Source organism: Dermochelys coriacea, chromosome 16 (genome assembly GCF_009764565.3).
Source record: "Dermochelys coriacea isolate rDerCor1 chromosome 16, rDerCor1.pri.v4, whole genome shotgun sequence".
NCBI lineage: Eukaryota > Metazoa > Chordata > Testudines > Dermochelyidae > Dermochelys > Dermochelys coriacea.
In genome coordinates, this window is record NC_050083.1 from 2,314,802 (window position 1) to 2,574,179 (window position 259,378).

At 48.0% G+C, this 259,378-nt stretch overlaps 3 protein-coding genes and 2 long non-coding RNA genes across 9 annotated transcripts; 4 read left to right on the plus strand and 1 right to left on the minus strand.

Moving 5' to 3' along the window:
* Positions 1–14,829: 14,829 nt before the first annotated feature.
* On the minus strand, positions 14,830–40,259 carry LOC119844233. Its single transcript, XR_005289204.2, has 3 exons — positions 39,617–40,259; positions 17,500–17,578; positions 14,830–15,126 (listed from the first exon to the last, which is right to left on the minus strand). It is a non-coding gene; the product is annotated as an uncharacterized LOC119844233 (long non-coding RNA).
* CCDC183 (coiled-coil domain containing 183) lies at positions 34,668–60,577 on the plus strand. Its single transcript, XM_038374819.2, has 14 exons — positions 34,668–34,737; positions 35,516–35,637; positions 36,936–37,013; positions 38,355–38,522; positions 39,545–39,649; positions 47,499–47,621; positions 48,204–48,332; positions 49,813–49,873; positions 51,199–51,299; positions 52,383–52,543; positions 53,389–53,554; positions 58,404–58,532; positions 59,240–59,336; positions 60,334–60,577. The coding sequence occupies exons 1-14, from the start codon at positions 34,668–34,670 to the stop codon at positions 60,468–60,470; spliced, it is 1,647 nt and encodes a 548-aa protein (XP_038230747.1). The 3' UTR covers positions 60,471–60,577.
* A 1,389-nt stretch (positions 60,578–61,966) lies between these two features.
* Positions 61,967–182,090, plus strand: RABL6 (RAB, member RAS oncogene family like 6). Of its 5 annotated transcripts, XM_038374518.2 has the most exons (15): positions 61,967–62,722; positions 78,902–79,036; positions 93,601–93,648; positions 102,639–102,691; positions 104,559–104,650; positions 107,330–107,470; positions 108,850–108,955; positions 114,918–115,021; positions 144,945–145,312; positions 148,212–148,368; positions 161,319–161,525; positions 165,003–165,357; positions 169,254–169,425; positions 179,225–179,280; positions 180,048–182,090. In XM_038374518.2, exons 1-15 carry the CDS (start codon positions 62,593–62,595, stop codon positions 180,240–180,242), a joined length of 2,319 nt encoding a protein of 772 aa, XP_038230446.1. In that variant the 5' UTR covers positions 61,967–62,592; the 3' UTR covers positions 180,243–182,090. The 5 variants fall into 5 exon arrangements, with proteins under 5 accessions (XP_038230446.1, XP_038230450.1, XP_038230448.1 ...); XM_038374522.2 differs by lacking the exon at positions 161,319–161,525 and having other exon boundaries at positions 62,055–62,722; XM_038374520.2 differs by lacking the exon at positions 78,902–79,036 and having other exon boundaries at positions 62,063–62,722.
* A 1,124-nt stretch (positions 182,091–183,214) lies between these two features.
* LOC122456854 lies at positions 183,215–198,680 on the plus strand. The gene is made up of 3 exons (XR_006275961.1): positions 183,215–183,226; positions 194,394–194,397; positions 198,549–198,680. It is a non-coding gene; the product is annotated as an uncharacterized LOC122456854 (long non-coding RNA).
* Positions 198,681–232,377: 33,697 nt separating this feature from the next.
* AJM1 (apical junction component 1 homolog) lies at positions 232,378–259,363 on the plus strand. Its single transcript, XM_038374936.2, is given in 4 exon segments — positions 232,378–232,571; positions 245,146–245,231; positions 248,793–250,334; positions 250,337–259,363. Coding segments are annotated over 2 exon segments (3,294 nt in total). The 5' UTR covers positions 232,378–232,571; positions 245,146–245,231; positions 248,793–248,854; the 3' UTR covers positions 252,151–259,363.
* Positions 259,364–259,378: the final 15 nt, after the last annotated feature.

The following is a 259,378-nucleotide window of genomic DNA, read 5'->3' on the forward strand; positions in this document are numbered from 1 at the left end:
ACGGGGCACACTTGGGGGAGGGGATGGAAAGAGGTGGGGAAGAGGGAGGGTGGGGTCTGGGGGGAAGGGGTGGAGCCGGTGTGGAGCTGAGGGTGGAGTGGGGGCAGGAAGAGGCAGAGCAGGGTGGGAGGAAGGGGTGGAGTGGGGCTAAGGGTGGAGTGGGGACAGGAAGAGGTGGGGCAGGGCAGGATGGGGGCTGGAGGAAGGGGTGGAGTGGGGGCAGGGCCTGAGGCTGAGTGAAGGTTGAGCACCTCTGGGGAAAATTAGAAGCCGGTGTCTCTGCAGCGCTTTGTGCTCTTGACATTCGATTACCAAGGGTGTTTGTGGAATCGCCATCTAGAGAAGTTTCTAAGAACTGGTTTGACAAACACCCGTCAGGGATGGGCTAGGCCGGAGGTTCTCAAAGTTCATTCCACTGCAACCTGCTTTGGACAACAAAAATTACTACACGACCCAAGAGGGTGGCCTGAGCCTACCTAAGCTCCACTGCCCCAGGAGAGGGGCCAAAGTCAAAAGCCTGAGCCCCATCATCCAGGGCTGAAGCCTTTGGGCTTTGGCCTCGGGTGGTGGTCTCAGGTTTTGGTTTCCAGGCTCAAGGTTCAACCCTGGGCCCCAGCAAGTCTAATGCCAGCCCTGATAACTCCATTACAATGGGGTCCCAACCCACAGTTTGAGAACTGCTGGGCTAAGTTAACTTGGTCCTGCTGCAGCATGCGGGGGATGGACCTGATGAACTCTCAAGGTCCCTTCCAGCCCGTTTCTGTGATTCTCCAAACCACCTCTCAGCTGTCGCATGACCCTGTAGTCCACTGAGTTTCCCCTGGTGACGTGCCCAATGTGCTGAGTCCTGGCACTGCCCCCCACTGGCAAAAGGCTAGCTGCCCGAGGACTGGCTGATAGGGCCCCAAAGCAGGATTCTTACGCTAGGTGTGGGAATGCAGCTTTTGCCAGCAGGGCCCAGGGCTGCAGAGGAGTCAGGGGAGCAACAGACCTGTCAACTCTCAGACCTTGCAGAGGTTCGAGGTGGTTCCACCTTGTGGGCCAGGACTATGAAATCCAGCAGTGAGGGCCAGGCTCTCAAAGCATTGCTACCGGTGGAGCCAGGACAATCCACTCACCTGGGTTAGGAGCAAACCTTCCCAGGGGCATGTGAAGACTTGGGCTTGTGCACTGCAACTGAAGTGTGGCCTGCAGAGCTAGCCCACACCAGTTGTTCTCAGGACTCACCGGTGGCTTTTCACCCAGATCCCCACCATGCTTTCCAGGGAGGAGTGGGCATTGTTACCCATGTCCCAGCTGGGAAAGCGAGGCACAGCGAGGGAAAGTGACTGGCCCAGCATCACACATGAGCAAGTAACAGGCAGGGTTGGAGCCCAGGGTCCCTCCATACCCCCTCCCAGAGCTGGGAATAGAATCCAGGAGTCTTGACTCCCAGCCCATGGAGTCGGGGTGGATTGGGGATGGGGATGGAGCCAAGGGTTGGGGTTGGAGGTGGCAAAAGGACCAGAAGGGCTTGAGGATGGTGATGGCCATGGGGTGGGTGATGGATATGGGGGAGTGGGGAGGGCAGTGTGATAGGGATTGGGGATGTCTGGTGGGTAGTTCCTGGTTTTCAGAGGGTCAAGTTGAGGTGCACTAATGCTCTGGCGGGGTGCAAGGTGCTGCCACTCAAGTTGATCTCTGCATTAACGAAGTATTGGGCAGTGAATTTTAGCTCTGGCCCTCCAGCCCCTGCTTCCTGGCTCCTTGGAACTGGGCAGGGAGTATACATTGTGAACCTGTTTAATACTCCTTGGTGGCGAAAGCTGGAGAGGCAGCTGCAGGCAGGTCCTGGCTGGGTAGGGAGCCAGGAAACCAAACCCAGGCACCTGGCTTTCACCGAGTGGCAAATTCTGTAGCAAAAAGGTTAATTTTTTTGTGGCATCTTGGAATAATCCCCACGCCAATGGCTGCAGAATCCCAGAGTCCCAGGGCCCAGAACAGGGCAGATGACACCACAGAGCTATTGCACAGGTGCTGTGCACACACAGACAGGCCTTGCACATGGTTCACCTTATCAAGGTTATCACCACAAGAATCATCTCATTTGTACGAAGGAAAGCTGAGAATCTACTGAAGAACCCCCCCCTCCCCCGGAGGGGTAGGGGAAGGGAGGGCAGGTCTGAGGCAAGGAGGTAGCTGAGGTATGCAGTGGGGGCCCTACCCAAGGGCAGGGTGTTGGGGACTGAGTGGCAGCAGTGTGTGTGGACACAGTTGAATCAGTTTAAGAGTGCTGTGTAGCAATCTAGCTCCAGAGGCCCAAAAAGCAGGAGGTGTGCTGGGGTGCAGCGCTCCTTCCTCACATTAAATGGGGTCTGTTCTTTTCAGCAAGCAGCCTGCTGGACCGTGTGCTAATCATCTCCCAGCAGAGAAAGCAGAGATTTCACGGCAGGACTCCTTGCTGGTTTCACGCTGGCCATGCTCTCCTCTGTCTTTCCATTATTTGACTCATCAGCAGCAGGTCGTTACCATTCAAAGGGCTCTTGTCTCGGGCCGTGAGGGTCGCTCTCCAGGCCTGTCAAGCCAATGCCTTTCGCCAGCAGATGGATGTGCATTGCAAAGTGGGACCACTGCCATTGCCAGGCCAACAAGAGCACTCATGGGAGGAGGTATCACTGTGGTATGTTGGGTACTAGGCACAGCTGTTTCCTGTCAGTCAAAATGGCAGTTCTAGTGCTTCATCCAAGAAAGGCACAGTGGGAAATTAAAACTTGGGGAATGATCTGCAGCAACCCCGAGGTTTTCAGCTAGCAACTGGCTCCTCTCCCTGTTGGGGCATTTCATTCCAGCTGAGCCCTGTCCCACCCCCGACTCTGGATGCCTGGGTCATCCTGCAGACTCCTGCTAGAGTCTCTGATAAAACCCTGCCGCCATGAGGGGCTGTGTGTCCCCAGCCCCAGAGCAACATGAGCCAGATGCTCCTCCAACAGTAGAAGTGAGCGTTTTAAAGGGCCGAGGCAGCTGTTTTATTTTTTCCAAAGCCAACCCAGAGCTGCTTTGGAGACAGGTTCCCTTGCATAAGAACCATCTGGGTTTGTAGCTGCAGGGACAGGAGGGTGGATAAAAGGTTTGGTTTGGGGCTGTCTCTGTCATGGCAAATGGGATGATTCAGGCTGAGGTTGTTTTTAACCCAATACTAATATTTCTGAAGCTCTTTCCATGGGAGAATCTCAAAGAGCTGTATAAAGGATGGAGTTAGCCTGCCACCCTCTTGTGAGCATGGGAAGTATTCTTCCCATCTCACAAATGGGGAAACTGAGGCACGGCACAATGGAATTATTTTTCCAAGGTCACAGAGTGAGTCATGGCAGAAATGGGAATAGAAATGGTCCCAATCCCCAGTCCTATGCATCAGCTACCAAACCACCTGTCCTGCCTCTTCCCCCGCAAATCTCATCTCTCTGATTTTGCAAAATTGCTGGCTGCTGTTTTATCCAGACCCCCATCATATGGAGCTGAGAGGGGGCTAGGCTAAAAGGTTTGGGGTTTGACCCATTTCATGGTGGTTCTCAGATTGGCTGGATGAGTCCTTCCAGGGGGCTGCAGAAGGAAACCTGTGGCTCCCCAAGCAGTGAGACAGTGAGACGATGATCTCTCTCTCTTGTCTGCAGAATTAAAGAGCTGGAGGCCCCTTGATTTGCAGGACACTGGCAGGGCACTCAGCAGTCCAGAGGCCTGCAGCCACATTGCCCTGCAGATTCAAGGTGCAGGCCAATGGCACCAGTGCAAGGCGGCTCAGCAGGATAAAAGTATTTCTGGGGAGGAGCTCTGGGTAGGATGGCCCCATCAAAGCAGTAGAGGAAAGGAGCATATAGGTGTGGGGGGGGGCTGTTCCAAGGGCATGCACAAAGCCTCCAAGCACGAGGCGGAAGGATCAGAGGAGTGCATAGGAAGAGCTAACTCTGAGGGATCGGAGCTGCTCGCTGAGCCAGACAAGACGGAATGTGCCAGGGCCGAGTCACCAAGGGCCCTTCTCCCAGAATCTGAGACCAAATCCATACAGGCCCTTCACCATCTGCCAGAATTCTGCAGCTTGGGATTTACACTGGAGGGTGTGAGCGCTGAGAGCCATGTGTTGTGAGCATATCGCACTCCCCACTTATCACTGGTGTGCAAGGAAACCTGTAGTAGGTAACAGAGTAATAACAATACCACCTAGATCTTATCCAGGGCTTTTCATCCATACATCTCAAAGGGCTTTACACAAGAGGGCAGTATCATGATCCCCATTGGACAGCTGGGGAAACTGAGGCACACAGTAAATCAGTGGCAGAACCAGGAATAGTGCCAGTGCACTGCTTTATCCACTAGAAACTTAGGAAGGTAGTAGGAAAAAGGCTCCAGGAGATGAAAGAATCTGGATGAGGGCAGGCAAGGGCTTCCCAGGGGGACAGGCATAAGAACATAAAAATGGGTCAGACCAAAGGTCCAAAGGTCTATCTAGCTCAGTATCCTGTCTTCTGACAGTGGCCAGGGCCAAGTGCTTCAGAGGGAATTAACAGAGCAGGCAATCATTGAGTGACATCCCCTGTTGTCCACTCCCAGCTTCTGGCAAATAGAGGCTAGGGACACTCAGAGCATGGGGTTGTGTCCCTGACCATCCTGGCTAATAACCATTGATGGACCTGTCCCCAGGAACTTACCTAGTTCTTTTTTGAATCCCCTTATACTTTTGGCCTTCACAACATCCCCTGGCACCAAGTTCCACAGGGTGACTGTGCGCTGTGTGAAGAAATACTTCCTTTTGTTTGTTTTAAACCCGCTGACCATTAATTTCCTTTGGTGACCCCCAGTTCTTGTGTTATGAGAAGGAGTAAATAACACTTCCCTATTCACTTTCTCCACACCAGTCATGATTTTACAGACCTCAATCATATCCCCCCTTAGTCATCTCTTTTCCAAGATGAAAAGTCACAGTCTTCTTAATCTCTCCTCATCTGGAAGCCGTTCCATCCCCCCCATCATTTTTTTCCCTTTTCTGAACCTTTTCCAATTCCAATAGATCTTTTCTGAGATGGGGAGACTAGCATTGCATGCAGTATTCAAGGTGTGAGCCTACCATGCATTTATATAGTGGCATTATGATATTTTCTGTCTTACTAACTATCCCTTTCCCAATGCTGTAGTTCCTAACATTCGGTTAGCTTTTTTCACAACCACTGCTCACTGAGTGGATGTTTTCAGAGAATTATCCACAGTGACTCCAAGATCTTTTTCTTGAGTGGTAACAGCTATTTTAGACCCCATCATTTTGTGTGTATAGTTGTGATTATGTTCTCCAATATATATTACTTTGCATTTATCAATATTGAATTTATCAATATTGTCCAGTCACCCAGTCTTGTGAGATCCCTTTTTAACTCTTTGCAGTCTGCTTTGGACCTAACTATCTTGAGCAATTTAGTATCATCTGCAATTTTGCCACTTCACCGTTTACCCCTTTTTCCAGATCATTTATGAATATGTTGAACAGCACAGGGTCTAGTACAGACCCTTGGGGGAGCCTGCTATTTACCTCTCTCCATTCTGAAAACTGATCATTTAGTCCTACCCTTGTTTCCTGTCTTTTAACCAGTTACTGATCCAGCAGAGGTCTTTCTATCTTATCCCTTAACAGCTTCCTTTGTTTAAGAGCCTCTGGTGAGAGACCTTGTCAAAGTCTTTCTGAAAGTCAAAGTACACTATAGCCACTTGAATCACCCTTGTCCGCATGCCTGTTGACCCTATTAGGCAAGAGGTAAAAATTCAGTTAGCAGCTGAGGCAGAAACCCACATAACTAACAAGCAGGAATACCAGAGGCCCAAGGACAATGGCAGCTGTAAACACTTGATAACTTACATGGTCAGATGTCCGCCCAGTAACTTGGCCTCTCAGTAAGAAAGAACAGTACAACCCCTCCAGAGCTCTCCGGATATCTGTAAACACTCACCCCCACCCCACCCCACCCCCTTGCCTTAAGGGCAGTCATAGATAATTGATGTAATCAGAATGTGTATGTTCTGCTCTTGTCATTATCAGTTAAGTGATCTGTCTCTCTCTCTCTGAAACAATGTTTGTCTCTGTAAGTACAAGATAAATGCAGATGGATTGATAAGAAAAAGTATATAATCGGTCACTGTAACACCATATTTTTGAAGCTGTTTATCAGTCTTTCCGGTGCCGTAAATAAACCTCTTCAGTATTGTCTGTGCCTGCCTGATTCTTGGGGAAAAGAATCTCCTTGCTTCACAACTCCCTCAGCGAATTCTAATAGACTCATAGACACTAAGGTCAGAAGGGATCATTATGATCATCTAGTCTGACCTCCTGCACAATGCAGGCCACAGAATCTCACCCACCCAATCCTGCAATAAACCTCTCACTTATATCTGAGCTACTGAAGTCCTCAAATCATGGTTTAAAGACTTCAAGGTGTAGAGAATCCTCCAGCAAGTGACCCGTGCCCCATGCTGCAGCGGAAGGTGAAAAACTCCCAGGGCCTCTTCTAATGTGCCCTGGAGGAAAATTCCTTCCCGACCCCAAATATGGTGATCAGCTAAACTCTTAGCATGTGGGCAAGATTCACCAGCCAGATACCCAGGAAAGAATTCTCTGTAGTAACTCAGATCCCACCCCATCTAATATCCCATCACAGGCCACTGGGCACACCTACCGCTAATAGTCGAAGATCAATTAATTGCCAAAATTAGGCTATCCCATCATATCATCCCCTCCATAAATTTATCAAGCTTAGTCTTGAAGCCATATATCTTTTGCCCCCACTGCTTCCCTTGGAAGGATGTTCCAGAACTTCACTCCTCTGATGGTTAGAAACCTTGGTCTAATTTCAAGTCTAAACTTCCTGATGGCTAGTTTATATCCATTTGTTCTTGTGTCCACATTGGTATGAGCTTAAATAATTCCTATCCCTCTGATATATTTATAGAGAGCAATCATATCTCCCCTCAGCCTTCTTTTGGTTAGGCTAAACAAGCCAAGCTCCTTGAATCTCCTTTCATAAGGCAGGTTTTCCATTCCTCGGATCATCCAAGTAGCCCTTCTCTGTACCTGTTCCAGTTTGAATTCATCCTTCTTAAACATGGGAGACCAGAACTGTACACAGAATTCCAGATGAGGTCTCACCAGTGCCTCGTATAACGGTGCTAACACCTCCTTATCTTTACTGGAAATACCTCGCCTGATGCATCCCAAGATCGCATTAGCTTTTTTCATGGTCATATCACATTTGCGGCTCATAATCATCCTGTGATCAACCAATACTCCAAGGTCCTTCTCCTCCTCCGTTACTTCTAATTGATGCATCCCCAGCTTATAACTAAAATTCTTGTCATTAATCCCTAAATGCATAACCTTACACTTCTCACTATTAAATTTCATCCTATTACTATTACTCCAGTTTACAAGGTCATCCAGATCCTCCTGTATGATATCCCGGTCCTTCTCTGTATTGGCAATACCTCCCACCTTCGTGTCATCTGCAAACTTTATTAGCACACTCCCACTTTTTGTGCTGAGATCAGTAATAAAAAGATTAAATAAGATTGGTCCCAAAACTGATTCCTGAGGAACTCCACTGGTAACCTCCCTCCAGTTCACCTTTCAGTATGACCCGCTGTAGTCTCCCCTTTAACCAGTTCCTTATCCACCTTTCAATTTTCATATTGATCCCCATCTTTTCCAATTTAACTAATAATTCCTCATGTGGCACTGTATCAGATGCCTTACTGAAATGAGGTAAATTAGATCCACTGCATTTCCTTTGTCTAAAAAATCTGTTACTTTCTCAAAGAAGGAGATCAGGTTGGTTTGGCATGATCTACCTTTTGTAAAACCATGTTGTATTTTGTCCCATTTACCATTGACCTCAATGTCCTTAACTACTTTCTTCTTCAGAATTTATCCAAGACCTTGCATACTACAGATGTCCAACTAACAGGCCTGTAGTTACCCGGATCACGTTTTTTTCCCTTTCTTAAAAATAGGAAGTATGTTAGCAATTCTCCAGTCATACGGTACAACTCCTGAGTTTACAGATTCATTAAAAATTCTTGCTAATGGGCTTGCAATTTCATGTGCCAATCCTTTAATATTCTTGGATGAAGATTATCTGGGCCCCCCAATTTAGACCCATTAAGCTGTTTGAGTTTTGCTTCTACCTCCGATATGGTAATATCTACCTCCATATCCTCATTCCCATTTGTTATGCTACCATTATCCCTAAAATCCTCATTAGCCTCATTAAAGACTGAGGCAAAGTATTTGTTTAGATATTGGGCCATGCCTAGATTATCCTTAACCTCCACTCCATCCTCAATGTTTAGCGGACCCACTTCTTCTTTCTTTGTTTTCTTCTTATTTATATGGCTATAGAACCTTTTACTGTTGGTTTTAATTCCCTTTGCAAGGTCCAACTCTACTCGACTTTTAGCCTTTCTCACTTTATCCCTACATGTTCTGACCTCAATAAGGTAGCTTTCCTTGCTGATCCCTCCCATCTTCCACTCCCTGTAGGCTTTCTGCTTTTTCTTAATCACCTCTCTGAGATGCTTGCTCATCCAGCATGGTCTACAACTCCTGCCTATGAATTTTTTCCCCTTTCTTGGGATGCAGGCTTCTGATAGCTTCTGCAGCTGTGACTTGAAGTAATCCCAGGCCTCCTCTACCTTTAGATCCACAAATTCTTCAATCCAATCCACTTCCCTAACTAATTTCCTTAATTTTTAAAAGTCAGCCCTTTTGAAATCAAAAACCCTAGTCGCAGATTTATTTTTGTTTATCCTTCCGTTCAGTTTGAACTGAATTAGCTCATGATCACTTGAACCAAGGTTGTCTCCTACAACCATTTCTTCTATGAGGTCCTCACTACTCACCAAAACCAAATCTAAAATGGCATCCCCTCTTGTTGGCTCAGCAACTATTTGATGAAGGAATCCATCAGCTATCGCATCTAGGAAAATCTGAGCCCTATTATTAATAGATTCATAGATTCATAGATACTAAGGTCAGAAGGGACCATTCTGATCATCTAGTCTGACCTCCTGCACAACGCAGGCCACAGAATCTCACCCACCCACTCCTGCGAAATACTAGCACTTGTCCTCCAGTCTATATCTGGAAGTTAAAGTCTCTCATGATCACACAGTTTCCATTAGTATTTACTTAATTAAAAACATTAAAGAAGGCTCTATCCATATCCAAATTAGATTCTGGTGGTCTATAGCACACCCCAAGCACTATTCCAGGGGAGGCTCTAGTAGTTTTCTTCCCCAATGTGATTTTTGGACAGACAGACTCTGTCTTATCCATTCCATCGCTTCTTATTTCTTTACATTCTACCTCATCATTGATATACAATGCTACTCCACCACCTTTATCTTTATTTCTGTCTTTCCCAAACAGCACATAGCCTTCAATAGCTGTAGTCCAGTCATGACTATTATTCCACCATGTTTATGTTATCCCTAGAATATCTGGTTTCATTTCCTGCACCAGTAACTCTAGTTACTCCATTTTGTTACCTAGGTTCCTCGCATTGGTGTACAAACATCTTAATTTTTGCTGTTTGGCTTCACTCACATTCTGTACCTGATTAGGCACGGACATTCTACCGCCAGTATCACCTATTAGACTGATACCCACACTGCCCTTCCTCCTTATGTCCATTCTCCTACCCATGGCTGTACCCTTTCTTCCTTTGTTTTCTTCCCTCTTAATGTTAAAATCCGGCTTGGAGATTACCTGGACATCTCACAACATCTCCCCCAAATTCCTAGTTTAAAGCTCTCTTAATCAGTTGTGCCAGCCTCCATCCTAGAAGTCTATTTCCCTCCCTACTCAGATGAAGTCCATCCCGAGAGAACAGTCCTCTGTCCACGAATGCCTCCCAGTGGCCATACCTCCCAAAGCCCTCCTTATAGCACCACTGCCTGAGCCATCTGTTGATAGTCATAATCTTGTCACACCTTTGTTGCCCTTCTCTAGGAACAGGCAGATTCCCACTGAAGATCACCTGAGCCTCGATTTCCTTAAGTGTCTTCCCTAGCCTGGCATAGTCTCCCTTGATACGTTCCAGCGAGAATCTACCGGTATCATTTGTTCCCACATGAAGGATGATCAGTGGATTCTTTCCCGCTCCCTTTAGGATCCTCTTCAACCTCAGGTCCACATCCCGTATTTTAGCACCTGGTAGACAGCATACTCTTCTATTCTCTGGATCAGCTCTGGTTACAGGCCTGTCCATTCTTCTCAGTAAGGAGTCCCCAATCATGTAGACCTGCCTTTTCCTGGGGACGGTGTGATTCTCCCATCTATCCCTGGTTCCCTGTGGCTGCAAGTTCTTTCCATTCCTATTCTCCCTTGTAATTCTCTTCGACCCATCCTGTATCCACATGGGGCTCATATTTGGTGTTGTCTCCATTGACTCTTCCCCTTTTCCTATAGGACTAGCTGCTCTTCTTTTCTTCCTTGCCCTTCCACCTTCACTGACCACCTGCTGAGACCCTTCTTCATTTTCCAACTCTGCAAACCTGTTCTTGAGCTTTATTTCTCCTTCACTAGCCCGTCTTTTCCTCTGCCTGGTTCTCTTAGTCACATGCTTCCACTGTCCATTTTCTTCACCCAGCAGTCTCCCCTCAGAATTCTTCAGTCCGGCTTCCATCTGCAAGTCTGAGATTTTCCCTTCAGCCGCCTCATGTCTTTGCTCCATAATCTGCTTGAACCCCCTTCTAAACTCAAGCAGACTTTCCACCTGCATTTCCAATCCTCGGATCTTTTCTTCCATCAGCTCTATCAGGCGGCATTTCATGCAGACAAAATTATTTCCAGGTCCCCCCTCCAGGATCACGTACATACCGCAGCTTCCACATCCAGTCATCCTCATTGTATCTTCCACTACTTGGGTCACTCCCACAGCTGCCTCTGTATCTGTCACAGCCCTCCCACCTAAACCTTGTTAATCTGGGAAACACAAACCACACCAAAACCCACCACCCACAGCAAAACCAAACCCCAAACAAGCACCACAATACAAACGCCCCTTACAAACTCCCCTGTTTACAGCTCTGTTTGCTAGCCCGTGCCACTACAGCTGTCTGATTGGTGAGGCATGATTTCTCTTTAGCGAAGCCAGGTTAACTCTTCCCCCTCAAATTGTTTTCCTTTATGTGTCTGAGAATTCTGTTCTTCTCTGTAGCTTCAGCCAATTGCCTGGGACTGACATTAGGCTACCGGCCTGTCATTGTCAGCTCGCCTGTGGAGGCAGGGAGTTTTGATGTCAGGCAGGGGGTGCTGAGACAGCAGAAACAGCTGAAGCGCATAGAGAGAGAGAGAGCTTGGAGCACTGGGCCTGGTGCAGGACCTGAGGCCTGAACCAAATGCAGCAAAAGCCAGGATGTGAGCCAGTCCGGCCCTATCATAAAGCTTTAGTCTTCTCAATATTGAGTTACAGCTCACTTCATCGGATGCATTCAGTGGAAAATACAGTGGGGAGATTTATATACACACACAGAGAACAAGAAACAATGGGTGTTACCATACACACTGTAACGAGAGTGATCAGGTAAGGTGAGTTATTACCAGCAGGAGAGTGGGGGGACCTTTTGTAGTGATAATCAAGGTGAGTGATTTCCAGCTGTTGACAAGAATGTCTGAGGAGCAGTGTGTGTGTGGGAGGGGGGGTTGGGGGGGGAGGAATGAACATGGGGAAATAGTTTTACTTTGTGTAATGACCCATCCACTCCCAGTCTTTATTCAAGCCTAAATTCATTGTATCCAATTTGCAAATTAATTCCAATTCAGCAGTCTCTCCTTGGGGTCTGTTTTTGAAGTTTTTTTGTTGAAGAATTGCCACTTTTAGGTCTCAGAGTAGCAGCCGTGTTAGTCTGTATTCGCAAAAAGAAAAGGAGTACTTGTGGCACCTTAGAGACTAACAAATTTATTAGAGCATAAGCTTTCGTGAGCTACAGCTCACTTCATCGGATGCATCCGATGAAGTGAGCTGTAGCTCACGAAAGCTTATGCTCTAATAAATTTGTTAGTCTCTAAGGTGCCACAAGTACTCCTTCACTTTTGGGTCTGTAATCAAGTGACCAAAGAGATTGAAGTGTTCTCCGACTGGTTTTTGAATGTTATAATTCTTGACGTCTGATTTGTGCCCATTGATTCTTTTACGTAGAGACTGTCCAGTTTGACCAATGTACATGGCAGAGGGCCATTGCTGGCACATGATGGCATATATCACATTGGTAGATGTGCAGATGAACGAGCCTCTGATAGTGTGGCTGATGTGATTAGGCCCTATGATGGTGTCCCCTGAATAAATATGTGGACAGAGTTGGCAACGGGCTTTGTTGCAAGGATAGGTTCCTGGGTTAGTGGTTCTGTTGTGTGGTGTGTGGTTGTTGGTGAGTATTTGCTTCAGATTGGGAGGCGTCTGTAAGCAAGGACTGGCCTGTCTCCCAAGATCTCTGAGAGTGATGGGTCGTCCTTCAGGATAGGTTGTTGATCCTTGATGATGCATTGGAGCGGTTTTAGTTGGGGGCTGAAGGTGCTGGCTAGTGGCGTTCTGTTATTTTCTTTGTTGGGCCTGTCCTGTAGTAGGTGACTTCTGGGTACTCTTCTGGCTCTGTCAATCTGTTTCTTCACTTCAGCAGGTGGGTATTGTAGTTGTAGGAATGCATGATAGAGATCTTGGAGGTGTTTGTCTCTGTCTGAGGAGTTGGAGCAAATGCGGTTATATCGTAGAGCTTGGCTGTAGACAATGGATCGTGTGGTATGATCTGGATGAAAGCTGGAGGCATGTAGGTAGGAATAGCGGTCAGTAGGTTTCCAATATAGGGTGGTGTTTATGTGACCATCGCTTATTAGCACCGTAGTGTCCAGGAAGTGGATCTCTTGTGTGGACTGGTCCAGGCTGAGGTTGATGATGGGATGGAAATTGTTGAAATCCTGGTGGAATTCCTCAAGGGCTTCTTTTCCATGGGTCCAGATGATGAAGATGTCATCAATGTAGTGCAAGTAGAGTAGGGGCATTAGGGGACCAGAGCTGAGGAAGCGTTGTTCTAAGTCCGCCATAAAAATGTTGGCATACTGTGGGGCCATGCGGGTACCCATGGCAGTGCCGCTGATTTGAAGGTATACATTGTCCCCAAATGTGAAATAGTTATGGGTGAGGACAAAGTCACAAAGTTCAGCCACCAGGTTAGCCGTGACATTATCGGGGATACTGTCCCTGACGGCTTGTAGCCCATCTTTGTGTGGAATGTTGGTGTAGAGGCTTCTACATCCATAGTGGCTAGGATGGTGTTTTTAGGAAGATCACCAATGGATTGTAGTTTCCTCAGGAAGTCAGTCTTGAAGGAACCCTTCAAATCAGTGGCACTGCGATGGGTACCCGCATGGCCCCACAGTATGCCAACATTTTTATGGCTGACTTAGAACAACGCTGCCTCAGCTCTCGTCCCCTAATGCCCCTACTCTACTTGCGCATGGCCCACCTTGCTTGTCACCATGAAAGGTTTTCCTCCTTCCCCGCCCCTCCTGCTGGTGATGGCTCATCTTAAGTGATCACTCTCCTTACAGTGTGTGTGATAAAACCCATTGTTTCATGTTCTTTGTGTGTGTATATACATCTCCCCACTGTATTTTCCACCGAATGCATCCGATGAAGTGAGCTGTAGCTCATGAAAGCTTATGCTCAACTCAATTTGTTAGTCTCTAAGGTGCCACAAGTACTCCTTTTCTTTTTGCATAAAAATGTTGGCATACTATGGGACCATGCGAATACCCATAGCAGTGCCACTGATTTGGAGGTATACATTGTCCCCAAATGTGAAATAGTTATGGGTGAGGACAAAGTCACAAAGTTCAGCCACCAGGTGTGCCGTGACATTATCGGAGATACTGTTCCTGACGGCTTGTAGTCCATCTTTGTTTGGAATGTTGGTGTAGGCTTGAATAAAGACTGGGAGTGGATGGGTCATTACACAAAGTAAAACTATTTCCCCATGTTCATTCCACCCCCTGCCCCCGCCCCCACACTGTTCTTCAGACGTTCTTGTCAACAGCTGTAAATCACCCACCTTGATTATCACCACAAAAGGTTTTTTCCTCCCCGTTCTCCTGCTGGTAATAGCTCACCTCACCTGATCACTCTCGTTACAGTGTGTATGGTAACACCCATTGTTTCATGTTCTCTGTGTATATAAATCTCTCCACTGTGTTTTCCACTGAATGCATCCAATGAAGTGAGCTCTAGTTCACAAAAGCTTATGCTCAAATAAATGTATTAGTCTCTAAGGTGCCACAAGTACTCCTGTTCTTTTTGCGGATACAGACTAACACGGCTGCTACTCTGAAACCTGTCAATATTGAGTGAGAGTCCTAGGCTTCGGTAAGCTTTTGAAGAAAATCCAGTATGGGCTGAAGGTCATTCTCAGTGTGCGCAAGGATGACACAATCATTAGCATATTGTTAGACCCTCAATAGAGGTCTCCTTATGGGATGGGGAGCAAGCAGATATTAAACACAGTGTTGGTATATATTATTCTAAATGCTCTTTATTGATTACAAACCAAACCTTACTCACTCCACATGCACACCCGAAACACTATACCAGAGTCTAACGGTCAGAATGGTCCAGTTGGCCAGTCAAGGTTCCTTCCATCATGATAAGATCATAAGTTGCGGGGAGCCAGCGAAAACAACATCTATATCCATACCGGACTCCGAATCAATAAATGACTCCGATTTGCAGAAATCATAGGCACCCATTTATAGTCCATTCCGTCGCATCATCGGTTCTTTGCCTTTCTTTACTAGGCCTTCTACCCACACAATTCCAAAGAGACAATCCTGGGCGGGCTGCCATGATCCCAGGTGTGCCATTTCCTCCAATTCTTATACAATTTTATATCAGTCCAGCTGGTGTTATTTCCTTTTCTGATGATTTTCCATATTTTTCTCAGAACATAAGATTGTTTTTGCACTGAGTTCTACAAGTCCTTGACCTTAAGTCCTTGCTTTGGTTGCTAACTTGCAATGCATGCATTCATGTCAAGCACGCGTCATTCATACCAGGCTTCAATGACCTATAACATATTAAATGGATATAAGAATCACTATATATCCCAACATTCCCTTCCTTGATACATGATTAATGCCATTAATTATTGTATCACATTATAATTTCACAAGCAATTCAATTTTATATATCACTTGCTCCAAAACTTCTTGTCACTTTCTTATTTGGTAGTATAAACATAGCATAATAAAGGTTAACAAACTCATTAATGCAAATAATATCACAATAGGATGTAGCATTAAATTTAGAAGAGCTGTGACACTGGGAGACCATCCTTTAAAAACATCATACCAATGAGAAATTATCAATTCTTCTCCTTCTTTCCCCAATTTTAATATTTGACCATTGTGGATCAAAATGTTTTTTTTTTCCCCAGCTGAGCAGACTTGGATACATTTTTTGCATATTGCCTGATTTTTTTGCTTTCATCAATCAATTTTTTCCATTGTTCTCAATGTATCCCCAAATCAAAGGACCGGTTCACATCTTTTGGTTCCCAAACAATTTTCTTTTTTAAAAATAGAGCACCTCAGTAAATAATTCCATTAAAATGACCTCTGTTACATTATGTTTATGTGACTCAATTGGACCTTTTTCTGTCATACCTCCACAAAATACATGTTTTTCAGTAGTTACCACACAAATACACCCATTGCCTAAATCAAACACGCTTGTACCATTAGAGGCTAAATATTGCATGGTACATTGTCCGCTTGAATGGTTCAAATGACATCCCTCTAGGGACTAAGTTAGTTGTGAGCACGCCCATTTGCTTCATCCCCACTCTTCACAATGTTTCATTAATTCTACTAATTTATAATCCCCTTCTTCTTGAATCAAGTGTGTCCCACTTATTTCTATTTGCCATAACTCTCCATTAATAATTTTTGACAACACCCAGTCCATTGCTGCTTTTCGTTGCTTCCCTGTGTTGTGTAACAGCATTCTGCCTTTCTATTCTCCCCTCAGAGTGGCTTGATCCCAATTAAACTCCATATATTTCTTCCATCCTGTAATTCGTTGATTCTATGTATGGGAATCTTTGAACCATTCAAAAGGCCATTGCCCATTACTTAATAGATTAACCATTCTTTCTATGTATTGTATCCCATAAGTGTCCATCTGTACACATTGTATTGCTGCTATAGTTTTATTGTCAATCCCAGACACACCTAATAGATTTATATTTAGAGACATTTTCAAGGCTTGGGCTTGTTTCAACCGGAGTTCCACACTTCTTATTCTTTTTTCCGATAATGCACCAATATTTTGTGTCACGTGTCTGTATAGCCCCCAAAATCTTACCCAAAGATGACATTTTCCCTTGTAAGTCTCAATATCAAACAAGTTTAAAACTCCAGCTCCAACACCAATACTACCTACGATCATTCCCCTATACCTCTCTTATTTTGTATAGTCCCGTCTCCCCATTGTTATTGCCATGCTCCTTCCAACCAGATTGTTTTATCCACAACAGTTGGGACTTCAATTACTTCTCCCCTCCTATATGAGTGCTCATCTGCCATGATTCTTGGTGCAATTTTGTTTACTGGTATCTGATTAATAAACAAAAAAACCCAACCATATCCCCAAAAATATATTCCCCCATTGATTTTCCTAAAACAACTTAATCTTATCATTATGGAAGGATTTGCTACTATACCATATTCCCATAATTTAAGAGCCGTTGACTCACTCCATCGCACATGAGTAATAGCCAATTCTTGTTCATTAGTCACATCTAGGGTGACTACATCAAATCCCAAACTCCAAAAGATACAGTTCAGAGTACTCATATTCAGATTGTTCTCATCATTACTAAATCTAAACCTTAGGTGACCTTCCCTCCTTAATATGTACAAATATCTCCATTGCTTTTCCAAATCTTTTGGCTTTAGATACTCCCATGTCACATTTTTGCCATCTTCACACAATATTTCAAATTTTACCTCAAAAGGTTTTTCTTTACATCTGGTTTTGTTTGGTCCTGTTTTCCCATTCTGTCCCACCAATAGTCAAATGTATAATTCCCTGTCATCCACACCTCCATCCTAGAGATGCTCCCATATGTATGTTCATGTACCCCTAAATGTCCCCAAATATTCAAAAAACATAAAAGCCAGAAACCATAGTTCCAGCCTTTTTGAATTATGAGGATCCTCAATATTGCACCCATGGCCATTATTCCATAGGAATAATGCCTGATGCTTCCAGCCATATTATTCTAAATACTTACACTAACCTCGTCTATCTTCGCTCAAGCTCTGGTATTATTTTTTTCTTCCTAAAATATAATGCATTTAACATAATTCTTCTACTAAGCACAAAATGCAAAGCAAAGCAAGCATAAGCAATAAACCAATTACAAAAATTGTAGCACCATATACAAACTCCAAATCCAAGGTCCATACAGGATAATCTCAGTGCAACTGGGCATTCCTTTTCCTCTGGAAGATAAACTAAAAGAAAAAGAAAGGAACATTATTTAATCCATAACTTTAATTGTGATATGTGGACCCACTTTCCCTTTCCCCCCTTGTTAATCTGCACTACAGTAGGTGAAATTTTATTCATGATGGAAAATGGTCCAACCCATTTAGACTCCAGGACATGATTTTTCGATGTTAATTTCAAATACATTACTGTATCTCTGATTTTCCATAATTTACTGTCCTGAGCCATATGAGAATCCACATAGCCCTGGTCTACACTATGCGTTGAGGTCGAATTTAGCAGCGTTAAATTGATTTAACCCTGCACCCGTCCACATGACGAAGCCCTTTTTTTCGACTTAAAGGGCTTTTAAAATAGATTTCCTTACTCCACCCCTGACAAGGGAATTAGCGCTGAAATCGTTTTTTCTGGGTTGAATTTGGGGTACTGTGGATGCAATTAGATGGTATTGGCCTCCGGGAGCTATCCCAGAGTGCTCCATTGTGACCACTCTGGACAGTATTCTCAACTCAGATGCACTGACCAGGTAGACAGGAAAAGGCCTGTGAACTTTTGAATTTCAATTTCCTGTTTGGCCAGTGTGGCAAGCTGCAGGTGACCATGCAGAGGTCATCAGCAGAGGTGACCGTGATGGAGTCCCAGAATCGCAAAAGAGCTCCAGCATGGACCGAACGGGAGGTACGGGATCTGATCGCTGTATGGGGAGAGGAATCCGTGCTATCAGAACTACGTTCCAGTTTTCGAAATGCCAAAACATTTGTGAAAATCTTCCAGGGCATGAAGGACAGAGGCCATAACAGGGACCCGAAGCAGTGCCGCGTGAAATTTAAGGCGCTGAGGCAAGCCTACCAGAAAACCAGAGAGGCGAATGGCTGCTCCGGGTCAGAGCCCCAAACATGCCATTTCTATGATGAGCTGCATGCCATTTTAGGGGGCTCAGCCACCACTACCCCAGATGTGTTGTTTGACTCCTTCAATGGAGATGGAGGCAACACGGAAGCAGGTTTTGGGGACGAGGAAGATGATGATGATGAGGTTGTAGATAGCTCACAGCAAACAAGCAGAGAAACCAGTTTTCCCGACAGCTAGGAACTGTTTCTCACCCTGGACCTGGAGCCAGTACCCCCGAACCCACCCAAGGCTGCCTCCCAGACCCGCCAGGCCTCCGCTCCCCTCCGGAGAAGGGACCTCTGGTGAGCGTAGCTTTTAAAATACTATACAAGGTTTAAAAGCCAGCATGTTTAATGATTAATTTGCCCTGGCATTTGTGGCTCTCCTGGATATACTCCCAAAGCCTTTGCAAAAGGTTTCTGGGGAGGCCAGCCTTATTCCATCCACCATGGGAGGACACTTTACCACTGCAGGCCAGTAGCACGTACTCAGGAATCATTGTAGAACAAAGCATTGCAGTGTATATTTGCTGGCGTTCAAACAACATCCGTTCTTTCTCTCTCTGTTATCCTCAGGAGAGTGATATCATTCATGGTCACCTGGTTGAAATAGGGTGCTTTTCTTAAGGGGACATTCAGATGTGCCTGTTCCTGCTGGGCTGTTTGTCTATGGCTGAACAGAAATGTTCCCCGCTGTTAGCCATGCGGTGGGGGGAGGCAAAATGTGACCTTGTAACGAAAGCACATGTGCTATGTATGTAATGTTAACAGCAAGGTTTACCCATGAAAGAGTGTTCTATAAAATGTGTCTTTTCAAATACCACTGTCCCTGTTTTTTTCTCCACCAGCTGCATGTGTTTCAAGGATCACAGGATCTTCTCCTTCCCAAAGGCTAGCGAAGATTAGAAGGCAAAAAAAATGCACTCACAATGAAATGTTCTCTGAGCTCATGCTGTCCTCCCACACTGACAGAGCACAGACAAATGCATGGAGGCAGACAATGTCAGAGTGCAGGAAAGCACAAAATGACTGAGAGGAGAGGTGGCGGGCTGAAGAGAGTAAGTGGCGGGCTGAAGAGAGGGCTGAAGCTGAAAGGTGGTGGCAGCGTGATGAGAGGAGCAGGATTCAATGCTGAGGCTGCTGGAGGATCAAATTAATATGCTCCAGAGTATGGGTGAGCTGCAGGAAAGGCATCAGGAGCACAGACCGCCGCTACAGCCCCTGTGTAACCAACTGCCCTCCTCCCCAAGTTCCATAGCCTTCTCACCCAGATGCCCAAGAACGCCGTGGGGGGGCCTCCGGCCACCCAGCCACTCCACCCCAGAGGATTGCCCAAGTAACAGAAGGCTGGCATTCAATAAGTTTTAAAGTTTTAAACTTTTAAAGTGCTGTGTGGCCTTGTCCTTCCCTCCTCCACCACCCCTCCTGAGCTACCTTGGTAATTATCCCCCTATTTGTGTGATGAATTAATAAAGAATGCATGAATGTGAAGCAACAATGACTTTATTGCCTCTGCAAGCGGTGATTGAAGGGAGGTGGGGAGGGTGGTTAGCTTACAGGGAGGTAGAGTGAACCAAGGGGCGGGGGATTTCATCAAGGAGAAACAAACAGAACTTTCACACCGTAGCCTGGCCAGTCATGAAACTGGTTTTCAAAGCTTCTCTGATGCGCACCGCACCCTCCTGTGCTCTTCTAACCGCCCTGGTGTCTGGCTGTGTGTAACCAGCAGCCAGGCAATTTGCCTCAACCTCCTACCCCGCCATAAACGTCTCCCCCTTACTCTCACAGATATTGTGGAGCGCACAGCAAGCTGTAATAACAGTGGGAATATTGGTTTTGCTGAGGTCTAACCGAGTCAGTAAACTGTGCCAGCATGCTTTTAAATGTCCAAATGCACATTCTACCATCATTCTGCACTTGCTCAGCCTGTAGTTGAACAGCTCCTGACTACTTTCCATGCTGCCTATGTATGGCTTCATGAGCCATGGCATTAAGGGGTAGGCTGGGTCCCCAAGGATAACTATTGGCATTTCAACATCCCCAATGGTTATTTTTCTGGTCTGGAAAGAAAGTCCCTTCCTGCAGCTTTTGAAACAGATCAGAGTTCCTGAAGATGCAAGCGCCATGTACCTTTCCCAGCCATCCCACGTTGATGTTGGTGAAACGTCCCTTGTGATCCACCAGTGCTTGCAGTACTATTGAAAAGTACCCCTTGCGGTTTATGTACTCACTGGCTTGGTGCTCCAGTGCCAAGATAGGGATATGGGTTCAGTCTATGGCCCCACCACAGTTAGGGAATCCCATTGCAGCAAAGCCATCCACTATGATCTGCACATTTCCCAGGGTCACTATCCTTGATATCAGCAGATCTTTGATTGCCTTGGCTACTTGCATCACAGCAGCCCCCACAGTAGATTTGCCCACTCCAAATTGATTCCTGACTGACTGGTAGCTGTCTGGCATTGCAAGCTTCCACAGGGCTATTGCCACTCGCTTCTCAACTGTGAGAGCTGCTCTCATCTTGGTATTCTTGCACCTCAGGGCAGGGGAAAGCAAGTCACAAAGTTCCATGAAAGTGCCTTTACGCATGTGAAAGTTTCGCAGCCACTGGGAATCGTCCCAGACCTGCAACATTAGGCAGTCCCACCAGTCTGTGCTTGTTTCCCGGGTCCAGAATTGGCGTTCCACTGCATGAGCCTGCCCCATTAGCACCATGACGCCCACATTGCCAGGGCACATGCTTTGAGAGAAGTCTGTGTCCATGTCCTCATCACTCTCGTAATCGCGCTGATGTCGCCTTTAATGCCCGGTTTCGCTTTGCCAGGTTCTGGTGCTGCATATACTGCTGGATAATGCTTGCGGTGTTTAATGAGCTCCTAATTGCCAAAGTGATCTGAGTGGGCTCCATGCTTGCCGAGGTATGGCGTCTGCACAGAAAAAAGGCGTGGAACAATTGTCTGCTGTTGCCCTGATGGAGGGAGGGGCGACTGACGATATGGCTTACAGGGTTGGCTTACAGGGAATTAAAATCAACAATCTTTGCGAGAAACTGAATGGCCGCCTCAAGGATAGAACTCAAAACCTCAAGGATAGAACTCAAAACTGTGTTTAGCAGGCCATTGATTTCACAGAGGGAGGGAGGAGAAAATGAATACAAAACAAATCTGGTCTATTTCTTGTTTTGAGCCACTTCATCTATCTTTATACATCTTCCTGGCAGCAGATTGTGCAGTACGACTGCTAGTCATTGTCACCTCCTGGGTGCTCGGCAGAAGACGGTGCAGTATGACTGCTAGCCATCATCTTCTGCTGGCTGCAAATTAAAAGACAGTGCACTGCCGGTAGACTCAATCGCCATGAGACAAAACAAGGGAAATGACCTGGCTGAGTCACTCCCATGTTTGCCCAGGCGCCCGGTTAAAAGAGCACCCAGGACTACGTCGACGACGGCTACCAGTCATACTGCACTGTCTGCTGTCAAAAGGCAATAAACTGCTGCTGTGTAGCAATGCAGTACCATGTCTGCCAGCACCCAGGAGACATACAGTAATGGTTAGCTGAGCGGGCTCCATGCTTGCCATGGTATGGCATCTGCACAGAAAGAAAAAAGGCGCAAAACGATTGTCTGCCCTTGCTTTTACGGACGGAGGGAGGGAACGGGGGCCTGACGATATGTACCCAGAACCACCCATGACAATGTTTTAGCCCCATCAGGCACTGGGATTTCTATCCAGAATTCAAATGAGTGGTGGAGACTGTGGGATAGCTACCCACAATGCAAAGCTCCGGAAGTCGATGGTTGCCTCAGTACTGTGGACACACTCTGCCGACTACATACACTTAGAACATTTGTGTGGGGACACACACACTCGACTGTATAAAAACGCTTTCTACAAAACCAACTTCTATAAATTCAACCTAATTTCATAGTGTAGACATACCTATAGTCTCTTGCTTTTTCAATGGTGTCAGTCAGTTTAAATTCCATTTTCTTAAGTTCTATTGGTAACTCCCTTGCCTATTTGGTAACTGATACCTCTGATACCTCTTCCTCTTCTTCTTCATACAGCAAAGGGCTCCACAATTTCATAGGCCTTCTAAAGAGAATTTGATAGACTGGTAGCCAGTACCCAGTCGATCACTACTTTGTATTCCCACCAACACCACTGGCAATTTATCGTCCCAATCTTTGCCAGTTTCTTGCATTACTTTGCATAGAGCTTGTTTAATAGTTTGATTCATCCTTTCTACTGTCCCTGGAGATTGAGGATGATAGCTAAGAATCATTTTATTCCTAAGGCTTTTAATAAACTTTTAATTACTCTTCCTACAAAATGTGGCCCATTATCTGAATCAATTACTTTTGGAGTAAAGTAAACACTAAACACTGCTAAAACACTACTTCTCACAACTTTTTGGCTGTGGTCTCTGCAGTATGATTTCTGGTGGGAATCGCCTCCACCCATGAGAAAAGAAATCTACTATCACTAATAAATACTGATTCCCCCTTTGGGTCTTAGGCAATTTATCAATATAATCAACCTGTATTCTACTCCATGGCCCCACAATTCTTTTGTGCAACAAGAGTCCCGAATTCGGTGGTCTATTCCCATCTGCTGCCCACCTTATGCAGTTTTTAACAAAGTTTTCTATGTCCTCTTGCACCTCAGGCCATATTCCAATTTGTTTTATCTTAAAGAGAATATTCTCTATTCCAGGGGCAGGCAACCTCTGGCACATGTGCCAAAGGCGGCACGTGAGCTGATTGTCAGTGGCACTCACGCTGCCCGGGTCCTGGCCATCGGTCCGGGGGGCTCTGCATTTTAATTTAATTTTAAATGAAGCTTCTTAAATATTTTTTAAAACAGTATTTATTTTACACACAACAATAGTTTAGTTATATATTATAGACATAGAAAGAGACCTTCTAAAAATGTTAAAATGTACTACTGACATGTGAAACCTTAAATTAGAGTGAATAAATGAAGACTGGGCACACCACTTCTGAAAAGCTGCCGACCCCTGCTCTATTCCTTGGTAGGCCATAGAGTGACATAGGTTAATAATCTCTTCTCTTTGAAGTTTGTCAGGTAGCCACTTTACCTCTCCTGTTTTCTTATTCACTGCATAGCCACCTTGTATATTCCAGTTTCTCCATCTTTCCTCAGGTTTAACCTCCTGTTTTATGGCTTGAGCTCTAGTAACTTCCATAACACCCAAAGGTTCCTTTGCTGCTAATTTAGCTAACACATTCACTTTATCATTTCAATATTTTTCATTCCCTTCCCATTTTTCATGACCTTTAATATTTCTTACTCTTAATTTTCCTGGGTGTTTTTTCAACCAATCATAGATAGATTTCCAATCCTACTTCTGGACCAAATTTTTCCCCTCAGCTGTTTCCCAATGATTCTTTTTCTAAATCCCAATCCAGTATAACAGTCCATGTACCACAAAGTCTGAATTCATATAGACATAAAGACAGTCAGCAACATTATTTTTCTGTTTAAGCTGATCACCAAAAGCTCTGACCTCTGCTCCCTGAGATGAAGTCAAACTCATAGAACCAGAAATAGTTTCCCCATCAATTTGAGTTCTCATGGTATGAACTACCATCTATAAACCAAACCTCTTTTTCTCTGCAGCTTAACACTTCATCTACCGGGGGTGCATCTTCAACTAACTTTGGTTCAGTTTCTGGAAGTGGGCATTCATGCTTCTCTCCTTCCATTAGGAGGGCATATGGTAACATCATTGCTTGCTTGTTATTCTCATAAGTAACATCTCTGCTAGTTAACATCAAGGTTCATTGGGCCATCCTGCTATTTAATACACCTTTCCCCTGCAGTTTCCCTGATAAAATATACTTCAGGGGAGAGTGAAGTGTTGTATTATAATAGCGGCTGTGCCAGCAGTCAAAGCAAAAGCTTCAATGGCCCACACAGCAGCTAAACATTCTCTTTCACAGATCCCAAACTGCTGCTCCATAGGAGTTAATCTTTTAGACTTGTATGCTACCGGTATTAACTTCCTGTCAATTTCCTGCATCAATACCACCACTAGACTTTGTTGAGTTGCTGCCAACTTAATCACAAATGGCTGGTTTATCTCTGGGAATTTCAAAGCTGGAGTTTGCATCAAGGCTTGTTTTAAATGACAAAAAGCTTTTTCTTGTTCAGGCCCCCAGTCCCATTCTACTTTCTTTTTTAGTAAACTCCACAAGGGTCCAGTTATAGCAGCAAAATTCCAGGTGTGTTTCCTTAAATAGTTAAACCCTCCTAACATCACCTTCAATGCATGAGAATCCTCTGGCCTTGGTAAATTTCTACCTGAATTCCTTGCTCCCCTAGGGTCACCCCCCAAATAATTCACTCTTCTCTGCACTAGTTGGGCTCTCTCTTTGTTAGCCTTGAAAACTGTTTCCTGGATTACTCTTAACACTTTTTTAGTCCACTCAGTCACCTCCTCTTCAGTGTCTCCCTCACTAATTTGTCGTCTACATATGAGGTGACATTCTCCCGAACCTCTTTGGATAATTGATCCAGCATTCACACCACATGTTGGTGTGCAATAGCCGGGGCACCATGCAGGCCCTGGGGAATTTTTTTAAATAAGTCCTGCCGTCCCTTGAAAGTAAACGCAAAGCAGGCCCAAAAATAGAGATGCAGTCGGTTGGTAAAAAAACAATTTGCCAAATCTGTGACAGAGAACCATTTAGGGCCCCCTGTATTCTTGCCATTACTTGAGGTAGATCTGCTACTATTGGTGCCTGGAGGGGTGTGGGAGGCGGGGTAGCTTTATTAATTTGTCTTAAATCCACTATCAATCTCCAATCTCCAGAGGCTTTTAATACAGGCCAAATTGGGCTATTGTATGCAGAATTCCCCTTTTCAATCACTCCCTATTTTTCTAACGATTCAATTATTTTCTCAATTCCTGCCTCTGCTTGCAGAGGATATTTATATTGTCTCTGTGAAAAAAAAAAGGAGTACTTGTGGCACCTTAGAGACTAACAAATTTATTAGAGCATAAGCTTTCGTGAGCTACAGCTCACTTCATCGCATGCATTTGGTGGAAAATACAGTGAGGAGATTTATATACACACACAGAGAACATGAAACAATGGGTTTATCATACACACTGTAAGGAGAGTGATCACTTAAGATAAGCCATCAAAAGCAGCAGGGGGGGGAAAGGAGGAAAACCTTTCATGGTGACAAGCAAGGTAGGCTATTTCCAGCAGTTAACAAGAATATCTGAGGAACGGTGGGGTGAGGTGGGGGAGAGAAATAACATGGGGAAATAGTTTTACTTTGTGTAATGACTCATCCATTCCCAGTCTCTATTCAAGTCTAAGTTAATTGTATCCAGTTTGCAAATTAATTCCAATTCAGCAGTCTCTTGTTGGAGTCTGTTTTTGAAGCTTTTTTGTTGAAGGACAGCCACTCTTAGGTCTGTAATCGAGTGACCAGAGAGATTGAAGTGTTCTCCAACTGGTTTTTGAATGTTCTAATTCTTGATGTCTGATTTGTGTCCATTCATTCTTTTACGTAGAGACTGTCCAGTTTGACCAATGTACATGGCAGCTGGCACATGATGGCATATATCACATTGGTAGATGCGCAGGTGAACAAGCCTCTGATAGTGTGGCTGATGTGATTAGGCCCTATGATGGTGTCCCCTGAATAGATATGTGGACAGAGTTGGCAACGGGCTTTGTTGCAAGGATAGGTTCCTGGGTTGGTGGTTCTGTTGTGTGGTGTGTGGTTGCTGGTGAGTATTTGCTTCAGGTTGGGAGGCGTCTGTAAGCAAGGACTGGCCTGTCTCCCAAGATCTGTGAGAGTGATGGGTCGTCCTTCAGGATAGGTTGTAGATCCTTGAGGATGCGTTGGAGAGGTTTTAGTTGGGGGCTGAAGGTGATGGCTAGTGGCGTTCTGTTATTTTCTTTGTTGGGCCTGTCCTGTAGTAGGTGACTTCTGGGTACTCTTCTGGCTCTGTCAATCTGTTTCTTCACTTCAGCAGGTGGGTATTGTAGTTGTAGGAATGCATGATAGAGATCTTGTAGGTGTTTGTCTCTGTCTGAGGGGTTGGAGCAAATGCGATTGTATCGTAGAGCTTGGCTGTAGACAATGGATCGTGTGGTATGATCTGGATGAAAGCTAGAGGCATGTAGGTAGGAATAGCGGTCAGTAGGTTTCCGATATAGGGTGGTGTTTATGTGACCATCGCTTATTAGCACCGTAGTGTCCAGGAAGTGGATCTCTTGTGTGGACTGGTCCAGGCTGAGGTTGATGGTGGGATGGAAATTGTTGAAATCCTGGTGGAATTCCTCAAGGGCTTCTCTTCCATGGATCCAGATGATGAAGATGTCATCAATATAGCGCAAGTAGAGATGGGGCATTAGGAGACGAGAGCTGAGGAAGCGTTGTTCTAAGTCAGCCATAAAAATGTTGGCATACTGTGGGGCCATGCGGGTACCCATGGCAGTGCCGCTGACTTGAAGGTATACATTGTCCCCAAATGTGAAATAGTTATGGGTGAGGACAAAGTCACAAAGTTCAGCCACCATGTTGGCCGTGACATTATCGGGGATACTGTTCCTGACGGCTTGTAGTCCATCTTTGTGTGGAATGTTGGTGTAGAGGGCTTCTACATCCAGAGTGGCTAGGATGGTGTTTTTAGGAAGATCACCAATGGACTGTAGTTTCCTCAGGAAGTCAGTGGTGTCTCGAAGATAGCTGGGAGTGCTGGTAACGTAGGGCCTGAGGAGGGAGTCTACATAGCCAGACAATCCTGCTGTCAGTGTGCCAATGCCTGAACACTTCAATCTCTCTGGTCACTCGATTACAGACCTAAGAGTGGCTATCCTTCAACAAAAAAGCTTCAAAAACAGACTCCAAGGAGAGACTGCTGAATTGGAATTAATTTGCAAACTGGATACAATTAACTTAGGCTTGAATAGAGACTGGGAATGGATGAGTCATTACACAAAGTAAAACTATTTCCCCATGTTATTTCTCCCCCCCACCTCACCCCACCCCCCCACTGTTCCTCAGATATTCTTGTTAACTGCTGGAAATAGCCTACCTTGCTTGTCACCATGAAAGGTTTTCCTCCTTTCCCCCCCCCCTGCTGCTGGTGATGGCTTATCTTAAGTGATCACTCTCCTTACAGTGTGTATGATAAACCCATTGTTTCATGTTCTCTGTGTGTGTATATCAATCTCCCTCTGTTTTTTCCACCAAATGCATCCAATGAAGTGAGCTGTAGCTCACGAAAGCTTATGCTCTAATAAATTTGTTAGTCTCTAAGGTGCCACAAGTACTCCTTTTCTTTTTGTGAATACAGACTAACACGGCTGCTACTCTGAAAATTGTCTCTGTGGTGGCACTTCGTCCCCCATGATTTTAATACATGCTTTGATTTTACCACATTCTGCTTTATTCTTAATCCATACGTTGAGAAACCCCTTTACCCACATCCTTTTGATCCAGTATAATCTCCTCCACTGCGTCTGCAGCACGTATTCCTGGAGTGCATCCTGCTGTCAGGACGCTTTCCATCCAGCTGGGCACACGCCACAGAACTCCATTTGTTAAATCCAAAATGACCCAATTCCTCTTCAAAAAAGGAGTCCCCAATATTACTGGCTCAGCCGCCTGATCTCTCTGAAACATTTATTCTTTACAACAAAAATCCCCCACTCTCTCTGGGTATAACTACTTCTACTGAATGATACATTTTTCCTGTCATTCCTTCCTCAATAAAGGAGGCTGCTGTAATGATCTCTGACACATATCGAGTCAAATCACAACTTCTATTTACAATATTTACACCAGCCCCTCTATCCAATAGGGCATCTTTGGGTCCATTATCTCCCACAGTGACAGTTGTCCTAGGCCTCCCGTTTGAACCCCATTGTACTCTAGTTACCGTCTCCCATTCCTCAGGACCCATTTCCAGGGGGAGCGACTGGTCATCCGGGCTTCCCTGTAGAACCGGTTTCTCTGAACCCTCAGCTTGCACAGATGCAACCTTTTTCTGCTCCTTAAACACTTCTCCTACCATCCTTTGCATTTCTTTGGTAAATTCATCAGTACGTCTCCCATCCCACGTCTCCATGTCTACTCCCCTCAATTTCAAATACCGCCAAGCGGTAGTCCGAATCACATCTACTCCCTTTTGGGGCTCATTTTGATTATTCCACCCTCTACCTCCTTGAGGTGGGATGTTTTGTCCTCTACCGTGGCCCCTTCCTCTCTCACGGTATCCTGATCTATCAGCACTCTCATTTGAATATGTTATTGCTTCAACAAAAGGTACTCTGGGTTTCAATCCTTCCACCTGGCTTCCCCCTTTAATTATTCATTGGCATACTATCCAGTGCTCCAGTGCATCCGTAACAGTTAACCTCTCATCCTGGGCTGCTTGGTTCACCAAATTAGTAGACAACGCTAAAAAATTTCTGTCTAATCCTTTAAACATATCATTCCAAAATTCCCTCTGATTCAAATTAACTGCCATCAAAGAACCATCTGTGACATGTCTGGCTACCTCCAATTTCTCCAGCCAATAACCTTGCAGCTCTGTGTTCTTGGGGAACCAGGGCGCAGTACCCAGCCTTTCTGACTTACGACCTTCCCCCCTGCAGCTTCTGCCTGAAGCAAAACTGATCAGAAGAAAGACTTACAAAAAGCAATGAAAAGGCAGTGGGAGACACACCTAAACCCCTGGGATAAGGGTGACAGGATTAAAGAAACTCCCCTACCTCATTTACATCAAAGATGGGACAAGGAGGCATCTCCATTAGCATATAGAATGGAGAAGAGAGATTCCAAGGCCAGAACTGCACGGAACTCTGGGACCAGAAAAGCAGGGAAGCACTGCATGATGGGGGATCTCTGCTCCAGATGTTAATGAACCCACGACTACACTAGTTCAGTAGTTATCAGACCAATTCTAGTAATAAATCCTTTACTGGTATCCAGAATAGTGAAGCTCCCTCATTACATTGTGAGCTCCCTCCAAGGAACACCACGCATAGCCAGGAACGATCAGCTCCCATTGTCTAACCTGAACAAAACAAGTTTGGCATACTCCCTTGAGCCATCGGTTTACACACACAATCAAGTGTTCTCCCTTGAACGACTGTTGTTTCTCTACAAAAACCCCTACCTATGCTCAAGTAAGTGCTCTGATGCCTGGATCCAAAATCTGAATCAGTTCCATTGGGACTTCATCTTCTCCTGACTGATCATCCTGGGAGCTCTGCCTGTCTCCAGCACTCTGGACCCTCAGCTACCACCACCACCTGGGACCCCTGATCGATTCCAGCTTCACGGAGTGGTGAGAACCCAGCTCTCTCTCTCTAGATATAGCCTTCTGACCCTGACTTGTGTGATCAGTTATAGTTTTCTAAACCTGACTTTCATAATCAAGTTTAAGTTAGATTTAATATTATAACTGTTTTGTTTGCTTGGCTCCCCTATGTTTATTACCTGGCAATAAATAACTTTCATGATTAAGCTGGTTGCTTCTCCCTCTCTCTCCCCCTCATTGGTATTTTTTGGTTTTCTCATTCACTCTGCAGCAATGGTCCTCGTACCTAAGCTAAAGATCCCTGCAGTGCCCAAAAATCCTGTGCGGTTTGCTCATCAAGTAGGTTACTACCAGAACAATTGTAATGTGAAAGTGGGGATAGAGATGTGCTGAACCAGGGACATATGAGGGTGGCAGCTTGGAGGTGCTGTTCGACCCAGCCTGCTGAATCCAAGGGCCTATGAGGGTTATAGCTTGGAAGTGCTGCTTGATCCAGCCTACTGAGTCCTGGGACATATAAGGGGTCAGCTTGGGAGTGCTGATTAACTTGGTCCTTTCAGATGTGCTCTGTTAGTGTGTGTGTGTGTGTGTGTGTGTGTGTGTGTTCATCTGATTCTTGGGCTGGAAGAACCCAGCTCTGGGGAATCTAGGTCCTCCAGGAGAGCTCCATTGGGAGGGAACTTGCAGCAGGGAGAAGTAGAGTTCTGTGTGAGAACACAAGTGACACAAGCAGCACATTGATAGAAGTACAGACACCTCCCCCCCGCCTCAGAGAGTAACCCTAATAAATAAGCATACCCAAAAGTAATGGGCAAAGCTGGTAACAAATCCCAATGTTATTCTCTTTAACAGGTAATCCCTGGGTGAATCTCCAGGCTTCATGTAATCTGCACTGGATAACACCTTCATGGGTCTTTGACCTGTCTCTTTCTCTAACAGCATAATAAATCATGGTATCAGATGTTGAGCTTCTGGCTGCCTGTCCAAAGCATTTTTCGCTCTATCTACCGCCTGTCTAATCTCTCCAGTGGTAGCTGCCCTGATTAACCTATAAAATTCACTCATATTTAAATTCTCTGTTCCTCCTAATTCTGCCCACTGTACTAGCCATGTGGCTAAATTTTTCATATTCACTGGGCCTAATTTACCATCAATTGTAAATCTGATGAACTCACAGGAATTATTTGTGTCTACTCTGACTGTATCTCCCCCGCTGCATCCTTAATAGTTGATCTCGGTTCTATCGCTACTACAGACTTTCCTGGCTTACAGTTTCTTATTTCTTCCCTCAACATAGTATAAAGCCCCTCTCAATGTTGGCCAAATTCCCTTTTCTCTTGACTCCCCTCACAAATCCTCTCCATACCAAATATCATTGGAATCCAAATCCAAATCTCTCTCTTTCTGACATACAGCCACAACTTGCAGCTCCTGTATTTTCTCTTTCTTTTTCAATGCTGCTATAATTTTCTGGCACCAACTGTGAGAAATGCTTGTGATCTCCTCTTCCTTTTCCTTAGACAAATCTCGAATTAACTGTTTCATTCCTATCACTTGATGGTCTAATTTATCTTTGTCTGCTTTAATCTTTTCCCAATCCATCATTCTTTTCTCCAATTCCCTATTTTGTTTCCCCATTTGTTCTGAGTTTGCATTATCTGTGCCTGCCTCACTACCCGTTCCATATTTTCCTGGCAAGTTTTAACATTCTCTTGTAATGTTTGTAACTCTTCACAGATTTCCCCCTTACATGCAATTACCATTTTTACAGGTTGCCACAACAGCGATAATACAGCCGTTTGCTTTTTACTAGCATTCAGCTTGTACAGCTGTACATATTTCTCAAACATGTTTTCTAAGGTATCAAATATTACATCTGGTTCCACCACACCTTCCATCCAAGGGCATGTCCCAAATGCAATAATCTCCTTCTCTAACAGAGAAGGGACTTTAACTTTAATCCACTGTGGTGCCTCTTCCACTCCTTTACTTCTCTTCTTAAACAGTGTTTTAAACATTATTACACTAACACCATGTGGTATCTCCCCATATGTTTTTTTTTCTCACACATTTCTCACAAATTTCACAAGTAAGGAAAAAGTCTTATTAGTCTTAAATAAGGACTCCCCCAACATTGTAAGACCACATCTCGAAATCTGGCATTCCTTAATATCTCTCTCGCCTCCGCATTCTCCACCACTTGTTAGACCCGCAATAGAGGTCTTCCTATGGGATATGGGAGCAGGCAGATACTGGACACAGTGTTAGTATATAATACTCTAAATCAGGGATCAGCAACCTTTCAGAAGTGGTGTGCCGAGTCTTCATTTATTCGTTTTAATTTAAGGTTTCGCGTGCCAGGGATACGTTTTAACATTTTTAGAAGATCTCTTTCTATAAGTCTATAATATATAACTAAACTATTGTTATATGTAAAGTAAATACTGTTTTAAAAATATTTAAGAAGCTTCATTGAAAATTAAATTAAAATGCAGAACCCCCCGGACCGATGGCCAGGATCCGGGCAGTGTGAGTGCCCCTGAAAATCCGCTCGCGTGCTGCCTTCAGCACGCGTGCCATAGGTTGCCTGCCCCTGCTCTAAATGGTCTTTATTGATTACAAAACAAACCTTACTCACTCCACATTCACAACCGAAACATACTATACCAGAGTCTAAAGGTCAGAATGGTCCCGATGGCCAGTTGAGATTCTTTCCATCAGGATAAGATCATAAGTTGCGGGGAGCTGGCGAAAACCACATCTATATCCACACCGGACTCTGAATCAATAAATGACTCCGATTTGCAGAAATCATAGGCACCCATTTATAGTCCATTCCGTCGCATCATCGGTTCTTTGCCTTTCTTTACTAGGCCTTCTACCCACACAATTCCAAAGAGACAATCCAGGGCGTGCTGCCATGATCCAAGGCATGCCATTTCCTCCAATTCTTATACAATTTTATAACAGTCCAGCTGGAGTTATTTCCTTTTCTGATGGTTTTCCATATTTTTCTCAGAACATAAGATTGGTTTTGCACAGAGTTCTACAAGTTCTTGACCTTAAGTCCTTGCTTTGGTTGCTAACTTGCAATGCACGCATTCATGTCAAGCACGCATCGTTCATACCAGGCCACAATGACCTATAACATATTACATGGATATATGAATCACAATGTATATAAACATATATATCCCAACACTCTGAAGACTTTAGACATCAAGAGGAGACAGTCTCACTCAATATAGGGAAGACTAAAGTGCTCTATCAACCTGCTTCAAGCCTTGCACATGGCCCACCACAAATCTCCATCGAGAGTCAGACTTTGGAGACAGTTGAGCACTTTTGCTACCTCTATAGCCAACTTTCTCAAAATGCAAAAATCGAGAACGAGATCCAGCACATGATCTAGTGCGCAAATGCTTCCTTTGGGAAATTGCTCCGATACGTTTTCATGGACTGTGACCTACGACAGAACACCAAGATCCAGGTCTATAAGACAATTGTTGTTCCTACACTCCTCTATGGATGCAAAACCTGGGTGACCTATCGACAGCACCACAAGAGTCTGGAGAGGTATCACCAATGATGCCTCCGGAAGATCCTTTTCATCAAGTGGCAAAATCGCCACACTAACGCCAGCATCCTTCACTGAAGCCAATGTCACCAGCAGTGAAGCAATGATTCTTATGCATGAACTTCGCTGGGCTGGACATTGTGTGCAGATGCCAGACTCTTGCCTCTCAAAACAAGTCCTCTACTCTCAGCTCACCCATAGTCAAAGATCCTGTGGTGGTCAGGGGAAATGCTACAAAGGCACACTGAAAGTGTATCTTAAGAAAACTGATGTGGACATCACAAGCTGGGAGGAGCAAGCTACCAACCGACCCCAATGGCCTATCAGGCAGTGGCCTGCTTTGTGGAGAAGCGTCTTGCTCTCAAAGCTGAAAAGAGAAAGAGGAGGAAGGAAAAAGAAATAATTTTCTCCCAGCAAGCTGCTGGCCTGCCACAAAATGTCTGTACCTACTGCAGGTGGATTTGCGGTTCCAGGATCAGACTCCTGAGTCATCTCAGGACCCATATGCAAATCTGGGTATAGATCATCCTCGAATCGAGGGATTGCCAATCATCATAAACCAGATGCTTGCTTAGAAGTTCATGTCCTGCACATGAACTTGGCAAAGGCATAGCTAGCGTTGCTGAAACACAGGCACTCCCAGGAAGTCCTAGGCCCCGGTATTCATGTAAACACATTCCGGAAGGCAAGCACAGGTCCACCCCAGCACACAGGTGCGATATAAGCACAATCCTGGGAGCTGGCACGGGAACCACGACCCCAAGTAAGACAAGGATGGGAGGACAGGCTGATGGATGAACTTGTTTGTATCGATGTGTGGAAGGAAAAGTCGCTGGAGGGGCACCGTATCCAGCTGAGGGGGCAGCAGACAGTCCCGCAGCTAGCTGATCTGGTCCATTGTCGTGTGCATACATGTGCTAGTGTCCCTGTAACCAGGGAGCCAGGGTCCTAGGGCCATGCTCTGTTGACGATAAACCTGGCAAAGGCCTTTGCCACTGAACCCAGTCTGCGGTCTTTCTAGGTAGTGTTAATGAGGCCTGTTGGACCAGCTCCCTGTGCAGGGTTGTGACAGCATGAAAAGAGAACACACACGCACCCAACTGCCACCACTGAGAACCCAGTGATGCATGACTGCGTCACAAAGATCCTCCTGATGTCACAGTACAAGGACAATAGAAAAGCTGATTCCAAAGGCAGATCTCTCTCCTCCTCAGCGGCTGGTGGGAGGAGAGGGCTAGAAGAGTCTCCAGGCAAAGACCCAAAGTCTGAGTGACTGTGACAGGATACTCTCTGCCTCATTCTGCCACCATGAAGTTCCAGAGAAAGAGGGACATCAAGCAGCAGATCCGGGTGCTGCGTGCCATCATCTCACTGCAAGGTGATGCTCTCTTTCTTGGCCAGGCTGTGACAGGCTGGAGTGAAAAGCCTTCCTCAGCCCATCGAGCTGCCGGGACCCAGGAGCCAAGTGCAATCCTAGGCAGCAGGGCCAATGAGGTTGTAGCTGGGTTTGCAGCAGGCTCTAGAGAGGGCTCAGATGAGATGGGGGAGAAGGAAACCCCACTGATACTGATGGGCTGGGAGATGGGGGTGGGCATGGAGGTCTAGTGACCAATAACCCTCAATGATGCCTGATGGGTCTAAATAGAAAATGAAATATGGGTCTAAATCCTGGCTGCCTAGCACTTATGGACACACACCAGAAATCCCCTGGGCAGAGGCAGGTCTGGGTCCTGCAAAAAAACGGAGAGAGGCTGCTGTGCTGGCCCTCGTGACAGGAGCTGTTGAGGGGCACCCCAGACAGGGAGTCACCTGCCCAAGGTCTGGGCGGGGGCTGCTGTAGGTCAGACCACAGGTGCATGGGGCTGTCTGGCTTCTGCAGCAGCAATGTGTGACTGGCTGAGGATGCAGAATTTGGCCTCTACAATGGAAATCTCAAGAGGTTTCCATAGAATATCCAGAAGGGGTGGGGGTTAAACGTGGAGCCAGATCCTCAGCTGGTCACCTCAGTGACGTGCCCTGGGCACCAATTATGTGACGGTGAGTTCCACCCACTCGCAGTGGAGCATGCAGTGCCAGGCCTGCCCTGTCAGAGCCTGGCGCATCATGGGGAGGGACCTGGGTCTGCCCTTTGACTGAAATCCTCAGTTTACCTCTAGAACAAGGGAAGAAGCTTTTTGCGCATTCGACGGAGGAGAAGCTCACTCAGAATAAAGGGCTCATCAGCTTCCTGCGCGGGAATGTGCACAACGAGATGTGCACCCTGGGCATGGCTCAGAAGGTACCTGCGTCCCCAGCCAGGGCATTGCTCTGCTAGTACCTGGCTCTGCCCCCACGCCAAGGGGCAAGCTTTCTAAGCCTAACCCGGAGAGCCATCAGGGTGTGTGCAATCCCTGAGCCGCAGCACCCCAAACTGCTTCCAGCTGAGGCTCTCCAGCATTGTGCAGGTCTAAGGGGATTCAGCTGCCTCCCCTGGGGCCAGGAGGAGACCAAGGGAAATACCATTCAGTACTGGTACTGCTGCCTGGATCCCCTCCTGCCCCCTTGGTCCCTGTTTCCTGCCCCACCACCCAACTTTGCAGCCCCCAGAGCCCCCTGCCCACCCCACCCTGCCCCGCTGCTCTCCATCCCCCCAAACCCTGCTCCCAGCCTTGGGCATCTCTCCCCTGGACTCCCTCAGCCACCTCACTGCCCAGCCAGGGCTGCTACTAACCCCCATCCTGCCCATGTCACTCATTTCCCCAGCTCCGGGCACTGCCCCCACTGTGCCCCCCAGCACAGTCAGGCTGCTTCTCTCAGGGAGGCCCTGCCCAGCTCTCCTCCTGCTCCCCTCCCTCCGTGCCCCCGTTCAATCCTTCTCCCCATCACCCTTGTGCTGCCTTCCAGGCTCCCCTGCCCACAATGCTGACCTCCCCCAGCAGTGACCCTTGTGTGCTCCCAAGGTCTGAGCTTCTCCCACTGGCTCTGCAGTGCATTGTGAGCTCCGTGGGGCAGGGCTATTTCTTCATGGGCCAGCTACAGCTGCCCCAAGCAGCTCTGCCACTTGAACACTGAAAGCTGGCCTGCTAGTCAGAACTGGGCTGGCTTCAGGGGGCAGTCTGGCCTAGCAGTCTGAGTAAAAACGGGGGCCCAGGAATTCCTGAGTATTAAGCCAAGCTCTGACAATCTCACTTGCTGTGAGATCTTGGGCAAGTCACTGTGGCATAGTTTGGGGCATCTGTGCTTTGGGCCCCAACGTGATCTATCCTGGGCCTGGTTTCCAGAGGCACTGAGCGCTGAGAGCACCCACACTAGTCAGCCGGGGGCGTGGAAGTTCAGCCCCTCTGAAAGGCAGTTCTAGCTGTCTCAGGAAGGAAAGCCAAAAATTGAGGCCCCTAAAATATGTAGACACTTTCGCCTCACCCTGCCTTGCTTTTAGCCATTGGCAGCTGAGGATGCTCCCATAGCTGGGGGTTGGGAGGGAGGTCAGCCCTTGACTGGGAATAATGCATTAACAATTACTGTGTGCAGATGCACTCACAGATTAGTAGTAGTAGAACTTTGATCCCAAGTTTCTCTCTGCTCCTCTCCTACCCACAGTATGACAAAGTGATGATTTCCCAGGCATGCTCGGAGCAAAAGCGCTTGAAGTTGCACTTAGCCAGGAGCACCATGGAGGTAATTGGCAGAGCACACACCCAGTCTCTCTGGCATTTACTGCCCAGTGACAGAGCAGAGAAAACGGGGGAAGGGGGACTGGAGGCGGCCCTAAAGAAAATTGTCCCTCAGTGATATGCCAGCAAACCTCTGCTCCAGGGGTCAGTACTGTAGTGAGTTGGGGAGTGTGTGTGTGTGTGTGTGTGTGCACACTCATGTGTGTCCCACCACCCTGTGCTGGATGGAATCAGAACTGCTCGGTTGTGTGCCATAGACTCTATACTGCTAACAGTTACTGGAGATTCTCCTCTAGCTCAGGTGGCAAGGCCTTTGTTTCTGGAGCAGGAGGGTCTGTGCTGTTGTCACAGAGAAGATCTGAACAGTGGCAGTGTGCAGCAGAGACCCCAGGGAAGATTCATGTGGCTCCCTTGTGTTATAATGTGTTCCTGCCAGTCACAGCAGCTACTGTCAGTTCAAAGGCTTGTCACTGTGACGTACTGCCTCCTCTGTTTTTTCCACCAAATGCATCCGATGAAGTGAGCTGTAGCTCACGAAAGCTTATGCTCTAATAAATTTGTTAGTCTCTAAGGTGTCACAAGTACTCCTTTTCTTTTTGCGAATACAGACTAACACGGCTGCTACTCTGAAACCTGTACTGCCCCAGTGTTGTCCTCACCCTAGCTAGGGACCTTCCCTTCCTGCTGGATTCAGGACATGCCAGAGGTTAACATGGGAGCAGCAGGGGCTACAGCATCAGTTCAGTTGGGGCCCTCACTGCTGGCAGATCAGGGGTCACTTCCAGCCCCAGTGGCCCTGTTTTCCCTTGGCAGGAGCAGCACCAGGGAAAGGAAAGGGATTCTGTGGGCACAGGCATGTGCTACTGATTTCCAGGCTTTGGTGGGATTAGAGCGTCAGACTTTTTCATTGACTTTTAGATCCAGATCTGCATTCTGCAAAGAGCTCCTGCATGGATTCTCACCTGGTATGTCAGCACAGCTTGCATGAACTCCAGTGATGGGTCCCATTCCTTACACTGGGCCAAACCCACACCCCAGAGCCCAGATCTCCCAGCCTGCACCCAACAGGACTCCAGCTCAAGGCTCTGTCTGACATCAATCTTAGGGTTTATCCTGCTGCCTGTCACTGTGGTATCTGGGCTCCTGCCATGCACAATCAGCAGCTATTGTGGCCATCACCTCATCCCTGGCTCTCCTCTCTTTGGGATCTCTGCCTATTGCAAGGCTGCCTTTGGGCTGGCTGAGAGTGAGGTGGTTCAGAAACTCACTTGGGGCCAAGCCTTCTGCAGGCTGCTTGTGGGTGAGCCCAGCCAGTGCCCCCTGAGTGCCACTGTGTCTCTTTCAGGCTGCCCGAGAGAAGCTGCAAAACTCCATCTTTGACAGAATGAACGTGCACAATGTGCTGCTGTACGAGGTGAAGAGGCGGGGTGGGATGCTGGAGGGGCTGCAGAGAAAGCTGCGACACCTGGCAGACATGGAAGGAGTGGACAGACAGGGCCAGATACAGCTGCAGGTGATAAGGGCTCAGCTCCAGTGGAAGACTGTGCATGCCAGAAGTCTGTGGTAATAGCAATGGGCCAGGTCCCGGGAAGAGCTGAGAACTTACAGGTCCAACTGACTTCAGCTGGACCTGCAGGGGCATAGGCATCTCTGGAACCAGCCCAAGATGTGGCTTTTTTGGATGATGGTTAGCTCTGGACAGTCCCCATGTCCTTCCCGGTTTGCATGGGCACTCATACCCATGCAAGCACACTCATGCTTGTGCACACTTAGGCCATACATGCACCTGTGTGCTCACTTGCACTTCTGCACCGTGAAGGCCCTACATCACAGGGATCTTGTTCCAGCTGCAGAGGCCTGCATGAGGAACCCCCTGGGGAGTCCATCTCCAATTCTAGTTCAGCCAGAAGGGTGGCCACAGAGTAACCCCAGACCTTCCCTGCCTGCAGAGACTGACCCCACTCCTTCCACTGCACCCCTAGTACCGCAAAGTCCGCAGCGGAAGAGAACCTGGGCCCAGTACAAACCAACCTACTAACGCTACTGGGCAGGAGCAGCAAAGAGAGGAGATGAGAGGCAGGCCTGAAACCCCATTTCCTGGGCTCATGCACCCAGAAGTTCCCAAGCTGGCTGCCCTGCTCTGTACACCAGCAGCACACAGCCTTCTCACTGTCACCCCGAGCTGGACTCCATTATCAGTATCCCTCCTGTCCCCGTAGCCGCCAGAAGAAAGGAGTTTACACAGTCAGTGGCCTCTCATGGGGAGGATGCTGGGCTTCAATCCATGGCTAAGGGCAATGGAGCCTGGAAGAATCCTAACCTACCCGAGGAGAGCCCCAGGGCTGTGTCAAAAAGAGATTTTAAATGAATACAAGTCTACTGGAGCACCAAACCAATTGGCCCTCCCCATTCCTGAGGGCTCTGCAGCCCTAACCAGCCAGCCCCAGGGCTCTGAGCTGGCCCATCTGGTCCCCAGGAGCAGTCTCATGTTCCAGGCAGCCCAGCAAAGCAACACAAGATCCTTCTCTCTTGCAGGTGATTCGTCAGCTGGAGACTAACACAGAGAAAATGCTTATGAAAATCAGGACTGGTGAAAAGATTTATTACCTGTATCTGAAGATGGTTGATTTCCTGAAGGATGTGAGCCTCCTCCCCTCCCCCATATGATCTCCTCAGGCTACTGTATCCCCCAAACAGGGTCATAATGCCACTTTAGGGCCCTACCCTTTGCCACTGGTGTGGGCAGGATCAAGCTCTAATTCGTTAATTTTGAGCAAAACAGTTGTGGGATGGGACTAGAACCCAACTCATGGACCATGGAATAGCATAAAGGAGCAGTTCCAGGCATTGGCCAGAGGGGACCACTCAAGACAATCCCTTGTCCATCTGGAAATCAGGTGCCAGGTGCATTGTTTAAGAGAAGCTGATTGCACTAATGATCTTGCTGTGCTGGGTCTGCTTTGGGGCTAGAGATAAACCAGTCATAGTGTTCAGCTGTAAATTGCAACTTCCCCACAGCTCCTGGGTGTTTGGATCCAGGGTCTTGGCTCAAGCCAGTCTCTACCTGGAATCATCTCACTGAGACCAGCTCCTGTCTCCTGGACCACAGCCTTATGCCTGGAGTTGGCTCTGGGATTTACAGGCCCAGTAATGTGAGATGGCTTCCCTTTCCAAGCCCTATGCTGGCCCTCTTTGGAGCGCTGCCACCTTTCTAATGGCTGGTAATCAGACACCTGAGGCCCCGCCTCCTGCCCTGACTCTTCCCTCCAAGGCCCTGCCCCTCTTCGTCTCTTCCCCCAAGGCTCTGCCCTGCTCCACCTCTTCCCTCAAGGCCCTGCCCCTTCTCTGCCTCTTTCCCCCAAAGCCCTGCCCCTGAGCACCATGTGCCGCTGCAAACCACATGAGGCAGCAGCGGCAGGTGCTGCTGAGCTGCCTCCTTCCTTCTACTTAGGGTTGCCACCTGTTTCACCGATCAAAAAAACCAGACATCAGGGCCTATCCAATGGCACTGAGACACACAAGCTGAAACCTGGATTGTCTGGGAGAAAACCGGACAGGTGGCAAACCTATCTCTTTGGAGAATCTGCCTATTGTCCTTACATGTCTCCACAGTAGGGTGCAAGCTGGGGCTGCTAAAACAATAACATAATTGGAGTGTGTTTGGAAAAGCCACAATCCTGCTGATGTGTTTTCATTCGGGATTGAGAGCTTTAGAATTGGGGAACATGGTGAAGTCAGTAGATCATAATAGGCTCATCTTGGGAAAGGCATTTTTGGTCTAAAAGGCAATCAGACATTCATGTCCTGGGAAGTCACCAATGCTGAATGTTGGTGTAAACAGTGTTTTGTTAAAAAATCCAAGCAATACATGTTACCAGTTTGTGTTGATAAATGCAGACATCTCTGAGATTCAGTGTGCTGAGAACAGTCCATGCAGTGGTGTGGAGACAAATCTGCAGTGTGTAATCTATGCAGTGCTGCGGTGAGGAATCTGCAGTGTGCAGTCCATGCAGGGCTATGGAGAGGAATCTGCAGTGTACAATCCATGCAGTTATGCAGTGAGGAATCTGCAGTGTGCAGTCCATGCAGTGATGTGGCGAGGAATCTGTAGCGCAGTGGTTCTCAAACTCTTTTTTTGCGGACCACTTGAACATTGCTGAGGGTCTTGGCAGACTACTTAATGATCTTTCCAAATGTTGTTCGTACTGTTAGCTAACTATTGTTAAGTGCTTTGGATAAAAGCGCTATATAAAAAAACCCTTAATAATTACCCTTTTTTGGTTCTACAAATAAAAGTACAAAACTCATATTTTAATACCAGTAGTCTTACCTTTCTAATGCAATGGATGTGCCCTCTCTCCCCCGCCGCAGCAGCCCCCGAGCTGGGGCTGGGAAGGAGGGGGTCTCTCCCTCCCTCCAGCAGCCCCTGAGCTGGGGCTGGAAAAGAAGGAGGAGAGTCTCTCCCTCTCTCCCCTGCCGTGGCAGCCCCCAAGCTGGGGCTGGGAAGGAGGGGGGTCTCTTCCCCGCCACAGAGCTGGGGCTGGGAAGGTGGGCTGTCTCTCCCCAGCAGCTGCAGCCCTGAAACTGGGGAAGGTCACCTTTTTCTATGGCCACCACAGAACTGCACTTCCCAAATTCCCACCACCCCTCTTCTCTCCCCCCTGCCCCCCATGGCCACCACCTCATCTTACATGTGCATCTTCCCCAGGGTCCAAGCACCTAATTAGTGGAGCCAGGCCTGCACGGCTCCACTAATTAGGTGGGTGGCCCTTCATTCTCTTGTGTGTGGCCACCCAGGCACGCACCTTAGAGGGAACTATCTGCGGACCAGCTGAATGGAGCTCGTGGACCACTGGTGGTCCGTGGACCACAGTTTGAGAACCTCTGCTGTAGTGTATGTTATTGCAAAGCATGGGCTGGGCAATGCTGCAATGAGAAAGCCAGGGGCTGTTGGGGGTGTGATTTGCAGTCTGGCGGGCATTGAGAAACCAGAAGCAGGTGGTGTGCAGCATTGCAGGGGGTAACACTTCAAGGAGAGGACACCAAAGCATGCTGTATGGAGCTGTTTGGAAAACACAACTGTATTTTGAAGATCCAGAGTCTCAGCTCCCATTCTGCCCCTTTGCACCGTCTGCAGGGGTAGACAAGGCCTATCTATTTGGAGGGGGAGGGGGCTAGAGTGAAAAATAATCAAATAACAGCTGCAGATTCTCATTCGGACATGATGTAATTATTGTAGTAGGCACAGTCTGCTGATAACTCTGTTCTTGTGAATCCAGGGGGGACTCTGAGGGTTGCTTCATGTCCCTTGGTATCAGCTGGCCCTTGGTCATCAGGGATGGGGAAGGTTTCTCCTGTGCCAGGCTCTGACTCCTTTCTTCCCTGGCTGGGAAATGGCTCAGCAAGCAGGGCCTCTTCTTCTTGTGAGGGGGAATTCTGAGTGCCTGGGTGAGACCCCCATCTGTGCTTCTCCCCTTCTTCCTGCAGCTCTCTTCTCTCTTCTTCGGTGCACAAGGACTTTGGAATCCAGATCCTCTCTCATGAAGGAGACCTGAGACAGGTCCAGCTAGTGGCCATTCCTCTGGAGCTAGCTCCCAGAGCCACCTGACTGGCTCTTCTGTTTTTCCTGCCCTGTGCCGAGTTGCATGTGCTCTTTTCACAAAAGGATAGTGGAGGCCAGGCCAGACATCTAAGCGCTAGGATCCTTCACCTGTTCTTGTGCAGCCTCTGGCCCAGTGCCATCATGCCTGGGGGGCAAAGGCCTCCAGCTTCCCTCTTCTTGTCAGAGTCGCTGGTTGAGAAGGCACCCGAGGGCCATGTAAAGAGAACAGAAGAGTGGCTTCCCAGCGTAAGACAGCCCCCACTAAGGGCAGAGGAGTGGGGGAGCAGTATTGGGCCAAGAAGGCCTTTCCCCCAACAGCTGCTGGGCATGGAGCCCCGGCAGTCTGGCAGGAGGGAGCGGGGAGCGTGCATGGAGGAAAGGAATGGGACTGTGAGTCAGACTCACCCGGGACCCCTTTCCTGCAACTAAGGGGGGACTACTGGACTCTGAGGGTGAGCTGGGAAACATTCCCCCACCTCAACTGAAGCCCTCAACTAGCGAGACTGTGTAGACATAAGGCTGGAGCCATGCCCCAAACTGAAGGGAAACAGAGAAGGTAGGAAGTGGCCCAGGGGAGGCTGAGCTGGAGTGGCAGCTGGAAGGGACTGAGTCACCCCTTGCCTCTCTCTGCTTGGGCTCTGGGCCAGACTTGGGGGACAAGGAGGGCCAGGTCCTCCTATGCTTCCTTCTCTCTTCCCCTGGCCTCCTGGGTGGCAGGTGACGAACTGTGGGTTGGCTGCTGGGCCCCCAGAGTGCCTGGAAGAACTGCCTCAAGGCTCGGAGAGACTGCCTGCAGATTGACCACTAGGTCTACTGGCCCCTGAGCAAAGCCTGCTACCTGTAAGCAGGGGAATGGTCCCACTACTGTGGGGAATTTCCCTGGCTTATACACTACCACAGTGAAGTGGACTAGCAAAAGGATCTGAGTCCTCGCTCCCACTCCCTTTACCCCGAGGCCTGCCTGACCTCGAGGGCTCCCTTCCACTCTCCCGTCCAGCTGAGTCCTTGTAACCCCAACAAGGCTGGGTCCAGGATTCCTGGGGGGCTCGACCCCCACCTTGTTGTGGTCACGCAGGACAGAGACTAGGGTGTCCCCACTCCGGGATGCTCTCTTTGCACTGGATGCTTCCCTGACCCACTGATTGTTCCATACAGTTCAAAGCAAATACAATTTATTAAACGGCAACCAGTTTTAAAAATAAGGAAAAAATGGGAAAGGTGAAAGGAAAACCCGTCACCCTGCTCTGTGGCCGGGGACATCACAACCAGCATCTCTGGAGCGTCCGGGCAGTTCACAGTCTGTCCCTCCCCCGACCCAGGCCTCTGCCCAGGCCCTGGTTGTGCTGCAGGGATGCTGCAGGTCGGACACTTGCTCTGGTGGTGGCCACATGCCCTCAGGCTCCAGGTGGCAGGACCCTTTTTCCCAGCGTCAGCCCCACTCCCCCATCGGGGTTACATTCCCCCTCCAAGTCTGGCCTGCAAAGCCTCTTGGCTGGGGGTGTCTCCCTGTGCTAGGCCCCCTGCCCAGGATCCCGCATCACTCTTCCCAGCTGCTCCCTGCACCCAGCTCCAGACTGCTCCAGCACCAACCCCAGCCCCACTATGCCACAGCCCTGATGCTGCTCTGCCTCCAACGCAGTTCCCTGGGCTGCTCCTCTGGCCCCTCTGCTTTGGTTGCTGTGGCTCTGCTCCCAGTGCAGGTCTGCTCCCTGGGCTGCTTCTCTGGCTGACACAGCCGTGCTCCCCAGCTCAGCTCGGGCCCCTGCTCTCCCCTTATCTTGGCCCACTGCTGTCCGACCCAGGCAATTCCAGCTCACCCGGAGGACAGGACCCCCTGGTCTTCTGATTCCCTCGTTAGCCCACCCACCTTGTCAATCAGGTTGACCTGGAGCATTGCTCCTGGGGACTGTCAGTCTCAGGGTCCTGATTTCCCACCTTCCCTTCCCCTTCTTTTTGGTACTGGGAGATGGCCAACCAAAAAAACCTCATGAGTTTTAGTAAGGGACCAACAGTCCCCTTACATTCAGTAACCAACGGATCAGGTATAGGCTGTTCCCTTTCTTCCTTCTGCCTCTTTCTAGACAGATCTCTAAAGTATACAATGACTCAGAAACCAAGAGGCCATCTAAATGTTTCAATTTACCAGGAGAGATTGTGTGTGTGTGTGTTTCAATTCTGCAATCCTATGCCATTCTCACTAAGTGAGCAGTGACTGCATGAAGTACAGAAACAAAGTGGATATTTTCAAGGCTGAAATGAAATCACTTAAAACAGGAGGAATCAACACTTCCAACCAAGGAGTGGATCAATCCCTGCTGGTTATAAAACTAAGCTGTCTCACTGTCATCTGTAACAGAAACCAAATGCCCGCTAGCATTTCTGAGACACCTCATCAGCCATGACATAAGTCTTTCCCTGCAGATCCCTTTGGGGGAAAAGGCTGTTCTCTCTGCTCATCTTGGTTTCATGGTTTTCAGCGGCTCAGTGGTTGATATTCTTCAGAAGACCCAGAGAATGTCAGGGTCATGCTAAGTTTTCAGTACTCTCAGAAGAAAGAATAAAACCAGAAGATCCTAATGGAAATACTAAGTCATATGTAGTATCTTGCCAGACAGGGACTTTCATTGGAAGACCATTATACTGAACAACCCAAAAATAGGCCTTACCTGGAGAGTTCAACTGCAGCTGAATTCAGCTGCTTTGTTTGCAGACAGAATGTGATTCTGGTATTTCAAAGGGGCTGAAAAAGAGTCAAGACAAATTCCCAAGCCCAGTTATTAAAAATGAGCTAATAGACATGGTGGCTCTTAAAGTGGGAAGGGAGATTTCTGAGAGGGTTTCTGGGCAGAGGTATACAGTGATGATGGATGAAACAATAGATTTCTCCAAGAAAGAGCAAGTGGTTTTACGCCTACAATATGTTGGTAATGAGACGAATGTGCATGAGGAGTTCATTGGCCTGCACATTGACAGAGGTAATGGTATCAGTTACTAAAGGTATTATTGTGCCTAAATCTGAGGATCAACAATTGTCATGGACAATGCCATTAATATGCCAAGTTGTATCAAGTGCAGCAACCAGATTTCAACAGGAGGAATCATAAGCATGTCAGGATGCTATTAAAAATAATACTTGTTGCAGTTTCAGGGGTAACTGCACCTGTATTCCCCCTGGAGGGCGTGCACTTAAAGTTTCTGGCTTCCAGCCATCACTTGTCTCTGGGCAGGGTCCTTTGTCCCACTTCATTCTGCCTGGGAGAGTGGGGGTTTAATTCTGCACAGCTCTCTGCCTTACACTGTGATATACTCAGCAAGCCAGTCTGCCTGCAGGCCAGTCCCTGTTCTTTGCTTTGTCTCTGAAGGTGATGACCAGTGTACTGTCAACACTTACAAGCTATAACCCAGCTCTTTCTAGGCAAGCACCTTTATTCTTGAGGTAAAAGCATCACAGAGAAAAAGTATAAAAACAGTAAACAGATGTAAACACCCACTAAACATACCAGGAGTCACCCTCAGTCTTTTGGGGCAAAGGTTGGGAACTAGGTTGAGAAGTCCTAAAAACAGTAGACAATGTATCATATTCTGCAAGGGTCAGACGTTTCAGCAATAGAAGGTCAATCCCATATGAAAATGACACTGAATTCACTTCAGTCCATCCAATCGGATGAAAACTTCAACTTACTCTGGGAGAAAATCTGCCGGAGAAGTTTGAATTGAAGATAGAAGGCACAAGCTTCCAAGAAAGAGAAAAATTCTGAAGAAAATGCAAATAGGAACAGGTGAATTCAGCTACCCAAATACAGCAAAGAAATTTGATAAGTACATCTACTTCAAAGTAATTTATTTTACAATGTTTAGTGTTCAATCAAGATTTGAATAGAGAGGCTACACATTATTAAAAATAATACTCTCATAACAACATAAAATGTAAAAGGAATGCAATTTCAAGATGTGCTACAGAGGTATGGTTCCGATTTCGACCATGATCAACTGGTTACTCAGCCTCATCTATTTCAAGCCAACTGTCATCTTACAGAAAGATTGGTGAAGGCTGTTCATAAATATCTCAGCTTGCTCTGCCAAACCAAACATTGGCTGTTTTCCAAAGTAGTGAAGTTGATATACCTGATTTTGCTGGAACAGCAACCAATGGTGTAAGTAAAGGTAGTTTCAGAACTCTTCAGCGTATTAAACCATGGCTTTGATCCACAATTGGACAATCACAGTTCAACGGTGTGTGATTTTTTACATGTACACAGGGACAAAGCTGATAATTTACAGATGTTGCGGAAGAATTCATTGCAAGCAATGCAGGGCAAAAATTGTTCGCAACTTTTTCACATTTGTAAATTGTTCTTTTTATTCCTGTTTTATGTTTTCGTGAGCAGTTTTGTGCCAGGACTAAATTTGTGAGCTAAACGAGCTCTGGTTCCAAACTCTGTGCCTCCTTGATTTATTAATGCAATCCCTAAATTCTGGGGAGCTAAAAGCACCCCAAGCCCCTGTTCTTTACAGCCATGATATGAGTGGTACTAGGTGGGGTATGATCTGGCCAGTTGGGAATTTCTTTGGAGCCAGCTCTGCCCCACCAACATAGGGGCTGTGTCAGGAGAGAGAGGAGATGTAATGGGAGTGAGGGGAAGCAGAGTAGAATGGGGTGAAACTTTGCTCCCTTACAGTTGTTCTTAGTTGGCCTGTGGTCCCTTAGCATCCAACGCCCCTTCCCTGTACCCGTATTGTACAGGTGAGAATCTGGCCCAGGAGTTTTGCCGTTGAGTTCCTTGTTGATTCCAGAGCTGGTTCCCCTATTCTCCATTATGCTGGGTGGGTGTACAGGGTTGTACTGGGTTGTAGGTGGTGACAATTGCTGTCTGTCTTTGTGCGTAGGAATTAGCCCAGCTCCCTTTGCAGCTGAATGTCCTTCAGCACATGGTAGAAGTCTGCCAGGTGGAGCTGAAGGGCATGAAACTGATGGCCGTGGATGCCACTGAAGTGACAGAAGCAGCCAAGGTGAGAACTGTGCTTGGGAAACAGGCACTGGGCATGTTGGGAGAGGTCCTGGCTCAAGGGCTGCAGTGTCTGTTGCATGCAGTGACCTTTCCAGGAATGACTTAGGCCCCTACTCTGGTTAATTTTCTTGCCATAAAGAGCAGAACAAACTGAGCGGGGGATTCCAGTGCCCACCAGGCTCCGCCTGCCCTAGAGCCACCCCACACCTGGGTGCTGGGGACAGCTTGCTGAAAGTACTAGGTATGAAATACCCAGACAGGTTCAAATCCTGGCTGCTTCAGCATCCCAGACAGTTTATTTTGTGGAGAATCTTTTGGAAAAAACCGTAAAAGCTGAGGCCCTGCCTGCCCTGCCCAGGCACTAAAGATCCCACGGCACATTGTACAGGATGTAGGGCTTGCCGAGGCATCCTTGGCCATGTTGTGCAGTGCACCATGGGCCAGTTGTCTGCCACCCTCTGCCCCAGAGGTGGCTGCATTGCAGCAGTGCTGTGGGGATGCAGCTTGTACAGTACTTTGGCATGGAAGGGGCTTTATTGATGTGATGATTGTTATTCCCTTCCCTGGCTGTGCCACACTCCAGGCGGACATGATCAATATGGAAACTGGGTTCATTGCAGAGAGAAAGTTCAGGGAGAATTCCCTAAACTTCCAGAAGAAACAGATCGACAGGATACGGGTCAAGGATGCGAGTGAGCGGCACAGGAGAGTGGTGAGTCCACGTGAGCTATGGGTGCAGAAGGGCGAGTGAGCTCATGCTGTGTGCCTGGCTTGGGGATCATGAATGGGAATTTGCCCCAGCAGGGGAATATTGACGGCCTTCTCGACCCTGACAGCCCCTAGCATGGGATGCCTTTGGGGTGAGCAGCTGCCCAGTGAACATCAGCTCCTGTGGCTTGACTTATGGAATCCAATGTGAAGTGCAGCCTTGGACTGGGGTCTCTTCAGCTCCCAGAAGCTAAGCACAGCCAGGGCTTGGGTGAGAGAGTGAACTCCACAAGGAGCAGTGTGGGTAATGTAGCCCTTGCCCTAACTCCAGCCGCTGCAGATGGACCTGTCCTAGGCGATTCTCTCCTTTGAGTCAGCAGGGCTACTGCTGGAAATGGTGCTCTTTGGATGAGCCAGAAACCCAAGGCCTGGCTCTTGGTTACAATCGTCCTTTGCCCTCATCACTCCTTCCAGTCATGGGTCTTCAAACAGAAAGAATGAAGCCTCTCAACCTCCTGTGAGGTAGATCAGTACCATTATCCCCACTTTACAGGTGTGGAAACTGAGGCACAGAGCGGGACAGTGACTTCTGCCAGGTCATAAAATGAGCCTGTGGCAGAGCTGGGACTAGGACCCAGGAGTCCTAGTGCTGTACTATAACTGCAGGACCATCCTCTTCCTCATACAAGAAATGAGTTGTTATCCCCAGTGCCGGGCAGGCCCTAGCTTGGGTAATGACATTCACCTACTTAAAGCTCCCCCTTCAGGGTCACTTGGAGAAATTGTCCTTCTCTCCCGAGCTAGAAAGCTGCAGGAGGTCGCTGGTGCAGAATGGGTGCATTGGCTCAATGAGTGATGGCCACATGTGCTGGGCCTGATCCCTGTGACCTTACACTTGTGTCAGGACTGACACCTTGGCAGAATGGGTATGAAACACAACAGTGGCATTTTACAGTTTCTCTTCCCTGGTGTCAGTGACAATGCAAGGTACAGGCCCGGGGACTCAGACTGGGAGGTGTCAGTGGATTTACTCTGGAGTTACACTGGGTGGACGTGAGATCAGAGGGGAAGGATCATCCAGTGGTTCAGGTGCTGACCTAGGAATTGGAAGACCTGCATTCACCTGCCTGCTCCTCCACAGATACCCTGGGTGACCATAGGCAAGTCCTTGGGCCTCAGCTGTACAATGGGGATAATACTCTTGCGCTGCCGCACAGGGTAAAAACATTAGCAATTGGGAGGCAGCCAGATACTGTGGTGATGGAGGCCAGATAAGCACCTAATCTAGCCAGAACCTGGCCCCTGTCTATAAAGTGCTTTGGGATCCGCCTGGCTGAGAGAAGCTACATATCTGGATCTTACCAGGGACCCAACCTCTTGGGTTGGCTCTGCCCTGAGGCCTGTTTGGCTTGGCATGATCCAGGTGCCTCATTTCCTCCCAGGCTTTTCTGTGAATCATTCGGTTGCTTCTAATTCCCTTGCAGCAAGCCAGGCGAGAGCTCAATGTGGATTTCCCAGGCCTGATATCGCGTGAGTCGCTGAAAGGTGAGGTTGCATTTTGGCCAGACCCGCTACTGGAAGCTTCCTCTGCTGTGCACATGCTGATGGAGAGGAGGGACTGGAGCCCAGTACCCTGATGGCTCAGTGTTCGTAACTCCGGGAGCTGCTCCAGGGTGCAGCCTGCTGAGGGCTCAGGCAGCATCCCAAGGCCACTGAAAACAGGTGTTGGTTGCTGCCTGAGGCAGGGTGTCAGGCAGGGGGTGTGAATGCCCAGCTTTGAGATGGGCAATCCTGGTTTCTGGGAGTGGCTATTTCTCTTCTGCCTGGGGTCTTTTCCCAGAGAACACACTCAATGAGTATTCATCACTGGCAGCTCTGGGTGGGAGATGTCTGCTCCCTTGCGACCTCATCCTGCTCTTGTTGAGGTCATTGGGGACAGCACTGACCCCAAGACTGGGTGAAATTCAGTGCAACCCAAGGCTCCCTGCATCACTTAAGCTTCTTGGTGGGGCACCACTGGGTGGGGAGTATTATGTTCATGGAACACACATAGAGAAGTTAGATAAAAACCATAAATACTCTTGCTAGAAGTTGTAACATCAAACAACTTTATTTCTTAGAATCCAGAACAGTAACACACAAGAACCAAAACCAGAGAGAGACAAAGCAGGCTGCTCCCTGTGGCAGAGAGACACAACTTACTCCACCTCACTCTAGACTGGCTGGCTGCAGACTGGCCACTCAAGGGCTAGATTGCACACTTCCCTTGCACAGAGCCCCCTTAGCCTAGCTAGTCTGCAAGCAGAACCAGGAAACCCCATACAAATTTAATAGTGATACTTGGTCCTTTTGACACAGTTGTCAATACACCTCGGGGAGCTACCTCTGGGCCCCTGCATACCAGGAAGTGTTTTTCGTCTTTGACCCTGCATGGGGACGGACAGACGGACCTGGCTCAAGGGTGGCATTAATCTGGGAGATAGACCTTGCTAGGAGCAGGGCATGATTAGCTAAAGAGATCCTGTCTTTGTATTGGAATGCTTAACCTAGTGTTTCATTGGTCAAGTGGGTTGTCCCCCGCCATGTTGCTGTAGATTTGTGTGTATTTGGTTGGGGGGAGTTCTGGGAGGTTTTAGGGAATGTCTCTCTAGCTCTTATCTAAACTCAGTTGTTATTTTATACCTTGCCCATAGATTCTTCATTCCTGCTGCTCCAACCCCTGGCCGTTGTTCGGATGTCATTCCGTGACCCCCTGCACACCTGCCCTGTTCCATCCCCTCTTCTGGCCACCAAGCCTGGGCTATAAATAGCCAACCAAGCTGGGGGATATAACTCTGGTATTCTCTCTGCTGCTTCCTCTCCATGCCTAGGTGCAAAGCTGGAGGCCTCCAAAGCCCAGATTGAGTATCAGGCCCAAGTCACATCTGAGGTAGACAAGATAAAGTGTGCAGTGCAGTGCTCACACCTCTGGGTAAGGCACTCAGGGATTGGGGGCTTTGCTACTAGGGAGGAAATGCTGGATTGTGAGCCCTGGAGCCAAAAGCTCCTGTCCTGTGTGGGCACAGGTGCTGGAACTCAGAGTTCAGGGGTTGCTGCTGCACCCCCTGGCTTGAAGTGGTTTCCATCATATAGCAGGTTTACAGTTTGTTTCAGTGGCTCTTAGCACCCCACCTGTACAAATTGTTCCAGCGCCCCTGGGTGTGGATAGCTTCCCCCATGCCCTGCCCATGTCCCTGTCCTGTCCTGGCTGCCAGGCCTGGGATCTGCTAGGAGCATGAGTGTTCCTGTGCTAAGGGGATGTAATATTTATACCAGCGTGACTATGCTTATGCCCGTGTTGACCCTCGGAAGTGTCTAGGGAGTGGTATCCCCAGAAGCCTGAGCAGACTCACCCAGAGCTGAGTGCTTGTCTCTCTCAACAGCCCTGACTGCTGAGAGCATCCTGGTGACTCCCTCAGGGCATCTTGTGTGCTGAGCCCCCTTCTGCCTTGGCACAGAGTGGCTGGACAGTGTGCTGCTCCTTTCCCTTCCCCATTTGCTCCAGCTCACTAGAGCAGTTTGATTTTCAGAGCTATGGTAGCAGCAGACACTGTGTCGTGAAGGGACAAGACTCTTGGGACGTGCGCAAAGGGGAAAAGAGGCATCAGAGTCAGCTCTGAATTGGAAATGTTGCCTGATTAAGGACTGAGGAGTGACTCCAATGCTCAGGATCTGGCTCACTGATGCCAGGCCCTAGTTGGTAGGGATGGCCTTAGAGAAGGGCTAAGAAGCCACCTGCAACATCTAAAGGGCTTTGCTGAGGTCTAATGTGGGACCCCAAAGCCACAGCCTGTTGCTGCACTGTTCCTACTGAGGAGTCCCTCCAATGATCCCCCAAAATAGTGGGAACTATCCCTGTAACTGGGCAGTGCTGATCTCACATGCTCCAGCGTGTGGCTTGCATGGCTGGCTGGCTGATGGAAGCCCTCATGCTCCGGGTGTGGAGCTGGGATATCATAGGTCCTGTATTCTTCCTGGTCTGATGCATTTTGTTTTGATGCCTCCTCCTGGCCAGGACATTGCAGGGAGGTTCCTGGCCCAGCAGAAGACTGGGGAGAACCTGCAACAGCAGATAGTGGAGTGTGAGCAGAAGTGTGAGGAGCTGGAGGCCAAGCTGAAGGAGCTGGAACTGGAACGTGCGGAGTTGAAATTCCATCAGACCCCAAGCTCCATAAGGTACGTATTTACCCCTGCACAGTACTGGCTGGGCTCTGTGCTGCCACCATCTGCTCCTGGGTCTTCACCCTGATGACTTAGCTTCTGACAGGAGGGCACATGTTGCAATTCAGGCTCATAGGGTGCATTTTCCACCATGGTTGGTGCCAGCCCCATATCTACTGGTGCTCTGGGTGTGAGGATGGGATCTGATCTCCTCTAAATCCTCACAGCCTGCTCCCTTCCCCCCACCACTGCACTTCGTCCTCTGCATTTCTGCAGGGCACATCTTTGATTCCCCTGAAATCCTGTGCAATGTTTGCAGCAGTGCTTCAAAAGAGATGACATGGCATCTGGGGCAAAGGATTCTAGTATGTGTCCGAGTCCCACAAATGCCACTGCACATAGCTGTGCAGAACCAGGGTCCCTCTTGGAGGGAGCAGAGCTTTCTCAGCAGCAGGCCTTCACTTCCAGAATTTGCCCCTCCTGGAAACACATGAAAGCCAGGCCTTGTAAGATGAACTTCATGGCCCAGGCTGCAACCAGCTGCAGGCTCCAGAATCTCGGTCAAGGTGCCCACTGATTAGATTTCCTCCATGCCTGCCATTTAACGTTGCTGTGGTGCAGGATTCGTGGCATGTGTGTTCCTGTACAGTGTCTGACAGCGCTTATCTAAGCCATGTAAAGAGCATCCAGATGCTGTGTGGATGGAGCTCCATAAATACAATCCGAATGAATAACAGCCTTCCTGGGCCCTGTGTGTGCGCGTGTGTATACATGTGTGCCTGTGTGTATATGCGTGTGTATGTGTGTGGGTGTGCCTCTGTGTGTGTGTGTGTGTGTGTGTGTGTGTGTGCACCCTCTAGCTCTAGGAAACTGGAGGAAGAATTGAAGAAGAATTTGGAGGAGGAAGAGGTCCGGCTACACCAGGTGCACACCCAAATGCAGAAGAATCAGGAGCTTCTGCTCAGCTTTGAAAATGGCGTTGACAACCTCCTCATTCGTCTGTGCGGGATCACTGTGCCTGGCCATGTATGTGTCCTAAATCCCCTTCTTCCTGCCCTTCCTGTCACGGTGCAGAGCTGGGCTGGGCAGGAGAGGGCTCTCTGTTTCTACCTCTTCAGCATCATGTCATTTGCTCTGGGAGCTTGTAACTAGGCTCACCCCCAACCCACTACATCACCATCGCCACCTTGCCATTCCCACGGAGAAGCGGTACTCTCCCTCACTCGTGGGCAGTGTATTGCAAGCTCGCTCTCCATGCTGCTACAGCAGCCTTCACAAAGCTGTTGCCACTTCTGGTACAGCTCTCAGTATCAGCCTGGTGTGCCCACCCTTGTGTCTCCCCCGCTTTTCTGGGCTACCAGTGTCCTTTTACATTGCTCCTCCACTGGGAATGTGCCCTGCACCTGCCTAGCCCAGCATTGCTCTGCTCCCAGACCTGGTTCAGTGTGGGGCCCGTAGATCACATCACATTCAGACACAGCAGATTGCATGCTCTTTCCATTTCCAAAGGCCAAAACTATAGCAGGGTTCAGAAAAGAATTAGCTAAGTTCATGGGGGAGAGGTCCATCGGTGGCTAATAGCTAGGATGGTCAGGGATGCAACCCCATGCTCTGAGTGCAGGGGTGACAGATTCTTCCTAAAAGTGTGGGGGGAAGCACAGCTGCCTGTTCAGCTCTTACCCCGACACAGCTCCAACTTCTGGCCTGGCCTGGGGGAAGGGCCTTGGGGGCCAAAGAGCTGCAGCTGGGCCATGGTAAGAGCCGCCTATGCCGCTGTGGGGAGCTGCAGAGTCTCCTCTGCCTGGAGTGGGGGGTCAGGGAGATGGGGACATAGGCTAGAAGCTGCTCTCAGGCCTCCCAACCTTGGGTAGATGGATGGTCTGCAGCTCCCCACAGCTGCCCAGGCTTCCTGGACACTCTTATTGGCCGGGTTCCAGCTGGCCGGGGGACGGGGCCTCATGGGGAAGAGAAGGGGCAGGGGGCCAGGGCCATGGCGAAAAGTGGACAAACCATGGCCTCTTGGCCTTCACAGTTCATTCCCTCTGGGGCACCTGGCATTGGCTCAGCCACTGCTACGTAGCTATTTGTATGTGTACTAGCTCGATGAGAGAATGGGTATGCAAGCAGTGCAGACATCACCTAAAAGGGCTCACTTCCCCTCCACTCAAACAGTAATTCCCCTCCTAAAGATTAATGGGGCAGTTCACTCCGCTTAGAGCTCCTGCTTCGTGCTGGCTGGCTGCTGACTCAGGCAGACCTCCCTGCATCAGTTTATGTCTGGGTCATATTTGGAAGGATTTTGTTAGACCGGCAATGAAGTCTCTCTACGGGATGGGAAGCAGGCAGATACTGGACACAGTGTTGTATATAATACTCTAAACACTCCTTACTGATTACAAAACAAACCTTACTCACTCCACTTTCACGCCCCAAACATACTATACCAGAGTCCAAAGGTCAGAATGGTCCCGCTGGCCAGTTGAGATTCCTTTCGATCATAAGATCATAAGATGCGTGGAGCCAGCAAAAACCACATCTATACTCACATGGGACTCTGGATCAATAAACGACTCCAATTTGCAGAAATCATAGGCAACCATTTATAATTCAGTCTGTCGTGTAATTGGTTCTTTGCCTTTGTTTACTAGGCCTTCTACCCACACAATTCCAAAGATATCTATCTATATCTTTGGAATTGTGTGGGTAGAAGGCCTAGTAAACAAAGGCAAAGAACCAATATATATATTAGGGCTGTCAAGTGATTAAAAAAATTCATTGCGATTAATTGTGAGATTAATCACATGGTTAAACAATAATAGAATATCATTTATTTAAATATTTGTGTGTTTTTACATTTTCAAATAGATTGATTTCAATTACAACACAGAATACAAAGTGTACAGTGCTCTCTTTATATTTATTTTTTATTACAAGTGTTTGCACTGTATAAAAACAAAAGAAATAGTATTTTTCAATTCACCTAATACAAGTACTGTAGTGCAATCTCTTTAGCATGAAAGTTGAACTTACAAATGTAGAATTATGTAAAAAAAACTACATTAAAAATAAAATATAAAATTTTAGAGCCTGCAAGTCCACTCAGTCGTACTTCTTGTTCAGCCAATTGCTCAGATAAACGAGTTTGTTTACATTTACAGGAGATAATGTTGCCCGCTTCTTGTTTACAATGTCACCTGAAAGTGAGAACAGGCATTCTCATGGCACTGTTGTAGTTGGTGTTGCAAGATATTTACGTGCCAGATGCGCTAAAGATTCATGTGTCCCTTCATGCTTCAACTACCATTCCAGAGACATGCGTCCATGCGGATGACGGATTCTGCTTGATAACGATCCAAAGCAGTGCGCACTGATGCATGTTCATTTTCATTATCTGAGTTAGATGCCACCAGCACAAGAATTGATTTTCTTTTTTTGGTGGTTCGGGTTCTGTAGTTTCTGTATTGGAGTGTTGCTCTTTAAGATTTCTGAAAGCATGCTCCACACCTCGTCCCTCTCAGATTTTGGAAGGCATTTCAAATTCTTAAACCTTGGGTCGAGTGCTGTAGTTATCTTTGGAAATCTCACATTGGTACCTTCTTTGCATGTTGTCAAATCTGCAGTGAAAGTGTTCTTAAAATGAACATGTGTTGGGTCATTATCCGAGACTGCTATAACATGAAATGTATGGCAGAATGCAGGTAAAATAGAGCAAGGGACATACAATTCTCCTCCAAGGAGTTCAGTCACAAATTTAATTAACGCATTATTTTTTTAACGAGCATCATCAGCATGGAAGCATGCCTTCTGGAATGGCGGCCTAAACATGGAAGGTGCATATGAATGTTTAGCATATTTGGCACATAAATACCTTGCAATGCCAGCTACAAAAGTCCCATGCAAGTGCCTATTTTCACTTTCTGGTGACATTGTAAATAAGAAGCAGGTAGCATGCTCTCCTGTAAATGTAAACAAACTTGTGTGTTTTAGCGATTGGCTGAACAAGAAGTAGGACTGAGTGGACTTGTAGGCTCTGAAATTTTACATTGTTTTGTTTTTGAGTGCAGTTATGTAACAAAACCCCCTACATTGTAAGTTGCACTTTCACGACAAAGAGATTGCACTACAATACTTGTATGATGTCAAGGTACCTTCCCCACTCTGAACTCTAGGGTACAGATGTGGGGACCTGCATGAAAGACCCCCTAAGCTTATTCTTACCAGCTTAGGTTAAAAACTTCCCCAAGGTACAAACTTTGCCTTGTCCTTGAACAGTATGCTGCCACCACCAAGCATTTTAAACAAAGAACAGGGAAAGAGACCACTTGGAGATGTCTTCCCCCAAAATATCCCCCCCATGCCCTACACCTCCTTTCCTGGGGAAGGCTTGATAATAATCCTCGCCAACTGGTACAGATGAACACAGATCCAAACCCTTGGCTCTTAAGAACAATGAAAAATCAGTCAGGTCCTTAAAAGAAGAATTTTAATTAAAGAAAAGGTTCAAGAATCACCTCTGTAAAATCAGGATGGTAAATACCTTACAGGGTAATCAGATTCAAAACATAGAGAATTCCTCTAGGCAAAACCTTAAGTTGCAAAAAGACACAAAAACAGGAATACACATTCCACCCAGCACAGCTTATTTTACAAGCCATTAAACAAAAAAAAATCTAACACATTTCTAGCTAGATTACTTACTAATTTTACAGGAGTTGTAAGGCTACATTCCTGCTCTGGTCCCGGCAAAAGCATCGCACAGACAGACAGACAGACCCTTTGTTCCTTCCACCCCACCCCCAGCTTTGGTCATTTTGGTCAGGTGCCAGCGAGGTTATCTTAGCTTCTTTACCCTTTACAGGTGAAAGGGTTTTGCCTCTGGCCAGGAGGGATTTTATAGCACTGTATACAGACAGGTGGTTACCCTTCCCTTTATATTTATGACATATGAGGTGAATTGAAAAAAGCTGTTTCTTTTGTTTATTATTTTTACAGTGCAAATATTTGTAATAAAAAATAATGTACCCTTTGATTTCAATTACAACACAGAATACAATGTATATGAAAATGTAGAAAAACATCCAAAATATTTAATAAATTTAAATTGGTATTCTATTGTTTAACATTGTGATTAAAACTGTGAATAATCATGATTAATTAATCGCAATTAATTTTTTTGAGTTAATCATGTGAATTAACTGAGATTAATCGACAGCCCTAATATCGATATCTTTGGAATTGTGTGGGTAGAAGGCCTAGTAAACAAAGGCAAAGAACCGAGATATATATATATATCCTAACAGTTTCTCTGCAGCAGGAAGGCTCCAGGCATCCTTTGCTTTCTCTGAGGCTGGGGTTCAGGTGTTCAGTAATGGGGCAGTTGCAGACAGAGAAGGCACTGCAGCCTCTGCATGACCAAGGAATCTCACTGGACACAACCATGGCAGAACGAGCTTTCGTTGCCCCTTGGAATGAACAGGAGAGGTTAAAGGTCATGGGGAGTTGAGGATCTCAGCAGAGCCTAGTGCTGAAGCTGGGTGGCCAAACTCAGCATGTGGCTCAGTATGTGGCTGAAGCTAGGTGGCAAATGTCCCATTCTTATTGTTTGGGCACAAATCCAACATGCTTTTCGGATGCTAATTTAAACACATCCCAGTTGGTGTGGCTGCAGCCATGTGGGGAAAGGCACTTTATAAATGTCCCTCTGCCCAGCACCCAGCCTGGGCAGGCAATTCCCCAATTGCCGAGGACTCTCATCCCGTCCTGAACCTCCTGGGTGTTTGTTCCCACTTGCTGGCTCCCTCTGCATCCCAGACACTGGCCCTGGAAGAATTTCTGGAGGCGGCATCATCTGTATCACTTTGTCTCCTTGCCCTAGGGTGACATTCGCGTGGACAACAGTGACACTTACGACAAGCTGCAGTTCTGTGAGACAAAGCTGCTACACTTGACAAAGGTCATGACCAACCTTCCATCCTACAACTTCAGCAAGGAGGAGAACAATGAGGTGTGCTATTCCTCCCGGGCAGGCATGGGGGCCTTCCCCTGAGAGGCTGGGCCCAGGCAGCAGGACAGCGGCACTGCTACTGAAGTCCCCAGGAAGTAGGTCTCCTCTCTCTAAAGCCTGGAGGAGGTCCCAGAACACAGTCGTGCTGACGGGCTGGAGTTGCCCAAACTTTGCCCAGCCAAAGGGGCTGCACTGGTAACTTGCCAGGAGCTCCCAGGCACATTGCAGCCGCCCTTATCTTTCACTTGTTTCATGTGTGTATAAGCCCCTGCCAAGCAGCATCTGAGCACTGTGCAGTAAAAATAGTGCAAATCAGGGATATCAAGAAGCAACATCTAGCAACCAGAGACTCTGTGTCCCAGCCATGAATTGCACCATTGTGATCCCAGCAGCTTCCAGAGTTTAGTGGTGCTTTACACACAGGTTGGCTGACCCCTCCTGGGCTATAGGCTAAGACTAGCCACACTGAGTACGTCTCATGTCTCTGATGGGATTGTACTCCGGTGGCTAGCCTCACTCACTGCTCGCACCTCCGCAGTTACACTCCATGTTTAGCATGTTAGCTTGCAAATAACTAACACGGGTATGTCTCCTTGACCTGGAAATTACCTCTTCTGCTGGAAATGTAGACATATCCTGTGTCCATTGCCCCCCTCTTGTCCCCCTCCCCACCTATGCAATATTTAAACTGAAGTGTTTTTTTACAGACCTATGTGAAAGTTAGGAATTTCCTGGAGGAAAGTACAAGGAATGAGCGTCAGAACCTAAAGATTTCTTTTGAGGATGAAGAAGATGCCGTTAGAGGTATGAAGATCTTGGAATTGGGAGAGCACTGAGGACCTGTAGTTAGAATGGAGATCCCAGCCAGCTGCTGGGGAGAGCTTTCAGCAACATTTGCAACGGCCTCTCCATCCTCTGTAACTTCAGAGTCCCATCAACTGCATTCCACTGAAGGATCAGACATGGACCCCCACTGACTAACACACAACTGGTGCTGCTCTAGAAATCTGGAGATGCCAGTCACTCCTGCGGCTCACATGGATTGTGTGTGTGGGGAGCCACATCCCTCCCTCCAAGGCCAAGGGTTCTCAGTACAGTCTAGGGGATTTCAAGATGATAGGAGAGTAAGAAATGGGTGAATCCTATGGGCTGCTCCTCTGCAACCTCCAGTCAAGGGTAAATATCTCTCACCTTTTATCTATGTACATCCTCGCCATTCTCCTGCCTAGTTATAGCATTGCTATCCCCATCAAAAACAAGGAGTCAGGCCTCCAACGGCATCAGATTGCCTTAAACCTCATGCAATTTTAAAGACTAATCCATGTTGAGGTCTGTTTATTCACCTTCTGCTGTTGGAGCCTCAAGTTTCTGAGCTTTACTCCGCAACCACTACAGCTAGAAACTTAGGTTTCTTTCAAATGAAAGCTGAGATTCACACATAATCACATGGCTCCAGGAGCTGGAGCTTTATAGAAAATATCATATGGCATGAGAGATGGCAACACTACAGTTATTTTAGTGAGCTGAGTCCTGACAGCTCAGAGTCTGAGGCACTGGGAATGGGAATGTAGCTTGCAACGAATGTACAGACAACTGTGCTTGGCTGGATAGCACCAGATTTCTTCAAGCTGATGTGATTGTGCTGCCCACTGCGAGCTTGAGGCCTACAAAGATGCCATAAGCCCTAATACTAGTGACCTCTGCTGGGGATTTAGCCCCACGTGTTACAGCTGGAAAGCAGCAGCTGCTCCAGAGCCACGTGCTTTCCCGGCCTGCTTCACTAGGCTTTGTCCTTTTACAGATGCCTTTGATTTTGCTGACATTGACCACAGCTACGTGCCCAACCGGGACGAGATCAAAAAGCAGGGTATGCGCCTGATTGAAACCATGACCAAGGCAGCCAAGAAGAAGCAGCGAGGAGGCCGGAAAGGCACCTAAGGCCCATCTCACACCAAAAAATTTATTTCAGACTTAATAAAGCTCTTCACTTTCCTCAGCTGGCCTCATGCTGCCCAGGCCCACTCAGCGCCATGAGAGGCTGTCAGCGCCAGGGCTGGGCTGGTGAGGGCCCAATCCTGTCAGGTGCTGAGTAGGGTTATCACCTTTGAAATGCAAAAAAAAAAAAAAAAAAGCCACCTCCCCAGGACCAGGCCACCGCAACCCCAACTCCCAGCACAAGGCAGTTCCACAGCCCTTCTCCCTTCAGCAGCCCTGGAGAATCTAGAGCGCTAACACCCACAGAGAAGCCTGAGCACGCGGCGTGCGCCCCAGGCCCTCTTGCGGCCCCACGCGGGGCGCTTGGCGCTGCGGGGCCGCTTTGATCTGTCCTCACCCACGCGGCGGCCGCGGGGACCCTGCCGCGCCTTTAGCCGGACACAGACGCTTTGAACAGGCGCCAGCCCAATGCGCTGCGATACCCGCAGTCCTGCAAATCTTTAGGCCCCCGTCAAAACCCGCCCAGCAGATTCCTTTATCTTTCTGAGAACTCGAAAAGCCATAAAAACCCAGCCAGGCCCTGGCCCGTGTGGAATCCCAGTGCCCAGCACCCGCAACCCCCGGGCCCGGCTCGCGGCGGGAGGCCCGCGCTGCCCTGCCCCCTGCCCGGCTGCTCCTGGGCGCCGCTCCAGGCAGGCTTGGCGCGGGGGCAGGTGGCTGGGCCAGTGCGGCGGGGGCGGGGCTGCGTGGGCAGAGCGGGGCGGGATGGTGGGGAAGGGCGGGGCAAAGCGGGGGCAGGGGGTGGGGCCAGTGCGGCGGGGGCGGGGCTGCGAGGGCAGAGCGGGGCGGGATGGTGGGGAGGGGCGGAGCAAAGCAGGGGCAGGGGGTGGGGCCAGTGCGGCGGGGGCGGGGCTGCGTGGGCAGAGCGGGGCTGGATGGTGGGGAACGGCGGGGCAAAGCAGGGGCAGGGGGCGGGGCCAGTACGGCAGGGGCGGGGCTGCGTGGGCAGAGCAGGGCGGGATGGTGGGGAAGGGCAGGGCAAAGCGGGGACAGGGGGCGGGGCCAGTGAGGCGGGGGCGGGGCTGCGTGGGCAGAGCGGGGCCGGATGGTGGGGAGGGGCGGGGCAAAGCGGGGGCAGGGGGCTGGGCCAGTGCGGCGGGGGCGGGGCTGCGTGGGCAGAGCGGGGCGGGATGGTGGGGAGGGGAGGGGCAAAGCGGGGGCAGGGGGCGGGGCCAGTGCGGCGGGGGCGGGGCTGCGTGGGCAGAGCGGGGCCGGATGGTGGGGAGGGGCGGAGCAAAGCGGGGGCAGGGGGCTGGGCCAGTGCGGCGGGGGCGGGGCTGCGTGGGCAGAGCGGGGCCGGATGGTGGGGAGGGGCGGGGCAAAGCGGGGGCAGGGGGCGGGGCCAGTGCGGCGGGGGCGGGGCTGCGTGGGCAGAGCGGGGCCGGATGGTGGGGAGGGGCGGGGCAAAGCGGGGGCCGGGGGCGGGGCCAGTGCGGCGGGGGCGGGATGCTGAGTCGGGACATGGCTGAGTGGGCGGGGCTGGATAGGACGGCGGGCTGGCGAGCAGCTGTGAGTGAGTTTCACTCTCTTGTCCCGCGCGCCGTTCCGTAGCTGCGCTTTCTGCGTGCGTCCCTCTCTCCGGAAAGCGGAAGGATCAAGATGGCGGCCACGTTGGGGGCCGAGCGATGTCTCTTATGTCAGCGGCCGGCGGCACCTGCGAGCGCTTGGCGGGGCTGAGCCCGACCCAGAGGAGCCCTGGTCAGCGTCGAGACTCGGCCACGCCGCTCTCTGCCCCAGGACTGGGGATGCCGCGTTAACCTCCCGACCCAGCGCCGGGACCTCCCTGCCCGCTCGGTCTGTGCGGGGCCAGCCCTGAGCTGCCGCCCCGCGTCCTGCCCAACAGCCCCGCAGGGGGGCAGGCCTGGGAGTGCAGCGGGGTGCTGGGGTTTGGGCGCATTCCTCGCCCGGGGCACAGAACTGTGTCTCCTTAGGCCCCCGATGGCCCCGTAAACCGCCCCCGCCCCGTGCGCTGCCCTGGACGGGCGGCTGCCGAGCTCCGGCGGGAGGCGCGTTTCTTACGCGCTGTTAAGGGTTCGTGCCCCTGGGAAGGCGGGGGACGAGGAAGATGTTCTCGGCCCTGAAGAAACTCGTGGGCTCGGACCAGGCTCCCGTCCGCGACAAGAACATCCCTGCAGGGCTGCAGTCCATGAACCAGGCTCTGCAGAGGAGGTTTGCCAAGGGGGTCCAGTATAACAGTGAGTAGCAGCTTGACAGTTTGGGGGTGCGGAAATACGAGGGCGGGGAATAATCTCTCGGATTGGAAAGGTCCATGCCCTGAGAGCTGCATCATTCCTGCTGTTGCGTGCAGAGGAATGAAACTGTAACCATACAATACTAGCCCTTTGTTTTGTGTGCTGCTGCTCTCACAAACTGTCCCCGAAACAGTTTGTGGCATTAAATAGTTCTACTAGATGTGGGAGATGGAGTGAAAGGAAAGGGAGAAAGATCTCTAGCTGAAAGACAGAAAACTCAGATCTTTAATGCTTGTTTCAAAAACTTTTCCTGTTTTAGGGGCTGGGTGGTTCTGAATGCCTACACCCCCCACCTGTACCTCTGCTGACTTCATCGGCAGTTATAGGAGCACAACATTTCTCAAGATTAGTCCATTAAAATGCTAGGAAATTTTTTCCCCTCCATTCCCCTCCTCCTCCCCCCGCCCCCATTTGGATGGTCTTTGCTACATCCCAGGAAAATGGTACTTTCCCTTCAGGTGTTAATGGCTGTTTGTTATTAAGTGAATATTGTGGAATTTTGCCTTTGTAAAAGTTAATGAAAGGTGAAGAAGGCACCATATCTAGTTTTATTAGGTCCATTCGTCTCTCATTGGGTATCAGTTTATGCAGGTACATTTTTTAGAATTCTTTTTCAATAGGCATTTAAATTTAAATGAATGTTTTCTCGTGGGCAATTGCAGCATCTCTTATTTCTGATAAAATATTTCTTGAGACCCAGAGGGGCACTAGGTGAAATACATGCACAAGTAATAATTGTGACACACAGGGCAGTGGTTCCAAAACACTTAAGCAATTTAGCAACTGCATTTTCTCTCTTTTTGTGACCCACCCAGGGGCCAAAAACCGTAAGTCAGCAGTGTCCTCGCTGCTGTTGCCTTCTCCTTGCCCCTCTGAGGCTGTGGTGCTGCCACCCATAGCAGTACCCTTTGCCCTGGCACTGCAACCCTAATTCCGGTGCAGAGGAGAGGTCCTGCAGGGGCATTGCAGATCAAGTCTGCTCCACACTCACCCCCACAGCAGCAGTCCCTGTCCCATGGAGCTGGACCTGGCTCTCCAGGCATTGTGACCTGCTGCACGGCATTGCAGCACCACTCGGGTTTGGCCTGATCACCCTTAGTGACGAAGGCTTGAGGTAGTGTAGGTAGTGAAGAGTGCAGAAGGCTTGAGAGGAGATCAGCAGTGTGGAATAATGTCTGATTTGTAAATGTTGGACTTGAATAGTTTTCTATGCATGTGTGCACAGCTGGGGAGATGTGAGTGGGATAGAAACCATAGTTCAGGGGAAGGGAGAGGCTAGCATTAGAAATGTAGAAAGGATGGTCAGCAGCACTTCTGAGCTGGGATGTGTATATGTTTCTTTGTTATACCAGAGGAAGCATTTGGTTCGCATCTGTTAGGCATACTAAGAATAATCTGTAATTTAGAATGTGTAGTAATTGTGTGGGGCTATATCCATTTTTAAGATTAATACAGCTGGTCAAAAATGCAGACTCTAAAGCCTCCAAGCATAGTCCCATTGATTCTTTAGCAAGTACATCCATTTTAACTTGGTTACATTGCTAAAAGCTTGTGGAAGGGTTTTGTTTGATGACTTGACAGTACTTGTGTTCTGATTACTGTTTTTAATATTGATGATAGAACTGAAGCTTTCTGTCACTGTCTTGGGGGAAGCTTTCCAATTGCCATAGTAACTCTTCTCTCACTGGTTTCAGAGTAGCAGCTGTGTTAGTCTGTATTCGCAAAAAGAAAAGGAGTACTTGTGGCCCCTTAGAGACTAACAAATTTATTAGAGCATAAGCTTTCGTGAGCTACAGCTCACTTCATCGGATGCATTTGATGGAAAAAACAGAGGAGAGATTTATATACACACACACAGAGAACATGAAACAATGGGTTTATCATACACACTGTAAGGAGAGTGATCACTTAAGATAAGCCATCACCAACAGCAGGGGGGGGAAAGGAGGAAAAGCTTTCATGGTGACAAGCAAGGTAGGCTAATTCCAGCAGTTAACAAGAATATCAGAGGAACAGTGGGGGGTGGGACGGGAGGGAGAAATACCATGGGGAAATAGTTTTACTTTGTGTAATGACTCATCCATTCCCAGTCTCTATTCAAGCCTAAGTTAATTGTATCCAGTTTGCAAATTAATTCCAATTCAGCAGTCTCTCCTTGGAGTCTGTTTTTTGAAGCTTTTTTGTTGAAGTATAGCCACTCTTAGGTCTGTGATCGAGTGACCAGAGAGATTGAAGTGTTCTCCAACTGGTTTTTGAATGTTATAATTCTTGACGTCTGATTTGTCTCCATTCATTCTTTTACGTAGAGACTGTCCAGTTTGGCCAATGTACATGGCAGAGGGACATTGCTGGCACATGATGGCATATATCACATTGGTAGATGCGCAGGTGAACGAGCCTCTGATAGTGTGGCTGATGTGATTAGGCCCTATGATGGTATCCCCTGAATAGATATGTGGACAGAGTTGGCAACGGGCTTTATTGCAAGGATAGGTTCCTGGGTTAGTGGTTCTGTTGTGTGGTGTGTGGTTGCTGGTGAGTATTTGCTTCAGATTGGGGGGCTGTCTGTAAGCAAGGACTGGTCTGTCTCCCAAGATCTGTGAGAGTGATGGGTCGTCCTTCAGGATAGGTTGTAGATCCTTGATGATGCGTTGGAGAGGTTTTAGTTGGAGGCTGAAGGTGATGGCTAGTGGCGTTCTGTTGTTTTCTTTGTTGGGCCTGTCCTGTAGTAGGTGACTTCTGGGTACTCTTCTGGCTCTGTCAATCTGTTTCTTCACTTCAGCAGGTGGGTATTGTAGTTGTAGGAATGCATGATAGAGATCTTGTAGGTGTTTGTCTCTGTCTGAGGGGTTGGAGCAAATGCGGTTATATCGTAGCGCTTGGCTGTAGACAATGGATCGAGTGGAATGGTAACCTGGAAATCCTGGACGCCCCATCATCTCAGGCATTGGCACCCTGACAGCAGGATTGTCTGGCTATGTAGACTCCCTCCTCAGGCCCTTGGTTACCAGCACTCCCAGCTATCTTCGAGACACCACTGACTTCCTGAGGAAACTACAGTCCATTGGTGATCTTCCTAAAAACACCATCCTAGCCACTATGGATGTAGAAGCCTTTACACCAACATTCCACACAAAGATGGACTACAAGCCGTCAGGAACAGTATCCCCGATAATGTCACGGCCAACATGGTGGCTGAACTTTGTGACTTTGTCCTCACCCATAACTATTTCACATTTGGGGACAATGTATACCTTCAAATCAGTAAAAAGAAAAGGAGTACGTGTGGCACCTTAGAGACTAACAAATTTATTAGAGCATAAGCTTTCGTGAGCTACAGCTCACTTCATCGGATGCATTTGGTGGAAAAAGCAGAGGAGAGATTTATATACACACACACACAGAGAACATGAAACAATGGGTTTATCATACACACTGTAAGGAGAGTGATCACTTAAGATGAGCCATCACCAGCAGCAGGGGGGGGAAGGAGGAAAACCTTTCATGGTGACAAGCAGGTAGGCTAATTCCAGCAGTTAACAAGAATATCAGAGGAACAGTGGGGGGTGGGGTGGGAGGGAGAAATACCATGGGGAAATAGTTTTACTTTGTGTAATGACTCATCCATTCCCAGTCTCTATTCAAGCCTAAGTTAATTGTATCCAGTTTGCAAATTAATTCCAATTCAGCAGTCTCTCGTTGGAGTCTGTTTTTGAAGCTTTTTTGTTGAAGTATAGCCACTCTTAGGTCTGTGATCGAGTGACCAGAGAGATTGAAGTGTTCTCCAACTGGTTTTTGAATGTTATAATTCTTGACGTCTGATTTGTGTCCATTCATTCTTTTACGTAGAGACTGTCCAGTTTGGCCAATGTACATGGCAGAGGGGCATTGCTGGCACATGATGGCATATATCACATTGGTAGATGCGCAGGTGAACGAGCCTCTGATGGTGTGGCTGATGTGATTAGGCCCTACACCATCAGAGGCTCGTTCACCTGCGCATCTACCAATGTGATATATGCCATCATGTGCCAGCAATGCCCCTCTGCCATGTACATTGGCCAAACTGGACAGTCTCTACGTAAAAGAATGAATGGAGACAAATCAGACGTCAAGAATTATAACATTCAAAAACCAGTTGGAGAACACTTCAATCTCTCTGGTCACTCGATCACAGACCTAAGAGTGGCTATACTTCAACAAAAAAGCTTCAAAAACAGACTCCAACGAGAGACTGCTGAATTGGAATTAATTTGCAAACTGGATACAATTAACTTAGGCTTGAATAGAGACTGGGAATGGATGAGTCATTACACAAAGTAAAACTATTTCCCCATGGTATTTCTCCCTCCCGCCCCACCCCCCACTGTTCCTCTGATATTCTTGTTAACTGCTGGAATTAGCCTACCTTGCTTGTCACCATGAAAGGTTTTCCTCCTTTTTCCCCCCCCCCGCTGCTGGTGGTGGCTTATCTTAAGTGATCACTCTCCTTACAGTGTGTATGATAAACCCATTGTTTCATGTTCTCTGTGTGTGTATATATCAATCTCCCTCTGTTTTTTCCACCAAATGCATCCAATGAAGTGAGCTGTAGCTCACGAAAGCTTATGCTCTAATAAATTTTAGTCTCTAAGGTGCCACAAGTACTCCTTTTCTTTCTTCTCTCACTGTTGCTCTTGTATAATAATTACAGAAGATGCAGGCCCGCTTGGGAAAGGGTTTGGGAGGTGGTCCCCTAAGACCCACATAGTGTATGTATTTTTGAATGCCATGCGTGTGTGGCCCTTACAGGTTGGACAGTCTTGGCATGAGGCGTTGTAACTAAGGCTACATGTGACTTCCAGAGACCTCTGTGACATTCTGTGCTTCAGCCTCAGGGGCTGTGGGACGCTGGAGCTGGCAGCCAGTGGGGTCCTGGAAGGGTTCCAGTGACAGGCGACAGCAGCCCCACTTCAGGGTTCCAGTGATAGGTGACAAACTCCTGAGGAGCCCTCAGGGTTCTAGCGATGGGCAACAGCCTCATGTTGGGGGGGGGGGCGGCAGCAGGACGCCTCAGGTGAGCGCCTGGGGGTGTCCCTTTTTCTCTTTGGCCAATATCGTCACCCTGCAGCTGCCATGGACAGAGGAGGAACCCCACAGCTCCCAGCCACCACGATGGCAGGGGAAACCATGGAGCTGTAGTAGCAAAAGTCAAACAGGTCAGGGCTTCTGTGAATTTTTGTTTATTGCCTATGACATGTCTGACTTTTATTAAAAATAACCATGATACAATCTTAGCCTTAGTTATAACATGAGTTGGATATAGGATAGTAAGGGATGTCAGGCAGAAAGGGTGTTGCTGTGGAGAAGACAAGGCTGTAGCTCTTACATTATTTCACCAATGCTCCTTTGTAAGTTTAAAAAAAAAATGAAATTCAAGGGGAAAAATGAAAATGCTTTTCATAGCCATTGTATACAAATAAATGTCATGCCTTTAACCCCCTTTTTTCCTACATTTGCACAAATCCAAATTTTTGGTTCGCTGTCATGGCTGTTACAAAAATGGTCACTCACTTTTTTTTTTTTAAATGATCCATTCAAAACATGAAACTGAACTCTGTTTCCTTAGCACACATTTATTTAGCTCATACACTGACTTGTTGAAGGATTGCTCATAAGAGCTATAGCTAATGGACTGGCAGCCAAGAATTCCTACATTCTAAATCTGGCTCAGATACTGACTTGTGTGGTTTTGGTTGTCTCATTTCACCTCTTTGTTGGGGATCGTTCCTGCTTTGAGCACTGAGTGGGACTAGATGACCTCCTGAGGTCCCTTCCAACCCTGATATTCTATGATTCTTTGTGCCAGTTTCCGTATCTGTGTAGAATGTTTAAGGTGGATAGTTTTTTAACTATATGAAGTGCTGAGTTATGCTTATGAGTTCTGGACAGCTGGCATTGGTTATAGGAAAAAATGCATCGAAGCACTTTGTTGAGGAAATCCCTTCCACTCCCTGCCCAATAATATAGACTTTTCAAATGAAGAGAAGAGGTTGGCATCTTTGTAGGGTATGATTTCAGAATAGGGCAAGGCCTAATAGCCTAAGCAGCAGCCACTAGTATTCAATGGAGAATCATATTTGAAAATATATTTTCATATTTGTATCGTACCACATGTGTATTTTCACATACTCCTCATCCACATTGTGCCTTGTGGGCATGCCACCATACTTGGCTTTTTAGTATCTGAGAAGAAAATAAGCTATAAGCACTGCCATACTACAAACTGGAAGTTTACATAAGGTGGTGATAGGCAGTCAGCCACATTTGTTCATTTCTTCATCTCCCAGCCTTTCTGGGATTATATGTCTGAGGATTCCCTTAGAACTACCCATTGATGGTAACTGATCAGAGCAAAAGATGTGAGGCAGTTTGAAAGATCTAGCTGTCATAGTCTCTTTCTTGCCTGGAGATGGGAGCCCGCTGGGCTACCTCCCGCAAACTGTTCTGTTTGACAGGGCAGGCACGTCACAAAACAAAAGGAAGAAGTCTGTGTTCTCCTTTCAGATAGATAGCTTTGGAAATAAATCAGTATAATACTGACAAACACATGCTGTGTAGGCACTACTTAAAAATCACCCACTAGTAGGAAATATTGAGGCCACTGGTTTTGGGAAATCAAATATTCTACCAGTCTTCTGCTTTTCTCCCCGTGTAAGTAGAAAAGTGGTCTCATGGATATATTGTATCCTTTTATGAAGTTTTGAAACCTGATTTTCTTTGTTATAGTTTTATTTGTATTATTGTAGCAACTGTGAACACACCTCAGTTTAACGTTCTGGAGGAGCAAGGACAGAGTTGGGAGTCAGAAGCTCCTGATGTCTAATTGTAGTTAGCCACAGACTCAATATGTGGCCTTGGGCCTTTGCCTCTTCCTCAGTTTCTCTAGATGTAATGATGAGTGGAATCTAATCATCTTTTGTAGAGCATGTTAATGATGATGAAAAGTGTACTATGTACTAAATGACTTGTTACTTTTTTCCTCACATTTTTCTGTCCCCCACAAATTACTTCTGATGCTTGTTACAAACCTGTGGGTGTTGCTTTAATTTAAACCACTATTTACGATCAAATTAAAGCTGCAAGCCTAACTTTATCATAAGTGGTAACACCTATATGTACCTTATTGATGCTCCTCATTTCAAATTTAGGAGGAGCATCCAAAGGGCTGTTGGCCAGGGACAATTGGGTAATCGTGAGTGTTGAGTTACTGGTGATGCTGTATGTCATTTTTTTTTTTTTTTAAATGATACTCAGGACCTTATCGTACATACATACATACAGCAGTGGCAAGAGTGTTTGACACATGATAAATGAAGTAATAGATAGCTTGGGCATATTACATTTTAAAAACCTACCCTATAATAAGGAGGGTGTGATTGTAATTAAAAAAAACAAAGGCAGTGTTAAATTCACCCTATTGTTATTTGAATGGTTATTCTGAGTGTCTTGGCACAAGTTGCACAGCATAAGAACGACCATACTGGGTCAGACCAATGGTCCATCTAGCTCAGTATCCTGTCTTCTGACAATAGTCAAGGCCAGCTACTTTAGAGGGAATGAATAGAACAGGGCAGTTTTTCAGTGATCCATCTCCTACTGTTATAAGCAGTAGGCACCCCAAGAGAGATAATAATGAGGTGGTTGCCTTACCTTAAAATACCATGCATTTGCTGCTTAACATAAAAATGTCCTCCTCAATTTAGTGGGGGTTTCAAATGTAGGTTTTTGTGTGGTGGTTAAAATGTTTCAGAAGACCTGACTTCTAAGCCTTTGGAACTAAACTTTTTCTGTTTTAACACACTGTTGAAGAGTTAACCCAAACACAACAGCACAATTCAAGAGAAGGAAAAATAGACACAAATTATAAGCAAACATTAAACTGGCCAATGTAATTACCTTTTTCAAACTGAAATGTGTGAACAGCATAAATGGTGAAAGATACATCTGAGTTCTAAGTCTTTCCCTTTTAATAACCTAAGCTGTAATTTAATATTGGACATAGATTTTAAAGGACTCTTGAGGGGAGGCAGTCTGATCCTTTGGGAAGGGCATAGCTCTGAGGCAGGAGACCTGGGCTCCTGTTCCAGCCCTACTGCTGACTTGCTGCATGATTTAAGGAAAATTGCTTACCAAAAAAATTAGCTTTTCACCTTTCTGTATGTATTTCTCTATCTGAAAATGGAGATAATAATGTTTACCTACCTCTATAGGTGCAAAACACTATAAGTACTACATATTATTTTAACTTTCTTTTTGGTCTTTTAAAGTTATGTATTATATAAACATAGTCCCAAAAAAGGGCAACTATAATTTTTAACTAACATTTTTAATGGCTGCTTATATATTGTACATTATTTAAAATATTTAAGTGCATGGTACAAACATCTTGAAAACAAGCAATAGTAGTCCTCCACTTGTACCTCTTTGCTTTAGATACAGTATGAACATTGGACGAAGGGCTGCCTTTTGTTATTAGGCTACTTTGGCAAAATGATGCAGAATTTAATATTAATTACTTGTTACAGTTTCAGGGGTGAGAAATCATTTAAGAGCAGTCCATTTCCTAAGGAGGAACAAATTCTTTGCCTCAAAGTGATGTGTGAAATCCTGGCTCCATTGAAGTTGATAGCAAAACTCCCATTGACTTCAGTGGTGCCAGGATTTCACCTAATGATTTCTGATTTAATCTGACAAGATAATCAAACTTGGAAAACTAGACCAATGTCTAAAAGAACTAGACCCTGATGTTGAATCATAGAAGACTGGTGTTGGAAGAGACCTCAGGAGGTCATCTAGTCCAACCCCGTGCTCAAAGTGGGACCAACCCCAACTAAATCATCCCAGCCAGGGCTTTGTCAAGCTGGGCCGTAAAAACCTCTAAGGATGGAGATTCCACCACCTCCCTGGGTAACCCATTCCAGTGCTTCACCACCCTCCTAGTGAAAACGAGAAGTCCTTGGAAGTGGGTTCTAGCCCACGAAAGTTTATGCCCAAATAAACTTCAGTCTCTAATGTGCCATAAGGATTCGTTGTTTTACAGACTAACACGGCTACCACTGTGAAACCTGCCTCATAGTGAAATAGTATTTCCTACTATCCAACCTAGACATCCCCCACTGCAACTTGTTCTGTCATCTGTCACCACTGAGAACAGCCTAGATCCATCCTCTTTGGAACCCCTTTTCAGGTAGTTGAAGGCTGCTATCAAATCCCCCTCTTTTCTTTTGCAGACCAAATAAGCCCAGTTCCCTCAGCCTCTCCTCATAAATCATGTGCCTCAGCCCCCAATCACTTTTGTTGCCCTCCGCTGAACTCTCTTCAATTTGTCCACATCCTTTCTGTAGTGGGGGCCCCAAAACTGGACACAATACTCACCAGTGCCGAATAGAGGGGAATAATCACTTCCCTTGATGTGCTGGCAGTGCTCCTACAAATGCAGCCCAATATGCCATTAGCCTTCTTGGCAACAAGGGAATGCTGTTGACTCATATCCAGCTTCTCATCCACTGTAATCCCCAGGTCCTTTTCTGCAGAACTACTGCTTAGCCAGTCGGTCCCCAGCCTGTAGCAGTGAATGGGATTCTTCTGTCCTAAGTGCAGGACTCTGCACTTGTCCTTGTTGAACCTCGTCAGATTTCTTTTGGCCCAATCCTCCGATTTGTTTAGGTTACTCTGGACCCTATCCCTACCCCTCAGTGTATCTACCTCTCCCCTCAGCTTAGTGTCATCCATGAACTTGCTGAGGGTGCAATCCATCTCATCATTCAGATCATTAATGAAGATGTTGAACAAAACTGGCCCCAGGACTGACCTGTGGGGCACTCCTCTTGATACCAGCTGCCAACTACACATTGAGCCGTTGATCACTACCTATTGAGCCTGACGATTTAGCCAGCTTTCTATCCACCTTCTTGTGCATTCATCCAATCTGTACTTTTGTAACTTGCTGGCAAGAATACTGTGTGAGATTGCTAAAGTCAAAGTATATCACATCCACTGCTTTCCCCATATCCACAGAGCCGGTTATCTCATTATAGAAGACAGTTGGGTTGGTCAGACATGACTTGCCCTTGGTGAATGCATGTTGACTGTTCCTGATCACCTTCCTCTCCTCCAAGTGCTTCTTAATGGATTCCTTGAGTTGCTCCATGACTTTTGGGAGACTGAGGTGAGGCTGACTGGTCTGTAGTTCCCGGATTCTCCTCCTTCCCTTTTTTAAAGATGGGCACTATATTTGTTTTTTTCCAATTGTCTTCAGCTTTTTTCCGGTTGTCTCGGACCTCCTCCGATTGCCATGAGTTTTCAAAGATAATGGCTAATGGCTCTGCAATCACATCAGTTAACTCCCTCAGCACCCTTGGATGCATTGCATCTGGCCACATGGACTTGTGCATGTCCAGCTTTTCTAAATAGTTCTTAACCTGCTCTTTCACCACTGAGGGTTGTTCACCTCCTCCCCATACTGTGCTGCCCAGTGCAGCAGTCTGGGAGCTGACCTTGTCTGTGAAGACTGAGGCAAAAAAAGCGTTGAGTACTTCAGGTTTTTTCCACATCATCTGTCACTAGGTTGCCTCCCCCGTTTAGTAAGGGTCCCACGCTTTTCCTGACCACCACCTTGTTGCTCACATATCTGTAGAAACCCTTCTTGTTATCCTTCACATCCCTTGCTAGCTGCAACTCCAGTTGTGCTTTGGCCTTCCTGATTACACCCCTGTATGCTTGAGCAATATTTTTATACTTGTCCATAGTCATCTGTCCAAGCTTCCACTTCTTGTAAGCTTCCTTTTTGTGTTTAAGCTCACTGAAGATTTCTCTGGTAAGCCAAGCTGGTCTCCTGCCATATTTGCTATACTTTCTGTACATTCTGAAGGTGAGAGCAGGCTTCTAGAAATAACACAATTCATTGCTTATCTTTGAGTTGTTAAGATCATGTGCTCGATGAAGCTGTGGTGAATTCCATTTATATTGTTAGTTTTTCAGCATGATGTTTTGGTAACTTCTTATCCTTAGAGTACGTGGGTTTTTTTTCTTCACACACAATTAGGTTCCTTGATTGAGTGGCTTTTCAGAGTGAGTGTGTGTGTGTGTGTGTGTGTGTACACAGAGTTTCTCAGTCTTTACTAGAGCAGACTGATGGCCTATGCCGTTGGTTTCCAGTCATTACAAATGCATTTGATTATAGTAGTATTTTCTGACTTTGCCTCAGGCACATATACCTTCCACAGTGAGTCCACACTGTCACAACTTTTCTGTATTACTTTGCTGAGAATCACTGCTGTGTTCTGCTTTTGGTAAGAGTATAATAGAAGATGTGGTCCCTGCTGCAAGGCACTTGCACTCTAAGGCTCTGGCAAGTTTCTGCACAGTAAAGTGGCTTTCTGCACTGTAATTCCTGAGGTGAACACACTGCCAAGCCACTTAGTGCACAGTTGTAGTGCTGTAAAAAAACATCCCAACGAGAGGCGTAGAGCTTTCTGCGCCAGGGCTACAGCGCTTTGTTGCCAGTATAGACACCATGGTGATTACAGCGCTCTGATTGGCCTCTGGGAGGTGTCCCACAATGCCTGTTCTCGCCTCTCTAGTCATCGGTTTGAACTCTACTGCCCTGCCCTCAGGTGACCAACTGTCATCCCCACCCCAAAAATTCCTTTGGAAATTTGAAAGTCCCCTTCCTGTTTGCTTGGTGATGCGTGCAGTGGTCTCAGCGCATCTTTCCAGGTGGCCATGCCTGCTCCATGCACCAGGCAATCCCCCACTTGGAGCAATGCTGAGCCGCTGGACCTCATCAGCATTTGGGAAGAGGAGGCTGTCCAGTCCCAGCTACGCTCCAGCTGTAGGAATTAGGATACCTATGGACAGTTTTCATGATGCATGACAGAAAGGGGCCATGACCGGGACACACTGCAGCACAGAGTCAAAGTGAAGGAGCTGCGAAACGCCTACCACAAGGTGCAGGAGGCAAACCACCGCTCCGGAGCTGCACCCACGAGCTGCTGGTTTTACAAAGAATTATACGTGAAACTTGGCAGTGACCCCACCTACACTGCAAAGGCCCTGAAGATACTTTGTTGGCTCACAGCCAGTCAAGAGTGGACCAAGCCAGGAGGAGGAAATCTTGGATGAGGATGTGAAGTGGGAGAGGGACTCAGAGACCAGAGATGCATGAAACCAGGAGCTCTTTTCTACCCTGGAGGAGCCTAGCCAGGCATAGCTGTCGGAGATTGGCGAAGTGCAAACAGGAGAGAAGGCCCCCGGTAAGTGGATCTGAGCTTGGGAATCGCTGAAGTGAGTTGTTGGGGGCAGAAGGGTTGCAGAAAGCAGGCTTGTCTCCCACCGCATGCCTAGTCTGAGCATCAGAACAGGTTGTTGATTGACCCCCTAACTTCACAGGAATCTCCCTTAGAGACCTCCAGGAAACTCTCATGGAGATACTGAGCAATCCGCTGCTGCAGTTTCTTCAGCAGAGCTGCTTTGTTTTTGCCCCATGAATGGTAACATTTCCGTGCCACTGTGCTGTTTAGGGGGGGACAGCATTGCTGCACAGAGGTGATCTGCATAGGGGCCCTCCCTTGATTCCCTGCTGACCCTCAGCAGTGAGATATCTTCCATAATGATCACGTCCTGTGGAAAGTATGGGGACAGGAATGATTATCAGCCCCTCTCCCCCCCGCAGTGCTGGCTTTCCCCAAGAGCCATGTACCCAGTGTACAGCAGGGTCCGGGAAGAGTGATTTACCCTCCCCTGTGGCTGCTCACCTTTTTGGGGTCTCGTGACTCATGTGTGCTTGCTTGGGGTCAGCCAGTTAGTGACAGGTGTGTGAGTACTGGCTGTGTTTAAAGCACTGAATCAGTGTTATCTGTGTTGCAAACAATACTGCTTCTGTAAAATGTTGCGTTTAAACTTCAGAGATGACCTTTGGAGCCCAGCCTCCCTCTTTGTTATCGACGGCAGAACGGCTGCGCAGAATTAGAAAGCAGCCAAGAAGAATTAAGGAGGACTTTCTGTGTGATGTTATGATGCACTCCGCTGCCGAGAAAAAGGCACTGAAGGAGTGGCGGGACAGCAAGAAGAGGAACCGAAAAGAGAACACGGCACGCCAGAATAAAGCCACAGAGTGCCGAGGTTATGGACTGCCAAGAGGACACGTTCCAGGTGACACTAGCTCTTCAAAACGAGCAGCTCCGCGCCCGCCCTCCCCTGTAGCTGCTGTCAAAGCTCTTTCCCATGCGCCCCCCCAGACACTGCCAACAATCTTATCAACCTCCTGGCTCCAGTGTCTACCTGCAGCATTCCATTCCTCCCTCAGTCCAGCACTGCAGACTCCCACTACCCATTGCGCTGAACACCCTTCCCTCTGCAGTTTGGCCCTGCTGAAGTACAGTACCTGCTGCATTGTACTCCAAAGGAGAAGGTTGGATATGATCCCTGGACATACAAAATCTTTAGCCATCCCGGGACCCCTCCTCCCCCTCTTGGGACCTTCCCTTCTCCCATCCCTTCACTGCTGATAGGTTGTTTTTTTGGGGGGGTTTGACACACTCCTCTAGTTGTTTTTTAATAAAAGAATTGTGTTGGTTTGAAAGCAATCTTTATTCTATTAACTGAAAGCAAAAAGAGCCCTGCGAAGCAACTTACGATTATGTTAAACTCCCATATTGCATCGTCTGCACCAATCACCTGCTAGCATTACAAGCACTGCACTCCCGAGCATAGCAACAAATACAAATGGCTTTCAGCTTCAAATTGCTGCCTCAAGGCATCCCTGATTCTTATGGCCCCACACTGAGCCCCTCTAATTGCCCTGGTCTCTGGCTGTTCAAATTCAGCCTCCAGGTGCTGAACCTCTGCGGTCCAGTCCTGAGTGAAGCTTTCACCCTTCCCATCACAAATATTGTGATACAGTACATGGCTACAAGCATAGGAATATTGTAATCAGCCAGGTCCAGCTTCCCACTGAGGCAGCACCAGCGGATTTTTAAATGGCCAAAAGCACACTCAACAGTCACTGTAGTTGCTCAGACTGTTAAACTGCTCCTTGCTGCTTTGAACTTGCCAAGTATATGGCTTCATAAGCCACAGCATTAAGGGGTTGGTGGGGTCTCCCAGGACCACAGTGGGCATTTTGATTTTCCCCTACGGTGATCTTCTGGTCTGGGAAGAAAGTCCTTGCTCGCAGCTTCCTGAACAGGTCAGTGTTCTGAAAGATGTGTGCATCCTGCACCTTTCCGGACTAGCCTGTGTTAATGTCTGTGAACCTCCTACGGTGATTCACAAGTGCCTGGAGAATCATTGAGAAATACCCCTTGCGATTAATGCACTCTGTGGCAAGGTGGTCTGGTGCTAGAATTGGAATATGTGTGCCATCTGTTGCCCCTCTGCCATTAGGGAATGCCAATGTCACGCATGTTACCCAGAATCACGGTCTTTCGGAGCACGATGCGATCAGTGGCCCTGCAGGCTTTTGTCAACATGAGTCCAATGGTCGACTTTCCCACTCTGAATTGGTTAGAGGCCGATCGGTAGCAGTCTAGAGTAGCCAGCTTCCACAGTGCAATTGCCGCACACTTCTTCAACAGCAGTTCTTTCTCCTGTCCTTGCACCACAGGACTGGGGCAAGCTCATCACACAGTCCCATGAATGTGGCTTTCCTCATCCAAAAGTTCTGCAGGCATTGCTCATCATCCCAGACGTGCATCAAGATGTGATCCCACCACTCAGTGCTTGTTTCCTGAGCCCAAAAGCGGCATTCTACTGTGGTCAGCACCTCTGTGAATGCCACAGGCAATCTTGTGTTGTAGCTACTATGCGTGGGGAGATCAATGTCTCGCTCCTCTTACCTTTGTAGTTTAAGGAATAACTCCACTGCCACTCGTGACGTGTTGGTCGGAGTGAGCAGCATATTGGTCAACAGTTTGGGATCCATTCCTGCAGCCCAAGGAGGAAGGGCGTGCAGCACAGACTGTTGAAAGATGGTCCCAAATGCTGATGGAGGCACAAGGATTTCTGGGATGCGAAGCAATGCATCATGGGTCATTGGGAAAGGACCCAGGATGCCCCGTGACCCCCTCAGTCTTCCCACAAGTCTTAGCGGCAGAAGAGAAAGAGGTGCTCTGTGGGATAGCTGCCCAGAGTGCACCACTCTGAATACTGCTGCAAGTGTGAACACGCTATTGTGCAGACAGCTGACCATGTGAACACAATGGTTTCTTTTCAGCGCTCTCTGAGCGCCGCTGTAACTGCCCGCGCTGTAACTTTGCCAGTGTAGATGTGCCCTAAATGAGAGATGAGAGGATTGCTCTACAGAAATAAGATGCGCTGATTTAATTTAAATTGGTGTTTACAGGGAAATAGTTAAACCAGTGCAAATCACTGTAAGCCGTGCTTGTTTTTAGCTTAAACTTGTTTCTAATCAACTTAAGTGAAATTAAAATAGGTCATGCTTAAACCAAAGGGTGTCCACACAGCCATTTGCACCAGTGTAATTCTATCAGTTTAAATTCATACCTTTTAAATAAAACTGGTACAACCTTCTCAAGGAGGCAAGCCCTCAGACAGAGCAGTTCATATATCCAAGCTGACCGGCCAGTTTCAAAGTTGTGCAGATAGCTTTAGGAGATCATTATTTTCTTGAGAATAAGAAAACTATTTAAGGAAAACTTGAAAATGAGGGGAGGGCATGTTGGGGGGAGGAGGAGGATGGTGCAAGCTCAAAGGTAAGTGTGGAAGAACTTGAGAAGGGGTTAAAGTTACCCAGGGTGGTGGTGGGGGGGGGGGGAAGGCAGCAGGATGGGAACTAGGCAGAAATGAGGGCAGAGACATAGAATGAAGTTATGCAAGGCCCCAAGGGTAAGGATAAGTGGTTTCATCTTGAAGTTTTCTTCCTGGTGAACTAAATTAGGCAGCTGAGTAAGCAGGAATTTAAATGGCTGTTACTCGTATCTTGTAATGAAATACCATGCATGTGTAACATGAAAGATCGAATTACATCAGAATAACATTTTCAAATTTAAGTTTTCCAAGCATTCCCAAGATTTGTTTTAATCAACTTTAATTTTGTACTTGCTCTTCTCCCCCCCCCAGTGAAAATTGTAATCCGAGGGGACAGGAACACAGGGAAAACCACACTCTGGCATCGACTCCAGGGGAAGAAGTTTGTTGAGGAATATATTCCTACTCAGGAGATCCAAGTCACCAGCATCCACTGGAACTATAAAAGTAAGAAGGGCGAGGGAATGGAGGGTGCCTGGGGAAGGAATAGTCTCTGCCTTGGAGGCAGGCATTCCTCTGTAGCCTCAGCTGCCTCTTGCGGCTTTATCCAGCTTGGATTTAAAATGGGTTCCCATCACTCTTACTTGATGATTCAAATAATCCTGTTTTTTAATCCTTTCACTCAGTAATTACATTACCAAGCATTTAAACAGACGTCCTCAGTAGTTAAAAATCACAGGAAGAAATTTATCAAAACGTGAATATGAATTGAAATGTTCATTGTATTTTTTTGCTCTTTCAATGAAAACAGATATTATTGAAATGTGTCCCTGGAAGGCTGGATTCTCAAGTACAAGAGTACTGCGTTAGTACATTTAGTACCAGCAGGTGAAAATGAGCAGTCTAGTCTCACTGTGCAATTGGAGTGTAAATCCATACTGGACAATGATGAAAAGTGAATTAGATTTTTTAAATGCTTGTAGTTCTAATAATCTTATGTAGAGATTTAATACAAGTAAGAAGTACTGAAAAACAGAATTACTGCATCTTGTCAATGATACTCAAAGATACTTGCTTGAGTTGCAGAGATGGGATAGAATTCTTCTTCCTGCTATGGCAGCATAAAGGAACTGGAATTTTTACAGTGTGAGCAGAACATTGCTGATGTAGAAAATAAAACAGCAGCAGATTATTTTAGGAGTCCCTTTCATAGCTCAACCATAGGAGGCAGGAGCGGGTAGGGGAAGAGGCAGCAGGGCCATGGTGCATGCCTGTAACTGTGTCAGCACCCACCCACCTCCCATATGTGCCCCCTTTTCTCTGGCCAATTGTGCCTGCAAACAGTCATTTCACAGGCCCCCTTTCTCTCAGTTAGGTGTGAGCCTGCTTTTGGTTTTTCATCAGGGTGGAGCCTGCCTCACGCAAGCACCCCCTTGGCTGCTGGTTCTCTCCGCTGACCTAGCCGCCCACGCTGTCCCCCCTTCCAGGGTATATAGTCCAAGTTCTTTCTCGGCCCTGGTATGGGGCTGTAGCTCTAAGGCTTCTTCCCTGAGGCACTGCCTTCTTCAGTCACCCATCTGGGGCCTATCTCAGTACCCTCAGCTGGTTTTCCAGCAGCTGTCCCTGGACTCAGTCTGCAACCAGACCAACAGTGCCCATCTCTGACGAGATCAAACTAGCTAGAGACAAAGGGTAATAAGAAAATATTCCACAAATACATTTGAAGCAAGAGGAAGACCAAGGAGAGGGTAGGCCCATTACTCAATGTGGGGGGGGGAGGGGAAGAAAAAGAACAGAAAATGTGGAATGGAAGAGGTGCTTAATGACTTATTTCGGTTTTCACCAAAAAGGTTGGCGGTGATTGGACGTCTAACATAGTGAATGTTAGTGAAAATGAGGTAGGATCAGAGGCTAAAATAGGAAAAGAACAAAGTTAAAAATTACTTAGACAAGTTAGATGTCTTCAAGTCACCAGGGCATGATGATGAAATGCATTGTAGAATACTTAAGGAGCTGACTGAGGAGATATCTGAGTCATTAGCGATTTATCTTTGAATAGTCATGGAAGATGGGAGAGATTCCAGACGACTGGAAAATGGCACCTATAAGAAGGGAAATAGGGACAACTCGGGGAATTACAGACCAGTCAGCTTAACTTCTGTACCTGGAAAGATAATGGAGCAAATAATTAAGCAATCAGTTTGCAAACATCTAGAAGATAAGGTGATAAGTGAGCATGGATTTGTCAAGAACAAATCATGTCAAACCAACCCGATAGCTTTTCTTGACAGGGTAACAAGCCTTGTGGATGGGGGGGGGGGGGAAGTGGTTGATGGAATATATCTTGACTTTAGTAGCACTTTTGAATGACCTCATAAACAAACTAGGGAAATGCAACCTAGATGGAGCTACTATAAGGTGGGTGCATAACTGGTTGTAAAACAGTTCCCAAGGTGTAGTTATCAGTGGTTCACAGTCATGCTGGAAGGTCATGATGAGTGGGGTCCCACAGGGATCATTCTGGGTCCGGTTCTGTTCAATATCTTCACCTGTGATTTAGATATTGGCATAGAGAGTAAACTTATAAAGTTTGCGGATGATACCAAGTGGGAGGGGTTGCAAGTGCTTTGGTGGATAGGATTAAAATTCAAAACGATCTGGAGAAACAGGATGAAATTCAATAAAGACAAATTGTGGTAAACCCAGGACAAACAGCTACAAAGCGGGGTCAGTCCCAGGTTAAAAGGCCCCTCCCTATTAACTGAGGAGAGGTAACCACGGGTTAATAAGGTTCACCTGAAAAAGGGTTGCTAGAGAACCAATTAGGTTCTGCTAACTAACTGCTTGAGACCTTTTAAAACCCTCCCCTGTAAGGAAAGGTGGGGGTAGGGGAGGAGTGAAAGAAGCAGGGAAGCTGCCAGTAGGCCGGGAGCAGCAAGACACCGAACCTTTCCAGGAAGGGAGGCTGCATTCCCTCCCCAGAGGGAAAGGAAAATGGGCACAAGGGACTGCTGAGTAAAGGTATAGCCTGACCTTGTGCCACCTAGAAGGACTGCCTTGCCCAAACATGTGTCTCCAAGGCTAAAAAGAACTGGGCCTGCTGAGGCGAACAAGGTACTTTGCCACAAAATGCAATCTGTTGCTTCCTAAATAATCAGTTCACATACAAAATAGGAAATGACTGCCTAGGAAGGAGTACTACTGAAAGGGATCTGGAGGTCATAGTGGACCACAAACTAAATGAGTCAGTGTGACACTGTTGCAAAAGAAGTGAACATCATTCTGGGATGTATTAGCAGGAGTGTTGTAAGAAAGACATGGAGAAGTAATTCTTCCACTCTACTCCGCGCTGATTAGGCCTCAGCTGGAGTAGCATGTCCAATTCTGGGTGCCACATTTCAGGAAAGATGTGGACAAATTGGAGAAAGTCCAGAGAAGAGCAACAAAAATGATTAAAGGTCTAGAAAACATGACCTATGAGGGAAGATGGAAAAAAACTGAGTTTTTTTTAGTCTGGAAAAGACTGATGGGGGACATAAACGGTTGTTACAAAGAGGGAGAAAAATTTTCTCCTTAACCTGTGAGGATAGGACAAGAAGCAACGAGCTTAAATTGCAACAAGAGATGTCTAGGTTGGACATTAGGAACAACTTCCTAACTGTCAGAATGGTTAAGTACTGGAATAAATTGCCTAGGGAGGTTGTGGGATCTCCATCATTGGAGATTTTTAAGAGCAGGTCAGACAAACTCCTGTCAGGAATGGTCTAGATAATATAATCCTTCCATGAGTGAGACCTCTCGGTCTCTTCCAGTTCTATGATTCTATGACCTCTGTACCCTTCCCTGGTTTGGATTGGTCCTGGGCTCAGCCTGCCCGCACTGATCTTTTCATGGTCTTGCTGCTACTCTTGCCTGCCCGCCAGCCAGCCAGCCAGCCATCCGGTCTTTGGCAGCCTTCCCTGGGCTCAGTTCTGCCTGGTGAGCTCTCTGCAGTGAGCTGTCTGTGGCCTGCTGCTCATCTAGCCAACCAGACACCCAGTCCTCCCTCCCTCATACTCTATGCAGCAACTAAACTTCTCTGCTCTGCTGCTTGTCTTATGTAGGGCTCTTCTGGCCTCGGATTGGCTGCTCCATCTGCCTCCTGATTGGCTGCTTCTCTGCAGCCACTCTAGGTTGCGTGGAGGACTTCTCTCTGCTCTATCTGGGGCAGGGTGTTGCAGGACCGCAAGGCCTCCAGAAGGAGGCCTCGGACCTGGTCCACCCTGGCATACTGCAATGCCTGCAGTTCTGGGTTGCACTGCCACTTGTAGGCAGCTGATCTTGGGCTGCAATAACTTAAGCAGACACCTTTCATTGAGGGCTGCTTTGCACCCTCCCAATTCTAAGCTATTATAGGGGGGTCAGAGGTGGTTTAAAGCCCCATTAGCTGCACCCTCCCAATTCCAGACTGTGGGTTTTGTGCTTTGCCTCCCAGAGTTGCACCCCAAAATCATCCCCTTGGAGCTAAATAGCATATTAAATAATTTGGTCTGCAAAGGCGTAAGTAGACTTTTCTGTTACTAAACCGATTCTGTGGCTGCCTTCTATTGCTTCCGCTCTGCCAATGGCTCTGGCTGATCTACCCTGACTAGAATTTAAAAGGTTTGGTCTTCCCAGCTGTTACTCCTGGGGGAATTCTGCACCACTGCGCAATGCAGAATTTTCACAGAATTAATGCTCTGCACAGAATTTCATTTTTTTCCTGCAAAATTGGCGCTGTAGAGCGGCTGGCCTCTGCTAGGGGCAGCTGGACCTCCAGAGCCTGGCTTCCCAACTCGCAGTGTGCCAGCGCAGGCAGACTGCGGTTCCAAGTTTTGCCAGGCCCACTCGGTCACATGGTGTGGCCAGGCTGGGGAGCTGCGCTTGGGGAGAGGCAGGAGCAACAGCTGGGAGCTGCAGGGAGGGACCACTGGTTTCCAGAAGGGGAGATTGAAGGTAAGTGGGAGGTCTGCTTGGGAGAGGTGTGTGTGTGTGTGTGTGGGGGGGGGGGGCTCGAGCTTTTCTGGGGATGGCCAAACCTTTAAATTGTGCCCCCCATTAACAGCAGGCATGCGTCTCTGCCTGGCAGGACAGTAGCAAAACTGTGTGGAGCAGGTCCAGTGGCAGGGCTCTGGAGGGAGGGGTTGCTGGAACCTGGGCAGTCTGCTGTTGGGGATTCAGGGGGAGGGGGGGAGATGGGACAGGGGACTCCTTGCTCTGGACAGCATGCCCTGAGGGGAATCGTGCTACTCTGAGTCCTGTCTGTCGTCATAAAGAGAAGTTCCAGAGCATCAGATCTGGACTCTGTCACACCCCTATGTACCTTTACTTTAGGAGCACCTCTTTCTGTTTGTCTCACATCAGCTGGCATAAGGCACTTACTCGGCTGCGCAACTTAGACATGGTCTTGCAGCATCTGCAGTGCATAAAGGCTCTGCTGGTACTTCCTTGTGTAAGGCAGAGACCGGTCACTCAGCTCTCTTCCCCCTCTGGCTTCTTGGAATGTCAGTCTTATTGTAAAAAGAAAAGGAGTATTTGTGGCACCTTAGAGACTAACAAATTTGTTTGAGCATAAGCTTTCGTGAGCTACAGCTCACTTCATGGAATACAAGAAAGACTTTGAAAATAGTTTGGAGTATGTTCCAGACTATTTTACTAGCAGAGCTGTAAGAGATCAAAATAAGAAACGGGGAAATTCTTTTTTCCATGGTAGTGGGCAAACCTAAAGGCATTTAACATCCAAATGGTGGCTACATCTGTAGAAGCAATATTTTTTCATGTTGTAGGTAAACAGTGTGTGGTGATTTCCCCCGCCCCCTGCCTTTACTCTAAGCAAAAGGGATAATGCACATACTTTTCATAAATACTGCAATGGAAACTGAGGTCTGATTTTAAAAACAAATACTTCCCCCGCCCCCGCCACCCCAACTTACAGCACCAATTACTTGCTTTGTGCATGCACTCGCACTAATTAGGCAATCAAATTACATGCACAAAATATTTGAAAACTGTGCTCCATAAGTAGAGGGAAGTCAAGCAATTTGTTTCCAAACACTGGATTGCATCTGTACTTGTTGGATCCCAGGTTCCATTTTTTCTAGTATAGAGGCAGGCCATTTAGCAGGCTGGTTTTGCTGGGAATCCAATAACTGAAGGCAATTTTTGTGTAAGGCCAAAGTTAATGTAATGCTCTGTTATAACAGAACTTGGTGTTTGGAAATGACAGCCATGTGTATTGCAAAGTGAAGGGCTTTTCTCAAGGTGAAATATGCGGTGGGGAGAGAGGAGTCTGATGGACACTTGAGAGATTACAGAGCCTACATTTTGTCTCTTGCTGTCAGTTTGTTTCACTTTAAGGAAAATAATTGTTTTGTACTTTTAGAGATAATTAATGGGAAAGAATTTCACTTGCTGATCTTATTAAAAATTACTCAGTGCAGTAAAAAAAATAAACCTCACAGCTTTTAACAAACATAATAAGAGATGTTTCCTGCTGTGAAAAACTTCCCACTGAAGATAGACAAGATGTGGGCATTTTGAGAAGTCAGCCCAGACCTAATTACTGTCTTGCTGGCTGACTTCTTCTGTTAGGGGGAAGACTACAATTTCTGTTGCCTGTGCCACACTCATGCTGTGTGAATAACGATCCTGAGGAAGACCATGTCAGTCATTTCCCAAGACTAATTAAATTTCAATCAACTATTCTGAGATCCTTAAGTTGTTCTTTGTGATTATTCTGAAATCTTAGACTGCTGGCAAAGAATTCAGTTTATTAGAGGGATGTGGATTTTTTCTTCTGAGGACAAACCAAACTGTTTTGCTTATCCATTGGTCTCTTGTCTGTGGAATTTGGTAAGCTTTAGGCCTTGTCTATACTGGCAAGTTCCTGTGCAGTAAAGCAGCATTCTGCGCTGTAACTCCCAAGGTGTACGCACTGCCAAGCCATTGAGTGCGCAGAAACTGCACAGTTGTCACGTTGTAAAAAAACCACCCCGATGAGCAGCATCGAGCTTTCTGTCCAGGGCTACTGCGTTGTGGTGCCAGTGACGACACCGTGGTCGATGACAGTGCTGCGATTGGCCTCTGGGAGGTACCCCACAGTGCCTGTTCTCACCTCTCTGGTCATTGGTTTGAACTCTACTGCCTTGCCCTCAGGTGACCAACCATCATCCCACCGCTTAAATTCCTTGGGAATTTTGAAAGTTCCCTTCCTGTTTGCTCGGTGACGCGTGCAGTGGTCTCAGCGCATCTTTTCAGGTGGCCAGGCTTGCTCCACGCATCAGGCGATCCCCCGCTTGGAGCAGTGATGAGGTGCTGGACCTCATCAGCATTTGGGGAGAGGAGGCTGTCCAGTCCCAGCTGCTCTCCAGCCGTAGGAATTAGGATACTTAAGGACAGATTTCACGATGCATGACAGAAAGGGGTCATGACCGGGACACACTGCAGCACAGGGTCAAAGTGAAGGAGCTGTGGAATGCCTACCACAAGGTGCAGGAGGCAAACGGCCACTACGGTGCTGCGCCCACGTGGAGCTGCCGGCTCTACAAAGAGCTGGATGTGATACGTGGCGGCAACCCCAACTTCACTGCAAAGGCCCCTGTGGATACGTTGGTGGCTCGCATGCCAGTTGATAGTGGACCAAGCCAGGAGTAGGAAATCTTGAACGAGGGTGAGGAGACGCAGAGGCAAAGGATGACTTGGAGGTCAGAGATGCATGCAGCCAGGAACTCTTTTCTATCCTGGAGGTGGCTAGTCAGGCACAGCTGTCGATGTTTGTGAAGTGCAAACAAGAAAGGAGGCCCTTGGTAAGTGGATTAGATTGAGAATCACTGAAGCGAGTTGTTAAGACCCTCCCTTGATTCCGTGCTGACCCTCAGCAGCGAGATATCTTCCATAATGATCACATCCTGTGGAAAGTGTGGGGATAGGAATGATTATCAGCCTTCCCCCCCCCCTTACAGTGCTGGCTTTCCCCAAGAACCATGTGCCCAGTGTACAGCAGGGTCCAGGAAGAGTGATTTACCCTCCCCTGTGGCTGCTCACCTTTTTGGGGTCTCGTGACTCATGTGTGCTTGCTTGGGGTCAGCCAGTTAGTGACAGGTGTGTGAGTACTGGCTGTGTTTTAAAGCACTGAATCAGTGTTGTCTGTATTGCAAACAATACTGCTTCTGTAAAATGTGTTTAAACTTCACAGAGATGACCTTTGGAGCCCAGCCTCCCTCTTCGTTATCAGCGGCAGAACGGCTGCGCAGAATTAGAAAGCAACCAAGAAGAACTAAAGAGGACTTTCTGTATGATGTTATGATGCACTCCGCTGCTGAGAAACAGGAATTGAAGGAGTGGTGGGACAGCAAGAAGAGGGACTGAAAGGAGAATGTAGCATGCCAGAATGAAGCCATGGAGTGGCTCTTAAAGGTTATGGAGGGCCAAGAGGACATGCTCCACGCTATACTAGCTCTTCAAGCTGAGCAGCTCCGTGCCTGACCGCCGCTGTTGCAAAACTTTCTCATCCTCCTCCCAGACACTGCCAATACTCTTATCAACCTCCTGGCTCCAGTCTCTACCTGCAGCATTCCACTCGTCCTTCCTCACAGTCCAGCACTGCGGACTCCCACTGCACTGAACACCCATCCCTCTGCAGTTTGGCCCTGCTGAAGTACAGTACCAGCTACATTGTACTCCAAAGAGGAAGGTTGGATATGATCCCTGGACATACAAAATCTTTAGCCATCCCGGGACCCCTCCTCTTCCTGGGACCATCCCTTCCACCATCCCGTCACTGTTGATGGGTTTTTGGTTTGACATACTCCTCTAGTTGTTGTTTTTTAATAAAAGAATTGTTGGTTTGAAAGCAATCTTTATTCTATTAATTGAAAGCAAAAAGAGCCCTGCAAAGCAACATACAATTATATTAAACTTCCATATTGTGTCGCTAGCAGGTGATTGGTGCAGACATTACAAGCACTGCACTCCGGAGCATAGCAACAAAATATTAGTGGCTTTCAGCTTCAAGTTGCTGCCTCAAGGCATCGCTGATCCTTATGGCCCCACAGTGCGCCCCTCTAATTGCCCTGGTCTCTGGCTGTTCAAACTCAGCCTCCAGGTTCTGAATCTCTGCGGTCCAGTCCTGAGTCAAGCGTTCACCCTTCCCATCACAAATATTATGGAGCGTACAGCATGTGCCTATAAGTATAGGAATATTGTCATCAGCCAGGTCCAGCTTCCCATGGAGGCCGTGCCAGCGGGCTTTTAAACGGCCAAAAGCACACTCCATAGTCATTCTGCACTTGCTCAGCCTGTTGTTGAACCTCTCCTTGCTGCTGTCATGTTGCCCTGTGTATTGCTTAATAAGCCACGGCATTAAGGGGTAGGCAGGGTCTCCCAGGATCACAGTGGGCATTTCGACTTCCCCTTCAGTGATCTTCTGGTCTGGGAAGAAAGTCCTTGCTTGCAGCTTCCTGAACAGGTCAGTGTTCTGAAAGATGCGTGCGTCCTGCATCTTTCCGGACTAGCCTGTGTTAATGTCTGTGAAATGCCCACAGTGATCGGTGATCCACAAGTGCCTGGAGAATCATTGAGAAATACCCCTTGCGATTAATGTACTCGGTGGCCTGGTGCAAGAATTGGAATATGTGTGCCATCTGTTGCCCCTCCGCAGTTAGGGAAGGCCATTTGTGAAAAGCCATCCACAGTGTCACGCACCTTGCCTAGAGTCACGGCTTTTCAAAGCAGGGTACGATTAATGGCACTGCGGACTTCCGTCAATACGAGTCCAACGGTCGACTTTCCCACTCCGAACTGGTTAGTGACTGATCGGTAGCAGCCTGGAGTAGCCAGCTTTCACGGTGCAATTGCCACGTGCTTCTCCAACGACAGGGCAGCTCTCATTCTCCTGTCCTTGCGCTGCAGGGCTGGGGCGAGCTCATCACACAGTCCCATAAATGTGGATTTCCTCATATGAAAGTTCTACAGCCACTGCTCGTCATTCCAGACGTGCATCACAATGTGATCCCCACCACTCAGTGCTTGTTTCCCGAGCCCAAAAGTGCTGTTCCTCTGTGGTCAGCACCTCCGTGAATGCCACAGGTAATCTTGTGTTGTAGCTACTATGTGTGGGGAGATCAGTGTCTCGCTGCTCTTACCTTTGTAGTTTAAGGAATAACTCCACTGCCACTCGTGACGTGTTGGTTGGAGCGAGCAGCATACTGGTCAACAGTTTGGGATCCATTCTTGCAGCCCGAGGAGGCAGGGAGCGCAATACAGAAACCATAGAAATATGGTGCCAAATTGATTGAAGCACAGGGATTTCTGGGATGTGAAGCAATGCATCATTAAGGGGCACTGGGACAGGACCCAGGATGCCCCATGACCCTCTCTGCCATCCCACGTCTTAGTGGCAGAAGAGAAAGAGATGCTCTGTGGGATAGCTGCCCAGAGTGCAGTGCTCCGAATACCACTGTAAGTGCCGCAAGTACTATTGCTCAGACAGCTGATAGTGTGAACGCACAACAGTGGTTTCCCTTCAGTTCTCTCTGAGCAGTGCTGTAACTCTCCCAGTGTAGATACTTGCTTCAGAAGCAACTTAGGTGGAATCCTGCCCATAATGTCTTCTGTGTCAAAGGCTAACCCAGCAGCACTAAGAGCTGCTAATCTGCTTGTACGTTCATGATATAGTCAGGAATGCAGTGGCTAATTAAAAACTAGACTGTGTGTTGGGTGTAACAATTGGTATAACTACTGTTCATTTTTAGCATAGAAAAATAACATTTAACCCAGTTTCAGTGGTGGTTGTGTTAGTCTGTATCAAAAAACAAGGAGTCCTTGTGGCACCTTAGAGACTAACAAATTTATTTGGGCATAAGCTTTCATGGGCTAGAACCCACTTCATCAGATGTATGAAGTAAAAGATACAGGAGCAAGTATAAATACATGAAAGGATGTGGGTTGCTTTACCAAGTGTTAAGTCAATCTAATGAGATAAATCAATTAGCAGCAGGATACCAAGGGAGGAGAAATCTCTTTTGAAGCGGTAAGAGCAGCCCATTACAGACAGTTGACAAGAAAGTGCGAGTAACAGTAGGGAGAAATTGGTATTGGGGGGAATTAAGTTTAGGTTTTGTAATGACCCAACCACTCCCAGTCTTTATTCAGGCCTAATCTCGTGGTATCTAGTTTGCAAATTTAATTCCAGTTCTGCAGCTTCATGTTGGAGTCTGTTTTTGAAGTTTTTTTTGTTGAAGAATTGCCATTTTGAGGTCTGTTATTGAGTGACCAGAGAGACTGAAGTGTTCTCCTACTGGGTTTTGAATGTTATGATTCCTGATGTCAGATTTGTGTCCATTTATTCTTTTGCGTAGAGAATGTCCGGTTTGACCAATGTACACGGCAGAGGGGCTGGCATATTATGGCATATATCACATTGGTAGATGTGCAGGTGAATGAGCCCCGAATGGTGTAGCTGATGTGGTTAGGTCTTACAATGGTGTCCCAAGTCGAATTCCACCAAGATTTCAATGATTTCCACCCTACCATTAACCTCAGCCTGGACCAGTCCACACAAGAGGTCCACTTCCTAGACGCTACAGTGCTAATAAGCGATGGTCACATAAACCCCACCCTATACCGGAAACCTGTGGACTGCTATACTTGCCTACATGCCTCCAGATTTCATCCAGACCACATCACACAATCCATTGTCTACAGCCAAGCTCTAAAATACACCCACATTTGCTCCAATCCCTCAGACAGAGACAAACACCTACAGAATCTTTATCAAGCGTTCTTAAAACTGCAATACCCACCTGGTGAAGTGAAGAAACAGATTGACAGAGCCAGAATGGTACCCAGAAGTCATCTACTACAAGTCAGGCCCCACAAAGAAAGTAACAGAACACTGCTAGCCATCACTTACAGCCCCCAACTAAAACCTCTCCAACGCATCATCAAGGATCTTCAACCTATCCTGAAGGACGACCCCTCACTCTCACAGACCTTGGGAGACAGGCCAGTCCTTGCTTACAGACAGCCCCCAACCTGAAGCAAACCAGCAACTACATACCACAACAAACCCACCAACCCAGGGACCAAACCCTGCTACAAACCCCAGTGCCAACTCTGTCCACATATCTATTCAAGGGACATCATCATGTGCCAGCAATACCCCTCTGTCATGTACATTGGCCAAACCAGACAGTCTCTATGCAAAAGAATAAATGGACAAATCTGAATCTGGAAACAAAACATTCAAAAATCAGTAGGAGAACACTTCAGTCTCTCTGGTCATTCAATAACAGACCTCAAAGTGGCAATTCTTCACCAAAAAGCTTGAAAAACAGACTCCAACATGATGCTGCAGAACTGGAATTAGTTTGCAAACTAAATACCACCAGTTTAGGCCTGAATAAAGACTGGGAGTGGTTGGGTCATTAGAACACCTAAACTCCTGAGTGCAGCAAGTTTCAGGTGTGGTGGGTTTTTTGAGCACAGGGGGAACTCTCTCCCAGTGCTCTGCTGTGACTATACAAGCCACATTGAAGCGCTGCTGTGGCAGTGCTTTAGCATTGCAAGTGTTGACTAGCCCTAAGCCAAAGATGAGATGCAATCATAAAATCATAGAAGAATAGGATTGGAAGAGACCTCAAAAGGTCAAGTAGTCCAATCCACTGCTCAAAGCAGGACCAACCCCAACTAAATCATCCCAGCCAGGGCTTTGTCAAGCCTGACCTTAAAAACCTGTAAGGATGGAGATTCCACCACCTCCCTAGTGCTTCACCACCCTCCTAGTGAAAGTGTTTCCTAATATCCAACCTAGACCTCCCCCATTGCAACTTGAGACCATTGCTCCTTGGTCTGTCATCTGCCACCACTGAGAACAGCCTAGCTCCATCCTCTTTGGAACCTCTCTTCAGGTAGTTGAAGGCTGCTATCAAATCCCCCCATCACTCTTCTTTTTTGCAGACTAAATAAGCCCAGTCCCCTCAGCCTCTCCTCATAAATCATGTGCCCCAGCCCCCTAATCACTTTTGTTGCCCTCCGCTGAACTCTCTCCAATTTGTCCACATCCTTTCTGTTGTGGGGGCCCCAAAACTGGACACAATACTCCAGATGAGGCCTCACCAGTGCCGAATAGAGGGGAATAATCACTTCCCTCGATCTGCTGGCCGTGCTCCTACAAATGCAGCCCAATATGCCATTAGCCTTCTTGGCAACAAGGGCATGCTGTTGACTCGTATATCCAGCTTCTCATCCACTGTAATCCCCAGGTCCTTTTCTCCAGAACTGCCGCTTAGCCAGTTTATCCCCAGCCTGTAGCGGGGCATGGGATTCTTCCTTCCTAAGTACAGGACTCTGCACTTGTCCTTGTTGAACCTCATCAGATTTCTTTTGGCCCAATTCTCCAATTTGTCTAGGTCACTCTGGACCCTATCCCTTCCCTCCAGTGTATCTACCTCTCCCCTCAGCTTAGTGTCATCCATGAACTTGTTCAGGGTGCAATTCATCCCATCATCCAGATCATTAATAAAGATGTTGAACAAAACCGGCCACAGGACAACCCCTGGGGTACTCCGCTTGATACCAGCTGCCAACTAAACATTGAGCTGTTGATCACTACCAGTTGAGCCCAACAACCTAGCCAGCTTTCTATCCACCTTACGGTCCATTCATCCAATCTATACTTTAACTTGCTGGCAGGAATACCGTAGGACACTGTATGAAAAGCTTTGCTAAAGTCAAGATGTATCACATCCACAGAGCCAATCAGGTTGGCCAGGTATGACTTGCCCTTGGTGAATCCATGTTGACTGTTCCTGATCACCTTCCTGTTCTCCAAGTGCTTCAAAATGGATTCTTGAGGACTTGCTCCAGGTTTTTGCCGAGGACTGAAATGAGGCTGACTGGTCTGTAGTTCCCCAGGTTCGTTCTTCACTTTTTTAAATATGGGCACTATATTGGGCTAGATTGGCTATCACTATATGGGCAATCATGTATAATTTCAAAGAAACCTTTTCTCTTTGTACTGGTTACTCTTTTTTACAGGATTTTCATACTTGTTAGCTAAACCAACATGCATGGTTTCCTGGATTGAAAGTCATAGTTGGTTAAATTTAATCAGTGTGATGGGGAATTTTTTTTTTACTTGTTCCACTGTGCTCAATTGCTCAATCTTTGCTCAATTGCTGTGTACTTGTAGGTTTTGCCAGTACAAATTTGTTGTTTCAGTCCCTAGTGTGGCACTTCTCTGAAAAGAAACTCTTTAACAAAGGCGTTGTGGGGGTCTGTGTTACTTATGGTATCAGATCACTTACTCAGACTGATCAAAAGTATGGCCTTCTAACTGCAACTGCTTACCCTGCACTATGAAGCTGAGCTGTTTCTGGCTCGTGCATCATTAGTAATACAGTTTCTGCAATTGGAACATAATTAATAAATCTGAGTCAGACAAATCCAGTTTACTCTCCTATAGCTGTTGGCTCTGTAGTGCTTTCAAGAGTAAAAATATTATTTTTTTTTCAGAAGAGTAAGCTAATATGACTTGGAATTCACACAGAAACAGACCTTGTGTGTGTGACTTGTTTGATATATGTTTCAATTCCTGTTTGGTGCATTTGTGTGAGGGTTTTAAAAATATTAGTAAAGTTGATCTCCCTTAGAATACCTCTACTCTGAAGTTTTCTGTCACAAAGATCTTTGTTCTCAGCATTTAATTAACTTCTAGTCTTTAAAGATGGTGGCAGTTCTCTGTATGATACAAAAAAGAATCCAAATGAGGTTTTGATGCGCTCATGAAGTAATGTTTTCCAAATTTGCAACTTAATTTAAAAAATTGTCTATAAATCTCTTATCTATTACGAGGAATTTTCAAGGGGCTCTTTAAAGAGAGCAGCATTTGAAGTACATCAGAGAGGGAATGCTGTGAGGTTTTTAAGGCTTTTTTATTTGCACTTAGATATTCTGTTTCTTTTAGCTTTGTAACATATTTCTTTGGGTTAGTGTTTTGTTTGTTTTTTCCAAATCCTCCCTTCTAAAGTTTTGTGTCCTTATTCCACTTCTAGCCACTGATGATATCGTAAAGGTTGAAGTCTGGGACGTAGTTGACAAAGGTAAAGTCTTACTGTTTCCTTTCAAATGCTACTTAGTTCCTTTTTTTAAAACTTAAATTAGAAGAATTTTTATTTGAAATTTAGAAACTATTTGCTTTCCTTTCTTTGATAGTAATGTTTGTGTTAATTTCCTGAAGTAATCTTGCAGGGCTGGGAATTCTCCCTCATTACCAGAGAGGCTCAGATTTGCCATCTTAACTTCAGGGTGAACAAAGAATTTAGAAGCAGTTGCAAAAAGCCTGAACTTCTCACCGAGTTGGCTTCATTCATTCAAAAATGGATCAAATGATTTGATTCCTAGTATGTTTGGTAAAATTAATTTCCTCTCCCTTTTTAGGCCACTAGTTCATTCTGTTTATAGTAGTACCCATTGAACTGTCTTTTTGAAGGAATAATCGCAGTTTCGCTGTGCAAAATAGTGGTGGTTTTGTTGGGTTTTTTTAAAGTGAATGACTTGGATCCGCTTAAATTATTGCATTTTCTGTGTACTAATCTAAACCATTTTTATAACATGCCTATGGGGGAAAAAAACAGCATGTATTTTAAAATATATACATTTTTGAACAAAGTCTTTGGGAGTTGAGTATTTGCATGTGATGACAAGATGTAGCTTTTAAAACATGATAGCATATCAGAAAAAGAACTGTATTTCTAGTTCTTAGGAAGCCAAAATCTGTACCAAACACAGTCAGAAGCTGTTGGCAGAAAAGAGTTGCATATGAATTCCATTTATAGCAGCACATTCTTTTGCATGAACTGAAGTTGCGTTTGATTTGGGAAAATGACTTAAACATATATCCTTTTAAAAGTGCAGTAACGGTTAGAAAAGTGACTTTGTAAATATAGCACTCCCTTACTCTGCAGATCTGCCCTTTATGTAATCCTTTGTGATCTGGATCAGATCTGCTGACTAATGATGAAAATTTACATTTTTATCATCTTACTCCTGTTTTTCCATTCCTGCAGAACCCTTAGAGCCTTGGGAGACTCAGCTGGAATCTGTTCTGGCTTCCGTACCCTCATCAGAACCATGAATTAAATCCCAGGAGCACTGTCTTTTATCTCAAAGTGTACAGAAGTGTGTCACTCACGTGCGCTTTAAATTAATCTTTATTAGAGCTCAGTTGAATCAGGGTTACTGGTGAAGTACAAGCCAGACCCCAGCTTGACTTTCAGAAGTTACCCTAAGCATGCAGGGCTGGCATCCAGGAGGTCCATCTTTTTTTATTTTATTTTTTTTTTTTAAAACTTCCCTATAGACAAATCTGGTATGAAGTAATTGAGACTGTGAACTTGTGACCCTGCGATGCCAGTATCTTTTATTTTATTTCTGAGTTACTTCTCAGAGCAGAGCTGCACTTTAAACTCCAAAGATTTGTCATCCTGGTGGCAAAACAGGCTAAAACAGACCTGGCATTTGCAGAAGTTAATACCAGTTCAGTCACATTGACTTCCGGTGGTGGAGTGTGCCTGAAGTTTAAAGGGGAAAATGTCATTGTTAGAATCCCTGTTTATGGAATAAACAAACCCAAGTTTTTTATGTAGTTACAGATTCATCTGCTTAATTAATGCAGTGTAATGCAATCCAACTCTGACAGTAGTGCAATTCTGTGACAAATGCACCTCAAGCAAAAATGCAAACTAGCCATTAAGGAATTGTTCATATCTCACTGTTTCATCCTTTAATATGATCTCATTTAATTTTTCTTCATGTGCACTCAGGCCAAAAAATCCTCCTGCATGATGCTTTGGGTGAGAGTGACACTAGTCTAGACCATAGCCATTTCTTAGCAAAGCCTCCAGTGCTGTTGCAGTAGAATGCTGATGGGATCTGATCCTTGCTTTACCCTCTCCTAGAGGATCCTGTGTAATGTGTATACTTAGAGTTGTGCAGTGTGCTGCATTTACAAGACTGCCTTTGAAAATGCCACCAACTCGTACACTCTGAATGTGGCATTTCGAAGTTGTATGTTGATTCCCACCTAAAATTATGACTTGAACCCCCACTCCTGAAAAAGTCTTTCTGCTTTCAAGGGGAAAATCAAATAGAAGACTAACATATTAACAAATCTGACCTGGTTAAATGCATACACATTGAGTACTTTGATTTCTCTCTTTACAGTACACTGGTGGTGACTTAACCTGTTCTACAAAAAGATGCACGAGTGGACACACTTTTCAAATTTTGTCTTGTAGAGCAGCTTGATACCTTTTTATCTGCTATGTAGTGCTGCCAGGGTGTACGTGTGTATAACGTGTGTGTAAGATTTTGGAAGTTTTGCTAAACTATGTCCCAAGAAATATCACTTTGTGATTATTTTACTGAGGTTAAAGAGTAGAAATCTCTGGTAGCAGCAGTGTGGTGCTTGTGAGGACTTGCTGTAGCTTCATTTCACAAAGCAGTGTTTTGCCTACCACTGTATCAGTACAATCCATGCAGTCCTGACTCATCTCTCAGCTTTGGGGTGAATTGTATAACTGATGCAAATCAGAAAGCTTTTGCATTCAGATTCTGTAAGGCAGCTACTTGAATCCAGATGTTTCAAGAGCTATAGTCACCTATTTTGTAACTCCTGCCATTCATTACTAGTTCCTAAGTCATCCCTTTTATGGTAATGGCAGGGTCAGGTCACAACTTGTTTCAAAACAGTAATAATCTGTGCATCCCAGAGTAATGCAAACCAATGGCTCTCAACCTTCCCAAACTACTGTACCCCTTTCAGGAGTCTTTGTCTTGCGTACACTCAAGTTACCTCACTTTAAAAATTACTTGCTTACAAAATCAGACATAAAAAATACAGAAGTGTCACAGCACACTAGTACTGAAAAATTTGCTTACTTTCTCATTTTTACCGTATAATTATAAAATAAATAAATTGGAATATAAATCTTGTACTTACATTTCAGTATATAGTATACAGAGCAGTATAAACAAGTCATTGTATGGTTTCAGAGTAGCAGCTGTGATAGTCTATATCCGCAGAAAGAACAAGAGGACTTGTGGCACCTTAGAGACTAACAAATTTATTTGCGCATAAGCTTTTGTGAGCTACAGCTCACTGCATGCCTCCGATGAAGTGAGCTGTAGCTCATGAAAGCTTATGCGCAAATAAATTTTAGTCTCTAAGGTGCCACAAGTCCTCCTTTTCTTTTTTTGAAGTCATTGTATGAAATTTTAGTTTGTACTGACTTCACTAGTGATTTGCCTGTTGCAAAATTGGGCAGATATCTAGATGAGTTGATGTACCCTAGGTGTATGTGACCCTTGGTTGAGAACTACTGATGTAAACCACTGTCCCTGAAAATAGAGAATTTCAATCTCCAACACAGAGCAACCCAGGAACAGCATGCAGCAGAGCTCCACTAAGTCTGTACTACTTGGATATGCATAAGGGTGGCAAGTAGCTGACTGTCACCAAGCTCTACAGCGTCCAGGAAGAGGAAGAAGCATAGTTAACATTGGAACTCTGAAAGGGGGCATTCAGCAGATAAAATGTTTCAATATTGATAGCTACTCATGTGAAGAATATGTATCAACAGTCTAGTGGGGAAAAAACTGGGAAAATTTCCACATAAGTCCTTGGCTTTTGACTGAAAGTTGGCAGATGATATGGCCCACCACTGTAAACCATAAAAAGAAAGGGAATAAGCAGTTGTCATTCACCTGGCCTTCACTCCTCGTTTGCCTTCTCAGCCTGAACAACATCACTGTTACAACACACATCTTTGTTGTTTTCTTAAACAACCAACCTGTAACATTAATTTCAGCAGTATTCACAATACGTTCATGGATACATACATGCACATTTCAGTGTCATCCGTCATCTTAACAAATTACCACACTTAGAACTATAGTTAACCTAAATCAGTTTAACCTTACATCTCTCACATTGCACAACGCCACATAAAATCGTGCACCGTGAAATCTCTGAAAACCACACCAGCCATATATCCATCATGAAAACATGACCATGTAACAGTAAACATGGTCAAAATAAAGCTATGCACTCCCTGTCCATGGTGAGAATGGAAATATGTGAGCAGTGAATATAACAGGTGGATGTTTGAACTTCCTTGGTTTTATACTTTAACATTAGAGATTCAGGTCTTGTGTCTACAGTCTGCCAGAAAAAGAGTGGAGAAGAGGTGGGATTATGACACTAGAGAAATCATACAAGGAAACCTGATTGCAAATTTGACTGAGAGTTACTTCCATATCTAAAATGTTCTTTAACACAGCAGTGGTGGGTGGGGGATGCCTTCACAACTTTAGCTGAGTTGTGAGCACTCCCAATCCACACCTGAGTCATCGGGAAGACTTCCAGCAAAGCTGGGTGAAGAGCAGAATTGACATTCCAGACATATTTAAAGTTTAAAAAAAAAACCAAAACAAAACGGAAAAGGCCCTGGGGACAGAGTATCTTGGAGGAGAGTGGGAGATGTTTCATGAAATGGAGTTGAAATAACATCTACCAAAACACTGCTGAAGGGTATTGGGCTTGGAAGCCACTGCAGCTCCCTGTGACTCTGGCATAGCTGAGATCTGATACTATTGAGGAGTGAATGTCATGCAACACTAATTCCATTGTTCAGAAAGTGCCCCAAACTTTTTTTTAAAGCCAACAATTTCTTGATAGCTACCAGCTGGGAAGCGTAGCTGACCACCATTCTGCTGCTTGTCTGAAGCTTTCCAATTAATAACCATACCCCTGTTGCTGTTTTGGGTTAACCCTTTTGTAACCAGTCATTAGCAACAGTTGAATACTGGAATTCCGTAAGGACTGCTTATCATCGGGAGTGCCATTTTGAGTGTGAACATTTATGGATTAATATTTTCTAGTAATATTTGTAGACTGCTGAGGAGTTTATGATGGGCTAGACTATTTCATGGAAGAAATCCTAAGCTGCTGACTTCCTTTGCTCTTGATTTCACAGGTGAAGCACTATCATGTTTAAATCCTTTGAGGAGACCATTTATTGGTTAACTGCTCTATTTTGTCCTTGACCTCAACAAGGAAAAGATTAAACACATTTCCTGTTGTCCTGATTTGTTTTACATCCACATCTGCCAAAAAAGCATATTTTACAAGCATTCATTCTGTATTTTTCAGATGGATTAAACACTGAAAAGAAAATGGTTATAAAAGCATTTAATTTCTTTGCTGTGGGGCTGGCATCAAAGGCTTTTTTTTTTACTCAACACAAATGAGTAGCAGGAGCATTCACTGTCAGAATAGGTTCTGTTGAAGATAGACTGATCTATAGATTGCAATAAGGAATTTCAGTGTCAGATTCTGCAGTTCTATAATTCCATTAACCCTTTTTTGTCACGAACATCTGGAACAAAGTTAATTCAGAAGAACACTTTTTAAATTTGCTCTTTTAATTTCTAAAACAAAATCAATATCTGTAAAATAATGTGATAAGTGAACTCTCATTAGTACTAACTGTAGTATTTAATCCATGATGTATTTCAATTAGTCTGACTCTAAACAGATTGTGAACAGCTGTGTTGTTGAGCCAGTGTTTTGCAAAGTATGGGCTGCATCCCCTGGAGGAGTGGGGAGGGACGGTTACAGGGTTCTCAGTTGTGTACACTAGAATTTTTAATTTGAGTTAATTGATAGCTAATTTGAGATAAAAAGGCAAACTCATTTGTCCATGCTAGTCTGAACACTCCACGTGTTTGTGATTTACAAGAACATGTTAGCGAACTTGAGTTAACTGGCAGTCAGTTCGCTAGAGGGTGGGTTTTTTCTGTTTGTTTTTTTTAAACTTGAACATAGATAAATGCTCAACTCTTCTCTAGCACCTAAGTTTTCATTTGTCTCTAGCTATTGCAATTGTAGAGGGAAAATCTTAACCAAGGCAGCTGGAATTTGCAAAGAACCTGAAACAATAGCTTTGAGGGGTGAGCCACGCCATATATTTTAATGTGTGCTAGATCGGGTGCCCATAGTGATACTTTAAATGTCAGCTTTAATTATTTCATTGCTTTGAAAAGAATGTAAGAACGGAAAGGAAGGATCATAATATAAAGCTCTCTACAGTCTACTCTGAGTGACCATTCATTTTGATGCCATGAGTAGAAGGGCTTGGAAGATACCACTTCTTTCCCCTAGTCTAAAAGGTGCCAACCCCAGCAAGGCATCCAAACCCCACAGAGCAGCCAAGCCCAAGAACCCAGGGGAGTGAGGTGTTTTGTTAATGAAAAAATGTAATGTTGCTACTTCGTTACAGTTTTTTTTTAAACTCATTAAGGAATATGATGGTAATCTTGCACAGCAATGTTCTATTTCAGTTTAAAATCACACATTCATACATTTCTTAACACCCCCTATGAATGTACAATATTCCTAAAAATTTTAAGGACACATTTTAAAATACAATTTAATTTCCTTTAATTAAAATTCTGGGTAATCTTTAACAGACCATGGTGGGATTGATTTTAGTTTAGTTTAATTTTCCTGAAGGAGGTTTCAGCTTTCAAATGTTGTGGTAATGCTGGTTTAACCCTTGGGCAATGGGAGCTAGGAACATCACAAGTCTCTCTCCCTAGCAAAAAATGCCCTTCTCTCAGTACACCTCACAATGCCAAATGACTCCTTTAAATACAGTCCTATGGGACCCTTAACATGGCCTGCATAGCAGCTTTGATATGGGAGCTAATTGCTTTTGTATCACGTTGCATACGTAAACCTGTCACTTAGTTTTGAGCTGCACAGTTGCAACTAAAGACACTAACATTGCATTGGAGGATTCCATGACATTTGATTCCTGCAGTTGAGGCATATGTTCCCCACTCCCAAAAAAACAATACAGCAAAGTGCTGTCATCCCTATGGGGCAGAGTTAAGGTATATGAAGCAGTTTCTTAACTGAGCATTTCCTGGTTTCTGAGAGTGCCTTAAGGGCTTTTCTACATGGGGAATACCTAGAATAGCTAGATGAAGCTCAACCACGCAAAAGCAGTCTTAGTGCAGCATGAGAGTGTCCACCCTGGGAGCCAGTATAGAATAGCTTTTGTGTTTTAAATTCTCACTCTAGCTAATTTTGCAATAGTGTCCATGTGTAGACAAGCCCTAATGTTCACATTCCTCTCAGGATACATGCAACAGTTTTAACAGCTTTTTTTAAAGTGAATATTGAGCAGGTGAAAAGGGGTGAATTCCTATAAGGCTGTTTATATGTTATCCAAGACAGAAAGAGGCTGAGGGTTGTTTTTTTTTTATACAAAAATTGTATTTTAGCAGTACTCTAACTTCTGTGACCTTCCTCAATAAGACGACTGTGTGGCTCATCTAGATTAGCCTTTGACCAATGTACTGGAGGACTGGTTTTTGGTAGTACATTTTCTAGTTTTTTGTCCAGTTGAATTCTGAAACGTGTTGAGTGCCGTCTTCCCTTCTGTTGTGAGATGATTCCAAAGCTCAATAGATCTTAGGCCTTGTCTACACTACAGAATTATATCGACCCAAGTTAGGTCAACGTACAGTCACCACAGTAATTACTGTGGTTTTTCATGTCTACATTACCCTCCTTCCGCAGGTGATGCGGGTTGTCACCAAGAATGGTTGCAACAACTTAAGTGGAGGAGTGTGGGGGCTGTCAACCCCACCTCAGAGCTTACCGCTGCAGGTCGTCTCTCCCCCTCCCCCCGCTCCACCGCCACGGGGCTTACTGCAACCCCTCACCCCTACCCGCTGCCATGGGGCTCACCGCTGCAGCCCCCCTCCCACCCCACCACCGCCATGAGGCTGTCCCTGTGTCAATTTTAACTCTGTAGTGTAGACCAGGCCTTATTGTTAAGCTTTTCCTGCGCTTTCACTTAAATTTATTGTGCATGCTTCTTTGGACTGGTGCATCTTATAAATTGCCATAAGATTCCCTTTGCGCAGCCTCTTCCTGGCCTTCCCTTCGTATACTTGTGGGGTGTTTCTCTTTTCCCCCTCTCCCCACCACAATGATCCTTTAGAGTTTAGACAAGTTGCATGGTTTTAGCTTTTTTGTCTTTCCTCAGGAGTTTGTCCCATTTGCCCCTAATCATATTGGTTGTTAAATTCACTTACAGCAGTTCAAACCAAAGCACCTAATGGTTTCTCTAAAACCACATTTAAGGCATTCATAATATTGTTTGCTTCAGGTTTATGTAACAGCACTGAGCTCTCATAATCTTTCCTGGGAAGGTTGCATCCTGAAATGTTTGCCTTTTTGCAGTTGGCTATATTGTGCAGTTTAGTTGTCAGGTATATTGCTCTGTGCTTCTCCAGTGTTATCAGGAACAAAAGGTGGAACAGTCAGAGCCTCTTTTCTTTCTTTACAGAGAGCAGGCCCCAGACGTTGTTCTTTCACGCATTTCTGGTTATTTGCCAGGAGGGCTGCAGTAGGCTTTCCTTCTATTAACCTTCATGTTAAACAGACAGAAATAAACAGATTATTTCCCCTCAAGGCCAGCTAACTCCCCCTCTATCAAACTTATAGAAAGAAGTGGGTCTGCTTTAAATGTAGGATGCAAAACACTTTATCCTGTCTAAGGACAAACCTGCCACTGGGAAATTATCAAACGCTCATAGTCTACTGAGGCTATGTCTTCACTAGAAATGCTGCTGGTATGCAGCTTAATGCCTCAGTGTAGACGCTCACTACAGCAATGGGGAGGGTTTTCCTATTGCTAGTTAATCCACCTCCCCAAGAGGTGGTAGCTAGGTCAACAGAAGAATTCTCCCCTTAACTTAGTGCTGTCTACGCTGGGGGTTCGGTTGGCTTAACTATGTTGTTTGAAGATGGATTTTTCACACCCCCAAGCCATGTAGCCATTGCACTAGACAGAGACCAGAGTTAACAGCATCTTACCAGGCATTGTAGAGTTCAGTTCCCAGATCTGGCTCAGTCTGAAAATCCACAAATCTCTGGGTGACCCCAAGGTCTAATGTCAATTGGGGAATGCTCTGCCTAATTTAATGTTTCTTCCATAACTCTCTCCTTTCTAAGGAAAATGCAAAAAACGGGGAGATGGTTTGAAACTGGAGAACGACCCTCAGGAGGTGAGCCACCTTTGAGACGCAAATGTGTCTCCCTGTTCTTGTTAAGTGATTGCATGTTGTCAGCTGCCAATCTCTTATGTCAAAGTTCAGATGTAGCTCGCACTTATATCTGCATTCAGGGTCAGCCGGAACTTGCTCCCAGGCTGAGGCACTAGGCTGCCCCAGGGCATTGCACGGAGAGTCTGACCCACTGCAGCAATTCTGGCACAGTTTTCACCCTCCCCTGTTCCCTCTGTGGCATTGTATCTGTTGGGTTATGATGACAAAAGGGAGATGGAACCAGAACAGGGAGACCAAGGTTTCTTTTCAGGGTTCGTCATTAACTCGCTAAGTGATTTGCCTCAGATCACACAACACAATGCCTTAGCTGTAGCTGATCAGCTGTACAATGGGGAAAGCGATCACTCCCCTTCTTAAAGTATTTTGAAATGTGCAGGTGGAAAGGGGAGTATTACTGCCAGATATTATGATGGGAGCAAACTGAAGGGAGCGTATGCTCTCTTGACAGCAGCATTGCTGTTGTGCACGACATGTATACATGTGAAGTCAGAACATGTGATGCCTGCCTCCCCAGACAGCGTTTTGACCCCAGATGCACTTACAGAGCTTCTTTCAAAAAAATCCCATTGTGCTCCCCTTTCAGGAAAGGGTGGTTTGAAGTCTCTGCTCACTTATTCTCTTTTAATTCTTGAAGTGCTTCGTTGCTCTTGGTCATGTGATGGTTCCCTGCAGGGCCCAGTGAATGAGAAGTATCCCACTTGTGCTCTGTAACCATTCTATTGAAATCAGTGGGCCAATATGGTTGGTGTACAGAATGGGAACGAATTAACCCCATCTAGTGACTTCCCTGCTAGCACATAGAGACTTCCTTTGATTCAGGTGTTTCTCCCATGAAATGCCCAGTCATAAGTTCGAAGCCCACTTTCCCAGTGTGAAGCTATGTATGAAAGCAAATCGTACTGCTGCTGTGCAATTAGAATGGAGGGTAATTTCACATTAAAATGTAGCCATGCTGCAGGTACAAGATTGTAATGGGACCCTGCAAATTTGCAATTAGGACTGCAAATACTGAATTTTGAAAACCATCTTAATGCGGCAAAGTGTTTGATAAAAATAAATATTGCTGCTAGAAAATGCCAGTATAACTACAGGGCTGGGGGGGGAGAAGGGGGAGGTACAACAGAAGACACTCTCCGGCTGTGCAGATCAGCAGTGCACAGCACAGCAAACGTTCAGGTTTGGAAAGGAACAAAGAAAGGGAGTTGCTTTACTCTAGACATGTTTTGCCTATTGCAGGGGTTCTCAAACTGGGGGTCAGGACCCCTCAGGGAGTCGTGAGGTTATTGCATGGTGGGGTCACAAGCTGTCAGTCTCCACCCCAAACTCCACTTTGCATCCAGCATTTATAATGGTGTTAAATATATTAAGTGTTTTTAATTTATAAGGGGGGGGTCACACTCAAAGGCTTGCTATATGAAAGGGATCACCAGTACAAAAGTTTGAGAACTACTGGCCTATTGTATCCTGTAGCTGTCTATGGAATCAGCTTGTCAAGAGGGGATCTAGGGTGATGGGCTGGAGAGCAGAATGAGATTACAAGTGCTAAAATACTCCTGCTCTCTTAAATCGATCACTTAGCTTTTCACAGAACATTGGCAGCTCTCAGATCCTGCTCACTCAGGCAGTGTAAGCAGTGAACTATTTTGAGAAGCCTTGTTCAAGTGGTGGTGTAAAATCCAGTGGTGCTCTTTTTTGTAGAAATGCTCCCATTGGAAACCTTGGGACTCTTCATGATACCGATTTGTTTTTCTTAGGAGTCTGAAGCTGTAAGAGCTGGAGTATTTACGGTTTGTGTTTTTGTTTCCAGGCAGAGTCAGAGATGGCTCTGGATGCGGAGTTTCTTGATGTGTATAAAAACTGCAATGGAGTAGTGATGATGTTCGACATCACCAAGCAGTGGTAAGAGAGGAGCAGTGATATGTGCAGCTTGAGTCTGACTTGTTTAATCAAAACAAATGATCTTTAGATCCTGTGATTTCTATACACATAAAGATCCAATAAGCTGAAACAGGTTCCTGGCAACTAAAATAATTTTGCCTGTTTTTAATCTATTCCCCTGTAAAACACAATTTAGATCTGTTCTAAACTAGCTGTCTCCCTCCATGTCCACTGATCTGTAATTCCCACTGTGCAGCAGGCTGAGGGAAACTATTAGAAAATGCCTTTTGCAGAAGTTATTCATCCAGCACCCAGTGTGTGTTGAGCACCTTCAAAGGTGGATGACAAAGTCCCTGCTCCAAAGAGCTTCTCCAGTCTCAAGTGTAGGCATAATATGTAATGGGAGAGGTGAAAGCCACAAACAGTGGGGAACAGGGAAGAGAGCCCGAGGGGAATAGGGAAATGTGGGTTTGTAAGTGCTCTGTGGACACAGCTTGGGGTTTCATTTGTTGGGCTCTTTTTTTATCTCCTCAGCTAAGGGAGAAGAAACATGGAAGCGGGGATGGGAAGGGAAGGTGAAAGAGTGCAGGGGTGGCAGGAACTGGAGAAGAGGAAAACAAATAGAGTAGTCCTAGTGTGTCGGGGACATTGATTGGCCCAAACTACCACTTGTGCCTTCAGCTTACAAGCGAGAATTGCTGTCCTTTGGCTGAAAAGGTGCCATGAACCCCTATGGGCAGTAATACATGAAGCCGTAATAGAACAGGGTTACCCATTGCTGGAACTCTCTTCTGTAGGCCTCACCTCCCAATGCAGTGGTGTTTGGTATGATCTTTAATTTCATTAGAGTTCTTGGCAGACTTCTGCACTCCAGCACTTCAAAATAAATGGACAGGCGCTAAAGCTATCTTACTCATCAGTATAATAGATCAGCCTGTCTAGACACTGGGACATAGATCATGCAACTTTAGCCGCTCTGTATCGGTACAGTGTGTACTGGCTTATATGTCTGCAAGACAGGGATACTTGAACAAAAATTCCTTAACACAAGACAAGGAGGGCCCTCAGTTAAAATGATAAACCTGAAGTGGATCAAAGGAAATATTTCTATATGTAGCATATAACCTGTGGAACTCACTACCACAGAGAATTGTAAAGGCAAATAGCTTAGCAATCTTGCTGATTCTATGTATAAGAATTGCACTTCTATTCCTGAGGGCATTCTGCACCAAAAAATTAAAAATTCTGAGCACAATATTTTAAAATTTTGCAAATTTTATTTGTCAGTAAATAAATGTGGAGGCTTCAGCCTAGCAGTGAGGAGCACAGGCCATTGGTTGCACTGAGGTGGGAGATCATCCTGCAGCCACCCACCCCTGAACAGGGACTCAGCAGTGAAGCTGCACCTGACTCTGACATAGTGTAAGGGCCAAGCCTGCCCCAGAAACACCCTGGGGTCCTGCCCCTCTGCATCAGGGCATGCAGGCTCAGCCTAGCAGGATCCAAGTGTAGAGGGGCTTAGTGTAGGGAAGAGGGTTTTGTGTGGGGCAGTCTGGGTGTGGGCAGCTCAGTGGGGAATCTGAATGTACAGGGGCTCGTTGGGGGGGGGGGGGGTTCCAGGTGCAGGGGCAATGGGACTTTGCAGGGCAGTCCAGGTGAAGGTGGTTGGAGCTCAGCATGGGGGTCTGGATGTGAAGGAGGTCAGGTGGGGGTGCGGGTGCAGCTGGTTGGGGCTCATCAGGGTGGTCCAGATGCAGGGGCAGTGGGGGTTCATTGGGGGGGTTTGATGTACCTACTTAATGGGGTAGCCCCAACTGCAGCTGCTGCAGAGGGGATGCCGCATGCTGGATTCCCGCCCCACCATCTCATCCCCCCGCCCCACAGCTGCCCCTTTCCCCACCTTCTCCCATATCTTAACCCCCTTCCTTTCCCATTGTCTTTTTCCTCTAGCCTTACCACGCCCCCCACCCCTCCCAAACTGCCCCATCATGGGCACTCACTATTGTACAGGATGGATCCCACCACACAGAAGGCAAGCACAACTGGCACTGAACTCGAGGCATCATCCAGGCACCTCTGTGCCCACAGAAGTGGGGGGGGGGCAGTGGCACATGACTCCATGTGCCCCCCCACACCTTGCCTCTGTTTTGGAGGCAACACCCCTCCAAACTACATCCATGGGCATTCCCAGCCCTACCCCTACCCTGGTGTGACTTCCCTGTCACTTTCTGCAGTGAAGCAAAGAAATCTGCATGTTTCCTTCCTGTGCACAGTGGCACAGAATTCCCCCAGGAATAACTTGCACTAGCTTTGATGAAAACGAGCAAAAAGGGCATAATCCCAATCACCAGCTGGGGTGAGGAGAATATTCTCCCTATCCTCACACAACAGTGCAGAGTGTAGCCTTCTAGAATATTTTATATGGGTCCCTCCTCAAGATACAGGACTGAGGTAGTTGGACTGTTCTCTGTGAAATAACAATATTAACTCAGAATGTGTGTGTCTGTAGGTGGGCCTCAGAGGAAACTCACATGTGAGATTTGTACTTTGAGTTTCTCTGTTTGCTTTGCAACTTTTCTGACTATGTATGCTAGTTTCCACTGTGTGCATGTAAGCTGTAAATGTAATATTGCTTAGAGTTCAACTGACCCATCAAGTGTGCTCACACTAATTATTTGTTTCGCCTTTTATTTGGTAAAGGACATTTAACTACATATTGAGAGAGCTTCCTAAAGTGCCCACCCATGTTCCAGTGTGTGTGCTTGGGAATTACCGTGATATGGGAGAGCACAGGGTCATTCTGCCAGATGACATGCGGGAGTTCATTAATAATCTGAACAGGTAAATAGGACTGGCACCATACTGGCTTTCTGGGAGAGCAGCACGCCTCCCCTTCTTTTCCATGCAATCCCGCCCCAGTTAACAGCATTGCTGTTATCTTCCAGACATGTGTGCCATTGATTTGCTCCCTTCCCTGATCATCCAAACCCTTTCTCATCCTGTTGGGTTTGATATCCTTGTATGTTGTCCCTTTATACTGGGCTTTCTGTTCACTCTATGGTGTTCCTACCAAACCTAAAAGGCCTGCACTGAGGGGGTGATTCTCAGTTCACAGAGCCAGTGAATAGCAGTGAGAGTCCCTGTGGTGCAGGCCTTTCAGAACTGCTCTATCCAAATGGAATTGTACTTCAACCCTTCCTTTTGGGCTGTCTTTTTTTTTTTTTCTTGCTGAAAGATTTTGCATATTACTTCCCCCTACACAACTGTTCCATGAGCATCCATGCTCTGAAACCAGCATAGTGCCACTAGCTTTTTCTCCCTCTCTCCCGCACCCTAGAGATTGAGCATCCCCATTGCAAAACTATAGATCCTGATCACTTCCAGGCTGTGTTCTTTCAACTGCCTGCCAAGCCTCTATTCTGGCATTTCTTTGAATCTGGCCACGAGGCTCTCTATCATTATAGGTTTCAGAGTAGCAGCCCTGTTAGTCTCTATCCGTAAAAAGAAAAGGAGTACCTAAGGTGCCACAAGTACTCCTTTTTTCTTTCATTATAGATATTGCCCTTGTTCGGCAGCAATCAATCAATCCACCTCATCCTGCCTTTCTCCTTCTGAGGGTTTTTACAAAAGCTTTTTTGTGTAACAGGTTTTCTTGCAAAGTCTCTCACTCACTTATACCTACATCAGACATGTAGAAATGGAATCCATCACAAAGAGTCTTTGTACTAGTTCTTTTATAGACACATTTATTCATGTTATACACACCTTTATTCAATGTGAACTAAAGTAACTTGTATGCCCAGAGCCGAGGTTTTTAATAGCTTCATTTAGGTCTGTTTATGGTATTAGAAATAAAAATGCACTGTAAGAAATGCACTTGTACAGCTGTGAAATACTTGGTTCAGTAAGCCATTGGCCCAGCATCCCAGCAGAGCAGTTCAGACTGTCAGTTGCATGACACTATAGCACAACAGCTGCACTCAAGCCTTTCCCCACCAGCCTTCTAAAGGGGTAAAGAGTTAATTTGGCTCCTTATGAGCTGTAAACAAGATAAGGAGCCTCCTAGCACGATGAACTGTCAGCCTAAGTCTTGGGGTTGAAGATTTTCCTGGGAGATGAGGATTGCTCATGGTATAGAAGTCAGCACGTGCCTCTGCTGTGTATGTAGTCAGTTGGTCTCTGTGTAATTTTCTTTCCTCTGCTCATCTGATTTGGAACAGACCTCCTGGCTCATCTTATTTTCGCTATGCTGAATCTTCCATGAAGAACAGTTTTGGCCTCAAGTACCTGCACAAATTCTTCAACATCCCATTCTTGCAGCTGCAGGTAAGAGTCCGGGTTTTACGTGGTGCAGAGTGGGTGGGGAGAACTACCCTTTCCACAGGAACTCATGTGGGGATCCTTTTCCTCTGATGACCTGCTTTTCAGTTGTTAAAGGAGCCTGGACAGATTATTGCTTTCAGGAGAGTGTTGTTAACAAAAGTGACTGCGCATTTTGTTTCCCATAATTGCAACGTGTCACTGCTGGTGAAGTGCGTGCTCTTCCTTACCTACCTAAGCATACCCATATCAATGTGTAAAGGTTCCAAGGGTCTGTACTGTGCAATGTACGGGATGTGCAGGAATAAATCTGTACATTGCAGTGTTACTAGGCCAACAAGTCAAAATGGTATCTAAACTGTTACACACGTGTATTTTTGTTAATATACAAATTTTTCTTAAATGTGGCCAAGTAATTAAAACTCCATTAAGAAAATATCCACCAGTGAACTGAATGTCTTATGGGATGTGTGAAAAGTTGTGTGTCCTGATTATCAATTGAAATTAAGCCCCCTTTGGTGGCAGCCACAGATCTTGACTCTGACATGGTTGTTCAGCGGTCTGTCTGGTTCCTTTGGACAGGTACCTGCATCTTGGAAATCTCTCCCCCTTGTTGGCAGTCTCATCCGAGAGGCAAGGACTGAATGGGCCATGGTGGGTGAAATACCTTGTACCCCACAGGGACTGTGGCCCTGCTGGCATAGTGAGGGGAAGTGTGTGGTCTGGTGGCACTGCCACTGCTGTACCCTCTCCATGGTCAGAGGACTTCAGATCACACTCTGGCATCTTTCATCAGCACTAAATTAACTTTAAATAATACATTTTATGTACATGTGTGTGTATCTAGAAGAACAAACATAGCTCAAATGCTAGTCCAGAATGATTAAAGCTCAGTTAATGTCTGTCATCTATTCAGTACTCCGTAATGCAAACACAGCAAAGAAAGAGACCTTGGTATAAAAACACAGTGAAATCCAGCTAGATAGTAAATTCTCCAAAGAGAAGCTGTATAAATCTGACACTTGCACTCATCTCTGCACTCGGCAGAGAATGTTGAAATCCCTACAGCTACAGTCTGGTGGTACAGATATTTGGGGTTTGCAGCCTCAGTTTCTACAATAAAGTGCCATCCTGCTGAAAACCACGCAGAATAACCTGTTCCCACATTACTGCTGGAGATGCACTCTTACAGGTCTCCCCTTATTACATATCTACCTGAGGAGAACCAGCTCGGGCTTTCTGCCAGACTCACTGGGCTTCTGATCACCGTTCATAATGATACTCTTTCCTGTCAATATGTGGAATGATTGTCTTAAATGGAGGCATTATCAGAAAGTGCTCAAGTTTTTCATAGCTTTGTCTGTGCTTTAGCACCTTTAGTGAGGGGGGATCTTAAGGGACCTTTAATTTACATATGCTGAGAAAAAACAAACTTGATGTACATGATTTATGTAACTGAGAATTAAAGCAAATAAGGCTGCTTAATAATCTTTAAACAATGCAGTATAATAAAATAACTGAACTGAATCGAGGCAATTAATATCTATTTACATGGAAACTCAAAGAATATGATTTAGTCAGAGTCCCTGTGATGCTAAGATTGAGTGGCCATTGCTCAGGTGGGTGATTTGCTTGAGATGACCTACTTGCATTCCAAGTCTCTTCTGTTCACTAAAGATGCCATCCAGTACAGTTCACTGAATGTGGTGCTGGGTGCAGTTGGCTGCAGTAATACTTGAAACGCAAATCCAGAGTTAATGTGTGAAGAGGTTAATGTTTAATCGGCTACTCTAGACTCTTTGCTTGAGCTGTTAGGTTCACATTGAGGGTGGGAGAGGATTCAAGCAGGAGTCTGCTCTGTCACTAATTCAGAAGCATTTGGGTAAACTGCGTCACTGGCAGCAGGTTCTAGAAGACATGAATGTGCAACACAAAAAACCTGCAGAAATGCCTCAAGGATCATTAGCTTATCTAGAACAGGCTTCTGCTAATATTCCTACACCCATGAAGCAAGCATGATTGAGAAAGATATTTGAATTTAGATCTTTGACTAGTATTTTAACTTAAAGTGAAATGAAATATTGAACTTTCTACCTTGTATAATATGTGATGTGATTTTGTAGTATAAAAATAAATAGTGTTTTACTGCAACAATGGGACACAACTAAGCACAAGGGCCAGAGGCAGGACTTTGATTGGCATACACACTTACATCATTGTTAAATAAAAATGCACGCAGGTATGTTTGCATCCTGCACTAAAAGCATGCAGCTGATGAGCTTTGACCTCTCCCTATCATTAAAAGGCTAAGATGGACAGACTCCAGTTGATGCCACGTTACAAAGGTACGTGGAATTTCACTTTCCTCGGCCCTAAATTTGTTTCTCGGTGCTTTTCAGAATCTGTCAGGCCATTGACATGCTCTCCAGCCACCTCTCTCAAATATATGCAGGGTTTTGAATGCAGCGCTTCCTGTCCCAAAGCTCAGAAATCACAGAGTGAGTGTTTCCTGTGTCACCTGTATTTGTAACCAGGTCTCTTGGGGAAAGGTTGGAACCGTTCCAAAACAAACCACTAACTTTTATGTGGCTTAGTCACTCCAGGCCTCTGCCTTCTCCTGCTGTACCAATGAGAATCTTGCTATTGGATTCAGTGGGAGCAGGAGTGGACTTTTTGGGGCTCACTATAGAGAGGAAGTGCAGCATGTTGGAGAACAGTGTGTGATGAGTGCACTAGACCTAGCCCACAGTGATGCTGTTCTTGTTTTCATAGAGACTGTCTCCAAGAAAACCAAAAAACTAACTGCCCTTTCTCTGCCTTACAAAGTAAAGGTAAAGGAGAGGAAATCTCTCAGGTGCAAAAGGCAAATACGGTTTAGTCAGCCATTCTGCCTGATAGTGACTGGTCTCTTCATGTATCTAAACACAACACCCTACAGCTCTTGGTGCGTTAGTTAATTGTATCTGAGATCCCAGGTTGCTCTCTCACAGGGCCAGTGTTCTCCTTCCGGTGTGGTGGTGTGGCTTAGTTTTAAATTACGCTTCCCTGTCTTCATCTTATGAATCTTGCATCAAGAGAGCGGAAGATAAAACTCGTACTCTGAATATAAAGCAAGTCCCCTCCAGCAGCCCAGTCTCCCATCTCATTTATCAGCTGCCTGCCATGAGCTGGACTGATTAACTCCAGAAAGCAGTTCAGTCCACCAGGTATTCCTGATGGGCCTTTCTTCGGCACCGTTGGTGTGTGACTGTCAGAGGTTCAGCCATCCCTTCAGAACAGTCCATGTAAAGAGAGTATTCTGTGCATAGACAGTTTGTCTAATTTCCTTTTCCACTGGAGCACTGAAGGTGGCATTCAGTCAAAGCATTATTTAGAGCTCAGTTCTAATGAGTAATTTAGTGTAAAAATAAGTTTGAGGTTTAGACTGAAAAATTCTAGGGTGGACTAGTTGCTTGGCTTGTTCTGTAGAACACTGAGTTTGATTTTTTGAGTCTACACATTACTGACCTGTTAGCTCCAGAAGTCGACAACTCGGTTTAGTATGTGTCTGTGTGCAACAGCATGTGTGCTGGCTGACCAAATATCACTGTTCAAAAAATGTTTGCCTTCTCACTAGGATTTTGGTCTGTGGAATACACGCTAGTTTTTCTCACTTGCATTTTAGGCTATTAGAGATTGCCCTGCACTGAATGATGCAACGTTCCCCATCCCTGTTCTAATACGTGAAGTAAAAATATAGCCTATGGATTACTAAAAATAAACCTCAAGTTCGTTCTCATGGCAGACAACTTGAAGGAATATTGAAGGTTAGGGAATTATTAAAAAAAGACTTCACGGTTCAGGGTCAAACTTGGGACATCTTTCTCCCGCCCCCTTTTCTCATGCTTCAAGTTGACTGTAAGCTCGTTGGGGTAGGAATTGTATATCTACAGTCCCTGGCACAAGTGGGCCCTCATTGAAAGGGGCACTGCCATGGTAAAAGTAATAATCAGGACATGTTTGTGCTCAGGCACAGATGGCCACTTCCTGCACCTCTTGGTCCCTAGCCTGTAGGAGATGTGAATGGTGCCACTCCAGACATGGAATGTCCTGGCTCCTAGTTTCGTCATAAATCTGTGTAGCTTGTTGCGTGAGACTCCCCAAGAGGCCTATATCAGAAAGCTATGGCTGGAGCCCACGTTTGAACAGTCACTATCAAAACCTAGCCCAGTGTTTTGTGCGTTTGGTTGACTTTTTTTTGAGAGGAAAGGCGAGCAGGCTGGTGGTGGTGAATTTTCCCATATGGTATGGAGTCAGAAACTGAAGGTTTTAGCATCTGGGTATGGAACAGTTGAGACTTTAACCCCTGCAGAGGCAGTCTGGGATTATTCACCAAGCACATTAGCAAGAAGTTTCTTCTAAGAAGTCAGAAGTGAAATAGTTAATGTGACATTTTAAAGTGTTGTCTTTCTGTTTCAGAGCTAAGAAACCACTGAGTTAAGTGGGACTGTTCACACCTCCGAGCCATTGTCTCAGGCCATATCTACACTACCACTATTTGTTGGTATAACTTATGTCGCTCAGGGGTGTGAAAAAACAACCCCCTGAGCAACATAAGTTTCGCCGGCATAAGTGGTAGAATGCATAGGCGGTGTCTGTAAGAGAGCTTCTCCTGCTGACATAGCTACCGCTGCTTGTGGAGGTGGTTTTATTATGTCAACAGGAGAACTCTCTCCTGCTGGCACAGAGCAGCTGCACGAACAATCTCACAGCAGCACAGCTGCATCCATTCAGCTGTGCTGCTGTAAGCTTGCTAGTTTAGAAAAGGCCTCAGGCTGTCCATGTTCAAGAAGACAACACTGCCTTGGTTTATCGTATTGCCAACCCCAAGTGCTGGAAACGTGAACCAAGCTTCAAAATTCATGACTGGCTTAAAAATCATAATTTAAACACATAAATGTTGGGTTCTTTTTCCTTTGCCCTCTGGTTCTTGAGGTCATAGTTTCAATCTCTTCTCTGCAATCCTGAGGGCTAGACACTTTCATTTTAATAATTAATAATAAAGCTGAAATTCTGAAATAATTAGATTCCGGGAATGGGGGCGGGAGGACGACTGTAAATAAAACATAAAATATTGTGACTCTCCTGATTAGAATTCCAAGAGTTAGCCACACTGGTTTACACTCAATTTGTGTTTATAGGGTTATTTTCACAACCATGTTGACTAGAAACATAACTTTCTAAAATCCGAGCTTTGATTCCAAATCATAGTTCTGTGACAAATTGCTTGGCTGCAGAATACGTAGGGCCCTGATTATAAAGAAGAAAGGCCAGGTGTTGGGATGGCTTAGAAATGAGCCTTCTCTTAAGCAGCCATTATGTCTGCTGTAAAGGCAAATGAATTCCTTGGTATCAGTATCTTCAGTGCGTCTGTACGCTAATAGGAGCATCATTCTTTTATATTCATCCAGCTGGATGACTGAATTAAGTCCCATTAGAAAGCAAATGTGCAACCCACTCACTGCACCAGCTGAACACTGCCTCTTGGTGATAATGGAGAGTTCTTGTATCCAGAGAATCTACAAACATTATTGGTGCAAAGTAGTGATGTCACTGATGTGCATAATTTTGTATATTCTTCTCATAAAGGGACTTATAAGCAATCATTTAGTTGAAATTCTTATATTATTGCTCTGTAACCTATTACACTTTCCTGCACACAGCATGTTCGTGACACACACTCATCCTTACAACAGAGGATGCTGACTTTCTGAATGAGCACCTTGTTTCTGCCCCTCTGCTTTCCATTGTATTCCTTTATTTAAGTTGAACACCTTGCCAGGGGCCCTAGCTGCTGTTGAATTAATTATGATGGGTAGAGTGGTGACATTAGTGTGGATACAAGATCTCGCTGTACTCGCAAGCTCCCAGATATCTAGTACAGTGACCGTTCCTGCTCAGACCTCTGTTTTTATTTTGCTTTCTTCAGAGGGAGACATTGCTACGGCAGCTAGAGACAAATCAGCTCGATATTGACGCTACGTTGGAAGAGCTCTCAGTGCAGCAGGAGACAGAAGACCAAAACTACGAAATGTATGTCATTGAGCCCTCCTTTCTAACCTTTTTGCTGGAATCTACGTAGCTCTTGTCTGTTGGGCAGCACTGCACTTTACATCAAGCAGGGGAGGTCCAATGGATATCATTTAGTATTTGTTTGGATACTTCATTTCTCATGTAAAATAGGAGATTCTCCAATGCAAAGCTTGTTCTTTGGATTCCCTTCAGACATGTGATGTATGAGAGGGGGAGAAATTGAAGGGAGCTGGATCAGATGAAATGGCAGAGCGCGAATGAGGCACGTGGTGCAAGGGTGATGGAGTATGTCACAGCATCTCCTGGTGGAAGCGAATGCTCACAGTGCATTCCAGTGCTTCAGCAAGGAAACTGTTCCCATTCTTTTGGCTGTCATCTTCTGGCTAATCGTGTTAGCGCTCATTTTGTCTCTGAGGCACTAGGGTATTTTCTGTTGATGTCTTCAGTAGTTCTAGAAGCTTATTAAAATGTGGTCGTATTTCAGAGTATGCTTCCTGTGTGTTCGGTATCATATCCACTTAGTTTCCTGCTTTGAGTGAGTTTCTACTCCGGTTAGCCTTGTAGAACCAGTACCGCTTTGGGGGAATGAGTTGGATTCTGTTCAAATTTGGGCATATCAACAATTGTGTTAACTGTTAAGTGTTAACTTCCAACTGCAGGGTATTTATTGTAGTAATGTACAAGCCAGACAGAACACAGGTTGGCTTTCAGGTTTCCAGATGACTGGAAAAAGGTTAATATAGTGCCCATCTTTTAAAAAAGAGAAGGAGGAGGATCCTGGGAACAAGAGGCCAGTCAGCCTCACCTCAATCCCTGGAAAAATCATGGAGCAGGTCCTCAAGGAATCAATTCTGAAGCACTTGGAGAGGAAAGTGATCAGGAAAAGTCAGCATGGATTCACCAAGGGCAAGTCATGCCTGACTAATCTAATTGCCTTCTATGACGAGATAACTGGCTCTGTGGATGAGGGGAAAGCAGTGGATGTGGTGTTCCTTGACTTTAGCAAAGCTTTTGACATGGTCTCCCACAGTATTCTTGCCAATAAGTTAAAGTAGTATGGGCTGGATGAATGGACGATAAGATGGACAGAAAGCTGACTAGATCGTCGGGTTCAATGGATAGTGATCAATGGCTCCATGTCTAGTTGGCAGCCGGTATCAAGTGGAATGCCCAAAGGGTCGGTCCTGGGACCGGTTTTGTTCAATATCTTCCTTAACGATCTGGAGGATGGTGTGGATTGCACCCTCAGCAAGTTTGCCGATGACACTAAACTGGGAGGAGAGGTAGATATGCTGGAGGGTAGGGATAGGATACAGCGGGCCCTAGACAAATTAAAGCATTGGGCCAAAAGAAATCCGATAAGGTTCAACAAGGACAAGTGCAGAGTCCTGCACTTAGGATGGAAGAATCCCATGCACCTCTACAGACTAGGGACCGAATGGCTAGGCAGCAATTCTGCAGAAAAGGACTTAGGGTTGCAGTGGACGAGAAGGTGGATATGAGTCAACAGTGGGCCGTTGTAGCCAAGAAGGCCAATGACCTTTTGGGCTATATAAGTAGGGGCATTGCCAGCAGATCTAGGGACGTGATTGTTTCCCTCTATTCAACATTGGTGAGGCCTCATCTGGAGTACTGTGTGCAGTTTTGGGCCCCACACTACAAGAAGGATGTAGAAAAATTGGAAAGAGTCCAGCGGAGGGCAACAAAAATGATTAGGGGACTGGAACACACGACTTCTGAGGAGAGGCTGAGGGAACTGGGATTGTTTAGCCTGTGGAAGAGGAGAATGAGGGGGGATTTGATAGCTGGTTTCAACTACCTGAAAAGGGGTTCCAAAGAGGGTGGATCTAGACTGTTCTCAGTGGTAGCAGATGACAGAACAAGGAGTAATAGTCTCAAGTTGCAGTGGGGGGAGGTTTAGGTTGGATATTAGGAAAAACTTTTTCACTAGAAGGGTGGTGAAGCACTGGAGTGCGTTACCTAGGGAGGTGGTGGAATCTCCTTCCTTAGAAGTTTTTAAGGTCAAGCTTGAGAAAGCCCTGGCTGGGATGATTTAGTTGGGGGTTGGTCCTGCTTTGAGCAGGAGGTTGGACTAGATGACCTCCTGAGGTCCCTTCCAACCCTGATATTCTATGATTCTGGAATGAATTTGAGGCACCAGTAGTCAGAAAAAAATCCCTTGTAAAACAAGCAGATTTATTTGGTAATCATTGAAACCATAACTACCCTCCATTATGCCATTTCACAGTTGCTTTTCAAAATAGAATCAAGCCTTAAGTTCCACAACATTGGTCAATGTGTTTTTGTTTTTGTTCGTAAAGCACCTTGGGTCACTCAACTAAAAGGCACCCATATATATAAAAAACAGTATTTCTTCTTCGAGTGATTGCTCATGTGTATTCCACAATAGGGGTGGGTGGGTGGGTGTGTGTGTGTGTGTGTGTGTGTGTGTGTCCGCCATGTGCACAGGTGCCGGAAGATTTTCCCCGAGCAGTACCCATGGGGGGAGCACCTCCCCACAGTGCCTGTCTGGCGTGGTTGAAGGTGGGGGGAGCACAGCCCCCGTTATGTTCCTTTTTGCTGCCAGTGAAGGTGTGTCGGAACTGCTCAGCTACAGCTTTGCTGCAGCTTGTCCCCAGAACTCTTCGTTTGTTCAGTAGTACCTGTAGTTAGTTAGCTAATGCAGTTAGTTTAGTCAGTCATTGAGCCTGGGCTGGGGCATGCCCTGTGCCCCAGGCTTTAAGTCGTGCGGCTCTTGTAGGCGCTCTATGCCAAGGAGCGACCTGCATGTAGATTGTCTGCGCTGCTTGGGAGAAACCCATATCAGCGAAAGGTGCAAGATCTGCAAGTCTTTCAAGCCCCAGACTAAAAAAGAAAGGGACATTAGGCTCCGGGCCATCCTGATGGATTCTGCGCTGGCCCCGACCCTGGCACGCTGCTCTGAACCAGTACCCGCACCGCAGTGTCAGTACGCAGAGACACTCCGGTACCATCGTGCAGTTGGCACTGCTTCTCATCCACGGGGCATGCCAAGAGGACCGGAAAGACTCCCTCTTCGCAACGGCACAGAGGAAAGTCTGGGACAGAGGCTAGGCCCATGTCGGATAGTCCTCTATCCCCATCGGAACTTATGCCTCTGACTCATGTTGAGTGGAGTAGCCCAGCCGCTTCAGAGCAGGCCTCTCCGGATGTCTAGATGCCAGCTACGCTTGAAGCCCTTCAGACAGCCAGGGATGTCATGTCCATGCCGGTGCCTGGAGCTCCGCTGATCTCAGCCCCATGCTCCAGAGGCAAGCTGCCGCTGGGATCACCACAGTCGCTACTGGCCCGTACTCGTCTGGGTCAAGGGAACATTCCCGACACCGCCCAGTGATCTTTCAGAGCTATGTCCGTGTGGATTGCCCTCCACGCCGGTCTTCATGAAGCGAATATTGACGGGACCGTGGCAGACATCACCAACGGTTCTTGTCTCGCAGGAGATACTGCAGTTGGTCACGGCACGATTGTCGACACCGTTCCTGCTTGGACTCCCGTTCCAAGTCTCAGCCAATGCACTGTAGCCCCAGGTGTTGATCGCCGGCATCTCGCCGACACAGGTCCGCCCGTCGAGGCCATTCACGGAGCAGCTACTAGCGTCAGTGCTGCTCCTCCGCGTCGAGATTGCGGTCCCGTGGCCAACATAGGTCCCGGCACTGCCCATACTCCCAGTCCAGAGGTAGCAGCGGATCATTTGCCAGCCCGGCCTCCCCTCGCAACGGTCCATGTACCGGCCAAACAGCCGGCCCCGCCAGTGCCGCAATAAATGCAGTGGCACCAAGCATCGTGGGCAGCCCAATGGTACCAGTGGGCACCGTGGCCTCTGGTGCTGCCCCCAATGGGGGCTCACTCGGTGGCCGGGGCCTCGGAAGCAGCGTTGGCGTCCAAATTTAGACCTCCAGAAAAAAGGTCAGTGGGACCTGTGTCCTCAGTACCATGCCTGGAGTCCGACCAGGTGCTGGATCCTCCGGTGCCGGACGACACCCAAAGCACCGTATTGGCTTCGCCCCGTCTGGAGGAGCTGATTGTGGCTCCGCCCCCCTCCATGCCGCAGGAGGACTACTGGGCTCACCAAGACCTTCTAAAAAGGATGGCAGCGAGCCTCCATCTCCAGGCTGAGGAGATGGAAGGGCCCTCAGACTCCCTGTTCAATGTGCTGTCCCCTTCAGTACCAGTCAGGGTGGCCTTGCCACTCCATGAAGGGGGTGGCAAGAATTTCAAATGCCCTGTGGCAAACACCAGCCTTGTTGGCTCCCATCTCTAAAAAGGTGGAGTGCAAGTACTTTGTACCCACAAAGGGACACGAGTATCTGTATACCCACCCGACGCCCCACTCCTTGGTGGTCGAGTTGGTCAACCACAGGGAGCGGCAGGGGCAACCATCCCTAACCCCCAAGAACAAAGACTCTCGGAGGCTGGATACTTTCGGGAGAAAAGTTTATTCATCATCAAGCTTTCAGCTATGAGTAGCAAACCATCAGACTCTCCTGGGTCGCTACAAGTTTAACCTCTGGGAATCCCTCCCCAAGTTTGAGGACTCCCTCTGGGAGCACGATAAGAAGGAGTTTAAGGCGCTCATGGAGGAAGGGACGGCGGCTGCAAAGGCATCCCTGCAGGACGCTTCCAATGCAGCGGACACGGCCGCATGGTCCATGGCCTCAGCGATGAGGCCTCAGCCATGAGACGGGCATCATGGCTTCTGCTCTATAGGCTCTCCAGTGAAGCACAGTCATCAATGTAGGATCTCCCTTTCGATGGGAAGGCTCTGTTTGCTGAGGAAACAGACGCAAGGCTGCATGGCATGAAAGACTCCCGCGCGACCCTTCAGACCGTGAGCCTCTGTCCCTCTTCCGGAAAAACCCAAGTCCAAGCCGCAGCAGGCTCCTGCCCAGGCCGCCCTCCTGAAGTATGAGGCCGCCCACAAAAAGCAGCGGGACTATAGAAAGCGCCTGCGATGGCAATCCCGGCCTGCCCCCCAGCCTGGGTCTTCTAAGGGCAAGCAGGCGGGCAAAAGGTGCTTTTGATGGGACGCTCGGGGGGACCCTGCCAGTTCTCAGTAGGGACCTTCCCCTAATAAAGCTTCTTTTCTCCAATTGATTGTGTGCTTTCCTCCCGGAATGGTCGCCACTCACCTCGGACTGATGGGTCCTCAACACCATCTCCCGAGGTTACACCCTTCAGTTTACCTCCACCCCACCCTCCGTGCCCATCCCTTCCAGGGGACCCCTCTCATGAGGCCTTGCTCGAGCAGGAGGTGGGGCAGCTCCTGGACCTAGGAGCTATAGAGCGGTGCCCAAGGAGTTCTTGGGCAGGGGGTATTATTCCCGGTATTTCCTTATCCTGAAGGCCAAAGGGGGGCTCATGGACCTGCGAGGCCTGAACCACTACATGGTGAAACTGAAGTTCCACATGGTTTCCCTGGCCTCCATCATCCCCTCCCTGGATCCCGGGGACTAGTTCGCTGCCGTTGATCTACAAGACGTGTACTTCCACATCCACATATTTGAGGGGCACAGACGCTTCCTTCGTTTCATGGTGGGACAGAGTCACTACCAATTCATGGTCCTACCGTTTGGTCTGTCCACCGTCCCCAGGGTCTTTACAAAGTGTATGACGGTGGTAGCAGCCTACTTCAGATGCCAGGGTGTCCAAATATTCCCATATCTGGATTACTGGCTAGTCAAAGGCACCTCCCGGCCGCAGGTGAGCGATCATGTGGCACTTTTCCTGTCCACATGTACTGCCCTGGGCCTGTTGATAAACAATACCAAATCCATGTTAGTCCCAGTCCAACGCATAGAGTTTATCGGGGTGCTACTGGGCACAACGTTGGCCAGGGCCTCTCCCACCAGACAGGTCCGAGACCCTGAAAGGGCTCTATTGACTTGGTCACAAGGTTCCCGGTGACAACAGCCAGGGTTTGCCTACAACTGCTGGGTCATATGTGCACGTGCACATATGTGGTCTATCACACCGGATTCGGAATGAGGCCCCTCCAGCTTTGGCTGGCCTTGAAGTTCTCCCAGGCCATGGATAGAATGGACAAAGTCCTCAGCGTGCCGAACTTGGTGATCACGTCCCTGCGGTGGTGGTCCGTTCCAAACATGCTCCAAGGGGTCCCGTCCAGGGACAGGGCCCCATCGTTGGAGCTGTTGTCCGATGTGTCAGACCTGAGTTGGGGGGCCCATGTGGCAAAGTGGGGCCCAATCCTCTGCCCTCTGCCACGAAGCCCTCAACCTATGGGACTTTTGTATAGCCCACAACATCTACCTAAAAGCCTTCCACCTGCCGGGCACCCGGAATGTGAGGGCAGATTGCTTGAGCAGGGATTTTCCTCTCAGCACAAGTAGTCTCTACACTCGGAAGTGGCTCACCAGCTCTTCTAAAGGTGGGGTACTCCCCAGGTGGACCTATTTGTGACCCGGCAGAACCAACAATGCCCCCGGTTCTGCTCCAGGGGGGGCCTAGAGAGGGGCGCTATCTCCGATGCCTTTACCCTGTCCTGGTCAGGCCAGCTCTTCTACGCCTTTCCCTCCATTCCCTCTGAACAGCAGGACCCTGGAGAAAATGACGGACAAATCCAGGGTCCTCCTTGTTTCCCCAGCGTGGCCCCGGCAGCACTGGCACGAGACCCTCTCGGGGATGGCAGTAGCTCCGCCATGGCAGTTGCCACTCTGCCTGGACCTGCTCTCTCAGGACCAGGGCCGCCTCCTCCATCCCAGCATAGCAATGCTTCACCTCGCGGTGTGGCTGCTCAGTGGCTAGGTGGCAAGGAAAGGACATGCTCAGAACAAGTTCAGCGCATCCTCCTTGAAAGTAGACGGCCCTCCATTCACTGCTCCTATGTGGCGAAGTGCTCTCGGTTTTCAAGGTGGGCGGCAGGCCAGGGTGTTTTCCCCAATGGTTGCCCCGATCCAGCTTATCCTTGATTACCTCCTCCACCTGAGAGCCCAGGGACTGCTTCCCTTGTAAGTCAGGGTGCACTTGGTGGCCATATCATCCTTTCATCCCCCGGTGCAAGGACACACGGTGTTTTCCCATGCTATGGCCAGCTGGTTCCTTAAGGGTTTGGACCATCTCTACCCATATTCCAAGCCCCTGGTTCTACAGTGGGACCTAAACCTGGTGCTGGATCGTCTTACGGGGGCCCCATTTGAACTACTGCCTACGTGTTCCTGGTCTCACCTCTTGTGGAAGGTGGCCTTCCTGGTAGCTATCACATCGGCTGGGCAGGTCTCAGAGCTCAAGGCCCTAGCCTCCAAACTGCCATATATGGTTTTTCATAAGGATATGGTCCAGCTCTGCCCACACCCCACATTCCTCCTGAAGATGGTCTCCGCCTACCACATGGGTCAGAACATTTTTCTGCCAGTCCTCTGCCCAATGCCTCACGCGACTAGTGAGGAAAGCCGTCTCCACACGCTTGATGGTGATACAAGCTCTGGCTTTCTACCTCAAGCAGACCAAGCCATTCAGAAAGTCTTCACAACTGTTGTCCCCTCGGCTGAGCAAACAAAGGGTCAGCCGATTTCCACTCGGCGGGTTTCTAAGCGGATCACTTCGTGCATCCATTCCTGTTATGAGCTTGCAGGGGTTCCCCCGCCGCCCATTGTGAGGGCACGCTCGACTCGGGCGCAGGCCTCATCGGCTGCCTTTGTGGCCCACGTCCCCATCCAGGACACTTGTAGGGCCACCACGTGGTCTTCGGTTCACACGTTCACCTCACACTATGTGATCATCTCCCAGGCCAGAGATGATGCTGGGTTCGGCAGGGCTGTGCTCTGTCCCAAGAACTTGTGAACTCCTACCCATCTCCAACAGATATAGCTTGGAATCACCTATTGTGGAATACACATGAGCAATCACTCAAAGAAGAGAAGACATTTACATTTTCCAACAGGGAAAGAATTAAGAATGAGCTCTCAAAACTGGATACTCTCATAAAGAACCAACCTTCCACACAAACTTCCTCGTGGCTGGACTTTACAAAAACTAGACAAGCCATTTACAACACACACTTTGCTTCTCTACAAAAGAAAAAGGACACTAAGCTATCTAAACTACTACATGCCACAAGGGGCCACAACAGTGGTTCCCGTAACCCACCCAGCAATATTGTTAATCTATCCAACTATACTCTTAGCCCAGCAGAAGAGTCTGTCCTATCTCAGGGCCTCTCCTTTTGCCCCTCCACCCCCACGAACATGATACAGTTCTGTGGTGACCTAGAATCCTATTTTCGACGTCTCCGACTCGAGGAATATTTCCAACACACCTTTGACCAACATATTAACCCACAGAGACCTTCCTACCAACACTACAAAAAGAAGGATTCTGGGTGGACTCCTCCTGAAGGTAGAAACAGCAGCCTGGACTTCTACATGGAGTGCTTCCGCTGACGTGCACGAGCTGAAATTGTGGAAAAGCAGCATCGCTTGCCCCATAACCTCAGCCATGCAGAACACAGTGCCATCCACAGCCTCAGAAACAACTGACATCATAATCAAAAAGGCTGACAAAGGAGGTGCTGTCGTCATCATGAATAGGTCGGAGTATGAACAAGAGGCTACTAGGCAACTCTCCAACACCACTTTCTACAAGCCATTACCCTCTGATCCCACTGAGAGTTACCAAAAGAAACTACAGCATTTGCTCAAGAAACTCCCTGAAAAAGCACAAGAACAAATCCTCACAGACACACCCCTAGAACCCCAACCTGGGGTATTCTGTCTGCTACCCAAGATCCATAAACCTAGAAATCCTGGATGCCCCATCATCTCAGGCATTGGCACCCTGACAGCAGGATTGTCTGGCTATGTAGACTCCCTCCTCAGGCCCTACGTTACCAGCACTCCCAGCTATCTTCGAGACACCACTGACTTCCTGAGGAAACTACAGTCCATTGGTGATCTTCCTAAAAACACCATCCTAGCCACTATGGATGTAGAAGCCTCTACACCAACATTCCACACAAAGATGGACTACAAACCGTCAGGAACAGTATCCCCGATACTGTCACGGCTAACCTGGTGGCTGAACTTTGTGACTTTGTCCTCACCCATAACTATTTCACATTTGGGGACAATGTATACCTTCAAATCAGCGGCACTGCTATGGGTACCCGCACGGCCCCACAGTATGCCAACATTTTTATGGCTGACTTAGAACAACGCTTCCTCAGCTCTCGTCCCCTAATGCCCCTACTCTACTTGCGCTACATGGATGACATCTTCATCATCTGGACCCATGGAAAAGAAGCCCTTGAGGAATTCCACCATGATTTCAACAATTTCCATCCCACCATCAACCTCAGCCTGGACCAGTCCATACAAGAGATCCACTTCCTGGACACTACGGTGCTAATAAGCGATGGTCACATAAACACCACCCTATATCGGAAACCTACTGACCGCTATTCCTACCTACATGCCTCTAGCTTTCATCCAGATCATATCACACGATCCATTGTCTACAGCCAAGCTCTACGATATAACCGCATTTGCTCCAACCCCTCAGACAGAGACAAACACCTACAAGATCTCTATCATGCATTCCTACAACTACAATACCCACCTGCTGAAGTGAAGAAACAGATTGAGAGCCAGAAGAGTCCCCAGAAGTCACCTACTACAGGACAGGCCCAACAAAGAAAATAACAGAACGCCACTAGCCATCACCTTCAGCCCCCAGCTAAAACCTCTCCAACGCATCATCAAGGATCTACAACCTATCCTGAAGGATGACCCATCACTCTCACAGATCTTGGGAGACAGGCCAGTCCTTGCTTACAGACAGCCCCCCAATCTGAAGCAAATACTCACCAGCAACCACACACCACACAACAGAACCACTAACCCAGGAACCTATCCTTGCAACAAAGCCTGTTGCCAACTCTGCCCGCATATCTTTTCGGGAGATACCATCATATAGCCTAATCACATCAGCCACGCTATCAGAGGCTCGTTCACCTGCGCATCTACCAATGTGATATATGCCATCATGTGCCAGCAATGCCCCTCTGCCATGTACATTGGCCAAACTGGACAGTCTCTACGTAAAAGAATGAATGGACACAAATCAGACGTCAAGAATTAGAACATTCAAAAACCAGTTGGAGAACACTTCAATCTCTCTGGTCACTCGATCACAGACCTAAGAGTGGCTATCCTTCAACAAAAAAACTTCAAAAACAGACTCCAAGGAGAGACTGCTGAATTGGAATTAATTTGCAAACTGGATACAATTAACTTAGGCTTGAATAGAGACTGGGAATGGATGAGTCATTACACAAAGTAAAACTATTTCCCCATGGTATTTCTCCCTCCCGTCCCACCCCCCACTGTTCCTCTGATATTCTTGTTAACTGCTGGAAATAGCCTACCTTGCTTGTCACCATGAAAGGTTTTCCTCCTTTCCCCCCCTGCTGCTGGTGATGGCTCATCTTAAGTGATCACTCTCCTTACAGTGTGTATGATAAACCCATTGTTTCATGTTCTCTGTGTGTGTGTGTGTGTGTGTATGTATGTATATGTATATGTATAAAATCTCCCCTCTGTTTTTTCTACCAGATGCATCCGATGAAGTGAGCTGTAGCTCACGAAAGCTTATGCTCAAATAAATTTGTTAGTCTCTAAGGTGCCACAAGTACTCTTCTATTTTTCATAACTGGTATTCTTCGAGATGTGTTGCTCATGTCTATTCCACATCCCACCCTCCTTCCCCTCTGTTGGAGTCATCTGGCAAGAAAGAACTGAGGGTGGGGGGAGCGCAGCCCCCCCTTATACTACTCCAGGCAGGTGCTGCGGGGGGGCGCACTCCCCCCCACGGGTACTGCTGGGAGGAAAAGTCCGGCACCGGTGCACGTGGCAAGCGCACACCTATTGTGGAATAGACAACATGAGCAACACATCTCGAAGAACACCAGTTATGGAAAAGGTAACTGTCTTTTCCTAAACACTGCATTTCTATCACTATAGGAAAAAAACAGTGATGCTGAATGAGACCCACTTAGCCACTACAAATATTGCTTTCTTCTGGGAAGAAGCTATAGTATTATCCATGCTCGAAGGACTCCTTTGTGGTGTCTGTGCTACCGGTTCCTTCCCTGTTGTGTTTTTGGGTCTGTGTACTCTGTCCGTGACTGGTATCAATCTAGAGGGAGCAAGCATCCTGCTGTATTTTATAACTGGTGTGCTTCCAGGCTAGAGAAAGTACTCTAGTGTCATGGCTACAGGAGCTGTAGGCATATTGTCATTCGCTGAAGATTATTAATTTTTGTTGAGGTAGCACCTAAAAGCCTTGGCCCCAGTCCAGGTCCCCATTGTGTTGGGTGTTGTAAAGACGAAACAAAAAGATGATCCTTGCCCCAAAGAGCTGCCAGTTTTGTTTGCAATCTTCTAATCTCTTGTGGTAGGAAGTTTAAAAAAACACTTCAGTAGAAGCCACAGATACTTGCAGAAACTCCCTGAATCTACAAAAAGAAAAGGAATACTTGTGGCACCTTGGAGACTAACAAATTTATTTGAGCATAAGCTTTCGTCAGCTACAGCCCACTTCATCAGATGCAAAAAATAAATGTTAGTCTCTCAGGTGCCACAAGTACTCCTTTTCTTTTTGCAGATACGGACTAACAGCTGCTACTGTGATCCCTGAATCTAGACAACCACTTAGTCTGTGTATCAACACCTTTGCCATTCCCTTTTCCATGCAGTTGGCAGCCACTGAAAATACAGAGGCCCTTTCTTTGTTTGGTATCCTGAATGTTTGTAATCAGTAATGCTACCTGGCCAGGTAGAATAACTGCACTCGGGTGGTATGTGGTGCTGTGCTGATGGCAGAGTGTGGCCTCTCAACAGCCAAGAAGGGCCCACGCTGCAGGTGACTGACTGCCTGTGTAATTATGCTTAATGTGACTTTGAAATGTTTTAACCAATAGTTGGGACTGCTCAGCTGGGCTTTTATTGGTGGTTCCTTATGAGAATAAAATACTAAAAGTAAAACAATCTCTTGCTATGATTCTGGATTAGCAGATAATCAAATTTTTATATGTAGTTAGCCAAACTCCGCTTTCATTGATATGGGTGTAAATCCAGAGTAACCAGTTACCCAGTGAAGGGTAACAAGAAGGGTTTCTACAGGTATGTTAGCAACAAGGAAAAAGGTCAGGGAAAGCGTGGGCCCCTTACTGAATGGGGGAGGCAACCTAGTGACACAGGATGTGGAAAAAGCTGAAGTATTCAATGCTTTTTTTGCCTTTGTCTTCACAGACAAGGTCAGCTCCCAGACTGCTGTCCTGAGCAACACAGTATGGGGAGAAGGTGAGCAGTCTTCAGTGGTGAAAGAACAGGTTAAGGACTATTTAGAAAAGCTGGACGTGCACAAGTCCATGGGTCCAGATCTAAAGCATCTAAGGGTGCTGAGGGAGTTGGCTGATGTGATTGCAGAGCCATTGGCCATTATATTTGAAAACTCGTGGCGATCGGGGAAGTCCCAGATGATTGGAAAAAGACAAATATAGTCCCCAACTTTAAAAAAAAAAAAAAGGGGGGGGAGGGGAGAAGGAGAACCCGGGGAACAACAGACACTGTCAGTCTTTCCTCAGTCCCTGGAAAAATCATGGAGCAGGTCCTCAAGGAAACCATTTTGAAGCATGTGGAGGAGAGGAAGGTGATCAGGAACAGTCAACACGGATTCACCAAGGGCAAGTAATGACTGGCCAAACCGATTGCTTTCTGTGATGAAATAACTGGTTCTGGGGATATGGGGAAAGTGGTGGGCGTGACATATATCTTGACTTTAGCAAAGCTTTTGATACTGTCTCCCACAGTATTCTTGCCAGCAAGTTAAAGTATGGATTGGATGAATGGACTATAAGGTGGATAGAAGGCTGAGTAGATTGTCAGGCTCATAGAATATCAGCAGGTCATCTAGTCCAGCCCCCTGCTCAAAGCAGGATCAATCCCCAGCTAAATCATCCCAGCCAGGGTTTTGTCAAGCGTGACCTTAAAATCCTCAAAGGAAGGAGATTCCACCACCTCCCTAGGTAACGCATTCCAGTGCTTCACCACCCTCCTAGTGAAAAAGATTTTCCTAATATCCAACCTAAACCTCCCCCACTGCAACTTGAGACCATTACTCCTTGTTCTGTCATCTGCTACCACTGAGAACAGTCTAGATCCATCCTTTTTGGAGTCCCCTTTCAGGTAGTTGAAAGCAGCTATCAAATCCCCCTCATTCTTCTCTTCCACAGACTAACCAATTCCAGTTGCCTCAACCTCGCCTCATAAGTCATGTGTTCCAGTCCCCTAATCATTTTTGTTGCCCTCCAATGGACACTTTCCAATTTTTCCACATCCTTCTTGTAGTGTAGGGCCCAAAACTGGACACAGCACTCCAGATGAGGCCTCACCAATGTCGAATAGAGGGGAACGATCACGTCCCTCAATCTGCTGGCAATGCTCTTACTAATATAGCCCAAAATGCTGTTAGCCTTCTTGGTAACAAGAGCACACTGTTGACTCGTATCCAGCTTCTTGTCCGCTGCAACTCCTAGATCCTTTTCTGCAGAACCGCTGCCTAGCCATTCGGTCCCTAGTCTGTAGCGGTGCATGGGATTCTTCTGTGCTAAGTGCAGGACTCTGCACTTCTCCTTGTTGAACCTCTTCAGATTTCTTTTGGCCCAGTCCTCTAATTTGTCTAGGTGCCTCTGTATCCTATCCCTACCCTCCAGCATATCTGCCTCTCCTCCCAGGTTAGTGACATCTGCAAACTTGCTGACGGTGCAGTGTACACCATCCTCTAGATCATTAATGAAGATATTGAACAAAACCAGCCCGAGGACCGATCCTTGGGGCACTCTGCTTGATACCGGCTGCCAAATAGACATGGAGTCATTGATCACTACCCGTTGAGCCCGACGATCTAGCCAGCTTTCTATCCGCCTTATCGTTCATTCATCCAGCCCATACTACTTTAACTTGCTGGCAAGAATACTGTGGGAGACTTGTGCTAAAGTCAAGGAATAACACGTCCACTGCTTTCCCCTCATCCACAGAGCCAGTTACCTCGTCATAGAAGGCAATTAGATTAGTCAGGCATGACTTGCTCTTGGTGAATCCATGCTGACTGTTGCTGATCACTTTCCTCTCCAAGTGCTTCAGAATTGATTCCTTGAGGACCTGCTCCATGATTTTTCCAGGATTGAGGTGAGGCTGACTGGCCTCTAGTGATTTTTCCACAGGGAGCTTGTCTCCTCCTCCCCATGCTGTGCTGCCCAGTGCAGTAGTCTGGGAGCTGACCTTGTTCATGAAGACAGAGGCAAAAAAAGCACTGAGTACATTGGCTTTTTCCACATCCTCTGTCACTAGGTTGCCTCCCTCATTCAGACTAACAAATTTATTTGAGTATAAGCTTTCGTGAGCTACAGCTCACTTCATCGGATGCATTCCGATGAAGTGAGCTGTAGCTCACGAAAGCTTATGCTCAAATAAATGTGTTAGTCTCTAAGGTGCCAGAAGTACTCCTTTTCTTTTTGCGAATACAGACTAACCCGGCTGCTAATCTGAAATCCCTCATTCAGTAAGGGGCCCACGCTTTCCTGGAGTTTCTTCTTGTTGCTAACATACCTGAAGAAACCCTTCTTGTTACTCTTAACGTCTGTTGCTAGCTGCAAGTCCAAGTGTGATTTGGCCTTCCTGATTTCACTCCTGCATGCCTGAGCAATATTTTTATACTGCTCCCTGGTCATTTGTCCTTCCACTTCCATCTTCCACTTCTTGTAAGCTTCTTTTTTGTGTTTAAGATCAGCAAGGATTTCACTGTTAAGCTAAGCTGGTCACCTGCCATATTTACTATTCTTTCTACACATCGGGATGGTTTGTCCCTGTAACCTCAATAAGAATTCTTTAAAATACAGCCAGTTCTCCTGGACTCCTTTCCCCCTCGTGTTATTCTCCCAGGGGATCCTGCCCATCAGTTCCCTGAGGGAGTCAGTCTGCTTTTCTGAAGTCCAGGGACGTATTCTACTGCTCTCCTTTCTTCCCTGTGTCAGGATCCTGAACTGGACCATCTCATGGTCACTTCCTCCCAGGTTCCCATCTGCTTTTGCTTCCCCTACTAATTCTTCTTGTTTGTAAGGAGCAGGTCAAGAAGAGCTCTGCCCGTAGTTGGTTCCTCCAGCACTTGCACCAGGAAATTGTCCCCTACACTTTCCAAAAACTTCTTGGATTGTCTGTGCACCGCTGTATTGCTCTCCCAGCAGATATCAGGGTGATTGAAGTCTCTCATGAGAACCAGGGCCTGTGATCTATTAACTTCTGTGAGTTGCCGGAAGAAAGCCTCATCCACCTCATTTCCCTTGGTCCAGTGGTCTATAGCAGACTCCCACCACAACATCACCCTTGATGCTCATGCTTCTAAACTTAATCCAGAGACAATCAGGTTTTTTTGCAGTTTCATACCAGAGCTCTGAGCAATCATACTGCTCTCTTCCACACAACGCAACTCCCCCACCTTTTCTGCCCTGCCTGTCCTTCCTGAAAAGTTTATATCCATCCATGACAGTACTCCAGTCATGTGAGTTATGGCTCAATGGGTAGTGATCAATGGCTCAATGTCTAGTTGGCAGCTGGTACCAAGTGGAGTTCCCTAGGGTTGGTCCTGGTGTTGGTTTTGTTCAACATCATTATTAATGATCTGGATGATGGGATGGATTGCATCCTCAGCAAGTTTGCAGATGACATGAAGATGTGGGGAGAGGTAAATACGCTGGAGGGTGGGGATAGGGTCCAGAGGGACCTAGACAAGTTGGAGGATTGGGCCAAAAGAAATCTGATGAGGTTCAACAAGGACAAGTGCAGGGTTCTGCACTTAGGACAGAAGAATCCCATGCACTGCTACAGACTAGGGACTGACTGGCTAAGTGGCAGTTCTGCAGAAAAGGACCTGGGGATTACAATGGATGAGAAGCTGGCTAGGAGTCAGCAGTGTGCCCTTGTTGCCAAGATGGCTAACGGCATATTGGGCTGTATTAGTAAGAGCATTGCCAGCATATAGAGGGAAGTGATTATTTCCCTCTATTTGGCACTAGTGAGGCCACATCTGAAGTATTGCATCCAGTTTTAGGGCCCCCACTACAGAAGGGATGTGGACAAATTAGAGTCCAGTGGAGGGCAATGAAAATGATTAGGGGGCTGGGGCTCATGACTTATGAGGAGAGGCTGAGGGAGCTGAGCTTGTTTAGTCTGCGGAAGAGAAGAGTGAGAGGGGATTTGATAGCAGCTTTCAACTACCTGAAGCGGGGTTCCAAAGAGGATGGAGCTCGGCTGTTCTCAGTGGTGGCAAATGACAGAACAAGGAGTAGTGGTCTCAAGTTGCAGTGGGGGAGGTCAAGGTTGGATATTAGGAAACACTATTTCACTAGGAGGGTGGTGAAGCACTGGAATGGGTTACTTAGAGAAGTGGTGGAATCTCCTTCCTTGGAGGTTTTTTTGGGTGGAGGGATAACTCGGTGGTTTGAGCATTGGCCTGCTAAACCCAGGGTTGTGAGCTCAATCCTTGAGAGGGCCATTTAGAAATCTGGGGCAAAAAAAAATTGGGGATTGCCTGCTTTGAGCAGGGGGTTGGACTAGATGATCTCCTGAGGTCCCTTCCAACTCTGATATTCTAAAGCCCAGCTTGACAAAGCCCTGGCTGGGATGATTTAGTTGGGATTGGTCCTGCTTTGAGCAGGGGGTTGGACTAGATGTGTGCTGCAAGATGGATTTAGTCCAGCACCCTTTGCTTTGGGAAAGTGCTCTTTCTTTTAAATCAGGGTTTTGAAAATGTCCCTGATTGCTGCTTATTAGAGATGCTGAGCCACCAATCCCAAAGTGCAAACATTATGGCAGCCCATGCCTGAATGCTTCTTCCCCACTAATAAAAGTGCAGCAATATTTTAGGATTTATCTGGCCTTTCTCTGTGCTCTAGCTGTGACACTGAGATCCCTGGCGCTAAATCTCTGGCTACTGATGCAACAAATGTGGTGGTACAGGAAGAGCCACAGAACCTTCAATCCTAGGGACATAAACTTTTCTAAAACTACTGCATGGAACTCCACAGGCTGATTTGTTAACATGCTCTCTGGAGCTGCTTACTCTCTGTACAGCGTCAGGAACTGGAGTAATTTATCCTGAGTTCTCTGTCAGATAAATATCACCAGTTTTGCATGGCAAGGACTCTCAGCCAGTCAGATTGTTCTCCATTCCAAACCATTTTATAATAAAATTATTTCAAGAATAGCTATTTTTTTGCTGTATATAGTTCCTGACTTCCTCTGCATGTGAACACATGCATTTGTAAGGTGGGAAAACTGAACTGGTCAGTACTGCTCACTGATGTGGCTCTTGCTGTGGGATTATCATGTTTGGCACATTTCCACTAACCCGTTTTGTTAAAAGTGAACTCTTCATGTATTGTCCTTTCCCTGCTGGCTTGTTAAAATAAACAGGTGGCACAGTGCAGCTGACCCTTGGCAGATGGTGGCACGTCGTGCTAGTAACTTGAATGCAGTAGTTGCATGAATTTCTACAAGGTCATTTGATGTTAAAGCTGACAGTGAATTGAAATTGGCATGACTAACACTGTTCATTAAGAGATGCTGCAACGTATTGAAATTGATGCAGAGGTTAAGTTACTATTAATGTATCTCTGCAGTTGTATAGCACTGGGTTGACTTCCTTTCACCTTTCTACTTCCATAGTATAGATGCTGTGGGTGCATAGGTGTCATTGTCTCTAAAGAATCAATCAGCATATCGGCCATAAGGGGTAGCAATGTTTGGTGAAGTCTCTTAAATGGGCACATCCCAGTTGATTTCCCCCCCCCCCCCATGTGGTGGGTAAAAGATATGGGATCAAGAAAACTGAAAGTGTCCCTTTTGAAGTGCATATGGGGTCCAAACAGCACTAAGTAATCAAGTTTTGTCTGTTTGTGTTGATGTACTGGACATGACCAGGGACCAAAAAAAATGAACCCTGCTCATGACAGTGATCCAGCTGTTGCTCCAAAGTGAAGTTACCAAAGAAAACACAAGGAGCACACAACAGACTTATTCAGCTTATGTAGTTTATCCTATAGACCAGTGGTCTCCAAAGTTTTTTGGATCGCGCACCCCCATGGTGCTGCCGAAGAAAGAAGAGTGGAAGATTTACCACAGGTGTGCCGCCGAAGAAAGAAGGAGGGAAGACCTGCCGCAGGCGTGCCGTCGGAGGGGAAGACCTGCTGCAGGCGTGCAGAGCTGCTGCTGAAGAAAAAAAAAAAAAAAGGCAGAGTGCCATCCAGTGGCACTCCTCCTGCTGTGCACCCCCAGGGGTCCTCTGGCGCACCCCCTAGGGTGTGCGCACCCCACTTTGGAGACCACTGCTCTAGACTAGGGGTTCTCAACTTTTTTCTTTCTGAGGCCCCTCCCAACATGCTATAAAAACTCCACGGCCCACCTGTGCCACAGCAATTGTCTTTCGGCATATAAAAGCCAGGGAAAGCATTAGGGGGTAGCAAGCAGGGCTGTTGACCAGGGCCCCATGCCACAGGGGATCCCACGAAGCTAAGTTGCTTAGGCGTTGGCTTCAGCCCCATGTGGTGGGTCTTCAGCTTTCTGCACTGGGCCGCAGCAAGTCTAATGCTGGCCCTGCTTGGTGAATCCCCTGAAACCTGCTTGTGGCCCCCCAAGGGGTCCTGGACCCCTGGTTGAGAACCACTGCCCTAGACAACGAATGGCTTTGACTTACCTGATATGTATTTGCATGTCTCCCTCTGTCCTGTTCTTAGTCTCTTTTCTGTCTGTTGTTACACCTACTCCCCACCACTCCACCTCTTGATTGCTTCCTGACTTTACACTTCCCAGTACTATCAGAGTTGGATTTGGCCACTTTTTCTGTTCCTAAATTATCCTTTGAAAAGATTACTATTCTGAATCTTTTCATTTTGAATTATTCAGTTTATCTGCCCGTATTTCACCCTATGGGGTCCTTGTGGACTGTTTTCTGGGAGACATTGAGAATTTGCTATTTGCGTTGCAGTTAACCAGCTAAGGAACATGGAATGTCTACTCCCTCACTGGATGACTCAAACATCAATCAGAAACATATTCAGAAGAAATTTCACATCCCATTTCTCTTTCCCTGAAGAGTTTGCTCATATGAGCATTTGCAGAAAGCAAAGAGGGGTTGCAAACACCATCCCATCAAATCTGAGGTTGGCATTAAAGTAATGTTTGACTACTTTTATGCTGCATTCACCCAGTTGTTCTCACATGGGACAGAATTTAATTTTAGAGGACGGGGGGAAATCCAAATAGCTTGAATTAGGCCTGTATAGAGTTAGCTTATCTGGTGATAAATACAAATACTCCATCTATGAAATTCTTAGGGTGATTTTTTTGTGGTAACCCCCTTCTCTTCCCAACACACAGTTATGGGGACTATAATTCCTAGCTCTTTTCATCAGTAGGTGGAGACCAGGAGATTCATAATTTTGGGGCACAGTACACAGTGACTGAATTAACATCCTCAGCAATGACGAAGCCACCAGTCTTGATGACATTCTCATTGAGCAATTCAAACACTGCATACCAGCAACAAAGAACTGGTTACTGAAGTTATTTAACACATGCTGAGCCACAAAGTACCCAAGATCTGGCAACAAGCATGTGTCATGGCATTCTGGAAGCTGGGGAAGGACTCAGTGAAGCCAAAGAAATTCAGGCCTATATTACCACTATGTCACCTCTACAAACTGTGTGAGCATCTTATCTTAAACCTGCTATCACCACTCCTTGAAAAGCATATAATCCCAGAGCAAGATTGGTGCCTGATTGGTGCCTAAGGCAGAATCCATCAAGTGCTGCTGAACATCATTCAATACATCAAAGATAGATTTAAAAAGGGTACAGTAACAGGTACAGTGTGTTGTCGATCTATCAGCTGCATGACACAGTGAATCACTGAAGGCTTCTCACTAAAATATTCAACATGATAAAAGATCACCACCCCATACAGCTGATACAATCATTATTAGAGAACTGATGTTTTTACATCCAATTGTGCAGGAGGTGGAGCTGATGGTGGCAACAAAGAAATGGCTTACCACAAAGGAGTGCCCTCTCGCCAATACTATTCAGCATCTACACAAATGATCAACTGATCAATTTCAGCACAAGAGGTTTTCTCTGTGCTAACATAAGAATGGCCATACTGGGTCAGGCCAAAGGTCCATCTACTCCAGTATCCTGTCTTCTGGCAGTGGCCAATGCCAGGTGCCCCAGAGAGAATGAACAGAACAGGAAATCAAGTGCTCCATCCCTGACACCCATTCCCACCTTCTGGCAAACAGAGGCTAGGGACACCATCCCTGCCCATCCTGGCTAATAGACATTGATGGACCTATCCTCCATGAATTTATCTAAAGTTCTTTTTTGAACCCTGTTAGTCTTGGCCTTCACAACATCCTCTGGCAAAGACTTTCTTGTATAAAGAAATACTTCCTTTTGTTTGTTTTAAACCTGTTGCCTATTACTTTAATTTGGTGACCCCTAGCTCTTGTATTAAGGGAAGGAGTAAATAACACGTCCTTATTTACTTTCTCCACACCAGTCGTCGTTTTATAGACCTCTATCATTTCCCCCCCCCCCCTTAACTGTCTCTTTACAAGCTGAAAAGTCCCAATTTTACTAATCTCTCCTTATACGGAAGTGTTCCATCCCCCTAATTTTTTTTGTCCTTTTCAGTGGCTTTTCCACTTCCAATATATCTTTTTTGAGATGGGGCGACCACATCTGCACTCTGTATTCAAGATGTGGGCATACCATGGATTTATATAGAGGCAATATGATATTTTTTGTCTTATTATCTATCCCTTTCTTAATAATTCCCAACATTCTGTTCGCTTGACTGCTGCTGCATATTGAGTGGATGATTTCAGAGAACTATCCACAATGACTCCATAATCTTTCTTGAGTGGTAACGGCTAATTTACACCCCATCACTTTATACGTATAATTGGGATTAGGTTTTCCAATGTGCATTACTTTGCATTTGTCAACACTGAATGTCATCTGCCATTTTGTTGCCCAGTCACCCAGTTTTGAGAGATCACTTTGTAGCTCTTTGCAGTCTACTTTGGACTTAATTATCTTGAGTAGTTTTTTATCATCTGCAAATTTTGCCACCTCACTGTTTACCCCATTTTTTCAGATCATTTATGAATATGTTGACTAGTACTGGTCCAAGTACAGACCCTTTTGGGACACTACTATTTACCTCTCTCCATTCTGAAAACCGACCATTTATTCCTACCCCTTGTTTCCTGTCTTTTAACCAGTTACTGATCTATGAGAGGACCTTCTCTCTTATCCCATGACAGCTTATTTTGCTTAAGAGCATTTGGTGAGGGACCTTGTCAAAGGCTTTCTGAAAATCTAAGTATACTATATCCACTGGATCCCCCTTTGTCCACATGCTTGTTGACCCCCTCAAAGAATTCTAGTAGATTGGTGAGGCATGATTTCCCTTTATTAAAACCATGTTGACTCTTCCCCAACAAATTATGTTTATCTATGTGTCGGACAGTTTTGTTTACTATAGTTTCAACCAGTTTGCCCGGTACTGAAGTCAGGCTTACTGGCCTATAATTGCCAGGATCACCTCTGGAGCCCTTTTTAAAAATTGGCATCACGTTAGCTATCCTCCAGTCATTTTGGTACAGAAGCTGATTTAAATGGTATGTTACAGACTACAGTTAGTAGTTCTGAAATTTGACAATTTGAGTTCCTTCAGAACTCTTGGGTGAACACCATCTGGTCCTGGTGACTTATTGCTGTTCAATTTATCAGTTTGTTCCAAAACCTCCTCTAATGACACCTCAGTCTGGGACAGTTCCTCAGATTTGTCATCTTAAAAAGAATGGCTCAGGTTTGGGAATCTCCCTCGGATCCTCAGTTGTGAAAACTGATGCAAAGAATTCATTTAGTTTCTCCGCAATGGTAGTCTTATCCTTGAGTGCTCCTTTAGCATCTCGATCATCCAGTTGTCCCACTGGCTGTTTAGCAGGCTTCCTGTTCCTGATGTATTTATAATTTTTTTCCTTTTTTTGCTATGCATCGCTTCCCAAGTCAAAGATCTCTCTCAGATCGAAGTTATGTTAACATTGGCACTCTCTGGGCTCTCAGTCTATTACAGCAAGAACTAATTGTGCACCAACCCAGCCAAAATGCAAGTGAGTCTTTTTCTATCATTCGAATCATGAAGCCAATAGACAACTCATCTGGAATGGGGTATTACTTGCCCACTGCTGGAATCCTGTCCACCTTGGAGTGATGCTAGACCACACTTTCTTTCAAGCATACATGGAGAAAAGACAAAATTAGCATCTAGAACAACATACTCAGGAAGCTTGCAAATTCAAAAGGGGAACCAACTCAGCAACACTGGCAGGCAGTGCACTTTCACTTTGCTATTTGACAGCCAAATGCACATCTGCTGTGGGAAAGATTAGGTCATGCAAAGAAGCTGGGCTGTGAAGGAACCAAGCACCATGAAAGATCTTGGCTACAGACCAGGCCATATCATGTGCCCAACACTGGAAAAAGCTATGTTTGTGGTGGAAGGACACAAGAAAAAGATCAGATCTCAGTGTTTTGCCTAAAAACACACGAAAACATAACTTATTGCTTGGTCTTAACATGTGCAGTAACATCGATGTACTGTGATGTCCTTCTCGAGTATTTCCAGCTGTGTGTGTCACACTTCTGGTCATGTACCTGTCAGTGATTTTCTAAGTGGTTCAGTTGCTCTTCTGCAGGTGGGGGTTTCCCCGGGTAGATCCGTTTGCCACCAGGGCCAACGCCCAGTGCCCGCGGTTCGGCTCATTCCAGGGCCACAGCCCTGGCTCACTCGCGGACACGTTTGCGATCCCATGGAGAGGGGGCTTGATGTATACCTTCCCCCCCGCTCCCCTTGGTGCACAAGGTCCTGCTCAAGGTGCGCAGGGACGGGGCAGAGGTGATCCTCATCGCCCCAGCCTGGGCCCGCCAACACTGGTACACATCGCTCCTAGAGCTCTCGGTGGACACTCCAGTAATCCTGCCCCTAAACCGGGACCTTATTACACAGGACGACGGGCGGCTTCTCCACCCCGACCAGCAGTCACTGCACCTGATGGCATGGAGGCTCTGTGGCTAAATGCCCTGGAGAGCCAGTGCTCCCTTCCTGTGCAGCAGATTCTGCTTGGCAGTAGAAAGCCCTCTACCAGGGCGGCCTATATGGCCAAGTGGAAAAGGTTCTCATGTTGGTGTGAACCCGGACAGGTGCGGCCGGGCCAGGCCCTGGTGCAGGCCATCCTGGAGTACCTCCTGCACCTCCAAGCAGCAAGGGTTAGCCCCGTCCTCACTCAGAGTGCACCTGGTGGCCATCTCCGCCTTCCATCCGGGATTCTTGGGGAGGCTCGGTGTTTTCCCACCCAATGGTGGGACACTTTCTTAAAGGGTTGGAGAGGGTGTTCCCATACTCCTGCCCCCCAGCCCCTCCATGGAACCTTAACCTGGCCCTTTCTAAACTCATGGGACCCCCTTTCAAGCCCCTCGCTACCTATTCTCTCCTCCACCTTTCCTGGAAGGTGGCGTTTGTTTGCTATTACCTCAGCCAGAAGGGTGTCCGAACTGAGGGCCCTCACCTGAGTCCCCATACAGTATTCACAAGGACAGGGTGCAGCTCCGGCTGCACCCCAAGTTCCTCCATAAGGTGGTGTCCCAATTCCATCTGGGCCAGGACATTTGTCGGCCAGTGTTCTTTCCAAAACGCCATACGGACTCGAGTCACTGCAGCTTGCACACCTTGGATGTGCGTCGAGCGTTGGTGTTCTATTTGGAGTGCACCAAGCCCTTTCGCAAATCCACGCAGCTGTTTGTGGCTGTGGCCGAAAGGTTAAAAGGCCTCCTAGTGTTGGCGCAGCGCATCTCGTCTTGGATAACAAGCTGCATCTGACAGGTTTCAGAGTAGCAGCCGTGTTAGTCTCTATTCACAAAAAGAAAAGGAGTACTTGTGGCACCTTAGAGACTAACAAATTTATTTGAGCATAAGCTTTCGTGAGCTACAGCTCACTTCATCGGATGCATTCGGTGGAAAATACAGAATATTTTCCACCGAATGCATCTGATGAAGTGAGCTGTAGCTCATGAAAGCTTATGCTCAAATAAATTAGTTAGTCTCTAAGGTGCCACAAGTACTCCTTTTCTTCAATCTGCATCTGGATGTTCTATGAGCTCGCAGGTGTTCCGGCCCCAGCAGTCACGGCCCACTCGACCAGGGCGCAGGTGACTTCCACAGCATTCTTGGCACAGGTCCCGATCCAGGAGATCTGCAGAGCAGCCACCTGGTCTTCGGTGCACACCTTCATGACCCACTATGTGGTCAATCAGCAGGCCAGAGAGGACGTGGCAGTTGGCAGAGCGGTCCTCCTAGCAGTTGTTCCGTGACTTCTACCCTCCTCTAGAGGTAAGCTTGTGATTCACCTAATGTGGAATGGACGTGACCAAGCACTCAAAGAAGAAAAACTGGTTACTTACTTTCTCGTAACTGTTGTTCTTTAAGATGTGGTGTTCATGTTCATTCCACCACCCACCCTCCCACCCCTCTGTCGGTGTCGCCAGCAAGAAGGAAGTGGAGGGGGTCGGGCCGGCGGGGCTATATATGTGGGGCGCACTCGGGGCCTGCCAGCCCAAAGGGAGCCGCTAAGGGAAAAAGCTTCCGACGCTCGTGCATGCAGCGCGCACACACCAAATGTGGAATCTCTAAGAACGACAGTTTCGAGAAAGTAAGTAACCGTTTTTTACGACTCAAGAAAGATCTTGGAGTCATTGTGGATAGTTCTCTGAAAACATCCACTCAATGTGCAGCAGCAGGCAAAAAAGCAAACAGAATGCTGGGAATAATTAAGAAAGGGATAGATAATAAGACAGAAAATATCATGTTGCCTCCATATAAATCCATGGTACGCCCACATCTTGAATACTGTGTGCAGATGTGGTTGCCCCATCTCAAAAAAGATATATTGGAATTGGAAAAGGTTCAGAAAAGGGCAGCAAAAATGAATAGGGGCATGGAACGGCTTCCGTATAAGGAGAGATTAATAAGACTGTGACTTTTCAGCTTGGAAAAGAGATGACTAAAGGGTGATATGATTGAGCTCTATAAAATCATGACTGATATAGAGAAAGTAGATAAGTAAGTGGTTTTTTTGTTTTTTGTTTTGTTTTTACTACTTATAACACAAGAACTAGGGGTCATCAAATGAAATTTATAGGCAGCAGGTTTAAAACCAAAATAAAAGGAAGTATTTCTTCTCACAATGAACAGTCAACCTGTGGAACTCCTTGCCAGAGGTTGTTGTGAAGGCCAAGACCATAACAGGGTACAAAAAAGAACTAGATAAGTTCATGGAGGATTTGGTCCATCAATGACTATTAGCCAGGATGGGCAGGAACGGTGTCCCTAGCCTCTGTTTGCCGGAATCTGGGAATGGGTGACGGGGGATGGATCACTTGATTACCTGTTCTGTTCATTCCCTCTGGGGCACCTGGCACTGGCCACTGTTGGAAGGCAGGATACTGGACTAGATGGACCGTTAGTCTGATCCAGTAGGGCCATTCTTATGTCAGTGCACTTTGCACATTACAGACCTGCTGAAGTTGTGAACTCTAGGTGGGCAGATCCCTGTGCCCACATGGATTCTCATTGCGGGATCAAGGTATAAATTACCCTAATAGGAGAGATGGGAAGGAAGGTAGAGAGCAGATTAAGTCAGTTCAGAGAATACATTAGTTTAGTGGGGTCTGTCCTCAGTCTCTTCCCAGGGACAGGCGAAGTTTCTCTGGGGGCAAACAGACCACAAGACCCACTTAGCTGCTCCTAGCCTCCCACTTTTCTTCAGCTCCCCCTCCTTCACTACCCTTGCCAGAGAGACTGTTCCCCCTCAGCTACTCCTCCCACACTCACTGCCCTCTCCCTGAGGGCACAACATTATGCCCTTACCTCTCCTTTCCCCTGGAGATTGACTTCCCTTTCCCATCATACTGGACCCTCAGGCTCCCTTTTTGCAGCTTCTGCATCAGACTCTATTATTCTGCAGGGGACATGAGTTCTGTGCGTGTGCAAGTGGCACAGAATTCCCCCAGAAGAAATTCTGGGGGTTCACATCTCTTTGTTGGAGTCAAGGGCTAATTCAAGGCAAAAATCCTTAATGGTGAGTGGGGACTCGGGAGGACTTCACAATAGATGTATCCATATAACCACCACAGTGTGGTGCTAATTAGCCTTCTTGATAGCAGTCTTAGCAGAGGCAATGACCCTGGTAGTTGGCTTTCTGGGGTGTAAAGCACATTGAGGAAACCCTCTGGTACATCCTGTGGGAGGTATAAAGTACAGCAGGTCCTAGTCTTGTTGCCTCTAACCTCCCATATAATCAGGACTGTTTCTGTCCTGGTTTATGTCTGCCATCTTGCTTGTAGCAAGTGATCCGCTCTGGAACTCTGAGTCCAGAAAAATTCATTGCAGAGGGAGGGTTTGATATTCTGAGGTGCAGTCCACATGAGTAAGGGGCTGTCACCCCAGATAGCCAGCTGCCAGGGTCAGATTGGGTGGTGGGGGATTTGTGATGTGCACACAGGATTTTGAGGGCACCAGTTTCCTTTAAGTCAGATAGTGAGGTGTCCCTTTATGTTTCTTTAAGGAATCTCCATCCTGCCCCAGGTTTGATGTCGAGCCTGTTAGGAAACCTCCACAAGTTGCTGTTCTACGTGGTCAGATGAATAGAGACTGTTTTGGGGGCCAATCTCATGATTTGTTGGGGTCGGTCTCATTTATTTTTTGATCTCTTGAGGTTGGTGATACTGTGAATGGGACTTAATTATATTGCATTTAAAAACAGCAGAGAAAGTTACACAACCTTGGGAAGACTATTTTGGGAATGACAAACAATTATTAATTGCTGGTCATCCCAAAATTTGTATCCACGGTTGATCTGCAATCTGCAAACATGGTCTACCGATATCTGCATATTTGCAGGGCTCTCCAGATGAGCCCCCTGCTTACTGGATTGTTTGTGAACTGTTCAGCTTTCATAACTGTGTGAGGTTTAGTGCTGAGCTGTCCAGCTCTTGGAAATGGAGCGTTCTTGCTCCAGCAAAAGCTGGATTCCTAGCAGGTTGTAACTCAACATGAGAGTTGTCTCCTTGCGAGGCAAGCCTGTTCTTTGGCTTTTTACGAAGGCTCCACAGCTACTGATTATAAAGCACATGTTCTCACTCCTGACCACATGAAATCCTCTATTCAAAGGGGCCTTGAGGGGTTTTAGATCAAGCTGCTCTTTCACAGCTGGGAATATCTCTGCTGGAGAAGATGGGCTGGTTTTGGTCTCCCAAAGGATGTAGTGGTGATCTGTATCGGGTAGTAGTCACTGTTTTGGTGTATCCACTGTCTGTTTGCTGCACAAAGTTATTGCTGAGGCTGCTGACATTATAAGGGATGCATTTAAATTCATAGCTTCTGCACATGAGACCTAGTTAAGCTTAGTGAAATATAAGCAGTGCCCATAGCATCTGTTGGAACTTCTAGGTGGGAGTTCTCATTTAGGGATCGTCCTTGCATCTTTCAGCTTTACTTCGTATGGCTGCTCTAGCTTATTCTGAGACCATTTCATAGTTTAGCAGGAGCTATTGCCATTTAAAATCTTTCTGTTAATATAAGAACATAAGAATGGCCACACTGAGTCAGACCAAAGGTCCATCTAGCCCAGTATCCTATCTTCCAACAGTAGCCAATGCCAGGTGCCCCAGAGGGAATGAACAGAACAGGTAATCGAGTGATCCATCCCCTGTAGCCCATTCCCACATAGTGTCCTTTGATGTCTGTCTGAACTAAAGGATTCAATAATCATCCTGACTGTAGAGCAGAACTGCGTCAAAGAATTGGCATTTACTTTGATCTTCTCTAAGGGTGTAAAGCTGCAGCCTTTCTGATGGTAAGAGCCTTGGAGCTCTGCTACATGAGACCCAGTCTGGACAGCAGTTTCTTTAGGATTTCTGCTCCTCAGTGCTGAGTGGGAGGAGGGGACTGCATTGTATCTGGTGCCTTATTCGGGGGGGAATTCCAGTAACCCTCAGTGGGAGTGCCCTGTGCTGGCTCTTATCCTTTAGGTGAATATTCAGGTGTCCCCTCCCAGACTCACTTTGTGCCGTGTACAAATATGGGGGGCTGGGGGCTGGTATTCCATTGTTATACAGCAGTGTTTCCCAGCTGGTGTGCTGGCAGGCCCCAACAAGTGTGATGCGGCATGTTTTGAAAAACTACATGTGGAGTGGGGGAGGGGGAAGGAAGCGGCGAATCTGCCTCCAGATTGGCCATCTGCCTCATTGCCTCGCCTCCTGCAAGGGCAGAGCAACCAATCTCAATCTCCCTCTCCTCCCCACTTCTCTCCTGTGAGCAGTTGGTTGGCTCCTCTGCCCCTCCCTCCTGCATTCGCCAGGCACGGGGAGGGAGAAGAGCCTGGAAGAGAAGCAGGACCTTGCTGCAGCCCCCCAGGGTTGGGAGAAGCAGAGGTGAGGTGGGGGGAACTGAACAGGTGGCTAGGGGGCTGTGTGTGAGGTGGGGGAGCTGGGGAGGCAGAACTGGGGGTGTGGGGCAGAATTGGGGTGAGGTGAGGCCTGGACTAGGAAAGGGTGTGTACAGAACTGATGGGGGCTGGAGAACTGATTTGGATATTAGAGGCACAGGATTGATTTGGAAGTTGAGGAGCAGGGTTCATTGCTGGGCAGGGGACGGGCAGATGTGGGGGTGAGACCTCCTGCAACAGGGGCCAAAATCCTTGTACCCAATACATGTGGGAGCATGGGCAGCACTAACACACGCGCGCTCTCTCTCTCTCTCTCTCTCTCTCTCTGGGGAGGGGCAAAGGCAGTTCACCAATCTTAGACAGACTGAAAAAACAATATCATCTCTTTGGCCCTCAAAATGTGGTTATTTACTATCTCCAGATGTGTTGGGTTCTGACTCATTTATTTTTTGATCTCTTGAGTTTGGCAATACTGTGCATGGGGCTTAATTATATTGCATTTAAAAAGAGCAAAGAAAGTTACACACCCTTAGGAAGACTATTTTGGGAATGAGAAGAAATGATTAATTATTAATTGCTTGTCATCCCAAAATAATAATCTCAAGTGCATGTCACTTTCTCCACTGAGCATGCTTTTGTCCAGAGTTCTTAAATTTAGCTTTAATGTTAGTTTCCACTGTTGACAATTCTGGCATAAAAGACAGATTGCAATCATGGTGGTTTTGATTTTAACCCTACTAGCCTTGTTCTGAATTGGCTCATCTGAAGATAATATGGTGGTGTGCCTTAAATAATTAAAGTTATCAAGGAGTGCTGCAGCAGAGAAAAGGTTGGGAACCGCTGTCTGAGAGTGACTTGACTGTTGGAGCTGCTGTTGAAGCCATGTATAGGGCTTCCTCCTGGAGACTCATGCCAAAGAACTTACTGTACAAACATGGAATGATGTAGATTCTAACCCTTTGCGTAACTTGGTGCCTTCCATCACTTTCTTGCACTTGCACTTTCTCAAACACTGATTAACCTTTGGTCCTCATTGTGTGCTAGGTTTCCATTTGGGGTGAGTTAGGCACAGAGAGATGAAGTGACTTGTCTAAGGTTGCTCAGGAAGTCGCTGGCAGCACTAGGCCTGGAACCCTGCTCTCCTGGCTCCTAGTCATAGGCTGCAGCCAGAGAAGTAGTGTAGTAATGAGAAGCTCCGTGTAGTGTGCTGTTCCAGTCCTTATATCTGCACTCCATTCTTTTCTGCAGCTTCCTTGAAATGATGGAAGCCCGAAGTCGAGGACATGCGTCCCCAATGGCGACTAATGGACAGAGCCCTTCCTCTGGCTCCCAGTCGCCCATAGTACCTCCCAGCTGCACGTCAACAGACAGTTCCAGTCCAGGTACCCCCCAGCCACCACCACCACCTCAGCAGCTGCCTGCCAACGCAACAACGTCCCCTGAGCCTCCATCATCCTTGTCACCGGTGCCTCCCCTAGAGGCTCAGCTACCGCACACATCATCCCCAGCTACAGCCTCCCCAGCAATGCCTGTTGCAGTCCCACTGCAAAAGCGCAGCATTATCTCCCGCCTCTTTGGAACTTCTCCGGCACCAGAGACGTCTCCTCCCCAGCCAGGTAGGTGCTGATGCAGAGAGAACCTGGATTTTTCTGTCTGGTAGTGGGTGCATGGTCATGCTTACAATATCGTGCCTCCCTGCTGTCCCTGTTTCTTTGCTGTACCCCTTCTGCTCCCTATTGGAGGCAGTGCAGGCAGCCCTCCTGTCTTAGCAGTGCAAGGCTTATATTTGTTCAATATAAATCCAAAGAGTAGTGCAGTTGCTTCGTTCTTTTCTTCCAGCTGCCTTGCTTGATTTGCCTTGTGCCTCCAGCAATGCTCATGCTAGCCTCTGAAAGGGACTCCCTCCAGCAGCAGGATGATGGCTATGATGTTGAACTTCAAGGCTGGGGGTGGTTCGATATAGAGGGCTCCTGGGGAAAGTAATAAACTGTCAACTTCTGAGTAGGAGTGTGTCCTTCTTCTCCACTGCTGGGCCTGTGTCACTCACATAAAAATCAAAATGGTAATAGAAACCCATGCGGCTGATGCCTGTATGCAAGTGTGTCAGCTGCAAAGCGCACTTGCATGTTAACGAAGAGCAGTCTGTTTGTATTTAAGGAACATAATCATTCAGCCAGAAATCTGAAGTGTTCACACAACTGCAGCACTGTGCTGATCTGCAGTAGATTCCCCTCTGGGGAAATGTGCACCAGCACAGCTGGCATGAGGAGGAGAGTGGCCCATGGTTACGTCTTATTGTTAGTGAACAGCAGAGCAAAGTAATGCCAAGGTCATGGAGAACCAGTATCAGACAGAGGCATCCAGGGCTGTTCATTGAATCATAGACTTTAAGGTCAGAAGGGACCATTATGATCTAGTCTGACCTCCTGCACAATGCAGGCCACAGAACACCCACCCACTCCTGTAACAAACCCCTGACCTATGTCTGAGCTACTGAAGTCCTCAAATCGTGGTTTAAAGACTTTAAGGTGCAGAGAACCCTCCAGCAAGTGACCCCATGCCCCACGCTGCAGAGGAAGGCAAAAAAAACCCCAGGGCCTCTTCCAAGCTGCCCTGGAGGAAAATTCCTTCCCAACCCCAAATGTGGCGATCAGCTAAACCCTGAGCATGTGGGCAAGACTCACCAGCCAGACACCCAGGAAAGAATTCTCTGTGGTAACTCAAATCCCACCCTATCCAGTTTCCCATCTTAGGCCATTGAGCATATTTACCGCTAATAGTCAAAGATCAATTTAATTGCCAAAATTAGGCTATCCCATCATATCATCCCCTCCATAAACTTATCAAGCTTAGTGTTTAAGCTAGATATGTCTTTTGTCTCCACTGCTATTCCAGAACTTCAGTCCTCCGAAGATTAGAAACCTTCGTCTAATTTCAAGTCTAAACTTCCTGATGGCCAGTTTATATCTATTTGTTCTTTGCTTTCATTTCTACTGAGCTAGACCTTAATTTGCCCATTACATTCACTTTACTTACAAAGCTGACTGGAGCTGCCACTGCCTAGCGATTATTAGCATGACAGAGGTTTGAGTCACTCTTTGCTAAATAACCTCCTCCTTCAAACTGTCACTCTAAGGAGTTCATAAAGCTATCAAGACACCCACAGAAAGGGGGAGGAGCTCAAAATGCACACTCAAGTTCAGTTTTAATTCTGTACATGATGTCCTATCTCCTGGATCTATTATCAATTGTGACAAAAACCCACCAATTGCAATTTTATAACTCTTCTTACCTGTGCCAGTTCCCTGGAAGCAGGAAATAGGGAGAAAGGAGGAAAGTTGCAAACTCCTGATCTGCAGGTCTTTTTATGCTTTGTCCAAAGAAACAAAAAGGTGAAAATGCAAATGAACAGCAAGATGTGGCCAGTCTGCTTCACAGTTTACACTGGAAACGAAATCACATAGAACTGAATGCAGAGAGGCAATGGGTTCACTAAGAAAAATGGACACAGTCCAACCCCAGTGTTGTATCTTTTTTATCCATTGTTTTGTCAGAGTAACTTTCGGAAAGCCAGTGTGTTTTTATAAGATCTGCAAAAGAAAGCTACACATACATGTTCTGCAGCAGTAATTTTTTTTTTAAGTTATTCCCTGATATCAATGATACTGTTACCCAAGCAAGGAAGTGAACAAAAAGCCACGTTAGGCTCTGCTCCTTTAGGAAAACTTGCACTATGGCAATCAGGGAAAAGTCATTGTTCATCTTAAAGGATGCTGCAAACAAAAGTGCAAATAGTCACACTTTTCATGGTTTTCTGTGTCTGTTTGAGAACTGCTTTTCTTTGTTTCTTAAGAATCTGGGATGAAGATTAACCTAGGAGAAGAGTAAAGATTGCTCCACAAATAAGACCTATTAAAGCAACTCTTATTTTACATAACACCTAGGGGCATTGACTTGTTGGAGGCCTCTTGCTAGGTAGCTTACAAAGATAGAGTAAGTGACAGTCCTTGCCCTGAAAGGTTTACAATTTAAATGACAAAATCACGTGTGTGAAAAAGCCGGGTGAAAGACAAGGAAACAGTAACCGGAAGTTTTAACGTGGACTAGCTTTGTGCACAGTTCAGAGGTGTAAAAAGCCAGTCCTGGCTGTAATCACAACCCCTGTTATCAGCTGGCAGCATTCTGTAGGCTATAGTGGCATAGGTGAGTTTTAAGGAAGAAAAGATAAGTTGAGCTTGGTACATACTAAACCAGCAGTAGCCAAAAGGCAGCTCATGGCTACCTTCATGCGAAGCAGTGGTTTGATCTGAATGGCCTGTTGCATTCCTTTTGCTACACAGCAAATGTCCAAGACTGTTTTGGTGTTAGCTACACGTCTGCACACACAAGTGGCCCTCCGCATGCTAGAGAAGCATGGGTTTGAGATGCTTAGAGGAGTAAATTCTCTGCCACACCAGCTGGGCCAATTGTGCCAAACTGTTCTGTTGTGTTACCTGATCACTGTTCCATCTACAGATGCTGCTACTATTCCCCCCAGTGAAGTCCCTGCAAAAGTGCAGAGTGTGGAGGACTTTATTCCCGATGACAGCCTGGACCGCAGCTTTCTGGAAGATCCGATCCCTCAGAGAGACAAGGGGATAACTAGGATTAAGGACCACAATGAAAGCGACAGGTAAGGAGGAAAGGAACTGGGGGTGGGGGAAGAGGAGTGGGATAGAAATAGCACTCAGAAGTGCAGTCTGGATGTCTGAGGGATCATGTGTGGCTCCTCAGCATTCTCTAGGGCCTTATGGTCTTAATACACACAGTATGCTACACAGAGTGCAAACCCCCAAAGAGTGTGTGTGTAGCCCAGTAAGGTAGCCTCACCTCAGGAACTTTCTCTTCCTTTCCTGGACACCCAAGAAATCAAATGGCTTGCAGCATGCCCTCCTAGCAACACCTATCCTTGTTAAATTGGAGAGGCTGCCAACTCAAGCACGTCTGCTAGCTGTAATTATAGTATCGCTCACAGGAAGAGAGGGTGGGTCTCTCTCCCATGAGCCAGGTCCCAAAACCGCTTAGAACCACTACCTTGAACTCTACTCAGGAATTTACTGTCATCCAGAGCAGATGATGGAAGCAGTGGTTGAGAGTGAATTATATAATTTCCAAATCCCATCCCCCCCGCACTTCTCCCAGATTGCTTTCTAGCCTCTTCTACTGTTGTCCTCTGTTAGCTCTCGATATTAAACGGTTGCTGCTCTTCTGTAAATTGCCCTGGCAGCAGATGTTTGAAGAATCCCATTTACTGCATTAGCAGGGTGAGTTTGTCATTGCCAAAGCATTGTTCTTCCTGATACGCTTTGAATGCCAGAAAGCTGTGGTGCCACCAGTTTAGCCTAATTTTTTTTTCTGGCTTTGATTGTGCTTCCAAAACTGAAAGGCTGCATCGCTGTATGACTTTAACTGAGATTCTGATTTGGAAGTGTGTATTACAAATAGCTGTCGATTAATCGCAGTTAACTCATGCAGTTAACTCAAAAAAAGTAATCGTGATTAATTGCAGCTTTAATCGCACTGTTAAACAAAAGAATATCAATTGAAATTTATTAAATATTTTGGATGTTTTCTATATTTTCATATATTGATTTTAATTACAACATAGAATACAAAGTGTACACTGCACACTTTATATTTTTATTACAAATGTTTGCACTATAAAAATGATAAAAGAAATAGTATTTTTCAATTCATCTCATGCAAGTACTGTAGTGCATTGTCTTTATCATGAAAGTGCAACTTACAGATGTCCATTTTTTTTGTAACATAACTACACTCCAAAACAATGTAAAACTTTAGAGCCGACAAGTCCACTCAATCCTACTTCTTGTTCAGCAAATCGCTCAGACAAACAAGTTTGCTTACATTTATAGGAGATGATGCTGCCTGCTTCTTTTTTTACAATGTCACCTGAAAGTCAGAACAGGCATTCACATGGCACTTTTGTAGCTGGCATTGCAAGGTACTTATGTGCCAGATATGCTAAACATTCGTATGCCCCTTCATGCTTTGGCCGCCATTCCAGCGGACATGCTTCCATGTCTATAGTAGAGACCTTACAGTGGCATGAGCTGTACCGATGCAGTGGCGTTGCTGTAAGATCTCCCATGTAGCCGCTTTATGCTGATAAGAGAGCTATCCCGTCGACATAATTAAACAATCCCCAACGAGCAGCGGTAGCTATGTTAGTGGGAGAGCATCTCCCACCGACATTGCGCTGTCCACAACAGCACTTCTGTTGGTGTAACTTAAGTCGGTCAGGAGGGTGTTTTTTTCACATACGTTCTTCAGGTGTTTGCTTAAGTAGGGGTGTGTGTGTGTGTGTGTGTGTGTGTGTGTGTGTGCCAAATGCACAGTCATTGGAAGGTTTTTCCCCTAGCAGTACCCATCGTGTCAGCCTGGGCACACCCTGGAATCGCACCTTCAAGTCGCCGCATATAGGTCCCTGTTGACCTGCTGCCTCCTCAGTTCCTTCTTACCGCCAGCGATGGTTGTTGGAGCTGAGTGTCTCTCTTGCTTCAGCAAGGTTTCCTCTAGTTATTTTTGTATCTTCAACCTGTAAATATTTAAATAGTTAGTATTCGTTCTAGTTAGCTAGTTAGTGTTTGCGGATCCCCCAAACCCAGTTCGTTCCCCAGTTCAGGTTTGGGGCATGCCTTGATCCCTAGGGTTTAAACTGTGCGGGACCTGCAACAAGCCCATGCCAAAGGGCGATCTCCACAACTCCTATCTAAAGTGCCTGGGGGAAGCACATCCCACAGATTGTTGCAGGAGCTGCAAAGGGTTCTGCCCTAGAACTAAAAAAGGAAGGGACTTCAGGCTCAAGCAGCTTCTCATGGAGGCAGTTCTCCATCCCCAACTGGCTCCAGGCTAGCAGGACATGGCACCCAGCACCTCCATGCAGAGCATGCCGACCTCCATTAGAGAAGCTATGGCACTGAGGAAGGACTCTATGCATAGAAACCCTCGGCACCATCACTCCCCGGTGCTGAAGTCCATAACGGCAACACAGCACTGCTCACACTCACCAGCGCCTCACAAGAGTCACAAGAACAATAGAGGGCACTCGCCCATGGTGAGAGCAGCCCGGACTGACAGTACTCGGTGTCATTCATTGAACTCGGAGGCAGAGTCCTATTACTCAAGACACAGCTGGCACTGGTTGGAACAGTGCTGCTGTAGACTGGAGACAGGTCAAGCACCCCCCGATACCATTGCTGGTGCAGTGGAAGGGGCCCGCACCATGGACGTTTTGGATCCTGTGGGCGTACCATCAGGCCCTGGGTACCTATTCCAGGGGCTCACACCAGGTAATTTCAGAAGAGCATGCCCCTCGATCACCCCAGGATCATCTCCCACTACGAAGTATCGAGACGGCTTCGGACCTGGTGCAGAGCCCCGTCTAGATACTGCAACCATATCTGGCACCGGGACTGCCACCGGTACCGAACGATAAGGCCCTGGGCAAGGACAGTAGCGGGGGCCAGGAGGGCCCAGTACAGCCTAGGGTGTCATTGTCGTCTTCTCCTGAAGACCTACAACTACAATACCCACCTGCTGAAGTGAAGAAACAGATTGACAGAGCCAGAAGAGTACCCAGAAGTTACCTACTACAGGACAGGCCCAACAAAGAAAATAACAGAACGCCACTAGCCATCACCTTCAGCCCCCAACTAAAACCTCTCCAATGCATCATCAAGGATCTACAACCTATCCTGAAGGACGACCCATCACTCTCACAGATCTTGGGAGACAGGCCAGTCCTTGCTTACAGACAGCCCCCCAATCTGAAGCAAATACTCACCAGCAACCACACACCACACAACAGAACCACTAACCCAGGAACCTATCCTTGCAACAAAACCCGTTGCCAACTCTATCCACATATCTATTCAGGGGATACCATCATAGGGCCTAATCGCATCAGCCACACTATCAGAGGCTCGTTCACCTGCGCATCTACCAATGTGATATATGCCATTATGTGCCAGCAATGCCCCTCTGCCATGTACATTGGCCAAACTGGACAGTCTCTACGTAAAAGAATGAATGGACACAAATCAGACGTCAAGAATTAGAACATTCAAAAACCAGTTGGAGAACACTTCAATCTCTCTGGTCACTCGATCACAGACCTAAGAGTGGCTATCCTTCAACAAAAAAAACTTCAAAAACAGACTCCAAGGAGAGACTGCTGAATTGGAATTAATTTGCAAACTGGATACAATTAATTTAGGCTTGAATAGAGACTGGGAATGGATGAGTCATTACACAAAGTAAAACTATTTCCCCATGGTATTTCTCCCCCCCATCCTACCCCCCACTGTTCCTCTGATATTCTTGTTAACTGCTGGAATTAGCCTACCTTGCTTGTCACCATGAAAGGTTTTCCTCCTCCCCCCTCCCCCCGCTGCTGGTGATGGCTTATCTTAAGTGATCACTCTTCTTACAGTGTGTATGATAAACCCATTGTTTCATGTTCTCTGTGTGTGTATATCAATCTCCCCTCTGTTTTTTCCACCAAATGCATCCGATGAAGTGAGCTGTAGCTCACAAAAGCTTATGCTCTAATAAATGTTAGTCTCTAAGGTGCCACAAGTACTCCTTTTCTTTCTCCTGAAGAGGCGGTGGGATCGTCATCTTCTGCTCCGCCCCCCATTGACAATAGAGTCCATCGGGAGCTGTTGCGCAGGGTGGCTCAAAACCTGGGGCTACAGGCCGAGGAGGTGGTCGAGTCAGTAGACCCCATGGTGGACATCTTAGCCCCTGAGGGGCCCTCAAGGGTAGGATTACCCCTCTTAAAAACCATTCAGACAACCAAGAAAACCTTGTGGCAGACTTCTGCCTCTATCCCCCCTACAACTAAGGGGGTAGAAAGGAGATATTTCATACCTTCAAAAGGGTAAGAATGCCTGTTTACTCATCTGCAGCCAGGGTCGCTAGTGGTAACAGCTATGAATGAGAAAGAAAGGCAGGGGCAGCAGGGCCTGACCCCAAAATCCAAGGACTCGAAGAAGCTGGACCTCTTTGGCAGGAAGATGTACTCCACTGGGGGGCTCCAGCTTCAGATTGCTAACCAGCAAGCAATCTTGAGCAAATATAATTTCAATTCGTGGAATACCCTGACAAAATTTAAGGAGCTGATTCCTGCAGACTCTAGATCAGCGTTCGCAGCTGTGGTGGTGGACAGTAAGGCAGTGGCACGGACCTCTTTGCAGACCTCACTGGACTCAGTGGACTCAGCCACACGAACCATGTCCTCCGCCATATCCATGAGGAGAAGTTCATGGCTCCCAAGTATAGGGCCTCCCCCCAGAAGTCCAGCAGACAATACAAGACCTGCCTTTTGATAGCTTGGGGTGGTTTTTAGAGCAGACAGACTCCAAACTCCATAGCGTAAAGGGTTCAAGGGCAACACTGAAATCTCTGGGCCTGCATACACCCGCTACTCAGAGGAAGCATTTTAAGCCCCAAACTCCTCCCCGTTTCTACCCTCCCCAGCCTACTCAGGACTTCTCCAGGAAGTGGGGCAGGAATAATAGGTGCAGACGTCTCCATCTGCCACCCAGTCAAGGCCAGGGCTCAGCTCGGCAGTCCTCTGGCTCCAAGCACACTTTTTGAGGGTGCACCCGGGGGCGATGCACCAGTTCAGTAACCGGATCCTTCCCATTGTTTTCTGAACTTTCTGTCCCACTTCTATCGTGCATGGGCCCAGATAACCTCAGACTGCTGGGTTCTCCACATGGTAGATGTGGGATATTATCTCCGTTTCTGCTCCTCCCATCCTCCTTCCCCAACCCTCTTCAGTGACTCATCTCACGAGCAACATCTCATGCAGGAGATGCAAAAACTCCTAGCCGCAGGAGCACTAGAGGAAGTCCCTCAGGAGCTACGGGGCATGGGTTTTTACTCCTGATACTTCCTAATCATCAAAGCAAACGGGGGTCTCAGACGCATACTCAAGTTCCGCATGGTCTCTGGCTGCCACCATCCCCCTCCCAGGATCCATGGGACTGGTACGCCACCCTCGACTTGAAGGATGCATACTTCCACTTATCGATAGTCCCGTCCCACAGACGTTTTCTCAGGTTCAGAGTGAACTGCAACCATTACCAGTTTACAGTCCTTCCCTTCAGCATGTCAGCGGCCCCTCAGGTGTTCACCAAGTACATGTCAGTCAGGGCTGCCTTTCTAAGGAGACGGCAGGTGCTGGTGTTCCCATATCTCAATGACTGGCTTGTCAAGGGCTGCTCCAGGGCACAGATAGAAGCACATATACATCTGATACAATCAACCTTTCACAGTCTGGGTTCATTGCTTAATGTGCCCAAGTCCGCCTTCCCCCACCCAGAGGATACAGTTCATAGCAGCAATTCTAGACTCAACCCAAACCAGGGCATTCACGCCAGAGGCGTGCTTTCAAACCATGTGCTCCATCATAGAGGACTTTCAAGTTTTCCCCACTATGATGGCACAGAGCTGCCCAAAACTGCTTGGTCACATGGCCACTTGCACATAAGTAATCCAGCACGCAAGGCTGAAGCTCAGACCCCTTCAGGCCTGGCTGACTTCAGTATACCGTCCAAGCAGAGACATCTTGGACAAGGTAGTCTCGTTTCCTCCTCAGGTTGTCAAACCCTCTGGCAGTTTGCACAAGAGTGCCCTACTGCAGATTGCGACCATTGATGTTGCTAGTCACGGACGCTTCACCGTTGCAGTGGGGTGCACATCTAGGGGCCCTCAGGACCAATGTTCCTCTGTTTTACACCCACGCGCAGAATGAATTTTGTTATGTGCATCAATGTGGAGGTGATGTGTGGTGGGGGTGGGACTGAGGGGTTCAGATTGTGGGAGGAGGCTCAGGGCTGGGGCAGGGGGTTGGGGTGTGTGTGGGGGGGTGAGGGTTCTGGCTGCAGGTCTAGGCTGGGGATGAGGGATTTGGGTGCAGGCTGCCCCAGGGCTGTGGCGGGGAGAGAGGTCTCTCCCACAGTAATCTCTGCTCAAGAGGAAGACTTGGGTTCTTCTGGGATTAATATCAAGCAGAAAATTTCACAGCTGAATGTAAGAAGTGTCAATACCCATAATACCATTTTGACACTGGTAAACAACATGAGAGATGTGCTGATGTGCAGGGGGAAGTATTCACAGCAAAGGCAAAACTGTACACGACTCACCTGGATCTAAGTTTTGTTACAAACCTCAAGCTCAGGCCAGCGTTGCTGAAAGGGTTTGTTGTGACCCTTTTGTGTGAACCTGGGGCTGCTTGATGGGTTCTGTGAGGAAACTGTCCTTTCAAAACTCAGTGAAACAGGAACAATAGGAACTCTGGCTTCAGCTGGGCTTTGATTTGAGTTAGAGAGAGTGAAGGGCTGGAATGCAAAATACAAACTCGGCCCCTGCCCTAGAGCCACAGCGGTGGGGAGAGGCACCTCTCCTGCGGCCCCAGCCCCAAAGCCGTCGGGGCTGCGGGAGAGGCGCCTCTCCCCGCCACAGCCCTGAGTGCCTGTGTAGCCCTTGAAAGGCTGCTGCGTGGCTTAGAGGGAACTTAGCTCAGGACACAAGGCCTCTGGTCCCAAACAGAAGTCTTGCTCCATATCAACGTCGGAGAGTTGAAGGTGGTTCGCTTAGCCTCTCAAACCTTACATACCTGCCCTCCAGGTAGGATTGGATCAGTTATGATGGACAGTACAACAGCGATATTTTATATAAAACAGACAAGGAAGGTGGAGCATGCACCTCTCTGTGCCAGGAAGCCCTCAAGCTGTGGGACTTCTGCGTAGCTCACTCAATACACCTAGAGGCATCTTACCTTCTGGGATCCCAGAACAAGCTGGCGGACCATCTCAGCAGATCATTCCATGGCCACGAGTGGTCCATTTGCCCGGACATCATGAACAGCATCTTCCAACAGTGAGGAATTCCCTAGGTGGACCTGTTCATAATGAAAATGAACAGGAAGTATCAGCAGTTTTGTACCTTCCTGAATCACAGCCTGGGCTCGACCACAGATGAAAATTTCCTCTCCCTGGGAAGGGCAGTCTGTTCTATGCATTCCCACCCTTTCCGCTCATTCACAAGGCCCTGCTCAAGATCAGAAGGGACAGGGCGTCTGTCATTCTAATAGCACCTGCCTTGCCCCGCCAACACTGGTACACATCACTCCTGGAACTGTCAGTAGCCACTCCGATCACCCAAGACCATGGTCACCTCCAGCACCTCAACCTTGAATCTCTCCACTTCACAGCATGGAAGCTTCATGACTAAACCCCATGTCAGAGATGTCCTCCTCAGCAGCCAAAAGCCGTCCACTAGAGCTACTTATTTAGCTAAGTGGAAGAGATTTTCTATCTGGGCTACACGAAGGGGCACGTCTCCAACTCAAGCATCATTACCCTTCATCTTAGACTATCTACTGCACTTGAAGCAGTCAGATCTGGTGGTGTCATCTGTAAAGATTCACCTAGCAGTCATCTTGGCATTCTACCCAGGGGTGGATGGTCGATTGATCTTCGCTAGCCCGATGGTAAAGTCATTTTCTCAAGGGCCTGGACAGGGTATACCCTCCTGTCCGCCATCCGATACTAGCATGGGATCTTAACCTGGTGCTCTCCAGGTTAATGGGACCTCCCTTTGAGCCCTTAGCAACATACTCACTCATAGATTCATAGATACTAAAGTTGGAAGGGACCATTCTGATCATCTAGTCTGACCTCCTGCATAACGCAGGCCACAGAATCTCTCTCACCTCTCGTGGAAAGTAGCATTCCTGGTGGCAATAACTTCAGCCAGGAGGGTGTCTGGGAACAAAGCCTTGACATCTGAACCTCCATATACAGCCTTTTATAAGAACATGGTCCAGCTGCGGCCTCATCCAGCCTTCTTGCCAAAGTTGGTATCTCAATTTCACACAAGTCAGGACACCTTCCTCCCAGTGTTTTGCCCTAAGCCACACACTAACAGCAGGGAACAAAGACTCCATTCCCTGGATGTGAGGCAGGCTCTGGCCTTCTATATTGAAAGGACAAAATCGTTCTGGAAGTCTAACCATCTATTCGCGATAGCAGACAGAATGAAGGGCCTCCCAGTATTGTCCTAAAGAATTTCGCTGTGGATCATGTCCTGCATTTGGACTTGTTATGACCTGGCAAAAGTACCAGTCCCGACGCTAACAGCGCATTCTACAAGGGTGCAGACCTCCTTGGCCACATTCCTGGCACAAGTCCCCTATACAGGAGATTTGCAGGGCAGTGACCTCGTTGTCGATCCACACGATCACTTCGCATTATGCCATCATCCAGCATGCCAGGGATGATGCAGTTTTCGGCAGAGCGGTGCTTCAGTCAGTGAACCCTGACCTATGAGCTCTGATCCCTCCTCCAATGGTCTGCTTGGGAGTCACCTACTTGGGATTGACATGAGCAAGCACTAGAAGAAGCAAAAACAGTTAAGTAGCTTCTCATACCTATTGTTCTTAGAGATGTGGTGTTCATGTCCATTCCAAGACCCATCCACCTTCCCCTCTAATGGTGCCTCCTGCAAGAAGGAACTGAAGAGGCAGCAGGTCAGCAGGGCCCTATATGCAGCGCTTTGAAGGCGTGATTCCAGGGGGCCCCCAGGCTGACCTGACAAGTACCGCTAGGGGAAAAACCTTCCGGTGACTGTGCACGCAGCATGCACACACTACTTGGAATAGACCTGAGCAGCACATCTCAAAGAACAACAGTTATGAGAAAGTAGGTAACCGTTTTTTTACTGACAAAAGTGCTAATGTAGACATAACCTTAGATGCCCATCCTAGATGCAGTGGAGTAGGATCTCTTGTAATTGAGCCCTTCATGAGACTTACTAGTGCGGTGACTTCATTCAGAAGAACACTTTTGCTTTGCCTTGACATGTTTTCTTTTTGTGCTATAGCAGCAACATCAAACTGGCATTAGGATGCTACATGGTTTTTGCTATATCAGGGATTCTCAAATGATTTCAGTGTTGATCGTATTATACTTTGTGGACCCCTTCTGCCCCCTTGTGATTCCATAATATCCCTTTGGCCACTGCACCAATTACTGACATGGAAAAGTCATATTAGAGCAATATATTTTTGTACTTTAGCAGTCTTGAAATGTGGCCTAGCTGCTGGAAGTGAGTCAGCCCCATGAGAGGACTGTGGGTTGTTCACAGACAACAAGTTGAGAACGGCTGAGCTATGTAATTCCTACTTAAAGTAAATTGGAATCACATGGCTAACAACCAGCACAAGTCTTTGAAGATTTATGGGATTATGTGTCCCAAGCTCCATTTTTTTTGTTGTTTTGGTTTTTTTAAGGCCTGTTTCTGTCCTGTAGTGTATAGGGAGAACTCTTGAAATATATGTTCCTTGAGCAGCTCACTGAGACAGTTATATTTCCTATTTCCCAACCACAGGGCTTGCCTGGCTTATCCTTAGTTTGATGTACTATGCTAAGATGTATTTGAAGGGTATTAAAGAAGCTTATCAGACTCAGAATAGATGTCCCCATTTCTTCTCTGTTCCTGGCCTTGCTGGAAGTAGTTAGGTTATGCCTATGGGTAGGATACAGGATTAGACAGGTGAGTTCTGTGTGAAGCTGTGGATCTGTTTTCACCACCTCACTAGACTTTTATCTTTACTAACCATCTAGTTATCTTTATATATCCTTAAATCTGCATCACTCTGAATTTGTCTGTCGTCCCAGTCGTTTTCTTGCCGCCGCTTCCCCCTCCCCCCCCATACACCTCCATAGACAGATGCTTCAGTAGTGTCACCCAGCTGTGTTGAGAATGCAGGTGAGGGGAACTGAGGACAGGGTTTCCTTCACACTGTGGAGCCTCCCCTTGCCCTGGCGCGTGCTCATACCACCCATCTCCCACAGCACAAGTTCCCTCCAGCTTCCTTGCTGAACTAGATTTTAGTTCCTTCCCCTCTGTTTCTCTAGCTCCTAAATTAAAGTGGCAGGAGGAGTTTGTTCAGTCTCTCTGTAGGGGAAGGTATATTAGGGAGAGAGCAAGGCTGCTCCGTTTCTTCTGAATTGAAAGCAGTACACTCAGGATTTGAAATGGAGTTTGCCCCTGTATGCCACTGAGTCTCAGTATGAGGGGCCTCACCTAGCATGTTCTTTGGCGTCATGTCAGCAGGGTTTACCTTAAATCACATTCTTCTTTGGTGCTGGGTGCCCATACTGGGGACCATGGTAGCGCAGGATTAATGCAGGTTTGGCAGGCTGTTGAGACTGGTGCAGTATGCTTATTTTTGCATTGTTTGCAAGTTCCTTCCAACTAGAGAGTCAGTGCTACAAGGTGATACTAATTTTGAATTGTTGGACCTTGTTTATATTGCTGCAGTGTTTTTCTGATGTATTTTCACTTCATTGTTTTGCTGTTAAGCTGCAGCTAGGTGATTTGTGTAGAAGCTAGTGATGGAGGCAGTCAGTCTCTTTACATATACGCTGCATGTGGGGATGAGCCACTTTGTTCATCTGTGTGTGTACATGCTCTTTCTATCCAGACTGAGGACATTTTAAAGATCTGTGCCTAAGTCTAGTGTGTGTGCTGATTCATGGGAGGATAATTGCACTAACAGCAGGTGATAGCTATAGTTACATTAATTAAGCTACTGCTGTATATTCAAGACAGTACTATAATCTAGAGAATGAGGTTTCTACAGCATGTCACATCACCAATAGCATTTTAAAATGAAGCCACCTGCAGCATTGTTTCTAAGACATTTAAGGGAAATCCACTCACATTCTTTTTAATCCCCAGAAACCTCTTTTTAACACCCCCCACACCCCGATGTCATGTTTTAGCTAGTTTTTGTGGGGTTAGCCTGGGGTGAGGCTGTGCCCTGTTATATGGGAGATCAGGGTTCAGGAGCCAGTTCTCTCTTGTTCCAGAGTCTGGTGTGGGCTGTGAGGGCTGCAGTGGCAACCCACTCAGCCTGGGGGGGACAGCGTGTCCCTAATGTTCAGCAGCCAACACCTTTTCGGTTCATTGTGGCAGCAGCAGTGTTGGGCTCTAGAGCGAGTCCTGGGCAGTCTGCCTCAGGTGGAGCATTGGTGGCTGCGGTGTTTAGAAAGCAGAGGGTCTCTTTTTAGCACTCCAGAAGGGAGGCAGAGGGATCCCCAAGGGGATTGCATGTAAAACCTGAATGTCGCATGATGATCTAGGCAAATGGTCAGTTGAAATCAACACTTACCGCAGTGTCAAATTTGAAATGAGCTCTCTCCATCATACACACTCATTTGGTAAAGGTACAAATCCCTTAGAACGTCCACTTGAGAATGATAGTCTGTGTAAAAAAAAAAATGGCTGGGTGAGTAGAAATGGAATCAGCTAAAGTCCTTTGAACATCATGTTCCTTTAGCAAGCACGTGTGGCAGCATCCACCATCCACAGCTGGACAGTGTCCTGCTGGGCGTTGGCCAGATGGGGTCCGGGTGATGATAGACACCAACTAGAAAACCAGGTCTGAACCTTGAGGGACAATTAGTCAGTCCCAGCACCTTCCTTTAACCCTCTGAAGTGTTAACCATCAGAGGCCATGAATGTTATTTTTTGTATTTGGAAGCTAATGAGATGAGTTTGTGAAATCCTTAACAAGTCATTAAAAGGAAGGTGAATGTTCTGTGTGGGTTGGGCACCAACATAATACATCCATTTATCAAGAAGCAAATGATCCTCTCTGAATAAAAAGTACTTAATAGAGAAAGCAGGCAGGATAAGGGAAGGGGATATAAAGTCTCCTGGGTCTGAACTGTGAAAATAAACTATATTCCTGACGTGAGCAAATCTTGAGGAAAGCATTAATATGGCAGGTCCTTGGGAAATCAAGCCAAGAATTCCCAGTTTATAATTCTGCAGTGAAACTCCCTGTCAAGATGTCTCAGAATCCATAATCCTGTTCAGTCAAGGGAGCCTTAAGGGCTCTTACACTCTAAAATGTGTCCTTAGGTTAATTTAATTTGGGGAATGTTAAGCATTGTTATAGTGTCTGGGTAGCTGTCTACTTCAGGGAGCACTATAGAATAGAATTAACACAGAGGAGCCAAACACTGAAGGTATATTCCTGCCACTGACAATATGGGATATTTTTGAATCACAGGATATGGGGATTAAGGCATGCAATTCCTGTTGTTTAATTAACTAATACCATGCACAGTGTTCTGGAAATGTTCCCATAAAGTCCTTGCTGATGCAGAAAGATGTTCTGCAGCTGTGAGGTCTTACCTAAGATCTTGGTTGTACTAACCACTACTTGCTGCCCCACCACACTCCCCATGTTATAATCCAGTGTGGAACTTGGGCTGTGCTGGGCCTTTGGCTCTGGTGATCAAGCACTGCCTGAGCTCTATGGCAGGTCAGGGAGTGCATGGTCAAACAGGACACTGGTGTCTTCTGATGACCCGGATTAACCACAGATGGCCCTCCATTAAGGTAGGGAAGAGATCTTAGAACTCAGGTTGTATTAGTCTGGAACACTAGTGCTGCATTTGCATTCTAGAAGTAGGAATATACACATCTGAATGCACCCTGAGGGGTTCTGTTTAACACTTCTGTATCTTACAGTGATGGGGAAGCTCTTGGAGGGAATCCCATGGTAGCTGGTTTCCAAGATGATCTGGATCTAGATGACAAAATGCCCAGCAAACCCTCATTGGCAACAGAACTTGTACCAAGCAAAAATATTACTTTGTCAAGTGAGGAGGAGGCAGAAATGGAGGATGCTATGGTCACCATCGTGGCTGATGAAGACATTGACTACAAGATACAATGGTATGAAGGAGAATAGTCTACTAGCTAAAGTATGAAACTGGGAGTTGGGAGATGTAGGTCTTTTTTCAGTCCTGCCACTGACTCACTGTGGCCTTAACCAGCTCACTTAATCTCACTGAGCCTGTTTCCCTAGCTGAAAAATGGGATTATCTGAGCCTCACCATCTGCGACCAACTTTGCAACAGTTCACAAACTACAGATTTTCTGATGGAAGGTGTTATGGAAGTGCATAGTAGTATTACTGATCACCATCCAGTTTATTCAGTTTGGATGAAATTGTAACACAAATGCAGCCAAAGGGCTAACTTGATTTGTCATATCAAGCAATCCCATGAAGGAGTGGCCCAGCCTTCTTCCAAAATTTGAACAAGAGGAGTTGGGTAAGCCGTTGAGCACTTTTTCATAGTGGATGTGGGTGGGTCTCAAGACTCATTGCATAGGGCACAGACAGTGCTTGTGATGCCCTCTTTGTGCACCAAAATAAGCAGCACTTTGGCATAGGGGGAATGGCATTGCTGCTCTTGCTGGAGAATGGAGCCCACAGAATATGGTGTAAATTGCATGGAATATGAAGTGTGCTGTCATATAAATAATGCAACAGGGCTTGGCCCACAAGCAAGTGCGTTGATCTCAAGTATTTGTGTCCTCAGGGATGTCTGGGCTATCTTTCAGCATTTCGCTTACTGCCAGAAAGATTTCCAGGGTCTGAGTGCTAGTATAAAACCTATAGAGCCTCGTCACTGCTTAGGTGTAGATGAGAGAAATCACCTAGAATAGGTTCCACTAACTAGTTAGTGGAAGAGTAGCAGCCATGTTAGTCTGTATTCGCAAAAAGAAAAGGAGTACTTGTGGCACCTTAGAGACTTAACAAATTTATTTGAGCATAAGCTTTCGTGAGCTGCAGCTCACTTCATCGGATGCATTCAGTGGAAAATACAGTGGGGAGATTTATATACACAGAAAACATGAAACAATGGGTTATCATACACACTGTAAGGAGAATGATCACTTAAGATGAGTTATTACCAGCAGGAGAGCGGGGGGAGAAAACCTTTTGTGTAGTGATAATCAAGGTGGGCCATTTCCAGCAGTTGACAAGAAAGTCTGAGGAACAGTTGGGGATGGGTGGGGGGGAATAAACATGGGGAAATAATTTTACTTTGTGTAATAACCCATCCACTCCCAGTCTCTATTCAAGCTTAAGTTAATTATATCCAGTTTGCAAATTAATTCCAATTCAGCAGTCTCTCCTTGGAGTCTGTTTTTGAAGTTTTTTTTGTTGAAGAATAGCCACTCTTTGGTCTGTAATTGAATGGCCAGAGAGATTGAAGTGTTCTCCAACTGGTTTTTGAATGTTATAATTCTTGACATCTGATTTGTGTCCATTTATTCTTTTAGGTAGAGACTGTCCAGTTTGACCAATGTACATGGCAGGGGGGCATTGCTGGCACATGATGGCATATATCGGATCTGAGTTACCCAGGAAAGAATTTTCTGTAGTATCTGGCTGGTGAATCTTGCCCATATGCTCAGGGTTTAGCTGATCGCCATATTTGGGGTCGGGAAGGAATTTTCCTCCAGGGCAGATTGGAGAGGCCCTGGAGGTTTTTCGCCTTCCTCTGTACCATGGGGCATAGGTCACTTGAGGGAGGATTCTCTGCTCCTTGAAGTCTTTAAACCACGATTTGAGGACTTCAATAGCTCAGACATATATGAGGTTTTTCGTAGGAGTGGGTGGGTGAGATTCTGTGGCCTGCGTGGTGCAGGAGCTCAGACTAGATGATCAGAATCGTCCCTTCTGACCTTAGTATCTATGAATCTATATCACACTGGTAGATGTGCAGGTGAACGAGCCTCTGATAGGGCCTAATCACATCAGCCACACTATGACGGTGTCCCCTGAATAGATATGTGGACAGAGTTGGCAACAGGCTTTGTTGCAAGCACAGGTTCCTGGGTTAGTGGTTGTTGTGTGGTGTGTGGTTGCTGGTGAGTATTTGCTTCAGGTTGGGGGGCTGTCTGTAAGCAAGGACTGGCCTGTCTCCCAAGATCTGAGAGTGTGATGGGTCGTCCTTCAGCATAGATTGTAGATCCTTGATAATGCATTGGAGAGGTTTTAGTTGGGGGCTGAAGGTGATGGCTAGTGGCGTTCTGTTATTTTCTTTGTTGGGCCTGTCCTGTAGTAGGTGACATCTGGGTACTCTTCTGGCTCTGTTAACCCTCAGAGGAAACGGACTCCAAGGAGAGACTGCTGAATTGGAATTAATTTGCAAACTGGATACAATTAACTTAAGCTTGAATAGAGACTGGGAGTGGATGGGTCATTACACAAAGTAAAACTATTTCCCCATGTTTATTCCCCCCACCCACCCCCCACTGTTCCTCAGATCTTCTTGTCAAGTGCTGGAAATGGCCCACCTTGATTATCACTACAAAAGGTTTTCTCCCCCCCACCCTCCCGCTCTCCTGCAGGTAATAGCTCATCTTAAGTGATCACTCTCCTTATAGTGTGTATGGTAACACCCATTGTTTCATGTTCTCTGTGTATATAAATCTCCCCACTGTATTTTCCACGGAATGCATCCGATGAAGTGAGCTGCAGCTCACGAAAGCTTATGCTCTAATAAATTTGTTAGTCTCTAAGGTGCCACAAGTACTCCTTTTCTTTTTGCGAATACAGACTAACATGGCTGCTACTCTGAAATCTGGTTATTTACCATTAGTCACTTTTGCTTCAGTTGTTCAATGTGGGAAATAAGGGGAGTAGACATGGAAGAGTATAGGAAAGAGTGGAGCCTCTTGGTTTTCCTCAAACACTCACTATCTGAGTGTCATAAGAAAGATAACGCATGTTGTGTTAAGATGCTTCCTATCTCCGAGGGATCACAGTTAGTCCTGGTCTCTAAGGTGCCACAAGTCCTCCTTTTCTTCATGCAGGAGAAGGGGTTTGGCATGAGGTCATAGGATGAAAGCCAGGGGTTCCAACTTGCTACGGCTGTGACTGTATAAATCCCCTGCTTTTAATCCACGTTCCTCTCTCCCTTCCAGTGCTGCCTCTTTGGGAGGATCTGAATAAGGAAATATTTGTCTATATGAAACCGATTTCTAACAAAATCAACTAGTTATGCTTCCCCCTTTCCATATGATCAGGGAGGCCTCAATTGTAATGGAGAAAAATGTTAGTCAAACATTAACATTCCAGTGCCCCTGGTGGAGTCTGGCAGATTCCAATATCTTCCTTACTCCAGCGGTCTGACCTTCTGAAACAGCCCATTGGGGCAGCTTAATTGTGTGGTGGGACCACTCCTGATGGATCCAAGGTGGACATTTCCCTCTTTGTTTCCCCCACACCCAGCTCCTTTTGACTGAGTGGGCCCGCAGACCCTGCACAGCTGGGATGTGATGGGAGGGCTCCAAGCTCATCCTTTTGTGGTTGTTACTTAGTTGTAGCTGACAACTTGTTACCTTTTTTTAAAGGTCTTCCAAAAATTCAGTTAAACCACAAAAGGAAGCAGCTTCCACCAAAGCACCTGACCAGAAGCCTCCAGGCAGCTTACCTCCACATTCTGGATCTGAGAAACACAGCAGCCCAAAGCTCCCCATCGATCTGCCAGCCACTGGAACTGCTGCTCCTACAGATACAGCATCAGTCCAGGCACAAAGGACCACGTCCCAGAACAAGGACTCAGCTTCCAAACTGAAGGGGAGCAAAGAAAATCCTGAGGAGTCAGAAAGTGATCAGGAGGGACCGATAGCCACCCAGATGCTCTCATTTGTGATGGATGACCCAGACTTTGAAAGCGAGGAGTCTGACAGCCAAAGGAAGAAAGTGGTAAATAACATGCATGCATCATTGCTTTCTAGCTCATACTAGAAGCAGCAATGGAGTGATCTTGTCTGATCTTCCAGTATCCCTAGAGCGCCAGCTGCAAGATAAGGGTTAAACGATTTGAAGAGCATTATTGTTCAAACACAAGCCACTAATGTTCTTCTCATTGTTGAAGCCGAATGGTAGCATCTCAGAGTTGTGTTTTTAAGTATACAGATTAGGGCTGTTAAGCGATTTAAAAAAATTAATCACGATTAATTGCACCATTAAACAATAATAGAATACCATTTATTTAAATATTTTTGGATGTTTTCTACATTTTCAAATAGATTGATTTCAGTTACAACACTGAATACAAAGTACAGTGCTTGCTTTATATTTAATTTCGATTGCAAATATTTGCACTGTAAAAAACAAAAGAAATAGTATTTTTTCAATTCTGTAGTGCAAGTCTCTTTATATGAAAGTTGAACTTTACAAATGTAGAATTATGTACAAAAAATAACTGCATTCAAAAATAAAACAATGTAAAACTTTTAGATTCTAAAGTCCACTCAGTCCTACGTCAGCCAATTGCTCAGACAAACAAGTTTGGTTACAATTTTCAGGAGATAATGCTGCCCGTGTCTTGTTTACAATGTCACCTGAAAGTGAGAGTAGGCGTTTGCATGGCACTGTTGTAGTTGGCATCGCAAGATATTTATCCTAGACTCATAGAATACCAGGGTTGGAAGGGACCTCAGGATGTCATCTAGTCCAACCCCTGCTCAAAGCAGGACCAATCCCCAATTTTTGCCCCAGGTCCCTAAATGGCCCCCTCAAGGATTGAACTCACAACCCTGGATTTAACAGGCCAATACTCAAACCACTGAGCTATCCCTTTATGTGGCAGATGCGCAAAAGATTCATAGGTCCCTTCATGTTTCAACCACCATTCCAGAATATATGCATCCATGCTGATGGCAGGTTCTGCTCAAACGATCCAAAGCAGAGTGTACCGACGTATGTTCACTTTCATCATCTGAATCAGATGCCACCAGCAGAAGGTTGATTTTCTTTTTTGGTGGTTCGGGTTCTGTAGTTTCCGCATCTGAGTGTTGCTCTTTTAAGACATCTGAAAGCATGCTCCACACCTTGTCCCTCTCAGATTTTGGAAGGCACTTCAGATACTTAAACCTTGGGTCGAGTGCTGTATCTATCCTTAGAAATCTCACATGGGTACCTTCTCTGCATTTTGTCAAATCTGCTGTGAAATGTTCTTAGAACAAACGTGCTGGGTCATCATCCACGACTGCTATAACATGAAGTATATGGCGGAATGCGGGTAAAACAGAACAGGAGACATACAATTTCCCCCCCACCAAGGAATTTAGTCAAAAATTTAATTTAATGCATTTTTTTTTTAACAAGCATCATCAGCATGGAAGCATGTCCTCCAGAATGGTGGCCGAAGCATGAAGGGGCATACGAATGTTTAGTATATCTAGCATATAAATACCTTGCAACGCTGGCTACAAAAGTGCCATGTGAACGCCTGTTCTCACTTTCAGGTGACATTGTAAATAAGAAGCAGTCAGCAGTATCTCCTGTAAATGTAAACAAACTTGTTTGTCTTAACAATTGGCTGAACAAGAAGTAGGACTGAGTGGACTTGTAGGCTCTGAAGTTTTACATTGTTTTGTTTTTGAGTGCAGTTATGTAACAAAAAAACGACATTTGTAAGTTATACTTTCATGATAAAGAGATTGCACTACTGTACTTGTATGAGGTAAACTGAAAAATACTAATTCTTGTGTATCGTTTTTACAGTGCAAATATTTGTAATAAAAATAATATAAAGTGATCAGTGTACACTTTGTATTCTGTGTTGTAATAGAAATCAATATATTTGAAAATGTAGAAAAACGTCCAAAAATATTTAATACATTTAAATTGGTATTCTGTTATTTAACAGTGTGACTAATGGCGATTTTTTTTTAATCACAGTTAACTTTTTTGAGTTAATCGTGTGAGTTAACTGCGATTAATTGACAGCCTAATACAGATTATTCTTAGTAACTGTAGATAAACTCTGAGCTCAAGCAGCCACATGGAACATATGAAACCCAAATGCTGAGGATTTTTTATCTGGATCTTAGTGTATTAAAGGTTTGGGGGAGAGAATGGGGAAAGAGGAGGGAGGGAGAGTGAATGTGTGCACACAGTTCCCTGTTTTCAACACAAGAATTGAAAAGCCATGGTGAAGTTGTGTTGAATCCTTCCTTTGCTTGGCAAAGCCTATTGAAACCCCAAATGCCATTATAGAGGGGTAATCCAACATACAGCTGAAGTTGGAGTATCCATAGCATATCCATGACATTCCCAAGATAAGTTGCAGCTGCTGAACCTTAACATAGATGCAACCTGCAAAAGGCTGCCCAGATTAGAGAGGACCTGTCATCTCCCCCGGGCCTTCCTTCATATTAAAGGTGAGGGAAGTCAGTGAATTCTTAGAGATCCTAGTAGTTCACTGTTGTGGCCTTTACATGAGCAAACTCTGGATGTCCCTGCCTTAGATAGTCCACAGTTAGAACCATTAGGCCCATCTGTACAGAAACAACTAGCCATGATTGACTGTGTAAAGAAGCCCCTATGCTTGCAGACAAAGTACTGTATACTGAGCCAGTAACTCCTGTAGAGTTGGTTTGATGTCACATCATGATTGTGTGGGGAGAGTCACTGTCCTAGTTTTTCCATGACGTTGGTCATGTGTCATACTGTAGAGTACTGTAGAGAGGGCTCCTGTAGAGTTGGTTTGATGTCACATCATGATTGTGTGGGGAGAGTCACTGTCCTAGTTTTTCCATGACGTTGGCCATGTGTCATACTGGCCTCATTCAGTTTCACTCTGTTCTTAGTGTGGCCAATGCTCACCATTCCAAGCATTTCACTGTAAAAACAGTGGCTTTCTGAGCAAGGTTATGACTCCTTGTACCTGATTAGATAGCAAGATTTGCTGAGAAGCACTGCGTTGTAGCGCCGTAAGGGAGATATCCCTCCATAGAAAAATGCTGCTTTAGTGCACAATGTGTTGGCCAGGTTGAGCAGTGAAAGAAGCTGTGCCCCTTTCACTAACGGGGAGGGCTGCATACAGAGCCGGAAAGGCAGCTCAGCAAAAGAGGCAGGTCATGTTTGGACTAGTGCTAATAATATTGAAAAGGAAATAAGTTAACTCCTTAAGTGGCAAACATGGTAAGATGTCTGTGCTCCAGGATCAGGGCACAGCTGTCTCCTTTTTCCCCCTTGCAGGGTGAGAGGAGCCTTCTGAGGCTTTATCTGGGCCCTGCAATTTCCCAGCTTTTAGCCTCTGTATCATGGGAGATGCAGCTCCCTCTTTCCTTGAACAGAGGGGGTTTGCTCCAGCCCCATGAAATGTTTCCCCTGGGTGTGTGCTGCCTTTTGACCCCAGAATGGCATGGATTCCCCTCTGTGACTCTGCCAGGGCACAATGTAGGTTTGAGTCCATTGTATTTGAAGGTTTTCCAGGATGGCGGTGCCTGTTAGTGCAATTGGTAAGCCTGATGTATCTGGGGCTCATGTTTAACCCCACAGCACCAAGAGGCTGGCCTTTTTGAGTACAAATGTTAAGCATCACAGGGCATTTCACACCAGAGCTACAGTTCCAGTGCTGTCTAGGCACTTCCATCGTGGCATGAAATAGGTAGAACTGCCTTTTGGATGAAACTGTGACAGCTTCTTGAAAATACCTCCGTTCAATATCCCCCCCCCCCCCCCGCTCCCCTTTAGAGAGCAGAAATGTATCCTAAGTAGAGGGGAGATGGAGCTTTTGCTTGAGCGATCAGTTTAGACTCCTTGGAAGCTGAGATTGGGTCCATGATATGTGTACTTTCATTCTCTAGGGTGAATTCCCAGTCCGAGAAGACCCCTCTGACATCTCCGATGAAGACCCCTCGTTAGTAAAGCCTTCACAGCCCATGAAGTCTACAATCCACTCCTTCAAGCTGAAAAATGACTCTGATCTCTTTGGCTTGGGTTTGGAAGAAACAGGACCCAAAGAGAGCAGTGATGAAGGTAAAAGTAGGTCATATGTCTGAGCCATTCCTGACTGTGATTGATTGTCCTGCTGGGTTTTTCACTGCACTGAATAGGTCCAAGGTTAAGCAAATCAATTTTGCATTAAGTAAAACATCCCCAACTTCACCCAATGCCCTGTGTGAGCATTTAATGAGCTTTGCCAAAGCATAATTAACTTTTTCACTTTCTCCCACACCTACCCTGACTGACCTCAGCTGGGGGAGCACTTGCTGATGCCTTGGGAGAGACTACTGTGCCTTTTCCTGCCCTGCTAGAAGAAAGGGCACTTCTTGAGAGCCTTTTCTTGAGATTTCCTGCCCAGCTTTGCATGCTTAAGACTCTGTGCCCGACACCACAGTACTGGAGCATGTAGGGTTTGGAGCTGTGCGTTTGCTGCATCAAATCTGAGCGCTTTGGCCATTGCTAACCATCGCTTTTTGGGAAGGGTGTAAGTGGAGCAGTAGGACTGGCATGCTCTGAGTATTATTGTGGATCCTCCCCGTCCCAAGAGCCAACCATAACTTACACAGAGAGGTTTCTGTGGATGGATTGGCATTACCACGTGACTGCTTCTTCTTGATCTGCCTGGGAAGTAACCTGGAATGATGGGACGTTAAAGACTCTTCGGGAGTGGCGGGGGAGCGGAAAGAGGCATAGCAGGGATTTGACATTAATTAGTTGTTCTAAAATTATGACTAAGATGTCAAAGTCTATCCAAGCTCTATCAGCCTGTCATCTTCTGTCCTGCGGAGCCCAGCTGGATGGGACTCTCTCTACAGAGACCTCAATCAATAACTCGCACTTAATTTTGCCTTGCTTTTAGCCCTATGACTTCCCATAACCTACGCTGCCCTGTTGTGTTGGGCCTGATAGATTACTGCTAATGATGGACGAGGCCAGGTGACAGCAACTTTCAGTGTTGATCTATGAGGTGTAAGTGACTTGAGTGGGTGGAATTGGACTTCAGTGACTCCATTCCCTCCTCTGAAGCCCCACCCCAAATAGTGGGGTTGGGTAATTGCTTATCTGCCGCAAGAGTGTTTACATGGGGTCCAATGTTCAATGCATCCATGATGCCAGAAGGGCAGAGAATGAAATGGTTTGGACTGTGGTGCCATCAATAGACGGGCCTGTCTCTTCAGTCAGACCCAAACCGTGCAGTTTAGCTGCTTCCCCAGTATCTAGTCCTTGAACTGGTGGATGAGAGTAAGTTAGATGAAGCTTTGCACAGAGCAGATGAGAAGGATGCTGGCGAGTATGGCGGAAGATCTAGAAGGTGCAACAGGTTTGGTGCCAGTCCTTGTTGTTTGAGAGTAAGCACAGTATTTGTCCTCAGCTCGAAATTTATGGGTCCTCCTGGAGTTTGAGAGTTTTCCTAAGCAAAGAGCTTCTAGCAGAAGGTGTGATCTTCCCTTCCCTCTTTAATGCGGGTCTTGACACTGTTATCCAGACCTTTGTGTCGGCCAGATTACTACAAATACACTTCACATGGACTGCCCTTGACAACCACTCAGAAGCTTCAGCTAATACAGGATTGGCCTCCTTGGCAGTGATAGATGCAGAAGACTTGTTAATTTCCAGGTGCAATTCAAGGTGTAGCTTTTGTTAACTAAAACCATAAGTATTTTGGGTCCTGGCTAGCTTAGAGACTGCCTTGCTCCTTATCATAGAAATGTAGGGCTCAATGGAACCTCAGTCATCAAGTCCAGTCCCCTGCATTGAGGTGGGATCAGACCATCCCTGACAGGAGTTGATTCAACCTCTTCTTAAAAACCTCCAATGATGGGATTCCACAGCTGCTCTTGGAAATCTATTCCAGAGCTTAACTACACTTATAGCCAAAGTTTTTCCTAATATCTAACCTAAATCTCCCTGGTTGTAGATTAGGACAAGAATTAATGGTCTTATCTACCTTCAGTAGACATGGAGAACAAATAGATCACCATCCTTTTATAAAAGCCCTGAACATATTTGAAGATTATCAGGTCACCCCTGAGCCGTCTTTTCTCAGCACTAAACATGCCTGTGTTTTTAACCTTTCCTAGTAGGTCAGTATTTATTTTTTTTTTTTAGTTGCTCTCCTCTGGACTCTTTCCAATTTATCAACATCTTTCCTAAAGTGTGGCACCCAGAAATGGACACTGTACTACAGATAAGGCTGCGCCAGTGCCAAGTGCAGCTCAGTTACCTCCTGTGTCTTACATACAATACTGTTGTTAATACATTCCGGAATACTAGCCTTTTTCGCAACTGCATCACATTGTTGACTCATTCATTGTTATCCATTATAACTCCCAGTTCTTTTTCAGTGGTATTACTGCCTAGCCAGTAGGGATGTAAAATAGTAAACCGTTAACCAGTAAGCATTAGTCTTACTGGTTAACCCAGCTTAACAGTTAAACCCGAGGCTTGGGTGAGCGAGCATAGCCCCAGATGCGCCAGCCGGCCAACCCCAGCCCTGCAGGCCACAGCGGCCAGCCGACCCCAGTCGCAGCTCTGGCTGGAGCCACGGGCCACACTAACCAACCCCAGCCTGCAGCCCCCGTTGGCCAGAGCCCTGGACCGCACAAGCCAGTCAACCCCAGGAGCAGCCCTGGGCTTTGCACCTGCTGGCCAGAGCAGCCCCATTCCCTTTCCATGTAATTGGTTAACCGGTCAACTTTTTAAACAATATTTATCACCAAACAAGATGCAATTTTGAAGCGTTGGTCAAGGGTCTGAGCGACCTCCCTTGACAATCAGCCACAAGAACAAGCAACCCAAATCTTTGGTGTTCGGCTTTGACCATTTTACCATATGTGGTCCAATGTTCCCATGGACCACTGGGTTTTGGAGATCATCCAAAGGAGTTATACCATCCCCTTTACCTCCATCCCACCTACCCATCCCCCTTCCCTGTCCTCCTTCAGGGATCCTTCTCATTAGCACCTGTTGAGACAAGAAATATATCACCTTCTACAATTAGGGGCCGTCCAACACAACACAGGGAAGGGATTTTATTCCCATTATTTCCTGACTCGAAAGAAAAACGGAGGTTGGCGACCCATACTCTATCTCAGAAAACTCAACAAATATGTGTGCGTACCCACAGATTCAAAATGGTCACACTGAATTCTGTCATCCCTGTGCTGGAAGAGGGGGACTGGTTCTCTGCCCTCAACCAACAAGGTGCTTATTTTCACATTACCATCCATCCTGCTCACAGATGATTCCTATGATTCTTAGTGGGATAAGATCACTTCCAGTGCAGAGTACTACCATTCAGACTGTCAAAAGCCCACGAGTCTACCAAAACCCTAGTGGTGGTAGCTACTCTCTTGCGCAGACAGAGAATACTGATATTCCCATACTTAGACAATTGCCTACTCAAAGGCCCTACCCAGATGGAAATATTACACATCACTTGACAGACCATCTCTTTTTCACTCGCTAGGGCTACAAATCAACAGAGAGAAATCTGCCCTAACTCTAGTACAACAATTGGACTTCATAGAAGCACACCTGGACTCAGTGGAGGCCAGAGCATCGCTGCCGATGCCCTGATTCACAGTGATGACCTCCCTCATATCGGTGGTCTCAGATAGCTCGTGGGTATCTGCACACTGCTTACAACTCCTGGGATATATGGTGGCCGCCACTTTCATTAAAACACGCCAGACTACACTTGCGCTGCCTTCAAGGATGGCTGAACTTGGTATATATTTCACGAAAGCACAGCCTACACAAGACTCCACATTCATTACGAGAGTGGACAAACCCAATAAAAGTTTGCTCAAGCATCCCGTTTCAACAGGATCTGCCATCCATACAAATTACAATAGATGCCTCATTGATTGGATGGGAAGCTCACCTAAACCAACATATAATCCAAGGCAAGTAGTCCCCCACGGAAACACTCTTACACATCAACCTATTGAATTACCCACAGTCTGCAACATGTGCCTACATTTCCTCCACAGTTTACGAGGCAAAATGATAAGGGTCATGACGGACAACACTGTGTGTAGGTTCTATATAAACCTTCAGGGTGGGGCATGTTTCCACTCCTTATGCAAGAAGGCCTTAAAACTACGGAACTAGTGCATAAAACACATCTTGTTACAGCAGCATCCCTCCCAGGCTGACTGAACATGATGGCAGACACTTTAAGCGGACAGTTTTCCCAAGAGCTCGAATGGGAACTGAACGACGACATAACACTACATATATTTCACATGTGGGGATCCCCACACATAGACCTGTTCACAACATCAATGAACAAGAAATGCCAAAGTTTTGTTCACAAGCAGGACTAGGAGCATGATCCCTGGGGGATGCTTTCCTCATCAAATGGAACACTCCTTTTCTATACGCATTCCCACTAATACGTCTAATCTCCAGAGTGATGCACAAAATACGAACCGACAGGGCCAAAATAATACTCATTGTACCAACATGGCCCAGACAGAAATGGTTCCCTTACCTGACACGCATGGCAACCTGCACACCTTTCACTCTCCTTCTCCTACAGATTCTTATTTTTCATGACCACGGTCAAGTCCTCCATCTGGACCTGGAGAAACTTCACCTGAAGACATGGCTCCTTCATGGCTGCACTACAACGAACTAACCTGCTCAGAGCAAGTAAAACAAGTGTTAATAAACAGCAGAAAACACAACATGCATACTACTTGCCTCCAAAAATGGAAAAGATTCTTCCTGTGGTGCCAGAACAAACAAATATCTGCAAGCCGGGCACCACTTCCACTGATCCTTGATTATTTATTATCCTTAAAGAGCTCAGGGCTCGGAGTTTACCTCGCTGCCATCAGTTTTCCATCAACAGATAGAATGTCAGTATTCACTCACCCAATTACTAAGCATACAGAATATGTACCCAGACATCCAAGAACCCATGCCTGCATGGGACTTAAATCTGGTTCTTAGAAGTCTAACCAGAGTCCTTTTGAACCATTAGCCACATGCTTATTATTTCACTTATCTAGGAAAGTGGCATTCCTAGTTGCCATTACATTGGTGTGAAGAGTCAGGGAGCTAGGGGCTCTCCTGGCTCACACCCATACACAATATTCAAGGATAAAGTGACACTTAGAACACATCCTAAGTTTGTGCCCAAAATATTGCCTTCGTTCCACCTCAACCAACCAATTCACTTGCCTACATTCCATCAAAAACCACACACCAATGCTCAAGAGGCAGTCCTGCACACATTGAATGTGCACTGTGCCTTGGTGTTTTATCTGGACAGGATAAAGCCTTTTCGAAAATCACCTTGACACTCTGTGTCAACAACAGAACAATTGAAGAGCTCTGCCATATTGACACACAGATTATCTAAATGGATATCGAGCTGCATCATATGTGTTATTCACTACACAACACTGAAGCCCCTCCTGGGCATTGGAACCCACACAACAAGAAATTTGTGCAGGAATGCTATGGAGGTAGATAATGTTCCCATTTTTAGACATCTGCACAGCGGACAAATGGGCCTCTGAACACACATTCACGAACCACTATGCAATTACGCTCAGTTCAAGCTCAGACACACGACTAGGCCTCACTATAGTAGCCTCAGCAACGAACTCCACTCTGAAGTCCCTTCCTTCCTCATGGAAGGCACTGCTCTACATTCACCTGAAGTGGAGCCCCCCAGGGACATCACTCAAAGAAGAAGAGAAGGTTACTCACTGTGTGCAGTAACTGAGGTTCTTCGAGATGTGTGTCCCTATGGGTGCTCCACTACACATCCTCCTCCCCTCTACTTTGGAGTTCGCAGTAAGGACTCTATGATAGAGATGGAATTGAGGGGGTCGGGACACGTGAGCACTAGATGAAGCGTCAACAGCACTGCAAGACAGCTACTGCACACATGCATCCCAACCTGACACTGCTACTTAAAATCTCCGCTCAGCAGCGCCGGGACACACCGACACCTGAAGTGGAGTACCCACAGGGGGAAGCATCTCGAAGAACCTTAGTTACTGCACAAGATGAGTAACCTTCTCTTTTTTTGAAATCTGTTGTCCTTATTCTGCTGCTGCTATCACTCCTTCCTTTCCTTAGACTTGTGAAATCTATAATTTCATGATCACTTCCCCCAAAATGCCTTCAGCTTTCAGATTCACAACTAATTCCTTCCTGTTTGTCAGCATACAACTTCCATGTTTACTTCCTCCACTCTCTGAAACAAAAAAACTGTTCCCAACGCGTTGCAGTAACTTACTGGATATTTTACTTTTGGAGTATTACTTTTCCAACAGATGTGTGAGGTAGTTAAAAGTCCGTCATTACTACCAGGTCTTGTGTTTTGGATATTTCCAATATTTGTTCTAGAAATGCCTCTACCTGAATTGGTGATCTATAATAATCCTTGCCAGGACATCACCCCTATTTTTCCCCCCCTTTTATCTTTACCCTGAGACTTTGGACTGATCTGAATATCACCACCTTCTGGAGCTCAGAACAAGTGTATGTATTCTTGATTCACCTCTTCCCTTTTTATCCTGCCTGTCTTTCCTGAACCAGTGTACTCTTCTATACCAATATTCCAGACATGAGATGTATCCGACCAAGTCTCTATGGTGCTAAATTATGACTTAATTATGAATACTTGCAGTTCTTCCTGTGTATTCACCATACTCCTTGCACTTGTGTATAGACATCCAAGATGTTGAGTGTATTCTCCCGCTAATTTCCTCTTGTTGCTTCTGTGACCCTATTGTAATTTTTCACGTCTCTCTCTCTCTTCTCCCCCCCCGATGCTTTTTCCCTTCTTCATCAGGTAGACCCCCATGCCTTTCCAGAATACCTCCTTCCTGGAACAGCATCCCATAGTTAGAGGTTGAAGCTTTACTGTCAACACCATCTGTGCAGCCATATGTCCATCCTGGAGCTGAATATGTCCTTACCCTCAATTGGGAGATGGATGAGAACACAACTTGTGCCCCCTCTCCCCCAACCACTTCACCCTTGCTCCCAAAGACCTGTAGTCACTGCTGATCTGCTCAGGGTCATACCTGGCAGTTTCATTATTACCCAGAACCTCGAAAACCTTTCCATGACACCTCAGATCTGGGCTCCTGGCAGGCAACGTGCATGCAGGGACGTCGTCAGGTTGGCAGTTGGATGCCTTTATCCCCCTCAGAAGTCTCTGACCACCAGCACCCTACACATCCTCCTCTTAGGTGCAGTGGCCATGAACCTCCCAGTCTTGGGAGCAGGTGGGTCCTCTTCAGCCATTGGGGTCTGCTCCTCATCTCCTGTTGCAAGAACAGTATACTGGTTCTTTCTCTCAATGGATGGGTGGGGTGGAACACACCCTACTTCCCAAGGGGGCGAGCAGCTAGTCCTCCTTCCTCCTTTGGTGACGCTGTTGTCGTTGGTAGTTGGCAAGCATCCTCTATGCCAGATGTTATCCTGTCAATGAAGTCCTCGTGCTCCCAGATGCTGTGCAGATGAGCCACTTCTTCCCTGCTTCCTGATGGACTTCACTATCAGACACACGCCTAACACAAGCTAATTCCCGCTGCCTGGCTTTTGTCAGCAGGGGCTTGCAGGCTGCATTCCAAGCAAGTCAAGACCAGGGCCTGGGTGAAAGTCACCAGGCTCAGGATGCAAGTCTGAGTGGGGGAAGCCCCCAAGGGCAGGCAGAGGAAGAGCTAGCAGTGGTGTTAGCAATGCGCCGTTTTCCTCCCCTTATGGGTTCTGCCTTGTAGAGTATTTGCAAGTTAAGGAAAAGGGCAGTGAGGAGAACCACACAGCCCTACTTTGACTCTCTCCTCAGGGAGCCCAGAAACATAAACCACTGTTACCTCTCTGCCTGAGCAAGAGAGACCTTTGCTGGAGCTTGAACTGTCTGCTCCTTGCCACACCACTGTCTGCCTCACCAGCAAAATCTGAGAGCAACTGCCAACCTAACCTTTGCCTTGCAGGTAACATTCAGTGAAACCCGAGTTTCGCAGAGACATCTCCCTGCAGTGTCCAGTCTCTTACTGGATGCTTTCAGAAATTACCAAGTCTGCTGCCTGTATAAAGAGAGTGCACACTCCAGCCTGTTATACTAGCTGGGGACCCACACCTCACTTTAATAAAGAGCACTGAGATGGTTTATAGTAAAACTCAGAATATGTTTAATAATAAAGAACAGAGACAGAAGTGATACTAAGCAAGAGAAGAGACAGGTCTAGATACAAACAAAAATAACCCACTTTCTAGTGTCTAAGACTTAACTTTAGCAAGCTACAATCTTTGCCTAAGCAGCTTGCATCTTACATCACACCACCAGCATCTCCAGCCCCTGAGTGTTCACAGAGCTAGAGGGTGCTGGCTACTTTGTCCTGTACATGATGGATAACAAAATGTCATTTTGCCTTTCCTTCTATTTCCTAAAATGCATTGATTTGTCCCTAGGAGTCGGGATGGCCTCTGCTGTTTTTCTCGTCTTATTGACTTCCCATCCCCCGGTTGACTTGTATGTAAATGGGGCTTCCATTGTTTTGGTTCCACAATCCTTAATTTACATTAGAGACAGGGAGACAGCTGCCTTCCCACCTATCAGGAGGAGAAGCTGTTTCTCCCTTGGTTTGGTCGGAGATTTTAAAGCATAATATCCATAATGCCTCATATAGTGTTAATACTGACATTTCTCAGTGATATTGATCTGTGTGTCATCAGCTTTCATAAGATCTTACTCAATACGCTTTTTATACAGCAGGAGTGGCCAAGCTGTGGCTCGTGAGCTGCATGCAGCTCTTTTACGGTTAAAGTGCCGCTCGCAGAGCCCCGCCCCTCCCACCTCCATTCTCCACCTATCAGACTTGCTGCGAGGAGCTTGGGACCTCTGCCTTGCAGCAGGGTGGTGGGATGGAAGCTTCTGCGCAGTGGGGAAGGGAGACTCGGGGCTTTAGCCTCAGCAGGAGCAGGGCTGAAACCCTGAGCCCCAGCAGATGCCTCCCGAGGTGTCCCCTGGCTCTCGAACTTCTGAAGATTGTTGTATGTGGCTCAGCAGGTCAGTAAGTTTGGCCACCCTGGTATACAGTAGTATTACTAAAATGCATCCGATGAAGTGAGCTGTAGCTCACAAAAGCTTATGCTCAAATAAATTTGTTAGTCTCTAAGGTGCCACAAGTCCTCCTTTTCTTTTTATAAATCAGTTGATTCAGTTGCTTATTCTTTGGGGTTCACACCCCCTGTTTTCCCCCTGGGTGTCTAAACTCTGAGTGTCACACCTGCCTTCCTTCACTGGTGAACTCAGCTGACTAGCTGCCTTCATCCTCTTGTGTCCTATTGTGATAGTCAAGATCAGCTGGAATGCTTCTGTCAACAGGGCCTAGAGTTGAACTGAAGGGCTGGAGGCAGTATGTTCTCAGCAGCTGCCCCTTTACTAGGGAATTTAACTGTGAGTTTGTCTGAATTGTGGGGCTTATCTGTTTGCTCAGACTTTTCCAGGAGAAATGTAGTGATTGGATCTGTTGAGGTTCCATTTAGGTGACCCCAGTCAACAAGTACATGTCAATTATATTTGAACATGTGCCCAGAGACTTAATAATGGACATAGCTTTATAATTGTAAAGTAAAGAACCGCCCCACATTTGTAGTTATCATGCTAAAATTCCTGGGCAAGAAGCTAATTTCTCAGTGCCATGCAGTTTTGTGTTGTGAGTCAGGATCTCCCCTCCATTCAGCTCTAATGAACCATATACAGTGTCCTTCTTAGCAGCAGGAGAGGAGGGCTTTTTTTTAACCATTTAATTTTGCTAGAGAAAACAACTTTTTGGGTTTTTTGTTTGAACAGATAAAGAAAAGCCTCTTTCCAAGGAGAAAAAGAAGAAGAAAAAGAAGAGCAAAGAGGTACAGCTTCATTCCCCGGTGTAAACTCCATCAGCATGTTCTCTGCCAGTCAGCCAGAGGGGAGGCTGGCATGCTACAGGAATTGTGGCTGGTTTCTCTTCCATATTCCAACCCCGGAGAGGCAAGGGGATCTGTAGTCCCCAAGTCTCCAGGCTATTAGCCACTTTCCAAATTACAAGGAAATTTGTAAAACTTAAGTTAAAATCAGAGATGTAATGTAGTATAGGATTTGATTGTACAGAGCATGCATATAGAACAGACAGCATATGTACTATCTAGCAACAAAATTCTCTCTCAATTCAGCAGTGTCCAAGAAAGAATAAATCTTAAGAGCTAACCAGAGATAATCAGCAGATTTGTTCTTCAGTGAGGTGCATCAGTGTTAAACTTTCCCAGCTCTATGTAGCTCAAAAGCTTGTCTCTCTCACCAATGGAAGTTGGTCTAATAAAAGATATTACCACACCCACCCTCCCTCCCTCTCTCTCTCTCTCTCTCTCTCTCTAAACTTGTTGGCATTCTGACTAGCCATCCTTATCTGACAGGATGGCTAGTGTAAACCAAACGTTGCTTTATATGCTCCCCATCTATAATAGCAGACGGGTCCGAGATCACTAACCCCATCCCTCCTAAATATTGGAATTTATTCCTTCCATATAAAATTCCCATGATAGGTAGGCTTCCTCCCTAGGGTCCCACTTTCAGGATGATGCATGGTGGGTTACTGGTGCCATTAAAAAAAAGTTTTAATTGCCTTCTCATCTTGCAGGAAGAAGAGAAGTCTGCGAAGAAGAAAAGCAAACACAAGAAGTGCAAGGAGAAGGAGGAGAGCAAAGATGAGAAGAAGAAAAAGAAAAAAAGAAGCAAGGAGAAAAACAATGAGATAGATGAACTGGAGGCCTTTCTGGGAGGAGGAGCCAGCGCCAGCAAGCAGCAAGGGGGTGGGGACTACGAGGAGCTGTAGGCCTGCAGTATGTACAATCAGCAGACTCCATTGGGGGCTGCCACCAACTCTCCATACAAGCCATGCCAGGACGTGTACAGATGTGTAAAGCTTTGGCTGTCTGCCATAAGTACTATTGAAACGGAGATGGTGGAACAAAAAAGCTTTACATCTGTGTGTGCTGTTCTGGTGCAGTCATTGTGTGGAAGGAAAACACAGCCGTGGTATACTTAAGGAAGGTTAAAGGTCACGGTATGGTATCATGGCAATGAGTTATCATTTCCCCCTACCAGTGTCTAACCCTCTTTCCTTTCTCCAGAGAGTTCCAATCTGGTAGTTGTCAGGGTGTGGGGAGGGAAAGGTGAGTGGACCTGTTCCCACCCCCACTATATTCCACTGCTGCACCCCTGAAATTCCTGTTTTAATAAATAAATGAATGCAGCAAAATATGCCATCTGAATGCATCGTGCTGTCACCTTGTGAATAATCAAGTCTTCAACTTTTTATCCTTCATATTTTTTTAATGAGAAAGGTGTTATTGGCCTTTGCCCCGTAAGGCAATCAACAAGCTTTAAATTAGCAAAATATCTTCTTGTACAGCTCTTAATGAAGCAGCTGCAGGTCCTGGAATAAGAGCGAGTATAATTTGGGGATCTTTCTGCACAGCAAATAATTAACTCTCAGTGGTGCTGCTTTTTGAATCCATGAAGCCTCATTGATTCCCATGGCCCCATTGTCTCTGGCACTACATGTAAGCCGCTGTGCAGTTGGGAAGACAATGGAAAGTTATCTTTTAGAAAAGAAACTAAATTGACACTTTCCCTTAAACACTCCTTGACGCCCTGGCCTTGAATTTGAATACACTAGCAATCCAGTCCTACTGCACCTCTCAGGGACATGACTGCCGAATGGAAATGAAGATAGCAGAATTTCAAGAGAGTTTACAGAAATGTGTTAGCATGGCAAGGCTTTCGCTTCTCAGGGTATGCTGTAAAACAAAGGCTGCCTCTGCACCAAATGGGGAAAGCACTCGAGCTGGGGAGGATGTCCCTCAAGTTCTCCAGACACTGAAAGCCAGGTTTACTAGGCCTCCTAGCAGTTAGTGTGGGCCACTTCCATGCCCAGAGTAGAGTGCAGAACTGCCTCTTGTCGCATGAGCTTTGAAAGCCTTTTAATTTTAGCTCTGGTATCAAAAAACTGTGTATCAGCGCATGCTCAGCAGCGTAGGTCATGGATGGTTGACACCCTTGCCCTGCCATTCATGCCTTCCACTGTCTTGGTGAGTGGTCCCCCCCCATCTTTAAAGATCCTGTTAATACTCAAAAACATCCGGTGGCACCTGGTTGTTTTGTGGATACAAACTAATGCAGCTACCCCTCTGATACTTATTAATACTCATGGCCCTATTGTGTTGTATTCCCTCCAAGGCTCACCCTGGGAAGCCCGTTCTAATTTTTGTGCATTTATTAAATAGCCCTAGTGCGTGTGGGTTGTTTTTTTTTTCGTTTTAGTAGTAAAAGGTGGACTGTCTGAAGGAAACTAGATGAAATCCAAACTTGGGTTTCCTTCACTTCCCCAGTCAGTGGGCTACTGCTTTGGATCCATCCTCCACTTCAGAGTTGCCTTGAACTATAGACCATTGCTCCATTTTTTTTCCCCTGAGAAATGCACTTGTAACTTTCTATATACAACAAACTGGGGTCTTGCTGCATGAGCGGAGTATCATTTCAGGTACGTTTTCCATTAGCAGTTGCCTGGGTCAAAGTGTTCTGTTTCATGTGACACTTTGGAGAATTTGCATGGGACATTTCAAACTTCACACACCAGGGAAGAATACCAGAATACAAACCAGTTTGCAGCCTCTGCTCCGAAAAGGAAACAAGACATTTGCGGTACAGGTTTCAGAGTAGCAGCCGTGTTAGTCTGTATTCGCAAAAAGAAAAGGAGTACTTGTGGCACCTTAGAGACTAACAAATTTATTGGAGCATAAGCTTTCGTGAGCTACAGCTCACTTCATCCGATGAAGTGAGCTGTAGCTCACGAAAGCTTATGCTCTAATAAATTTGCGGTACAGTTGGCCAAGTATTTTTGAAAGTGCTTCTGCTCTGTAAAGATTTTGGATCATGTTCCATTTTGCATTGGAAAACCTAGTGCACTCCATTCTGACTATAAAGCTCTCTATTGTACACAACTGCCTCTGAACCTTTTCTTATGTACACAGCTTAACCATTGCAACACTTGCTTGAACTCAGGAGACTTCATGACCTTCCTGGACAGTTTCACAAGAGGCCAGTGCTCTCAACCCTTCCTGATGACTTAGTAGCGGTTTCCATAAAGGGACCCTGTCAGGGACAAACCATAGCTTAAAAAAAATTCCTTGTATGTTTAGTAAACACCAAGAGAAGATTGTTCAAATTTAAAACTTTAAAAAATCTGAATTTTCTCCCCTTCTGTGGTTTGTTCAAGTATTGCATTTGTGTCACCTGGGCCAATAACAATAGAGGCATTGGTTTCGTTCCTGTTTATAGTCACTTCCTCGATGGTTTCACTTTGCAGCTAGCACAAGGCTGCAGCATCTCCGTAAAACTCATCAAAATATTCTACTGTCCTCTGTCCATTTTTTTTTGGGTGGGGGGGGATTCTAGAGATTTTTCCCAAACCCAGTCATTAGCCCAAATTTGACTGACATGGTCCCTTGTATGTTCCTGAGGGCCAGGATTTCTCAGCCCAAAACACAGTCTGCACTAGAAGGGCTGGAACAAATAACAATCATGGTAGTCATTGCTTTCCTAAACATTCCTCTAAAGAGAAAAGGGGCTATAGAGACTCCCCCGCAATTACACACACACACTCCCTAATATGCGTGCGCGCGCACACACACCTTTGAAGCAGCTTTGAGGAAAGCTGGCCTTGGGGTTAACTAACTGCACTGGGGTTCAGTTCTTGTCTCTGCTGCATTAATCAGAATCTCAGTTCTCCCCCTATAGGGTGGGGTTGCTCATTCTGTCTCACGGGGAAGATGAGAATCAATGCTGAGCACCACCTAAACATTCATGGTGCTACGGCAAATGCAGCCTCAGGAGTGGCATGAACATAGCCCTTCCCCTCTGAAGTCTAGTGTGCCAGGCACTTGTGTTGGGAGGCCAGCTGGGGAACCCCCACCGAGAAGCTGTATTGCTGACGGGATTGTTCCACTCTAACAAGGTGCAGTGGCCCATGTTGATCCAGAAGACACTCACTAGCCTGTGACTGAATTAAATTCCTCTTCCCCCAGTTCTTTGAGTATGCACCTAGGAATGCCCCAGCTAGCAGTGCTGACCGTAAAGGATTATGCCTGTCAGAAGTGGTTAATCTGTGGATTTGGCTTTCTCTTTGAAAATTCGTTTCTGCAGTTTTTTAGCTAGCACCTCCACTCAGCAGCTTTTGGATTAAACGAAGCATGGAGTAGCCATTTGTGTTTAGTGCGGAAGCTTCCGCAGAAGTACATTGACTCTAGCTTTGTTTTTGTATTTCAGGAGGTGCCAATTCACTTGATTTTTGGATGGCTGGTAAACACAATCAGCCAACTCATGGCTGGTAGAAGCAGCAATTTCTTGGAGACAAAGCCACCCCAGGATGCATGTGGATTATGTCTCTTATAAATTGCTGTTAAGCTATATGGTAGCACTATATTTTTGTAGTGTGTCATTTTAAAAGGCAAATTTTCCAAGCAGAACATTTGGCATTCTGGAGGTATTAGCCACCTGTCACTTGCTGCTGATGGACTTGCACATCATAAAACCTCACTCAGCGCTTCCCCCACCTCCATGTCACCATTCAGAAACAACGTGGACACACTACCTTAAGATCAAACCTTGGTCTCCACTGAGTAATTTGCATTACTGCATTAGGCATACCATCAAATAGTACAGAATAGATATTGGGGCATCTGGGAGTAAAGTCCTACCTTAGCAAGAGCTGAGGTGATTTGTTCCTACCTACTATAACTTCCTAATCAAAAAATGGGTCAAGATTCACTAGAACCATTTGTTCTTTTGGCTACCTGAGCTTCTTCCGAGAAGATTGCTGCATTTTGTAGAATCATAGAAGATTAGGGTTGGAAGAGACCTCAGGAGGTCATCTAGTCCAACCCCCTGCTCAAACAGGACAAACCCCAACTAAATCATCCCAGCCAGGGCTTTGTCAAGCCAGGACTTAACAACCCCTAAGGATGAAGATTTCACCACCTCCCTAGGTAACCAATTCCAGTGCTTCACCATCCTCCAAGTGAAATAATGTTTCCTAATATCCAACCTAGATCTACCCTGCTGCAACTTGAGACCATTGCTCCTTGTTTTGTCATCTGCAACCACTGAGAACAGCCTAGCTCCATCCTCTTTGGAACCCCTCTTCAGGTATTAAAGGCTGCTATCAAATCCCCCCTCGCTTTTCTCTTTTTTCCATAGGAGAGGAAGTGATCCCTGTGGAACTTGTAAAGCACTCTGGAATGAATGGTGATAGATAAAATAAGAGAGCAAATGTGCACTCTAAAAGCAAGGTCAGACATGGAATCCTATTAGCAGTTGAAGGTTGGACTGTATACCTGGGATGCTAATTTTCTTGAACTTGCATAAGGTTTCATCTTTGCGTTGTTTTCATGAGGTCTCCATTCAAGTGATGTTTGTTGTTTGTATTACACTAGCCCCCCAAAAGCCCCAGTCGGGATTGAGGGCCCATTGTGCTGCTGGCCTTACAAACACACACACTAAGATAGTCTCTGCTCTGAAGAGGTTAGACATGGAGCTCAGTTTGGATCACGTTAGTTGAAGTTGATGGCAAATAACCAATGTGGTATATCAGAGAGACAGGCCAAGATTCAGGAGTACATGTAGGGAGATAGGTCAGAAGTGGAGAGGTAGATCAATGAGTCTTCAGCACAGGGGTCATGGTTAAAGCTATGTGAGTAGATGCAACCCTTAAGAGTTTAAGGTAAAAGGGGAAGGGGAGGGTGCCAGGAAAACATTTTTCGTGACTTGCTTTAATTTTCCGTTTACCAAGATAAACCCAGCTTTCCTGTACTTTGTATCCTCCTCCACCTGAACTGAATCTCTCCCCTAGAGAGCCTGGGCTCCCCAGGTCGTTGTAATGATGGTTACGATTGTAAAACTCAAAGCTATGAAACACAAAGTGTTCTCAGAGAAGTTTGAACTCTTGCCTGCACTGTACATGCAGGACCCAATTTTGCCCACTTACCTCTGTGCACGTCACATCAAAACCAAACTGGAATAGTGCAGTCAGAGTGCAGATTCTGGCTCTGGGTAGGTTAAGGCGTAAATTTCTCAGCATAAATACTAAATCAGAATACTCCATATGTCCAGCCTGGAGGAAGCCAAGGTTACCATGGAAACCTTAATTTCAGTGCCTGACTTCTGACTTGATGTGATCATGCTGACAAGATTTTTGCATTTAACTCTGTTGAGAGGAGATTAAAACCTTAATCTCTGCTGATTTCAGAGGGTCTTTCCACATACACGGCCATCACTGCATCGTTCCACAGTCCCAGGGAGAGCATCATAACTAAGTCAGGCTGACCACGGGCCAAATCCTTTTATCAGTTGTATAGAACAGTCTCTATTTCTGTCCATACTCTCACGCTCCTACACTCCCTTTGAGCCCTCAAAATGTCTTTGTTTAAGGTGACAATTTTAACTGCAGTGACATCTGCCCAGACAGATGTAAGAATTGGGCTCACTTATCTCCCAGGCCCCGACTCAGTCTCTGTCTTCCACGCTTCCCTGAGATGACATTCCATCTTCATCAGCAGTCATCCGGAAGATGAACACCCAATTCCATATCTGCCATCCTGTCCCAAACCCTGTTTCTCCATGAGTTGGGGTCATGGCCTCTGGGCGCTAAGGGTGCTGAAGTTCTATGTATCTTCTCAGGAAAGTTTGGTAATCATCTGCTGTTGCAAGAGGGTACATCACTCTGCTTCCTTGCTTGTGTGTGAAGCAAGTACCAGAGTCCCAAGCAAGACAAGTGTCTCTGTGCTGAGATTCCTGGGAGGGGGGAACCTGGTTTCTATTCCTGAGGAGCAGAAGGCAACAATCATAGTGTTCTCCACACCTGCTCATAAAGTTCTAGATCTCTTCTCATCCAAGAATGCCTCCTTCCCTCCCAGGGCTCCCCAGCATGGTAAAGCTGCTTCCTCCATCTGCTGATAGGTGGGATACAGTGAGAGAGGCAAGCCCCTCTGTCAAGGGTGAATTCCAACTCTGTCACTCCGAGTGCAGAAGTGGAGCCTGCAAGGATTTTAAAAATTAATACTTGCCACTCCAGGCTTGTATTAAACTCCCAAGGTTACAGCTTTTCTTTTACCTTGGCTTGGTAAACGCTGCCACCGCTCAAATGAAAAAAACCCACCCAGGAAGGAGCATGTTGGAATTCTTCCCTGTGGGGTACTCTCAAGCCCTTTCACCCCCGGCCCCCGTGGGGAAAAGCTGAGAAAGAAAGGAAATTAGCTGTGGCTACCAGCTAATCAAACACACACAAACCTCTTAGGACACCAATGATCCAATCCTGTTCTTTAAAAAGGTAAATTTTATTAAAAACAAAAAAGGAAAAAACATCTGGAACTTAGGCTTTTGCTAGATTTTAAAGGAGCAATTCCAAAAATCAAACACCCAAATTAGCTTTGTTGGGGGTTCAGCTTAAAGGTTACAAGCAAACAAAAGCATCTGGGGTTAGCACAGAGAAGTCCACAAGTCAATAAGAAATAAAAGAAATAACCCTAATTGTGTCTAGCTACACATTCTGATCTACTTACACATTTGGGGTTCAGATAAGTAGTTCTAGGTATGATCTGATGATTTATGATCATACCTGGCTTAAGCTGCTTATAGCATGGCTGCTCTGTCCCTCCAGCCCAGAGAACAGACAAAGGAAACTTTTTTTCCCAATTTTAAAAAGTTACAGCCTTCCCATTGGCTCTTTTGGTCAGGTGCCCACTCTTTTTTCTTTACCTGAGGGACTTTTTAACCCTTTACAGGTAAAGCAAGTAAAGAACAGCTACGAAGAGGCATTTTACAGCTAACTGGCTGGCTGGGTGTCCATCAAAGGGAGCTATCCCCCCCCCCTTTATTTATCACAACCCCCTAGTAATTCTCTTCTCCCATCCTGCCCTCCTCCCCCTGAAGGAGTGGTGCTGCCATCCAGCCTGGCACTTCCTTCTCCCATTTCAATGCTCTTTGCCATCTTTTCTGGCGGCAGAGAAGTGCCGGACTGGGCCATGGTTCCTTTTTTCCTCTTGTTCCCTGGTAGAGGAGAGTTGTAATGCTACATGTCCTTAGCTCTCCCTGGTGGTAGGATGAGAGACTAGAGGATTGTGCCAGAACCCATGAGTAGTGCTTAGTTATCATTATGCAATGCTAGTTACCAAGCAACTGCACTAGTAATGGGGGTAGCACCTTAAATGGACCTGGCACTGTAGATAACATGATGAGGTCTTGCTGAAGAACTCAACACAGGCAGGACAACAAGTCAAGCACAGGAGGGTGTGGAGAGATCAATGTGAACACTCGTGTAGAAAGGGTTCATGGCAGAAGGGATTCGCAGGAAGGATCTGAGGTAACAGAAGGTAGATCCATGCAGCCCCTCTGAAAAAATAACGCTTTGTTGGATGCTCTTTCTAATGGACACACCTCCCACCAAAGCTACCAGGGATCCCAGCCTGTTACAATGGGCTCCTTCCTCTTGCCACCCAAAGTTTTTTCGAGTGCTGCACCGTGGATGCTCCACTTTAGGTGTCAATGCATCCCGGTGCTGTCAATCGGAGATTTACGGTAGCAGTATCTCCATGGGTCACGCGTGCACATTGGGTGTCTTGCAGTGCAATTGGTCCCACTTCTAGTGCACACATGACCCGACCCCTCCAGTCCCTTCTCAACCATCCTCGACTGAAGACCGAGTTCTGAGGCGGCATTGGCACTCTTCCCTAAAACCATTAGAAAAATATTTTAAATAGCTCATTAGTTAGAAAGCTTTATTGGGGAAAAAATTGATTTATTTCTTTAGCTACCTCACTGTGGGGGGCAGTTAGCTGTTAAGATGCCTGGCTCCCTCGGCTTCAAACGCTGCTGCTTCTGCTGCAAAGCTATGCCTGTTTCAGACGGACACTGTCCGGGTGAGGTGCGTATTCTCCCAAAATGTGTCCATTGTAGCAATTTGAAAGCCAGAGCCTGATGTGACCAGGTTCTCAGGCTAAAAATGATTGTAATGGAAAAATCCCTACAACCCAGCTTGGACAAGCAGACTGCCTCTCCAGGCACTCCGCCAACTGAAAGTGGAAACGTACCTTCTAAAAGACCAAAGAGGGCTCAGAGTTCTCCTCAGAGATCACTGCAAAAACATCAGCAGTCTCCTGCCAGGTCACTGCCCCCGATGCTGACATATGCTCAGGTGAGCACCTGCGATGCTCCAGGGACCTCCAGCATCGCCGAGGCCTGAGTAAAGGAGACTGAGTTGAGGCATAGACAAACACATGCCTCCTCCACGGCACTGAGTTCACCCATAAGGGACCTGGCACCATGTGTATCTTCCGGAATCATGCCTCTGCCCCCGACACCGACAGCGCAGTCAGCACCAGTGGAGAAAACCAAGACCGCACCGACCAAACATTCATAGCATCAGTCGGCGCCAGTCCAGGCATCAGCACCGACATAGTCTCTGCTGCACCCAAAAGACTTGATGATATCGTTGGGACCACACTCCTGATACTCAGTACTGAGGAGTATACAGTACCAAGGAGTATACAGTCTGTGGAGGAGATCCCAACAGCTCTCATGATGTGGCACATTTTTCTAGCAAAGACAGTGATGAGATGCAGTAACAAAGCACCTTCTCACTGCACCATCCCTCACTGAAAGCACACTGACCACCTTGGAGCCATATGTGGCCAAGATACCACCAGACAGCTCAATCATGGTGTGGATCCCCATGGATGTACCCTCCAATGGCCTTCCCCATACAATGGGCACACTGGGAACCCTGGGCAACTTACTGGGGTCCACACTCCAGGCCACCCAAGGCTCAGGAAGTTGGGGATGACATAGAAGGCTGCACATCTCCTGCACAAAATTCTTCCTCCTCCCCAGATGAGATGATTATGCCACCACCGCCTACTTTGGCGGACGATTTCAAACAGTTCCAGGAACTGTTTAAACAGGTTGCCCAAAGCCAGGATATCCCACTGAAGGAAGCGCAGATGAACCAGCACACACAGGTACAAATATTACAATTATCATGTACCTCCAACATCACTCTTCCCATCAATGATGTCCTCTTGGAGCCAGCGGAAACAATCTGGCAGACACTGGCCTCAATTCCGCCAATGCACAAAAGGGCAGTTAGAAAGTATTATGTCCCAGCAAAAGGGGCAGACTTCCTCTTTGCCCATCCGCCTCCCAACTCATTGGTAGTCAATGCCACTAACCAATGTGGCAAGCAAACCCAGTATAGATTGACACCACAGGATAAAGAACACAAGAGGTTCGACCTGTTCAGGTGCAAAGTTTATTCTTCAGGCACATTACAATTCAGAGTTGCCAACTATTCCGCCTTGTTGGCAAAATAAGATTACGATAACTATGGGAAACTTAGCTTGTTCACAACAGCGCTCCCCAAGGAGAAACAAATCACAATTTCAGCCCATTGTAAATGAGGGTCAACTCTCATAGCCCGAACAGCCCTCCAAGTGTCCCTAGACATTGCAGACACAGCAACCAGAACCACAGCCATAGGGATGCACCAGGCATCCTGGTTGCAGGCCTTGGACATCCCTAGAGAACTACAAACAAAGGTAGAAGACTTACCTTTGGATGGAGAAAAGTTGTTCTCGAATAAAACTGATGAGGTGCTCAATGAAGGACTCTCGGGCCACTCTGCACACTCTGGGGATTTATACCCCCACCTACAAAGAGAAGAAGATACCAACCTTATCAGAGACCCCTCCAACAATCAACAGCAACAATGGCCTTACAATAATCAACAGCAACACTCACAGCGTCTGAGAGCACCCCAATCCCAAGCGCCAACTTCCCAATCGGCTCTTCCTAAACCACAATTTTTGAAGATTTGGTTGAGGGTCTGAATGATCTCATAAGAACAGCCATAGGTCCATCTAGCCCAGTATCCTGTCTTCCGACAGTGGCCATTGCCAAGAGTCCCAGAGTGAAAGAACAGGTTATCAAGTGGTCCATTCCGTGTTGCTCATTCCCAGCTTCTGGCAAACAGAGGCTAGGGACGCCATCCCTGACCATCCTGGATAATAATCATTGATGGACCTATCCTCCATCTAGTTCATTTTTGAACCCTGTTATTGTCTCTTGGCCTTCACAACATCCTCCGGCAAAGAGTTCCACAGGTTGACCATGCATTGTGTGAAAAATACTTCCTGTTGTTTATTTTAAACCTGCTGCCTATTAATTTCATTTCGTGACCCCCTAGTTCTTGTGTTAAGAGAAGGAGTAAATAGCATTTCCTTATTTACTTTCTCCACACTAGTCATGATTTTATAGACCTCTATCATATCCCCCTTAGTCTTCTCTTTTCCAAGCTGAAAAGTCCCAATTTTATTACTCTCCCCTCATATGGGAACTGTTCCATCCTCCTAATCATTTTTGTTGTCCTTTTCTGAACCTTTTCCAATTGCAATATTTCTTTTTTGAGACTGGTTGACCACATCTGCATGCAGTATTCAAGGTGTGGGCAAATCCTGGATTTATATAGAGGCAACATAAATTGCCTCCCTCACCAAGCAGCACCTATGCCCAATCCATTCCCATGTTTTGGTCATCACCTTCGTTCCTTCTATCACATCTGGGCCTTAATAACATTGGACCAATGGGTTTTAGAAATAATCCGTTTGGGATATACCATCCCTTCACCTCCCAACCACCTAACCCACCCACCTACCCATCCCTCTTCAGGGACCCTTCTCACGAGCACCTATTACGAAAAGAAATTAATTATCTTCTACAACTAGGTGCCTTGGAACAAGTGCCTTCACAATAAAGGAGGAAGAGATTTTACTCCCATTATTTCTTGACCCAGAAGAAGAATGTGGGATGGAGACCTATCTTGGACCTCAGGAAGCTCAACAAGTTTACACTCCCAAAAGTTCAAAATGGTCACACTGGGCACAATACTTCCAGTGCTGAAACAGGGGGACTGGTTTTCAGCCCTTGACCTCCAAGATGCTTATTTTCATATCACCATTCATCCCGCTCACAGAAAACACCTGTGATTCACAGTAGAACACAAACGCTTTCAGTACAGAGTACTACCATTCGGCCTATCTACTGCTCCAAGAGTTTTCTCCATAATCCTAGCGGAAGTTGCAGAATATTTTATGCAAACAGGGAATGATGATCTTCCCTTACCTGGACGATTGCCTTCTCAAAGGACCAACTCAACGAGAAACAATGGACACAGTCCAAACCACTATCACTCTAATCCCAGTACCACAACTGGTCTTCATTGGGGCACATCTCAACCAGATTCACAACTCTGACAAATCTTATCTCAGAGGTATGAGTCAGCCCTCAAATACCGGCTCGTACTGTCCCACAACTGCTAGGACACCTGGCAGCCACAACGTTCATGGTGCAACACGCAAGACTACATATGCGCTACCAATAGGGCTGGTTAATCTCCCAGCACTGTATCTCGGGAATATACCATCTTGCACTGCTCAAGATGAGCAGTGCATATTTATTAATTGGTTCACTGCTTCATCAATGGAAAGTGGATTTACACCAGCCTTTGCAAACCTGAGCAGATTACCAAACACTTCAGGCAAACTCACAGGTAAAGATAAACAGTTAAACAAATTTATTGACTACAAAAGAGATTTTAAGTGATTGAGTGGTAGTGGCGGTAGCGGCCAGAACCCCAGGATCTTTAAATCACCCAAGCGGGTTGCAGGGTTCCTAGGCACGCGTGGGGTAGGCACTGAGTTTCTAATCTGCCGGGGGATGCTCCTCCCGGCTCTGCCCAAGCCCCACCCCCACTCCACCCCTTCCCCCAAGGCCCTGCCCCACCACTTCCCCGCTTCTTCCCACCCCTTCCCCACCCAGTTCCGCCCCCTCCCCCGAGCACACTGTGATCTCGCTCCCCCCTCCCCCAGTGCCTCCAGATGCCACAAAACAGCTGATCCATGGCAGGTGGTAGGCGCTGGGAGGGAGGGGGAGGCGCTGATAGGCAGGGCCCGCCAGTGGGCAGGAGGCACTAGAGGGAGGGAGAGGTTCTGATGGGGGAGCTGCCGGTGGGTGCTCTGCACCCACTGTTCTTTCCCATGGATGCTCCTGCCCCAGAGCACCCACGGAGTCGGCACCTATACGAGGTGGTACCGGCGTCAATGAAGGCAGCTGGGTGGGCATGAGGAATCCTTGGCCATGCCAGAAGTGTGCCCAGCAGCGCACACAGCGGCACCTCACTGGGCACCAGCCAGCACAGGTGCAGCACCACCCAAATGTCAGGCGGATCGTGTCAGCAGCTTGTGCATGCATTCACCAGCAGCCGCACTTGGTCCAGCTCCAGCCGGCCGTGCATGAATCAAAACTTAGCTATCCCTTTCTAGGGGGCCCGTTGACTGTTCTGCCCTGGGGAACTGACTGTTCTGCCCAGGCCTGTTTCTCGGTGTCCTTGTTGCTCGCAGCATAGGTGCGGGCAGGAGAAAGGCCAAGCATGTGACCATTGTGTTCTGTTTTATACCCTCAGTCCATGTGCTTGGAGAACACAAGTCCAGGCATGTCTGGGAGGCATTGCTGAATCTCCAGGCAAGGTTGACCAATTCCCCTGGTGTGGCCTCATGCAGGTGAGTCATTGCATTGTAGCTCCCTTCCTGAACAATGGTTGTTGATGGTTGTTTGACACCCTGCCCGGGCATTGGTTACTTTCCTTGCTGTTGTCTCTGAGGAGCTAATATCTGGCTGATTCCCCAATTTACAGCATGTTTTAGTGACCACCATACAACACAATTCTCACAACTTCATATCCATTAATGATGTACATATGTGGATAGAGAAATGACTTTCAGCAGATCATAACCTTTTCCCTGATGCCTCACATGGCCTGCTTTATATGCAAGATCACAGTTTTATATAAATGAGGAATATGGGGTTTACAGAGCGCTCCCCCAAGGTACAAAGTGTCACAGTGAATACAACACACCGTATACATTTTGGCCTCCTATATGCCCCGCTGTTGGAATGCAATGGTGGACATGCTCAGTGGTTCTTCTCCTGAGACCACGAATAGGAGATGAATGGGGAGTTTTGAGATCCATTTTACACTGGTGGAGCACTCCCCTCATTGACTTGTTCATATCACCAACAAACTGCAAATGTGCAATGTTCCGCTTGAGAGCAGCAATGGGACCCCGATCACTGGGGGATGCCTTTCTCATCAAATGGGATGCTCAGCTCATGTATGCATTCCCACTGATTCCACTGATACTACATGTGATACACAAGATACGAACAGACAGGGCCAAAGTTATCCTCAGAGTCCTGACATGGCCCAGAAAAGCATGGTACCCTTACCTGATGCGCATGGTGACATGCGTCTCTCAAGCTCTCCATTGTCTGGACCTGCTGTCGCAGCACAATGGTCTCACACTTCACCCAAATCTGGAGGTACTCCACCTACAAGCGTGGCTCCTACATGGTTCCATTATGATGAACTAGCCTGCTCAGAACAAGTTAAACATGTGTTGCTAAACAACAGAAAGGTGACCATGCATAACACTTACCTCCAAAAATGGAAAAGGTTCTCCTCCTGGTGTCAAGAAAAACACTTGACGGCCCCTACAGCACCACCACCATTAGTGCTGGAATACCTGCTGGAGTTGAAACGTTTGGGTTTAGCAATGAGCTCAATCAAAGTCCAGCTGGTGGACATTACTGCCTTTCATCATGAAATCAATGGGACCTCAATCTTTGCACACCCAATCACTAAACACTTCCTCACGGGTCTCCAGAACATCTACCCAGAAGTTCGCCAACCTACCCCTGCCTGGGACCTCAATCTGGTGTTGAAATGCCTCACCAGACCACCATTCAAACTGTTAGCCACCAGCTCCCTGCTACATTTATCCATGAAAGTGGCCTTTTTGGTTGCTATTACTTCTGCTAGACAGGTGAGTGAGATGGGGCACTCCTGGCTGATCCTCCCTACACAATATTTCTTAAGGACAAGGTCACGCTACATCCACACCCAAAATTCCTACCGAAAGTATCAGCCTTTCACATGAACCGACCAATACATCTTTCTACATTCTATCCTAAGCCTCAAAGTACTCAAAGACAGTCCTGCACACATTGAACGTTAGGTGTGTTCTAGTGTTTTACCTTGAAAGGACCAAACCTTTCTGGAAATCCCCTAGACTTTTTGTCTCTACTGCCGAGCGTTCGAAAGGAGACACCAATATCTACTCAGAAATTGTCTAAATGGATCTCCACATGCATTCAGAATTGCTATTGCATTTCAAATACAAACCCTCCTACACACATCAGAGCGCATTCTACTCAATCTGTTTCAACCTTGATAGTGTTCCTACATAATGTTCCAATACTAGAGATTTGTAAGGTGGCCACTTGGGCCTCTGTCCACACACTCACTGAGCACTATGCAATCACTCTTGACTCCAGGGCCAACACCATAGTGGGCCTAACTGGACTCACCTCAATGACTCAAACGAATCCAAAGTCCCTCCTGCCTTCTGAGGGGCACTGCTCTACAGTCACCGAAAGTGGAGCACCACCACTTGAAGAAGAAGAGGTTACTGACCTTGTGCAGTAACTGAGGTTCTTCAAGATGTGTGTCCCTGTGGGAGCTCATCTACCCACCCTCCTCCCCTCTACTTCAGAGTTCACAGTGGGGACTCTGTGGTACAGAAGGAACTGGTGGGCTCGGGTTGTGCGCATACTAGAAGCGGCACCAACGGCACTGCAAGATGCCGAGTGCCCATTCGTGACCCGCGCAGACACTGCTACCGTACCACGCAGACACCTAAAGTGTAGCACCCACAGGGGAACACATCTCAAAGAGCCTCAGTTACTGCACAAGGCGAGTAACCTTCTCTTACTGTGATGCCAGAGTGCTGAGTGAGCTGGAAACTGACCACTCGCTGGGATCATGAGAAATTCTGCGGTAGCCAAGCCTTTGTCAGCTGGCAGCAGCATTGCAGAAGTGACTTTTTCTGATCTGGTGCCAGGTTGTCTGTTACTCAAGGAAGCCTCGGCCAGTAGTTTGACTATTTTTAACTTGACTTGCCTCAAAAATAATCCCTTGAGCATCTCCAGATGAGTTGCAAGCTATGGAAGCTCTAGTATGTGTAAGTATCAGAGGGGTAGCTTTGTTAGTCTGTATCCACAAAAACAAGGAGGAGTCCGGTGACACCTTAAAGACTAACAGATTTATTTGGGCATAAGCTTTCATGGGTTAAAAAAAAAAAAAAAAAGTCCATGCATCTGAAGAAGTAGTATGTGTAAGCCCCTTCGTTTTCAGTTTAAACTAATTTTATCTAAAAATTCCCAGGTTTTACAAAAAGTATTATTCATTTTTTTCAGATTTTTCACCCTACTTTTGTATCATTCAAATATATAAAAAAATAACTTGTTTTATTAGGAAAATAGATCTCATGCAATGTATTCTATGTATTACAATAATACATTAGTCTGTGGATATGCAAAGCTGTAAGGTTATGTATCTGCATTAGTCTAGAAGATACACACTCTAAAAAAACAGGCACACATGCAAGCTCTGAAGTGTGTGCATATCTGAACGTACTGATGAATCTCACACCGACTACATACACATTTCAAGCTGTTAATAGATAATGGTTTAAAGATTTGACACACTAAGATGGGAAGAAAACTAAAATCTGTATCAGAATATGTTTCAGAACCCAAGGAAGTTTTCAAAAGTTTTTTAAAAAAACAAAAACAGGATAAAAGGATGAAGTTGAGTGTATGCGCTGCAAATGGTGTGACCCAATTATTAATTGTAACTATTTATAGGCTAATAGTTCTAAGTTTACAACAGTAAACTGTTCATTCTAATGAGAAGTTTTATTTGGAGATTAGAGATATTGTTTTCTTAAACTCAGAGATGGCATTGTTTTGAGTTCTGTTTTAGTTCTTCAGCAAACCACATTGAAGAACAGAATTCAAAGCATTAAGCTCCTGAATACTTTCCCCCCGTCTTTCCGTCCACCAAAATAAACCCTGATATTTACCCAGAAAAATTATGAATAGTTTTTTGCCCTGATTTTCACCTGTTTTTGTTGCTGTGGTAATAAACACTGATAAATTCCTGGGAAAAGTTAAATAAGATAAAAACTGAAAATGAAGGGCCCTGAATATGTGACACAATAAATACTTAATCTATATTTAATGTATCCATTTCAACCAACCTCCATGGAGGCTCTTGAGCAAAGACTCCATCTTACAGCTGAACTGCTAATGTCTTTAAACAGTCATAGCAACTCCATCACTGCATGGTCCAGACCAGTGGTTCTCAACCTGTTTACCATCATGGGCTGCAGATGCAGCTCTCTGTGTTATGTGGGCCTTCTCTACACAATATATATATATACTATCTGCATGGCCCTGAGGATGTCACGTGGGCTGCAGCTTTGTGCTGATTGGGTCCCAAGAGGCCCACGGACCAAGAACCACTAATCCAGACTGATGCCAAATGATAGGAAAGATCAAATGCTCTTGGCTGCCATTTCAAACAATGATTCATCTTTCAAGTGGGAGATCTCTTGGGGCGGGAGAGGTGACTGGAGGGGCTAATACTGGGTTAATTTCAGGTGCTTCACTCCCTGTTTGGTTGTTTAAAGCTTAGGCTACTGGTGCTGGCTGGGTTCTAGGGAGGGGAGCTGCCAAGAGCCAAGCAGAACTGGGCACTCATTGATTTTTCAGTCTGGCAGCAGTTTTGAAAAAAAAATTGTTGTGGGAATTTTTTGTGAATTAAAAAAGTCCCTTTTGCATCTGTTGTAGAGCAGGGTAGCGAGAGTGGGTCTCCCACATGCCGCATGAGAGCCTTGACCCCTGGGCTGACATTATAAAAGGGGCAGCAGCCCCTGCTCCATCTCCCCCCTGTTCGTGAAGGGCCAAAACTACTTGTGTCCTATTAGGGAATAATTTCAGGTTGACCAAAACTGCATTTTTACTGAATAAACTCTTCGTCTGACAAACTTCCCCCGGCTCTAGCTCCAAGTTGGGGCTTCTGGGGTCTTGGCTAACCTGGGAATGGTGGCATCACGACACTACTTTTACTTAGATGCAGAGTGCTTGGTGCTGTATGGGAGCCTGGCCATTCACAACTGATCACGCCCAGGGGTTACAATGAAACCTGGCTGAGGTTCCTCAGGGTACAGTCTGCATGGGAGAACAGCTGTGTCCTCCAACCTGGGGGGCCTTTTGCACTGCCTGGCTGTGAGAACAACCGTTCCTGGCCTGTTCTCAGACAGCTTCTAACATGCAAAATCAATCCCAGCTGAATGATAGGAGTGCTTTTAGCCAGCTCCTCCTGAATTGTATTGCAGAATGATACCAGCAAACTCCCGGTCCCAGACCTGTCCCTAGAAATGTGCATCTTGTATTGCCCAGCTCTTTCCTTCTGTGCAGCACAAGCTCATAGAAAGTCCATCGTTTCATTAATATAAAATGATATGCACAAACCCTGTTATCCCAAATGAAGTTTTCCAAACACACAGAGAATAGACACACTAGATAAAAGAATAAAACAAATGTATTAACTACAGAAAGATAGATTTTAAGTGATTACAAGTAATGAGACATAAAAGTCAGACTTGATTACAGTGAAATAAAAGGTAAAATGCAAATTAATACATAACTTAACAAGGTAAGTGAATTCAAAGCAATGATTTCTCACCATGCTTACAGCAGTCTGGCTAGGTCTTTCAGCCAGGACCCCTCCCCCAGGTCAGTTATGCTGTTTTTGTCTTTCAAACATTATCAATGCCGTGAGTAGAGATATGGGGAGAGAGGTGATTTGTGACCTCTGTTCTCCCTGCTTATAGCATTTCTCTTCTTTGAGAATCATCTCCAGCTGGGGTTAGGCAACAGCAAGTCTGTTTGCCAAGATGTAAATTTCTCATCCACACCCCTCTTCCTGCCAAAGAATGGCCACTTAGCCAGGTGATTGTCCAGTTGATTTTGTGACACCTGGCTGAGGTGTCTGTTTGCCTTTTGTCTTTGAGGAACTGGTTTGGGATACTTTCCTAGATTTGGAATATGCCTTAATAACGTCATAGAGTAGAATCTTATAACTTTACAAACAGTGTTGTCACACATATTTTACCTGGACAATAATGATCAGTGAATTATGAGTTTTCAAATGATATCTCACAAGGCATACTTCGTACAAATTTATCATAGTTTTGTAAAAGTGATGAACATACGAATATAGTCTGTCACACTGACTTTGTCTTATAGTCTGCTTATAGAAGCTGCGATCCACAGTTTATTGACTGAAATTTTGAAGAGCAGGCAGCATGGTGTACGTTATGGAACCACTGTGTGAAAAACAAACCATTCTGTCATAAGGCTAGTCCCACGGGGACAGCAAGAGCCTCTGGTTCGTTCTGTGGAGATGCAAGGAAGGCTATTCCACATGGCAGGAGCAGTGCATTAAAGGCCAGAAAAGCATTTTATCATGGTGGCTCTCCCTGGCTCTGCAGATTTGTCCTACATTGATTATGCCTGGTGCAGAAATGGAGCCTAGAGATGATTAGAGGGCTCTGCTCACAAATCTGCTGCAATGTGAAATTTCCCTAAGCCACCAGAGGGAGCCTGCTGGTTATTAAAAGGGATTTCTCCTCCAGCCTCATGAACTGTTCACCACAGGACATTGATTTCCATGTAACTCAAACTGGACCATAGATGAGTGGTTTGACCTCTGTCAGAATGTGAGAGTTTTGGGGGTGGAGGGGAGGGTGGAAGGTCTCACACTCCAGCAGCTGTTGCCCAGTAGGGTAGAGAACTGCTTGAGATGGAATAAGATCCCGCTGAACCTTTGCTCAAAGCTATAAATGACCACTCCTCTGTGAGGCTGGATGTTGTTCAGACCCTTCACATCTCTCACCCCTACTCTCTCTCTCTGAGCCTCCTGGTTCTGACCACACAGCAGCACTGTCAAAGTCCTAGCTGTAGCTTCTGACAGATCAGCGAGGCCCTAGCTCCTGGCTGCTCATCTATATCTTCTGCTAACAGGCAGCTATCACTAAGTGACATCTCCTGTGTGCTCTGAGAGATACAAGAGCACAGGCAGGGTGCTGTGCCTAACATCCGGGCCAGAGCTCGCCCCTGGGTGCAGACAATGGACTCTGTTTTTCCTAGGCAGTGCCTGGAAGGGCAGTGGGGAGTTAGGGGCTGGCACTGTGTTGGCAAACCACAGCTGTTCTATTCTTGGCAAATGCTAACGCTTCCAGGGGAGTGCGCACGACAGGAGCAGAGGACAGGCCGGGTGGGAGGGCTCGAGGTGTTTTGTCTTTTCCTGATGTACCGCAGAGGCCGTAATGAGAGCTCTGCTTTGCATGGAGCTTCTCTGCATCCCTCCATCTCCGAGCATCCTACAAGGACAGGTCACTTTCATTATCCCACGTTACAGGCGGGGAACGATCCTTAGCAAGGGGAGGGGATTTGCCTGGGGCTAGGAAGACCGATGAGATCTCTGGAGCCCCAGTCTGGTTCTCTGTCCACCAACTCATACTGATGACTTCTGGCCCCCCTAAAGATTTTGGAGCCCCCTTCCATGGAAATGGGAGTCTTGGCTGATTTGAATGACGCTGTACTTACTTGTGTTGGCTGTGTTCTTTTTTCATTCATGGCTGTGCATGGAGCTGTGGAGCCGTGGCTGGACAGTACCTGTGCCTGCAGAAGGACAAACAAAGGGTCCCAGCCAAAGCCCCCCAGACTGGGAAAGAAATTGTCTGTGTGGAAGTAGGCTCTGATTCTACAGCACCATCAGTGACTGTACCACAGAGTTCGTGGCAGGGTGCCTGGACAAATGCCATCCTGCATGCTCCCCTGCAGCCGTCTGAGGCCAGACGTGAGGTGGGGCCGGGTGGTGAGTTCACACCCGAGGCCAGGACACAAACAGTGATGTGGTGTTTAGGAAGTCCTGGATGGCAACTATATCCCCCCCACCCACAATGGACACAGCAGCAGGGAGGGAGGCGGAAGGTCTGATTTCTGTTCTGTGTTTGGCATCAGAAGCCCTGTGAGAGCTGGGGAGAGGCCTGTCCCCTCTCTGCACTTCAGTTTCCCCACCTGTACAATGAGGAGGATGGTACCAACCCATCCCTGTGCGGTACCTTGAAATCTCTGGATGAAAAGTGCCATTGAGTGGCAGGAGTTATTGTTACCAGCAGGTACGGCAGGAACTGCTGGCAGGTGAGAACATGCAGGGTCCAGGGAAGAAGAGGAGTGTCTCGTTCAGCTCTGCAAACTTAGTGCGAGCTCCTCAGGGCCTGACCTTCAACCCCGACAGCTCTGACGGGAGTCTTCCACCTGCCCCATCGCAGAGAGATGTGGAAGCAGCTGTTCGTGTCAGTGATTGGTACCATTGGTCCCACTCCCCCGTTTGCAGGAGCCTGGCTCCATCCAGCACGGAGAGCTGTACAAATGGCCTACGTCAGCCCCTTAGAGCCGGGGGCAGGAGGCAGGAGCTGGGCAATAACTGCGTGCGCACCGGGTGACTCCCTGGCTGTCGGTGTGTGGGAGGAGGGGAAGCCATGGCAGGCCAGCAGTGGCAGAGAGGTTCAGGACTGGGGGGTGGGCTATGGAAGCAGGCTGAGCAGCCAGCTGTGCGCTCCCTGCCAGGCTGCTCCATGTGGCTGTCTCCCTTGCTCCATCCGTTACCTTGGAAAGAGATGGATGTCTTGGCTGGCTCTTGTGGGCCTGCGTTGCTGGAGGAGGCAGGAACACTGGGGGCTTGGACCAGCCCTGGCCACTATGGGTCTCCCCAAACACAGTGCCCTGGCTGGGGGATGGAGCTGGGTCTGTCCAGCCCCTCCACCTACCTGTGGCTCCTCCCCAGCCCCTGTTAACCTCCTTCCACCTGTCAGCCCTACACAGTCCTGCTCCCTTCTCAGGGGAGCCGGAGCTTGGCCGGCCCTGGTGCCACAGCCACATGGTACTGGGCCCTTCGAGTTCCCTGGACCCAACTCTGCATTGTGGCAGTAGCCTGACACTGGGTCTCCCCCCAAGCCCAAGCCCGAACATCTACACACCAGTGAAACAGCCCCGCAGCCATGAGCCAGAGCTAGAGAAGCCGCTGGCTACGGGGCCCTGGCCTTGCAGGGATGTGCTGGGCCAAGGCTCTAGCGGGCAGGGCTATGAAGGGGAGGGAGTGTCCCAGGCCCAAGTGCTGAGAGGAGGAGAGAACAAGGCAACGTGTGAACTCTTTGGATGGGGAGGAGGCCCCCAGGCTTGCCTACTCCCCAGCATGTGCTGAGGAGCCTGGAGCTGCTTGTGCTGGAGCTGCTTGTGCTGGAGCCGGGGGTCTGGCAGGGAGACACGGGGGCTGGGCCACAGGGGTGCACTGGGCTTATGCACCTGCCCCTGCCACAGGGTGCTGGGGCCTGGCTTATACCCATAGGGAATGGGCTATGGGGGGATCAGCCCCCAACCTGCTGCCCCCTGAGCAGTTAGCCAAAGCTGGCATCTGCCTCTTGCACAGCCCGCCCTGAGCCATCAGAACTGGGGTTGCCAACTGTTTATCACACAAACCCAAACACCCTTGCCTTGCTCCGCCCCTTCTCATTCCATCCCCCCTCCCTCAGTCACTTTCATCAGGCTGGGGCAGGGGTTGGGGTGCAGGAGGGGGCTCAGGGCTGCAGGAGGGGTGTGGGCTATAGCCAGGCAGTGCTTACCTCGGGTGGCTCCTGGGTGGCGGTACAGCAGGGCTAAGGCAGGCTCCCTGGCTCCACTGCCCTTGCCTGCAGCCACAGCACCCGTAGCTCCCATTGTGATGGGTTGGACCCCCTCCTGGGCCCCACCTGATGTGCTGGGGTCTCACCCTGTTCTTGCTGTGCTAGGCTCTCAAGCCTTCTCCAGCACGCACACAGGTAAGGCCACATGCAGCTGCAGACGCAGACTGAGATCAGCTCTGTGTGGGAAGATTCAGCTCGGAGATTTACTCAGCACCCACTGTTAGGATATGGATATTCAGGCCTGTCTGAAAAGGCCTATACTCTAAGAATTTAGGTGCATTCTTATCACTTGGCTAGTTCTAGAGGGATAAAAGAATCAAAAATCACTGTCTGCCGGTGTAAGGGCCTGTTCTTCCTGTGACAGTCTGAGGCCCTGTGCTTAGGCTAAGGCTTTGGCTAAGCAGCAGAGGCAGCCATAAGCTGGGAAGCGACCGGTCACCTCCTCACATTCCAACCTAGGCACATTGAAATAAGGTGCTATGGGGCTGTTAGGATACAATCCTGTCCTGATAATGCCCATCGCCTCCAGAGAAAGGGAAGCGTCTAGAAGATGAAAAAGGAAACCTAGTTTGGTAGCATCCTGTCTGGCAAGAACTCACTTATCAATAGCTGGGATGTGAAATCCTCATTTCTTCGTTCTATCACTGAAGTCCCCATTTCCCTACTGTTTGTCTGTATAATCTCTGTCTGGTTCTGTGATTGTTCCTGTCTGCTGTATAATTAATTTTTCTGGGTGTTTTTAATTAACATCACTAATTAAGGTGGTGGGATATAATTGGTTACATAATCATGTTAGGATTGGTTAGTTAAATTTCAGTAAAATGATTGGTTAAGGTATAGCTAAGCAGAAGTCAAGTTTTACTATATAGTCTGCAGTCAATCAGGAAGTAATGGGGTGGGTGGGAACAGGGAATGGGGGTGAGAAAATTGGAATCATTTTGTTAATGGGGGGAGATGGGAACAGAGAATGGGGACAGGGACACAGGCAAGGCTTTGTGGTGTCAGAGCTGGGAAGGGGGACACTGAGGAAGGAAACTGGAATCATGCTTGCTGAGAGTTCACCCCAATAAACATCGAATTGTTTGCACCTTCAGACTTTGGGTATTGTTGCTCTCTGTTCATGCGAGAAGGACCAGGGAAGTAAGAGGGTGAAGGAATAAGCCCGCTAACACTGACATGCACATCTTTGGAGTGTAAACCCAAAATAATAATGTCTGGTGCTATATAGAGAGATCTGCAGAGCACAAGCTCATAAAAATTGCCTTCTCCCTCAGTGTGGAGAGAGATATGTACAAACTGGGTTTTGAAATAAACTTATTTCTTGCTTAACTACAAAAGGTAAATTTAAGTGATAATAAGGGATAGCAAACAGAACAAAGCAGATTACTGAGCAAATAAAACAAAACACGCAAGCTAAGCTTAATACATTCAAGAAAGAGGTTACAAAATGTAATTTCTCACAATAAATGTTGTTTTAGGCAGGTTGCAGAGTTTCTGTAGCTCAGAGTTCCAGTTATTTCTCTTTACAGACTGGACCCCTGTCTCAGCCTGGACTCAGCCCCTGCCTTTCCCTTCAGAGGTTTTTAACAATCTTTCTTCTTGGACAGGAAGGCTGGAGTCCTGGCACAGGAGCCCGTGCTCGGTCCCCCCAACCCCTGAAGTACAGGGACCTGGGAGCTGTACGGCCAGAGATGGGCCCAGCCCAGAATGCCCCCAGCCAAGGGGGGCCCTGTTCTGTTTAGGGTTGCCAACCTTCCCAGTTTCACCTGGAGTCTTCCTTCTTGGAAGGGGAGGCAATGGAAAAGAGTCCTGATTGACTTACTGCCCAGCCTTACATAGAATTTACATAACGTGGGAATTTTTTGTTTCCCAGTCTGACCCTCCCACCCCGTTTTAATGGAAAAACACTGAAAGCCCAAAATGGGGGTCTAGTACTAGGTGACACGATCACCTGACCCTGCAGCGTCAAAGCAGCAAACCCCAGGAGCTTCTCAGGAAGGCGGGAGATTAGTATCTTCTAAGTCTTATTGTTCTTTCTAATGACCCATTGCGGCTGATTGCCTACCGTCTGGTGCGTGTTCCCCCAAATACACACACACATATAATTATTATATAGTCAATATTCCTAATTTCAGATACAGAAATGATATAATCACATTCAGCAAATCATAACCTTTCCAATGATCCCTTACATGACCCAATCTTGCATAAAATATATCTTAGCTATGCCATATTCATATCACAACAATATTTCTATGAAGAATATGGGGTGTAATGTTACTCATTGGCTGCAGTTCCCAGCCAATGGGAATTGTGGATTCGGATTCCACTTGGGGTGGAGGCAGCATGCGGAGACCCCCTGGCTCCCCACCCAGGGGCCACAGGAACATGCTGGCTGCTTCCAGGAGTGGCGCAAAGCCAGGGCAGGTAGGGAGCCTGCCTTAGCTCCGCTATGCCACTGGACTTTTAGCACCTAAAATCTCCCAGTTTGGCTTCAGTAACCTCCAGGAGATAGATCCCGATTCTGGGAGACTCCAGGTGAAACCGGGAAGGTTGGCAACCATAATCAGAACAGGGTCCCCCTTGGCTGGGGGTGCTCTGGGCTGGGCCGTACAGCTCCCAGGTCCCTGCGCTTCGGGGTGGGGGGGAAGCAAGCACGGGCTCATGCGCCAGGACTCCAACCCAGGCTAAGGGGTCTGGCTGGGTTGGGGGACTTGGGGGACAGACCCTGTAGGATCAATGCTGGGTGGGGGAGACCCAAGGACAGAGATTGGGGGGATGTAGGGGGTTGCCCCTCCAAACTGCATCTTTCCACATCCCCCTCCCCAACCCTGGCCCTTCAGCGCAGCCCAAGGGCACCCAGTCCCTCCACTTGCCCCATCTGACAGAGCCTGCGTGGAAAGCACGGGCAGGGGGCGGGTTGGGGATCTGGAAGGGAGGGATTTTGAGTGGGGAGCTAGGGTCATGGAGCAGCAGCAGTGCAGCTGGAAGATTTTCTCCTCCCTTCCTCAGCGGCTGGTTTGCAGGGAACAGGAGTGGGGGTTACTATTTTGCAGTGGGGAGTATCAGGGACCCCACCATGCACTGAGCTGTTCCCTCATCTTGGTTGCCTGTGGCAGGATTTGGGTGGACTGTTTTGCAGTGGGGGGCCAGGAGACCCGCCTCCCCAGGGCACTGACTGTCCCCCTCTCTGCTCCTGTCTCCGCTGTCTGTGCTAGGATCCCCTTGCATCTATTGCAGACTGGGTGCAACTTGGGGCTCTACCACCCTGCACCCCCCAAAACATGGCTGTTCCACCCCTTCTGAAACACCCTTAACTCTTCATACACCACTGTCCACCCCCTCCCCTCCATCTCCCTATGAGCCATCTGTCATCAGTGTCCTCCATCTTGGACCAAACTGGTCTTGGTGTTGCCCCCCGAACCCTTCTGCCCCAGGGCCAGGCTGGGGCTCTGGGGCACTGAACCCTGCTCTGATGGGGGTAACAGCTCTGTCTCCTTTCTCTGGCCCCCATCTCTCCCCAGCTGGAGGGGGTGCTCTATGGCAGGAGAATCGGGCCTTGCAGGCTGAGCTGGCCCTGTGGCAGTCCCGGGCTGAGCAGAATGTGCTGTGCCTGCCTCGGTGATGGGCAACACCAAGGGACCTCAGTCACCCCCGCACCAGGGCCCCTGGGGGCAGAGGCCGGGGGCCCTGGCTTATGGTGAGGCGTGCCATGAAGCTTTGGCTCAATTTGGGGGCCAGGTCAGGGCTTTTGTCCTGGCTCTGGAAGGGAAGGGGGCTGGGCACCAATGGGGTGCACATCCTTTGGTGGGGAGAGGAGGCCATGCCCTCAGGCTGCAGCACGGAAGGGCCAGGGTCAGAAGGGAGAGGAAAGATGCACTCGTGAGTACCGGTCCCTGCCTCCCCAATAGCGAAGTCAAACTACACCCCGGGGAGACGTCCCCTGGTCTAGGGGCTACGTCACTGCCATCGGGGCCCCTTCACTGGCGCCAGTGGAGGGAGGGGAGCTCAGGCCATTGACACTGGTAACTCGAGCCGAGGGGCTGAGGGAACATGTGGGGCTGAATCGGCAGCACAGTGCTGTGCCCCCTTCGGCTCCCATCCTGCCCGGGCGCTGGAGGCTGCAGGGGCAGAGCGCACCAGCCCGGGAGCAAGGCAGCAGCGACCTCCACCCCGGTCTGCACTTCTCCTGCTGTGGGCATTGCCTGGGGCTGGGGAAGGGGGGGTTCCCAGTCCAGCACAGCTCTTCAGCCTCTGCAGGGGGTCTGGGCAGTTCAGCCAGGCTGGCCTGCAGACATGGTGCCCATAAAGCCAGCTGGCAGTGCCCTGCCCGGGGAGCACCTACCCTTCTCATGCCACATGGGAAGCCCGGGGACATCCTCAGGCCCTCGTTCCCGGGGCTGTCCCAGTGAAGCACTCTTGCTCTGGGGTGGGCCGCAGGTTCCTCCCCAGTACCCATGGCTGTCGTTGCCTGGCAGCCTCCCTTGAAGAACCCTCCTGGCCAGGTCTGGCCTGGGGTGGGGAAGGGCCCAGAAGGAATTGACCTTTCAGCCCAATTTGTCACAGCACCTGAAGCTCCAGTTTCATAGGGAAGTGACTCTGTGCAATGCTGCACCGGCCCAGGGGCTGTGATCCTCCCAAGGTGGCCGCTTCCCACTGTGGTTCGTTAGCCCAGTGTTCTGCCTGCCGTGTCTGGGGTGGACGGGCTGCCTAGCCGAGGCAGCCCCTGGCAGGAGAGCCGTGCGAAAGCCCTGCTGGGCTGCAGAGTAGCTGCTGTTGCATTGCAATGGTGTTGGTGCCAGAGTCCTGCAGCCCTTGCTGCCAGGCCCAGAGTTTGTGACTGATCGTGGTGGCGGGACTGTGCCAGGGGAGGCACCTAGCACTTCAGGAAACAGAGAGAATCTGCACCAGTGCCTCCAATTGCTTTCTCAGCCCCTTGGTCCTGCCTCTCTCTCAGAGCTTGTGACCCACAGAGCCAGCTGGCAGCGCCCTGCACAAGAGCCCGCAGCCCCTCACCTCTGTGCAATCTCTGCCCAGGTGATGGCACAGCCACCCAGCCTTGGAGTCTGTATTTCTCTCAGCTCTGTTGTGGTCACTTTCATTTTTGTTTCTAGTCAGTTTCCCTTCAGGGTGCCAGGCCCCTCTTTGCAGAGATCCAGCTGGGCTGGAGGAACTAAGTGAAATAACCACTGCAGCCCACCCTGGTCATTTTAGCCCAAGTCTTGCCATATTTGGGAGGAGGGTTCAAGCCCCAGCTCCTGCAGTCATGGGATCAGGTGGGACTCTCTGCTTCCATTTTCCTAATGTGGGTGTGTTGACAAGCTGAACAATGTGACCCCAAAAGGCTCAGAAGACAAATAAACAGACCGCCCACAAAGGAGCTTTTAAAAATGCTGTGATTTTTAAGCTGATCTCATGAATTGTTGGAGGCCAGACTCAAGACTTTGAACCCCTGGGGCAGGTGACACCAAATTACTGTTTTTATTAGAATTATTATTTTTTAAAGTTGTGCAACTCGTTCTCTGGAGTTTGGGATTCCTAGATCTGATTCTCCTCTCACCCCAGATTTACACTGGTATCAGAGGAAACTCAAGCTCTTAGTTATTACAAAACCTTCCCTTTGGGAATTGAAATCAACCTGAAGAGTCTTCTTCCCCTTTGGGCACTTTGCAGCCAACAATGCCTATGTAAACCCCCTGGTTCCTGGGTAATAACTCAGCTGCTGGTGGAAGTTCTCATAGTCGAGGAGGGGACTCAGTTTGGCTTTTGCTGCTATTTGTTGATTCGATACTAAATTGATCTGGGAATCACCAGACCAGATGATTTGGCCTTAAACCTCTGTCTCTCCAAGGAGTGATAAGAATATGCTGCTTGAGCCCTCCGCTGTTAGTTAACATGCAGGAGCCATGGGAGCTCTTCCCCTGCAGCCCCACACTGTGCAAAGCAAGCCGTTGCAGGGTTAACCCTGCCTGATACAGGAGGGTTTTTAAAGACACAATAGGAAAATTGCAAACAGGACATAAGAACAGCCAGACTGGGTCAGACCAACGGTCCATCTAGCCCAGTATTCTGTCTTCTTCTGGCAGTGGCCAGTGCCGGATGAACAAAACAGGGTACTTATTGAGTGATCCAACCCCGGTTGTCTGGCAGTCAGAGGCCTGGGACACTCAGGCATGGGGTTGCATCGCTGCCCATCCTGGCTAATGGCCACTGATGGACCTGTCCTCCATGAACTTACCTAGTTCTCTTTTGAACCCAGTTATACTTTTGGCCTTCCCCTGGCAATGACTTCCACAGGTTGACTGTGTGCTGTGTGAAGAAATACTTCCTTTTCGTTGTTTTAAACCTGCTGCCTATATCAGTGGGTGACCCCTGGTTCTCATGTTCTCCGGTACCCCCATGAGGCTGGGGGGAGGCAGGGATCAGATGTAAGCTCATGTCACTAGCACAACAGGAAACGTTAACCAGACAAATTAGGGCTCCCCTTGGTGTGCTGGGAGTTTTGTAACCTATGAGTCTTAGGGACTGGAATCTCAGAACTCTGCACCAGCTTGATGCCAGAGCTCGCACCCAGCACAAGGTGCTGAGGTCGTACCCCTGCCTCCAGCAACGCTGTGAATAGCATTATTCCCATTGTCACTGCTGGGAAACCTGAGGAATAGAGCACAAAATGGGGCAATATGAAAGGAGTGAGAGCCTGACAGTGCAACACCGAGGGTCTCATCCTCCCCCCCGCCCCCCCACTCCCCCACGCACCCACACATTTTTCTCACCAAACATTTCCTGCATGTGAGTTCTCCAATTGCCTAGATATAACCCTACCCTAGTGCCCCCTGCTGGGACTTTCTTGCAGCAGCCCGGCTCACCCTCAAGTCCCTGGCAGAGTCTGCTGATCCTGTGCTTTAATTATTAGGCTATGCTCCCTTTCAAACAATCAGCTCATATGGGACTCCTACAAGAAGTCTTGGCAGTAAATGAGCCAAGCCTGCACCCTGTGCCGTGTGTAGGGTTCCAGCAACCTGACCCTGGGACTGAAGGGGGTCATAGCTCCATCTTGCAGCATCTTGGCCCCTCTCTTCTGCAGGGAGAAACAAGTTCCTTGGTGATTCACTGCAAAATCCGCCCCCAATGGCTGCTGACCTGGGCCTCGCCGCCTTGGCGCTGTCTGCCTGGCCTCCCCAGGAGATCAGCCCTGCCCTGCTCTCACCGCCTGTCGATACCTCACTCTCTCTAGAGCTGCCCCTTCTCCAGGTCTCTCTCCTGAGGCCCGAGCCCAGTCTGACCTGGGAACACGGACACCCCAGATGGTTTGGAGACAACAGTGGGATGAAGGGAGCCAGTGCCCAGGGTCAGGGTGGGCGAATGCCACAGTAATCAGCACCATGCAACTGCCCCAAGAGACAGGGTGTGTCTGGACTGCAATGGCGTGTGACAACAGCACCGCAGAGGTACCCGCAATAGCAGTCAGAGCAGCTTTGCTGCTGCTGCTGGGATTGGCTCGAGCTGGATGAAAGCTGTTGCCCCGTGAGATCCTGGACAGACAGACCAACCCACCTACTGCTCAGGGAGGGGGCACAGTGGTGAGTGCCAGGCAGAGTGGGCAGCATGGGGATCAGCAGAGCCCTGTGATTAGAAGGGGCCGTGGCTCACGGTAAGGCAGCCGTGCCAGTGGCAAGACCACTGTTCTGCAGAGATGCCCTGCACCAGATCTCCAGGGCCCCAGTGTCGCCGCCCTGGGGCTGCCTGAGCCTTGTTCCCTTGAGTGCCTCCTTCCTCACCTCTCCCCGGCTGACAGGTCCTGCCTGCATTGGGGAATGAGAAGAATGAGGGGGGATTTGATAACTGCTTTCCTGAAGGGAGGTTCCAAAGAGGATGGAGCTAGGCTGTTCAAAGTGGTAGCAGATGACAGAACAAGGAGCAATGGTCTCAAGTTGCAGTGGGGGAGGTTTAGGTTGGATATGAGGAAAAACTAATTCACTAGGAGGGTTGTGAAGCACTGGAATGGGTTACCTGGCGAGATGGTGGAATCTCCATCCTTAGAGGTTTTAAGATCAGGCTTGACAAAACCCTGGCTGGGATGATTTAGTTGGTGTTGGTCCTGCTTTGAGCAGGGGGTTGGACTAGATGACCTCCTGAGGTCTCTTCCAACCCTAATCATCTATGATTCTACATCCTTATTTACTTTCTCAACACCAGCCGTAATTTTGTAGACCTCAATCATAACTCCCCTTAGATGTCTCTTTTCCAAGCTGAAAAATCCCAGTTTTATTAATCTCTCCTCATATGGCAGCCATTTCATACCCCCCCCCCCCCCAATCTTTTTTGTTGCCCTTTTCTGATCCTATTCAAATGCCAATATTTCTTTTTTGAGATGGGGAGACCACAGTGGTACGCGGTATTCAAGGTGTGGGCGTACCATGGATTTATATCGAGGCAACATGATATTTTTTTTATTATCTATCCTTTTCTTAATGATTCCCAACATTCTGTTCAATTTTTTGCCTGCCGCTGTACATTTTCAGAGAACTATCCACAATGACTCCAAGATCCCTTTCTTGAGTGGTAACAGCCAATTTAGACCCCATCATTTTATATGTGTAGTTGGAATTATGTTTTCCAATGTGCACTACTTTACATTTATCAACATTGGATTTCATCTGCCATTTTGTTGCCCAGTCACACGGTTTTGAGAGATCCTTTTGTAGCTCTTCGCAGTCTGCCTGGTTTTGTATCATCTTCAAATTTTGCCATCTCACTGTTTGCCCCTTTTTCCAGATCATTTATGAATATGTTGAATAGGACTGGGCCCAGTACAGACCCCTGGGGAACACCACTATTTACTTCTCTCCATTCTGAAAACTGACCATTTATTCCTACCCTGCCAATCCATTTTATCCATGACAGTTTACTTTGCTTAAGAGCCTTTGGTGAGGGACCTTGTCAAAGGCTTTCTGAAAATCTAAGTATACTATATCCACTGGATCCCCCTTGTCCACACGCTTGTTGACCCCCTCAAAGAATTCTAGTAAATTGGTGAGGCATGATTTCCCTTTACAAAAACTGTGTTGACTCTTCCCCAACAAATTATGTTCATCTATGTGTCTGACAATTTTGTTCTTTACGAAAGCTTCAACCAGTTTCCTGGTACTGAAGTCAGGCTTACCAGTCTGTAATTGCCAGGATCTCCTCTGGAGCCCTTTTAAAAAATTGGCATCACATTAGCTATCCTCCAGTCATTTGGTAGAGAAGCTGATTTAAATGATAAGTTACAGACTACAGGTTTCAGAGTAGCAGCTGTGTTAGTCTGTATTCACAAAAAGAAAAGGAGTACTTGTGGCACCTTAGAGACTAACAAATTTATTTGAGCATAAGCTTTCATGAGCTACAGCTCACTTCATCGGACTACAGTTAGTAGTTCTGTAATTTCTCATCTGAGTTCCTTCAGATCTGTTTAGTTTATCAATTTGTTCCAAAACAAGACCAATGTAAAAAATTCATTTAGTTTCCCCGCAATGGCCTTATTGTCCTTGAGTGCTCCTTTAGCATCTCAATCATCCCCCACTGGTTGTTTAGCAGGCTTCCTGCTTCTGATGTACTTACAAAAAAAATTTGCTATTACTTTTTGAGTCTTTGACTAGCTGTTCTTCAAATTCTTTTTTGGCCTTCCTAATTATATTCTTACACTTCATTTGCCAGAGTTCATGCTTCTTTCTATTTTCCTCGCAAGTATTTAACTTTCAGTTTTTAAAGGATGTCTTTTTGCCTCACACTGTTTCTTTTACTTTGTTGTTTAGCCCCTGTTAACTTTTTGGGTTCTCTTACTGTGTTTTTTAATTTGGGGTATACATTTAAGTTGAGTGAAGGATGTTGGCTTCGAGGAGGTAGAGGAGGATGTACAGGAGTTGTTGGAATCTCACATGGAGCAACTGACAAATGGGGAACTGATTAAGCTGGACGAACAACAGCTAGCCAAAGAAAGCATGGACGATGCTGATGATGACGTAGAGAAGGAAGCCAGAAGTCTGATGACAAAGAATCTTTCCTGTTTCTTTGGATTGCTGTCTGAGATGACGGAAATCATACAGAGCGGTGATCCTTTTTGTGAACTGTCTGCCAAAGTCTCCAGGGCTCTCAATGATGCAGTGGCTTGCTACAGGGAGATCTATCATTCAAAGATTCATGCAGGAGAGCAGATGTTGATAAAATCCTTCCTTAAGACTTCTGCAACCAAAAAGCCAGCCACAGAAAAGCCAGCCCAAGAAAACCCAGCCACCACCCCTACCTAAGTTTAGCATAATTGATACTGTTTTATACTGTATTACTGTACTATATTTAATGTATTAAAATGTTCTATATGTTTGAATGGTATTAGTAGTGTTCTACATTATTTTATTCAATATTTTATGTGTATTATTGTGTAACCTGTTGCTGTAAAAAAGGCACATTGTTTAAGTGAAAATACCATTGTCTTAGGCAAGTGTGGTGAAGTTGTGAACGCATCCTCCCCATCCCATTATTTCTTATGCGGAAAAATTCCCCAGTATCCATTGTTTCGGTATCCATCTCCCTTTTCAAGAATGCAACCCCAACTGTACTCTGTCGTAAAACATCACCAAGCCAGTCACAAATGTGTGCTCCAAAATACTGTACTAGTTATTATGAAACCACAGACAGTCCCCTTCAGGCCCTTGAGCCCCTCATGGTCCTCCCAGACAAACCAGACTTGATGATGAAAAGCTATTAAAGCCACAATTCATCACACATTAGGATCTTCCAGCTCCGGAGAGCCAGCCACTCACTCCAAATCAGAGTATACTTCAGATCTTACCCAAAAACCATGCCAATAGCCAATCCTTCAGTAAACTGATGTAAGCAGAGTCTGGATGAGCTCTCCCCTGACATCTAGGGGTGAACTGTGGAAAAAGATTTCAGAAGCTGATCTTGTTTGCATGGACGCACCGTCCCTGCCTAGGTGCTCAGCATGATGGGACTGCTTTCCCAAATGATCACTTGTGGCTGGTGTTGGCTCCCCAGTCTCCTTGTTATTGGTGCAGGAATAATAAAGATTTGTTATCCTTGTTGTGTGAACCAAGGGCAGCAGAACTGTACCTGGCATACCCCAATGGATGGACTCACCTTCAACTGAATAGCACTCACTAGGCAGGGGACATGGGTTCCAAAGCCCAATGAGTTGAGAGAGGGTAGGGATAGGGTTTTGTACTGGCCTTGGCCCATTTGATCCTTTTGCTCTCTAGGGTATAATAAAAGAGCTAATTTAGACTCAATTAAGAGTTTTGTTACATGCTGCAGAGCTCAAATCACCGATAGGTTGATCTAACTATTAGACCTACTATGGGACAGTGTGCACCAGCAGTGAGGCTCCCTGACTAAGCTGAAATCACTGAAAGCTGTGTTGAGGGGTTGTGTGTGATGGAGTAGGGAGTATTAACCTGGTAATGTTGCATGAGAGTTTTACTAGTTTACTGTCTGCATTGATACTAGATGGTGGTGAGATATAAGGGTGTGACTTAACTTGAGGGATGATACTTGATGGTTTGGGGTCAGGTGACATCTTCTGCCTGGAAAACTAGACAAAGGCTGGAGGAGGAGCTGGGGGGTATGGCTGAGTGAGGCTGCTGGAGGGAGTTTCAGTTTGGAGCTGGCTGGAATGGGGAGCAGGGGGAGGCCCAAAGCCTGGGTCTGGGCTCCCCACCCCCCAAGATGGACCTGACTGATGGGTCCTGTTTTCTGTACCTACAAGCTCTGTGTGTGTGTCTGTGACACGGAGACTGTGTGTGTGTGAGAGACAGAGCGAGAAAGACAGTGTGTGTGTGTGACACAGAGAATCTCTGTGTGTGTGTGAGTGAGAGAGAGACTGTGTGTGTGAGAGATACAGAGACAGACTGTGTGAGAGAGAGACACACTGTGTGTAACAGAGACTCTGTGTGTGTGTGAGATGCAGAGTGTGTGTGTGACACAGTGTGTGTCACAGAGACAGTGTGTGTGCTAGCTGCTGGGGAAAGCTGTGCTCTGTCTCTTTAAGACACTCACTGAAAGCTCTCCTGCTTTGTCCTGAGCCCTGTTGTCTCCCCACCCCTGCTCTGCAGAGATGGGGTATATGGGCAGGGGGGAGGGGGGGAGAGACAGACAGACAGAGACTGTGTGAGCTGGCTGCTGGGGAAATCTCAGAAAAAGTGCATTGTCTCTTTAAGAAAGGCACTCAGCCACTCACCATTCAGACCACAGCAGCTCTGAGTCCTCCTGAGCCAAGCTGTCCCCCTGCCCAGCTCTGCAGAGATGGGGTACAGGGGTGGGGGGAGGGGGACACCCTGACATCAGCACTCTCCTCCCCTCCCACCCCTATCCTGCACAGCCAGCAGGAGGGTCCCAGGAGCAGCTTCAGGACAGAGCAACTTGTGGGATGGGCACCTGAACACATGCTGATGGCTGTTCCCCCTCTGCTATCAGCTGGGTGGCCTTTAAATCTCTTCTGTGCAGCCACCCAAGCGCACAGCTTACAGGGAACACAGGCAGAAAGCCACCTTCCTGGAACTGTGTGCAGAGCTCATCTCAGCACTGCGGTGTAAGAACACCAAAATGAGAGCTGCCTTCTCAGTGGAAAAGCACGTGGTGATACCTTTGTAGCAGCTGGCAACTCCAGGCTGCTACCAGTCAGTTGCAAATCAGTTTGGAGTCAGGAAGGTCATCACTGGGGTTGTGTTAACACACGTTTACAAGACCATTAATTGCATTCTGCTGTGAAGGACTCTGACTCTTGGAAATATGTGTGAAATAATGGATGGCTTTGCAGCAATGGGATTCTCAAACTGTGTCAGGGTGATAGATGGCACAATTCTCTCAATTTTGGTCCTGGACCATCTTGCAACAGAGTACATCAGTAGAAAGGGGTACTTCTCTGTGGTATTGCAGGCACTTATGGATCATCATGGGCCTTCTCCTGATGTGTGATGGTCAGGGAAGGTGCATGACACGTGCATCTTCAGAAACACTGGCGTGTATAGAAAGCTGCATGCAGGGACTTTCTTTACCAGGAGATTCCAATGGGGGCTGCTGAAATGCCCATAGTGATCCTTGGAGACCCAGCATACCCCTTACTCTAATGGCTCATGAAGCCTTACACAGGAAACCTGGGCAGCAGCAAGGAGCACTTTGACAACAGGCTGAGCAGGTGCAGAATGACAGTAGAATGTGCATTTGGCAGATTAAAAGTGCGCTGGCGTTGTCTTTCTGGCAGGTTAGACGTAAATGAGGAAAATATTCCTATGGCCGTAGCAACCTGCTGTGCGCTCTATAATATTTGTGAGGCTAAGGGTGAAAAGTTTCCCCCAGAATGGAGTGCAGAGGCAGATCGTCTGGTGGCTGATTTTAGGGAGCCAGATACCAGTGCTATTAGAGGGGCACAATGGAGGGGGCTATTCGAATCAGGGAGACTTTGAGGCACGATTTTGACAATGAGCACCAGTAATGTGTCTTTCTATACTGCACCCTGCCATGCTTTGTTAACTTGCTGCTTTGCATGAGAATTTTGATGATTCCAGACTGTCATTTGTAGTCTGCAAATGATCCAATTGCCACTATGTATTAATTCCACCAGCAACCACCATGTTTAGGAGACAATCAATCTTTATTTATCTGTTGTAGAGTATGTTTTTATTAAATACCAATTAACAACATACACAAAAGGCTTGGTGGGAAGGGAAATAACAGTGAAGGGCAGTATAAGTTCTAATAGCTGTGTGTAAGTCCAGCTATCACTTTGAAAGCTGTGTGAAGGGGTGGAGTAAATGGTGTACTGAGACAGACCAGGAGGTTGCAAGGAATGTGTTGGAGGAGTTTAGGGAGGGTATGGCAAGCAGTTCTGTATCAATGCAGGAAGGAGAGAGAGCACACACGTATTCTGCTTGTAGTGTGATTAGGGACTTCAACATCTCTCTTCACTCCTCCATCACTTTTATCATCCATTCCTAGCCCATTAAAATTCAATCCCATCTCTCCTTTCTGTCCTGCTGTCTATTTTATAATTTTAATTTAAAGTCTCTCTCCATGCCCTGCATTTTTGTTTTTCGGCCTCTGAGGACTGAAGTATCTCTTGAAACATGTCCTCCTTGCATCTCCTCAGTCACCTCCTTATCTGGCGGAGGTGCTCCGCTGGTATGTAGAGGCTTCCCCTGAAGGCCACATGTGCAGAAGCACAAGAAACAATAAATAGAAGCATGATTGTTAGTGCACTCATAGCATCGAATCATTATAGTAAAATGCACCTCTTTTTAAATACAAATCAGTTTCTCACTTTCTTGGCAAGCACACTGTTGGCGAACACCCTAAACATGGTGAATTTGGGCCAGAGGGTGATGGTGGCACTCAAGATGGGGCAAAGGGTCCAGGTGTCTTTTTAAGTGGATCACTGCAGGTGACTAGGGACAATATTGTAAATTCTGCCACCATTTTGCACAGGTGGAGGTTATTTAAGTTGATATCACACTCCTGAGGGTAAGCAAGGATGCAAGGGTGGATCTCCTATATGCATACAACTTCAGACCCAGTCCCTGTGCTGCTCACCTGTGTGCTGCTTTGGTCCCTGCACAAGTGACTGCCACAAATGGCAGATGAAATTCATTGTTGATAAATGCAAAGTAATGCACATTGGAAAACATAATCCCAACTATACATATAAAATGATGGGGTCTAAATTAGATGTGGCCACTCAAGAAAGAGATCTTGGAGTCATTGTGGATAGTTCTCTGAAAACATCCACTTGTTGTCAAATGCCACCAGTGTGGTGCTCTGCTCTTGTTCGATGATGATAAGAGTCAGCTGCATGCATGTGTTCCCTCTGTGTGCTGCCCCGGCTCTGCGGATCGCTGACACAGCAGAGCTCAAGAGAACCCCCAATCACCACAGAGTCTGATAAGGTATGAAGGCACCCGGCCAGGTTTATTGTCAAACGAAGCACAGTAATAGTTTCCCACAGACTCTACAGGACATACTACGTATATGTGCCCCCTGACAATGGACTGGCAGAGTCAGTGGCAGGACTCTCCACTGCCCCCTAGGCCAGACAAAGACATCCACTCAGAGGTGCATTCTCATACACAACTACAAACAGGTTACACATCACTCCTGACATATTGAGGTACAACCCTTCTGCGTGTTGGGGTGCTGCCTCTCTCCTGGTACAGGTTAGTTCGAACAAACAAGTCTATCCATCATATTGTCCTTTTGACCCTGTCTTTAGGATGGGTCTGCCTGTTCCTTGTTATCTCTGTGGAATGTGTTGGTATCATGATGTTCTGGTGCCATCCTGGCACACATTCATCTGATTAGTGCTTATGTGTGTGTACGTGCTTTTAGCAGCCTTCTTCTTGCCAACTTGTGTGAGCAGGGCCTGCCTCTGGCTCACAGCTTAACTTTGCTTTATGTTAGCAAGGTCTTGACCATTACTTTAGTTCAGGCCTCAGGCCTCATACCGGGCCTCTGATACCAGGGGTTTATGTTTCAGGGACTCATCTTACTACACCACTCAATGTGCAGCAGCAGTCAAAAAAGCCAACAGGATGTTGGGAATCATTAGGAAAAGGATAGATAGTAAGACAAAAAATATAATATTGCCTCTGTATAAATCCATGGTATGCGTACATCTTGACTATTGTGTGCAGTTCTGGTTGCCCCAACTCTAAAAAGATATATTGGAATTGGAAAAGGCACAGAAAAGGGCAAAAAATGCTTAGAGGGCTGGAACAGCTTCCGTATGGGGAGAGATTAATAAGACTGGAAGTTTTCACCTTGGAAAAGAGATGACAAAGGGGGAATATGATAGAGATCTATAAAATCATGACTGGTGTGGAGAAAATAATAAGGAAATGTTATTTACTCCTTCTCATAACACAAGAACAAGGGATAATGAAATGAAATTAATAGACAGCAGGTTTAAAATAAACAAAAGGAAGTATTTCTTCACACAACACAGTCATACTGTGGAACTCTTTGCCAGAGGATGTTGTGAAGGCCAAGACTAAAACAGGGTTCAAAAAAGAACTAGATAAATTCATGGAAGATAGGTGCATCAATGGCTATTAGCCAGGATGAGCAGGGATGGTGTCCCTAGGCTCTGTTTGCCAGAAGCTGGGAATGGGTGACAGGGAATGGATCATTTGTTCTGTTCATTCCCTCTGGGGCACCTGGCATTGACCACTGTTGGAAGACAGGATAGTTGAGCTAGATGGACCTTTGGTCTGACCCAGTCTGGTCATTCTTATGATCGGTGCAGGAAAGTTTCCTACAACGGGGAAAGAACAAAGTTGTGAGGAGTCCCCCCTGGGGTGCAACCTGGAACTGGGATACCACTGAGCCCTGACTCACCAGCCTGGGTTCCCTCTCACACTGTGCTGCTGTGACATGCTACAGACAGATCCCCGTCCTACACTCCCACCAGCATTCACACAGTTACAAGCAGGCTCTGGCCAGTCACTGCATGAACCAACAATAGAGAGGCTTTAGCCAAAATACCCCCAGCTTCCCAGCCTAGGGAAGAGCTGTACCATCCTTCCCTGGTCAAAAACCCAACCAACATGAATTTATTACCCAGTTTGCCCTCCCTTGATGTAGAGAGGAATGCGCACCACAACTTTGTTAACTGAGCTGAGATTTTCCCAAACACTTTAGTTAAAAAACATACTGGTTAAGATAAAACAAGTTTATTAACTACAGAAAGATCGATTTTAAGTGATTATAAGTGACAGCAAACAGATCAAAGCAGATTACCTAGCAAATAAACAAATGTGCAATCTAAGCCTAATATACTAGATATGGTGAGATATTGCTGATTCAAATCCTGACTGATGATACAAGCAGTCCACCAACCTTCCACACACAGGCTAGAAATCCCTTTAGCCTGGGACCAGCACTTCCCCCCTTTGTTCCTCAAGTATTTCCAGGTGTTCTCCTGTGTGGGGAGTGAGGCCCCAAAATGATGTCACTCCCCATCTTTTATAGTCTCTTCATATGGTGGGAACCCCTTTGCTCTAAGCCAAGTTCCCAGCCCCCTCTGGGTAAAAATACAGGTACAAAAATGGAGTTCAGGGTCATGTGGGCTGTTCACATGCCCGTGCATGCCTCGCTGAGTCACAGCAGCCATTATCCATGGCAGATTTACTGTGAAACAAACCGTGTAGAGGCACAGGGCCCCCAACGATGGGGGCCCCCAAAATGAAGGATCAACCTGACAAATGAATGAATGCAATAAGCACTGTAAGTCACAAAGCGGTCCAGGCTTTCTGCATTCTGTGAACTTATTCTGCGAACTGTGGTTTTTTGAAGTAGTCTAACAAAGAATTTTGCTTTATCATTTTTTCCGCTATCTTGGCAATAGCATAAAAGCAACTAAAGGAAATTGTCATTTGCCTATCAAAGTCTGTCTGCTTGACCAATTATCCAATTGAACAAAAGCACCCTCCCCCGCACTTTACAACAATGCCCGTGATTTGTCACTAGTATGTAATGGATCAAAATCCTATTTTTACAGAGCCTGATAAATGTTAGGATATAGATATTCAGGCCTGTCTGTAAAGGCCTAGACTCTAAGAATTTAGGTGTATTCTTATCACTTGGCTAGTTAGAGGTATAAAAGAAAGAATCAAAATCACGTCTGCTGGTGTAAGGTCCTTCTCTTTCTGTGACAGTCTGAGGCCCTGTTCTTAGGCTAAGGCCTTTGGCTAAGCAACAGAGGCAGCCATAAGCTGGGAAGCGACCGGTCACATCCTCACATTCCAAAGTAGTCACATTGAAATAGGGTGCTATTGGGCTGTTAGGAATACAATCCTATCCTGATAATGCCAATCACCTCCAGAGAAAGGGAAGTGCCTAGAAGATGTAAAAGAAAACTTAGTTTGATAGCATCCTGTTTGGCAAGAACTCATTTATCAATAGCTGGGATGTGAAATCCTCATTTCTGTGTTTGTTTTATCACTGTAGTCCCCATTTCCCCATTGTTTGTCTGTATAATCTCTGTCTGGTTCTGTGATTGTTCCTGTCTGCTGTATAATTAATTTTGCTAGGTGTAAACTAATTAAGGTGGTGGGATATAATTGATTACATAATCATGTTACAATATATTAGGATTGGTTAGTTAAATTTCAGGAAATTGATTGGTTAAGGTATAGTTAAGCAGAACTCAAGTTTTACTATACAGTCTGCAGTCAATCAGGAAGTGAGTGGGTGTGTGTGGGGGAGAAATGGGAACAGGGAATGGGGGTGGGGAAATTGGAATCATGTTTGGCTAAGGGCAGGAATAGGAACAGGGACACAGCTGTAAGGCTCTGTGGTGTCAGAGCTGGGAAAGGGGACACTAAGGAAGGAAAACTGGAATCATGCTTGCTGGAAGTTCACCCCAATAAACATTGAATTGTTTGCATCTTCGGACTTCGGGTATTGTTGCTCTCTGTTCATGCAAGAAGGACCAGGGAAGTAAATGGGTGAAGGAATAAGCCCCCTAACAATAAAAACCAAGGGATAAATGCATTAAACCTAATTGGGTGGTCCACAGCCCACCCTTGGCTATGCCACTGCTCTTTCAGACATTTTTAATCTGCCTAAAATCAAGGTCAGTTTTTTAGCAATAATGAAACGACACTGAGTCTGGCAGTCAAAATGCAAAAAAAAAAAAAAAAAAAAAATCAAGGCGAGGCAAGAAGACAAAGCTAAGCAAAAAGACAGTTTGCCATCTTATTTTTAAAAGCTTGAAGTATTGAATAGTGGACATTCATCAAAAAGTATGGGCGAGGAAACATCTGATCACTTGCTGAGTTGTGGGGATACCACAATGACTGCAAAAGTTGAACAAGTGGACTCTGAAGTGACAACGGAACTACAAAATATTGGTAATTTTGTCAAAGTAAGGGAAGAAACCTACCCTGAAGACATTGCGTTATGGCCAAAATCTGTTGCATTGGATATGATAGAATATTTCTTAGTAAATGAACTGAAAAACGTAAGTAATATGGAAATTTTGAGAAAAGAATAGAAGATTGCAGGATGAAAGCAATTTAGAGGTCTTCATGAGTCTCATTTTCTGAGGATGAAGAAGAATGGGATGATAAATGAAAATTTGTTTGATTTTTCTGAAACCACTAAGGCAGGTTACTGTTATGTTTGCAAATTATTCCCGGACCATAGAAAAGGAAAAACAAACATTTGTTGACAGGCACTCTAATTGGAGAAACGTTGCAAGACAAATTGTTGATCATGAAACTTCCAAAGCTCATATTAATGCTATGTGTAAATTCGTTCAAAGGTGTAAATTATCTGGAAGAATTGATTCTGTGTTATCAGCTCAGTTTGAAAAGGAAGTGTTGAGACATGTTGTTGCCACGGTCAAACTGCTGTCTTCTTTGGGACTACCTCGAAGAGGACATGATGAGTCATCATTGCCAAATCAAAAAGGTAATTTTTTAACCTACCTTGAATATCTTAGTGAATTTGATGATTTTCTCAAAGAACGTTTGAAAAATTATCAGTATTGGGGCTCAGGGAAGACCAACTTTTTAACATACCAAACCTACGATGAATTCACTATAATTGCAGAGCAGCTCAGAAACCAAATCATTGATGCCAAGTCCTATTCCATAATAGTTGATTCAACACCAGATGTGACTCATGCAGACCAATTAACATTTATTTTAAGAAATGTGACCGGCAATGGTGAAGCTGTAGAGTGATTTCTTTCTTTTGTCCCACTAAAATCCCACACTTTGAATGTCTAGAGACAATTGTTTGGACATCATTGCAAATTTAGGTTTGGACATCAAAAATTATTGTTGGCAGAGCTCTGATAATGCCACAAATATGGCAGGAAAATATTCAAGTCTACAGGCAAGACTGAACGATGCAAGCCCCTCTGCTTTATTCATACCATGTTCCAGCCATTCCTTAAATTTAATCTAACACTACAGCCAAATCTTGTGAGGGAGCTACACATTTTTTGACTATGCCTTTTTTTTTTCGGTTTCCACACATAGATGGAGTATGCTACAATCACGCTTGGAGCAGGCAAAAGAAAAACATTTGACAGTCAAAAGAATTGGTGACACCAAGTGGTCTGCTCATGCAGATGCTGTTTTGGCTTTGAAAATGAGCTGATGATAATATAAAGAAAACCTTATTTGACACAGCCACATCAAATTCAGAAAAAACATGTGCGAAAAATGAAGCAAAGTCCTGAGCAGAAAAGTATGATATTGCTGTTTTTACTCTTTGGTGGAACCATTTACTTCAAAGAATTAATACCCTCAGCAAATTGCTACAAAAAGGTTGATAAAGATTTATTGAATGCTGCACAATTGTTAGTCTCAGTTAGAAGTTTGGTCATGGAAGTTCAAAATGACTATAGTTTGATAGAAGCATTAACATTAACAGAAAATATAGGTTCCTCTGATATATCTGATAAGTGTAAAAAAACCAGGAAGTTATTTTTCGATCAAACAACAGAAACAATGAAATCTATTTAAAAGGGAAAGAGCAGATCATCATTGAGACCGTCAGTGTTATTTGTGACACAATAATAGTGTAATTGCAGAGTAGAGGTGAATCTCTAAAGGAAACTATTGATTTATTTTGTGTGTTTTTTTGACAGAATTATGGACAAAAATGCTAAAAACCACTACAACAAGAAATTAAGTGAATTCTACTGAGGACACAGACAAATCTTTTTGAAGATGAAGTGAAACATTTCATCCATTTTATCGAAAATGATGAGGTCTGTGCTTTGAGATCACCAATTGATTTGTATAGTTTTGTATGTGATGGTTTGCAGGCAACCTTTCCAAATGTAGAAACCATTCTGAAAATATTTTTAACAATACCTGTCCCAAATGCTTCTGGTGAATGTTCATTTTCTGTATTGAAATGAGTTAAAAATTATTTTCAAAATACGATGAGTCAGGAACATTTAACAAGGTCAGCAATATTGACAATTGAAAGTGCCTCTTTACAAAATATTACTTACAATGACTTAATTGATGATTTTGTAAAGAAAAAATCTGAATAAATTTTTTTTAAATTGAATATTTTTCCATTCATGTGTCATCTGTACTTTTTATTTATTACACGTTTTTCACATTAGTATCATGCAAATACAAGCTTTCATCTAGACCAGAAGTTCTCAAACTGTGGTCTGAGAACTCCATTCAGGTGGACCAAGGAAAGGTTATCAAGTTGTTGGTTTTTTTTAAATATATAAAGTGCTCTTATCCAAAGCACTTTACAATAGTTAGCTAATGGTACAAACGACATTTGGAAAGATCGTTAAATGGTCTGTTGAGAACCTCAGCAATTTTCAAGTGGTCTGTGGAGGAAAAAAAAAAAAAAAAAAAAAAAAACAGACAGACAATCAAGGTATCTCATTTTATTTTCATTCCTTTATTTACTTCCTTCCTATTACTTATAATATAGGAAGAAGATGAAGAATGAAAAACGGGGCAGGGGGAGATAAGATAGAATCTTCTTTTTCTTGGCTGGGTCCCAAGGGGGGGAAGGGGGCCCGAAAATGAAGTTGTGCACAGGGCCCCACTAACTTTAAATCCACCATTGCCATTACCCATAGGTTGCCTGAAGCACTCCCAGGTGAAGACAAGCTTTTTCCATGGTCCATTGTCTTTGTTGATGGGCCATTAGTACTGTCTAGCTCAGGGGTCTCAAACTCGAATCACCAGGAGGGCCACATGAGGACTCATACGTTGGCCCTAGGGCTGCATCACTGCTGCCCCCACCCCCACTCCACCCCTGCCTGCGGGGTGAAGCAGGGGGTTCAGGGCAGGGAGTTGGTGCAGGAGGGTGCAGGGTGTGGCGGGGGCTCAGGGCAGGGGGTTGGGGTGCAGGTTCTGGCCCAGCGCCACTTATCTTGAGCAGCTCTGGGGTGGCAGGGGTGCGCACCGGGGCCAGGAGGTAGGCTGGGGAGGTGGCGTGCTGGGGGGGGGGGGCACGCGGGGAGCTTGGCAGGCCGCAGGGAAGAACTGCGTGTTTGAGACCCCTGGTCTAGCTTCTTTATTGTTGTACCTGAAAGGCTAGTTGTGAGTGTTTCCAATTTCATATTCAGTAACACAGCAAAACTTTCTAATGTCACACACAATGACATATTAATGTTCAACAGATCAAGACTTTTAAAATGATACCTCACAAGGCAGACTTTGAACAAAACATAATTATGTGGACAGTGATGAATATAGGGGTGCTCAGCTGTCACAAAGCAGCTCTGCCATGGATCCCTCGGCAAAGGATTGGTGGGTTCCTCCAGGAAAGTTTCCTAGAGATCTCTCTGGAGGATTCCCATGAAATCTCTGTGTGCATTAACACAATGTTCTGCCCCACTGCTTAGCTGCTACAGAGCAGTGGCATGGCTTTGGGTGGGCGGGCAATGATGGGGGGGAGGAGGGATTGGGGCTCACCTCTCCCCTACCCCCTTTAGCTGGCCTTCCTGGGGGTGATGGGCACTCCGGTCAGGGGCCCCAGGAGGAGACTCCGCTTTCCAGCGGCAATGGCTCCTGTCCCCGTCCCATGCCCCCCACTAGGCCTGGCCCCACAAAGGCCACACCTACCTTTTTTTTTTTTTGGGAGGATTCTTCTGCCTCCACTGGGTCATCTTCAGCTTGCCCTCCTCCTAGTGGAAAATTAGCCACTGGCCCAAAGGGGCGTGCCCAGGGGCCCCAGCCAATTGGGAGCCCCCAGAAAAATGGGCACCCCCACCTCCTGCCAGGGAATGGGAATGTGGTACGGGGGCTTGCCCTGACCCCACTCCCCAGCTACAGTGCCAGACAGAGTGGGGCAAACTCCTGCACCCTGCCCCTCAGCTGGAGTGCCGGGCGGGCGGGCAGAGCTGGGCAGGCAGATGGAGCTGGGTAAGTGCCCAACCCCCCTACCCAGCTTGAATGTTGGGCAGAGCAGGAGTGCCTGCAGGAGTGCCGGGAAGGTGGAGCAAAGCAAACCAAACCACCTCACCTCAACCCTGCTTCGTGGCGGGAGTGCCGGGCAGGCAGGCAGAGCGGGGAAAGCTGAGGCCGGAGCAGAGCTGGGGCTGGGCCAGGATGCTAAGTGGTTGGGCCATGGCCCACCTGGGCCCACCCATGGCTACACCCCTGCTACAGGGGAATGTGAAGCACCCACAAACACAGCTAGTTTTGCACATTTCTATTCCTTCACCCACTTCTAGAATATAACAAAGCAGCATCAACTCAAAAAGAAAAAAAAAAAAAAAAAAGTTACTTACCAAAGCTCCCTTCTCCTGCATCATGTGTGCCAGAGACAGAGTGCTGGGACTGGCTCAAACCCTTCTGGATCAAGAAGAGGTCCTGGCTCACCACGATACCAGAAGACCCTGTCACCTGTCCCATGTCATCATCCAACTTCACCCCCTCATCCATGACTTCATCCTTGTCTGTTGCCTCCAGCCCTGCCGAAGCATCCACAGGGCTCTTGGTGGCGGAGGTAGAGTCACTGTCAAGGATGGTGTCCAGCTCCTTATAGAAGTGGCAGGTCTTTGGCCCAGCACCAGAGCGATGGTTCGACTCCCTGCCTTCTAGTATGCCTTCCTCAGCTCCTTTATCTTCGCATGGCCCTGCTGTGTGTCCCCTTTAGAGCCCTTCTCCAACATGCCACAAGAAATCTGACCATAGGTATTGAAGTTCCTATGGCTGGAGCAGAGCTGGGACTGCACAGCCTCCTCTCCCCACAGACCCAGCAGATCCAATGGCTCAGGTGTGCTCCAAATGGGAGAGCATTTGCTGCATGGAGCCGCCACGGTCAGGTGGGAAGATGCAATGTGAGCGGTCCACGCCGAGCAAATAGGAAGTGGAATTTGAAAAATTCCTGGTCGTTTAAAGCAGGAGGGGCAGAAGCCTGTGTACTGGGTGCAGGGCAGCGGAATTCAAACTGCTGACCAGAGCAGTCAGGATGGGCACTGTGGGACATCTCCTGGAGGCCATTTACAGCGACATAACCAAGCACAGTGTCTACACTGACACTTTGTCAGTAGAACTTTGCCACAAAAAAGCTCCAAGTCTCTTGTCGAGGTGGTTTTCCTTTGTTGGTAAAGCAGGGAGAGTTTTGTTGGTGGAAGGAGAGTGCTGATGAAAGCTGACTTTGGTCGACAAAAATGTCGAGCGTAGACAAGGCCTGAAACTGGTGTGAGCTATTAAATCTCTTCTGGCTCTTGCAGGGGCTCCAGTGAAGTGATTTTTTTTTCTGATTTGTGTTTTTAACAGAGCCCAGAAGTCCATCAGCCCCATGCAAGCCCTTAGGTGGGGCAGCACCTCTCTGTCCACCCCTCTTCCTATTCAGAACCTTGCTCTGTTGAGATCCTCACAGGATCGTCCTACACACTCCAGAGGAAATGTCAACCCCTTTACTGCTACTTTCTGCTGAAGCCTCTGAGCAGCAGCAGAACGTGTCAGAGCTGCTCCAAAGGCAATGCACCGGGGATGTAAGGCAGTCTTGGGGATGCAGCTTCCCTCCATACAGCACCTGGTACATGAGCCTGGAACCCAGCCCATTCCTCTGTGAATTTCCATTAGCAGACACAGGACCCTTCTCCATGGTGTTTCAGCAGCACCCGAGACCACTGGGACAGCACAACCTGCTCACTCTGAGGACAGCTTGACCCGTGCCCCCTTGGCACTCAGATCCTGGACGCTGTGCTGGGAAGGCTGCACCTGGGAGCAGCAGCAGGCAGGACAGATGGATCAGAGCAGCATGGGCTACAGGAACAGGAAGCAGTGAGAAGGCTGAGCAACAGGAATGACCTTGCTGGCAGTGGCACCAGTGCTTCCAAGGGGAAAGCAAATGAGAGCTAGGAGTCTGGCTGGAGACTCCTTGGCTCTCTGAATATTGCCCACACTGTACAGTCTTCACAAAGGGCATCACAGCCTGTGAGATGGGGCAGGATCATTGCCCCTGTGCAGTGCCCAGGGCAGTAGTGAAATCCTCAGCCCCTTTGCTTTGGAAAAGAAGCTTGTTTGAGCATTTTCTACCAATGAAAATAACTGACAGTAGAGCTCTCTCCCTGTCCCTGGATTGTACTGCAGGTTACCAGCTGGTGAGGTGGGCCCAATGTCCTCACCTTTCTCTGCTAGGGCCCTGGGTATTTCTCTTAGGATACAATTGAAATGAGTTTAAGGATCTCCACCCAGTCCCCAGTGGCTATCTGTCCATGTCAGGAAACTGTCGCACACATCAGCTCACTTAGGGTGTGTTTACACTGCAAAGTAAACACAGGGTGCAAATTCAGGTTCAAACCTAACCCCACTTCTGTATAAACACAAATCGCACTAACCCAGGTCTCTGATGCAGGGTCCCAGGACTTCACGTGATGGAGGTCTGAGCCCGAGTCACGCCAGGACCCAGGGCTCAAGCCCTGTTGCTTTGTAGTGTAGACACAGCTTCACTGGACTCATGCTCTGGGAGTTCGCTAAAAACAGAGTGCCTGCTGACAGTGGGGGAGGAAAGTGAGGGCAACCAGCTTCAGCAGTGTTACTGAGCATGCTCAGTCCATGTGAGCATGCTCAGTACAAGCCTAGCAGAAAATCTGGGAGGGCATGTGACCCCACATGTCCCCCGCAAGTGTCACCTCTAGCTAAAAGTATCCCATAATCCCATGGTCTGACTTTCTTTGTCCTCTGATCAGTCAGTTTTGGTGGACAGTCAAGTTTTCCCGCACTGCACCACGAACAAAGGACTAGAGTGGCCACATTTTGGAAGGGCACTAGGAAGTCTAGGACATGGGTGGTTGGGCCTGGGCCTACATAATGCAGTGTGGATGCTGGAATCCCAGGTTGGGACCCAGGGTTCAACAATTCCTAACCTGAGGTTACAAATGAGTGTAGACACAAGTCCTACATTAATAAATCCAACGTCTGACAACTCAAGTTCTCCTAACTGTGGGCTTACATTGCAGTGTAGCCAGATCCATAGTCACCTCTAGAGTGATCTAGGACTGGGGCATCAGCAGAGCTATGCATGGGGAGCCCAGGACTGGAATAGCAGGGATTGGTGCAGGTCAGTACTGAAATGCACTGAGAGGGGTAGATTGAGGCTCACAACAAGATTACCAGGGTGCACTGGTATAGCCATGTGGGATTGGAATAACAGGGGCTTCAACTGATTAGCTGTGAGATGCATTGGTGGAGTGGAAGTTTACACTATGCCTGGCTGAGCAATTAGTCTAACACATATGGAACAGTCGCATTATCCCAGCACCCATACGCTCTGTACGTTCCACTGGATTAGTATTAGTCAGTACGAATCTGCTGCACTGTTCATGTCCTGAGACCCCTCTGTTCTGCAGGATTCTCTGCAACAGTACAGCTTTTTCTTTAACAAAAGAATCGGCAGTTCTGAAAGCAAACAATGCCCTGGGTCTGTTCTTGCTAGAGAGCTGCTCAGGGAGTTTCCTCTCCCCGTTAGCAAAGTTGATCATCATTGCAATTTCTTGGGGGGCTCTCAAGCTCACACAACAGAGCCCACCATACAGACTTGCCTACTTTAAAGCAACAAGCTCATTTGAAAGACAGTTTTGATTTAAATGTGATTGGGCTATTGGGGGATTTCGTAACACCCCAGGGACCACATGTCCCTGAGCAAGGCAAGCCTCCAAGCTATTCCAAGGGGACCCAGTTAGGCATTCTGGTGGCTACCTGCTCCTGTTTTCCTTCAGCAATGTATGTTACTTGGGAAGCTGACCTCATGAGCCCCTTATGCCCCAGCCTAGTCCCTCTCAGAGAATCACAAGGCTGAGTAGCCCATCTGATGGCATTACACACTCCACTGGCATCTAATGGAGCCAGGGATTGTTTGCCATTAAGAGGGTGACTGAAGTTGGTTATTTATTTCCAGCTCCCAGTTCTTTAATTGGGGCCTTGTTCAGAAACAGAGGCTGGAGGCTTACCCCAAAGCCAAGCTGTGATATTGTTACAGGACCACTGTCAATTTACACTGAAATTATGTGCAGACCACAATGGAGGTTTTCAAAGACCCCTCTGGGATTTGCACACTTAATTCCAATTAATTGTAATGCAAATTGGGCATCAAAATTCCTCCTGCAGCCCAAACTTTTATGAAATTAACATTTCCAGTTTAGTATTATTTATTTATTATTCCAGTGAAAAACATTGCTTTTAAACAGCCATTCCTCTGCTCTGAGTGCTATAAATGCAGAGAGGCAGTTAAAAGGTATTATTGGTATCATATCAGGTGGTAAAGACATGTTTGTTTACAACAGATGATTTTTGAAATGAACACAATCCTCTTAAACATGAACCATGCAAAGAGGAATGGAAGGAGATAGTTCATTACACTTTGTTAATAGTCACCTCCCGCCAGCTAACTCAAGACATTTTACAGATTAGTCTCAGAGCTGTATCCTTGCCAACATGGAGTGTGATCCAAAGCCATGAAAGTCAGACTCTCATTGATTTCAGTGGGCTTTGGATCAGACCCAAGAACACAGCATAAATATCCTATGCCACTGTAGGGTGATCAGTGTTTTAAAATGAATCATTTGAATCCCAGAATAAAAGAAGCCAGCTTCAGCCTCTTCATAAGAGAAATTGGATCCCTGGAATACGTTATAATTTCAGCCTTGGATACTGAGGTGCACAAAACCGACAGTGTTTCTAGCATGAGCTGAGCGCTCCAAAGGAAGCACTGATGTGAGATCGGCCTGCCAGGCTGCAGCATGGGCAAGAAATATTTTTTGTACATGTCTCTCTCAATCTGTCAGGAGCTTAGGGGAGCCAAGACGGCACAGCCTAGTGCTGGGAGGTCACATTCTGAAAACCTCTGAATAAATACAATATTAATGATTCAGAACATTTCTGACCCCCATTCCAACCACTCAGGGAGAAGTGCAGACAATGGTGGAGTAACTGTCAGGTTGCCTTAAGACCAACATTTTAACAACAAGGTTTTACCCAATCAAAGAGCACTAGAATTATTTCTCAAAAAGAAAAGGAGTACTTGTGGCACCTTAGAGACTAACAAATTTATTAGAGCATAAGCTTTCGTGAGCTACAGCTCACTTCATCGGATGGGGTGATGGGCTACCTGAGTGCAAACAGCAGACACCAGCCAATTTCCCAGCTCCCCAAGCTCGCATCTCCCCCCGCATCGGGTTTGGGAGAATAAACCCAAAGTTATATCATCTTGCACTGGACAGGGATCCTCAGAAATATGTTCACCCCTCCCTCGATGTGGAGAGGAATATGCACACTTGTGGTAAACAAGCTGAGATTTTTCCCCAGACACTTCACTTAAAGGCAAACTGGTTAAGGTTAAAATATAAAACAAGTTTATTAACTACAGAAAGTTAGATTGTAAGTGAGTCTAAGGGACAGCAACCAGATCAGATTACCTAATAAATAAACAAAACTACAAACTAAGCCTGAGATACTAGAAAGATAGGATATGAATTAGCAAATTCTCACCTTGGCTGATGATACAAGCAGGCTCGCACATTCTTAAAGGACAAACTGCCTTTGCTTTGCAGCTTGGGATCCCCAAGGTTTCCATACTCAGGTTAGAAATCCCTTAGCCTGGGTCCAGCACTTTCCCCAGTTCAGTTTTACTTCCTCGGGTGTTTCCAGGAGTTCTCTTGAGTGGGGAAGGAAACACAACAGATGATGTCCCTGCCTGCCTTATATAGCTTTAGCATATGGTGGGAACCCCTGGTTCAAAAACAGTTCCCAGGCCAGTTTGTGGAAAAATACAGATCTCCAAAATGGAGTCCTGAGTCATGCGGGCTGGTCACATGCCCTTGCAGAAAGAAAAGGAGTACTTGTGGCACCTTAGAGACTAACAAATTTATTAGAGCATAAGCTTTTGTGAGCTACAGCTCACTTCAAAGATTATGCTCTAATAAATTTGTTAGTCTCTAAGGTGCCACAAGTACTCCTTTTCTTTTTGCGAATACAGACTAACACGGCTGCTACTCTGAAACCTGCCCTTGCAGAGTCATAGTAGCCATTACTTACAGGCTGTCTGAAATGTCCACAGGAAGGCTCACCAGGTGGGGGATAAGCTTTTCCTAAGGCCTATTGTTTTCCCTAATGACCCATTACCCTGAATGGGCCCTTCACAACCAGCTATATAGACTGGAAAAAGAAAAGGAGTACTTGTGGCACCTTAGAGACTAACAAATTTATTTGAGCAAAAGCTTTCGTGAGCTACAGCTCACTTTATCGGATGCATCGGATGCAGTGAGCTGTAGCTCACGAAAGCTTATGCTCAAATAAATTTGTTAGTCTCTAAGGTGCCACAAGTACTCCTTTTCTTTTTGCGAATACAGACTAACATGGCTGCTATTCTGAAGCCTGTCATTATATAGACTGGAAGCATCTTGCCTAGTGGGTGTCACTCAAGTGTGACTACATGTGAAATACAGATACCTAGACAATATTCATAACTTCAGATACAAAAATGATACATGCATACAAAAGGATAATCATATTCAGTAAATCATAACTTTTCCAATGACATCTCACATGCCCCATCTTGTACAAAAGGCATCATAATTATGCCATAATCATATAATAATAATATCTCTGTGAAGACTAAGGGGTGCAATGCCACAGCCAGATTTGAACATTTTGGCCCATCCCATTTTCCCAAGGCCACCAGGCTCAAGACCAGGAGACCCGGTGCCCAGCCAGAACTAAATCCCAGATACTTCCCTTATGCAAACCATGACTCCCTCTGCATCCAGAGAGGGCAAGGGGGAGAGGGAGAGGGAGAGGGAGAGGGGGCCATGGGCAAAGCATTCTAGAGGGTGTAGACACATTGATTCTATTGCAATGGACAGAAGTGTCCCAATCCCCAAAGGTTGCTCCCAAAGTCTCAACTATAATGTAGCTCTCCCCTGCTCTCTGGCCTCTTTTCCTCCAGAAAAGGGGAGTGGGAGGGATGGGCTGTAAAAGGCCCGCCCTGAGGAAGGGCTCTGAGTACGACACAGGGGCGCAGGCGAAATCCAGCCACTGCAACACCCTGCGAAAAGGGGGAGGCTCATCAGAAAACTCCTGCCTGGGGAAAACGCGGGGGCTGGTGCGTGAAGGGGCGGGAGATGCCGTGGGCGGGGGCACCGCCATTGGAGGGTTGATGGCAGAGCGAGGGGGCCGGGGTCATCCAGGGCCAGGCTCCACCTGCGACGCGCGTTGCTCAGCCCCGGGCAGACGCGGGCGCCGCGCCAGGGGAAGAAGCGGGGACTCGGGCGCGGCCCCTTTAAGGCGGCTCCTGCCCGCTGGGGGCGATGAGGAGCTGCCGGGACAGAGGAGCCAGGCGCAGCCTGACAGGTAGGCGGGGAGCCGGGCACGATCCTTGCCAGGCCGGCGCTTGATGGGGCCGGCTGCAGTGTCGCCACCCCGGCCTCGGGCTGGGGACGGAGCGGGCGCAGCGGCGGGAGGCGGAGGTACCGGGAGCCCCGGCCCTGGCTGCGCCGGGCGCATCTGCAGGGGGGAGGAAGCTCCGGCCACCTGCGGGCATGCCCGGCCGGAGGGCACGAGGGTCCGGGCTGGGGGGCCGCGGGAACCGGCGGGGGTCCGGGCGAGGGGCCGCGGGAACCGGGGTCCAGGCGGGGGGCCGCGGGAACCGGGGGGGGGGTCCGGGCGAGGGGCCGCGGGAACCGGGGAGGGGTCCGGGCTGGGGGCCGCAGGAACCGGGGTCCGGGCGAGGGGCCGCGGGAACCGGGGGGGGGTCCGGGCGAGGGGCCGCGGGAACCGGGGAGGGGTCCGGGCTGGGGGCCGCAGGAACCGGGGTCCGGGCGAGGGGCCGCGGGAACCGGGGGGGGGGTCCGGGCGAGGGGCCGCGGGAACCGGGGGGGGATCCAGGCGGGGGGCCGCGGGAACCGGGGGGGATCCAGGCGGGGGGCCGCGGGAACCGGGGGGGGGGATCCAGGCGGGGGGCCGCGGGAACCGGGGAGGGGTCCGGGCTGGGGGCCGCGGGAACCGGGGGGGATCCAGGCGGGGGGCCGCGGGAACCGGGGGGGGATCCAGGCGGGGGGCCGCGGGAACCGGGGGGGGATCCAGGCGGGGGGCCGCGGGAACCGGGGAGGGGTCCGGGCTGGGGGCCGCGGGAACCGGGGGGGATCCAGGCGGGGGGCCGCGGGAACCGGGGGGGGGGGATCCAGGCGGGGGGCCGCGGGAACCGGGGAGGGGTCCGGGCTGGGGGCCGCGGGAACCGGGGGGGATCCAGGCGGGGGGCCGCGGGACCCGGGGGGGGGATCCAGGCGGGGGGCCGCGGAAACCGCGGAGGGGTCCGGGGGGGGGCCGCAGGAACCGGGGTCCGGGCAGGGGGCCACGGGAACCGGGGGGGCACTGCTCAGTGCGGAGCTGGCCCTGCAGCCCAGGTGCGGGCGGGCCATGGTTGTGTCATCGCCGGGAATAGAGGCTCCGCAGACGGGTTAAGCTTGGCAGGAGGACCGGGCCCTGACTCCGGGGGCCGGGGGGAGACGATGGCAAATATTAGGGGGAGCCAAAAATGTGTGTATGAGAGAGAGATGCGGCTCATGCCTGTCCCCCTGAGTGCCCAGCCCCTGGACCTGGGGGCAGGTGGGGGCCACTTGCCAGAGGATGCTGCCAATAAATTAAGGGGGCTTCTCTCCCCCACTGCTTGGCAGCTTCCTGCCAGGGCTGCCCTGCCCCCAGCCTGCCCAGCCCGAGAGGAGCCTGCCCCATTCACTGGCCATTGCCAGGGATGAGGATGGTTTATTATGTGGCCTGCAGCATGTCAGCTTAAATCCCACGATAAGGCTGGGCCGAGCTGTGTGGCCCAATCCTGCAATGGGATCCCCGCAGCTGGACCCTTGACCCTCCCGGATGGCACCAAAGGACAGGAGCCAGTACTTTGAAATGGACTCTCCATGTTGCATAGAACAGCCCATGCGGGGCCAGGGGTCTCTGGGCTGGCCCAACTGTGCCCGTGGAGGCTGCGTTTTTGGCTCAGGGGGCAGCTGGCGCCAGGGTGTGTGGTTTTGTGTCTCTGAGGCACGGTGCCCTGGCATGGCTCAGCAGGCAGCCAGGGGCTGGCACTGTGATGGCAGAAACGAAGGGCCAGTGGCCTTTCATGCTATCCCAGATTCACTCCACCCCACATGACAAGCTGTGGCAGGCCTGGGCCCCAGAGCTGTAGGGATGGGTGGCATCTGTGCTAAGGGGATGGACTTTCCCTCGCTACAAGCCGCCTGCAGTGTTACTTCTCTGGGGTCCCCTGGCTTGGGGTCTTTGAGTCTTGCTGGGCCGAGGGACAGATGGCCTGGAGCTCACGGAGTGTAGGGGCAAGTGACACCCACAGCTCTTTGGGCAGGGAGGCAGCTGCATGCCCAAATCCATGTGAGGCTATGGGGTGATGGAGATGACTGGGGTGGTAACAAGCTACAGAAATGAATGGATTGAATTGCATGGAGGGGTCTAACAGAAGCTGTTCACAACCCCCCTGTCCCCTCTCACCACCTCTACCACCCTGTGCAGATGGGTTTTCATCCCCTTCCCCTGCATCTTGGTGGAGCTGTGCATCCCCTCCTTTGGAAGGAGCTGTTTGCCTCCCATCTCTTGGATCTATACATCCACCCCTCCTGGGAGAAGTCAGTTCTCTAGTCACCTTCCCCCCAAGCTCTGGGCAGGACCTGCCTGCCCCACAGCCCCATGCCTGCCACATGCTCCTCCAGGTTAACACAGATTCTGCTGCCCCAGCTAACAGATTCCTCGGACCCCAAGCTAACAGGCTGAGGAGGTTCGGGGGTGAGCATCCCGCCCCCTCTGCTCACCCTGCTGAAGGCCTGCCATGAGCTGCTGAGTCAGCAGGGTGGGGAGGAGCATGGCCCCTGCCTATGGCCACTGTCCTCTCACTAGAATGGGCCTCTGAGTCCCCCTGTGCCTTGTGCACAATGCTGACCCCAAATGTGCTCATTGGCTCTGGGCATCCCCTCCACTTTCCACCCCCCTCCCCAGGAAGGAAGCAGGAAAGTGCCAGAAATTCAATTAAGGGAGAACTCCTCCGAACTCTGATCAGTTTCATTGTGTCTCCTCCCTAATTGTGTGCAGGGAATGACAATCTCCCCCAGAGCCAGTGCCAGCATTAAATGGGGAGAGATAGGGTGAGCAGGGAAACCGAGTCATCTGGGGTATTATTTGCTGAACAGAACAAAATTCACCCTGTGTGGCTGTGAATGTGACAGTGACTTCTGAAGTCTGTGTTGAGATATGCATGGGGGGAGAGAAGGGCTTGGCACGTGTTGGATGCCTGCCTATGTGTAGGGAGTATGTGTGTTAGAGAGAGAGCAGACAGAGAGTATGTATGTGCGTGTCTATGGGTGTGTGCGTTCATGGATTTGTACTTGTGGGGGGGGGGGGAATGCACAGATTGCATGTGTGTCCCAGCATAGGGCATGTGTGTAAGAGAGCTGGTGTGGGGGAGTGAGAGCACAGGGTTTGGGAGAGTGCATGCGGGTGTCTGTGGGGTGACTGTGTAGGGGGTGGGGTGTGTAGAAAGTAGGGGTGAGTGTATGGGGTGTGCGTAGGGAGTGTGAGGGGGATGAGGCGTGTGGAGATGGGGACTCAATGCATGGGTGTGGGGGTAAGTGCAGGGAGGGGAGCTATGGCGGGGGGTGAGTGCATGGGGGCTGGGCATGTAAACCATTGGAAGAGCTGATGCTACGTCTCTCTGTCCCCATTGCTCTTAGGCCCATGTGGACTGCGAGGTTCTCTGCTCTCCGGGGGCAGGTCCCCAGAAGTAATGGGGTCCATGCCAGGTTCACATGGAGAGGGGGCTCCCTGGTGCCAGGGTAACGGGGTTTGTGCTGGGTCAGACGGAGAGGGGGCTCCCTGGGGGTGGGATACAGGGTCAGTGCTAGGTCAGATGGGGAGGGAGCTCTCTGGGGCCGGGTAGTGCTGTCAGTGCTGGGTCAGATGGGCATGAGGCCCCTGGGGGTGGGATCCAGGGTCTATGCTGGGTCAGAGAGAGAGGGGGCTGTGGGATCCGAGGTCGGTGCTGGGTGAGATGGGGAGGGGTCTCTCTGGGGATGGGATCTGGGGTCGGTGCTGGGTCAGACGGGGAGTGGGCTCTCTGGGGGCGGGATCTGGGGTCGGTGCTGGGTCAAACTTGGAGGCGGTTCCCTGGGGCCAGCATAATGGGGTCTGTGTTCTCACTGCCCCCACACTGCTCCCTCCACACCTCCTCGCTACCCCCACCCCTTCAGTCCCCTCACTGCCCCCAATACCCCTCACTTCCCCCACACTGCTCCCTCCACACCTCCTCACTGCTGCCCCACCCCTGCCCCATAACTGCTCCCCACTCCCCCTCACTGCTCCCACCCCACTCTCCCATTGCTCCCACCCCTCACTGCCCTCCCACCCCTGCCTCCTCACTGTTCCCCCCACATCCCCTTGCTACCCCCTGTCCCCAGCCCCTCACTGCCCCCAGTACCCCTCACTGCTCCCCCGGTCTCCACACCTCCTAACTGCTTCACATGTTCCCACTGCCCCGCTGCTCAGAGCCTCCACACTGTTCCCCCCATCCCTCTCAATGCTCCCCCTGCCCCCACAATGCTCCCCCCAAGCCCCTTCACTGTTCCCCCTGCCCCCACACCTCCTCACTGCTCCTCCCAATTCGCAGGCATTGTGACATCCCACGGGCACACAGTTCACCACCTGCATTCCTCCAGTGCTCCTCTTGCCCTCTAATGCATGCACATCCTCACACCTCTGATCTCCCACAGGCACAATCATACAATCATAGAATATCAGGGTTGGAAGGGACCTTCAGGAAGTCATCTAGTCCAACCACCTGCTCAAAGCAGGACTAATTCCCATCTAAATCATCCCAGCCAGGGCTTTGTCAAGCCTGACCTTAAAAACCTCGAAGGAAGGAGATTCCACCACCTCCCTAGGGAACTCATTCCAGTGCTGCACCACCTTCCTAGTGAAAAAGTTTTTCCTAATATCCAACCTAAACCTCCCCCACTGCAACTTGAGACCATTACTCCTTGTTCCGTCATCTGCTACCACTGAGAACAGTCTAGATCCATCCTCTTTGGAACCCCCTTTCAGGTAGTTGAAAGCAGCTATCAAATCCCCCCTCATTCTTCTCTTCCGCAGACTAACCAATCCCAGTTCCCTCAGCCTCTCCTCATAAGTCATGTGCTCCAGCCCACTAATCACTTTTGTTGCCCTCCACTGGACTCTTCCCAATTTTTCCACATCCTTCTTGTAGTGTGGGGCCCAAAACAGGACACAGTACTCCAGATGAGGCCTCACCAATGTCGAATAGAGGGGAATGATCACGTCCCTCAATCTGCTGGTAATGCCCCTACTTATACATCCCAAAATGCCATTGGCCTTCTTGGCAACAAGAACACACTGTTGATTCATATCCAGCTTCTCGTCCACTGTAACCCCTAGGTCCTTTTCTGCAGAACTGCTGCCTAGCCATTTGGTCCCTAGTCTGTATCAGTACATGGGATTCTTCCATCCTAAGTGCAGGACTCTGCACTTGTCCTTGTTGAACCTCCTCAGATTTCTTTTGGCCCAATCCTCTAATTTGTCTAGGGCCTTCTGTATCCTATCCCTACCCTCCGGCGTATCTACCTCTCCTCCCAGTTTAGTGTCATCTGCGAACTTGCTGAGGGTGCACTCCATGCCATCCTCCAGATCATTAATGAAGATATTGAACAAAACCGGCCCCCGAACCAATCCTTGGGGCACTTCGCTTGATACCAGCTGCCAACTAGACATGGAGCCATTGATCACTTCCCGGTTGAGCCCGACGATCTAGCCAGCTTTCTATCCACCTTATAGTCCAACCCTACCTGCCCTAGGCTTGGCAGGTCACTAAATTGACTGGTCAAATAATGTCACTTGATGGCCTATTATTTGTCCATGGTCAAACATTGTCCGATGTCCCAGGATGAATCCAAAGGAATGGCCTGATGCTGCAGGCAGTAGCCTCCGACTCTGATCACACTGGGTGTGGTTCTTTTGGGTTTTGCAGCTTCCTTAGATTTGTTTTGCTTGTTCTGAGTTACAATCACTCCACAAGTAATTTGTTCCTTTGTAATGAGGTGGAAGGACCTATCTATGGCTAAGCCTGCAGGAGCCCAGAGTGTGTTGCTCTTTCTGGTTACTGTTCTAAGAAATTAGCACTTTAAAATCTGTGACCATTTATGATGTGATTTGACAGGTCAATTGACCAATTCTTTTTGGATTGATCAAATGCCCAGCCCTAATCTGCCTATCAAACTGCCAGCCCACCCCAGCACTCCCATAATACTAGCCCCTGCCCTGCCCCTGCCCTAAACCTCCTTGTAACACAAGCCCCTGGTCTGTCCCTGCCCTGCCAACCCCTCCGCTCTCCCATAACACAAGTCCCCGGCCTGCCCCTGTCCTGCCAACTCTTTCCCCTGCCCCATTACACTAGTCACGGGCCCGGCCTGCCCCTGCCTTACCAACCCCCAGTAACACTAGCCTCTGACCTGCCCCTGCATTTCCAACTCCCCTGCATCCCATAACATGAGCCAGAAGGTGAGCGGGCTGTGGTGGTTATCAGCAAAGGGCACAGTGGCCGTGCTGGTGGGCTGGGCTCCTCGGGCCACTTTTCCCTCCCCGTGGGTGAGATGCATTCAAGTACTGCAGGACGGGACCCCTGTAATTAAAGTGCCGCTCCCAGGGCTCGCTAGCCTTTGCTTTTGTGCTGGAGCAGGTGGAATCAGCTGGCCCATTTTGCTCGGGAAGGTGGGCCAGCTTGAGTCAGGGGGCAGGTTGGAGTTCTTGTTATGGGGAGTGCTGGGGTTGGCAGGTTCAGGGTTGTGCTATGGGGTCGTGCGGGCAGGGTGACCAGATGGCAAGTGTGAAAAATTGGGACGGGGTGGGGGACAATAGGCACCTATATAAGACAAAGCCCCGAATATCGGGACTGTCCCTATAAAATTGGGACGTCTGGTCACCCTAGATGCTGGGGGGTTGGCAGGTCGGGGGCAGGTTGGGGGTTCTCCTGTGAGGTTCTGGGGCATGGGCAGGTTGGGAGTTGTGCTGGGGAGTGCTGTGGGGTTATGCTGGGGGGTTGGCAGGTTGGGGATTCTGCTGGGGGGTTGTCAGGTTGTGGGCAGGTTGGAGGTTCTGCTGTGAGGTGCTGGGGGTTTGGCAGGTTGGGGGCAGGTTGGGGTTTCTGTGTTGTGCTTGGGGGGTTGGCAGGTTGGGGGTTGTGCTGTAAGGTGCTGGGGGTTTGGCAGGTTGGGGGCAGGTTGGGGGTTCTGTGAGGTGCTGGGGGTTGGCAGGTTGGGGGGGTGTTGGGGGGTTGGCAGGTTGGGGGTTCTGCTGTGAGGTGCTGGGGAGTTGGCAGGTTGGGGGTTGTGCTGTGAGGTGCTGGGGAGTTGGCAAGTCGGGGACAGGTTGGGGGTTCTGCTGTGGGGTGCTGGGGAGGTTGGCAGGTTGGGGGCAGGTTGGGGGTTGTGCTGTGAGGTGCTGGGCGGTTGGCAGGTTGCGGGTTGTGCTGGGGATGCTGGGGGGTTGGCAGGTTGGGGGCAGATTGGGGGTTCTGCTGTGAGGTGCTGGGGGGTTGGCAGGTTGGGGGCAGGTTGGGGGTTGTGCTGTGAGGTGCTGGGGGGTTGGCAGGTTGGGGGTTGTGCTGGCGATGCTAGGGGGTTGGCAGGTTGGGGGCAGGTCAGGGGCAGGTTGGGGGTTGTGCTGTGAGATGATGGGGGGTTGGCAGGTCGGGGGCAGGTTGGGGGTTGTGCTGTGAGGTGCTGGGGGGTTGGCAGGTTGGGGGTTGTGCTGGCGATGCTAGGGGGTTGGCAGGTTGGGGGCAGGTCGGGGGCAGGTTGGGGGTTCTGCTGTGAGGTGCTGAGGGGGTTGGCAGGTTGGGGGCAGGTTGGGGGTTGTGCTGGGGGGTTGGCAGGTTGGGGGTAGGTTGGGGGTTGCGCTGCGAGGTGCTGGGGGGTTGGCAGGTTGGGGGTTGTGCTGGCGATGCTAGGGGGTTGGCAGGTTGGGGGCAGGTCGGGGGCAGGTTAGGGGTTCTGCTGTGAGATGATGGGGGGGTTGGCAGGTTGGGGGCAGGTTGGGGGTTGTGCTGTGAGGTGCTGGGGGGTTGGCAGGTTGGGGGCAGGTTGGGGGTTGTGCTGCGAGGTGCTGGGGGGTTGGCAGGTTGGGGGTTGTGCTGGCGATGCTAGGGGGTTGGCAGGTCGGGGGCAGGTCGGGGGCAGGTCGGGGGCAGGTTGGGGGTTCTGCTGTGAGATGATGGGGGTTGGCAGGTTGGGGGTTGTGCTGTGAGGTGCTGGGGGGTTGGCAGGTTGGGGGTTGTGCTGGCGATGCTAGGGGGTTGGCAGGTTGGGGGCAGGTCAGGGGCAGGTTGGGGGTTGTGCTGTGAGATGATGGGGGGTTGGCAGGTCGGGGGCAGGTTGGGGGTTGTGCTGTGAGGTGCTGGGGGGTTGGCAGGTTGGGGGTTGTGCTGGCGATGCTAGGGGGTTGGCAGGTTGGGGGCAGGTCAGGGGCAGGTTGGGGGTTGTGCTGTGAGATGATGGGGGGTTGGCAGGTCGGGGGCAGGTTGGGGGTTGTGCTGTGAGGTGCTGGGGGGTTGGCAGGTTGGGGGTTGTGCTGGCGATGCTAGGGGGTTGGCAGGTTGGGGGCAGGTCGGGGGCAGGTTGGGGGTTCTGCTGTGAGATGATGGGGGTTGGCAGGTTGGGGGTTGTGCTGTGAGGTGCTGGGGGTTGGCAGGTTGGGGGGAGGTTGGGGGTTGTGCTGTGAGGTGCTGGGGGGTTGGCAGGTTGGGGGCAGGATGGGGATTGTGCTGGAGGTGCTGGGGAATGGGCAGGTCTGAGGCAGGTTGGGGGCCAGTGTTGTGGGGTGTAGCCTGTGCTGAAGTGATACCCGTTGTGGAAGAAAAAGTCTTCACGCTGAGTTTCTTAGCAACAGGTCAGAGACAATTTATTCTCAAGCAGTTGCAGGTGGAGACCACAGTCGGGCAGAGTCTCCCCTGTCCTCAGGTAATCTCCAAGGTACAAGCATTTTCAGCCGAGTATTTACATATTCATTACACCCACAGACACAATAACAGCTGTGTCCTATTTTACATTTTCTTCCCATTGTCGTAGTCAACACTGCATTCCAGTCTTATCTTAAAGCAAGGTCCCTAGTGATTTTCCCATCCGCCTCGCACAAATCCCGCTTCTACAAATCTCTCGTTATTAAGGTTGGAGTTAGCTTTTCTCTTGCTCCGTCTCTGAACCAAACTACATAACTGCACACAAATCCTCTTTTCCCTTTCACACTTCCACACCATCTGAGGCTCACGGCCAGCTCCCAGTCACACTCGTGGCTCCCCCCCCACACTCTCGTGCTCCCTCTCACGCCCTCCCACAGTCCCCTGTCACTCCTACATCTGCTGCTGCTCAAGTTCACTCTGTGGTGCCTCCCTCTGAGCCAAGCCCTTCTCCACAGCCCAGGTGCTGCCAGGGGAAGCTGTGCCACACCTGCCCTGGGACTCCTTCGCTCCCGGGCTGGGGTCACCCTTCTGCCAGGGGCTTTCTACAAAGATGCAGGATAGGAATGAATGTTTCAGGTTTTTGTCTGGCCTAGAAGGCAGGAGGGAGCTGGTGGGAGCCCTTTGGGGTGCTGGGGGCCATTTCTGGCGCCAGGGAGACCTTTGGGCTGCTGGAGGAGGCTCTGACCCAGGGTGCCTGCGTTTTGTTCTGAGCAGCTTTAAGCACATTGCACCCCTCCCCCGTGCAGTGGAGTTAGTGACGCACCAGGCTGCAGGATGGCAGGTTCAGAGTGTCCCAGAGTGAGGTTCTGGGGCTTTGCCTGCACCCCCCAATCAAGATGGGAAGTGTCAAGCTGTTGCTGGGCTCATAGCAATCACAGCAAAGCCTTTGCCAGCCAGACTCAGGGTCACTCGAGCTCCTGGCCATGGCAGGGAAAGTTCCCTGCTGGCCTCTGTATGGTGAGGGCATAATAAGCTCCATCCCTCTTCTCCCACATGGGCACCCAGGGCTGACTGGGCCTGGCACCACAGCTGGGTGACCTCTCTGAGCAGCTGAGTTTATCAATCATTCCCATGGGGCCTGGCAGGCTTGGGGATGAGCCACAGAGCCTGCCCCTGCCAGTGCCCACTGCCCGGGCAGGCTGGTGAGAGAAATTCTGCTCAGTGGCCTGGTACCCTGAGTCAGCAGATCCCAGTCCAGCATTCAGGCATCTGCCCAACCTAAGCCCCAACCATGGGTAGGTTTAGCACAGCTCCCAGTCCTGTCCCCGGGGCAGTGGTATGAGCTGCTGCTTGTGTGGGGGGCACACCTGTGGCCCTGCCCATGCCATCCCCATTGCTCAGTGAATACAGAGGCTCCTCCCTGGGCCAAATTGACGCAGGGGCTTTAGGGACTGCAGCCCTGGGCTAAGGGGAGCCCTGGCGCAACAGGGCTCAGGCAGGCTACCTGCTTGCCATGGCCCCATGCCGCTCCCGGAAGCAGCCGGCTGTTGGCATGCCTCTGCAGCCCCTGGAGGGAGGTGGGGGTGGAGAGAAGGCAGCTCCGTGCGCTGCCCCCACCCCCAGCACCATCCCCGCAGCTCCCATTGGCCAGAAACTGCCAATGGGAGCTGTGGGGGCAGTGTTTGAGGGTGTGGGCAGCACCTGGAGACACGCTGTCCCCCTCCCCCTAGGGGCACACAGAGATGTGCCAGCAGTCATCCGCTTCTGTGAGCTGTGTGGGGCCACGGCAGGCAGGCAGTCTGCCTGAGCCCTGCTGTGCCATCAGCCGGAGCCTGCACCTCACACCTCCTCCTGCACCCCAACCCCCAGCCCCAGGTCAGAATCCCCTCCTGCACCCCAACACTCTGCCACAGCCTGGAGCCTCCTCCTGCACCCAAACTCCATCCCAGAAAGAAACAAATATAACAGCTGTTCTAAGGTAAACAGTAGGCTATTTTGAATTAACTATATTCTACATGTTTTAAGACTGAAATGTAACTACAGAACATCTTTATGATAATTAAAAGTCAAGTTTAAGTATATTGTTAATAGCCTCAATGCCATAATTGTGATAATTTTGTTTTAAATTAGGAAAAAGACATATACAGGGGCCCCCCAAAATCTAATAGCCCTGGGCTCACAGGAGAGTTAATCCGGCTCTGCCTCCCCGCACATCAGCGTGGCACTTGTAGCAACATTAACCTCCCCTCGCAATGCCCCGGCTCTTCTCCTGAGCCTCCCCCGCACACACTGCTCCTCCGGAGAGAAATAGCACAGCGAAACCATGGCAACTGTGTGCTCCAGCGGGGATGCCAGCACCATGAGCTCAGCACCTGCTCCCCAGAGGACCCCAGGCCCTGGCTGGGCTGGGTGCCACTCACTGGCCTTCACCAGGCAGCTGGGTTTCAGTCTCGCTCTGTTCAGCCCCTGGGTGGAGAGCTCAGGGCAGGGGGTTTCAGGGCATCACAGCAGAGGTGCTGCTGCATGGGGGAGGGTTGCTCTTAACTCCATTCAAGCCCCGGGGCTGAGCAAGTGGGGTGATCTGCAGGGGCCTTTGGCATCCGTACCTGGAGACAGGGCAGGGGCTGAGTCATGGGCATTCACTGGCCTTGGGTGCTGAGGGGCTGTGCTACATGCTCTGACTCCACCACTCATCAGCCCTCTCTCAGGTGTGTTGTATGAGGGCCAGTGCTAATCTCTACAACTAGCCGCCTACTAATTATCCTCATTATGCAGAGTCAACCTTATTAGCACTTGTTAGACTTCCAGGGAAAGCTAATGTGAGATGATGGTGATTCTGTCTGTGGCATTTCCCTCAGGGAGATGTTGTCTTTCATGAGATCAAGGACCGGTCACCAGAAAACTCCTTCTGGCACTTCTCCCAGCAATCTTTCAAATTCCAGCTCACTTAGCTTCCCTCTTCATAAAGTTCCCCTGCACTTCCAGTTTGACAGCTGCTTAGAATGCACCATAGCACAGGTGGGAAACAACTCTGGTGTTCTGCTCCAGAGGTGGCTGCCTGCTAGCGCTGGGTGACGTGACAGCTGATATAGTTTGCAAAGGTATATAGGCATAGTTTGCAAAGCAATCTGGGAGGTGCAGGAAGGAAAGATTTTTGTCAATGGGAACTATTTTCCTCAGCGGCGTCACCGCCAGTGCTTAATTTGTGCCGGGGCCTGGAAGTTCAGAGCCCTGGCCCCTCTGGGCTGGCTCCTCTTTCATTACAAATGAAGCACTAGTCACCACGGAGAGATCCAGCATAGATATGGCAGGAAGGGCAAAGGGGTGCAAACAGCAGATCTCTTGAAGCCAGTCACAGCCCAGAGATGGGGGGAGAGGGCCAGTATCTTAATTCACTCCCTGGGAAAGGAAGAAAGGGGTGTTTAGTGTCTAGCCTCAGCTCTGACCCCACCCCAGGGAAGCCATGCTGTAGTGATTTTCCCCCATCTGGAAAGGTCTTTGACAACCCACCATGAGACACTAGCTGGGATAAGAACCTGGGCTTTCTAACACCAAAGGCACAAGCCGCTGCCCCTTCAGAGGCTGGGGAAATTCCTCTCACGGTGACCAAGTAGCAGGCTGATGTCCTCTATGCTGGCTGTGGCCCCTAGAGGGGGACATGCTCTCACCACTTTCCCAGGCCTCTGGAGCAGAGGCTCTGACTCCTGGCAGGACCGCGGCCATGTCACTTTGACCTGCTTGGTCCTCTCTCCGCCCAGGGTGTAAAGTAGCACAAGATCTCACTGTGTGTATGCGGAGCTCCCCAGGGAGATGCTGTGTGGACCCGCATAGAGGAGGGACCCCAGGGCTGAAGGGGGCTGGTGCTGGGCTCAGCAGGGTGGTGCACGGAAGGCCCAGCTCCTTCCCTCAGGAGGCTGAGCAGTAACTTCCTCGATTCATTTGATGTGTTTTATGTTCCAGCCCCAGAACGGATCCCAGCATGGAGCTGACACAGCAGCCTGTGCCAGCTTTGCCTATCCAAATACACACCACTGGCATCAGACCAGGTAGGAACAAAACCACTGTCCCAGACTCACTTCCTGCTCCAGAAACCTTCCCAGCCTCAGGCATCTGAGGAGAGTTTTGATTTCTTTAGTCCCCCTGGTCCCAGACCTTCCTGCCCCCAACACAGTAATAATGGGGAGGGCAGGACTGAACGAATGGTTTAAACCTTTACCATGGCTTCAGACCAGATATGTTCTCTGGAGTCTAACATAAGCTGGCTTCCTGCCTCTGCCCCTCCCACTGGTCTGGTGTTACAAACCATGGCCATCTGCTCACAGCACCACCGTCTGCAGTGGGCTCAAACCTGAGCCCTTCAGCATCCAAAGCACCAGCCTCTGACCCGTGAGCTGAGCGAGAGCTAGCTGTAAGGGGCAGGCTGTGGGCAGTAGTTGCAGGATCCAGTCACGAGAGCAAAGCATACGCCAATAGTATATCAGTGTACGGTGCGTATGACTCTGCTTCCCAGAGGGAGCAGAGCTCCCAGCTGCATTGGGACCCCTGCTGATTTCCTAGAAGCCCTAGTGCATCCTCAGGGACAAGATTTTAGACACTGTGCTTAATGTGCAAAGTACCACTGCCACCCTTGAGCCATGCTGTGTGCACAGGCCTAGAGGGTGTCTGCACATGCAGAAATGCTGCCATTCATGCAAAACACATGGACGCAGGCATGTAACTGCGTGTGCAAACTGCACAGCTGAGTGTGCAAAGCAGGTGACTGAGCAAAATCTGCAATGCTGCACCCCTGTTTTGCATACATAACCACATATTTGCACATGCATTCCCCATTCAGGCACCTGGGTCTTAAAATCTGGCCCCAGGGATGTGTGGAGAGGGATTCCCTGTGGCAGGGGAGAACTCTAGCCTGGAGAACATTTGAGTCCACTGATATCCCTGCCAAAAACAACCGTGCAGAAATAAAACTCTTGTGAGTGAGTGCCAAGCTCTCATCCTGCCTGGTTCAGGGACCTGCACTGTAATGGAAGGTTTCTATGCACATGATGTCTGGGACAGCGATTCTCAATCAGGGGTATGTGTACCCCCAAAGGTACTCAGAGGTCTTCCAGGGATACATCAACTCATCTAGAGATATGTCTAGTTTTACAATAGGCTACATAAAAGGATTAGTGAAGTTAATAAAATTAAAATTTCATACAGACAATGACTTGTTTATACTGCTCTATATACAATACACTGAAATGTAAGTATGTGGTAAAATGAGAAAGTCAGCAATTTTTCAGTAATAGTGTGCTGTGGCCTCTTTTTTATGTCTGATTTTGTAAGTAAGTAGTTTTTAAGTGAGGTATGTAAGACAAATTTGGGTCACCCCTCGACCGTGTTGTGTACAGATCACCCTATAGAGGCCATCTTGTCAGCCCTGGGGGGGGTGATTCTTGGGAGAGGTAGGACAGGGCTGCAAGTGTAAGGCCAACAGACCCCGGTCATCGGCGGGTGGGATTGAACTGGGGACCTCTGGAGCTTACTGAACGAGCCTCTACTGCATGAACTAAAAGCCAGCTGGCTGCTAAGGCTGTAGCGCGTCTCATTTAACTCTCTCTCTCTAAGTAGTCTTGGTGCCACTAGATGGGACAGAAAACCACACCCAGAAGGTGTGTGGGTTACACAAGGACCATAAAGGTGATTATTGATTGAGGCTGCTGGACACAGCCAGTCCCTGTGGTTCTCTCTGTCTCTTTAGCTTCAAGACTAACACAATCTGTGCTGCTTAGTGCCACCAGACAGATCTCACTAAGCCCAGACCGAACGGGAGGGACTTCTGACTACACCACCCGCCCTAGACATAGCTTTGACAGGCCCTAGACAGAGAGCTTAGACTTTGGTGGGGGGTGTCCCCCAGAGCTGAGCTCGCTGACACTGCTTCATTGCAAGCTTCCTATGTTTGCATAAACATATGCTAGGCAGGTAATTAGCCATGGCCACCCCCCATACAGCCGGTCATTCTCCCATGTCGTTATTTATCCCATGCTTGCAGTACCAGTGTGGGTCTGTGTAGAGCTGGTCAGATTACTGGTTGCAGAGACACAATGTGTGGAATTTGTCCTTTTCTTTTGGCGAGCTGATTTAACAAATCCCTGCCCTCTGCTCAGCTGGCTGGGGTTGTCTGCATACTCGCCACTGTTTATCTGTGATGTACCACTGGTTGCGTAAGTCACATGGTGCTGTGTTTGCTTCCTCACTGGGCGACCGAGACTTACAAAAAGGAGAAGGAATTGCTGCACTTGTTCATGAAGGCCTTGGCGCTGTATACGGCACAAGATCCACTCCCTGCCCCGAGCCCATGGGTGCAATCAGATCAACACAAGGCTTGTCCAGCTTGGACTTGGACAGGTGTAAATCAGGAGTAATTCCTCTGCGGTCCATACCATTCTGTGGTACAAACGAGGAGGATTGGGCTCAAAGCAGGCTGGCTGGAACCCAGAGAGGAAGCAACCAGGACACAGCCTCTCTGTTTCCATGATTCTCTTTGTTCTGTGTGTCCTGTTATCAACTTCCTCCTGGTGGGTGGGCAGCAGGGAATGAACGGACACTGATAAATTCACCTGGCTGGGAATTTTCTTTCATTCTTTCTTTCTTATGAAAACTGCATTTCTTGAAATATTAACATTTTTGACAAGAAAATCTCAATTTTGCTGAAACTTTCCAATTTGCCTTCAGAAAAATCAAAATAAAATAGTTCCTTTTGGATCAGTTTGATGTTAATCTGTGTCCACCAGAGCTGTTGTGGTGTCTCGTGCCTGCCACCCCCCCACCTTCTCTATGGGTTAAGCTTTCTGGCCGGAGTACATCACCCATGATACATCATAGCCTCCCTCTGATTGAACTGCTGTGGTGCATCATGGGAGTCACATAACCATGGTGCATCATGGAAGGTGTAGTCCAGTCAAGGAGTTCAGCTAGTAGAGGGGTGATGGAAGCATGAGGCACTGTGACACCTCAGATAGACACAGATTAAGGTCAAATTAAGCTGAAACAAAATGTGGCAACATTTCTGATTCAAAACTTTCCATTTGGCAAAAAATTTTGACACATCAACTTTATTGTGGCCTGATTCAGAATGAAACAAATGTGGGAATATTGAAGTTTTCTGCAGAATGAAAATTCAGATTTTCGACCCTCTCTGTAAATCCTGGGCCATGCATGCTCATGGTATCTCTGGTATGGCCCTGGCCTCTGGCACTGTAGTATCTGAGCACTGCGTGCCCTTGGTCATGAGCAGATTGGGCACCCCTAGAGGAACAGCCTCCCCCAAAACATTCATGTGAATAAGCCTTGTTCTCACCAATTCTGAACCAGGCCATGGCCATATGGAATTCCCCATCACTGTCTCTGCACCATTCGGCCAGCTCCAGTTCTTACCCCAGCATGAACACTTTTGCATATGTGCCTACTAGACCCACCAGCATTGCCAATCCCAAGCATTGCGGGATCATGAGTCAAGCCCCCAAAATCATGAGTGGCTAAAAATCAGGAGCTTTCAAAAATAACCTGTCTTGAGCGGGCCTCTCCAGTATGAGACTCAAGGCCCCTTCTCTCTCCTGTTGCAGGGCTGGCTGGCTTCCCCTGAGATGATCTGAAGAGGAGCTGGAGAAGGAAGAGCTTGTTTAAGATGACACGAACCGACCCACCTGACATACTGGTGTCTATGGTGTATCAAGACCTAGAGGTGAAGTGCCCAGCACCCAGGGATTCCATCGTCTGCCAGCCACTGACACAATGTGACGCCTTCATGTCTGCATCTCTGCCGCGCAACCTGCAGCCCTTCAACAAGCGCCACTGTAGGAGCTTTGACTTTCTTGAGCCGCTCGACGACCAGCTGGCCCCTGCTCCTGCTATGCAGCGCCCCTGCCGGCACCCAGGCACCCCCGAGCCTTCCTCAGGCTCCGGAGGCAGAAAGGCTCCTCCCAGGTCGGACGTTCAGAACAACAGGCCTCCCCCTCACGGGAGGGAAGGCCCCAAGGAGCCATTGGCTCGGGCGGAGCCAAAGAGGCGAGCGAGGTCCAAGAGCGCCCCACGGGTGAAATCCACGTTCACTCCCATTCCCATCCAGATGTCGTCCTCGTCTCCCCCTGTGCCAGCCAGGCAGGGACGGGAGGCTCTGCGTCTCTCCAGGGAGCCTGCGAGGATGGAGATGTCCCCGCGTAGGGGGAGCGGATACGCGCCAATGAAGGCCCCAATGAACGAGGTGCACCCCATCAAGCTGCAGCCCCAGCGGAGCAGCACCAGCCGCATCTCCCCACTGTGTGTCAGCAGCAACTGCCCGGAGGAGGCCCCAGGTGGGAGGCCGGCCACAAGCCTGCATGTCAAGTGCCGGATGGACATGAAGCCAGACGAGGCAGTGCTGGTGCATGCGGCACGCAGCCTGAAGGCCCAGAGCAGGATGGAGGTGCCATACTGGCCGAGGCTGCCCTGCGCTATCCGGAGCCTGACCATCCCAAGCAGCAGGCAGGTGTCTGTGTCCCGCACTCCCACACCCAGCGACTCCTACAGCGGGGAGCACAGGCTGCCCTACCCCAACGAATACTACGAAGGTGACCCCCGAGGCCGGGTTTACCAAGCCATGCCCTGCCCGCAAGACTATCCCGAGAGGGGCTGTATGACCTTCTCCACTCCAAATGTGCCCACCAAGTTCTTCTACATGGAGGAGCCAGCCGGGTGCCCTGGCCCTGGCATTCCACTGAAAAGCTCTGGCTATGAGGAGTGCCCTCGCCCATACCCAGGGCATCACTTCCCTCCACAGCCCTTCTACGCAGAGGACCCAGCCAAAGGTAATATTCACACCATCCCACCCAGGACTCTCTACATGGAAGAAGCTCGGACCTACCCCATCCAGGAAGCCCCTACCCACACCTTCTACAGAGAAGACCCTCAATTCTACGCCTCCAGGGGCATGCCCACCAAACCCCTCTATACAGAGGACCCCAGGGTATACCCCGCTCTGAACACCTCCTCCCGGTTGTTCTACACTGAGGATTATGGCAAATACCATGAGAGAGAATCCATTTCGCGGACGTACCCTCATGCCCGTAGCACCCAGCCTTTGCAGTTCAGCGACTGGTACTGCCCGGACCGGGGTGCACTGCCCTACCAGACTTGCAGATGTCCCGCTTTGCACCTCATCCCTCTGGGCAGGAGGCCTTGCTTTCCTCTTGGCATGCCAGCTACAGCACCAACCAACCCCGCCTAGGTACAGACACCCGGCATTACTCCAAATCCTGGGACAACATCCTGGCACCCAGTGTCCGCAGGGAGGACCCCATGTTCCGCGGGCGCAGCTATGAGAACCTGCTCACCCGGGAGCAGTACCGTGCCTTATCCCCTGATGACCGGCGGCAGCCCGTGGTTATCAACCTGTCCAGTTCCCCCAAGCGCTATGCAGCGCTCTCCCTCTCGGAGAACTCCATCATGGAGAAGATGCAGGCAGACGGTGGGCGGTGCCCCTTGGGCCGCTCCTGGTTTGTCACCCCAGAAATCACCATCACCGACAATGACATCAAAGCCAATGGTCTGAGCAAGACCGAGAAGCGCTCGGCCAGCTGGGATGTGCTGGATTCTGGGCGGGATGGGCATCGCTCCCGCACCACACACTGCTACTCAGATCCCACTGCCAAAGAGAGCACCCAAAGCAGCTCCGCCCGCCAGTGCAGCCTGGAGCAGCTGGATGAGCTGATCACAGACCTGGTCATCGATTCCAAGCCCCCGCCCAGCCGCCGCCCCAGCAACGGGGACAGCCTGACAGACCAGCTCAAGAGGCTGATTGACAACGGAGCGCCCGGGCCCGCCAGGAAGCTGGAGGCCAGGAAGCCACTGCCTTTATTGGTGGGGGAGCCCAGGCCCACCAAAGAGCAGCCGGGCCCGAGTTCCTTCCACAGAGACGTACGCAAGGAGCAGGGTGGCCGCTCACTTGCCATGTCTGTCTCCAGCAGCAGCTTTGAGAAGCAGCAGGATGACTGCTCCCCGGAGCTGAGTGCGGATGAGGACGACATGATGATGTGCTCGAATGCCAAGTGCAGGCGCACGGAGACCATGTTCAATGCCTGCCTCTACTTCAAGTCCTGCCACAGCTGCTATACGTACTACTGCTCCCGGAGCTGCCGCCGTGAGGACTGGGACATCCACAAGGAGAGCTGTATCTATGGGCGTATCGGGAGCATCTGCCGGCACGCTCTGCAGTTCTGCCGGGAGAATGCCGAGGTGCACAAGGCCTTCTCGCGCATTGCCAAGGTGGGGTACCTGTCCCGGGGGCGAGGGGTGCTGTTCCTGGGCTTCCCCAGCTCAGGCTCAGCTGAGAACTTCCTCCAGTTTGGCTTGGAGAGCCTGCTGATGTCCCCCACCTATCTGTCCCTGCGGGAGCTGGAGGGCTACGCAGAGAGCCTGGGGGATTACGCCCGGGAGCTGGGGGTGGCTGGCATCCAGTATGACCCTGAGGAATGTTTCCTCTTGAATGTAACAGTGGCTGTTGGACAAAAAGTGCCAGTGAGGCCATCTCCCAAGGTCCAGGTGCCGACAGTCAGGAAATATGCCAAGGTGGCCTTAGCCTCCTCCAGCCCCGAGAAGCAGATCTTGAAGAAGGAGCGGGACATGGAGACCTTGATCCTGACCCCCCCGCCTGGCACGGCGGACATCGACAAGGAGGGGGAGGAAGGGCGGAAGGCCCGGGAGGTCTGCTTCATCAACATTCAGCGGGAGCTGCGGATCCGAGGTGTCTTCCTGCGCCATGAGTTCCCCAAGATCTACGAGCAGCTGTGCGACTTCGTGGAGAGTAACAAGAGGTTCACGCCCACCACCATCTACCCCATTGACAGGCGGACCGGGAAGCAGTTCATGTGTATGATCATGGCCGCCTCTGAGCCACGGACCCTGGACTGGGTCGCCAGCCCCAACCTCCTGGACGACCTCATGTGACCAGTGCTGCCGCGCCACACAGGCCTCCTCTTTATTCCTCTTTGTAGACAGGTATTTTACTATTGACGCACTAAACTGGTCAGTCAGAATCTTCCCATCGTTTCTAGCAGATACCTGTTGGCGCGTGGATCCCGGGGAGGCCTGGCAAAGATGCTGTCCTAACAGGGCAGCAACAGATCCATGGACTCCATGGGGCTCAGGCCACCTGCCTCTGTGGCCACTGGCTAGTCAGGGCAGGAGCGGCTGAGCTTAGATTCTGGTTGGTCTGGTGGGGATAGAGGGGTGGGGCTGGCCCTGTCGCATGAGATTGCCATGAGGAGAGGGCTGCTACGGGAGGGTAACTCCAGTGCCAGAGGTCTCTCTCTCAGTGAGGTTCTTTTACTGCCTTCTCTTTGTTTAACCTGATTCCAGCTGGGCTTGGCCAGGCACAGGGCAACAATTGACTGGCCCTGCAGCTGTTCAAACAACAGTTGAGTGTAGAAACCCGCAGCCCTGCCTGTTCCTACTCCCTAAATCTGACCACTAGACAACATGGCTACCTCTAAGCAAGTGTGGCCAGAGCAGTCATTTTAAGCTCCCTGCCATGCCCACTCCAGCCCTCTGCCTAGACGCCAAACTTGCCCATAGCGGCTCTCAAGCGGACAGTTCTTCTCCCCCCTCCCATCGCTGCTTTGTTTAATTCTGGAGACAGCCAGGAAGGGGCATGTTTTCAACCTGGCCTCTGCAAATAGGCCCAGTGTCCTAGCACAGCGGTTCCCATTTGTCTGCATGGCTGCATAACTGTACATGGAAGGGGACTCAGAGCCATGGCTTGGCACATGGGGGTAAGTGCAGAGGGGGCTTGGGAGCATCCTAGGCGCTTTGGATTGTGCAGACACATTTTGTGTCTCTCATTGAAAATTTGCCCAGTGTGTTTGAGTCTCTATATAGCATGTTATATGGTATGAGTCTCTATACCTGGGCTCTGTATGGGATGAGTCTCAGAACAGCCTGCAGGCTACACGGACTCTATGCAGCATGAGGCTGTATACAGCAGTGGCATAGCCAGGATGGGACATTTGGTGGGCTCCAACTTCGGGTGGGCAGGCAATGATGGGGTGGAGGGAGGAGGAGGAATCAGGGCCCACCTACCCCCTCTAGCCAGCCTTGCTGGGGTCGATGGATGCTCTGGCCGGGGCCCCCGGGGCCCAGGCACGCACCCAGCCCTGGGAGGAGACTCCACTCTCCAGCGGCAATGGCTCCTGTCCCTGACCCACGCCCCCACATCGGGCCTGGCCTCCTAAGCAGAAGACCTACCTTTTTTGAGGATTCCTCTGCCTCCACTGGGTCACCTGAAGCTCACCCTCCTCCTAGTGGCAGATTAACCACTGGGCCAAAGGGGCATGTCCAAGGGCCCCAGCCAATTGGAGGGCCCCAGAAAAACGGGCTCCACTGCCGGGGAGCGGGATTCGGGTGTGGGGGCTTGCCCCGCTCTGCCCACCTGATGCTCCAGCTGGGGAGTGGGAGCAGGACACTGGGGCTTTCCCTGACCCCACTCCCCAGCTGCAGCGTTGGACGGAACAGGGCAAGCCCCCCGTGCTCCAACTCCACTCCCCAGTTGGAGCACCGGGCGGGTGGATGGAGCTGGGCAAGAGCCTGACCCTGCTCCCTAGCTGGAGTGCTGGGCGGGTGGAGTGGGGTAAACCCCTGACACTTCCCTGGTGGAGTGCTTGGCGAAGCGGAGAAAGCCCCCCGCTGCCCACAGGAGCACTGGGCAGGTGGAGCAGGGCAAGCCCCTGTCCCAACCCTGCTCCGCGGCTGGAGTGCTGGGCGGGCAGGCAAGGTGGGACGAGCTGGGGCCGGAACAGAGCTGGGGGGCAGGATGCTAAGTGGGTGGGCCACGGCCCTCCCAGGCCCACTCATGGCTACGCCCCTGCTGTACAATGTGGGCTCTATACGATATGAGGCTCTATACAGTGTGGGCTCATTATGGGCGCTATACAATATGAGGGTCAATACAGTGCACTCTATACAGTGTCTATACAGTATGAGTCTACAGTGGGCCCTGTAGATGGTCTTTATACAGCATGCGGCTCTATACAGGTGCACTCTGTTGGTCTCTATACAGTATGAGGCTCAATGTGGTCTCTATGCAGTAGGCATTCCCTCTCCTCAGGCCTGTGCACAGCTGCCCACCTGTCCACATGACACTGCTTCCACTTGCCAAATCCCTGTGGTCCCTCTCCAGCCCTCCCAAGTGCCTTAGTCAGTCTCAGCTGCCTACACGAGGGCCCCATTCTGTGTTGGCGCTGAGCTCTCCCTGCCCCCTGGTGAGAGTGGGGGACCCCAGACCTCCTTGGGGTGCTCAGGCCTGTGAGTGCCGCGTGGATGGGGGAGGACGCTCTTGCTTATGCCAGGCCAGTGTGGGAATCTGCCAGTGCCTGACTTAGGTACTTAGGAGGCCGTGAGGGGTAAAAGTTCCAAGACACCTGATGCACTTTATCTGTACGGACAATAACCCACTTCCAGGGCAAGGCAGCAGCGGCAGCCCCCCGTTCTCCTCCAGTAGTAAGGCTCAAGCCCACCTCCGTCCTCTCTATTGCAGCAGGTCATTCCCACCCCTCCCTGCATAACTGAGCAGGGAGCCTGGTACCCAACCTGGCCATAGTGCAAAGCCAAGGAACAGCACTGAGAGGGCTGCGCTCCCTGGGTCCCAAAGACGTGTGTGGCCAGCTCCTCTGAGAATGGAGGGGCCCCAGCCGGTGGGTCTGGGCTGGCTGCTTATAGTGCAGGAGTCTGGTGCTGTGCTCTGCTGGGGGAGCTGGGGCCCTGGAAGCCAGGGGGCTTAGGCGTTTCCAGTGAATCCTGGCCCCCCATGTTGCAGCAGGATCTAGGAGCGAAGTTGCCTCTTTGCATTCTCTCGAGAATAAAACTCCTGAGACAGGCCCAGGAGGAGAGCTCCTCCTGCCCCCAGGCTGCCCTTGCCTACATCTCATTCAGCACCCTATGCCTGGGGAGAACTGCAGAAGAGTGGACTGTTTCTGGCAGCGTCTACACTGCTCCTCCTCTCTGGGCATCACCATGCTGTCTGGGTCCCCCAGGGGGCTCAAACCCATCTGGAGTTTTGCTTAATTTGGTCTTCTCAGTGGAATTCAAAGCCGTGTTGCCACTTCCTGCTCCTGAACTTCACTGGCCATATTAACTAGCCCTGATCCTAGTGCAGGGCTCCCTAGCCATTCAGCCTCCTTCCCAGTGGCCGAGGCAGGGCCTGAGCCAAGAGCTTTGAAAATCCCAGTAATTCTTTCTCTGAGCTCCAGCCATGGTCCTGGGATCAAAATGGCCCCAGAGCACGGCCTTCCGGACACATCGGGCCACTCCATCTGCTCCTTCGAGCGGGATGGGCCTGGTTTTCCCCTAGGGAGGCTGCGCTGCTTTGAGCCCAGCTGGCTGAGTGTGCGCTCTGCCTACAAGTGAGCCTCCCTCTTGTAATGCCCAGGGTTCCCCTGGCTCCCGGTCCCCAGGGCAGTGCCAAGCTGTAAGGGGAATTGCAGGTGTTCATGGCCGTACCCTGATCCCTGTGACATCAGGGCAGAGACGGGCGCTGCCTGGCATGCAGCGACTCCAGGCGTCGGTGAGCTCAGGCTGGCCCAGGGTCTGGCTGTAGGGCGCTGGATGCTACCAGTACCCCAGCCTTCCTTTCTTGGGGCTGGGCTGGACCTGGTGATTTCAAATGGCACCTGGGTGGAGGGCTGGATTTGCCCACTCAGCCCCCTTGTGCCATTGATCCAAACAAGAACCCCAGAACCAGCCCCTCAGACACCAAGCCTGAGCCAGCCAGCCTTTATCCTCGCAGGGGATTGCAGATCCAACCCTCCCTGCCCTTTGCATGTGGGCCCACTTTGACCTTGGCCTTGTGAACCTGGCTCTCTCTGGCTGGCCCCCCTGCCTGGGCACTCCCTGAGGCTTGGTCTACACTGAAAGCTACGTTGGTCGGGCTGTGAAAAATCACCCCTTCCCCCCTCCCTCTCAGCAACACAGCTAGGCCAGCAAAACCCAGTGTAAGGACAGCTGTGGCGGAGGAAGAGGGCATCTGCAGGCCAGCTAATGTCAGTCAGGGAGGGATAAGCTGCGCCACATGAGGGGGCTCCGCACTGGAGACAGCGGGAGCCCAGCAGCCAGCCACTATCTGTGTTCCTCTCTGCAAGGGGCAGGAAGCCTCAGCCCCCCGCCCCGCCCAGACATTGCCGCCCTCTGCCCAGCTCCTCGGTAAGGAGCCAGTGTCTCCTGAGCCAGGATTTATCCTGCTGTGCGCCAGCCCCTGCTTGCAGTGGCTCTCCAAGGGGCCACCTTCCTGGAACAGCCTCTTAATTATGGTAATGCTCCGCAGGCCTTGCTCTGGCTTCAGGACTTGCTGCACCAGCAGCCCTTGGCTTTATTTGGGGAGGCTCCTCTATGGGGCCGTGCAGAGAGCAGCACAGGCACTCCACTTTCCAGCCTGCACCTTACGCACCAGCCTGCTGCAGGGAAAGCTCTGCTCGCTCTGGCTTGGGCTGGGGGAGCAGATGTCTCCCTGCGCTGCAAAGGGAGGCTGTGATCTTTGCCAGGGAGCTCCTGCCCTAAGCCGGGCCCACTCCTGAGTGACGGGAGCTGCTTACTGCAGGGCCCCAGGGCCCAAACAAGCAAGATCACAAAGAGCAATCCTGGGGGCAGATCAGAGTGCTGCTGTACTGGTCCCTTCCAGGGCTGCAAACAGTCCAGCAAGTTCAGGGTTAAATTAACTCCACCACATGCCTTTGCACCTCCCTGGCATTGGATGGCCACAGTGCCAGCTGGGGGCTGTTTTTCCTCTTCTCCCATTTATTGCCATCTCTGAGTGTGCCAAGGACTGGGCTAGCAGGGCAGCCGCTCAGGTGGTGCTCTGCAGCAGCCACCCCATGGTTTCAAAGATGTTAAAGCTGTGTTGTGAAGGGAGGTCTCTGTTTGGGGGATGCAGACACCTGCAGGGGGCAGGGCAGGTGCTTTCAGGGAAAGTGCCAAATGTTTTCTGGTTACACTTTTAGCTGAAGTCCAGCGCGGCTGTTGAGTTGGGAGGGGAGGAGAGTGAACGCTGGCGTGCAGGGGGCGTGGCATGGATGTTCATGTGGCATGTGCTTGGGGCAGGGATTGTACAAGGTACAGGCATGAGGTGGGCATGGATTACGTGTGCTTATGGGATGGATGTTTGTGCCTGCACACAGAGTGGGCATGGAACAGCCCTGCTAGGAGGAACCTGGCTCTGAGGAGTGGGGGTGGCCTGTGTTTTAAAGAAGAGGGGCTGAAGGGGGTTTCCCAGGGGCCGCCCAGCTTGGGCAGTCCTTATGGCAGAGGCTGGGTTCAGGATGCAGTTTCTCTGGAGGGGCTGCAGTGTTTGCACGCAGAGCTGGAAATCAGCTGGGCCTAGTGTAAATACAGCACCACTGACTGCCCCCTGCCCACAGGCCGGAGCCAGGCGCTGTCCTGTGGGAGCTCGCCCCGTCCTGCCATGCAGAGGGCATCCCCGGAGCTCCCTGCTGGTGGGCTGGGAGGCCAAAGCTCAGGCATGAGCAGCAGTGAGCTGGTGCAGAACAGGTTCTCCCAGGGGGTGCAGGCACAGGGCACAGAGGATGCATGACGAGCACCCCTCACTCTGGCATCCCTGCCATTGCGCTGGTGCTGGAGTTGCTGCCAGGTCCAGGCAGCAGGTGACTGCCTTGTGAGGATGCTCACAGCTGCTGCCATCCTTGTTTCTCCTCTGTCCCAGAAAAGGAGCTTGGACGCTTGCCAGCTTCGGCTCACTGCCAAATCCTGCCTGGGAGCATCTCCAGCCCGTAGCGGGATCCCTGCACATGCTGCAGGGCTGTGTGCTGGGGGAGCTCTTCCAGAGCTCCCCCTCTGCTGGCTCCAGGCACATATGCGTGCACCTTCTCCTCAGGGCGCTCCCTGTTGTAACGTGGGGGGGGGCAGGGAGGGAAGGCTGAGGGGATGGAGGGCCATGGGAGGCCCCTCACTGCAGCCAGGACGGGTATCTCAGGATCAGGTCCCTTGCCAGCCTTAGACTAATGAATTCATTGCAGCCCAGCAGCTCTAACTCTCAGCCCCTACCCTGCTGCGGCACTACCCAGCCAACTTGTTGTTTGAAGCCAGTTGCCTGTGTGCCCCCCAAAACTGGCATGTTAGTTGAGAGCCCAGGGAGCTCTGCTAGACCCTCTCGTTTCTGCCCTGCAGCAGCAGGTGCTACCTATCCTTCCCAAGGCAGGCCCGAGCTGCGGGGGCCATGGGATTTCCTGCTGGGGCCCTCACGTGTGCTAGCCTGTCCATGACACCAGCCTCGGGGTCCCAGTGAAGTGCCCCAGGCTGTGGCAGTGCCTGGGTCAGGGATAGGCCGAGCCGGGGGCCACACAAGAGTCTTAGTCTCTTTGGAGTCCAGGGAGCTTCTGCTCAGCCCAGCTACTTCCTTCGGACTCCAGCACTGCCCCCAACACAGCAAACCTGCTCCCATGGCTGGAGCTCCCCATGGGGTCGGCCTGCCCATCCTAACCCCAAATGCCCAAGCTCCAGAGCCAGGGGCCGGCAAGCCACCAGCTGGCTGGCGGTTGAGCGCTGCATTGGAGCAGGAGGGGTGGAGCTGCCCAGTTACCTGAGCATGGGCAAGAAGAATTTGAGGGCCCCTGTAAGGCATGCTGGAGCTGGGGCTGCTGGCTTGAATGGTTTCCATCATCTATAGAATTCACAGTTTGGTTTAGTGGCTCTCAGCACCCCCACTATACAAGTTGTTCCAGTGCCCCTGGGTGCAGCAAGCCCCTGCCATGCAGCCAGCCAGGCCCAGAATGGGGCAGTCAGGAGCCGTGGCTCTGCCTACTTGCCAGGCCTCCCCAGTCCTTGGCAATGAGCTCCTCCCCGTGCTCCAGTCCCAAAGGACGACAAGGGACGAGCTGTCACTGGCCTCTCCTGGTTCCGTTGCTCAGCTGAGCTCCACCACCATCCGAGGGCTGAACCATGTGGGCTGACAGCAACAGACAGCAGGGGCCCCTCCCTACATCCCGCCTCCACCAGAGTGCCCACCCTGGCCTGCGGGGATACGGCCACTCGCTCCTGGGCCAGCGGGCCCACTAGTGCCAAGTGAAATGGGTGGGTTTGTTGTCTGAGCCCCTCCCCTTGCTGGATGCATCTGAGAGCCTTCTGCGCCCCTGCTTTTGGTGGGATCCTGCCACTAGTCTGCCCCCACCCATGT

Coding starts and splice junctions, on each gene's coding strand:
- CCDC183 (XM_038374819.2), top strand. CDS start 34,668: ATGAAGTTCCAGAGAAAGAGGGACATCAAGCAGCAGATCCGGGTGCTG. Junction 35,638..36,935: donor CCCTGGGCATGGCTCAGAAG/GTACCTGCGTCC, acceptor TCCTACCCACAG/TATGACAAAGTGATGATTTC. Junction 51,300..52,382: donor TGCAGTGCTCACACCTCTGG/GTAAGGCACTCA, acceptor CCTCCTGGCCAG/GACATTGCAGGGAGGTTCCT.
- RABL6 (XM_038374518.2), top strand. CDS start 62,593: ATGTTCTCGGCCCTGAAGAAACTCGTGGGCTCGGACCAGGCTCCCGTC. Junction 148,369..161,318: donor GACCACAATGAAAGCGACAG/GTAAGGAGGAAA, acceptor TGTATCTTACAG/TGATGGGGAAGCTCTTGGAG. Junction 161,526..165,002: donor ATTGACTACAAGATACAATG/GTATGAAGGAGA, acceptor CTTTTTTTAAAG/GTCTTCCAAAAATTCAGTTA.